The sequence below is a fragment of the Lampetra fluviatilis genome, chromosome 44 (assembly GCF_964198595.1).
Source record: "Lampetra fluviatilis chromosome 44, kcLamFluv1.1, whole genome shotgun sequence".
NCBI classification, from domain to species: Eukaryota; Metazoa; Chordata; class Hyperoartia; order Petromyzontiformes; family Petromyzontidae; genus Lampetra; species Lampetra fluviatilis.
Window position 1 is genome coordinate 9,250,434 of NC_136318.1, and position 279,476 is coordinate 9,529,909.

At 50.5% G+C, this 279,476-nt stretch overlaps 7 protein-coding genes and 1 long non-coding RNA gene across 10 annotated transcripts in view; 4 read left to right on the plus strand and 4 right to left on the minus strand.

The window, feature by feature from the left end:
• Positions 1 to 8,718, minus strand: part of LOC144947201 (guanine nucleotide-binding protein G(t) subunit alpha-2-like) — a 14,973-nt gene extending 6,255 nt beyond the window's left edge. The window contains exons 1-3 of the mRNA XM_078876389.1: positions 8,248 to 8,718; positions 5,756 to 5,798; positions 1,105 to 1,246 (exon numbers count right to left, since the gene is read on the minus strand). Of these exons, the coding sequence (XP_078732515.1) occupies positions 1,105 to 1,246; positions 5,756 to 5,798; positions 8,248 to 8,365 (303 nt within the window). The 5' untranslated portion in view covers positions 8,366 to 8,718. The remainder of the gene's footprint in view (positions 1 to 1,104; positions 1,247 to 5,755; positions 5,799 to 8,247) is intronic.
• Positions 8,719 to 23,831: 15,113 nt separating this feature from the next.
• Positions 23,832 to 40,859, minus strand: LOC144947361 (PRA1 family protein 2-like). The gene is made up of 3 exons (XM_078876639.1): positions 40,503 to 40,859; positions 30,014 to 30,231; positions 23,832 to 28,894 (listed from the first exon to the last, which is right to left on the minus strand). The coding sequence occupies exons 1-3, from the start codon at positions 40,682 to 40,684 to the stop codon at positions 28,713 to 28,715; spliced, it is 582 nt and encodes a 193-aa protein (XP_078732765.1). The 5' UTR covers positions 40,685 to 40,859; the 3' UTR covers positions 23,832 to 28,712.
• A 2,746-nt stretch (positions 40,860 to 43,605) lies between these two features.
• On the minus strand, positions 43,606 to 50,574 carry LOC144947202 (histone-lysine N-methyltransferase SETMAR-like). The gene is made up of 4 exons (XM_078876390.1): positions 50,476 to 50,574; positions 47,943 to 48,215; positions 46,559 to 46,890; positions 43,606 to 46,247 (listed from the first exon to the last, which is right to left on the minus strand). Exons 1-4 carry the CDS (start codon positions 50,572 to 50,574, stop codon positions 45,926 to 45,928), a joined length of 1,026 nt encoding a protein of 341 aa, XP_078732516.1. The 3' UTR covers positions 43,606 to 45,925.
• Positions 50,575 to 57,811: 7,237 nt separating this feature from the next.
• UCMA (upper zone of growth plate and cartilage matrix associated) lies at positions 57,812 to 64,248 on the minus strand. Its single transcript, XM_078876391.1, has 5 exons — positions 64,125 to 64,248; positions 61,953 to 62,006; positions 60,499 to 60,606; positions 59,151 to 59,249; positions 57,812 to 58,629 (listed from the first exon to the last, which is right to left on the minus strand). Exons 1-5 carry the CDS (start codon positions 64,246 to 64,248, stop codon positions 58,550 to 58,552), a joined length of 465 nt encoding a protein of 154 aa, XP_078732517.1. The 3' UTR covers positions 57,812 to 58,549.
• Positions 64,249 to 78,874: 14,626 nt separating this feature from the next.
• Positions 78,875 to 214,491, plus strand: LOC144947363 (sodium-coupled neutral amino acid transporter 3-like). 3 transcript variants are annotated; one of them, XM_078876641.1, is made up of 17 exons: positions 78,875 to 79,022; positions 111,202 to 111,251; positions 157,567 to 157,849; positions 159,704 to 159,782; positions 160,683 to 160,801; positions 172,745 to 172,818; positions 174,183 to 174,275; positions 182,069 to 182,144; positions 188,588 to 188,670; positions 196,689 to 196,747; positions 199,932 to 200,111; positions 203,460 to 203,539; positions 205,245 to 205,345; positions 208,057 to 208,172; positions 208,885 to 209,029; positions 211,340 to 211,443; positions 212,432 to 214,491. In XM_078876641.1, exons 3-17 carry the CDS (start codon positions 157,749 to 157,751, stop codon positions 212,537 to 212,539), a joined length of 1,518 nt encoding a protein of 505 aa, XP_078732767.1. In that variant the 5' UTR covers positions 78,875 to 79,022; positions 111,202 to 111,251; positions 157,567 to 157,748; the 3' UTR covers positions 212,540 to 214,491. The 3 variants fall into 3 exon arrangements, with proteins under 3 accessions (XP_078732767.1, XP_078732766.1, XP_078732768.1); XM_078876640.1 differs by lacking the exons at positions 78,875 to 79,022; positions 111,202 to 111,251 and adding an exon at positions 147,075 to 147,328; XM_078876642.1 differs by lacking the exons at positions 78,875 to 79,022; positions 111,202 to 111,251 and adding an exon at positions 147,076 to 147,328 and having other exon boundaries at positions 160,686 to 160,801.
• A 12,990-nt stretch (positions 214,492 to 227,481) lies between these two features.
• On the plus strand, positions 227,482 to 238,345 carry TREX2 (three prime repair exonuclease 2). The gene is made up of 4 exons (XM_078876351.1): positions 227,482 to 227,721; positions 228,725 to 228,925; positions 230,503 to 230,724; positions 238,073 to 238,345. Exons 1-4 carry the CDS (start codon positions 227,482 to 227,484, stop codon positions 238,343 to 238,345), a joined length of 936 nt encoding a protein of 311 aa, XP_078732477.1.
• Positions 238,346 to 252,192: 13,847 nt separating this feature from the next.
• Positions 252,193 to 255,178, plus strand: LOC144947159 (protein FAM3A-like). Its single transcript, XM_078876352.1, has 3 exons — positions 252,193 to 252,290; positions 253,678 to 253,804; positions 255,089 to 255,178. The coding sequence occupies exons 1-3, from the start codon at positions 252,193 to 252,195 to the stop codon at positions 255,176 to 255,178; spliced, it is 315 nt and encodes a 104-aa protein (XP_078732478.1).
• Positions 255,179 to 267,949: 12,771 nt separating this feature from the next.
• LOC144947204 (uncharacterized) lies at positions 267,950 to 271,013 on the plus strand. Its single transcript, XR_013640005.1, has 3 exons — positions 267,950 to 267,982; positions 269,994 to 270,081; positions 270,922 to 271,013. It is a non-coding gene; the product is annotated as an uncharacterized LOC144947204 (long non-coding RNA).
• Positions 271,014 to 279,476: the final 8,463 nt, after the last annotated feature.

Consider the following 279,476-nt stretch of genomic DNA (forward strand, 5'->3'; position numbering starts at 1 on the left):
AAATTTGTCATCCTCAGAGAACTGGCGGGACATCAAGGACGTGGGGAATAGTTCACGGAACTCTGAAGTACACGTGTATCTTTTTTTTCCCCCAATGCAAAACAACATTTTTATTGCATGGTGTTAAATGTTATACGGATGACACTGGGGAACATACCGATCTAAACAATGGGGATCTCTATTCACGCAAGTAGCAATAATGTGCACATGCACTCACTGTGTGATGCCATGTTTAGTTCATTTTTAAAGGGAGCCCGCATTTTGTTTAATATGCCCATCCAGACACCTCGATTTCAGAGGAGGACACAATTGGTGGTATAGTTTTCACCAGGTGGGGGCATGCGGGTAAATATATGGACGGGGCACGTCGGCCCGTGGCGGTGGGGAAAGCGGGGAGAGAGAGGGCTTCATGTGCAGTGGCTACGACACTCGTTATCATGAGCGAGGTGCCTTTAATTCCCCACTTGTGGGGTCCAGTGGCCCAAGTGGCCCCCGATCACCAAACCGCCACTGCCCGTAACCCGAAATTGATCGCGATAAGCAGCAACACCGACGTGCCGAAAAAAAATGTTTTTTTTAGTACGTGGTGATAATAACGACGCGTAACTTTTTTGTTTGTATCGTTAAAATACAGGCGATTGGTGTCTACGTCCCTCCCTCGTGCATGGGGTTTTAGTGGGCAGCTGAAGCGGGCAGCTGGCTGAGTGTAACTGGCTGGAGGTGTCAGCTCTATTCGTGGGCAGCTGAAGCGGGCAGCTGGCTGAGTGTAGCTGGCTGGAGGCGTTACAGCTCTGTTAGTGGGCAGCTGAAGCGGGAGCTGGCTGAGTGTAGCTGGCTGGAGGTGTCACAGCTCTGTTAGTGGGCAGCTGAAGCGGGCAGCTGGCTGAGTGTAGCTGGCTGGAGGCGTTACAGCTCTGTTAGTGGGCAGCTGAAGCGGGCAGCTGGCTGAGTGTAGCTGGCTGGAGGTGTCACAGCTCTGTTAGTGGGCAGCTGAAGCGGGCAGCTGGCTGAGTGTAGCTGGCTGGAGGCGTTACAACTCTGTTAGTGGGCAGCTGAAGCGGGCAGCTGGCTGAGTGTAGCTGGGTAGCGGGCTGGAGGCGTTACAGCTCTGTCAGTATCCCCGTAGTCGATGCTGAACGTTTCCATGGCTCGGACGATGGCGAGGATGGACTGCAGCGTGTTGCTGTAGATGATGGCCCGGAATTCCAAGCACTCCGCTTCTGAGTAGCCATTCTTGTGGATGATCCTGCACGCACGCGTGTTTGTGTGCGCGTGTGGTTTTTATTTTTGAAACGACAGAAGAATTAACAACGGCGATGTTCGGGCTCTGGCTCTGAGCGAGTGCGGCGTGGGAGGGCGCATAAGAGACGGCGCACACCAACTCATCCCACCTGGCGAAGCCCCCGAGCGAGTCCCCTTCCCAGGGGTCCCTCCTGACATTGTCAAAGCATTCGTGACTGCAGGGATTCATCTTCTTGGTTCTTTCGGTAAAGTCACGTAGAAGGAAAATAAAATAATAAAAATAAAACATAATAAAATAATTCTCACGACGTTTCGGCCACAACGCAAGCAGCTGCTTGTAATAATTCTCACGACGTTTCGGCCACAACGCAAGCAGCTGCGTTGTGGCCGAAACGTGATAATTATTTTATTGTTTTATTTTTATAATTGTATTATTTTCCTTCTACGTGACTTTACCGAAAGAACCAAGAAGATTGTCAAAGCACTTCATTGCATTTTACACTGTGCCCTAGGTGACAAACCACCATGATGTTGGTATCCACCTCTCTGCAAGTTGGGATGTTTCATTCCCAAGAGGTCTGAATTTGCAGTAGTTGAAGACAGAGCCGGGCTGATACCTTCACAATTAACTGCGGCGTTGCGCGAAAATGTATTGCCTCTCCGACATTACTTATTCTTGTCATGAATCAATGTTCTTCCACTCACAATGCGATCCGCTCTTATGCAGACGACAGTACACACCATGCATCATCCTCGTTTGAATCACGAGCTGAGAGTAATCGACATTCAGCTGCTCAAGGTGCAGATTGCTTCACTATTTTAATCACCACGAACTTGAATGCAATTCTTGATTGTGGGGTGATTACAAAAAATTGTGTCAACTTCAACCAAAAAGCAATACCAATTATTACCACGTGTAATGTTAGCAATACCACAGTTAGTCCCATCATAATCAATCATCTTTCATTCATTTCTATGTAATAAACGATTGTTCGTCTGTCTGTAACGCAGCGGCTGATGGGGGGGGGATGACGTCACGATACCTAGGGTGGTGAGGTGGCGCTAAAGGGTGATGACGTCACGTTACACTGGGGAGGGAGAGAGGCGCGATGACGTCAGGAGACGCTGGGGAAGTGAGGGAAAGGTGTGATGACGTCTCGAGACACGAGGTGGAGGAGAGGCTTGATGACGTCACGCAAGATTGGGGTGATGTGGAGGAGGGATTGATGATGTCACGAAACGTGGAGGACGTCACACAACACAGAGAACAGAGGTGAGGCAGCGACGAACTCAGCCTCCCCTCTGATTGCGCAACCCCTCAGTAACTAGATAGAGCGCGGGCAATAAGCGCGTGCCTGTTACTATCTCAGTATGTCACCAATGTAATGTTTGTCGACCCCTTCATTTCATTTCCTCGCCTTCCATATTACAGGTAACTTATTTCACGTACCTGTATAAAGAGATTTAGGCTCGCTGGTCTCGTCATGAAACTGCAATTAAAAAGCACCAGGGGAGGCAGCTATCACATCTGCCTCACTGAGGGGGGACCTGTCTAACACACCCCCCTCGGTGAGGCCACGCCCCCTCAGTGAGGACACGCCCCTCAGCGAGACCACGCCCCTCAGTGAGGACACGCCCCCTCAGTGAGGCCACGCCCCTTCAGTGAGGCCCACCCCCCTCAGTGTGTGAATCTGGCTCTGACACGAGCCAGTGCCTCCCCAGCCATTGACCTCATCGCACGTCGCTGGTAAGGTATGAAAACATTACATTTCGTAAGACAGTCCGATTTGCGACACGCATTGACGTCCGTTTAAGATCAGGCCACCCCAACCCCGCCTGCTCTGATGAGTCCGGTGTGCCTGACACCCTCGATACCCCGTGGCAATGCCGTGCAGAATGTCAGAATGTTGCGATGTACGAGGTGAGGGAGGATGTGGAATAAAAAAATATATTTTATGTTGAAACAAGATAAGGCTCCGTTTATGGCTCGTAAGGCGTCAGAACGGCGACGTTTTGGCTAAAAAGGGGAGTAGAAAGGCAGCGAGTGCAATGTTTTATTTTAAAAGGTCAAGCCACTTTAGCAGCGGAACAAAAGGTAAGCAAAAACATTACGTGAAACATCTCTTTAAAAAAAATGCTTCGTGTAGATTTTGGTACGAAGAGCGTTCAGTGCAGTTCTGTACACTTTACACTATTGGCTTATGAGTTCATAGCACTAGGGAACTGTTTTCCTAGCACGTTATAGCATTAAGAGTGTGAACACGTACTATATACTTATTTTACCATATTTCTAGCCTTTTTTGTGTGAAATGACAATATTGGGTTTCTAGCCCGTGTCAAGGAACGTAACCATCCCGCATTTGGGGTTCTCGCCAACACGAGCCACGGGCGAGGAGTCACCGCGGACAATGAGGCCCTCTCCCCATCTCCCCTCCTGGCGCCTCGAGTCACCGCCACTATTAACACCCGTGGCCAGTGCCGGGTGAAGCGAGGTCGGGGCCCGAAGCATATGATGTTATAAAGGGGCCCTGAATTTAAAAAAAAAAACTTAAATATTAAAATATAAATGTTTTACTTGCATAGTAAAGTAATTGTATTTTTTTTTATATTTGCCATACAGCCAGATAATACGACAAATGGCTAACCTTAAACACGCGGTCGTTCATAAGTTGAAGGGGGTATAGTACTATAGTAATAGAGCAAGTGCAGAACCACTGAACCGGAATTGATAGCTTGAAAGTATTTAGCGCGGGGCCCGTAGCATATGTAGCTACTTTTGCTAGTAGGATAATCTGGCACTGCCCGTGGCACACCCGTGGCACACCCGTGGCGTTAGATCCAGCAAAGACGTCGAGATTCTGGCTTGGAAGGCTTCAATATTGGGACAAAGGTGGCACATAACACGGATAATGGTTGGTCGTTCAAATAGATTTTCGTCTATTCCAGACTTCGAGCACTGCGGATTTTACGATTCATTCGTGTTACTTTGAGTAAGTTTAGTTTTACTGTGGCACATACGTACTTTAGGTTAGGCTTCATAGGTTAGAAAATGAATGCCCGAAGGCCCATAAGCCCCTCTGTAGGACCTAGGAGATGGGGGCCCCGTAAGGCCATAACTTTTCAGAGTATTTAACAATGTTATTATCTATAGTAAAACCATTAATTTGCTTGGCACAGTAATATCGTCTGACCTGCCACGGAATAGCGATATAAATGGTCTGGCTAAGGAGGCATCGAAGAAGCCTGGTTTCCTTTTCAAAGCCAAAGCGTCTTTTAAACTCTGAACAATTATTATAATTACCGCTGCTGTACACAGCCGCAGAACCTCCCAAAGTTGGCTACTGCTGTCATCTCGTGTGGCGGGTTCCCTGTTCCTACCTCTCAGTACTCGACAGAATTCAAGTTAAAACAGCCAGCTTGGTCGATGATCCAGCACCTCACTGATTTCACTCCAAGTCACTCGCTCATATTGCTACTATCGTGGCTGCTGTTCCCATGAACTGCATTGATTCCTTTTATCCATGTTAAGGACTCGGTCTATCAGACTGTTTCCTTTTAACATGTAGGCTTTCGCGACCAATAAATAATTTTGCGATCTAACCCAAAAACCTGTTATAGACTGTTTCCTGTCATGCAAAACTATTTGGTACTTATCGTTTGACATTTTGGGCTTCTGGTAACCTTTACTACGCAACTGGGAATTCAAAAGCCTTGCCGTGGAGTATTCTCTGAGCCATTGCCTGTACGCCAGCCAACCTTGGATAAGAGGACGGGAATCCCACAGGGACACCGGCTGAGATCGAAAGCCAAAAGCCACGAGAGTATCGAGGCCAGGGCCTAGAGCCATTTAGGTGGAGGCCAATGTCAAAGGTTGTTCCTCTAGGCTGAGACCATGGTCAAGGCCGGGCTTTCAAGGCTAACGCCAGGGTCAAGGCCGGGTTCTCAAGGCTGACGCCAGGGGCAGGGCCGGGTCGTCTAGGCTGAGGTCAAGGTCAAGGTCGGGTCCTCTCATCTGAAACCATGGTCAAGGCCGGGTTCTCAATGCTGACGCCAGGGGCAGGGCCGGGTCGTCTAGGCTGAGGCCAGGGTCAAGGCCGGGTCCTCTCATCTGAGATCAGGGTCAAGGCCGGAAACCTCTAAGCCCAGTCCTGGGACCTAGGCCACAACCCCGAGGCCAAGGAGGAGAGCTGAGGGCAGGTCCAGGAGGAGCTGGCCCCAAGACCCAGGAGTTGGTCTCAAGGACACGAGGTCGCTACTGCGGCAGCAATTCAGGTACAGTAACAATACTGGCATTACAGTTTATTACCCTGCTATGACAGTGATAATTAACTAACAAGAGATAATTGTGTACTTCAGACAATTCTAGGTCTTCAAAAAACATAACTATATAAAATATTGTTTCCCTCAACAGTAATATCTGAGTATATCAAGGAATTCATGTTTAACTTTGTTTAATATAATTAATTTATATAGCCAGATAGCAATCATCCATCAGACTAATCATTCTACTTACTTCATTTGCTTTACGATGGTACTTTTTCCAGATTCTCCAGCACCTAAAAAGACAAATAAACTTCAGTTAAATTCAGTTGCTAAGATTGTGCCTTCCATGCCCCCACACACAATGTTGAAGTCGGTTGTAATATGTATGTTGAACTTATTTTGCACCATACGTAGCCAACCGTGCTAATCAGAGGTGTCGATCCACTGCTGGATGAAAACAAAACCCAAGCCGTGTTATTGATCATAGGGATTGCTTGACCATACTTCACGGTGGATTAGCACATGGCAGGATTGCGAGACATGGCAGCAGCTCGCGGAGGCGGATTGATGGATCGACTTATTGGCTGCATTGCCATTTCATTCTTAGACTTTGATCCATAATTTGTGTAAGTGGCTTCAGCTGGCTCCCATGCACTGCGGCTAAAATAACGAAACGGTTGGACTTTTCCCGGTGACCCGTGGGTGAGTGGATTGTGAAAATGCGCAAAGGCAGCCGTGGCCGTGACGGATAGCAGGAGGTCTGAGAGCGCGCCAGATTAACACCTCGACTTACGATTCTAAGTTATTAATCTCCTAAGTGGAATATCTGCACACTTACGCTTGTGTACGGACGAGTGCCGGGCACATTGCGCGAGAACAGAGATACACCGAGAGCCCTGCTAACGGACATTCTCAGCGTTACAAATGTTCGCAGGGCAAAGCGTGCCTGGATAATTGTACGACACTCTTAAATTGCATTGCTTCATTCAGGAAAACACTGGACTTGAACAAACAGTACAAATATTACGATAAAAAAACATGAACATAATTATTTGTTTTCAATATCGTCTAGACATGGTTAACACTCGCGAGAATTATATTGAATCCGTTCTAAGTGTAGTTAGCTCGGTCGATGTGCGTTTGTTTCTCAACCGTTTGAGTCTCACAACGTCGAATGGTTGTTATAAAAAAAAATGGAGCAATCTGCATTATGTAAGCTACACTGTAGCGTACAAGAGCCTGCATGTGAGCTGACGATGACGAATACAACTGTGAATTTATCAGTGGGGGGGCTTTGGCCGAACACAGCACAGAACTTCGCCCACTTTGTACTAAACTGACATAAAATACCTTATAATCTTGCATATTTGAGTCTCTGGGGACCGATGTATATTGGCAGATATCTCCAAAGTCGGACGTGTGAACATCTACAGAAAACGCCATCACCTTGCACAAGTACGACTGCACTCTGTGTGGGCGGTTAATGGGTCAGGGCGGATACCGTCGAATATGCAAAGTTCCACTGGACAAACCTCTCCGCCAACTTTGCCAGACGAGCCGATCTGGAATATTGGCTGAGCGGTTTGGCCATCATCATCAGCCATGATCAATCAGCTGCTGGATGAAGGCCTCCCCAGGCCATCACCAACATAGCACCTCTATACAAGCTGACTTCATCGCTGCGATAGACGTCCTCTCGGATGTTCCTCGGAGCCAATCCTCACTGCGTTGACGAACTCTTAGTAATGTTTAAGAAGACTTGTTTAGTAAAGTAAATGTGTAAGAGCAGAGACAATGCGACATTATTTGCCCGAGACAATGTCACGAATAAAATTCAAGATCGAGATGTCACCACGGCCAAAGCTGTTGATGCCACCACACCTCATCAACGCTCTCTGCCCTCCACCAGATCCCACAGCTAATGCACAGGAGGCGTCCACCCTCTCAGATCTGCCCTCGCAGTATCCCACCATCTGCTCTTAGGTCTTCTCCTTGCTCATTTTTGCTATGCATAGTGTTCCCCTTCTTGTCTCTTTAGCATCTATCTCCCTAGCCAGTTATTTGTCACTTTATTGATGCATTTATATGCAGGGCGCACTGAGGTCCATTGTTTTGCAGGGTGCCGTATGAATCAAAATGCATTTTGTTATTGGTCGCCAAATTTGTGGAGTCCACTCCGATGCCGGCGACCGTAAATGGCCCTCCCCGTACGTGTCCCGCCAAGCGTAACTTTTTTTTGCATAATCGTATTTACAATACTTGCCAAGTGCCTTCTGGACATCACGTCAAAATTAGCCAAATTATTTTTTAAACTCGGCCAAATAATAGTTAGAAAATAATTGCCCCCTTCCGATGGAGCTCAAAATAAGATGTACCTCGAAATAAAACAAATTGCTTTAAGTGGATTTAACGGGCCGACATGTTTTACTAAATTCGCACGTAAAACAGCCATTACTCGGTACAAATAAATCCACACGTGCAACATCTAATACTGCGTAGGTTGTCGCGGTTGTTCTGTACAGCGCTCTGACGTGCTTTAGTATTTTTTACCGCGCGTTATTTGGCATAGTGTCTGACGTTCACTGCCACGCACTGCGTCTCTCAGGACACCGTGCCGAACAACACGCGGTACAACGGGCAAACACAGCGGAGCGCTAGCTGTACATCACAACATCTGGCCCCTGGGTGCATCACAATGGAACCCATCTATCGAGAGCCTCGCCTAGAAAACGCGCCAGTTACCTAATAGCAGGAGCTTCACCGTCCTCGCCTCCATTTCGGCATCTTCGGCGAGCTTCTTCTCTAGCTCCTTGGAGCGCTTGGCCGACTCCTTGTCCTCTGCGCTCGCGCCGCTCCCCATGAGGGATTCCTGCCGGCCTCCTCTCCTCTGCTGGTGCTCCCCGACGTCGCCCTGCCGCTCGTCCCTGCTTCCTTAACTGCTCCTCGCCTCTCCCCCGCCGCTCCCTCTCCTCGTCTGTCCTCCTTTCTCTCCTGGCCTTCCTTGGATGTCCTGAATTCCCAACGGCCTCTTCACTGTTTGCCGCGCTCCGTTGTCCCGTGAATCTTGCTGTTGTTCCCCTTCTGTTGCTCTCCTTTGGCTGCTCGGCTATAACCTGATGTCTCCACTTCGAGAGGCTGGAGGAGAAGAAGAAGCTTAACGGAAACGACGAAGAGAGGAGAGAGGATAGAGCCGCCTCTGTCGCCGTGCCCGACTTATCCGGCACTCCCTCCGTCCGGTCTGCACTAATCCGTGCTGATGAAGATCGCCGCTGCCATCGCTGCTTCTCCAAGGTTGCGGAGGATGGAGGGTGGATGGGTGGGCGGGTGGGTGGGTGGGTGGATGGAGGTGAGAAGGAGGAGACAGCGGAGGAGGAGGAAGCCACGCAGATCTACAGAGCAGCCTCGCAGCCAAACGTGGCCCCAACTGAGGCCACACTCCGTCCACCCAAGATGCACTTGCTTAGCGCTGAGCTGCTCAAATTTAGAGCCCTAGAGCCAAATCCAAGTTACCTGTTCCCTTACCCATCCCTCAGGTCTCCCTCCACCCACCACGGCGACCAGCCCCGACCATCATCACCCCCCACCGTCTCCCCAGCCGCATTTTCTCTGCCATCCTCCTCTCCCTCTTCACCTGCTCCCGTAATCCCAAATCCAGCTCAGCCACGAATCACATTTTGGTAATCTGGGTAAATTGATTGCATTCCCTCTAATCATTAGAGTTAATGCCCGATACTCGTGAACCAGGCCATTAATCGAGTCATCTGTCATGTGTTGGGGTGGGGGGAGGGGGTTATTTGATTATTTCCCCATTTTTGTATCTAGCCAAGGTAGCATTGTGGTTCGATCGCTCCACTCACAAAAGGTCCCGCATTCAAATTCTGGTCCAGAGACAACTCTGTCCATCATCCCGCTGCAGCCAATGCAATCGGTAAAATGAGTCGTGTGCCATTATTTAAGTCAAGAGTAACAAAATCGTAACAGGCAAGGGTGCAGCACTGCAATTGCTTGCTCAAGCCACTGCTGGAGGAAGGCCCTCCATTAGAGGGAGGTCCATAGGGAATTTGGCCTACTCTTCCACACTGGCCACACTGTTTGGAAGAGATGGGACTACCCGCACTCTACTCCATCGCATGTGACCTGCCACTTGACCAACTACTGGTTGGACAGAGGTGGATGGATTTAGGAAACTTGCCCATTTCAACGACCGTAGAAGAAAATCAAAGTCAATGTTCACCCTATCTTTAGACCGGCCCCTGTCATTTGAATGTGGAACTTCACCCACTGGTTGAGGACTGCCCTCCACTGGACTGTGTCACATGGAGCTGGTAGCTTCATTCTATGAGGGTGAGAGGCAACATGGAAGGATATGAGAGAGGCAAGATAAGGTGGGGCAAGGCCATCGAGAGGTTTGGAGATGTATGTATGATTGTATATACAGTATGATGTATGTATGATTTTATGTATGATTGTATATATGTAATATATGTCGTGAAATCTCATTCCGATTATTTTCTAATATCTTTTGAGAGGGCTTCATCCAGCAGTGGATCGATAAGGCCTGATGATGATAGTGATGGGTTTTTTCTGTTCTAAGGCTGCACCTACGATCAAGGTTTGATTTGTGTTTAAGAAACTTGTGAAATGTTTAAACTGCCATGCCTGGGGATTGAATTGAACTGGTGACCTCTGGATTGCAAGTCCCATGCACTAACCAATCCACCACAGTGCTAGTGTCCCGATCTCAGTATCTAACTTAATCCTTGAGAAAAGGGTAATGTATCTGAACCATATCAATCTTACAAGCTGCTTGTTGAGTTCCACATTAGGTGATTGTGAACATTGGGCCATAGTTTTTGATATGATAATAATGTATTGCTGTTTGCTAATCCATACCTCACCACGCTTCTGAGTGTGGGTGGTGAGTTTAGGAGATAACCCAGGACTGGTTGAGATATCACTCACTACTAATGTTAGCCATGACTGGGAATCAAACTCAGGTCACTCGTTTCAGAGTGCACAGCACAAACCAATGTTTTCCCCCGTTACATTATTATACAACTAGCCTGAGTATACTGTATTAATATACAGCGCGATCCATTTACAGATACCCCCGCCGGTTTCCCATGAACCTCATCTCAACAGCTCATTGAATGAACGCTGTGGAAGCGATGGCTTCCTGCCTTACAGAGGAGAGCATTTCAATATTTGAGGAGCAGTAGTTAAATTGGTTGTAGATGCTTCGAAAACTTCGGAATAAAAGATTTGCCTTCTCCGCATGTAATCTCATTTTCTTGGCATTGGCCTCTGTGGGATTTGAATAACAATCAAAACTCGGCATTACTAGCAGCCAGTATCGTTTTCCCTGCGCAGAGAAGACACTTTGATGTATATGTGCATTACTTACTGAGACCCTCTAAAATGTGCCTGCAGATTATTGCACTAAATCCTTGATGGCACAAGAGAGCCCAAGAATTAGACCTAATTACACCAATTACCTGGCATCTTAAAATCACTGCCAAGGGCAGCTGATGATCCAATAAGCACATCCCTCTAAATCAGGGGTGGGGAACGTCCGGCCCGCGGGCCGCATGAGACCCGCAAAATCATTTGGTCTGGCCCTGCCAAGGCAACCGCAGGCGGGACTCGAAATTCAATAAATCTAGGAGCAAAACTGGAAAAGCGGTTGCGAGTAGCAACATCATCAATACCAGCTTACATCACACGCCTCCCCAAAGAGAAGCAGTTCCAGCCATCACATTAGGGGTGAGTTAATTAAATGTTTGACCAAATATAGCAGGCTAATTGTTAAGTTGATAATTTTGTATGGTCCACGAAAGATGTTATAAATATCCAAATGGCCCTTGGCAGAAAAAAGGTTTCCCACCCCTGCTCTAAATAAACGCCTATTAACCGCCGTCAGTGGCATTATCGGTGGCCACATTATCACTAACGGCTTCTTGGAAGAGAGGAAAAACACAAAAGTGGAACACCTTCGAGAGGAATTGTCAGGTGAACCGTGAATTTAAGTGTGAAAATAAACATTAATTGTGCCTGAAACAATTAAGACTGTTGCCAGAATCTTATTGGATGGTATGTGTGTGTGGTCGATGGGAGAGAAAACTCCCCGAAAGCCAACGTGACGAGTGGGCTTGAGCGGCACGCTTCGCCAGGAAGTGGTTGTGGAGCCCGATGGCCGAGAAGAACGAACAGAGGTGGCAGCCAACGGAGGGAGCGCCCCGGAGAGGACGACCGCCGCTGAGAGGGAGCGAGGAAATCGGCTCCTGTGTGGAGGAGTCAAGACGGATTGTTGCATCGCAAGACCGTGAGAGAGGGCAACGGCCTAGCGAGGCCTTTATCCAGCAGTGGATTGATCATGGCTAATGATTGGGCCAGGTTGGAATGGAACACGTGTAATAGCAATTATTTACTTAGGGAAAAGCTTACTGAGTGTCACGACTTCTATTCAGGGTGGTCCTGCATTGGGATATTCAGCAAATTCCATCGGTGTAATGGGTGTTTGCCTTCATGTGAAAGAAGGGCAGTCCAGTACCTGGAAATCAAATTATTAGAAGTAATTGCAAGTCAAAGCGGGAGTGAAGCAAGATTCTGCGCTTAGCCCCTTTCTGTTCATCCTGGTGCTGGACACACGAAAGATATTCAGAGGGAGCCCCCCTTGTTTATGCTGTTTGCTGATTACATTGTGCTATACGGTGAAAGCAGGGGGCTAACGGGAGATGATTTGAAGATCCTGGTGGAAAAATTTGAAGTGAATGGGTTGAGGATCAGTCGGACAAACACTGAGTATATGGTGGCAAATTTCAGTGGAAATAAAGCAGGAGGGTTATTGCAAATTGTAAGTGACCAGTTAATAAAGACGAATGAGTTGAAGTACCTGGGTGCAACGATGTGTGCTGATGGATCATTAGAAGGAAAGATGAGAACAAGAGCAAGGGCTGGATGGCTGAAATGGCGAGAGATGACTGGTGTGGTGTGCGATAAGAGGGTCCCAGTTTGGTTGAAGGGAAAAGTGTGTATAGTGTCGTGTATAGTAGTGTATAGTGTAGTGTATAGTACAAGACGGTGGTGGGACCGGTGCTGTTGTATGGGGCCGAGTGCTCGGGCACAAGAAAGGGGGAGGACCCAAGCTCTGGCAGTCACAGAGATGAGGATGTCGCGGTGGATGTTGGGTTTAACAAGGACAGGGAGAGAAATGAAGAAGTGAGAGGAAGACTCAAGGTGGTAGAAATCACAGAGAAGATGAAAGAGGAAAGGCTGTGGGCGTGGTTCGGTCATATGGAGCGACAACGGGACAATTCTGTGGGTGAGAAGGTGGCAAGTGATGCAAGTGGAAGGAAAGAGATCAAGAGGAAGTCAGAGGAAGAGGTGGGGCGATGTGGTTCCGATCGGACATGGTCGCCCGAGGAGCGGAAGGAGAGATGGCGCAGGACAGAGCAGTGGGACAAGCGCGTGTAATAAGAAGAAGAGGAGTTAATGCATTCATTTGTATGGCAGTTGATGCGATTCGAGTAAGTTATTATCTTGCAGTGTGAAGTAAATGTGTTTTAAGTAAACTCACTTTTCAAGATCAAGAAGTTATTATGGCCAAGCCATTGGTGCCTCCGCACCTCATTGCCAACGCTTTCTACTCTCTGCCAGATCCCGCACGAAGATGTATCCTCACGGTATCTCATCACCAAGATTTACCCTCACCAGCATCTCATCACCAAGATTTACCCTCACCAGTATCTCATCACCAAGATTTACCCTCACAGTGTCTCATCACCAAGATGAACCCTCACCGGTACCTCATCACCAAGATTTACCCTCACCAGCATCTCATCACCAAGATTTACCCTCACAGTGTCTCATCACCAAGATGAAGCCTCACCGGTACCTCATCACCAAGATTTACCCTCACCAGCATCTCATCACCAAGATTTACCCTCACCAGTGTCTCATCACCAAGATTTACCCTCACCAGTATCTCATCACGAAGATTTACCCTCACCAGTGTCTCATTACCAATATTTACCCTCACCAATGTCTCATCAAGATTTACCCTCACCAGTATCTCATCACCAAGATTCACCCTCACCAGTGTCTCATCACCAAGATTTACCCTCACCAGCATCTCATCACCAAGATTTACCCTCACCAGTATCTCATCACCAAGGTTCACCCTCACCAATGTCTCATCACCAAGATTTACCCTCACCAGTATCTCATCACCAAGATTTACCCTCACCAGTGTCTCATCACCAAGATTTACCCTCACCAGTATCTCATCACCAAGATTCACCCTCACCAGTGTCTCATCACCAAGATTTACCCTCACCAGTGTCTCATCACCAAGATTTACCCTCACCAGTGTCTCATCACCAAGATTCACCCTCACCAGTGTCTCATCACCAAGGTTCACCCCCACCAGCATCTCATCACCAAGATTTACCCTCACCAGTGTCTCATCACCAAGATTTACCATCACCAGTATCTCATCACCAAGATTTACCCTCACCAGTGTCTCATCACCAAGATTTACCCTCACCAGTATCTCATCACCAAGATTGACCCTCACCAGTATCTCATCACCAAGATTTACCCTCACCAGTATCTCATCACCAAGATTTACCATCACCAGTGTCTCATCACCAAGATTTACCCTCACCAGTGTCTCATCACCAAGATTTACCCTGACCAGTGTCTCATCACCAAGATTTACCCTCACCAGTATCTCATCACCAAGATTTACCCTCACCAGCATCTCATCACCAAGATTTACCCTCACCAGTATCTCATCACCAAGATTTACCCTCACCAGTGTCTCATCACCAAGATTTACCCTCACCAGTATCTCATCACCAAGATTTACCATCACCAGTATCTCATCACCAAGATTTACCATCACCAGTGTATCATCACCAAGATTTACCCTGACCAGTGTCTCATCACCAAGATTTACCCTCACCAGTATCTCATCACCAAGATTTACCCTCACCAGTGTCTCATCACCAAGATGTACCCTGACCAGTATCTCATCACCAAGATTTACCCTCACCAGCATCTCATCACCAAGATTTACCCTCACCAGTGTCTCATCACCAAGATTTACCCTCACCAGTATCTCATCACCAAGATTTACCCTCACCAGTATCTCATCACCAAGATTTACCCTCACCAGTATCTCATCACCAATATTTACCATCACCAGTATCTCATCACCAAGATTTACCATCACCAGTGTCTCATCACCAAGATTTACCCTGACCAGTGTCTCATCACCAAGATTTACCCTCACCAGTATCTCATCACCAAGATTTACCCTGACCAGTGTCTCATCACCAAGATTTACCCTCACCAGTATCTCATCACCAAGATTTACCCTCACCAGTATCTCATCACCAAGATTTACCATCACCAGTATCTCATCACCAAGATTTACCATCACCAAGATTTACCCTAACCAGTGTCTCATCACCAAGATTTACCCTGACCAGTATCTCATCACCAAGATTTACCCTCACCAGCATCTCATCACCAAGATTTACCCTCACCAGTGTCTCATCACCAAGATTTACCCTCACCAGTATCTCATCACCAAGATTTACCCTCACCAGCATCTCATTACCAAGATTTACCCTCACCAGTGTCTCATCACCAAGATTTACCCTCACCAGTATCTCATCACCAAGATTTACCATCACCAGTGTCTCATCACCAAGATTTACCCTCACCAGTGTCTCATCACCAAGATTTACCCTGACCAGTGTCTCATCACCAAGATTTACCCTCACCAGTATCTCATCACCAAGATTCACCCTCACCAGTGTCTCATCACCAAGATTCACCCCCCACCAGCATCTCATCACCAAGATTTACCCTCACCAGTGTCTCATCACCAAGATTTACCATCACCAGTATCTCATCACCAAGATTTACCCTCACCAGTGTCTCATCACCAAGATTTACCCTCACCAGTATCTCATCACCAAGATTTACCCTCACCAGTATCTCATCACCAAGATTTACCCTCACCAGTATCTCATCACCAAGATTTACCATCACCAGTGTCTCATCACCAAGATTTACCCTCACCAGTATCTCATCACCAAGATTTACCCTCACCAGTATCTCATCACCAAGATTTACCATCACCAGTATCTCATCACCAAGATTTACCATCACCAAGATTTACCCTGACCAGTGTCTCATCACCAAGATTTACCCTGACCAGTATCTCATCACCAAGATTTACCCTCACCAGCATCTCATCACCAAGATTTACCCTCACCAGTGTCTCATCACCAAGATTTACCCTCACCAGTATCTCATCACCAAGATTTACCCTCACCAGCATCTCATCACCAAGATTTACCCTCACCAGTGTCTCATCACCAAGATTTACCCTCACCAGTATCTCATCACCAAGATTTACCATCACCAGTGTCTCATCACCAAGATTTACCCTCACCAGTGTCTCATCACCAAGATTTACCCTGACCAGTGTCTCATCACCAAGATTTACCCTCACCAGTATCTCATCACCAAGATTCACCCTCACCAGTGTCTCATCACCAAGATTCACCCCCCACCAGCATCTCATCACCAAGATTTACCCTCACCAGTGTCTCATCACCAAGATTTACCATCACCAGTATCTCATCACCAAGATTTACCCTCACCAGTGTCTCATCACCAAGATTTACCCTCACCAGTATCTCATCACCAAGATTTACCCTCACCAGTATCTCATCACCAAGATTTACCCTCACCAGTATCTCATCACCAAGATTTACCCTCACCAGTGTCTCATTACCAATATTTACCCTCACCAATGTCTCATCAAGATTTACCCTCACCAGTATCTCATCACCAAGATTCACCCTCACCAGTGTCTCATCACCAAGATTTACCCTCACCAGCATCTCATCACCAAGATTTACCCTCACCAGTATCTCATCACCAAGGTTCACCCTCACCAATGTCTCATCACCAAGATTTACCCTCACCAGTATCTCATCACCAAGATTTACCCTCACCAGTGTCTCATCACCAAGATTTACCCTCACCAGTATCTCATCACCAAGATTCACCCTCACCAGTGTCTCATCACCAAGATTTACCCTCACCAGTGTCTCATCACCAAGATTTACCCTCACCAGTGTCTCATCACCAAGATTCACCCTCACCAGTGTCTCATCACCAAGGTTCACCCCCACCAGCATCTCATCACCAAGATTTACCCTCACCAGTGTCTCATCACCAAGATTTACCATCACCAGTATCTCATCACCAAGATTTACCCTCACCAGTGTCTCATCACCAAGATTTACCCTCACCAGTATCTCATCACCAAGATTGACCCTCACCAGTATCTCATCACCAAGATTTACCCTCACCAGTATCTCATCACCAAGATTTACCATCACCAGTGTCTCATCACCAAGATTTACCCTCACCAGTGTCTCATCACCAAGATTTACCCTGACCAGTGTCTCATCACCAAGATTTACCCTCACCAGTATCTCATCACCAAGATTTACCCTCACCAGCATCTCATCACCAAGATTTACCCTCACCAGTATCTCATCACCAAGATTTACCCTCACCAGTGTCTCATCACCAAGATTTACCCTCACCAGTATCTCATCACCAAGATTTACCATCACCAGTATCTCATCACCAAGATTTACCATCACCAGTGTATCATCACCAAGATTTACCCTGACCAGTGTCTCATCACCAAGATTTACCCTCACCAGTATCTCATCACCAAGATTTACCCTCACCAGTGTCTCATCACCAAGATGTACCCTGACCAGTATCTCATCACCAAGATTTACCCTCACCAGCATCTCATCACCAAGATTTACCCTCACCAGTGTCTCATCACCAAGATTTACCCTCACCAGTATCTCATCACCAAGATTTACCCTCACCAGTATCTCATCACCAAGATTTACCCTCACCAGTATCTCATCACCAAGATTTACCATCACCAGTATCTCATCACCAAGATTTACCATCACCAGTGTCTCATCACCAAGATTTACCCTGACCAGTGTCTCATCACCAAGATTTACCCTCACCAGTATCTCATCACCAAGATTTACCCTGACCAGTGTCTCATCACCAAGATTTACCCTCACCAGTATCTCATCACCAAGATTTACCCTCACCAGTATCTCATCACCAAGATTTACCATCACCAGTATCTCATCACCAAGATTTACCATCACCAAGATTTACCCTGACCAGTGTCTCATCACCAAGATTTACCCTGACCAGTATCTCATCACCAAGATTTACCCTCACCAGCATCTCATCACCAAGATTTACCCTCACCAGTGTCTCATCACCAAGATTTACCCTCACCAGTATCTCATCACCAAGATTTACCCTCACCAGCATCTCATCACCAAGATTTACCCTCACCAGTGTCTCATCACCAAGATTTACCCTCACCAGTATCTCATCACCAAGATTTACCATCACCAGTGTCTCATCACCAAGATTTACCCTCACCAGTGTCTCATCACCAAGATTTACCCTGACCAGTGTCTCATCACCAAGATTTACCCTCACCAGTATCTCATCACCAAGATTCACCCTCACCAGTGTCTCATCACCAAGATTCACCCCCCACCAGCATCTCATCACCAAGATTTACCCTCACCAGTGTCTCATCACCAAGATTTACCATCACCAGTATCTCATCACCAAGATTTACCCTCACCAGTGTCTCATCACCAAGATTTACCCTCACCAGTATCTCATCACCAAGATTTACCCTCACCAGTATCTCATCACCAAGATTTACCCTCACCAGTATCTCATCACCAAGATTTACCATCACCAGTGTCTCATCACCAAGATTTACCCTCACCAGTATCTCATCACCAAGATTTACCCTCACCAGTATCTCATCACCAAGATTTACCATCACCAGTGTCTCATCACCAAGATTTACCCTCACCAGTATCTCATCACCAAGATTTACCATCACCAGTGTCTCATCACCAAGATTTACCATCACCAGTGTCTCATCACCAAGATTTACCCTGACCAGTGTCTCATCACCAAGATTTACCCTCACCAGTATCTCATCACCAAGATTTACCCTCACCAGTATCTCATCACCAAGATTTACCCTCACCAGCATCTCATCACCAAGATTTACCCTCACCAGTGTCTCATCACCAAGATTTACCATCACCAATGTCTCATCACCAAGATTTACCCTCACCAGTATCTCATCACCAAGATTTACCATCACCAGTGTCTTATCACCAAGATTTACCCTCACAGTTTCTCATCACCAAGATTTACCCTCACCAGTATCTCATCACCAAGATTTACCCTCACCAGTGTCTCATCACCAAGATTTACCCTGACCAGTGTCTCATCACCAATATTTACCCTCACCAGTGTCTCATCACCAAGATTTACCCTCACAGTGTCTGATCATCTGCTCTTAGGTCTTTCCCTTGAGCGTCGGACTCATGGAGACCACTCCAATACCTCTCCTGGCAATCGGCCTTTCTCCCCCATCCTGCACATCGATTGTTGTCTTGGTGTATTCTGGGGCTGTTTTTTTCTACTGCTCAAGCTTGGGAATTGGTGTACGAGTGCAATTTGAACTCAAATGCTTTAACTTCTGTTCAAAAAATCTCGGTTTTCTCCAGGATGAATACAGACTCTGATTCTGACACATGGCTCACACAGCGCAACCATTGTTCTGTCTGATCATGTCTACAACACTCGCCACCTGCCATGTTCTCCTTCGAGCTTCTCCCTTGCTTGTCCTCCTGTCTTGCCACATTTGGTAAATAAAAGAAAACGTGACACCAATCCTTCAAATTAGTGGTTTATCATTATATACATCAAAACGTGAATTTTTAAAAGTTGATTGTGTATGCCTTTTTAAAAAGGTGGATTATATAATCATAGAGTGCATTTCTCAAAGTTCATTATTGCACATTGTTACATTAATCAGAAAATTAAAGTATGAAATAGCATGAGGCCTACGTTTTAAAGCAAGCGGTTCGTGAAAAAATATTTTTATTTGCCATAAAATATAATCGACACAACTAAAGTGAAATACAGGATAACGTTTGAGGCCATGTACTTTCAGTTTTTTTCGTGAATCCTTGTCTTAATGGCGCATGAAGGAAGCCATGGAGGGTAACCCCTCTAAACCTCTTCCGTTTGGAAGCTCAAGGGGTTGTGGAACGTCTTGTCACCATTCTCCCGTGTGTTCTTGGGTTCTAACCACGTGTTGTTCAGCACAATGTCTGACGAAGCCAGCGAACAACAGCGAGTGAGCTTGAATGCACTCGTGACGAAGCTGCCGATTAACATCGTCGGCTGGCCTACACGACGTGCTAGCGGCAGCCGGCAATCGTGGGACAAAGTGCAGCAGCTCCGTTTAGTTCATGAAGAAGCTCCCAGCGTGTGGAACAACCCGTTGGACATCATGGTTGCTTCTTCAGGAACCGTATTCAGCTGCCAAACTTTCTAAAAATTGAAGTTAGTTCTTGAAGTCCAGGAATAAGCTGCCAGGAAGTGGAGAAAAACGTCGGGCATCGTTCCGACACAACAGGAGTCATGGCCTAAATAGAAGTGTGAGCACCGCAGCAGCAGCAGCATGTGTTGTCATGACAATGTGTTGTGTTGTCATGACAACACATGGGCTGCTGCTGCCGGGCAATAGTCTTTGTGTCACCCTTCGAGGCGCTCCTCGGCATTGCGAGGCCACCGCTAAAGCCTCGACGCCTCATCCCACCCGGCACCGTGAAGCAATCGGGCGATTGTTTGACTGCTGCGGCCAAGCCTCCCCGTCGGGGATTATCCTGAGCAGATTACCCGGAGCAGACGCCGACGGCCACCAAGCGCATTTGCCTCTCCCCAATACCCAGCGGCGATCACAGGTCTGCACATCACGCGGAGAGGGGAGCGTCCCCTTTCCGCGTGCCCCGGGGGAGCTTCTTTCGGACGTTTCGGTGGGAACGTCTCTCAGGAATCCGAACTCGGTTCCCCGAAGAGACTTCCAGCACCCTGGAGCGGAAAGGGGGTCGTAGTGCCGTACGACGCGCGGTGCAAACAAAAAAAATAAACGCAATGGAGAGGAATACAGCGCAACCACGAAAACCTACGCGGTAGCAATTGTGCGATCATTTATTAAGATTGCATAATGGCTATGAATGACAGTGGGTGATGAAACTGTACAAGGCAAATATACACATTTCACAAAGAGCACTTTATTGAAGATCCTCAAATCATGCAGACACTTCTCAATATAATATTCTGAATGTCTTCACCAAGATGGACAAATGGAAAGTAAAGGCACAGAGACAAAGATCCCCCATATAGCCTTAACTGACTTCTGGGGAAAGTGCGGTTAGCGAGCACCTTCTCAGGCTGGCATGGCGCACAAGGGAGTGGTGATGTGGCGAACTTCACAATCGGCCGCCCTTTCTCCCCAGCGTTTGCGCACCGCACCAGGCACTCATTCTATGGCCGAGTCAACCTACGGTAGTCCAAGGACAGGTTCAGATACCGCTTGCCACTGGCGTTAACCAGCTGTGGCCAGGAATCAAACCCAGGTCGCTGTAGGGGTCATGCGAAATCTGTAAGTCTCCCTGGGAGATAAAAAGTGACGATTTCTGTAAGCTGCATGATGATGTAACAGTTTGCACGAAAATGCACCACTCAAGACAATGCACTCCTATGCAGTGATCCCTTATTCCAGTATTGTGAGATATCCCTCTTTCCATGATGGCATCCCAGTTGTTTGCACCTGCAAGGTGGCAGTCAACACACATGTACAGGACCGACCGCACACGTACCCAGCAGCAGCAACTTGATCGTTCGCTTGCGCAGCTCTGGGTCCAGATCATCGTCGATGACCTGGTAGTCTGTTGCTTCATCCTCTTCGTAGGTCTCGTACGACACCCCGAGATGGCCGATGACTCGCGTCTCCCTCGTCGTCGCCGGCGTCGCGGCACCGTCGTCGCCGCCGCACACCTCTGCGGCGTCGCCATCGACCTCGTCGCTCATCGCTCAACCGGGCGGACCGTCGTGGAGCTGCGGCGAGCACGTTCCACGTGCCGCGAGCTATCGGCGCCAGCAAGATTGACACCGACGGTGCGTAGAGCGAATCACGAGTTGGTGACGGCAAAGTGGCTTAAGTAGTGCCACTGCCCGTGTGTGTGTGTGCGCGTGCGAACGGGTATAAAAATACACGTCCTGCTATCTGCGCGCACGCGGCATGGTCCGATTACCCAGGTAACGCTGAGCTGATTTGTGAATCATTAGGGGCAACCGTTTAAAACTAGGTTCAAGGTTAGACGTCAACTGTTCCACGCGGGAGAATTACACGCCGCGATGGTCACCCTGTGGGCTCTATGGGCATCACACCTATAGTTTGTCCCTGTTCAAATGGGAATACATACTCAACAGAGGGCACAACATAGTTCATTTCTGGCCATGCAACTCAAACTATGGACCTATAATGAACTACTGGTAGTCTGCGCTCCTTCAACAGAGGAGGAATAGCAAAACTTCACAAACTCTCTCCTGAAGTCCTCTCACCGTGGTCAGCAGACGTCGACATTGGGCATTTAGCTCATAAACAAATGGCCATGTGCGAGAATTGAGCAAGATTGTGTATTCAGCAGGAAGGGGAAATGTCTTGTCATATAGAGCAGTTCTAAATTTGCCGGATGGACCTTGACTTGAAGGTTTCATTTTAGAAGTACTATTTAGTATTTTCGATATTTGTTTATTCATATAGCGTCCATACGCGGTAACGTGGTTTGGCAGCGGCACATTCCCCGCTCGTTGCAGTGGTTCACAGTTAGAATCTAGCGGTTGCCCTGGTTAATACTGTGGATATGACAATGCTAATATGCGCTGTCTGCTTCAATTGGACGTTCAAGATTCCGTGAGGTTATTCCCAAAAGTAGGACATTGTGTGGGCGCCGCGGTGGCGAGATGTTATCTCCCTCGCCTGGTATGCAGGAGGTCATGGGTTCGACTCTAACCCGAATGTCTGTATATTTGGAGTTTGCATGTTCTCCCCGCAGTCGCGTGGATTTTTCTCCGGGTCCTCCGGTTTTTCCCTTCACATTTATAAACATGCGTTTAGAATATTTGGCTGCTATAGATTTACACGTGATGAGCCACTTCGTTGAGCTTTCATTTGTGGCCAGGTCGCTTCTGAAAAAGAGCTTTACAGCTCGGTGGGCCTTACCTGGTAAAATAAAAATAGTTTAATAGTTATATTCTTGGTTCTTTCGGTAAAGTCACGTAGGTAGAAAAAATAATACAATTAATTTATTTATTTGTATTAATAATAAAAGTAAATTAAACTAATTTACTTTTCATTTTTTCTATGTACGCGACTTTACCGAAAGAACCAAGAATATGAATTCCTGCAGTCACGAAAGTTTTAAGTCAAAGTTTAATCGTTTTTAATGTGCCAGCATCATAGTCTAAATTTTCGAAATTTGAAAATTGACACTGCAAATGACTCAATTGGGAAAACACTGTGCTTTGCAATCATCTCTCCGCACTGTAAAAATGTGTCATAAGACTCAGGCGTGCCTGCATGGTCATCATCATCACGATCCATGGGCAGGTAGCCCCGTAGGTGTCCACGGCACATATCGACATCTGTTTCCACTTCCCTCTCTGTCTTGTGCCAACATGCTCAAGTCGTGGCCACGTCTTTCTGGCACCAATCTGTTGTGATGTCATCATCAAGCCGTTCTCTGTGAGGTCTTCCTCTCGTTCCGGTTCCTTCAATTTTTCACAACAACAACCGTTTTAATTCTCCTGTTGTTGTCCACCCTACACGTGGGTCTAAATAGCGCCAGTCTCCTGCGCATCACTGCCTGCATCATCATCAGGTCTTCTTCATCTTCTACTTGCAACCGTTTTCTTACTTCTACGTTGGTCACTCTTTGGATCCGGCTTAGACGCAGCGTCCTCTTGCAGTGACGTCACGCACGGATGTAGCACTGTGCTGCGTAGATGTATTTTTACAGTCACTTTCTGTAAAGAAACGTCGTCATATTTGAAGCGACGTTGCGTAATAAATTATTTAATTCGGCACGACCTTTTCGTTCGTGTAAAAATCCACCCACTCATGAATATTAATGAGGGGGGGTGGGACTCATGTGGAGTGACGTCACGCGGGAGGGTGGGCCTCATGTGGAGTGACGTCACACACGGGACGGACAGACATTTCTGGGTGATTATAGTCGGTAATTAGATGTGGGGAGAGTGACGACAACATATATGCGTGCAGACCTTTTATATATATTACATTATTTTTATTAATCGCATTTTGCAAGAAATGACAAAAGAAAATGTGAATACAACGTACTGTATTTGGCAGAGCTGTATGAAACCAAGGTGCAGACAAACAACTGAAAATACAAATCAGTTTCAACTTAACAGGGTCTGTTGGCAAGAGGTTTACTCACTATGGCATCGGCTTGTGTGCAGACCTGGCTACAAAAATACATTCGGCTCGGGATTTCCCTGCGAGTGGCAGGTCAACAGTCTACCAATCATGACTTTTTTTTTGGTACGAAAACATAACCAGAGTATTTGAACGTTGAGAGAAAACGTATGGTTTTGGTGCTTAATGTTCAGGAAAACGAAACAGGATGTTACTAGTTAATCTGGATTCACACAGGAACTTGCCCTATAGAACTTAGGCATTGTTTATTGTTGACACGTGGTGTTCATTCACTTTCAATTCATTTTCTAAACTGGGCTGTCACCGTCAGTTTCTTTATACTCGGGGCGAGTTTCAGATTCATACATTTCGAATTTTCACATTTTAAAGAAAAGCTTAACTTTTTTGTTTCCAGATGAATTTCCATTAAGTAACGCATGGCAGGAAGCGTCTTCATGATAACAACCGTGACCCTCACCTCGACGACACGTGACGATGGCACTTTTGGCGGAAGTGGTGTCTCGTTAGTGACTTACGGTTTTTCAGATCAACCCGAGATATTTTCCGATCGTCCCAAGATTTGTATATCTCGGCCAGATTATCGGATTTCTCAGACCATAACGCCACAATTCATCGATTGAAATCGGTTCTTAAGTTCATGGTACCCGCACATCAAATTGTGTGCGCGCGAATCGATTCGTTTGAAATTCACGTTGGTCGTAATCTGTTTGAGCGATGAGCTACCACTAACGACAACGTAGAAATAACACCTTGCATATATTCTCAAACCCAAACTGCGATCCCGGATATGCTACAGTAATTTTGCTGGAGCAGTCACACCTGATGACGGAGGCTTGTGTTGCTTCCGAAACGTCGTGATTTAATTTTGTTGTTTTATTGTTTCTTTTGTTTTCACCTACGTGACTTTACCGAAAAAACCAAAGAGTATGAATCCTTGCAGTCACGAAAACTTTAAATCTAGAATCGTGACAATTCATTGAAATGCAGGGTGGCAAATCGTTACAAGTTCAATTGTCACAGATTTTACACAGCGCTGTGCAGATGTGTTATTAGCGTTTCCTCCGAAAATATACGGCAGAGGCAAAATACTACAAACCACGTAGGAATATCTACTGCAAGAGATAATTTTAAAGCCAACAGCTGTGAATATTCCACAAAAAACCTAGCTTCCCGTGATTGAACAAATAACTTTAAAACCAGTGCTTGGACCAATTCCAATCAGCTGACAAATCTCACCCATTCACAATGTATATTACTGTAAATACTCAACAGTGCTTAACTACACTACTTATACTAATATGCAGCTTTGTGTCAATCCCCTGATAGATGACAGTCTACCCACACCGTATCAGCCATGGAGGTTGTTTGACCATACTTCACCGCGCTGGTCAAGTCTGGGTTGGTGAAGTGGGAGGGGTGGCTTAGGAGCGGTTCAGACATCACCTGCCACTGATGTTCACCCGGTCAGGAGTCGAGCTCAGGTTGCCGGGTTCACAGTCGAAGTGCCCGAACCACTGCGACACTGCTTCTACCCCTTCCCATCAACACTTACATCCTCAAAATTGATTTGAAACTCATCGGCAATGTCTTCACTTCGACTCAATGTACTGCAAATGGCCCCCGCTGTTTGCCAACTGCAAGAAACAGTTTAACGGGCGGAAGAACTTCGTTGCGAGCCGATGTAACTGGATGAGGTGAAACAAAGAGGGCTCTGCTTGCATATCACGCTTCGAGCATAACACAACCCAATGGGTGTCATGCAGTTTGCGATTATAAAGCATCGACCACAAAAGGTGTTATAGGCTGTGCGGTGGGAGGGGGGGAGCTACGTGGTTTGGCAGCACAGTGCAGGGGCATCAGAATCCATCGTTGGCACCGCCGTACCTTCCACTTCCCCCCCCCCGTCTGCGCTCCCCGCATTCAACGACTCCGCACTGACCGGCGTGGTGAGGTATGGTCAAAATAAGGACCCCGCGGCGTGACGTTGCTGAAAGGGGGGGGGGAGGGGGGGGAGTACCTCGTTCAAGCAATGGGATTGACCAAGGTTGCTTGACGTGGACAACCACAAAGTGCGTCCGAATGCGAGAGTGCACCCATCGGGAGGGTTTGGAGAGGTTGTTTTGCATCGTCATTACAGCAGCCTATGACGGCTCGAATTCTGCAGGGAACTGAAGTGACGTTTATGGTGGTGAGGGCAGATGCAGTCGCACGCGTGGTGGCGGCGGCACAGTGGTGACGACCTCGCAGCAAGGACGGGGCTCTGGGTTTCATTCCCTAATCGGGCTCCCCCATTCTGTGAAGTTTTTTTTTTCTTCTTACGTCTTTCCCCTGCCCTGCGTGGGGTTTTCCCTCCGGGACATCTCCAATTTCCTCCCGCAGCTAAAAACAGAACAAACCTGGCAACAAAGAACTCCAACGTAGCTGGTATTGGCTAAACACCTGAGAAGATTATCTTAAAAATCTCTCGATTGGGATTACGCACAATAGCAACGTCGGTCGCCACGCACACTACTCTCATGAAGGAGGAGTCTTGAGGCTCGGTGAGACTGTCCATGGGGTAACTGAGGCCAGAGAGGGAACTTTTAAGGGACGTTACGGTGAAAAGTGTGTGACACGGGCACACGGTGGTAAACACGGAAGCATTTTGAGCGTTTCCCGTACGGGCACATTCGCGTGCAAACAAACCGTGGCAACGCGGCTTCGCTTAGACGCCGCCGCCGCCGCATGCCTCGAAATGGTCACACGTCTGCAGCGCAGAGCGTTGCAAGCGGGCCGGGGGGTTTGTTTTTTTTACTCGACATTGCCGAGGACGCATTCCTCGGACGCACGATCCACGGGGACGCGCATCGTAAGGCAACAACGGACCCTGGTGCACAGTGGTTTTGACATCAACGTATCCCCCGACCAATGGGGGGGGGGGGGGGCCTGGGCCACGCGAGTGGGGGGTCTCTAACCCTTCACGATCGGTGTGGTACATGGGTCCCGGACACGGTGAGCGACTCATACTAATCCTCGGGTTTTCCAGTCGTGGGTGATGATGCGTGCATGTGGACTCATTGGTAGTTTGAACGTAAAGGCACCGTGTGATGATGGTGCCGCACTGGTGCTTTGATGTTGCTGCACCAGGGTGATGATGTTGCTGCACCAGTGCAGTGCCATCACTGCACCGGTGTGGTGCCGGCATTCCAGATCCTCAGTGGGGTCTCTATGTGAGTCGATGGGTATGCACTGATGATAAATCTACTGCAAGCACATTGCAGTGTCTTATTGGGTCCTTATGTCAGTCTACGGGTCTCTTTAGAGTCTATACGTCTCTGCGTGAGTCTATGGATCTCTAAGCGAGTCTGACTCTCTCTCCTGTGTGAGCCTACGTGTCTCTACGTACGTTCGTGTGTCTCCTGTGTTTTCTATGCGAGCGAGCCTAGGCGTCCATATGCGAGTCGCTGCATATTGAGGTCGTTAATCCACCTTGCACGTGTCATCACAAAACGAGGCAGGAAAAAACCTGGGGTGGAGTTTGGAAGCAAGCATGACCTGAATATTCTTAGCCTGACATCTGGCTGACCCCAGCGAGTGGTGACGCTGCACATCCGGGCGTTGGCACTCGCATCGCCAGTAGAGGGACCCCTTGTTCACATTTGCCCCCCACCCCTCAGCCACTGCCCCCAGGATTATACATAGAGGTACAGTATTAGTAGTTACCCTGTATTCGTTTAATGTTTTTCCGAAGCTCAATTCGCAAATTGTACTGCGATCAGTCTCAAAATCACCTGTCCGAGCCGGCTAACGCGACGGTGAATTTATTATTATCTTGACATCGATTTGTATTAGCGCAATATGTTCCTCGCGTGACGCGGTTACTCCGACTGCTACTCCGCAGCACTTTTGTTTTTGTCATTCACAGTGAGCCGGGTTCACTCTTGAAAATGAGACCGCCTATCATTGGCCTCTTGAGTTTTCACCTGGTCAATTCAAAACAAACTCTACGACTCGTACACGGACCGCTCCCAATTACCAGGGCCCCCCCCCCCGTCCGTCCGTCGAAATCCGTGATTTCACAGGGGGCAATTCATTCTAGAGGGGGGGGGGGGGCAATCGTCACCAGCAATGATTGCTGCAGCATGGTTCCTGTTGTAAAAATATAGTTGCCCAAAACCTGAACAAATCTGATTGTGGCTGCCCCCCATGGGGAAGCTGCAACGGTCAGATCCAATCGGTTCGTGGACGGAGCTCACGTGACTGACCGGCAAGAAATCTCTTTTTATTTTGAGAAATGTCGGCTCCAAGTTGGTGCATGTGGATGGACGAGAGAGATGCCTTCTGACTACTGAAGACTTTTTTCCCCAGAGGCAAATATTATATTGAAATGTATCGTAGTGGCTGAGCAACTGACTGAGCGATTGCCAGTAAGTGGACTGCATGAAGAACTTGCCGAATGACCAATTTCCTGTCCCCTAACCTAACCAACTAGTTACTGGTGCTATAGCCATCCCCCTCATGCCTCTGAGCCTATTTTTTCAGCAGATGCACTTCAGCAACAAATTGCTATCTCTCGTCTCTACATGAATTACTGTCAACTCAAACACGCTGCTCTCCGATCGGCGCGAGACAGAAACTCCGTCGCCCCCAAAGTCGCCACGGTCGCTCGTGCTAGAACTCGTTGCCGGCGACGATTGCCCTAAAAGTTGCCCCCCCCCTAGTTGATCAACGGCCACGTCGCTCAGCGGGACTTGGCGTACCGCTGCTCCACCTCCGTCGTGTCGTCGGCCTGCGGATCCAGGTTCTGGCCCAGGGCCTCCAGCAGCAGCCCCATGGGGGTCCTCCTCACTCCCAGCAGCTCCATTTGGTTGCTCACCTTGTTCTTGATGTTGCGCAAGCGGAGCGACGCGTGCAGGATCACCACTGCGACGGGACAAACGAGGAGCCGTTAAAATGTAAAATAAAAATCCGCCGTCGTTCGGCAGCGGCTTGAGCGAGAAATTGCTGGGCTGCACCTCCGCCTCTGCCCACTGCGTTAGGGGTGTTGTGAACGCCACCGCGTCTCCCTTGCTAAACAGCTGCGTGTGCGTTGTGTACCCCTCGTGTCGAGCCTTGTTGAACAGATGCTGATGACGGAGAAACATTTCGTCACGATCGACGATTTTCATCCACTCACAAACATCATTGAATAAAATAAAGCCCACTTTCGTCGCGAATATTTCGCTCGATAATTTTGTTAATTATTAATCATCTTAAGCAAATTAAGGCCTGCTAAATTCGGCCAAATTAGGTCATTTGCGGGTACTTTGTCAGCCCTGGGACGTGTGGTCAATACCACAGCCGCTACCTCTCACGATCCTGCCGTGCAACGATCCCACCCAGCGGCACCTGCATGCCAACAGACCTCACGGCTCCCTCCGTCTCCTCGGTGAACGTCCGCCTGGATACGTTCGCGATCCTCGGTTGCCACCCTCGTCATTGTATTATTTCTACACGAACTTTAGCGCCGCTGGTTTAACACATAGTAGTGGGCTTTCGTGACCATAATTATTCATATGAAAGTTTTTTTTGTGGGTTAAATATAATTGTGTCTTTAATCCACCACCACCATCAAACACAGCCAATTAGTGAGGTTTGCCACGTAAACAAAACGTGCCAATTATTTACTACTTGAGCACACTGGTGTGTTGGAGAGTAAACCCACAACATTTACGTTTCGTTTGGTGATTACAACCAAAAAAAACCCCTTTATTATGAGTTGTACGTCAGTATGTTGAACTTCTTTCGCACCGTACATGGCCAACCGTGCTAATCGAAGGTCCGCGGGGGGGGGGGGGGGGACAACAAAAGCAGTTCTAAAGGAGCGAATTTTCAATATAGACGATGATTTAAAAGTGCACAGCTCCCAATGACTTCCAAATACGAGAAGCAAAGAGCGTTCCAGACGGCCGCAGGAACGACGCGTCTGAAAGTGCTGGCGACCGTTTGTTGTCCGAGTTAACGGCGGCGCGGTGGAGGCGTTGGGGCGTTGGGGCGACTCACGCAGCACGGGCAGCGCGATGCCGCTGAGGAAGAAGAGCAGGCCGCCCACGAGGTGGCAGAGCGCCAGGCTGCAGAGGGCGAGCGCCACGGCGACGCCGCCCGGGTTGTGGCGCTGCGCCAGCCGCACCGCCTCGCCGTGCCGGCGCGCCCACGCCAGCCCCCCGCAGGCCGCCCCCACCGCCAGCACGCCCGCCACCATCTTCACCGGCTGCAGGCACCTGCCACGGCGCGGAAGACAAGTTGAGTCGGGACATGGGGGGGGGGGGGGGGACCTTTGCGTAGGACTATGGAGGAGGAATCCGATGAGCTGTGAAGCTCTTCGTTTCTTGCACGCGTCGTCCGGCAGGGGCACACGGGGTTCAGCGATTTACGTCGACAATGCAAACAATCGTACGTGAAAAAGCAAGGTTGAGAAAAGGTAAGCAAGTCGCTAACAAAAATTAAAACAAATAAAAGTATAGAAGTACAAATTGCACAAGGTACGTATAATTCATCAAATGCAAGCTGGTCAACGCAGCAAAACAACAACAAAAACAGTCCCACACCACACCAAGACAACACACCAACAACATGATGCACGCGTTGTCAGCTTTACAATCGTTGAATCAACTCGCCGTTACCTAACAATGGGCCGGATGCATCTCCGCGTGTGGGAATTGAACTTTGCGCGAGCCGAGAGCTCTGAATATCTCTCACGCTCGGGAGACTCGGCTGGGCGGTTCAAAGGTCAGAGTGCCGAGCTGGGCACCGTCGATGAGCTGGGTTCAAACCCAGACAGCTGCCTGTAGTTCAAGCGGCTTCTCGGGTGGAGTTAGCCCAAAGGTCTCAACCCAGTCGCCAACGACCACACACAAACACATAAAAACAAAAACTTGACACATTAAATTCGGGTCTGCACTTAATATTGATAAACACCGCAGCAGATCAGAGATTTTTAATTCTCGGTTTGAAAACTGTCGTGCGATGGTGGCAAGACCGGCGTGGATCCTGTCCCATACTGTGAGGACCAAAGGTCACCTGAAGGCATCTCAGAGGTAGTTATGCGCTATCTACTTACAAAGGCCATTAGCTAATGCAAAGGGATGCGCACTGCTCTGCCAGAAATCCAAATGCATTAAACAGCCTCTTGACGTGACACCTATAACACGATTGAGATGAAAACGAATTAACATTTGGAATTCACCCCATTCCTATGGCACACAGCGGCGCCGTGGTCATGCTTCTTTGTGAGCTTTCACAGAACATTCCTCGAGTCTACTGCTGTCCTGCAGAACTGGCTGACGGTGACAAAACATGGTGGACAGTGACCGGCACGGAGTTCCAAAATAGATGGGACGAACGCGGCAAAAGGTGAGCGAGTGGAAGAGTAGGTGGGTGGTTGGGTCAGTGGGCGAGCAGATTAGTGGATGGTGGTGTGTGGATGAGGGGTTGGGTGAGTAAGCACGTGCTTAGGTTGCGTTAGTGGGTGCTTGGGTGAGTAAGAGGGTGGGTGAGTTAGTGGTGGTTGGGTGAATAAGAGGGTGGGTGAGTCGGTGAGTTAGTGGGTGGTTGAGTGAGTAAGAGGTTGTTTGTGTAGGTGAGTTAACGAGTGGTTGGGTAAGAGGGTGGGTGAGTTAATGGGTGGTTAGGTGAGTAAGAGGGTGGGTGAGTAGGTGAGTTAGTGGGTGGTTGAGTAAGAGGGTGGATTAATTAGTGCATGGTTGAGGGAGTCAAGAGGGTGGGTGAGTAGGTGCGTTAGTGGGTGGTTTGGTGAGTAAATGGGTGGGTGAGTTAGTGGGTGGTTGTGTAAGAGGGTGGGTGAGCAGGTGAGTTAGTGGGTGGGTGAGTTAGTGGTAGCCCGAACAGCGCCACAGTTGGAGAGACGGAACTCGCGAAACCCGAGAACGACTCTGCGAAGAGTTCATCAACACCGCAGAGCAGCAGCAGCCTCGCACCCAGATCACGTGTGCGTCGGCACACACGGAATCATACACCATGGTTATCTCTTGAGCCAGCGAACCCTTTTTTATATATACAAAGACACCCCGTATGGCCTTAACAGACTGTAGGGCAAGTGCTGTTAGCGAGCACATTTGAAGGCCGGAACGGTACACGAAGGGGTGGGTAGCCAGCACCACGCCCGACTGATTTGTATCCCCAGATGCGATGTTTACACACCACACCAGATACTCATTTGAGGCTGAGTCGACCTAGCGGAGGCCCAGATAATCATCACCGTTGTTGGCTGTGAGCGGGAATCGGGTCGCCGGATTCATAGCGCAGCGCGCTAACCGCTACACGACCGCTACACAAACACACTCACCCACACACACCCACACACACCATTTGTTTATAGATGTCCCGAGTTTAACATTACAGCTGTGCGCGATGTGGTCAATCCAGACAAGCAAGCGGAGAGGCCCAACCGAACAAAGCATGTGTGGGGCATTGAGGTGACGGTGTGCAGTCTTGATGCATATACTCGTGATGTGTTGAATCACACAGTAGATACCAATTACCAGACTTTGTCCAGCCACTGCTGAATTAAAGGCCTCCTCGTGGCATGTTGCTCACGTGGTTTGTTTGACCATACTTCACCATGTGGGTTGGTGAGGGTCGGTAAGGGGAGATGGTTCTGATATCACTCGCCACTGATGATATCACTCGCCACTGATGATAGCCGTGACCAGAGTTCGAACTTGGGGTGACTGGCTTCATAGTGTAATGCGATATAACCACTGCTGCCACTGTTCCAACCCCTGACACACTTTCTGTTTTCCACAGTACAGTACTGCAATTCACTGACATGGCAGAGATGTGCTGCATATGTAATGTAGTAACTTGGCGGGAGACGACCTTGCGGGTAGCACACTCTTTATTAACACCAACTTATATTACACGGGTGGCTAACTGCAGCCTAACCCACGGGGTTCCCCTGGCTACACCCACACGGGCTCTTACGCCATGTAGCTTCTCGGAACCCACCCGGCTGGGGTGTCAGTCTCGACTCTGGGTCCCACAGCCTCGTCCCACATGGACGTCAGACCTCGGGTCCCACAGTCTCGCCTCCGAGCCGCACAGGGTCCCGGCCCTTACAAGGACAGCGGGACTAGGGGTCTCAGGGCCCTACCTCTTCAACTCCGTCTTCGATCTTCAACTGGTTAACAACACCCCGAGTGCTCCCGCGCGTCCCCCTTTATAGTCCTCCATGCGGACGTCGCTGAGAGCACCCACCCCAGTTGACCAATCACTGCGCGCTGCCCACGATCCTATTTCCCACCTTGTGTCAGCGCGCACAACCACGCACCCCGCGCCGCCCCGTGATCTATCACTGTCGGCGCGCGTCAACACCACCACTACACATAGAGGCATGTGCTATCCATTATTAGCCCAGCGGGTCTATCACCTGTTAATGTATGAACAGCTTCCCTTCTGTATCGTTTCATCCATCTACTTTGTATTCATAATAACTTTGTATTGTTTCTACATTTATTATTGTAATTTCACTACAATCGCATTCACTCTGGCAGCCGAAATGTACGACCATCGTATAATTCGCATATCATCTTACAGAAATATGTAATGATACATTCCCAGGCTCACGATTCAATGTACATATCCCGAGCATAAGAATCTATTTTAAATCGCTCAATTGAAACATCGTTAGACGGCTCATATTTAACCAAACTGGTCACTTGGACTTCATTGAGTGCGGCCCTTTGTCAACTCCACTGCTGGATATGGGCCTCCCAACGCCGTGCATGTCAGGGTCGATGGAGCATGCTGGTCCGCTTGGAGTTGGTGAAACCAGCAGGATTCCACGTGGAGCTGCTTCTGCGCTGTCTTCTACTGACAAGGTAGGCCCGGCCTTGAGACGTCTCTCCGTCTGACCGCTGCCTCAAGATTGGTCACATTCGCTCGATTTATTGACGAGTGACTGAAGATGACGACAAATGCAGCTCTTCATGAACTGGTGGCCTGTGTAATGGTAAAGGCGGTGGTGCGTTATATTTTTTTGGTGTGCTGTTGCATGGTGGTCACTGAGCAAAGCGCCATCCAGGGCCCCATCCTGCTTAGCTTCTGAGCTCACATTCACAGTGATTTGATCACAGACTTTTGGCTTAAAAGATGTGTAGAGTCAACCTACGGTGTGTGTGGACTAGTGGCCACAGGAGTCAGCCTGGAGTACGAATGGACTAGTGGCCACGGGAATGATTGACAAAAGGAGCGTGGCCAGGTGACGAAGATGACAGTAAAGTCTGCTGGTAGAGCGAGCGGTCTAGAACCAGCGAGAAGGTTCGGGAATGGGGGCGTGGCCTCGGACCGTATATAAGGGAGATGCGCGGGAGACTCGGGGCTGTTGCAGTGGGGGTCTCCGCCTGTTCAAGTGTGAGCACGCGGCTCCTTAATAAAGAAACCATCTCAAGACAAGTGCGTCGAAGTCGTCATTACAGATGTAATAAGAAAACCTGCTTGCAAATGACAGTTACAATGCATACAAAGCAAACGATTGGTTGTTATAGAGACATGCCATGTTTATCTCTACCTGAAACTTGAACTGAAACTATTTCCTATCCCCATGAAGGCAACCAGGCTATTGATGTGATAAGCACTGTAAACTTCCCAAGGATAAATATTGCAGCCTTTAATGTTCATCCAGCAGATTGACAAAAGAGATGTACACACTGAATGCCATTAATCAGGGCTCATCTTCAGACCATGAGAATTCGCATTAATGGAAGTCCAGACATTTCAATTCCATTACCTGTGTGTTTACAAACCATACTCGTTCTCAAAACATGCACGCAGAGCCAGTTGATATCTCAACCAGAAGCAACACAAAGTTTAACCACTGATGATGGGGAGGAAACACCCCCATGTTCAGACAAAACGCGTGCATTTCAATGGTAAAAACCGTGAGGACCCATGCGATTGTTGTTATTGAATGCCATAGGCCCCGCGGTAGCGCTCCGTTCGCCGCTCGTTGCAGAGGTTCCCGGTTCGGTTCCAGCGGCCGCCCGGGTTAACACTGCGGTGTGTGCGGTAGCCTTGATCACGGTACGCGGCCGTCTGCTTCACTCGCAGTGGACGTGAAAGATGCCCGTGACGTCATTCGCAAGAGTGGGCCCGCGCTGTGTGTGCCAGCGTCAGGGTCCAAAATTTTACCAAATTCTAAAATTACACCGCAAACTGCTCAATTGGGATTATAACGCATCAAGCGTCAACCGCCTGCTGGCAGACTAACGACCCAGGTCTCTCTTGCAAATTCCAACTCCTCCTGTTCTCTTGAGGTTTATTTAAACAAAATAAACTTAATGGTGTTCTATGCCTCTGCCGTGCATTTCTTGCTTGCCTCTAGAATATGCTGTATCAGATTACTAAACTGGCAAAGTAATATTGAAACAGGGTTAGCATCCGCCCACTCACTCCCGGATATAAACCAGGATCCATTTTCATATTCCAAATAGCATCGTACCGCACTGTCCAGTTGTTGGAGATTATATATACATACAGTGCATTAAATACATCTCACTCATAGTTTGTGGACCTTGATGTTAGCTGTAAAACTCTCTCTGAAGTCTAGTTACTGTTCACCCTTCAATACTAAAACTCGATGTTTAGTTTTTGGAGAGACGAGGAACAACAAGGTCACCAACTATTTAAATGTACGACGCTATCCTGGTCACGTCACCAGCCAATTTGTGAAAGTGTTTTGCAGTATCCTGCTGTGCCCCCCTCATCTCGCAGAGTCCGACTCTCCCAATCGTTTTCTCTCTCTCAGCTCTGTCTCCCAGTTCAACGAGGGTTTCAATTCGGCAGGTTGCACGAGTTGCATGCAGCAGTGAATACATTTTGAAAGCGTCATGTTTATACCCCAGTTATTTTTTATTTAAAGCTTTCGTGACTGCAGAGATTCATATTCTTGGTTCTTTCGGTAAAGTCACGTAGAAGGGAAATAATAAAATAATCTATATATATAAAATCGCAAATCTGTCTGTGTGTCTGTCTGTCTGTCTGTGTGTCGCCGGACCATACGCAGTTTCATTGGACGAAATGTGAGGGATTTGCGAGACACGATTGGTCCGTTTGGTTTTCCACGGCGGTTGCCCCTGGCAACGGGTAGCGACGCATTCGCTGCGGGGTGGACGCCATTTTTAATTCCCGTTAAAAATATGCGCACGCATTAACACGCGACTCTGAGGTAAATTCATCAAAGTTTCACGTCCTCTTCACTCCTCCCCCACCCCAATGTGTGCAATTACTATTATAGGGTCGGTAGATAATTAAATTATAGCGATTAGACAGTATTATTGTAGCGCGGGGGGGGGTAACGGCCCTAGTACCCAGCCTCAGCCGGGTGGGCAATCTAGGCGAGGCCGGAGGCTCTGCACGGTACTAGGCCTCGACACCCCACCACACTATAGGCCGTACATATTACTGCACAGCGGCCGAGGAGATCGTGGCTGGGGGGGCAGGGGTAGCAGCCCATCTGTGTATATATGTGAGGTTATTAAGAAATATATTTTTCACCCGGGCAACGCCGGGTACTTCTGCTAGTATAAATATAAAACAATAAAAATTCTCAAAGAAAATTTTATTTCTGTGGATTTCACACCTGATGATGATTGCTTGTGTTGCAGTCGAAACATCGTGAGCATTTTTATTGTTTAATATTTATATTATTTTATTATTTCCCTTCTACGTGACTTTACCGAAAGAACCAAGAATATGAACCCCAGTTATTCTTAGCATCCTCTGCACCTTAACGTGGCGAGGCCCTTTTTGGCACAGTGCATTAACAGAGGGCCGCCATCTTCTTCTAGCTGAACAGGTGGCCGACGGAAGAGTGAGTGGCTCGCATCACAAAGTCACGGCTCGAAATCCTGGCTGGGCGTTGACTAGGCGCAATCATCCCTTTGGGGGGCCGACACAATGAATACCTCTCTTTGTGGAGAAGTCAACAATGGTTGGTCTTATGGATGGGCTCGCCCCCACCACAGGAATGTGGAATGTCCACCACTGCCTCGGAGCTGTAAACGGGAGATGAACACGGCCTCAATTCTCATTCGAGAAAAAAAAATTACTCTGACTTTTAATTTAAATACCGTACATACACACACATTTATTAACTTGCGGTTCCCGTCAGGATCCTACCTAGCAAGGAGTTGTTGCTCCCATTGTGTTGTTAGACACATCCGGAGTCTGTTTGGCTCAATGAGGCTTCATGCACGCGTTTGTCGGTGTGACACGGTTACACGCCGCCTCCCACGATTCGATGAGCTGTGGCAATTCTATTCAAGGTCTCGTTCTTTTCTGTCAAATGTTTAACCCCCCTCACTCGCACCGTTTCTCATTGCCTGTCCGTGTCGTTTGCCCCCCACTTTTGCTCGCCCCATCATTTGCGTATGAATTTCATTTGCTCTGCACGAACGGCAAAGTGTCGCACAAGCACAATTTGATGCGTGCATGGAAAGTCGCAATAATCCATAGTAATCGAATAGTAATCGATGGATCACTGATCGCGAGGACACCAGAACAATACGTGACTGTAATGTACGCGGAATAATAAAAGACGCACGCAACTCACGACCCCTTGTCAATTGGACGGGTTTTATATGCGCACTACGGGACTTTGAAATGCCCTCCGTAAAACATTTTTTGAGATCAACTGCGCACATTTGTTTAAAACGTTCAGTTTTACTGGCTCAAACGTGACGCTCCGTCATCACGAGCTCGATAAACTCTTGCAGAAATGCGACGATAGCCTGCCGAAACAGCTCGTTATTCTGTCCGCAGACATTTTTTGAAAAATCTGTCAGACTGCAATACAGCGTAGACTAAAGTTGTTGTCTGAGTTTATATGGGGGACACACACACACTATGGGTCCACCCTATCATCCACGTTAATCTGCGCATTTCACCCCCTTTTTATCCGAGCGGAAAAGTGTGGACAGGCGCGGATCTATGGGACGAATTTGCTTTCACTTCTATAATCCGCATGAGGCGCCACGGGTGTGCTCGGTGGAACGTGGCACCTTCTCGAGACCACCTCCAGGTGATTCCTCATATCCGTACAAAGTCTCAGACAATGGCACGATGTTGCCGCTCCATGTCGTTGTAAGTACGTATGTTGAACTTCTTTGCACCGTACGTAGCCAACCGCGATAATCCGAGGAGTGGTGGTGGGGGGGCGGACAACAAACTAAATAGAAAAAAAAACTCGAAAGAAGTGACTTTTCAATCTAGATGATGATTTTAAAGTGCATAACTCCAGTGGCTTCCTAATATCAAAAGGTAGGAGCGTTCCAGACGGCCGCATGAGCGCATCTGGAAGCGCCGCGCGATGCGGTGACCGTCTTTGTTCGATGTCCAGCCAAAATCAGCTGCTGCGAAGATGACGAACGTGGTCCAGCAACTGGTAAATCGGCCACGAGTCGGTCATCCGAGAACGCTGCCTGACCTGGCCGAGGCCACGTGACCTTCTCTGAGGCCAGCACACGTGGCCTCAGAGACGGTCCCAGCTTGGCCTTTATAGACACGTACAGCCAAACTGTCAATCCACTGCTGGATGAAGGCCTTTATGTGGGTCCCAGAAAATGGGCAAACGAAAAAAAGTCAGACCCCCCTCAAATATGACGTCACAAAGCTCTGCCCCCCCCCCCCAAAAAACCATGCTTCAAATCGCTTTAAACTATTGTCATTGTAGTGCGTATTTAATGTGGCGCTGCACTCTGATGTTGTAGGAGAGATGTTGTAGGAGAAAACATTTATTAAAAAGTATATTTAATTAAGTAGAACGTGGTGTCTATATTTATTTAAAGTTGCGCATTTTGATGTGACTTCACATTTCTCAAACCCCCCCCCCTCGTCACACATCGTCACAAATGTCTGACCCCCCCCCCTCTAGGTGCGTGACGTCATTTATGGACAGATTAGGTATTTAAGCGAGCTGCCACTTCTTCAGCATTGCTTCATCTTATCCACACCAATTGCGCGGACAATCGTCGTGAATTTCCTTACACGTGTGGTTCACTTTACTTATCGATCCTCGGACAATAGCAGCACACTGATAACAGGAAGTCGCCGGATTGCTATGGGCAAGTGGATAATATGAATAATGGATAAGAATGGCTCGGACAAGAGCTGTTACTACTGTAACATCAACTGCAATAACAACAATGTACGACTTAATTGTTTTTAAACAAAGCAGAGCGATGCTGCAGAATGTAGGTTAATCCAAGGATGGGACGTGCGTTTATTTAAGTGACCGTGGCATTACACTTGAACAGAAACACATCCCGGATGCGTTCATTTGCGCCGATGTCCTTTCAGTTGTTTCCCTGTAAATTAATTTGCGGGCAATCGAAAGCAATTGCGGTGGTACAGTCTTGGGGACACGTCGCAAGGCCTCGTCGCTAGCTTGCCAGGCGGATGAGATGCGCCGTGACTCATCACGTACCGTACTGTGTTTGCAATGCCCTAGCTCCGCTTACAAAGAGGAACCAGCAGTAGCTGTACAGTAATGCAAAACCCAAGAGCGTTGACAAAGCGCCAGCAATGTGCCCAAGTCTCATCAGAGATCGGCAGATTGGAGCCTGGATCATTCTTGCGTACAGCAATAACACGAGCAGCACTTTTTGTAATGGCATGAAAGGGGGCGGGGGGGGGTCAACAGCGGATGCCCGATGGATAAACTCACCACCGCCATATCAATGTGGAATTATTCCACCCCACCGACCCAGCGATGTAAATACGGGGTTGTGCATCGTGAGCGGAATGCCACTCTTGACTTTCTTCTGGCACAACAGGCGTCGTGTGTTTCGGTATAAGCCATCTCGGGGTCACACTGTGGGCAGGCATTACAATGGTTGTACTCTACTCCTATGCTCTCCGCAAACCCCACACTAAACAAGCGTGGAAGTCGTTTCAATAACCCCCCCCCCCCCCCCCATGTGACCGACACGTGGTGGTGTGGAGCAGGGACGCCTTCATCCAGCAGTGCATTGACGCTAAGGGCTGTCACGGCACGCGGGGTGACCCCCCCCCCCCCAGATGGCTGCAGGAGGCAGCGACATTCACCCCCCCCCCGACCAGGGTCGACTCGAGCAGGGTGAACATCGCTCGCGTCATCGGAGACCGCCGCCGCTGCCGCCGGCAGCAGCCTCCTGCTGCTGCTGGCTCGCGTCACAGCCCCGGCGGGCAACGTCAACGTCTCGCGCGTTACAGTCTCGTGTGATCCTCCATCCCTCCCTCCACCCTTCACTCGCTCGCTAACTCACCCATTCACTCGCTCACTCACCCACTCACTCGCTCACCCACTCACCCATTCACTCGCTCACTCACCCATTCACGCATTCGCTCATTCACTCACTCACCCATTCACTCACCCACTCATTCACTCACCCATTCACTCACCCATTCATTCACTCGCTCACCCATTCACTCACTCACTCGCTCCATCATCCTTCTTGGCGCAGACATCGCTCCCACTCCGCCAGGCGCGTCTCACCCCACGACGAGGAAGACGGCGACCACCAGGAGGAAGTAGTTGCTCTGGTAGTACTGGAGGTTCCTCACCACGCGAGACCTCCACTTGGGCCAGTTGCCCGCTTCGGGCAGCGCGAAGCGAGCGGAGCCCGTCACTAAGTCGTCCGCGCTTCGCAGCGGCGGGAACTGCACGCTCGACGGCATTTGCGACGTTTCGTGCTCGGGGCCTCGCCCCACCACCCGCTTCTCGCGCGGCAACTGCGCACGCGGCGGCGGCAGCAGCAAAGCACGCGGAGTCCCTCCTCCTCGCCTGCGGCGGAGAGAGGCAGAGAGCGGTGGTGGGCCAAGAGAACAGCGACACGCTGGGTGGGGTGGGGAGGGGTGGTGATGGTGGTAGAGGGGTGGGGTGGTGGTAGAGGGGAGGGGTGATGATGGTGATGATGGTGGTGGAGGGGAGGGGTGGGGTGATGGTGGTGAAGGGGTGATGGTAGAGGGGAGGTGTGGGGTGATGGTGGTGGAGGGGTGGTGGTGGAGGGGTGGGGTGATGGTGGTCGAGGGGTGGGGTGATGATGGTGGTGGTGGAGGGGTGATGGTGGAGGGGAGGGGTGGGGGTGATGGTGGAGGGGTGGGGGTGATGGTGGAGGGGTGGGGGTGATGGTGGAGGGGTGGGGTGATGGTGGTGGAGGGGGTGGGGTGATGGTGGTGGAGGGGTGGGGTGATGATGGTGGTGGTGGTGGAGGGGAGGGGGTGGTGCCGTCACAGTCGCCATCAGCAGCAGCTGACCCCCCCCCCGGGGTGAATTCTCCCTCCAGCCGACGTCCGGCGCACGTTGACGAGTGACAGGCGGAGTGCCACGTGGTTCCCGGGGCAGCACAGGCTGTTGTTGTTTAACACGTCCGAGTAGTAGTCGTCGTAGGCTTTCGCGATCTAGCCAAACAACCTTTATTATGAATAATTATATCATCCATGATACAGGGTTTTTTTGTCGGGGGGGGGGGGGTAGATCTACAGCCACGCGATATAAACGTGGCTGTTGCCTGATGAAGCCTGTTGTGATTACTGCGAAACGTCGTGCTCAGATTGTACATGTTGTGGCTTGGCTCTCCAACACACCCGTGGGTGCTGTACTAGTACACTACACTATACACTACACTATACACTACTCTAGACTATACACTACACACTAGTGCTGTACTAGTACACTACACTAGACTATACACTACACTATACACTACACTATACACTACTCTACACTACACACTAGTGCTGTACTAGTGCACTACACTACACTACTCTACACTACACACTAGTGCTGTACTAGTACACTACACTATACACTCCACTATACACTACACTATACACTACTCTACACTATACACTACACTGCTCTACACTACACACTAGTGCTGTACTAGGACACTACACTACTATACACTCCACTATACACTACTCTACACTATACACTCCACTATACTATACACTACCCTACACTATACACTACTCTACACTATACACTACTCTACACTATACACTACTCTACACTATACACTACACTATACACTACTCTGCACTATACACTAGTGCTGTACTAGTACACTACACTATACACTACTCTACACTATACACTAGTACTGTACTAGTATACTACACTACACACTAGTGCTGTACTAGTGACGAATTGGCCACGTTCTTTTCACGTGACAACCCTTACTAGTTAGCTGTGTCGGGTGGTGGTGGGTCTAACGACACATTTACGCGATCTCACCCAAAAAAACCGTGTTGTGGTTGTGCACCTACGAAGGCCGGCACGGCACACGAGGGGGTGGATGGCCAATGCCACGCCCGGCCGCCTTTGTCTCTCCCGAGTGGCGATGTTTGCACACCGCGACAGGCACTCGTTTAAGGCTGAGTCGACCTAGGGGGAGGCCAATGACCCGTTCAGATAATCGTCACCGGTGTTGGCCGTGAGCGGGAATAATCAAACTCGGGTCGCCGGGATTCGTCGGGCGGCGCGCTAACCGCTGCACCACCGCTCCCCCGGGGAAATCGTACACGCCACACACAATGATGATGCACGATGAAACAATGACACGGGCGCATCGTAGCTGAAGCCGACACCGATCTCCCTGCCACCACACCGGCACCCTGCTCTGGCGAACATTCAGCAACCAGAAATCCGCAAAGACGACAAACCACGACTGGACATCTGTCACAAAAAAGAGCTTCATCGCTTATCGGATTCCTCCATTATAAATATTCTGATTTTCACATACACATCAATGACCTTGACCGCCTACTCAAGTCGTCATCCCACCCCTTCTGGAATCTCGCTGCTGCTGCTGCTGTCACCATCCTAGAATCTCACCACCCAGATCCGGAACAACGTTTGCTGCTGTGACAACAGTGGAACAACGCGGACGTCCACAATATATGTACCCCCTCGTTCGAGAGCCAAACGTCATCATCATCGCACCTCCTGGAGGGCTTCGAGATTCCTCCTCGAAGGTCTCCGGCGGAACCATCAACGGCACCGGAACATCAGCAGGACAATGTGCACCACGACCGCACTCGTTCGAGATTAATAAAGACGCAAGCCACAGTTGTGTGTGACTGTGGCCATGCAACCCAAACTATGGACCATATAATGAACCCTTAGAGACACGTAGATATACATTAAAGACAAGCCACAGTTGTGTGTGACTGTGGCCATACAACCCAAACTATGGACCATATAGCAAACCACTATAATCTGCGCTCCTTCAACGGAGGAAGAGGCACACAATGTAAATTACACAGCAAACGTTTGTGTATTTTGAATTGTTACGTTCAGATTATATCGAGGAAAGTACATGCCCCATCTTGTTTACGCTGCAACACACAAACCGAGAGTTTCGAGGTCACACGTCATTAGTTCTTCATCACGGTTCATTAACCCAAAGTGTCACGACCACAAACAACACGCATTATCACAAACACAATTACAGATGCAGGGCAGAGCACATTGCTACGTAATTTTGCAAATAATGACCATGCACTGCATTATACCACGACCCCTCTTTGCGAACTTTCAAATGCAGGTGGTATATGCATTCGGATATTCCTTTCTTTCAGTGCAACGTTGTGGTTCAATATCATTTTTTCAAATCATTTTAGCAAGAGGTCGCCCGATGGCTCAGAGGTCAGAGGGCTGGACTGGAACGGCTGAGAATCTGGGTTCGATTTTCAGTGTGCAGAGTTTTCACTCCATCACCACGCAGGGTGCTGTGGAGTCATGTTGTGCTGCAGTTATGGCACGTGAACAGTTTAATTTAATGTGTACTCAACATGTTACAGGGTGGTACAATGCACTATGAACTTGGTGACCTGAATGCGACTCCTGGCTATGGGTGATCACAGAAGCGTGTGGTGGTATCTGAACCGGTCCAGGGCATCAACAAAAATCCCAACATTCAACCCGAACTGGCCAATGTGGTGAAGTATCGTCAACACACCCCGACGACATCAAGGCAAGTGGTGACCGTCATCCAACATTTGAATCGGCCAGTGGATAAAAAAACAACACCCACTGGAGTCTGAACAGACAACCACCACCTTTCTTCAAACTTTTAACTGCAAAGTGCGCAAACTGTGTGAAGAGAACTGACGCACATCGGCCTTCTCCAGCCACAGTCGCACGCAAGTCACGATACCAGCAACCATCATCAGCATTATCATCTTCGGTCACAAAGGCCAATGGCAAGTGGACGACAGTTGATCATCGATTATCCGGCGTGCGATTATCCCGCTTCCAACATTATCCAGTGGTCCCGGGCCGATCCGGCGAAACTGGTAAACCGGCGATCGTCAAACACATGTTGTTGAAACAAGAGCGTCATAGTACTGTACGTACATCACCCCATGATGAGATTGGAATGGTACAGTTAATACAGTACCTTTTTACAGTATGTTGATTTATGTCTATTTGTATGTTTATTTTTGCCAATCCTAATATATAAACACCCAGCTCTGTGATTCTGTCATTCTGTGATTAACGCGGCACGGATTGGTTGAAGTGAACCACGTGACCGGGACCAAGCAGCCAACCAGAGGTGCGCCCCTCACAAACATGTACGCCCCGGAACGGGTAGGATGACGTCCCCGACACGTGCGTCAGCACGCACGTATGGGCGGTGACGTCAGCTCTCTTTCGCAACACATCAGCTGCGTTCGTGTGTAATGACGTCACGCCTCCAACCACGACAAGCGCGCAGCCTGCGGTGGCCCTTCATCCAGCAGTGCATTTGAACACTAAAAAAAGTACAGTACTCATGTACAGTGCTAACTTTTTCCACTATGAAAGTTAAATTATATAACACACAGTTCTGTGTGTCATTCTGTCTGTCATTCTGTCACTAACGCGTAAACTTGCCGAAATATGTATATAGAAGAAACTAGGTGGTTGGGGGCGCCACAGGTGGCCCCCAACAACCTAGTTTCACATAGTAAACAAATGAAAAAAATAAAAAAAACATACACGCCACCTAAAAACATGTAGTACAAAAATGTAAAAAAATAAGATATTTTAAATCATGATTAGTGATTATCCTGTTATTAAAAATCCGGCGCCCCCAAAGCCGCCGGATCGATGATCGAATTTTATTCAAATAACACAATTAAGCGCATAACACAACAATGACATATGGTTAAAACAACAATTTACTAGCTCGCATAGTTCTATCGTAAACGTGCTCCACGCTCACAAAAAAAAGTGCAAATGCGCTCATAGTTTACTGTTGCCTACAAGAATGGAAGTTCCTGTGGCGTTGGCGACACAACGATTTGCAACTCAGGCCACCTTCACAAAAAACAGCTTCTCAAACTCAAGTCCAAGTAAGGGGGTACGTGTTTACCAATCGCCACACGCTTGTGACGGATGCTGACGCGGTGTAACGGTCAGCACACTGGACTTGCAACCCAGAGGTCTCCTGGTGCAATCTCCCAGCACGGCAGTCAAGACAACGGTCCGAGTTTCGGTAAGTAAAGCGATTGTGGGGAAACCCTGCCACGAGGTGTTGCATTGAGCTATGTTTTGCTGCGTGATCGTGTTGGTCGATTTGTGGTGCTGTGGTGGACAGCAGAGGGCAGTGCGGTAAAACCCACTGCACTCTATCCTCTGCTCTGCACCTACATGAACCCGCACTGACCAGCAAGGTAAAGGTTATTGGGAGCTATATGACCGTAAAGTACAGTTATAAAGCCCCCAATAATCTGCATGACGTTGTTCGGCATGACATCCGACATTTCACTCCCCGTGCTCGGGGAGTTAATTCCGTTGCGGAAAAAGCTCTCGGCACGTGGAGAGCAACGTCGGACATCGTACCGCCGAACGATGCGCGGTAAGACCTGAGAACGCACCCGAGGCTAGTGCGGCACAACCGCTAAAGTCTCCGTCGCAGCCTTTTCTTATCACTGCGTGTCTGCGAAGAGCGTGGGATCGAACGGGAGGACGCCTCGGCAGGAGGGCGCGCCGCAGAAGCACGGCTTCCGCTGGCCCGCGACGCCGTCACCGTCCTCACGACCTCTCCGGTCCTCCAATGGGGCGCCGTCCCCGTCGTCGCCGGCATCCGCGCCGGTTTCTCGTCCGCCGGAGCGAGCGCCGCCGTCGCCTTCTGGCCGCCACGAGGGTCCGCACGCTTCCGCGGCCGCGCGCGAGTTTCGGAATTCTCCCGAGTAGTCGTAGCAGAGCTCCTCGCCGTCGGCGATGTCGCGTGCAGCGAACAGAGCCAGCCTGCAGGAGGGGGGGGGGTAAAGGTCGGACGAATGTCAGCTCGACAGTCGTGCGTTGTTCACAGTGCGGTAGCGGTCAAGCTGCATGAGTGCGCTCATTGATGCAAGACAGAGGGACTCTGTTGTGGGCACATGACGTGAAAATTACGTAACGTTTTGGAGTCGTCCTCTGATACGTGTTCATTTTTACACATACACACATATTGTTGTATAGTTGCTAAGCACAAGAGCAAAGGCACAAGAAGCCAAGCCGCCGACTTTGGTGGTTTCACCGCAAGGGATTGGGGGGGGGGGAGGTCATTTAACGGCGACCTTGGCAACACGGAGTGGACGCGGACGAGCGCCATGACGAGGTTGGGCTCGCACGAGTGGTTGAGAAAGCGACCCACGTTCCCGACGCGCTCCGGGTCCACGTAGGTGCTTGTGGCCGGGGCGACCCCCCGGCCGTCCCCGGCGTGCTCCCGCACCGCGATCAGGTAGTTGATGGCCCTGCCGTCACTGCCCCACGCCTGCCGGACGGCCCGGCACCGGGCCTCGGCGGCGCCCAGCACCTCGCCCACGTACTCGCACACGAAGCACCCGCGACCCAGCGGCTCCAGCGTCCGCACCGCCCAGCCCTTCCGCGCCGTGCGGAACACCTGCAGCTGGGCGCGACAAGCGTGCACGTGGGCGGCAAGTAAGGCCCGAGCACTCTCCCTGTGTAACGTTGAACTTCTTTCGCGCCGATCGTAGCCAACCTGTGCTAATCGGAGGTGCGGAGGAAGGACAACAAACTAAACACAAAAAGCAGTTCTGGCATAAACACGGGAGGTATTAAGATGTTCAAACACCAAATAGACACCTATTACAATGCATCAAGTCCGCATTAACCACACACATTTGTGGTAAAAGAGGCTGTCTCTGGTGTAGGCCGGTCAGTTTCAAGGACAGTGCATACACCACCAAAGCATATATTGGCATTTTATCACAAGCATATTTCGTTAATTCAAGCTTGATGCCTTGGTCTATTTGGTGTGTAAACATCTTTCCAGCTGTATTTGTCAGAAAGGGTAAATCCTTTTTAATCATACAATGAAGTGTGCCATAGATATGTGCACGTGGGCATTTCAGAGTTTGGTCTCGAAGGTGGTAAAGGTGCAGCCCCGTAACGGCTCTGCTCACACCGCGGCCGGTGGAAGGGCCTCGAGAAGAGGAAGCCTCTCGAAAGCCCCTCCAGAGGTTACTTTTCCCCTTCTCTAGAACTAGGTGGGATTACGATCACTTCACTCCACCACACACGCGACCTGCCGATCGACTGTGGTGTATCCATTAATGCGTTTAAAACTAAAAAAATATGAAAAGGTAAGAAAAAGGCACCACTGAAACTACTGAAACGTGTTAGTTAATTCGGGAATGTAAAATCCATAATTCCAGTAGCGAACATGCGCTGCTTGGCTCGTGACGTCTCTGCGTAGTCAGGACGCAGAAAACAAAGTCAGCATTACTTTGTGGGAACTTCAAGTCTTGAAGGATCATGATGTCGCTCACAGCAGTGCATGGCCACAGCTCGAGAGAAGGAACGTTTAACGCGCAGCCTCGCCCGGAAGACCACGCTTGCATTGCAAGCCGTTGCGAAGACCCGCGTGCTGCATCATTTCAACCGGTGATAAAAGTTACGGCCCTGGTAGTATCCCCCCCCCCCCCCACGCCAACTCACCCGTACCGCCAGTCCCTTCTGCACCACCCTGCTGGGGCACGCGTCTCCGCAGCGGCACAGGGGGTTGCACTCGAAGATGGGGCGCGCGAATCCGGCATCGCCGACGAGACGCCCGGCGGGGTCGTAGCACGCCGCGCCGTCGCCACCGCCTCGGAAGCACGGGCACGCGACGGGCGACGCGTCGCAGCGCCCGTCGGCGCACTCGCACCCCGGCAGCGTGAGCTCGCCCGGGTCCACGGCACAGCCGGGGCCCCGCACGTAGTCCGGCGTGTACTGCACTCGTGGGATCGTGGCAGAGAGGGGGAGAACGGATGAAGGGAGCAGAGGATGAAGGGACGTCGTCAACGCGGACGAATGAAGCGCGATGGGAGCCCGGGGCTGCTCTCGTTCTTGGGGGACTCCGCTTTGTCGATTAAATTTTTTCCCTTGATTGTTTTAACATCACCGATGACAAATGCACCGTCAACGGTTACTTACCTTCGTTATTTCAGTTCTGGTCTTGAAATGTGATATATACGAATTGCAAAGCTACGTTTATTTAAAATGGACAAAACTATTTTAATGTTGGTATATAACTGGTAGTCATACATATCGTGGTTCTATGGATTAAATTAACAAATTAGACTATAGGATTTTTCATCATGCTAAAGTATTGCGTTTCAACCATTATAAAATATATTCTTGGTTCTTTCGGTGAAGTCAATAATACAAATATTATTTATATTATTTTATTATTTCCCTTCTACGTTACTTTACCGAAAGAACCAAGAATATGAATCCCTGCAGTCACGAAATCTTTAAATCATTATAAAGTAGTTTTTATTTTTTGGGGTACCTTAAAACCAATGCTCCAGGCAGTAACCTCTGTGTTTATCGTGCAGGTAAGAATTCGTTTTGATTTGTATACCTTGTATGTGTAGGGGTTCATGAGCGATAGCAATAGGTTCATGGGCAGGCGGTTAGATGGACTGTTACGTGGCAGGATCGTGAGAGATGGCAGTGGCTTGGAGAGGCCTTCAGCCAGCAGTGGATTGACCTTGGCTGACGATGATGAATCAGATGCTTGCTGCTATATGTTTTTGGTGGTATCGTGTGATGCACATGTCCTATTTTCGGTACATATCTTCATATGCAGCTGCAATAAGATGCTATAAAAAAATCCGAAATGTTATCCAATTGTATTGTATGTCATTTCAACCATCGCAAATGATTATACACAAACTCGATTTACAGTGTAATCAGCAGAACACTACACGTCTTCTGTTCCTATGCAACCAAATCCAGCAATCACCTAGCTTGGGATTTCTCCAACTCGTCCTTGTGACCCACCACCCCAGTAAACATGCACCGTTGGGCCAACGTTGGAGCAACATTAGACCATCTTTCCATGTTTACCAATTTTCTCCGTTCAAATACAACATTAAGTCGTTACATGCTGCACATGCCTCATGATTGCTAAACCGTTGCATTCATGTGGTGTGGAGAGTGCTTCCTTAAACAGCGTACTTTAGGCTCTCCTGGGAGGCACACGTGTTCAATACTTAAGTGGAGTTTTCTGCTCATTACAAATTACAAAAAAACCCCAAAACTAAATAAAGATTCCACTGTTGAGGAAAGTTTTGTTAGGGAGCACCTATTAAAGCAACCATGGTGCACTGCCGATTAGCACGGTTGGCTACGTACGGTCCGAATGAAGTTCTACATACATACTAGGGGATGGTGTTGCCAGGATCATGCCTGGCTGCCTTTGTCTCCCCAATACTTATGTTTACACGCCGTACCAGGTGATCCATTCAAGGTTCACTTGACCTCGGAGAGGCCCAGAACTGGTTCAGATGTTTGTCAGCGATGTTGGCCACGGTCAGAAACCAAACTCAGATACGTTGTGTTTGTTTCACAGCGTGCTAACCACCACTCCAGCCACGTACTTAACGCACGTACACACACAACATCTCTGAATCGGTGCTCTCCACAATCACGTGGAATGTGTTTCACAATCATTAGGTACGTGCATCTTGTTAGATACATTCTCAGTAATCGTGAAACGTTGGGTCAACGATTCCAACTACATGCCAGCGTTGGGCCAGCGTTGGCATGTTCACGGGGTTGGTAAATATCTATGGGGACCTTTTTGGCAGTATCAAGAATTCTAGATTCATACTCTTAGTTCTTTCGGTAAATTCACGTAGGTAAAAAATGAAATTAAAATTAATAAAAAATAAAATAAAAATCACGACGTTTTGGAGGCTACACAAGTCTCCGTCATCAGGTGGGACCGTCACAGCCAGATTTGCTGCATCAAGTGAGGCAGGGATTCAAGATGCAAGCTCTTAAATACCAGTTAAAGGGGAGGAGAGGGGGGGGGAGCTTACGACAGAGACAGCCTTCTTGATGGCCTTGTCTCACCACCAGTGTTAGACCAGATAACGGGGTTGGTAAACCTGAAAAGGTGTACCGTGGTGGGGAACGCCAGGCCTGGCATTTGAGAAACCCGGACACAAGGCATGCAAGGTGTGGTTCATCAAGCAGGTACCTGTATGCAAGGTGGCATCTCACCATCCACATCGTTTGTCAATTCAATGGGAAGACTTTCCAGTCCCTGGGCCACGTCCGTGCATGCCCCACGAGACATCTCCACGACCCCTGTGCACCAACGTGAGACACATTACACGGGGTGACACCGCTTTGTTTGAACGTGCACAGTGACAAAAGTGCGCGGCTGTGAGTTCATTGGCGAATGAGCTTGTGCATCGATGCAGCATCGCCAAATCACGTGAACTTTAAAGCGCAATCTTTCATTCCAAATAACGCTCCTAAATCCTCGCTCTGCCTTTAATTAGGGCCATTGACATGAAAATCAACCTTTCAATTGCATTCGTATATGTTGATATCTTCGCTGGTAAATACCGCACAGTATTCTAGTGATGTATGCTCCTGCGCTTCATTGTCACGCTTTGAGCGAGCTGCAGGGCTCCCTCTAGCGGGGATGTTATGCAGAGTGCAGCTAAAAGCTAAACTGTACCATGGAAAGTTACAGTTCGAGATGGGGCGATTATTCGATTTGCAGTCGATCATCGATTATCCGGCTGCTGCTTTCGACGGTACCCGGACCGATCCGGCGAAACCGGCAACACCGCTGCAAAGGCGTCACAAAACGAAGTGGCGAGGCTTGATTTCAATGTCAAATATTATATACGGTAGATATTACACTACATGAGACAATACAAATACTGCACGTGTATACATCACCCCTCGCGGAGTCGTCGAGAATGGAGCGGTAAGTACGGTGCAGTAAATGCAGTAACTTTTTAAAGGATATTTTTGTGTGTATGCTTATTTACACAAATGTGATCAAGTAAACAAATGTAAACACTAACAAAAATATATAACACCTTAAGACATGCGATGTAAGAATGTGCAAAAAAAATCTGTTTTAAATCCTGATGAGTGATCTCTATAATAATCTATGATCGATTTGTATTTATAAATCAATCCACCACACTCGTGCTGTGGTCGATTACCGACTTTGGAAAGTTCAATCGCCTCCACACCCCGATAACACCCCCCCCCCCTCGTCACACATCGTCACACATCGTCACAAATGTCTTACCCCCCCCCCCCCCAGGTGCGTGACGTCATTTATGGACGGCCCCTTAGATTGCGTAAAAATGTGTCGTTAAACCCGCCACCACCCGACACAGCTAATTGGTGAGGTCTGTCACGTAAAGGGAACGTGCCAGTTCGTAAGACGAGTACAGCAGCAGCACGCAGCGATGTGTTGGGGGGTAAAAGCGACGGACATTGACGCCGTAGCTCGCGAGATGCAATCCGTGCCGCTTTGGCGAGAGGCTTTGCTGCACTGTGACACCGCGCCGTAAAATCACGAACACCCCCTCACCCCCGAGTCACTGCATTGTCATCTCAGCAACAGTGCGTCTGATGGCGGTTTCGTGAACGCGGGAGATTGTTATCTTTGAATGAAGCGTCACTTTAAAACAAACGAAAGGCAAAAACAACACGGAGCAAGGAGCGCCATCACCCACCACCACGTGGCGCCCGATCGTGCCGGACTGTACCACCTGGACACAGGGCGGGAGGGGTGGGGGAAGTGAGATGGACAATAATTAATCGGCGTGTTTGTTTAAATAAAGTTGCGATGCAATTTGGCAGTGAAGTATTATTTATAAAGTAATTATAATGGCTTGTTGGCAAAGTTGGGTTAAATGTGAGCTGTGTGTGGAGTTTTTATTGATTTCATATTTGGTTGTGTCGCTCTGCCCACCCCCCAGCCCGAGAGGAGTGCTTGGCGTTTCCCACTCGTCGAGGGCGGGGTGATGGTGACATCACTCAGAAAGAAAATCGATCAGCAATGTCGCCTTCATACATATCAGTGTCCCCGCATACAAAATATGTTTTTTTTTCTTACACAGTCCATCAGCAACACGGCCTTCTAAGAGCACATTATTTTAGCTGCTTTGATACGCAAACTCTGGACCGGTGTTGACATTTCAGTGTCTCATCAGCAGTCAGTCAGGCTCGCTTGTACCAATATTTGTCAATTGACATGTTATTATGGGCATGGGTCCTGGTTCGATAAGACTTTGGCAACCACTTTGGAAGTTCAACGTGGTTATTCTGACTTAACTGGTTGCCGCTGTAACATTGGGAAATGTCCTTCATTGGTTCAGGATTGACCAAAATGTATGAATTTACTTTTCAACGTCCATTTCAGAGTCGAGGCACTAATTTAAAATGTGTGGCTGATTGACGCAGGCCACTGGGTCCAAATATTGCACCAACATTTTAAACCTAAGCCAAGATTCCATTGATGGTAAACGACTTAACAGATGGGCTGTACGGGATATGAATGTACGGCTACGTCGTATATCCGACGCTTGGGACTGGAATATAGATAGTTATGTGAAAGGGTAGTTTTTGTGAACATATCTCAAATGACTGACTCCAAGTACAAGCACTGCTCCGAGTGTGGGCGGTTAATTGGTCAGGATGGATATGCGACGTTGGGCTGTACTGCATTGGAAAGGGGCCGTCTATAAATGACGTCACGCGATTTTTGACGATTTTTGACCCCCCCCCCCTTCGTCACACGGCGTCACAAAAAGTCAGACCCCCCCCCCCTCAAATATGACGTGACAAAGCTCTGCCCCCCCCAAAAATAAACATGCTTCAAATCGCTTTAAACTATTGTCATTGTAGTGCGTATTTAATGTGGCGCCGCACTCTGATGTTGTAGGAGAAAACATTTATTAAAAAGTCTATTTAATTAAGTAGAACGTGTTGTCTATATTTATTTAAAGTTGCGCATTTTTACGTGACGTCACATTTCTCAACCACCTCGCGCCCCCCATCGTCACACATCGTCACAAATGTCTGACCCCCCCCCTCCCCCCTAGGTGCGTGACGTCATTTATGGACGGCCCCAAATTTAGACCTCCCAGTGAAAATGACACACATTGGCGAGATGTTAACTAACCCGCCTGGTATGCAGGAGGTTATGGGTTCAATCCCAACCCTGACGCCTGTATATTTGAAGTTTGTGTGTCTCTCTACCCGTGGTCGTGTGGACTTTTCTCTGGGTCCTCCGGTTTTCCCCTCCACATTTAGAAACCCGCGTTGAGACTATTTGGCTGCTCTGAATTTCGACATGATAAGCCACTTCGTTGTGCCATAATGTGTGGCCAGGTCGCTTCTGAAAAAGAGCTACATAACTCAGTTGGACCTTACCTGGTCCATGGAATGCCATCATCACACTGTGAAAACAACCCTGGACGGGTCTGCAGGCCCGAATTAGCTGTGAAACCCAATGATTATTTACGTGTGCGGATGTGATTGAGTGGTATTCAGACCAACCTTTGGCGGTTGCATAAGCCTCACGTCTCTGATTTTCGTCTGCAAGGGTGCACACAGGCGCCTCTGTGGGAGCTTGGCACGTCAGTGCCCTTGCATTGGTTACTTTAAAAGTAAGAAAGGGCTCTTTGGCTAAACTGCCCCAGACAAGGTGAAAGGAATGTTAAAACAAATTTCTCTGGCCACTCATCTGGATTTTTGCTAAATGTGACTTCTTTAAATAAAAAAAAACGCTTCTCCAATAGTAACAAACTTTTACAGTATTTTTCTAGATTTATATGCGGTTAGAATAAAAACTGAAGGAACTTGTTTTTTAAGACTGATGCAGTACTTTGCTCCCCGTTGTGGGAAATGTACATAAATTATTTGCTTTCTTAAATCTATTTGTCATCATATGTTATCCAGGAAAGTCTCACCGAGTCTCAATGCTCACTTTTCAGGATGGTCTTGTGTTAAGATGTTTGGCCATTTCAAGCAATGTACGTGTATACAGTACGTACAATGGTAACACAACGGCATAGGCAAATTTACAGACCCACTTGCTGTGCTACCATCAGAAAATGGAAGCACAGCAAATGAGATCATGATCGGAGTCGGGGGTTGTGGAAATTATTCTGGGGGAATAGCTGAGATTATTCAGTGGTTTCTGTAAACATTTGCCATGATCCAAACACCTGAAAAAACAACAGGGCAAAGTATGCACATTTATCATTTGTGTCTGCACATGTGCTTGAATTACACCCGACTGTATGCTGTTTATGCCTATTACCAAATCTTGTCAGATTTTGGAAGCTTAGGCGTGGTTGAGGCTGGACAGTGGTTAGATTTCTAGACCACATGGTGTGGCTTGTGCCCTCATCCAGCAGTGGATTATATTCATATTGGCTTTTACTTTTGTGCAATATACAAGCGTACGACATAGTGTTATGGTGGCTTTGCACACCTGTGATCCAACAAGGGTTGATGGGTCACACAAATGTCGTGAAATTCCCAACCCATGGACATCGATGTTGCCATATTAATGTCTTGGCAGGGTATTATGGCAGTACAGAAAGTGGATTCATTTCCATCTGCACTGTGTTACCCCGTTCTCCGGGAGCTCCCGTTTCCTCCTACATTTATAAGAACTAACACGAATTATGGGAGTTGGCCAAACATGCTAATATAGGACCACATAGCGTGGGCGCTGGCTCTGGCTGCCTTCTCGCTTGGCTGTGGTTTCCTTCGCACTTTTCATCATTCTCTCTCCGAGAGTGAATGAAAATGTATGCATTACAAATTCTCAATAGTATATTGTTACATTATTATACGTGTATTCGATATTAACATTTAATATGCAACTGATCAATATTAAAGGTCCGCTTACTCTGTTGCCCTATCGTAAATCAATACAATGTAAAATCACGGCAATATTTGCATTATTGTCGTAAAAACGTAATTTCAAATATATTTTAAATAACAACTGGTCTCTCTATTCCCGGAATGAGAGCTATGTCCGTATTTTTGATGCTAAATCAAAGCCGTTCACCGTGGGTGTTGGACTCCGCCAAGGGTGCGTCTCGTCTGCACTCCTGTTTGTGATTTTCATGGACAGAATATGAAGCCGCAGCCGAGGTTTGGAGAGTATCCAGTACGGGGGCATGGAGGTGACATTGCTGCCTTTTGCAGATGACGTTGTCCTCTTTGCCTTGTCAGTCTGTGATCTCCAGCGCGCACTTGAACAGTTTGATGCCGAGTGTGAAGCGGCTGGGATGAGGATCAGCACCTCCAAGTCTGAGGTCATGGTTCACACCCGGGAGACGGTGGAGTGTGCTCTCCAGGTGAGGGGTGAACAGCTGCCCTTTGTGGAGGAGTTTAAGTACCTCTGGGTCTCTTTCGCGAGTGACGGTCAGTGGGAGTGGGAGATCGGCCGGCGGATCTGTGTGGCGTCCGCAGTGTTGCGGGCACTGGGCCGTTCCGTGGTAGGGAAGTGGGAGCTGAGTTCTCGAACGAAGCTCTCGGTTTATAGGTCGACTACGTTCCCACCCTCACCTATGGTCATGAGCTGTGGGTAATGACCGCAAGGATGAGATCGCGGGTACAAGGAGCCATAATGAGGTTTCTCCGCAGGGTTGCCGGGCCTCACTCTCTGTGATCGGGCGAGGAGCTCGGTAACCCGGGAGAGCCTCTGAGTCGAGCCGCTGCTCCTCCTATGGATCGAAAGGAGCCATTCGAGGTGGTTCGGGCACCCGGTAAGGATGCCCTCCGGTAGACTCCCCATGGAACTCTACCAGGCAGCACGTCCCACTGGGCCAAGACCCCGGGGCCGGCCCAGGACACGCTGGTGGTGGGACGATGTCGCTCAGGTTGCCTGGGAACGCCTGCGAATTCCCCAGGAAGAGCTAGAGTCCGTGTATAGTAGTGTGTAGTGTAGTAGTGTATCGTGTAGTCGTGTATAGTAGTGTATAGTGTAGTAGTGTATCATGTAGTTGTGTAGTCGTGTATAGTAGTGTGTAGTGTAGTAGTGTATAGTGTAGTAGTGTAAAGTAGTGTGCAGTGTAGTAGTGTATCGTGTAGTCGTGTAAAGTAGTGTATAGTGTAGTAGTGTATAGTGTAGTAATGTATAGTGCAGTATTGTATAGTGTAGTGTATAGTGTAGTGTATAGTGTAGTAGTGTATAGTGTATTAGTGTATAGTGTAGTAGTGTAGTGTATAGTTGAGTGTATAGTATAGTAGTGTATCGTGTAGTAGTGTATAGTGTAGTAGTGTATAGTGTAGTAGTGTATAGTGTAGTGTATAGTGTAGTAGTGTATAGTGTAGTGTAAAGTAGTGTAGTAGTGTATAATGTAGTAGTGCTGGAGTCTGTCGCCAGGGCAAGGGAGGTCTGGGCCGCCCTACTCAACATGCTGCCGCCGCGACCCTCACCAGGACATGCGGACTGAGAAACTAACAAACAATCCTCTTAAATCTTGATTTGAACAAACCTCTATTAATACAAAGACCAACCCTGGGAATAGCTGTCAAACACAGTTTTTGCGATAACGCTCTGCTGTGTTTTCAGGTTACATTGCACGTTGTTTGGCATGATGTGCTGGAAGCATTTGGGAATTATTCCAAAAAATTATTCAAAGAATCCTAAGGTCATGTCTAGACACCAAAGTTTGGGGTCTTAATTTTTAGTTTGTTTTGATCTGAAAGTATGGCACCAAAAGTGGTGCGACGTGACACTAAAACACGCCAAAGCACTACACGATATATAAATGGTCTATAAAACCATAATAATATGAACGAATTTGTCCTTAAAAATCCAAAACTATTAACATTTTAAATGCAAAAGGGCATCCCTCGAGTTTGCACTTTTATCTGACAAAACACTAGTCACCAAATCAATGAGTTTAAAGAGTCAAAACAACTATAATTTTTATTGCATATGAGTTTATAACACTGCATAAATGAGAAAGTTTCGTATATATCGTATTGCATATGATAGTACAACGTACACGAAAGCTGTTTACTTAATATAATATATAAAATTCATAAAAATTTCAGATGTGTTTTAAACCATGACATGATGCTCAATGCAGTCATGAATTCAATGTCCCCATAACTTCTATTTAATATATAAAGGTGCAGCCCTGCAATTACTTGATCGTGCCAATGCTGGCTTTATATTACATATAGTTCTCCACAAATACGATGAATATACTCTATACATGCAATCGATTTTGTTTGATTACCCACTCGGGGAATTACTTGGGAAAAGTGAATCCAGCAGTCACGCTGATTAATACTGCGGGTGTCTTATCTCTTAAAGTGTCACGTGTGCCTGACAGTGGACCTTAAAGATCCCGTGACGTCATTCGAAAGAGTTGGCCGTTGCGTGCCAGTGTCACGGTCCAAATTTGAACAATTATCCGCAAATTGCAGTACTCAATTGGGATGACGAGTGGCAGCACCCCCCCCCTCCCTACTGCCAAAACCTGGCAGGGCCCTCCTGAAAACAATAGTCGTGAGACCTCGGTGTGACTTTCCTGGGTAAGCAAGCGTAACAGGTGAATGGTAACATCATCCTCCTTTGAGCAAGGGTAACATCTTAATGTCAGCTGGTTTCGTGGTAGACCAATAGTTAGCCAAAATAACCTTTCTACTCATGTCCTCTAAGGCCTCTCTACGACCTTCATGATCGCCGGTACCATTGTTGACACAGGATACGGAGCACGTATGGGCTAACTTCGTATTGACTGTTAAGAATTGTAAGTGGCCTTGGAGAGGGCAAGTCGCGACACGGGTAGATAATGGTGGTCAAGACCAACGCGTCCGAGAGGACTTCCACCACCGAGGTGGAGCAATGGAGTTGGCTTGTGTTCGAATGTTGTCATCCTGGCTTGTGTTCGAATGTTGTCATCCTGGCTTGTGTTCGAATGCTAAACGGATTGCCGCATCACAGCACTGATCAAAAAAATGGCAACAGTTTGGGCAAGCTTTCATCCGGGAGTGGCTAGACCATGGCTGATGATCAGAATCATTATCAGAAGGTTAGTATCTGCGTAAATTACCCTTTGAGCTTTACAGCTCTTTTTTTTTAACGGTGACTCGGCCAACAGACACACGGCAGCGAGAGTTAATGATGGCGATGACGATGGGCTTGACATTCTAACATGCCACATCTCTCCTGGCCACCACTACCCGCCGTCGTTGGAGGTGGTACCAGATGGGGTCCCGCTTGCTGCACTGCCTCCGAGTAGGGCAACGTCTTGGTGTTACTGATAGGGCGGGTAGACCCCGTCGTAGTGCCACTCGCGCCACTGCTCGCGAGACTCACGGTGGCGTTCGTAGGACTCTGCGAGGGAACACGAAGACAAAGATCAGCCACATAGCCGTGCAAGGCGGTTGGTGCAAGGGATTTTAGCAAGCACACGTGGCGGTGATTTGTAGCCAGCACCTCAGCTGGCCGCCTTTGTCTCCCCAGTGCTGATGTTTACACGCAGCACCAGGTAGGTACACTTTGAAGCCAGAGTCGACCTCGGGAAGGCCCAGGACCAGTTCAGATAATCGTCGCTGTTGTTGGCCATGACACACAAATCAAACTCAGCTTTGTCGTCTGAAGTGTTCTGTCCTGCTTGAGCCTGGAGAGCGCTTGGTGTCGGTGGCCTCCGTGTACCAGCACGGCTGTCAGAGCCCTCGCGGGGCGAAGCGGTGGGCAGCAAAATCCATTATTGTACCGTACCGCTATGCCCCCACATGCTGTGTGCTCCCCGGCCTTCACCAAAGCCGCACCGACACGCTTGGGTCACCCGCCAAGGGCGTGGGGGGAGGCGCCTCATGCAGCAGTGGATTGACAACGTGCCGCGTGGCTCCTACCTGTCTTCTCCTCCTCGACCCAGTTCTCCCAGCGAGTGAGCTGCTCCTCGCGGTGCTCGCTGCGCCTGCGGTCCGCGGCGTGCGTCACGCGCGACTCCACTGCGGTGGTCGGTGCAGCGGTGGCGAGGGCGGGGAGCACAGCCGTGAGGTCATAGCAGTACGGTACAACAGTGGTCATTTTTCATTTATTTTTGGCCGCATTTCGGTATTTATTTCGTTATTTTTTTGTCCTTTCAACATTAAATGTACCAGATTGAATTTTGATAATTTTCATTGCTGAGGTAATGAAATGTAATCATTCTAATACAGTACATTTAAATAGTATTCCATTGCTTTTTTGTATTCTTACAAAAAGTTCCATCAGTAAAATAATCATTTTAACAAATACTTTATTTTTATCAATTAAGCAAAGCTGGCATTTTTGGCAGTAAAATCACGGAGCTGACATCACATTTTCGGATTATCTGAAATTTTGTTCCTAGGGCCTAGATTTGAGGATTTTTCAGATTGATCCGGAAATTGGGAACATCTTTCGTAGATACTTTGAAGATTGATTGAGAGATAATTTATAGAGTGATAAATGCATTCTATTTAGATATAGATAATTGATAGATAACTGGTAGAAATATAGAGACATACAGATCAGGAATAGATCATTATAATTAGTGATAGAAAGATGACCTTTATAACAGGTAACAATACGTTGCCAATTACCAAATCATCCAAAATCTACCGAATCACATCAGATTTCCGAAGCTAATAAGATATGAGTTCAGATGGTTGACCACCATGCATAAAATAGGTCCTAACAGAGGCTGCTGAAGTGCTATGAGGTGGGTAGCGAGGCAACATCCATCGTTGTACTGGACTTCTATGTGCCACGCCTGTGCTCCCTGCCATTACCATCGTGGTAAAGTCCTCTATGGTCAAATATTCCCCATGACCCCCTACACGGAGTGGGGAGGCCCGAATGCAGCAGTGGGTTGATATTTGGGCTGTCTTCGCTTGTCAGGGAGCCAAAGGTGAGGGTTATGGTTGCCACCTCTGAGGTACAATAAAATATGGAACAAATCAAAGAAAGAAGAGTATCTCACAACACTGGGCGAGCAGAGAACTACGTGTAAAAACACATCGTATCAAGCGATGTGTTGTCATTGTTATTCCGCAACCGACACAAACCAGGACGTTTAATTGCCCTGGGGAAGACTTACAGATTTCCGAGGACACCAAGCCTCAAAAAGAGACCAACGATCCTGGGGGGGGGGAAGACCAGGGCAGCCGGCGACCCTCGGAAGGGGCTTGGGTCGTGCGTGGTGAGGGGAGAGGGGAGAGGGGGTCACGGACTCACTGAGCTGCTCGGCGCGTGACTGTGGTGAGCGTCTGGTCCTGCCGGCCTTGTGCAGGAACCCCGCGGCCTGGTCCCCTCGCACGAACACCTCGCGTGCAGCCGGGGCGGCTGAGGTCAGGGTATTGGGGCGGAGGTGGTTGGGGTGGGGGTCCCCGCAGGAGAGAGGGGGGGGAGCAAGGTAGCGAGGGGGTGGGGGTGTGTTGACGTTGACTTTCACCGATCTCTGCAATGAATGCTTTGGACAAATATTGAAGTAGGCGTGGAAGTCTGAATTCTAGTTTGGAGGAAGCGATGCAGTCTTGTGTCGGACGTGCGTTGAAATTGCGAGCGAACGGTGGCGTAGCGCCCTTGGCATGTGGCCCTGTCTTGCAGTGTGCATGCCATTGGAGCCCACGTACTGGAATGTCTCCACCCTTACGCATGTGCCGCTGTGCCCTGGAATGTGACCCCTTGCCCTGAGTGAGGCCCTCCTGTTCTGACCGAGGGTTCTGCCCAAAAACGGTTCGCTAAAATCCAAATCCCTGGCAATTGCTGGGACCCGTCGAATATCGGCTATCTGCAGACTTCACGTGAAACAATTACGCACAATGTTACACCGACTGAAAATGCCCGATATGGCTTTTTAAGAACGGTGATACAAAGAATCAATGCAGCGTTACACACATTATGTGTACGGTCGAATAATCTTTGAAATGGATATTAAAACAAAATTGTTCAGTAACGCTGTGTTTAAGGTTGGGCCATCAAATCGCATCCTTAAATAAAAACAATTTTGCCATTTATGTTGGTGCCATGCTTATGTGAGGCTATCATGAATGCGCTTTGTTTCACAGACGTTCTATGTCGTAGCTTTGCAGTGGGGGGATGCTTGCTGTGTGTCCTTCCAATTGAGTACTGTAATTTGGCAAACGTTGACGGTGACGCCGACACACGCAGTGTTAATACACGCGCAACATTAACCAGGGCAGCCGTGTGTCTCGAACCGCGGAACCTCTGTAAGAAGCAACAAACGCGCTCGGTCAATGAGGTCACGTGTTCAGGCCACAGTGGCTTGGACAAAAGTTTTAATTTCAAATGTTACCACCTACCACTTCCCTTCCCCGTGTCACCCCCATGACTCTATGTAGTACAGCCGTGCACAAATTCCCACCGCACTCGGCAAGCGCTGAGATTTGTTGTTTTAGGCTCCGAAATTGATTTTAGTTCATGCCCACCACCTTTAGTGGCGTCAGCGTGGTTAGCATCGGGGCCGCGTGCTGTTGCAAGGAATGAAATGGGGGCGACCCTCTGTCCAACTCCCCCCCCCACCACCTCCTCCACAACGCCTGCAGCCCGGCGCCTGGGGCCCCTTCCGTGGCCCCGTGGGGCTCCGGCGCAGTTGCACCGCCGGCGTCCTCGACGGCTACTGCCACTCACTGCCTCCCCGTGTGCTTATCGCCGCGCGCGTCTCCTACCGGCGTCGGCTTGACGCCCGGGCGACACAGAGGCGCTCTTCACCTCGCAGGGACCTGGGGTGTGCGTGGGGGGTGGCGTAGGGCGGACAAAACGGAGCATTGAGACCGTTGCTGGTTAGCGGGGAAGAAAATATTGCCGGAATGTTGACATAACACGCTTCAATGAAGGGGAGGCAAGGGGATTATTGCGTGGCTGTGAAACAGTTGCATTTACTCCTCGCGGAATCGCGACAGGGGTTCTGGAACTTGATACGCGGTATGTGGATGATGTCATGCTTAGGTGTGTTTTCACATTTTCTATGTCGACTGCTAAATTCTAATTTGTTATCAGCAACAGCAGCAGCAGGAACATTGTCATCACCAGAGGAATACGCAATATCATCATCGCCGTCGTCATCAGTAACGTTGATATCATCACGACTGCCATCATCGGCATCTTCATCAGCAGCAACAGATTATTTACCAACACACTAAGGTCTGCTGCTCACAAGCGACAGAAAGCGACATTTTGAGTAATACCGCTGTATGTTAGCAGCACACCTTTGCGTGTTGTTAAATGTACAACTAGCCAGTAGTGGATAAAAAATATATATTGATTGTATAATATGTATCGTCCTGCTGGAGTGAAGGATGATGATGACGACATTGATGACGATGGTGTAAGGTACTCGTTGGCTTAGATCGCGTAAATATATAAATGTGTCGTTAAACTCGCCACCACCCGACACAGCCAACTAGTAAGGTTTGTCACGTAAACAGAACGTGCTAATTCGTCACTAGTACAGCACACCGGTGTGTTGGAGAGCCAAGCCACAACATTTACAATCTGAGTACGACGTTTTGCCAGTAATACTTCATGACTGGCGAAACGTCGTGGATGATATTGGTCGCAAAAGCCTACGTGTTTAACGATATCAATTCACCTTGTGAGAGGTGTTTGGGAGTGAAAAGAAGTCTCGGTGTCGGAGGGAGAGAACCGGCTTAATTGAAAAACGTCGTAACCTCAAAACCGATTCAGAGTGCAGAATTTAAACGACGCGGAGATGAAGCAAATGAAAGCGAAAAGAGAGACCAAAAACACCAGTCCCAGTGTAGATGGGAACATTGCAACGTCAAGGCAAATGAAAATAAAATTCGTACGTGTACATATACACGGTCTAAAGCGAAGATGGTAGACGTCAGTGGTTCTCGACCTGGGATGCACGAATACCCTGGCGGCTGCGAGATGCCCTTTCTGGGGATGCGAGACGTGGGCAGATTTTTTTTCGAAGGTAAATAATCGAAAACGCAAATTTAGGACGGGCAAATTTTGACTTGAAACTTGCGTCACTGCAGGAATTCATATTCTTGGTTCTTTTGGTAAAGTCACGTAGGTAGAAAAATAGTAATTAAAAATAATAAATTGAAAATAATAAAATAATAAAACCCACGACGTTTCGATCGCAACACAAGAAGACTGCTTGTGTTGCGATCGAAACGTCGTAGGTTTTTTGCTTTCATTATTTTTTATTATTGAAAATGTTATTATTTTTATTTTCTATTTACGTGACTTTACCGAAAGAACCAAGAATATTTAGGACGGACACGTAAGTACAACTACTTTGTTTCAGCAAATCCTATGTATTTATTTACATTATAAAACATTGTTTACGCTTGAGAACCAAAGGGGTGGAAGCCTCCAGCAAAGGTTAAGAACCACTGGTCGACGTGGATCGTAACAGTCGTCGATATTTCTCCGCTTGCTCGTAATAAAATAACAAATGTAAGGATCGTGCTGGCAGCGGTGTGCAGGCACAGCTAAAATAAAACCGTTCACAAACGTGCACCAATGATGCTGCTTCGCTAGAAAAAATACAAAGGAGCCAGACGTTTCAGGCAATGGCCCTTCTTTCAAACTGACTTATAGTTGGAGATCACAGTTTTATACCAGAGGGGGAGGGGGTCGCTGATCAATCTGGGAGACTTGAAGAAAGTCGGCAAGATACTTTGAATTGACAAATGGGCAGTTTCTCTATTGACGGGCATTGGCTATCAACTACGAGTCCGTCAATCTCTCTGCTGCCTCTCTCTGCTCTGAAGAAGGACCATTGCCCGAAACGTCAACCTGTTTCTATATGATCTCCAATGACACGTGCGTGGTGTTGTGTGTGTGTGTGTGTTTCCCCTCTTTACCTGTGCCGAGGATCACCAGGCCAGCCGCGGCGAGGACAGCACAGAGCCACGCCGCGCGATCCATGCTGCTGCTGCTGCTCTCGAGTGCTGAGCGGGGGCTCTCTGGCTGCCCCCACCCCCCCATAGCGAGGGGCGGGGCTGGGGGTGGCCACAGGGGGGCAGGGCACGGGCAAGGGGAGGGTTGTGAGTGCGTCACAGGAGCTGTGGCGTTGCAGACGGAGGCTGTGTTCTTCATAGCCTCTATTCTCTCTTTTTTTACGATCAGAGGAAACAAGAAGATGCTCGGTGTAGTCGGCACTTTGCTTCGTTCATCATTTCGTTTTTTTTCAATGCTTTGCTTTATCTCTCTTCCGTCGGTCGTCGCTTTGCGGCTGACGATCGGACCGGGCTGTCGCATTCCGCTCCTTCCTTTCTGCTGGTCATGGCAATAGCTTTCTCTGCAGGGCGTTCAATTGAGGTCGAAAGCGTCCATGCATTATTTAGCTCTGGCCGTCTGTCCATCTGTCTACCATAGGCGTATATATGAATATTATTTTAAGAAAAGCGGTACAAATTGGGTCAAAAGAGAAAAAAAAGCTTTTGCCCAAAACTTGGCGACAGAAACAGGACCCTGCGGGGTGGGCTGGTAGGAACGAATAACCAAAGAATATAAACATAATGTATTATTACACTTGTTTAGCCAGGAAAGCCCCACTGAGTCAAAAGGTTTTTGCAGGGTCCTGCCAAGTGTTTGCAGTAGGGGGCGATGTTGCTACACCTAATCGGACGATACGAAGGGAGAGTTTGAGGCCTAGGTCTAGGCTTTAGGCCTAGCTGTAGGCTTTAGGCCGCTGTGAGTTATTTTTTTATTTAAATGTTTTAATTATTTATGTAAAAGCTTTAAATGTAAATGTTTCTATTTAAAAACACCAGGGAATGTGGTCAAGATTTTCCCGTATGGTCAAATGTCTTGGCACGGTTGGCTACGTGGAGTGCGCATGAAGTTTAGCGTAAACACACACAAACATTTATCGTATCACCCTTGTGAATGTGTATTCGGTGCAAAGAGATGCCACACGTTTTGCAGATGTATTTTTCAACTGGACGAGGATCACATTTGAATGATATACAGAGGCAGACAACGATAGGCTGGAGGAACGATATGAAAAGGCAACAATGTGCCTAACTGGCCACGTGGGTCAGCCGTTCGCGCTCAGAAGGTTGCGGGTTCAAATCCTGGTTGGGAATTGACTCAGCCTATCATCCGCCAAGGTTCTGTAAAATAGGTACCACTTTTCGGGGAAGTCAACAGTCTTCATATGTGTAGAGGTGGTACGTACCGGGGTGTAGCGAGCCATTATGTAGCCGGTGTCTACATCACGGTCCGTGCATGGGGTGGCTACATTGATGTCCGCATATAGCCCCGCCCCTCGGGGGCAGGGGGGTATATAGGGCTGTGCGCGAGACAGCTCGGGGAGTTGTTGGAGCCAGTGAAGAATGAAGACGGAGCAAGCTACATAGGACCCTGGGACCCCTAGCCCCGCCGCCCTTATCAGGGCCGGGACTCTGTGTGGCTCAGTGGTGAGACCCTGGGTACTCGCTGCCCGACGTCCTTATCAGGGCCGGGTCTGATGGGCCAGTGGTTGGGACCCGCACCCTGACTAGGTCGGGTCAGATAGCCTCCTCTAGGAAGGACATAGCCGGAGGACCTGAGAGCGTAGCCGGTTTCAGGCACGCGTAGCCATAGGCTGTGTTCCTAGGCTGTATAGCTGACTGTTACTGTAGAGTGTTATAAATAAATACGTGTTGCCTCCGTCAACTCGTCTCCTGCATAATTTACACTTACATATGTATAGACTCATCCCTACCATAGGCGTATTGAATTTCCACCACCTGCTCAGGGTTGTAAACAGGAAATGAGCACTACCTCAATGCAAACTTTAACAATAAATTACTATTTTCTTAAATGACTAAAGACAAACGTTTACATTTGTGAGGATCAGAAATATGGACATTAACAATGGGGGGAAAACAAGAGAGGCCATGGTTGGAAATTACACTCAGATAAATAAAGAGGAACACATGGCTTCGAGGGCATACGTAAAGTAGAGACACCATGTCATACTCATTTGAAAACAAGTTTTGCTGGCTGGCTTTCCCGTCTGGAGGGATGGATGGACAAACAGTCACGCGCAAAGGATGTGCGTGTTGCCAATTGACTTTTAAAAAATGTAAGTGGGTCTTGGGTAGAACGCGTCACGAGAAGGGATGATGACCGGTAGTCGAGATTAATGACGGAGTGGCAGCCCAAGTTGACGTCCACTGCAGAGATGGAGCAATCTAATCAGCTTGTGTGCAGGTGCTGGATGGATTGTTGCATTGGAAGACCCTAAGCAATGGTGATGGCTTGGGGAGGCTTTCATCCGGCAGTGGATTGATCATGGCCAATGATGAGAGGGGGGAAATTGACAAAGGATGACACTTCAGTCGTTGGTCCTCACCCATACCCTCTGGTGGATTCACAGGATCCCACGTGGCTGTACTTGAGACCTCGGATGGACTGCAAATTAAACAGAAACGTGGTGCAGCTGTGACTTTCGAGCATGTCAGCGTCTGTTAAACAGCGTGGCTCAAAAGTCAGGATAACGGGGCTATTTAATTTATTTTCACGCCGGCATTAAAACATATTAATTGTGTATTCTTTAAGTTAATGTTTTATCTATCATTCTTAAGATTAATTTTTCTATCTTCTTCCTGTGGAGTCACCTGCCATGTGTCGTTTACAAAACTCGCCCAAGAACCCTGAATGAGTAGAGACCAAACATAATTTATGAACGTTCAGAGATTCCACTTAGTAATCTTAGAAAAGGTTCTAAATATAAAAATGTAAAAGAGAATGCATGCATGCATTTATGTCACTAGATGTCAATTAGCCCATTTGTTAAAATAAATCAAATATGAGGTTGAAACCTCAAGGCCTTTCCAGAGAGGCAAATACATTCCAATTTTCAATGCTATGCCAAAACGCACCATTATACCAAATGGAAAGAGCATGCTCCCCCAACGCTGCAGGAATGGGCCAATACTCTTGTAGTGGACCCACGACGAGGGAGACGGTTCGCTAGAGGCAACAAGTTTATCACAAACTCGGGTACATGACACAGATGGGTAACGGCCCCTCACACGCGATATCCTAAGGAGGTACTAACGTGCCCTGACTCTGGTTACAGCGCTAACCCTACACTGGTTATATCTGAACCCGACCCTAGCCAGGGGTCCAGGTTCTGCCGACTGGGCTCTTCGCTTCACGTCTTCAGGGTAGCTCTTCGGGTCTTCAGGTCTTCAGGTGGACGAGGACGTTCCAGGGTCTCTCCGCCCCCAGCCACGCCTCCCTTCTGGGACTCTCTAGGGGGCCCTGGGATATCCCCCAGCCCCCCTCTTGGGGTCTGGGGACCCTAGTGGCCCAACGGCCCGGCTCACCCTACCTAGCCTGTCTACCTGTTGACTCATGTCCGCTACTACAGGTAAAGATGAATGGGAATATACACAATGCCTAACCATGCTACTACATATTGTCAAAAATTGCCGCTCCAGAGCATCTAAGTGCAAAACTAAGGGGCAGGGAGGAAGCTCACCACCTAACAGAGAACCAGATCGCTAGCTCTCCTCCAGTGTGCATTGATTCTGAAGATCATTCATGAGGGCATTGAGGCACTTCCCCGCTCCCTCCATCCCTTTTTCTTTTTTTACTACAGGGGTATCAGAACTTAGGAAGACACCAGGGGTAGTAGAGTTTATTGAAACAGTTTTTTTGAATCATGACAGGTTTCCATTGCACTGCAATCCGTACTGGTGTCAACTCCCTTTAATATTCTCTGTGTTGTGTATCTGATATCGTTTTATTCATAAAATAATTTTGAAATAAATGAAATATCCCTGCGTCCTGTTTTTTGGGCCACCCTCTATTTTGTCAACGATTCTTAAGCAGGACCTGCCGGAAAAACATGTTTCTATCTTGATAAAGTTTTGCTAGATCGGCGGTGATATTTTGTGATACACATATTTTTACGTGAAAATATGAATGAATGATATTCTGGCCAGTCGAGTCGCACGTAGCTTTGCTGTACAGTACCGTGTGTACGCATACGTATTATATTCCAGTGTCTGTCCAAGTGAACAGCTGCTTTAATGCTCAACATTCCTCGAACGAAGCTGCTGAAATCATCATCGTCATCCGTCATGATCACTTCACTGCTAGATGACAGCCTCCACAACCTGTCGCCACCCCTCATGTTCCTGTGATGTAGCAATCCATCTGGCACCAAGCTGATTTCATTGATCCATCTCCACGGCGCACGTCCCTTGGTGCGATTTCTCGTTTGGCTGTCACTCCAACGCTCGTCTAGAACAGTGGCCATCATCCCCATCCCTCAGAATCTTTCAGAATCAGAATCTGTATTTATCCTGGAGAAATCCGATGAGCTATCAAGCTCTTTTTAACAGATGCCCCTTCCAACGACCTTGTCTGTCTTGCCCAAGCCAACGTATATCTGCTCCAACAACAATCTAAAAAATCTGACTGTGTTAAAACAATTGTGTGTGAGCGGTGGTGCAGTGGTTAGCGCACTATGCTGTGAGCCCACCCACCCGACTTTGATTCCCAACCACCGCTGTTGTCAGTGGCGAATGATGTCTGAACTGGTCCCGTGGGCCCTCGTCACCACCTCGTGCTGACCACGGTGTTTACAAGGCCATGTATTTTGACCGCACCTACGACTGGCACGGTTCGCTACGTACGGCGTGAAAGAAGTTCAACATACATACATTGAGTCGACGCGAAGACATTATCGATGAGTGACTCTGCAGTTCAGGTCGGTAGAAACTCAATCCAATAAAGGTTTTAAATTAATTTGGAGGATGTAAGTGTTGATGGGAGGGGTTTCAGTGTCGCAGTGGTTCGGGCACTTCGACTGTGAACCCGGCAGCCTGAGCTCGACTCCTGACCGTGGTGAACATCATTGGCAGGTGATGTCTGAACCGCTCCTAAGCCACCCCTCCCATTCACCAACCCAGACTTGACCAGCGTGGTGAAGTATGGTCAAACAACCTCCATGGCTGATACGGTGTGGGGAGACCTTCACCCATCAGTGGGCTGACGGATAGCTATACATTATTACCATTGTATTTTTATTATCGAGACGATAGATTTCGATTTAAAGCTTTCGTGACTGCAGGGATTCATATTCTTGGTTCTTTCGGTAAAGTCACGTAGAAGGGAAATAATAAAATAATAAAAATAAAACAATACAATTCTCACGACGTTTCGGCCACAACGTGAGGACGGCTGCTTGCGTTGTGGCCGAAACGTCGAGAGAATTTTATTGTTTTATTTTTATTATTTTATTATTTCCCTTCTACGTGACTTTACCACCAAGAATATGAGACGATATATCTTAAGAAAATAGAGCTTCGAACTGGAAAGTACGGTGAAAATATACTGGAAACAATTCTGCCATAATTTGATTCAGTTTCCAGCTTTTCTAACATTTGACTACGTGTACAGAAAATATTTAAACGACGATGATGATGGCTTAACCAGACCAGTATGTTTGGCCAATGTCTTACGTTTTTGTGCGAATTTACCTGTGGAAGGAAGCCAATGCTCAGAGCCAAAACATCTATCACATCAATAATGCCGATTTTTTTTTACCAAGCAAAGCAAAGCTGAAGCTTTTTCTTGGTTCTTTCGGTAAAGTCACGTAGAAGGGAAATAATAAAAATAAAACATAATAAAAAACAATTCTCACGACGTTTCGGCCACAACGCAAACAGCCGTCCTCAGCTGAAGAACAGGTCTGTCGGAAAGACAGCGCTGGTCAAGTCTGGGTTGGTGAAGTGGGGTCATTCAGACGCTGTCTTTCCGACAGACTTGTTCTTCACCTGAGGACGGCTGCTTGCGTTGTGGCCGAAACGTCGTGAGAATTGTATTTTATTACGTTTTATTTTTATTATTTTATTATTTCCCTGCAGTCACGAAAGCTTTAAATCGAAATTTAAAGCTGAAGCTCACAAACACATTTTCACGAGGATCCTGCATTGAGGCTGTCACGTGGCTCTGTGGCCACGTGGGCTGACTGACGTCCACTCACATGGCACTGACATACATATTCACTGAATTATGTTCCCAAAAAAGTGTTTTTTCACCAAATGTCCCATTTCCCCCCCCCCACCCACCCAGGTTCACTCTCCTTAGCGATGAATCACTGGGATGGTGCCCCCCCCCCCCAAATCTATAACATTGGGGTTTATTAGTAATAAATCGGCATTTTGCGACCCCACTGCCACTGTGTAGCATATTATTATGTGCCAGGGACTCTATAAGATGATATGACAATAGTCTGAGTCCATAATTGGCAATAAGTAACGGCAAAGCAGTTATAAGTGACTCAGAATTGTGCGCAGTTGCGTATACAACACACGACTTCCCTGAAGGCATTCACCTTCAGCGAGCGCGATGCCGATCACACAACGCGGTTCGAATTCGACCCTCGATCGATGGCTGCGCCATTGTCGCACACGCGTCGAATAAATGGCAAGGGACAACTCCTTACTTACCAAGGCCGTAGCCATGGAGTAAACATTGGGGGGGACCAAATCTTCCATGGGGTCTGGGGGTCCCCCTCAAGAAAAAAATCTAAATTTGAAAACAAATTTCCTGCCTAAAATATAAAAAAAATCCACTAAAACATGGGATGGACTTTTTCTTTTATATTTTACAATAATGTCTAATAGTGTATTGTATTACATTGCTCTGTGTTTTCTTTTTTACCATTTCTTGCTTAATTTTATGTAGTGGCAGAGATTAGGGATTAATAAAGTACAACCATAAACACAATCATATAAACAGAAATCTACTTTTCGCAATATATTGGAGGGGACATTTTGAGTAATTTTGCATATTGGGGGGGGGGGATGTGTCCCCCCCCCCAATATATATTATAATTACGGCCTTGTTACTTACTAACAACTCCTATAGTTTTTCATTGCTGGAGGGGTTGCCCCCCACTACCTGAAAATCCTGGCTCCGCCATGGGCTATTCGAATGTGCGCTTCATGAGCCCCTTACCATCAAGCACATCAAGAACATCGACAGGACGACGCTCGCTCACATCTCCTTCGTGAATAGATAATCGAAGACACAAACCAGAGTGCGACTGTGGCCATCCAACCCCAAACTGAGGGCCCATATTGTAAACCCATCGACACTTAAAGATACATAGACACGTACGTACATTAAAGACATAGGGGCCGTCCATAAATGACGTCATGCACCTAGGGGGGGGTCAGACATTTGTGACGATGTGTGACGAGGGGGGGGGGGGTTGAAAAATGTGACGTCACATCAAAATGCGCAACTTTAAATAAATATAGACAACACGTTCTACTTAATTAAATAGACTTTTTAATAAATGTTTTCTCCTACAACATCAGAGTGCAGCGCCACATTAAATACGCACTACAATGACAGTAGTTTAAAGCGATTTGAAGCATGTTTTTTTTTTGGGGGGGGGGCAGAGCTTTGTGACGTCATATTTGAGGGGGGGGGTCTGACTTTTTGTGACGCCGTGTGACGAGGGGGGGGGGTCAAAAATCGTCCAAAATCGCGTGACGTCATTTATGGACGGCCCCATAAGCCACAGTGCAGCTGTGGCCATTGAACACCAAACTGTGGACTACATATTTGACCACGTGTAGTCTGCGCTCCTTCAATGGGGGAAGAGCGAGACGACACGCACTCTCTCCTGAAGCCCTCTCTCTCGTGGTGCCATTTCGCTGCGGGACACAATCATTGCCATGCGCAAGACTCGACCGGCATCGTTTAACAGCAAATCCAGACACAAGAGGGCAGTAGAGACGCGTGTGTTGGTGTATTAAGAGTGTAAATAGTATGAAGAGTGGTTTGAGGTTTCCTCTTCACAGTGCTAATTATACGACAATTTCCTCTCTCCCCTCGAGATTGAGTTGATACAAGGTGCTACTACAGTACTCTGTTTAACATCTGTATTGCCTGTTATAATGAGTTGATACAAGGTACTACTACTACATTATTCTGTATAACATCTGTATTACTCTTTGGTTCTTTCGGTAAAGTCACGTGGGTAGAAAAATAAAACAAAAAATAATAAATCACGACGTTTCGATCGCAACACAAGCGGTCGTCCTCAGGCGGAAAAAATGATCCAGCAGTGAAACTGCTGAACCAGCGAGAGAGCTGTTACAACACGGTTATATATGTGGCGATGGGCAAGCAAGCGGGGTCTGAGCTGGAAAGGAATTCCATCCCCGGACGCAAGCACGTCAGTTGTGTTAATGGGGGAGATTAGGGAGAGAGATTAGCATGAAATGAGCTTCCGTCGCTGCATAAGAGTGTCGTCCCCGCATATGCGCACAACAACAGTGTTAATGAGAGATTAGCACCATGTTGATGGGAGAGGTTAGGCAGGGAAATTAGGGGGATTAGTAAGTTAATGTCATGTCTATGTGTAACACCTGCACTATTGATGGCCTCGTTCCCTTTGCTGTCGCGGCGTAATTGCCAGCATGGTTCCACGTTTTTTTTTGGTGTTGCATTCGTTTCTCCTTTTCTTCCACTCCGAGTGCATGACAATGCAGTCACATCGACGTCGCTCATTCATCCAGAAGATTTCACCGAGTCTCGTAACGATTCCTGGAGGGTCCAGCATGGGGGATGTTTGCCCAATTCTATGAATGAATGTCTGGCTTCACGTGGGAGGAAATCAGCGTACCTGGAGTAAAAACACCACGGATATCGACGGGTTGCACCAAACGCTCCGCACAGATAGATTCAAGAATGCCATATTTTCCCGCCTATAACCCGCGGGGTATACCACTTTTACAAACAAAACAAGACCCTGAGGGGTATATGGAGGTGCTGGCTATCTGAAATTGTTTTACATAAACGCTATTTTTGCTGGGTATATGCATCTGCGGGTTATATGCGTATCTGGGCTATATGCAGGAAAACACGGTACATTACTGCCCTGCCATCTCATCGCAGCACAATCCTGCAACACGTAGATTGCAATGTGATGGACAGATGCTTTACGACGACATTCTATGACTCCGAGATATATGAAGTATTTGGACAGGTTCAATTACTCATCATATCTTTTATCTGGGGGGGGGTCTATGAACTCCGCACAGTGTGCCACTTTGCAGTCATTCAACAGTTGTTGTCCTGTGGCGAGACTGGCACCCACCATGGGAATGTGGAATGTACATCACAGGTGAGTGATGACCGTTTTCAGGTGCAGGAGAGACACGCGTTTACTTTGTCTACAGACTACACCTTGTGCATGTGCAGCCCTGGTGTCAATCCACTGCTGGATGAGGACATCCGCGTGTTGAGGCGAAGTTTGGTCGAATAACTCCCGACGACCTGAACGGTGTGGGGAGACGCCCATCCAGCAGTGGAATGACATGCTGCACTCATTGTCCGGAGCCAAAGATGGTAATTCCACATTACTATGGCCCTTGGCTATCATTCTGGAAAGATTAGCCCTCAGGCCATTAAAACGGAATAAAGATGTTGATTTGAAGCTTTCGTGACTACAGGAATCCATATTTGTTTTTTTTGGAAAAGTCACATGGGTAGAAAAAGTAAATAATAATAATAAAATAATATATCACGACGTTTCGATCGCAATTCTGGCGAATTGCCCGATGATGCTGGATGCAATTACCAGCGAAACGTCGTACTCAAAAAATTGTATATGTTGTGGTTTCACGCTTCAACACACCGGTGGGCTAAAGTAGTGAACTATTTGTTTTTTGTCAACGTGACACTTTTTTGCTGATTGGCCGTGTCGGGTGATGGATGGTTATGACACATTTATAAACAACGCGATCTGACCCAAAAACCTTTATTATGAATAATATTGGTCGCGAAAGCCTACGTGTTAAATAGCTGAGTAACTCTTGAATGGGTTTTGCATAATGCTTGTGTGTTTGTCACAAGCACGGTATTATGGTTAAATTTTGCGTGTGGATTTAAACATCTAAACCCTACGTAAAAACAAGCCCTTGAGTCCCAATGTTCAGAAATGCACTGGTACGTTGCTTTTTTTATCTCGAGCCGGTGGAAGCAACTCCACATTCCTGTGGCAATGTCCAACCCAACCACCACACGACGTCACAACCGTATCGACTTACCACCGAGTTATACATTCTTACTAGATGGTACATATTTTAAAGAGCATGAAGGTATGATGGTCAGGCTATAAGTTCACCCTGTTTGGGATTTGAACTCTCAACCTCACTCTTGGGAGCCCTCTTTCTGGACTACCTGAACATCCTGTTGCTCTCGTTCAGTCTAGGAGCACAACAGGAATCGTAGATCTCAGCGTTGAGGAGTGAAAACCGCGTTCCGTGCCCGCCTTAATAGGTGCTCGCTAACAGCGCTGATTCCGCGTACGTTCAGCCCTTTGTCAAACCACCGCCGGATGGAAGACCTTCATTGCCACGCCGCGTTGGCGGTATTTGACCATACTTCACCACGCTGGCCAGTGCAGAAGAAAAGACGTAGACGCGCAGAAGTACGGGTTTTCAGTTGCATGTATTTGGTATAGCCCTGTGAGCCATTCGGCTCTTGAATCGGGTGCAACCGCAACAAACAAAAACATGAACAAGAAAAACATCTTAAAGTGACTATGCGCAAACAGAAAAATCCAGGAAAAAACTGCAAAGTCTTCCAGAAAAAAACACCGTACACCAACGGTACAACACAGCGATGGAAGCAGTACTGACTCAAAATAGTCTGATGATATTGTACGGTATTGATCACGCACATCGCATTGTTCAATCCACTGTTGGATGAGGGCCTCCCCCACGTCGCGTCGGCCATGGGAGTTGTGCGACCATACTTCACCCTGCTGGTCAGTGCAGGCGGGTGGACAGTTGAAGGGGCAGAAGCGGTTCGCATCTCACTCGCCACTGACGGTTGCCGCGGTCGGGAATCGAACTCGGGTGGCCGGGTTCACCTCTGCGCCACCCCCACCACCCCCCGCACTAAAAGCATCAACAGTAGTCTACGAAGCATCACGGAATGTTTTTTTTCTTCCAGGCACTGCACTGAAGTTTATAAAAGTCAAAGTCGAGGCTGCTTCTTATCATACGGTAGCATATCTGTCAACCCTTTATCAGTGCCTACCTTATTACACACAAATTCAAACCTTATTGGTCACCCGGTGCCCTTATAAATCTCAACGTTCATCCTTCAAAGTCCCATCACCACAAGGGAGGAACACAAATAGACAAAACAAAAGTTGTTGCCTGCATTGAAACGGCTTATACGCCGCATGGATAGCCCTCGGCAAGGTAAGGTAAAAGTTAAACGGTAAAAAAACAAGACTACCTTTACCCTACCTTTTACCTTACCACAATACAATCGCTCTACCCTACCTTTTACCCTTTAGCAGGTAAGGTAAAAGGTAAAAAGCAACGAGCCTACCTTTACCCTACCTTTTACCCTTACACCATACAAATTACCCGATTACAGGGAAATTACTGGGGTACAACACATGAAAAAGGTGTATAACGATAGATGCTATAAGGTAGAGCGCTTTATCCAGATAGAATACTCTCGAATCGGGCGTTGAGGCTGTCGACGACACCATCCTCCATAACCTGCTCGTCCGAGTCGTCTTGGTCAATGGCGATCTCATCAACAACCTGATCAAGTTCATCATTGCCATCGTCCTCGGACGAGCGACAGGCAATTAGATCCTGCGCCGCTCCGGCCCAGTTAGACGGAACCTTCAGGCAGCCGACGCCGACGTCTCGACCTCGCTGCCTGGGGCGAGCACGTTGTGCTTCTTGAGGTGGGCTTTCCACCCCGACGCGTTCGTGTGGGTGGAAAACCACTTGCGGCAATGCACGCACTGCCGCTTCCCTTGCTGTGCATGGGGATCACCGTCCACCCAATCGTGTGTGTGTGCTCCCACGGGAACGCATGCCGCTGCCTCTTTCGATTGCCGTTCGCAGCGACCCCAAAAATGCCGTTGCTGGCATCCTCGACCTCGTCCTCTAGTGCCTCGACCTCAAGAACGTGGACCGTCTCCATCTGGTCCGACATCAATTATCGCAATTTAAAATGGAGGCCACGGACTGCACCACGGAGCTTTTAGCGGTAAACAAGGTATTGTATTTACCGAGTAATTATTCGCGCTACCTTTACCCTACCGGGTAATTCTTCTGAGCTACCTTTACCCGACCCTCTACCTTACCCCTTGGCATGTCGAAACCTTTACCCTTTACCTTTACCCTTTTACCCGGTAAAAAAAGGTAATTTACCTTACCTTGCCGAGGCCATGCGGCATGGACCTGAAAACTCAGTTTCCCTGTACAAGAATGCGGGTAAACCGCACTACTGGTGGACAGGCATGCGGTAGCTGTGTGTGTGACCAGATCTGTGCCACTTTATTGAACTAATTCTCTGGTGATGCCGCTCCTGCGGTGCACAAATAACAACAAAAACATGTTAGTCGAAACAATTGCCTTCGAGTATACAACAGGCGACGTTTCGGGCAATGGCCCTTCTTAATAGCACACGATATACTTTTCCTTTACAAGGCCGTAACGTGATTGATGAATGCACGTGTCGCATACCTGCAAAGCCAGCCGTTTGAATACGGGCAAAAACAAAAGTTTGTTTCTCTATTTGTTTGTGTATCTCCCTTGTGAAGGGACTTTGTAGGATGAACGTTGAGATGGAAAAGGGGCACGTGGTGACCAATACGGTCTGAATTTGTCTGTGATAAGGTAGGGGACTCATAATGTGGTTGACAGGTGTGATGTCGGGTTTGTTTTTGTGGTATAATTGTGATTCTTATATGGAGTTTCGTCTTTCCGATGAGCTATAAAGCTCCCCCCTCCCCCCACTATGTCCGGTAGTTCGAGCAGTAAAGGAATTGTAAGAACGTTCTTCCTCTTGCCCAACCCCATTGGGGGTTTGGCGTTTTTTTGTTGCTTTTCCCGCCAAGATGAAGATGCCGGTGCCCCGGGGGGCAACTCCCATCGCCACTTGCACGACAGCGCCACAGGCACCGCCCCACTACGAGCAGATTTGGACAAGGGCGGTCCCGGAAATAGTGGCGTCTAAATCTGTCGAGGGGCTTTTATTTTATTTTTAAGCCACCAAAGGGTTGACGAAATATTGCGTCTTTGCTGCGGCTTTGCATTGCGCTCAAAAAGATCACTTGCAACGAGTTATAGTAATTGTAACAACGTTTTTATTAAAAGTGGGACCTTTTTACCAGCATCAAATTATGACAAAAAATAAGAATAGGTTTTACCCTTTCTGGCAATAAAACAGGTGTTAAGATGTTCAAATACCAAATCAAGTTCGCATTCACCTAACATACCTGTGGTGAACATGTAACCAAACATGCTCTGATAATTCTAGATGGCAGTCTTTGGAACTGACTGGCCTACACCAAAGACAGCAACCTTCCTCAGGGCCTCGTCTCACCATTGCCAGACCAGAGAACACCAAATACGAACAGTACAAGGACTATGAGACTATCAGCATTCATAGCTCGGGGTGAGCTGCTACAAAATGGGACCTTTTAAAAGACAATGCATCAGATATTATGAGAGCATGTTCGTCTGCATGTTCACCACAACACGTACTCAGCCCCACCAAAACGAAGCACTACCAATTGGTAATGGGGTAGTTGTGGAGAGAGTGGAGAGTTTCCCATACCTGGGCAGTCTGCTCATGACCGGCTCTGGTTTAATAGCAGAGGTCTCACTCAGAATCAGTCGAGTGGCATTATCTTTTCATCAGTTGCGTAACGCTGCTGTGTGGAAGCTACCTGGCCTGTCGCTCCGCACGAAGTTTCAGGTCTTCTCGGCCACGGTCATTCCCTCCCTTCTCTACGCTTGCGAAACGTGGACCCCCCCCCTAATGGAACATCTTCGCCGGTTAAAAACATTTCGGCTAGCCTGCCTACAATCCATCCTGGGTTTAACCTGGGCAAAGTCCCATCGGTGAGATCCTCCGGCAGGCAAGGCTGCGTTGGATGGGTCATGTAGCCCGCATGCCCAGCCACCGCATGCCGAAACAGCTTTTGTTCGGCCGGATCGAGGGGGCTAAGCGGGCGCGGCACGGGCTGGAGAAGAGATGGAGTGATGTGATATAGGAGGATGTGGAACTGAGTGGATTTGCCGATGACTGGTACCAGCGGTGTCAAGATCGGCCTCTGTGGAGGAGGCTGGTGAAGGACGTTACTGGGCAGTTGGAGGCAGTCGCCCTCCAACAACGGAGGGCGGAGGAGCGACGCTCACAACAACGAGCGGAGTTGCCCAGGTGTCTAAAGCACAGCAAGTTGGCAAAGTAGGGGGCACAGATGGTGCATCGGCCAGTCATCTCGGTCATCTCAGTCAGTCGACCCGTGGCACCTGGGTCTGCCCCGTGACCTCCTGCCAGCGGGCGTTCGACACTTCACGTGGCCTCAAGGTGCACCTAGCCCGGCACAAGCGTCGTGGTGATGTCACCGCCACTTTGTGGCGAATGGCAGTTGTTGTATATGTGTGTATACATGTGTGTGGTATATGTGTGTGTGGTATATATATGTGTGTGTGGAGTCTCGTATGGCCGTCCCCACCCCCACACCACGCGGTCCCAGCTCCCCCACCCGCCCTCCTCCTCCCCTCTCTGCTGCGTGTTGTGGGCTCACAGCGAGGAGACGCGGCCGAAACAAGGGGGGGACAAGACAGAGAGACGGAGACAGCGAGAGAGAGAGAGACGGAGACAAGAGGGAGGACAAGACAGCGAGAGAGAGAGACGGAGACAAAGGGACCCCCAGCACCAGCGCAGCTCGTTGACGACCATTCAGGGTAAGCGGGTCGCTGCTGCTGCTGCTGCGCTGTCTCCCTCTCCCTGTGTGCTGCGAGCTTCAGACGGGGGTTTGACAGCTTACATGACATAGCGTGCAGTGCACACACCGCACACATCACACACACACCACCACACACACACCCCACACACACACACCACACACACCACCACACACACACACCACACACCACCACACACACACACCACACACACCACCACACACACACACCACACACCACCACACACACACACACCACACACCACCACACACACACACCACACACACCACCACACACACACACCACACACACACCACACACACCACCATCACACACCACCACACATACCACCACACACCACCACACACACACCACACACACACACACCACCACACACACACCACACACACACCACACACACACACACCACACACACACACACCACCACACACACACCACACACCACCATCACACACACACCACCACACACACACCACCATCACACACACACCACCACACACCACCACACACACACACCACACGCACCACCATCACACACCACCACACACACCACCACACACACACACACACCACCACACAAACACCACACACACACCACACACACCACCACACACACACCACACACCACCATCACACACCACCATCACACACCAGCCACGTGGAGGGTCCCGGGCACAGGATCGAGGTGGCGGGGGGGGGCTCTCTCCACGAGGGAATCTTGCTGGGTACAATGGGGGGGGAGGGTAGCGGCAGAATGCGAGAGGAGTGAGAACGTGTTAGTTTGTAGCCGATGAGATTCGGGGCGTTGTTAGCGTCGCAGTCGTTGCTGTGAGTCCTGGTGGACAGAGTTGGACCAAAATTGGGGGGGGGGGGGGGCTTGTCCGTAACATGAACGATCCAGCCGAGAGGATAGGGGGGGGGGCACGTTGGGACGGCGTTTGGCAAGCAAGAGACGTTCTCACCGACTCGGATTTGCTTTTTGCTCACGGCCAATCGACGGCACTTTTTAGGGAGGGAAGCCTCTTGAAGTCTAACACCACGTGGCGCTTGCGAATTGATTCGAGACGTTGAAGGTTGTCACCGCATGAATGTCATTGCCCGTCCGTGCAACCGACTCTGTGTGTGTTGTTGCTGTTATCTTGTAGTGTACGTCTGGTAAAACGTTGCCCACTTGGAGAGTGTATCCGAAGTGAGCCCCAGGTACAATGCTCTCACATTAACACGTGTTGTAAGTTTGGGACACGGTGCATTTGACACATTCACAAATTGTACTCCAACAACACTCCATCTCGATCAAGTCGAGCCTTCATTGTATTGTGTGCCCAAAGTGGCACAAATTGCACACTTTCAGAAATTGAAAGATTATCATTTAGCACAATTAAGACATTGAACATCTTAAACAAACTGATACATGAATGGTCCAATTTTAAAGGAGATGTGATATTTGCATGCACTTCCTGGGCGGAATTAATCGTCATGTAATTGTATATTCAAATGTGTAAATCTCGTTGGTCCTTTATAATGACTGTGGTGATACTCTGTGATAGTTATTATACAGCAATTGTACTCGCAGCACGCACTTTAAGATGCTTTGAAATACTGCACCGTTTCTGGTAGAACATCGTGTACGTGAATATACGCCGTGGTCGCGTGTGGTGGGGTAAAGTGTGGGTACCCCCACCTCTTCCAAGACAATCTGTCCAGCTTGGAGGAAGAGTAGGCCAAATGACTCCTGCAGTGGCTGTGTAGTTGAGTTTTGGGCACCCACCCAATGGAGGCTGTTACTCCGTTCCTCGGATCCTTTACCCCAGGTGTGCCCACCACTGCGCCACCGATCCACCGCATTGGTACATTGGTACATGAATTGCTGCATCATAATTATAGCCAAAGTGTCTCTCAACTCAAGAGATTGTGGGGTGGAACTCCATCTCAGTTGGCGGTTGAGAGGAGTTCCGTCCCACAATCTTTTGACGTTGCAAAAAATATCCACAATTTTCAGACGTGGAAATTCCACATTTCTGTGGCGGCGACTCAGTCGTTATATCCATCGGGACATTCATTCATCGGCTTTATTTCAACCAGGTGAGACTCCATTTAAAGGGAGACCCGAGTTACAGGGAGAGACATGAGGGCTTCCAAGGGAATGAACATCTAATGTAAAATGTCATCAAACAAACTTTTAAGATAAAAAAGTGAACGTTTTTCTTGATATAAATATGCCTACCAACAATTGACACGAAGCAACATACAAAGTGCGTGCACAGTGGAGCGGGAACAGCGATGGAAGGTATTTGCACACACCTCTTCCAAATTCCAGTTTAACACCAGAATGCCCGATTGATTGAGGACAGGCTTTTAATTGTAGACGTCGGTCATCGTCGTCGTCGTCATCATCAGCCATGATCAATCTACAGCTGGACAGAGGCCTTTCTTAAATGGCTGCCATTCCGCAATGCAAGACGAACCAGTGTCCTCGGTGCACGATCTCCGCAGTGGACTTGCCCTCTGGGCCCTTTCCCTCCTTTAGCTGCCACTCAGTACTTAGTCTTGTCCATCCGCCACCTTGTCCTTCTTACGACGTGTCCTACCCAAGCCCACTCGCTTTTCTTCATCGTAAAAATACTGTCGTTAGTCAACGTCAGCTGGTTAACGACACCATTGTCTTCCAGGTTAATGGATTACAGGACTGTTGAATTCCCACAAAGTGGTGTCAAATTTATTTGAGGATTTAGTAATCGCTTGACTTTGTCAACGCATCAGGTTTATGTTTTAACACCAGTACAGTATTTGATCTTGGAGTGTTAAAGTGTGTCCGCGATTGTATACATTTGAAAACAAATGTAAATGTTTAAAATGTATTATTCACGGGTTAACAACATTTTAATATCCATCCGTGTTTGATGGAGGTAGTGCTGCTCGTTGCTAATTTGTGCTGGTATTGAACAAAGCTATCATATCTACGATGAAATAGGATCCTGCCTCGGTGTGAAATTCAGACTCGGAGTGTGGGATTCATGCTGCGCTGTGGGATTTCAAACGATGTGTGCGGTCGCGACTCGCGCCTGACGTTGTTAGCGAGGAGATCTCTTCGTGTTAGGAACAGAGTTGAGCCAGAGCTGAGCCAAACTCCACCACGTTTCGGGACCGCGACATGGCCCGGCCGTAGCACATTTGGCCGCCGGTTTGCGGAAGGCTTGTGATTCTTACAGAGGCAGGCTGCCCTGGTTAATGCTGCGGGTGTATCGGGCGTGAGCACATGCCGGCTTCCTAGCAGTGGACGCGTTCAAGATCCCGCGCGATGTCATTCTGAAAGAACAAGGCCACTGTGTGCCTGCAGCGTGGTCCAAATTAGTCGCCTTGCGCCCACACAGAGACGGCTGCCACCGGGGGTCATCTGCAAATGTTTGAGATGAGACGCGATGGAGAGGGCCCTTTGAGATGCTGAGGCATTTAAGCAGGTGCCATATCAATGCACATACAGGGTGCTTCAAAAAAAATGTTAACACTTAGATGGGACTATCGTTTTTAATGGAAAAAGAACGGATAATACACTGTAACATGATAACAAATGTAATGGTAATAGCTTCAAAAAGTCAGTCTCCATCATTGTCAACGCGTGTCTGGAATCTTCTCCAGGTGGTCTCCAGAGCCCCGAGGCACATTTCTCACGGTATTGTTGCAAATTCTCGTGTACTATTATTATTCGTTTTTCAAAGACTCAAAATTAGAAACCAACTTTCGTAAAAACCCCCATTATTTTCTTCCGCTCGACTCACATCGTCAAACGAATGTTTTCCAGGTGAGTTTCGTTTTCCGTAGCAATTGACACATTCCTTGCACTCGTACAACTATTTGGGGCCACCGCGTATACGACGGGTAGCTGACACTGCCCACAGCGTGGCCAGTTGTAGGCCACATCTTGCTGACAATGCCCAATAACATCGAAAACTGCGCCAGTGCTATTGGGAAGCATTAGTTTGGAACATCCACAGCACCTTTAACATAAACGTAGTTTTGTTTCGGCGATTTTTACACGATCCTTTTTTTTATTGCTTAACACCGAAAGAGTGCGCGGGAGATTTGTAACGTGATTATATTGAAAGCTCTACATCTGGTGTCGGCTGAGTGTGTGTGCAGACGTGAACAAGCGTAAGCTCATAAAACCCTCACTCCAGCGAGCTGCTCTTGATGCAAGTGTCGTACAAGAACAGGATGGGGAAAGAGATCAACCATGCTATTTTTTAAGCATAAAACAGGACTGGCTGGTTCTTGAAAGCATTAGTAGCCCATGTTCTGTTTAAACAACTGGGAAGATTTATCCATTTCAAGACGTTGGTGCTTTCAGATTGTCACCCTTCTGACTCGAAAGTATGGATCAAGTACTCTACTATTCCCTTATACTAACGTCAAACATTACTCAAATATTTTTAATTGTGAATTTGTTTCCTTACTAATGCTTGAATCATGCCTGCCAATTTCTTATGCTTTTCCCCTTGTTACGCTAATGATAATTTTAAAAAATCGCAATGATAATGGCGAAATACTATGTATGTGAATGACTGACTGGTCTATCGTCGAACAGAAATTCTTATGTTTCACTTCTTGTGCTGGGAGTCTTTTTCAGGAGCAAGCTTCCAGCACAAGCGAAATGTCAGACCCCTTTCTGATTAACACGTAGAAGGTTTTCGCGACCAATTTACATAATTAAGTTTTTTTTTGGTGTTATATCGCGTAAATATAAATGTGTCGTTAAACCCGCCACCACCCAATGCAGCCAAAAAGTAAAGTTTGTTACTTTAAACAAAACGTGGCAATTATTTACTACTTCAGCACACCGGTGTGCTAGAGAGTAAACCCACAACATTTACAGTTTGAGTACCGTGACGTTTCTCTGGTGATTACAACCAGGTTCATCAGGCGATCGCCAGGATTGTGAAGAAGTCACAATTCACGTGACAGACCTTACCATTTGGCTGCGTCGGATGGAGGTGGATTTACTACACATTTACGTTTACGCGATCTGACCCAAACAGCCTTTATTTTAGACTCTTTTCTGTTGAACTTATTTTCCCAGGAAACCCACACCAAGTCTGAAGGCTCTTCTTCAGGAGGGTCCTACTTTAGGATGTTTGTCCCAACACCAATTACTTTTGGTCAGACCCCGCTTGCTTGCCCATCGCCACATATAATCTTGTTGTAACAGCTCTCTCGCTGGTTCAGCAGTTCCACTGCTGGATGATATTTTTTCCGCCTGAGGACGACCGCTTGTGTTGCGATCGAAACGTCGTGATTTATTTTATTTTATACCTACGTGACTTTACCGAAAGAACCAAAGTTATGAGAGGAAATCGGAGAACCTGGATAAAACCCACGCAGAACAGGTGGGAGAACATAGAGACTGCACGCAGAAAGGCACCCGAGTCAGGAATCAAACATACTTCCTTCAGGTCGTGGGGCACAAGTGTCACCACTTGGTGACCGTGGCGATGTGCTAAAACGCTGGGGTTGTGTCGTCGCGTTTCAGTGTCGCTTCGTGGTCACAGATAACACGATTTGCAGGAAGCTATTCGGGGCTACTATGTTAAAAATAAACACGAGTCTTTGTGCATTATAAATTGTACGTGCCGATGTGTTTCTGTTGAGCATACCTCACAGGTCTTTACTTTGGCGATCTATGGATATGTGAGGGGTGGATCGCCAACAAACCCTTACATAATAAAAAAATATATTTTTTTTTGGGCATCAATGCGCAGCTGTCAATGGAATTTTTGTGGGAGGCAAATTAACTGGGTGGTCATTGTGGGAACTCCCAATACTTAAAAATGATTGATTCATGACTCTCCAACCCAATATTAAAAAAATATATATTCGTATGCGGCTTTGGAATTCCTCTGAAATGAATACAGCATAAAATATGAAATAACTACGGCAAATGTTTTTTGTATGTGCTGTGTATGTGAGCTTTTGAACAGGAATAGGGTTCACATTTCCCCCCCCCCCATCAACTCTTAAGTCAAAACGTGAACGAGGAAACTGGGAGACGGTACATTTAGCCAGCCAAATGCCTCGTTGGCCGCGCTTTGAACCGGCTGAGAGCGAGTCTGACTGCATATTTTAACAAGCGAAGCAGAATTATTTTAATGTGACCTTTAATGTTGACCTTCTCAAATCTGACCAACTAAATGCAATCTGCGTTGGTCATCAGAGCGAAAATCCGCTCCGAATTTTGGAGAGATGAGAGTTCATGGAACGGATGTGCATTGGCTTGATGGTGCAGCAGTTGGAGGATTGGGCTGGCACTTGCTGAGATCCTGGCCTTTGAGTCTGGGGTTCGGCCATCCGTGGCGAAACCGGATTTTCAAGTGTGGTAACTTTTTAGGTTCAGGCCGGTCATCGGTATAAGGTTTGGTGTGTCACTTGATTACATTTCACCTGTCGGAATAAATAAAAAGTATGTTTTGCAGTCATAGAACGAACATTTCTCTCTGGGGCAGGGCATGTGGGAAAGTACCCCCGCCCTGGTGTGCAGATATTTTTAAGGGATCTTTAAATTAGTTCTTTGATATCTCATTCAGCAGGGGGAGCAATGCACTTCTCTTCCAAGAGTTTTCAGCTGGCGCTGATAGGGCAATTTAAATCAAATTGGGAAAGAGACGGTGAACTTCGATGTGACCACTGGACTTCAAGGCCGTTGTTTAGCCATGTGCAGCTATTGAGATAGCACACACGCTACGCTCTCAACTGTAAAATGTGACTCGCGTTACGAAACGCCAAACTACAACCGTCGAGGAAATCTACTGCGGGAACTCCGAGGAAGGGACGTGGAACTCACAACTCGCCGCTGTGCACGCAAGCGCCCGTGAGCAGACCACCCCATCTCGTCAGATCTCGGCACATTTTGGAAGCTCAGCAGGCTGGGGCTGGATAGCACTCGAAAGGGCGACTGCCACGCAAGCCGGGCTGTCGCAGGCGGGTGTGTCATTGTCCATGTTGCTTGAGTAGGCGGTCCAAGACGAGCCTGTGTGCGTTTTACACAAAGTACGGCATGATTTCGTTAGCTGTAAAGTTGGGACCGGGATTCATAGCAGAGTCGGAGCTCGCAGAATTCGGTCCGCTGGTGGAATTTATGATAAGAATTACTTTTCCAGGAAAGCCACGCCGAGTCCAATGAATATTTTTCAGGGGGGACCCCGCTGCATTGGGTTTTTATTTTTAGGTGTTTTTCAGCCGATGTATACGAGTTGTTTATACATGTGGAAGGAAACGGGAGCACCTGGAGAAAGCCCGTACAGATGGAAACGGATGGGGATTAGTCCACAATCCTCGACGCCCACGGGAAGGGAGTTTCACAGCAACATCTGTGTGTGATTCACCAACCCTCGCTGCTGCCTCTGCAGCGCTGGATCGCAGGCGGACGCGTGCAGCAGCAGCAGCGTAGCCAACGCCGCCGTCCCTAGGGGGCCCAGGGAGGGGTGCGATGTGAAGTAGTGACGTCACGTGACATGCAAGGCATGATGGGAGATCCGAGATGATGGTCACAATCGCACTTTCTGCTCTCCATAAATCAAGTTTTGTGTGCAGTCTTATTCTTACCGTATGTTTCCAGCCGACAGGCGCCTTATTGTCCGACGAGTTTAATCATCATTCGGGGAAACGGTTAGAAATGGTTCCGTGAGCAGAGTGCCAAATGCCAAGTCTGCGCTGACGTTTGCACACCACGCTGGGTCACCTTATCTGAGGTTGAGTTGACCACGGAGACGTGCAGAACGATAAATTCAGGGGCCAATTCGTGCAGGAGTCAATTGTTTACGATTTACGCAAACTATTGCGATAATGGAGCGAACAAAACCCGCTCAAACCAGACGGAACAAACGACAAAGCAATACAAACGGGATGGCACAGACGAGACATTAAAGGATTGATTGTGGAATTAAGTGGCAGAAAACCCAGAATCGTAACCAATTTATCGTTGGGTGGTAGCGAGGTGATGGGTGGTGGGTGAATCATCGCTTGCCAAATTTAAAGCTGCTGCCTCTCTATGGTCAATCGGACGTCACATATTCCAAAACATTCGTCGATTCAACTGTCACTTATGAACAGCCCCTGTCCTGCCGTGTTCCGGGGCGGCTGACTTATCGTCGGAATGTTTTTGGCCCTGACGCCAGCAGTCTGCTCTTCCGATTTTCCATATGGGCGTTGCTGCTGCTAGTGGTGTCGGCGCCGGTGATGGTGGTTGTTTTGGTGGAGAGGAGACAGAGGTGACCCCTAAAGCCAAGTAGGGCGTACAGCGGCCCTCTTTGACATTACCCCGCAAGACGGCGCGATCGTCGACCGGCGCTTCCGCCTCTCACTATAACTAGGTTTTCCCAGGATGTACTCTTTTTGAGGCAGCTGCTATCCTGCGAAGTCTTCCCAGGACATTTAAAACTCCTGTTTTTTTGTCACTTGTGTATTTTTTTTTATAATACACCACTCAAGACAATGCATTCACATTTAGTTCTCCCCTATTCAGGCGTCGTGAGAAAACATTCTTCCCCATGAAATGTCCTTGTTATTTGTATCTCGGTGGAGGCGACGCCTGTTTCCCTGGAGCAGCCAGCAGAAACGGTTCATTTCAATCCCAAGCGAAGTTTGATTAATTTCCTGGCACCTGGGGCTGACGAACGGCAGCATCAGCCTTGGCTCATTTCTTGGCGATTACTCACGGACTAGGACAACAACCCTCGGTGTTCTATTCAAGCGACCAAATTTGGTAGCTGGACACGAAACAGAGCGGCGGTGGGGGGCGGCGCGTACGTGGATGTGCATGTGTTGAGGGCTCGGCCTACCAGGCCGACCGTCTCGTCTCGTTCGACTCTCATGCAGGCCACAGCCCTTCTATTCCTGTGTCTTCCTCGCACTGTCCTGCAGGCCACAGCCCTTCTATTCCTGTGTCTTCCTCGCACTGCTACGCTTTGGAATTCCCGCCCCACCCCATCTAAATTCCCAAGTTCTGTAAAGTAACCTATGCTCGATTCAGGAAACGCATGAACTCTTCATCTGCTACACCTTCAACCTTGTTGTATGCTACCTGGTTTGTGTCGGGGATGTGGGGATGTGGGGGGGGGGTGCCCGTTTCTAAATTATCGGCCGCACGCCTTTTGGGGGGTGGTGACGTGGACCAGCAGCCTTTCGATTTCCCTGGCTCGCACTGTGGGTGAAAGTAACCGTGAAAATACTCTGCGCCGTCCGCTTCGCTTGACAGGGGTCCCGCGACGTCATTCGCAAGAGCAGCAGGCCGTTGCGTTCCAGCCTCGCGGTCCCAATTTTTCCAACGTTCGAAATACCGCACCGCAGAATTAAAGCAGTGGAAACACACGCAGCAGTCATCGCTCCCCTCCTGCCAAGACTAGGCAAGACCCTCCTGAAAAACAGTCATCAGACTCAGTGAGACTTTCCTGGGTAAAACGAGCGTAACGGTATTATTAATTGTACATCTAAGTACTCGCACGCGCAGGTGGTCGCACGCGCACGTGGTCGCACGCCGGCGGGGTCGCACGCCGGCGGGGTCGCAAACTCCACCGTCGCTTCACTCGCGAGTGCGGCCGCCCTTTGCTTCCACGCGCGCCTCGCGAGCGGCGCGTGGCCAGGCCTGCGCTCGCGGGATTAAAACGCAAACCGTGCCAGCGGCAATTTCGCTCTCGCTTGTCGGCAGGGGCACCGGCTGCGTCGTTTCACCGGCGCCGCGTTAGCGTGCCCGGCTGTCGTGAGCGAAGCAACGGCGAGATCCGGCACTAGAACGACGCGGTAAAATTTGCGAGTTGCCAGGCGATGGTGCCGCGTGCCCGCGATCCGGCGCTTTCGAAGGCAAAGTTCGTGACGCACGGCACGCAAACGGGCCACTCTTGCGAGTGACCTCGCGAGATCTTAAAACGCCCACTTTGAGTGGAGCGGACGTCGCGTGGTGTTGTCGTGGTTATCGCACGCCGCGGCGTTAATGAGGAGGACCGCTGGATTCGAACCACGAACCTCCTCAATAAGCGGCGAACGCGCCACCGCTGGGCTGCTTCACCGCCCCTCCCCTGCCCTTAAATGACTCGCTCGGACCATCGCGAAACTCGCAAATATTCTGGGCTGCGAGGTGGACCAGGATATGACAGCAGAGCGAGTGGGATTTTGAGCCCACGTGTACGGACTTTTTGAGTGTTATTTCCTCGTCTGCCTGTGTTTCCTCGTGTCGGTTTCCCCTCCATACTCAAACACCCACACAGGGAATTGGTAAAAAAACTAAACTTTCCTGGGTAATAAAGTACTGTAAATAAGTGACTTCATGTTAATTTTCATAACTTCCTGTCCAAAGGTTGCTCTGACCGTATGTGGGAAGGCTTGGTTGCTGTGGAACAATGCAAATCAAAATAATGCAATGCTGCGTTAGTCAGATCAGACCGAAACTATAAATTATCCAGATAATTGGGTAGCTTGTCACGTCTTATACTCCGATTGAGACACCCTGAGCCGACACTGCTGAGATGCTGATGCTGTCCTTGAATCCGCAGTTGAGCCACCCACCGTTAAAGTGCAGTGAGTTGATGGTCGCAGCCCAATTAAAATGTATTGCAATAAAAAACGAAATCCATACCGGCCCGCTTTTCCGAACTGAATCGGGTCACGGGGGCAGTGATTCCACCAAGGCCTTCTATCCTGCCCTGTCCTCCCCCAGCGGCATCAACTGTGGCAAATTATTGCTAATTATTGAAATAAAAAAGCGAAAAGGTGATTCAAATGTACGATGCCATGCAGCTTCACCAACCCGCACTTGCTAGTATGGTGAAATATGTAAAAAAAAAACTGAAAGGCGTGGGAAGGCCTTCATCCGGCAGTGGATTGACAGAGGGCTACAAATGATATTTTTTTATGGTCACTTGACATGATGAGTAATGGTATGCGTCAGAGAGGCCCATCTACCAAGGAGATGGAGCGATGAAATCGGCTCGTGCAGGTGCCCGGTGGAATATTAAATCCCATGATCATGAAAGATGACAGCGGCCTTGGGGACACTTTCGTCTAGCAGTGGATTGACCATGGCTGATGATGAATTTGACAACATTCAAGCTCTGAGAATTAAAAATTGCAGGATCGCTGCAATGCCATAAAATTGTCCCCTTCGTCAACAAACATCAACGGTGCGTTGGGAAAGTGCGGTGGCCCGAGTGTGGAGACGAGGTCACTTTAAGCCATCTCAGATGCAGTTCTGTGACACCCGCTTCTGTGAACCATTCTCCAACACGGAGTCATGCTCTTTTCTGCGAGAGTTCCAACCCGACATTTCCTCTCACGATTGAACACTTTGAGTTGATTGATGGTTGCCCACCAAAAGGTATCTGAAAGTCCCTCGGTGAGGAAGAGGTTTGCCCAGTCCTGATGTACGTGGTCATTTTGCATCGTCATCATCATCATCTACATCATCGTCATTATCAACATGATCGTCATCATCATCTACATAATCGTCATTATCATCATCAACATGTTCATCATCGTCATCACCAACATGATCATCATCGTCATTATCTAGATCAGAGGTGGGGAACGTCCGGCCCGCGGGCCTTATAAGGCCCGTGAAATCATTTGGTCTGGCCTTGCCAAGGCAACCGCAGGCCTGGAAAAGCAATTGCGAGTAGCAACATCATCAATACCAGCTAACATCACATGCCTCACCAAAGAGAAGCAGTTCCAGCCATCACATTAGTGAGTTAATTCAATGTTTGACCAAATATAACAGGCACATTTTTAAGTTGATAATTTTGTGTGGCCCGCGAATGATGTTATAAATGGCCCTTGGCAGAAAAAAGATCCCCCACCCCTGATCTAGATCATCATCATCAACATGATCATCATCTACATCATCATCATCATCATCTACATCATCAACATGATCATCATCTACATCACCAACATGATCATCATCATCGACATCATCAACATGATCATCATCTACATCACCAACATGATCATCATCATCAACATGATCATCATCTACATCATCAACATGTTCTTGGTTCTTTCGGTAAAGTCACGTAGAAGGGAAGTAATAAAATAATAAAAATAAAACATTTTATTACTTCCCTTCTACGTGACTTTACCGAAAGAACCAAGAAGATGAATCCCTGCAGTCACGAAAGCTTTAAATCGAAATCATCAACATGATCATCATCTACATCACCAACATGATCATCATCTACATCATCAACATCATCATCAACATGATCATCATCATTGCTTTGGGGTCACACTAAGGATGTTGGGCTGCTGTCGGGCCCACCTCTGGAATGTTTGTCCAGTATTGATGTGCTGCACCTGCCTGCAATGCAAAACACGAGCGAGCTAGATTTAGATTTTGTAACGTCACGGTGCCCGGTGTCTGTGCCAGTGGGCCATCGTCTGGTGTGATATACCCTCCTGCTGACCCCGCTAACATGAATATGGTAGGTGTGGTGAGTCCTGTTACATTGGACCTCGGAGCCCAGGATTGGCGGGTCACGCAGAGGCCCAGTCTCCCCATGTGGCTCCCACGTGAGATGTCATATTATTATAATAATGATCACGATCCAATTTGTAACGCGCTCGAAGCCAAGCAAGAGAGGTCCGAGGCCTTTAAGTGTTTCAGTAAAGTCGGCGTAGGTTGAATGCTGCTGGCAAATGTGTGCAGTTGGAATGATAGGAAGCAAGAGAGGAAGTGGGTTTCCTCCGATCGGTTTTATTCCTAGCGCTCTGTCGGCGTCATAGTGGCTTGAGAGCGAGAGCCACGTCCGTTCATCCTCATCGTTGCAAATGAGCTGATGGGACGGGACAGACAATGATGATGGCGATAATCGGTGTCACGACGTGAAGCACATAATCTTTTGGGAGATCTCAGAGCAGAGGGGCCCTGTGGGTCCCAACAACGCCGGCGCAATAGACACTCGCACGACTTCCAAAAAAAAAAAACTTCAAATGGCCATTCCAGCTTGAGACGCTAGGGGGCACACATTCGCACCCACTTGGCTATGAGATTGGTGCATTATATCTTGACTTAAAGCTTTCGTGATTGCAGGAATTCATATTATTTGGGTCTTTCGGTAAAGTCACGTAGATAGGTTCCGTAGATAGGTTCCTATATACGTGACTTTACCTAAAGACCCAAAGAATATGGTGCATTATAGTCAAACCGTGTGTTTTATTTGTCTCGTGACAATCGAACGAATGTTTTAAATTTTTCAGAGTTGGAATTTAGCCAGCTGAAGTGACCCCCCCCCCACACTTCAGTGTGACTGCAATATCTGTGCGTGCAGTCATTGGTGGATGGAGTTAGACCACTTAACTTCCTACAATCTGAGAAAACACAGTTTTAGAAAGAGCTCAGATGTCAGCGTTGCCGGCTCAACGTTCCGACCTCCGAGCCACCCAACCGTCTAGAGTGGACCACTTTAAAAATCAATACAATGTTGTTCAAGCCCCTCTCTTCAAGATTTTCCACATTCGTGCCTGTAACGTCTTCCGAAGGGTCTACGGGATATGGGAAGAGTAGTGCCCCGTGTACATTTTTACGCTGATATTGTGTCTTGCCGATATGACACACGTTTTTCAAATTCAAAGAAGCTCTTATAAAAACGGGACTTTTTGTGTGTTACGTATGAACACCAGATCCTCCCAAGGTGCTGTGCGGTCCCAATGGAATGCTTCACAGTGTTCTTCCGTAACGCTCGCCAAGCAAGTGAGATCACAAGGACACAAACTCGCCAAGCTTTTGTCATAGGTGCCGGCTGCAAGAGCAACAGATTCCCCTGAACGGTGATATCATCGGCATGGCACGGAAAGACTCGCCGATGGGAGACAGATGCTTGGGATCGAAATATTAGAGCCTGGCTACATTCCTCTTACTTAGCTCAGTGGACTTTACCTCGTAAGATATAAACAAAAAAGTTTTATTTGTAGATAAAATAAAAGTTGATAGTTGGTTTTTTACCCTTTTTTCTGGCAACAAAACTGACACCTTTTTTTACAAGGAGTCATGTTTGCATTGACCACAATACCTGCGGTTGGAATGCAAACAAAAAACACAACTCTGATAATGTATGCACTGTCCTTGAAATTGATTGGTCCACACCCAAGACAGCTTTTCTTAGAGCCTAGTCTCACATGGTGTTGGACCAGATGACGCCAAAAAGGTGTCAGTTTTGTTTCCAGATAAAAGGGTAAAAAACCAACTATCATATTTTGCTACTGGCAAAGGAGCTTCCAATGGGGGGAAAAAAAGTGACTTATTTACCTTTCCTATACTTTGCACTCCTATCGTGGTTTTGTGATGTTTTTGTTGTAATGGTCTGACCTGCCCCGACTGGACATCTGTGAAAAAGAGCTTTATAGCTCATCGGATTCCTCCGGTTTAAATAACGAGTCTGATTCTGACTTAAGTGGTCGGAGGCGGTGATTTCATTGGCAAGGCTCGGGATGACTTGCCGATGGGAGACAGATGTTTGGTGTCGAAATATTCGTGCCGGGCTGCTTTCCGATTACTTAGCTCAGTGTGCTTTTGCTGGTATGCAATATAAAAATGTTGTTTAGTTTTACATGTAGATTTTTTAAAAAGTGATTTGTTTACCTTTCTTACACTTGCACTTCGATCATGTTGTTGTCTTGTTTGTTGTTGTAATGTTCAGACCACGTGCCCCTTACTGTACATCTGTGAAAAAGAACTTCATAGCTCATCGGATTCCTCCAGTATAAATAACGATTCTGATTTGACTGAAGTAGTCGGCTCTTACCGATTATCGGTTCAGGTAGTCTCGATTCTGTCCTACATGTGTGACGCTGGACGGGAGGTGCTAGAGCGGGGGTTTGGTGATGTCAACGGCATCAGCCACGATGGGCGTGGCTTGCAGGGGGTTTCCGGCATTCGGAAGGCAGGATGTCGGGGCATCCGCCATATTTAAAGAGGACCTCTGGAATTGACGCGGGGAAAAAAGAGTGGTTTGTTTAAAACATTCGGTAAATCGATTCGATCGATTAGTCGTTCCAGCTGTACTCGCCAATTAAAGACATATGTTCCTTGTTAATCTATAGTCCATATGTAGGCCACCCTCCCTTCCTCCCCCCTTCCCTCCCCCTCCATCTCTCCCTTCCTCCCTCCCTAATTCTCTTTATCCTCCAGGATTTAGCTGAGCTTCAGGGTTGTCTTAAAGGTGTGTCTGGTATGTCGCGTGCGTACTTAGCACACCAGAGTTGTTTCTGGGTTTGTCAGTTAATTATTTCCTGCTATAAGTCCATCGGACAAGAGTTTAGGTTATTTCCAAATGCACCTCCCTGCTAAACTATTTCAGTGCCGCTTTTAAGTTGCCAGCTTGAAAAATAATTGCATTAAAAAGTATAGCGCCCAATTATACCACTGGGTGGATGTATTAAACTTGCTCCATTATTTTCAACTGCCGTGCCAGGATATGGAACCGAACCGGTGACCTCTGGGTTGAGAGGCACGGCGTGCCGACCGTTTGCCACACGGCCACGTCCCTTGGAGAAACATAGGGCCTGCAAAAAAAATCGCCTCGCGCACCAGTCTCTCCCTAAGCATGTATCTCCTTACGGAGATGGCCGACTTGGATAAGCGGGTGGCAAATTTTGACCGTACATGCGGTATGTGTCCATGTTACTGCGTGGCACGTGTGCCGCCGATTAAAATAGCCTCGTCATTGATTTTTTTCGCGTTCGGCCCGGTGGTGACCTGGCCATATTTGTGTCATCAAGAGCCCTCCACCGCCCCCCACCCCGCCGCCCCGATGCAGCCAAACCGATTAAATTGTCACGCGTGCAAGCGTTTAACAACGCGCCGATCGCTGTGATTTCGCCCAAGCGGTGAGTTCAATAAACAAATTCTCATATCGGAATTTTCCTGTTTGGTGTTGAGGATTGGTGGAGGGTGTTAATGGCACGATACTCGGCCACATCCTTACATAGTAGCCTCACGCACAACTCAATTACGATTCATAATATCGACCGTGACAACTTGCGGTTTAATCTTAAAAGAGCATTCGTACCACTCGTAAAGCCCCTACCCGAAAATATCAGATCGGTTATGGCTACAAATGTTTCTTTAAAATAAAGCAAATAAAAAAGATGGACCGTTTAGATGGTAATGGCATGAAGCTTATTGTGCTGCCTTAATTTGTCTCTGCCGATCACAAGACCTCGAACTCTAAATCTGTCTCTTGTCAGAAGGTCGCGTAGCTGGGCGACCCGGCATTAAATACTTGCCCCCTGCCTTTGGCAGAGAAGCCGCTTAGCGTGCAGCTGGTGGCTATTAAATGCAGATATTTATATTTCAGCATTGGGCCTTGCGATCGTTCGCAATTAAAAATAAATGTTGCATGCGCACTAACGTGCGCAAACGCACCGCGAGAAGAACGTCGCGAAACCGACGGCGCGAGTTGCGTTCTCGTCAACAACAGAACGAGGAGCGAAATTATCCCAGTGTTCAAATTTTAGTTGGGCGTAGTGAAACGTGGTTGACTTGGGCATTTCATTGTTCACTAGGAGACATGTCCATCCGTTGGTCAACCCACTGCTGAACGAAGCCCTTCCCTGGCTGTGTTGGTTTCGGGGGCTTGTTTGACCCTACTTCACCACGGCGGTCTGTGCGGGCGGGTGAAGGAGGGGCCGGTTTTGATATTACCACCGACGTTAGCCCACGACCGGCTATTGAACTCCGTTGGCCGGGTTCGTAGCGCGCCAAACACCCCCTCCGCCCGCACAGTGGGCGACGGTAAATATGTCGATAACCACACCGCCACGCAAGGGGCGAGCGCCGTGAGAGTGGTTTTTACTTTCTTCTTTCTCCCCGGTCGACGGACAAGGGACAAACAAAACATTCCATCGGCATCGGCCAGTAACGTGTGATGGAGGATGTTTGCACATCCGATTCCCCTGTGGAGTCGGCCGTGTCCGCCCCTCCGCGCCCGTCATTAGCTCTGTTGAAGTTGGGCTCTCGAAATTGGTTTTGTCCGTGCCAGGTTGCGGTGAACGGTCTCCGGTCTCCGTTCACCGCTTTCTCTTCACGTCCAGTGAGGGCACGCGCCTGGAGGCGAAGCTGTTGAGAAGCAATCGTCGCATCCGCGAAGACGCCGTCCATTCGCAAAATAATTTCACTACGATTAGGCGGGAGTTTACAGTTCGTGGTTTAAAGTGACGGTAAAATATCACTTGATTTTTTTTCCTTCCACTTGCAAAAAGCGAGTCCACTTATGCGATTTTCAACAGCGCTTAAGAGGTTTCCATACACATTCGCAGCCCAAGTTGTTGGCAAGCACACGGGATATAATGATGTGCGGTTTCCTGCACCATTTGCAGACACGTGGGTGCTTACGGGGGAGTAGTATTCACACTTCCAAGTGAGAGTGTGGCTTTTATCATCTGAGCATGCACTGCAGTGTAATTACGGATCGTTAATGATGGATGAGACTTGTACTGGCATCGTTCGCTGTACGTTCCTGCTTGTCTTTGCTGTCTTTGCGCAGTTAAGTCCTCATCGCATTGAGAGACGGACGAACGGCCGTGTCACGTTGACGGTTAACAAAAGTCAGTGGGCCTCAGGCAGGACACGCGACGGTTCAGGAGGGATTCGTCGGTTCGTTTTGAGACGAATTTCCGAGTAGCGGGCAACAGTGACGCGCCCGAGGACGTTGACCGCGGAGATGGAGCGACGAGATCGGCTCGCGTGCACGCGCTGGGTGGATTGTCACACCCGCGGGATCGCGAGAGATGGCGACGGCTCGGGGGAAGCCCCTCATCCAGCAGTGGAGAGATCGTGGCTGACGACGGCGATGAATTTGACTCGCTCATCGGACAAGAAAAGTAAAATCTGCGGGAGGAGTCTGGGCAGACGCTTGAGTTCAAGGCCGTGGTGCGAGACTTGATGATGAGCTCACATTGGCATGTCAGTAACTGTCAATTCGGATCCATAACCACTCAAAATCCTGACGAGTATGTTTCCTCAAGGGAGCTCAGCCGAGCAAAGTCAGCCGTTGGAAATTGCGTGAGCGATCGTTTTTTGTTGTTTCGAAACCAGACGCTTAAAGACGACGAAATCCTCACAATCAAAATGAGACAAAAGGCAACGGACATCATTCACACGCACGTAAGAGTGTGCTTTTTAGGTGATTACAGTATTCTTGAAATATCTTTTTGAACGGAAATCCCATTTTTTTAAAAACAAAACTGGAAACGGAAATGTTTAATTTTCCATGTTGTGCTCGCAGTGTTTCCTCGCCGTGACCTTGCAAGCCAAGACAACCGCGATTTAGGGATTGGTTGCTAGAGACCACAATTCACTTCTTCAGTAAATGCTGATCATTTTTTCACAAAAGGCAATGTGCCAGACGTGTTGTTTGAAGCTTATTGTAGAGAGGCCCTGGCCTTTTTGTCAAGAGAGCCGTGGGTCATTCACCTGACGTCTGGACTATTGAGGAGGCCGTCGCTTTAAGGGCTTCACGCGTGTCTTCGTTGACGTCAAATGCAACCGGGTAAACAGATCGCTTTTACTGGACGGCATTGTCAAGGACACACCTGCTTACGCTTCCACGCTTGCGCAACCAAGCTCTCCGAGGTGTTTTAGGGTCGTGCCGCGCGTCGTTCGGCGCGATGTCCGTCGTTCCGCTCCACGTGCCGGGAGCTTCTTGACTAACTGAATAGAGCCGCCCACGTTCTTCCGTCGATGACATATAGCGGCCGCGTTCCTGCTGCTGCTGCTGCTGCTGCTGGAGTCCTGACGTAGGCCGGCCGATGTTTATTCGCGAGGAAATCTGGAGTACTCGGAGAAAGCTCGTCACTCGTGCGCGTGACCACACATGCCCGTTTCAGAGCAGCGCTATCGCCCTTCGGGGTTGCCGAAGTAGCTCGCAGCACGCGGGGCGAAACGTCGGACATCTCGCCGAGACGACGCGCGTCACCGGAAGGGGGGAGGGGGGGGGCCGTGCCGTAGCTCGGCTGCAAAAAATGAAAAAACCGAAGCCCCCGTGTCGGCACGGGAATGGCCGCTTGTTTTGTTGACAGGTGACCATGGCCACAGAGCGTGCGCGCCGCCACACTCCCCAACCACAACTTCCAACCGGCGTCGGTGACTCACTTCCGAGGGCCGCGCCCAACGCAGGACAGCACATCCCTTGAGTGTCGTCCACACCCCCCCACCACCCCCCATGATTCAAACTTTCGTTTTGGCTTTGTGTGGATTTTTTTTCACTTGGTTGTTCTAATTATGTGTTAAAGGAACTTGTGTCAACGTGTTCACCACTGCAAACTTAACTTGGAAAAACATACAAAGATTTCCCCCACTCCTCCCCCCTGGATCGCCTTTTACAGACTGTTGGGGCAAGCGCTGTCCGCGAGCACCTATCAAGGCCGGAACACGTGTACACAAATGGGCCGCGTGTCAGAGCAGTAATGGGTAACCACCTCATTTTTGTGAAGTGGCAAGGGCAATCTTTCGCTGTTGCTGGCCACACATCACAACACGGGAACCGCGAGAGTGGTGCCACCTCACGTGGCACCGACATTATAAATGTCTGGTGTCCAGAGCTCACCGACTAACGGACAACAATAATGTCGTGCCAGGGGCTGTTAGCGAGCACCTATTAAGGCCGGCATAACACAACAGCGTGGGGGCGGGTGATGTGGCCAGAACCACGCGTGGCCGACTTTATCCCCCTAGTTCTGCTGCTTGCACACCACCACGGTGGCGTAGCTCTCGAGTGTACAGGCGGTGCAACTGCACCAGGGCCCACTGGCCAGAGGGGAGACCAGAAGCGCTGGCCGACAGAGGGGGGAGGGGGTGCATTTCATTCCTTGCACCAGGGCCCAGGACACTGCACAGACAGAGAGTCACCCAAGCGAACTCTCCCGCCGGCGTGAGCCGTGGTTCGAAGCGCAGCCTGCCAGCACTGCGCCGCGCGCTTGGGAAGTAACAAAATGAAGTTTGTGACCGACGCGATTTTCTAAGAAAAGTATTTTTTTGTGGTTTGTGGGCGAGAGGGGAGTGCGGGCGTGGGAGCTGCCTTTTCCGGGTTCGTACGTGCGTACAGTGTGTTGGAACTTCTTTCGCACCATACGTAGCCAACTGTGCTAATCGGAGGTGAGGGGAGCAGCAAACTAAACGCAAAGCGGCGATAAAGCGATGAGGTTCGTGGGCGTTAGGGGTGCGAGTGGGGTTTCGTAATGGGCTGCTGGCGGTTGGTGCACCACAACATTGCTTTTTGCACCACTCCAGAACCTACGCGTCGACACGACGGCACGCATGAGTGTACCTTCGTGCGTGGTTTCCAGTGCCATCACGAATGAGAAACTGAAATATATATATACACTGTAATACAATATATACTTAGGCGACGTTTCGGGTGGTGGTCCATTTTTCATAGCACGATGGCCTTTTCTTCATCGTGTGAAGGGGCCCCCCTCCATAACGGTCCCCGCAACATCGGCAGTCCCTACCCCCCACGTCCACGCCGCCCTCTGCCCCTGCACCGCCTTGACCCCGACGTACGAACAAAAGGGGATTGGTGGCTGGAGACGAGGAGACGTGGCCCGAGATGCGCCAATACGTGGCTTGGAGGCTGGGCGCGCGCGTGTACGTCGCGTGTGTACGTCGCGTGTACGTCGCGTGTGTACGTCGCGTGTACGTCGCGTGTGTACGTCATGTGTACGTCGCGTGTACGTCGCGTGTGTACGTCGTGTGTACGTCGCGTGTACGTCGCGTGTGTACGTCGCGTGTACGTCGCGTGTGTACGTCGTGTGTACGTCGCGTGTGTACGTCGCGTGTGTACGTCATGTGTACGTCGCGTGTGTACGTCATGTGTACGTCATGTGTACGTCATGTGCACGTCGCGTGTGTACGTCGTGTGTACGTCGCGTGTGTACGTCGCGTGTACGTCGCGTGTGTACGTCGTGTGTACGTCGCGTGTGTACGTCGTGTGTACGTCATGTGTACGTCGCGTGTGTACGTCAAGTGTACGTCATGTGTACGTCATGTGTACGTCGCGTGTGTACGTCGTGTGTATGTCGCGTGTGTACGTCGTGTGTACGTCGCGTGTGTACGTCGTGTGTACGTCGTGTGTGTACGTCGCGTATACGTCGTGTGTACGTCATGTGTCTACGTCGCGTGTGTACGTCATGTGTACGTCATGTGTACGTCGCGCGTGTACGGCGCATGTACGTCGAACTTGCCCCGCACCGTACGCAGCCAACCGCGCTCACCGGAGGTGCGGAATGAGGTGCCAGGGATGAGGGGAGGGCACCGTGGGGGGGGGGGATAAGACGTCGGAGGAGTGAGGGTGCGGAGAGAGCTGAGCACGAAGGAGAGAGCTGCGTGTGATGGAGGGAGCCGCCGCGTGTGACGACGAAGGTGGAGTAGACGGACTGGAGCCCTGACCCGTCTCCGCGTGCTGGCGAGGACAGTGTCCGCTACAGCAGCATGAAAAAGGGCCATCGCCCGAAACATCGTTGCCTACAGTATTTGTTCCACGTGATGCGGTGCTCTTGATGGATGCGTCAAGCACCTTTGTCGTTGGCGCGTTGTGCACCGCTGCCGAACGCAGCGTCGTCACCGCCACATTGTTCGTCACCATGAACAATGCTCGCCCACGATGTGTGCACCCCAGGCCAAATACCTTTTAAGATGTGGGCATTTCTTCGTAATCTGCGGGTCCATTGGGGATGTAGTGTTTTCTGCGTCGGTGGTCAAACGCTCGGCCTTTTGGTCGAGGATGTGTGTGGGCGGCTCGGGGCGTTGAGCCGCCACCCGTGTGAGAATCTGGATGTCTCGTCCTGGTCTCGCAGTGCGACGAGTCTCGCCATTGAGTGCACAAAGAATAGTTGGCGCGGTGCCAATACTCGCGCCTCACTGCAAATAAGGGGCCTGGGTGTGAGTTGGTCACCTCGGGTGCCCTTTCTGCGTGGCGTTTGTGTGTTCTACCCCGGTTCTGCATTTGGTTTCCTCCAGGTTCTCTGCTTATCTCTCATCTCGTTGAACGTTAACGGGTATTCGCCAAACATCCTCACGACGAAAGGAAGATTCTCGCCAAATTGCTCAATTGGGATTAAACACAGCAGCAGCATCAGCATCGCCTCCGTCTGCACAAGCTTAGCAGGACCCTCCTGGCAAAAGAAGAGTCTTGAAACTATAAACTATTTAAAACTAATTTATTTTTATTTTACCAGGTAATGCCCACTAAGCAATATAACTAGACTTGGCCGCAAATTGTAGCTCAACGCATTGGCGTAGCACGTGGAAATCAATAGCACCCAGTTACTCTAAATGCACGTTGGTTTTCAATGTGGAGGGAAAAACCGGAGTAGCTGAAGAAAAATCCACATGACCACGGGGGGAGAGAGAGAACACGCAAACTCCAAATATACAGCAGGCGTCAGGTTCAGGATCGAACACATGATCTCCCGCATACCAAGCGAGGTAGTTAACGTCTCCTAGCCACCGCGTCAGGGGGCGAGATGCAGCAAAACTAATAAGACGAGCACCTTTGCCGCGGGGCATCGGAACGCGTGTGCCCCCGGTGCGGGTAAAGGGGCGCGATCGATGCGATTTCGGGTGTTGGTTGCTGCCTAGCAAGTTCGGCCCGTGCATCGCTCGCGATGACCACGAGATCTCCGAGAGCCTGGTTTGCACTGTCCGGCGGGACATCGGCACGCGCGTAAAGATGTCTCCCGGCGTTGACTTTTGTCAGAGAGCAGCTGCCCCGACCTGTCGGCTGACGACAGCCGACAGGTCTGGGCGACGCCGCAGCAGTCCACGCTGGAAGCGGCGAGCAGAGTGCATCGGAGAGGAACGAAGCAACGGCGGGAGCATCCCCGTGCCGAGATGCGCCGCGATCCGCGCTGCGTCGTGGTTCAAGAAGAATGGGGCCCTCCTTCTCCCTCGTTCTATTACCGTCGACTAGAAACTCGGTGCAGTTTGTCTACTTGCTTTCGAACCGCATCGTTGGACCTCTTGGGTCACCGTCAAATACATTTTGAGCAAATGTGAGACGGAGGGAGACAACTGCGGGCGGTGTGACTCATGAGATGGGAGGGGCTTGTTTCACGCGGTTCCTTGTCTTCATCTCAACTTGTGGTTTTCTGGCCTGCGCTGATATTTTATTTTTTCGCCATGATGTTGTCTCTTCATTTACATTTTTTATTATGTATTTGTTTACGTGTGTGGGTTTGCGTGTGGCTGTGTGTAGTGTAATGGTTAGCGCGCTGTGGTCCTAATCCGGTGACCCGAGTTCGATTTCTGCTCACAGCCGGTCTTGAGCTTCCCCTAGGTCGACTCGGCCTCAACCGAGTAACTTGTGCGGTGTGTAAACATCGCCACTTGGGAGACAAAGGCGGCCGGGCGTGCTGTTGACTACCCCACCCCCTCGTGTGCCGTGCCGACCTTCATAGGTGCTCGCTAACAGCACTTTCCCCAAAAAGTCTGTTAGAGGCTATACGGGGAATCTTTGTCTTTGTGCAGTTATGAGCGATCAACCATGTCCACGGTTATCTGCATGGCTTGGAAGCTTTGAGATGGGGCAATGTGATTTCTTTCTCGGCTGTGTTGACCAAGATCCCGGCTAACTCCGCTGTTGTCTCCTTAGGTCTTGGCCTTTAGCGATGTGCCCATCGTGCCTCTGTGGCTTTTCCTGGAAATAAAAAAAATCGATATAACCACGGGGCTGATAGGAATAATAAGCCAAGCGTGCACACAGAACGACATTGAACAAAATAAGTCCCTGGATGTAATCTATGAACTTTAAACAATTTTTATTTTACCAGGTAAGGTCCTCTGAGCTATGTAGCTTATTTTGAGAAGAGATCACGCCACAAATGATAAGTGGCTCATCATCACGTGGCAATGTATCGCAGCAGCTGATCACTCGTTTTGGTGGTGGGAACTTGGTGGTGGGAACGTTCTTACTCTCAATGGAAAGATATCGATTCGCTGTGTGTGAAACGGCATCCTCTCAATCTCCGCGGAGAGCTTTGTACAGGGGATGTTCACGTGGTTTTACTGCCATTCGATGCGTTGTCGACGAGGAATTTAACACGTAGCCTTTCGCGATCAATATTACACAATTGTAAAGGTTGTGGATGTAGTCTCCCAACACACCACCGGTGTGCTGTAAGAGTAACAAACCTTACTAATTGGTTGTGTCGGGTGGTGGCGGGTTTAACGACACATTTATATTCACACGATCTAACCCGGGAAAAAACTCTATTGTGAGGTCAAGAAACAGAGACATGTGGGATGGACGTTGTTCGTGTGGACGTTTCTGCAGCCCTTCGCACTTCTCTGACTGAACACCGCCCTGTGCGGTGTGGTAATTCTTTTTGTGTCGCCGTTCGAAGCCATCTGCCGCACGATGGTTAACGTCCCTGAACTTTCAAACGCTCAGAGCATCTGTCTGACGTTCCTCCGAGCTCTGTTAGAGAATGGGCTGCCACCTGTTCTTTTTTTTGTTCCCAGCATCGTCTTGTGAGCCTCCCCGGGACATTAAAAGTCCTGGATTTTTCTGAATAATAATAATGCGTACAATGGACCACTCAGTAAAATGCAGTTATGCTTAGCTCTCTCACCTTCCGGTATTGTGAGATGTTCTTCTTCCCGTGATGTGTCCTGGGTTTTTTGTACCTCCGAGGTGGCAATCACTAATGCGTGCATGCAGGGACATGGATGCATTCATAATAGCGATGTGTATGATGATGATAATAATACTAATTATGGGGGTAGGCATGGCATAGCGGTCATATTGCTGCATTGCGAACCCAGTGACGTGTTTTCAATCCGAGCCGTCACGGCTATCATCAAGTGGCGAGTGACATCTTCGCCGACCTGCACTGACCTGCGTGGAGAAGTATGTAAAAGCTAGCGCCATGATGGACACGGGCATGTTGGGGGGGGGGGGGCGAGGGGGGCACACCTTCAACAGTAGAGTGACGGAGGGCTGAAAATGATACATTTTAAAGTTATTGATTACCCAACAACAAGAAGGAGAATAATGATATGCCCCTTGTTGACCAAAGAAAAGGTTGAATGAGTCCCAGTACCATTTTTTCAGGAGGGTCCTGCATCATCGAGATGATTGGCCAACCTCCGTCAGTGAGTGTCTGGCTTCTTGTGGGCGGGGGGGGGGACAGGAGAACCCATGGAGAAAAGCCCCACCAGCGCATACGTGGAGGGTGACACTCCAAGCTGCGCACGGATAGATTCAATAATCCTTTGCCGCACTGCCATCTCCTCGCCATGGCAAGCCTAAACGAACGCGCAGATGCGACGTGATGCGAGGATTCCGTCCGCACCACCCTCCGCCCCACCAGCAAAGAGCCTTCGGTGTGACCACACCTGCGTTGTCCTGTACACCGACGCATCTCCAGTTGAGTCGTGAAATCGTTTTGACTCCGGTTAAATTGTGGAATGCTTCAATTTGAACCGTGCCCCTTTCAGGCCCCGTGGTTTCCAATTGGAAGGAACCATTTTTGCCCGTGGAAGTGAATGTTCTGATTTGCCTAAAAGAAAAAAAAATGTTACTCGGATTTTAAATATCACGCACAGCCAAGTTGCCCGTAACTTGCAGCTGTGCGAACAGCTGTTTTGTTTCTGGTGTCCCGGGGTAGGGGTTGGTGTGGGATGGGGGGAGTTGGCATCTTGGCAGCTGCACGGCAGAGAGAGAGAGAAGAACGGCGCCGGGGCTGCTCGTGTGGCCAAGTGTCTGTGCGTGCGATTTACCAAGACACTCGAGTGCACACGTGGGTACTGTACTGAGCAAATAATAACATACGGCCGTGCCTGTTGAACGCGATTTGGAAATGTAAGCGAATTCTGGAACTCCTTGCCTTTCGAGGCCGGGACTTCAGAGACACTTTACAAATCTTCAAATCTCGACTCAAAACGTTGTCCGTTTTAAAAAGTTATTTTCTCTCCTTAGTTATTTTCAAACGTCTTTCTCGCTTCTTCGTTACTTGGTTCTCGTTAGCTATTCTCCGCCTTTCCATGCACAGCGCCACTGAGAACGGTTATTGATTATTACTCGAATTAACGGTGACATTTAAATACGTCCACTCATCATTGCCGCCTTGTCGGACACGATTAGTCCGCTGCTGGATGAAGGCCTCGGCAAGCCACTTCCGTCTCTCGTGATCCTGCGATGCGACGGTCCACGCGGTACCTGCGCCTGAAGGGATTCCTTGGCTCCAACTCAACGACAGCGGGTTCCCAGCCGGATGCTCTCTGTTCATTAGCTGCCACTGCGGTAGATCGTGACCTCGTTACGAGTCTTATTAAAAACGGCGAACTGGCCTGTAAAAAATATTACTTGCCGTTGTATGGTATGCATGTTGAACTTCTTGCGCGTCTTATGTAGCCGCCCGCGATCACATTGAATGCGTACACAACACCGCGCAGAACTGCAGAAGGATAAATGGGGCTCATAGCAGCGGTGGCCGCTACGTGGACAACGCAATGCAGAGGTTGGGCGATCGCAAGATACGTTGTCGCGGATTTCAGGACAAATCGAGCTACATCATGATACTGTAGCTCGGGGTGAGCAGCTTCTTCAAGATGTAGCTGCTCACTCCGAGCTCTCATTACTCTGAGAGCGCATTGTCTTTGTGCTGTACGCGTTTTGGCGTCCTCTGGTCTAACACCGTTTTGAGCCGAGGCTCAAAAGAAAGCTGTCTCTGGTGTGGACCAATCAGTTTCAAAGACAATGTATATATTATCAGAGTGTGTTTTTTGTTTGCATTCTGACCACAAGTATTGTGGTTAATGCAGACATGATTCCTTGTAAAAGGTATCAGTTTGGTGTTTTAACATCTTAACACCTGTTTTGTTGCCAGAAAAAAGGGGAAAACCTATTCTCATACTTGTGGTAATTGTTGGTTGACCACTGCGCCAGATTAGATCCACCAACTTGGACCACATTTCTTTGTGAATTGGCCACTGTTGGCATAGAGTAAATATTATAATAGTTGAAAATTCTTTAAGAATAATAATAATTAAAATCTTAATGCCCCATTTTTTTACCGCGGAAATTAACACCCAGTATGTAATTTACCCAGGGAAGCCTCACTGAGCCTTGAGGATATTATTTCACGAATATCCTACACTGGGATGTTTTAGTCAATACAGGGACTCCTCTGCTTACGAGCATTTGACTTAAGAACTTTCAGAGATATGAGCAAACCTGTCCATATGTGCAGTTCAACCGCCGCGCAATAGATGGCGGTGGTGGCATCTACATCTGCAGAAGGCGTAGAACCAGTGGCATCTACATCTGCAGATCGTGAAGAACCAGTGGCATCTACATCTGCAGAAGGCGAAGAACCAGTGGCATCTACATCTGCAGAACGTGAAGAACCAGTGGCATCTACATCTGCAGAACGTGAAGAACCAGTGGCATCTACATCTGCAGAAGGCGAAGAACCAGTGGCATCTACATCTGCAGAACGTGAAGAACCAGTGGCATCTACATCTACAGGAGATTATGCAACTTTTAAAGCCACTCCCTGTGTTTAGCGTAGATGCCGTACAACGCGTTTGGAACCGACAGGAGTAAAGTTGGACTCGCGAACAGACCTCTGGAACCTAACTCGTTCGTAAGTAGAGGGGTCCCTGTAGTGTGAACGAGGGTCTCTCTGTGGGAGGAAACCCGAGAACCCGGAGAGCACCCACCACGAGGGGGGGTTAACCTGCAAGCGGGGTTAACGTCCAAGGGGGGTTAACATGCGGGGGGTAACAGAGCCAGGGAGTTAACACACGTTAGAATCCACTCTCGCCAACCACTCGACCGGGTCCCTCTACCCACATACCCAAGTGGGTTACGCACTACCAGCCGCTCGTGTTTAAAACTCGTCCCACAATCTAAAACAAATAAATCCGGCCGAGTTTTTTTTCGCCTGTTCATCACGTCGAAACTTCGGGGGTCACCCTTCCAACGCTGCGCGCACACGAGATTCTGTACGGCGCCGTAGATAGCCCGCGCCGACGGCAACGAGCCGTTACGTGGGCACGGGAGCAAACGCTATAAATAGGGACCTTGCGTGTGCTCGCGTTGGGGGGGGGGCAGGGGTCATCCCCAAAGCGCCATTCTCGCGCTCTGCGTCAGGGCGGGGAGGCGGAGGGGGGGGGGTCACCGCCGGGTTTTTGTGCACGTTCAGGAGAGGTGCACATTAAAAATGTGGTGCACATTAAAATGTGCACCTCAGCGCTAGAACGTTACAAGTTGAGTCGCGTCGGCGTGACCGGCGTCGCGCGTGGTACGCCGGGACCCAAACCGCGATGCCCGCGTGTCCCTCGCAAGACCATCTGAATCTGGCTCGGCGCCAAGCAGGGCCAGGGGGCTGGGCTAATGGGCTGTCCAGTGCGTGCGATATCGGTCGCTGCGCTGTGAGGACAGCGTAGCGGCATCGCCTTCCGTGCATCATTTTGGATGAATGCGTTGTGCATCGGTTGAACACGGAGAAACGAAAGCAAAGCTTAGAAACGAAAGCAAAAATTACTATTTGCGCCGTATGCATGCAAATATATGTGAAAGATGAGTGGCCCCTTTCTTTGCCAACAAGCTAAGCTCCTTATTTCACAGCACGGGTCCACATCTTCATCCTCGCTCTCTCCTGCAACGCCCCCAACTCCGCCTCCCGCTCCCTCTTTTAACCTCTTCCTGGCTCCGCCCTTCCTCGCACTCCGTCTCCACCAATCGCCATCCTCTCTTACCCTCACGTGGCCTATCCGTCCCACCTGACGGTCACCCAACCCTCCGGCTCTTTTCCCTTTGGAATGTTCCGGCCAATCCTCTTGCTCCCCGTGCCCCAAACCAATCAGAGCGTAGAGTGTTTGCTCCACAGCCTTCTTGATTGTTCTGTCCCTGGGATCGTGTGGGACAGTCGCTACATATGCATGTTGAGTGGAGGGCCGTGGGGGATGGAGTAGAGGGGGATTGGGGATTGAGTGGAGGGGGATTGGGGATTGAGTGGAGGGGGATTGGGGATGGAGTGGAGGGGGATTGGGGATGGAGTGGAGGGGGATTGGGGATTGAGTGGAGGGGGATTGGGGATGGAGTGGAGGGGGATTGGGAGTGGAGGGGGATTGGGGATGGAGTGGAGGGGGATTGGGGATTGAGTGGAGGGGGATTGGGGATGGAGTGGAGGGGGATTGGGAGTGGAGGGGGATTGGGGATGGAGTGGAGGGGGATTGGGAGTGGAGGGGGATTGGGGATGGAGTGGAGGGGGATTGGTGATTGAGTGGAGGGGGATTGGGGATGGAGTGGAGGGGGATTGGGAGTGGAGGGGGATTGGGGATGGAGTGGAGGGGGATTGGGGATGGAGTGGAGGGGGATTGGGGATGGAGTGGAGGGGGATTGGGAGTGGAGGGGGATTGGGGATGGAGTGGAGGGGGATTGGGGATGGAGTGGAGGGGGATTGGGAGTGGAGGGGGATTGGGGATGGAGTGGAGGGGGATTGGGGATGGAGTGGAGGGGGATTGGGAGTGGAGGGGGATTGGGGATGGAGTGGAGGGGGATTGGGAGTGGAGGGGGATTGGGGATGGAGTGGAGGGGGATTGGGGATGGAGTGGAGGGGGATTGGGAGTGGAGGGGGATTGGGGATGGAGTGGAGGGGGATTGGGGATGGAGTGGAGGGGGATTGGGAGTGGAGGGGGATTGGGGATGGAGTGGAGGGGGATTGGGGATGGAGTAGAGGGGGATTGGGGATGGAGTGGAGGGGGATTGGGGATGGAGTGGAGGGGGATTGGGGATTGAGTGGAGGGGGATTGGGAGTGGAGGGGGATTGGGAGTGGAGGTGTGGTGGGGAAAGGGGAGACTAACTTACCCGGGCGGCAACCCACGAGTCGGCCGACAGACCTAACACGAGTACCCAACATAAACACAGGCACGGCTACTGTATGCAAAAAAAACTCCCTTAGCCACAGTCGTGAATTGGAATTTGACAAACGTCCCAATGCGGTACCCTCTTAGAAAAGGGGCATTCCGATTTTGCCAAGGTAACTAAATGCCCCCGTTATTGTCACCATTACGCCTGAACGCTGGCCATGCACACACCACGCCGTAGTCCGTGGTGGCACCAACAACAGAGCCTCCTTGCTGCAGCGAACGGAGAATGGCTGCTGCTGCTGCTGACGACGACGTGGGATGATCGATTGAAGCCGGAGATGGAAGCGGGGCCGAGGGATTGAGAGAGTGGGCTCGTTCTGGCCACAGGAGGGCGCAATGCCCTCGCCCCAGTTTGACCTTGCCACGTTTCAACTCAACCCAGCCGTTGTTTTGTGTGTACGTGTTGTCCGTAATAGAGCGGTCTTTTTTGCGTTAGATCGCGTGAATATATAAATGTGTCGTTAAACCCACCACCACCCGACATAGCCAATTAGTAAGGTTTGTCACGTGAACAGAACGTGGAAATTCGTGACTAGTACAGCAACACCATCGTACTCAATTTGTAAATGTTGTGGATTTGCTCTCCAACACACCGGTATGCTGTACTAGTAACTAATTGGCATGTTCTGTTCACGTGACAAACCTTACTAATCGGCTGTCTGGTGGTGGTGAGTTTAACGACACATTTATATTTACACAATATAACCCAAAAATCCTACGTGTTAAACTGTATGTGTTGTATTTTTTTGTATGTGTTGTGTATATGTATGTGTGTTTTTCGAGCAGTAGTGTAGTGTTAGGCGCGCTGCGCTACGAACCCGGTGACCTGAGTTTGATTCCCGCTCACGGCCCACCAACACCAGTGAGGATTATCTGAACCGTTCCTGGGCCTCCCCTAGGTCGACTTAGCCTAAAATACATTGTTCGGCATGATGCCCGACGTTTTGCTCTACGTGCGGGGGGAGGGCTTCTTCAGGAACTAAACTGAGCGGCTCACACTTTCTCTCGATTACACAGCAGCAGCAGGCAACACCGCTGTATGATCGAGGGAGAGAGTGGGCTGCTGAAGAAGCACGTGGAGCAAAACGTCGGTGGTAGCTGCGCTGTGCTTGTGGCTGCCTGTAAAACCAACCTCGTGGAGGCAGCAGCTAGGGTTGGTGGATCACCGCACGAATGTTAAAATGTTGCGCGACTCCAATCCCGTGGGCATCGAGGAGTTGCCCGTCCCTGGCTCTGCCAGCAGAACGCAGTGCAGCAAAGTGCTGACTGGCAACGTCTGTCCCCCTTCTGTACGGGATAGAGCGTTGCTCCCTCGCATGCGCGAGTTTCCTCCAAGCGCCACGGCTTCCGTTCACATGTGTAAACGATCACGAGTTGGCTTAAAGCAACTTGATATGTAGAGAACAGCAGATCAGTTGTTGACGGCGGCTCACCACCTGGCAGCCTTCCAGCTAGGTCTATGGTTCCAACTCGGATTCCTCCAGTCTAAATAAAAATTCTGATACTCAGCGATTGTGAGATGCAATTTGCATGAACGACGAAAATGGTCACACGTAGCCATCGCCGACTGGAAATGTTATCAAACGATTGCCCATGAACTTGGAGACAAATTCTGAGCGTCAAAGGAACATTTTGCAAATTCGGAAAATGCTTTTGTTGCCCTGTCAATTACCTATTGTAAAAAATGAGTTTTTTTTCCAATGGGTAATTGACAGCTACCAGTCGACTTCCTTGCCGCTCATCAGATACTCGTGCAGACAAGCGCGCGTTGGTAAGCGTCACATAACCCGTGCATACGCATGATTTGTCCAGAACTTGTATGAAAACTTTTCAGCAGAAAGTCCAATCCAGATATGTTATTCCATTCAGGATTCATAAAGCAGTGCCCTTTCCAGGGCACTGCTTTACCGATGGCGGTTAAAAAAAAGGTAAAAAAAAAGGGGCAGAAGGGGAGCAATGGGTGGGGTGAAGCGGCTGTCAGTGAGGGAGGTGACAAAAGGGATTGAGGGACAGGGCCTGGGAATGGAGCCATGATGTTACAGGGGTAGGAAAGGAGGAATACGGTGGAGTGTGACGGTGAATGAGGGTGACAGATGGATGGGTGCAACGTGGATGAGAGGCAGCGGGGTATGGGGCACATCCGTGGATGCCGGTGTGTTGTCGTTTACTTGACGAACGCAGCTAAGCATCGGCACTGCTGCGGTACAGACGACTGATGTTACTGTCCTCTGGTTTTCTTTCAGGGTGCACCGCGGAGAGCAATACGACACCACCTGTGAAAACCTACGCCGTGGTAAGTGGGATACTGACCTGGTCTGGCCATGCACGATTAAGAATTGAACTCAACTGAATACCGTGATTTTTGTTGTTTGTCACAGTTTACCCAGGAAAAACTTGCTTGAGCCTCACTACTTTTTTCAGGTTACCTGCCAAGCATCGTTAACGACCACCGTGGTTATAGACGGAGCGGATTAATTCACGGTCAACGCACACCGCGGTCGTAAGGAACTTCTTTCTCGCCGTACATAGCCAACCGTGCTAATTGGAGGCGCTGGGGAAGGACAACAAACTGAACTGCTTTTTTCTACATTCTTTGGGTCTTTCGGTAAAGTCACGTAGATAATTGGTTGGTTATCCCCTCCCCTGCACCTCCGATTAGCACGGTTGGCTATGTACAGTGCGAAAGAAGTTCAACATACATAATCAGGGCGACCGCTGGAATCGAACCGTGAACCTCCGCAACAAGCGGCAGTTGCCGCTAGGTCACGTGACCGCCCAAACCCGGGCCCACCCCTTAGCATGTCTAGCTCATTCATTTGACATCCTGGCTTTGGCCACCCGAGTTGCTCAGCCACGTTTATCTATGCAATGCATCCGCAGTGTGTGCACGTTTGCAGTGGCGGCACGCTAATTGTTGTACGCACGCCCCTGGCGAGGTGTCCACGCTCAAGGGATTCGCTCGAGGGAACTGGAGAATGAAGTTGGCGGACGTTCAATTGTTTGCGAGTCATTTCCTCACAGGGGTCAACATCTCTGTAATAGCACAAAATACATTTTTAAGTGATACTTTAATATTTTTTTTCACGCAGAGGGACGGATGCGTGAGGGAGGCCGTAGATTTACTGTTCTTGGGTTTTTTCCACAAATGCACGAGAATCGTGACCACCGGTGTCATGCCGTGAGGCGCAGAATACGTTGGGACATCTTGCAGACCCTCCCCAGGGCGTTGGGCCCGTGTGAAGGGACGGGCTGCTGATGGGACCTTTCGCGCGACCTCACCCGAACACAGATGGCGTCTTTCACCCTTGTCCACAGCAGGGGGAGCACTTTCACACACACTGCTGTGAGGACGCACACTCTCTGCACATGACGGTCGAAGCGATTTTTGTTGTTGTTGTAATTCTCAGAGCTTTAATTTAGCTAAATCGAGTGCGTAACAATTATGTGTGCGGTTATTGGTGATGGGCCTAAACAAGTCCAGCACAACCGTATTGTCCCTGTGTGTCAACAACGCAATCTGAATACACGACAGCACACTCAACTCAGCCTTTTTTTTTAAACCAACCATTCGCGTGCTTTACAACGCACCGCATTTGTACTGGTACAAGCGAAAACATTACGTGGGATCAAACAGATGGGGCGTGCTTGCAGCTTGCTCGGAAAGTGACTTCTAGTGGGGTGAAAAAAAGAAGTGGTAATAATGTGGATTGAGCCGTGACCGCAGCTCTGGTCTGTGACACGCGGGGAGCGTGGGATTCGTCCCACCTGCTGCCGCTGCTGCCCCCTGTAAATGGGTCTGTGCGCTAATTTGATAGCGTTCCAGGGGACACGCGGGCATTGACACAGAGGCCAAGGTGACAGGGTGGACGTGCTCGCGCCCTCCGTGCCACCTCGCTCGCAGCCCCGCGGCTCAATCCCGAGCCCTGTGGGCGCACGGTCGCTTTTACTGCGACAACGATCCGCCCTCCTGATACTCACTCTTGTCCGTGCCCTCCTGATGCCCACTCTTGCCCCTTTACCATCTCACGCTAGTTGCGCAATTTCCCTTGCATAAATCCCGAAGGGGAATCGGAGATAGGGACAAGCCTTGGCCTAACACAATTTATAGAATTGTGCAAAGCGGTTCGGTTCCTCGGGCCTCGGGTTTAACCTCGGCCGGCTGCCCCCTGTTAAACCCCAACATTTCGGCGGCGTTTCGACCCCGACTCCTGAGCCGCTCGCTGGTTCGGTAATTTCTGCACCTTTGCTGAGCTACCCAATCTATTGTCGAGTGGCTGTTAAGGAGCCTAAAAGCCCTTGGAGATCATTGACAAAGGGTGGCCATTCTTTACTGATGCTCACTTGCACAAGGTATACATTTACACAATGTCCGCAGTTGCATAGAACACAATCTTTTTATATTCTTAAAGTAAAAGTCGATCATCTTTCTGCCCGTGTGAGCACGTTGGTGGCGCTTATCGCCATTTGCCGCTTGTTGCAGAGGTGCGTGTTTCGACTCCGGCAGGCCGCCCCGGCTAATACCACAGCGGACGTCAAATATCCCGTGACGTCGTTCCGAGAAGAGTAGGCCATCGTGTGCCAAAAATATCGTAATTTAATCTGTTGGCAAACACAATGGCAGTTTTTGCCCCCCCCCCCGCTGCAAAAACTTGGCAGAGCCCTCCCAAAAACGTGTTGAGACTCAGCGAGGCCTTCCTGGAAAACCAAGCCTAATAAATAAAAAACTAAATAATGCTGATGAAATTCCACAATGCTACGGCAGTGGTTTGTCTTTCCACACGGGATGACTGCTGTCAATGCCGTAATTAATGTGTGATTAGAAGTTGTTAGTGGGACTCATTCGCAGCAGTGTTCCTGTAACAATTCAGCCTCCCGGGGAGGTGATGAATTGTCACGATTTGGGATCTTGATTCTATTTTTAGAACAAATTGTTATTTTTTACCATCGTTGTGAAAGTTGCTAATTTTATTCCCGTTTCGCGACGACAGCTCTGTTTGTGCCATGAGCCTAAATGTGTAATTACATTCAGCATGTGCATCATGACCTCAAGCATACATTTCAGTTGATGAATCTACACAGATTTAAATGCCCACGATAGACGAATAGCTTTGGGTTTTCAGCTGCTTTTGTAAAGGCCTGATAATTGAATTGGGCCATCGCCCTTTTTAATGTGATCACGACCACCATCGCCACCGCCGCCACGTCTCTTTCAGCGTCGTTTTAGTTTTTATTTCGCCAACCTATGTAACGGTGGTCACGTCGTGCGGGCCGTGATTTGGTCAATGACTCGGCCTTGCAGGAAGGCAGTGCGGAAAGTCGGCATCTCTCCGTAATCGTCACTGTCATCGCCGCTGCCATCACCATCTTCATCATTCATTGTCTTCATCGATGGCTCTCTTAATCAACCGCGACCATCATCATCACCGCCATCATCATCATCAACCACCGTCATCATTCTCATCATCAATATTACCACGAAATCTCCATCATCATCATCATCATCGTCGTCACCACCACCGTCTCTATCAACCTCTATCATCACCACCTCCATCATCTCCATCAACCCATCATTATCATCATCCGATTAGCACGGTTGGCTATATACTGTGAAACATGCGTACATGACCACCATTATCTCAATCAACCTCCATCATCATCATCATCATCATCGTCACCACCACCATCATCTCCGTCTACCTCCATCATCATCGTTACCACCACAATCATCATCTTTCTCAACCCCCATCATCATCGTCACCACCACCATCATCTCCGTCTATCTCCCTCATCGTCACCACCACCATCATCTCCATCTACCTCCACCATCATCGTCAGCACCACCACCACCACCATCTACCTCCATCATCATCGTCACCACCACCACCACCATCATCATCTTTCTCAACCCCCATCATCATCGTCACCACCACCATCATCTCCGTCAACCTCCATCATCATCGTCACCACCACCACCATCATCATCTTTGTCAACCCCCATCATCATCATCACCACCACCACCATCATCTCCATCTACCTCCATCATCATCGTCACCACCACCACCATCATCATCTTTCTCAACCCCCATCATCATCATCGTCACTACCACCATCATCTCCGTCAACCTCCATCATCATCGTCACCACCACCATCATCATCTTTCTCAACCCCCTCATTATCATCGTCACCACCACCATCATCTTCCGTCTATCTCCCTCATCGTCACCACCACCATCATCTCCATCTACCTCCACCATCATCGTCAGCACCACCACCACCATCATCATCTTTCTCAACCCCCATCATCATCATCGTCACCACCACCATCATCTCGTCAACCTCCATCATCGTCATCCTCACCACCACCACCCGTCACCATTTGCTCCCGTCGCGGGCTCCACGTTGCCGTCCTCGTCGCCGCCTCCATCATCGCCGCCACGGTTGCGGCTTTGCTCCTCGCGGTTGTCACGGCAACGCCGGCGTGCGCGCGTGCCGCATCTCGTGACAACGGTGACGCGCACGCCCCCCTCTGACCCCTGCGGTGACGTGGGTCGGAGCCAAAGCGGAGGATGGGGAGGGGGGGGCCCAGGATAAGATCGATGTGGGAGAGTGGGGGGCCCAGGATAAGATCGATGTGGGAGAGTGGGGGGCCAGGATAATATCGATGTGGGAGAGCGGGGAGCTGTCGCGCGGGGAGCGGCGGCGCCGCGGTTGACTCGCCGCGCTCCGAACCCGGCGGCCTGAACGAAATCTATTCCCGCTCACGAACAAAATCGGTGGGGAGTGATATCAGAACCGACCTAGTCCTGGACTCCGCATAGGTCAGCTCAACCTCAACAGTCTCAACCAACAACAACAACGCCTCTGATCGCAGACACACACACACGCGCACACGGGGAACTGGGGCGACTGAGTCCGGCACGGAGGGAAGAGAAGCAGCGGGGGGGGGGTCCAGGGGTTACACGAGTATCTTGTGCGGTGGAGGAAGAAACATGAGGGCTGGTGAGACGAAGTCGATGCCGGCGTGGTGCTGGCCAACCCCAACCACCTCTTGTTGCGCCATTCTGGCCTTCACAGGTGGCGCTCGCTAACGGGACTCGCCACAAATGTCTGTACAGGTTGCACGGGGTGATCTTTGTAATTTGTCGCTGTTGGGAGGACGCATGGTGCACCGGGCCAGTCAACTCGGTCGGTTAACCCTCGACACCCGGGTCTGCCCCGTGACTTCCTGTCAGCAGCTTGCCTGCGACACTTGGCGCGATAGCCTCAACGCGTGCACCTAGCCTGGCGCAAGGACTCTGTTGACGTCACCGTGGCTTAGTGGCGAACGGCGGCTGTTGTTGTTGTTGTCGTGGCGCGTGTGCACGCAACAGATGGGCGGACAGGATTTGTGGAGCTTTGGAACGGACGCGTAAATGCTACGAAGCAGCACGCTTGGGGGGGGAAATGAATCACGGCAGCTATTATAAAAATATATAACACATTGTTTACGCGTGCGAATAAGATGTATTGTTGTATACACAACGGTCATGCGGGGCCTGCACACAGCTCAAGGAAAGCCTCCAGTACTCCCAATTGTAATGTCACTTGAATACACTTTTGGCAGTACCATCATCGTCTTCATCATCATCGTCTTCATGACTGTCATCATTATCATCATCATCATAAGCAGTAGCGGGGGCAGGAGGCCGGAGACACTGAAGGCTTGGGGTTATCACGAACGGGATTTGCATCAGCTTGGGGAAGAAGCCTTCATCCAGCAGTGGATTGATCATGGCCATTGGTGACGACGACGGTGACGGCGCCGGTGCGCGAGCCAGCGCCCAAGGAGGCGCCAGAGGTCGACGGATCGGGGCAGATTTATGATGTCTCGCCGGGTCTGCGGGCCGCTCTGCGACACGCGCCGGGGTGATGCAATGGACGCTTTCGCCTCGTGACACGACGCCGGCGGGGAGAGCTCGACTGGGGTCGTCGTCGTCATCATCATCGTCATTATCATCATCATTGTCATCATCCTCATCGTTCTCATCGTCATCATCATCATCATCACGATCCAGGGGCAGATAGCCCCGTAGATGTCCCCTGCGTATTTCGACATCTGTTTCCCCGTTTCTCTGTCTTGTGCCAACACGCCCAAGTCGTGGCCACATCTTTCTGGCACCAATCTGTTGATGTCGTCGTCAAGCTGTTCTCTGCGAGGTCTTCCTCTCTTTCCCGTTCCTTGCATTTTTCCAAACAACAACACTTTACATTTTCCTGTTGTTGTCCATCCTACATATGTGTCCAATTAGTTCCAGTCTCCTGCTCATCACTGCCTGCATCAGGTCGACTAGCATAGACTATCTAGAAAGGGTGAGTGTGAGTGTCAGTCTGGCTGGACGTCACCACGGATGGAACCCTTAAATCATATTTGGAACGGAGGAAAAACGTCACAGTACTCAAATTGTAAATGTCGTGTGTTTAGTCTCCAAGTGTGCCGAGCTAGTAACGAATTGTCGTGTTCGCTTTACGTGACAAACCTTACTAATTGGCTGTGTCGGGTGGTGGCGGGTTTAACGACACATTTATACTTACGCGATCTAACCAAAAAAAAACTCTATTGTGTATAATATTGGTCGCGAAAAGCCTACGTGTTTAACTGACGGTTAGGATTGTCCGCGATTGTATGCATGTATGATTGTATGGAAAAACGAGCGGAATATTCAACTTGGCCCGAGCAGCTGCCCCCGGGTGGCTCGGAGAGAGAGAAACGTCGGGTTCCACGGTGGCGAACGGCGTGGCGCAGCGTGGCCACGAGCATCTTCCGCGGTGGCCATCGGTCGGGAGCGTGGGCGCGACGAGCTGCGCGTGAACGCACGAGCGCTGTGTGGGTTGTGGTGAGCTTTTGGTTGTTTCCGGGCACTCCGGTTTCATCCGACATGCAAATAAGCTTTCGAAAAGACAACGCGATAAAAAGTGACGTCACCAGAATGACTCCGCCAAAGGTTAGGCTTAGGTCATGTCATTTCCAAAAAGTCGTCTTTGCATATTCCCGACATGTTCTTTGGGTTTATTACGGTAAACTGAGTCACAGCCTTCCAAAACGAAATCTTTTTTGTTAACAGCCACTCCTGGCATGCACACGGTGTTTTATAGCTGCTTTACGGAGAGTGGCCTGAAGCTTCCCCAGCGGCGTAATGGTCAGCAAACTGAACCCCTTGCATTCCAGAGGTCACCGGTTCCGTTTCGCCTTTCCGGCACGGCCGTTGACGCCGCGGTCCCTGACCCAAGCGCTCTCGGGCTCGACGCCGCTGCGCTTCTGAGAATCTGGAGAGATCGCAGAGGTGCTTTGGTGAATTTGGTAATGGCAACCCAACACTGCACACGGCATGCAGAGGTCCTCCTCCTCCCCTGACACCGCCTGCTTTGTGTCCGCAATGTCCACATGGCCTTCGAGTCCCGCGTCCCCCCACGGGTGTGCGTGCGCGATTGGTGGACTCGCCGATGAGCGGTGCCAGCGGTGTCGAGATCGACCTCTGGAGGAGGAGGTTTGTGAAGGATGCTGCCGGCCAGTTGGAGGCAGCCGCCCTCCAGCAACGTATGTGTGTCAAACTTCTTTCGCGCCGTACACAGCCAACCGCGCAAATCGGAGGTGCGGCAGCAGCAACGGAGGGCGGAGGAGCGACGCTCACAACAACGAGCGGAGCAGGGGGCACAGGTGGTGTACCTGGCAGTCATCTCGGTCTGTTCCGTGACCTCCTGCCAGTAGGGAGCCTTCCACACTTCACATGGCCTCAAAGTGCACCTAGCCTGGCACGAGCGCCGCGGTGACGTCGCCACCACTTCATGGCGAATGGCGGCTGTTGTTGTTGTTGGTAGCCACGGAGAGTTGGGGGGGGGGCGGTGGTGGTGATGCACGGTTGTGTGGGGGGGGTATCGGCGTGCAGTCAAGGGGGTGTGTAGGGGCGGCATCGTGACGTGCTGGGGGTGTGTGTGTGTGAGAGCTCAGCGCCACGCGTGCGAGAGCGCACGTGTGTGTTGATACACACGCGCGTGCACGCGCACACACACGTGGCTTTGCCGTGTGTGCCGATGCGTGCTGGGTCTGCGCAACGCTCCGAGCGGAAAATTCCACGCAAGCTCAATGCAGAGAAGCGCGCTCTGGGCTCGGTAGGGGCTGCTTCTCGTGCAGCGCCGGCGTATTGACCTGGCCGTGAGCGGACGGAGAATATCCCCAAACCGTGACGCGCCCTCTCATTTTTGTTCGCTCCGGCGTGGACTTAAAGAGACCCCCTGTTTGCAAAAAAATGCAACTTCGCGATTCGTGAATTGTAATTACAGTCGATCGTCGATTATCAACATCGATTATAATCTGGCAGCTTCGGGAGGAAGGGACCGCAGGATAAAAAAAAACGCCGGATAATCACTCATCGTAATTATTTTAAAGAGCTTATTTTTGCTAATTCATGTATAATATGTTTTAGGTGTTGTGTGTATATATATTTTTAGTGTTTCAAATGTGTTTGCTATGTCAAATTGGCACGAATAAAGACACAAATAGACACAAATTAATATCCTTCTGTAAAAAGTTAATGTATTCACTGTACTGTACTTACCACTCCAATCTCGAAGCGTCTGCATGGGGTGATGATAGAAGGTGTGTATCATTGGACACTGAAATCAAGCATAGCACCTTTTTTTTGTCATGCCGGAACCGCCGGATAATGTTGGAAGCCGGATAATCGCGCTACGGACAATCGACGATCAGTTGGCGTTTGACATCCTTGGAAGCCTATCGCATTGTTCGTGTGTGTGTGTGGAGCAGTAGCGCAGTGGTGAGCGCACTTCGTTAGGAACCCGTTGACCCCGAGTTTTATTGCCGCTCACAACCAACAACGGTTGCGAATATTTGAACTGGTGCCGGGGCCTGCCCTAGGTAGACTCGGCTTTAAATTCGTAATCTGGTGCTATGTATAAAAAAAAATCAGCACTGGGGAGACAAAGGCGACCGGGCGTGGTGTTGGCCACCCACCCCCATCTTATGCCGTGTCGGCCTTTGTAGGCGCTCGCGATAACAGCACTTGCCCCAACAGTCTGGTAAGCCTCTACGGTGGAGCTTTGTCTTTGTGTGCAAGGGCGGCTCTGCTGGTGAATTTCTGGCCGTTCTGTAATGTGCCATGCAATGTTGTGGCTTCACTCAATGTCCATCAAATGCTTTTGACTCAGAAGGCAGCTGATTACAATCAATTATTGTATTGTCTTTGCACATTGGTGGCTTTACCACCACAAAACAATGAAGGGTTGTTTCAATGTTTGATATATATTTCTAGAATTAATATTGTGGTGTCAGACTTTTTCAGAACGTCCTGTACCAAAACATCTTTAATTTTAGAGCCATTCACTTCATCAGCAGTACAAAGGATGGTATTTAAAAAGCCACATGCTCCAATATTTTTTACAAAAAGTACATGTTTGGTTCCTGAATCGCGTTATTAGCACTTATAAATGCACTCACGTGGGCAGCCCGCCACAATGTAGTGCTGCCACATTGTACAGAAACAGAAACATGTTTTTCCTGCATCAGTTTGGGCCGTAAAGATCTCTGTGCTCGGTGTGTAGGCTCATCAATCGCCTGTAAGCTTTGTCTTGGAGCAGCAAAACAAAAACAAAAGCTTAATAGATTTCACAGCACGCGAAGATTTGTACGTTCTATGGACAATAATATCCACGGGAAGTTGCCAAATGCATTTGTTTCCAGCCTGCGTGCATTTTTCTATTGTGATGGATTTTCATCGTCATTTACAGGTTTGAGTGGCTTGTTTTACACGGGATGAAAATTAAGTGTCCGGGAAAAACTTAGCAAAGCTGGAAACCTCCGCACAGATAGCCTGTCAGACAACTTACTTGCTCTACCACCTCCTACGGGCATCTCATTGCCCGACAAGTGTCCGTCACAACACATTTCCCCTCTCTGGCCTCTACCAGACTGTAGGGGCAAGTATGTATCTATTAAGGAACTGAATGATACCCGAACTAGCTCATAGCACACGGAGCGAAACGTCGGACATCATGCCGAACGTCGCACGCGAGACAACCCGAAGAGCTGCTCGGCAGAACGGCGACAACCCAACGCAGCAGGGGGCCGACTAAGAGCACCGCCACGCACGGCTCCCTGGGCCTCGCGCTCGCACGCGTCGCTGGTCACGCGCCAGCGCTCTGGAGCCTCGCTTATTGGATTGCTTCGCCGTTGCCGGAATGGAAGAGATTTGCGGCGTGGCTTAACGCCGCTGCAGCGCTGTTGGCACTGCGCTGGAGCAACTTTCAGCGCTTCGTGGCGAGGCCATTCGTGGACGGGGGCCGCACCAGCCAGCCGACCTCTGCCACCCCACCGTGGCATTTAACGGCAGGCGAGCGGCTTGCCGTCGCCTCTGCTCTAGGCAATTACCCATAGGTCAACGCTGAACAAGTGGGTAAGACTGCGCAGATAACCTGTCGGACACCTACTTGCTGTACTACCTTCTATGGGCAGGTGTACGTCACAACAACAACGTAACGTAGCGAGTGCCACGCTACGCCAACCAAACCCTGCCTGCCCCCCTTAGGGCGGTGACACGGCGTTTGCCCGATGTTACCGAACCACCGCGCGGCGAGTGGATTTATGCCGAGGCTTGGTGGCCGCCAAACCCACACCGGTTTCTGCCTGCGCCACAGATGACCTCCTCACGTCCGCCCCCATGCCCCATCGCCGCATCTGATTTGCCGTGCCATTGGAATTTCACTCATTTCATACAAAATAAATGTCCAGCTGTGACGCGTTGGACTAGACGTTGCGGTTCGACCGGACGTATTGACGTGGCACGGCTGAATTTGGCAAATGTATTCAAATTCCTCCCCCCTTCCCCCATCTTTCTCACCACTCAGCAGTATATGGATGTATTGGCGGTACACCGGTGCAGCATAACACAGCGGTCCTCATAAAACTGTCTAAAAATCTAAATTTTAATCAGCAAATCTGTTTATCAGTCCTTAATTGACTTCTGTCGCCAAGTTTGAGAAGATTCGAAGGCTTATTCGGTCCACTGAGATTTGCTAAAAAAAGGCTAACATTGACCGTTGATTGGTTCCGTTGAACCGAGGAACCGCCCGACCAAGTTTAGGGCACGAAGAGTTAAATCTGCCTTTGGGATACGGAGCAGCCAATCGTCGTCAGGCTGGGTGCTGCTACACGCCAATGGACTGTGAAGCTCATATAAGTGATTTTGATGCACCACCCTGCAAGATATTTTCTGAGCGGGGGTTGCAAATTGCATAAAAGTAAATTGCTATCGGGAAACATTTCCTATCTTTTATAGCGCGCACCACCGGTACAGCCATGTATGAGTTCATCTCAGTCATTCGCTATAGGTCGCCGTGTGGTGGGGTGATGTGTGCGGATTCTCCCACCTCTTTCATCGTCAAAGACTGGGCCATATATACCGTCTATAGACTGGCTCCCTGCCAGAAGGGTGACTTGAGGCAACTATTGTAGGCATTGCACCTGTACCTGGTTACTTTTAGTTTACCTTCTTATCTTGAAACAGAATTGCAGCAACGCTTTTCGGCGTCGGTTGGGCCGACGTCGATAAGTTTGCCAACTGCTCGGCTAAAATAGAGGAGAGAAAAAAAAGCGTCTGGCCGCCGTTGAGTTTTAAATAGCCCCGGTCCAACGGGTCAGTTTGGGGCGATTACATTGACACAAATGTGTCGGTAGCGACAGCTTCGGGCGCGTGTCATTTGCGCGGGCTGCATCGCCTGCCTCCGCCTGGGAAGACAAGGAAGGGGGATAGCTGCTGGGGACGTGGCGAGGCCACCGTCGTCGGCTCATGCCTCTTGTTGCTCGCACAGCACTCAGTCATTGTGACGTAACCTACCAGGTGTACCTCACCCTACCACGTGTACCTCACCCTACCAGGTGTACCTCACCCTACCAGGTGTATCTCACTCTACCAGGTGTGCCTCACCCTACCAGGTGTACCTCACCCTACCAGGTGTATCTCACCCTACCAGGTGTGCCTCACCCTACCAGGTGTACCTCACCCTACCAGGTGTACCCCACCCTACCAGGTGTACCTCACCCTACCAGGTGTACCTCACCCTACCAGGTGTACCTCACCCTACCAGGTGTATCTCACCCTACCAGGTGTGCCTCACCCTACCAGGTGTACCTCACCCTACCAGGTGTACCCCACCCTACCAGGTGTACCTCACCCTACCAGGTGTACCTCACCCTACCAGGTGTATCTCACCCTACCAGGTGTGCCTCACCCTACCAGGTGCACCTCACCCTACCAGGTGTACCCCACCCTACCAGGTGTACCTCACCCTACCAGGTGTATCTCACCCTACCAGGTGTGCCTCACCCTACCAGGTGTACCTCACCCTACCAGGTGTACCTCACCCTACCAGGTGTATCTCACCCTACCAGGTGCGCCTCACCCTACCAGGTGTACCTCACCCTACCAGGTGTACCCCACCCTACCAGGTGTGCCTCACCCTACCAGGTGTGCTTCACCCTACCAGGTGTACCTCACCCTACCAGGTGTACCCCACCCTACTAGGTGTACCTCACCCTACCAGGTGTGCTTCACCCTACCAGGTGTACCTCACCCTACCAGATGTATCTCACCCTACCAGATATACCTCACCCTACCAGGTGTACCTCACCCTACCAGGTGTACCTCACCCTACCAGGTGTACCTCACTCTACCAGGTGTACCTCACCCTACCAGGTGTACCTCACCCTACCAGGTGTACCTCACCCTACCAGGTGTATCTCACCCTACCAGGTGTATCTCACCCTACCAGGTGTGCCTCACCCTACCAGGTGTACCTCACCCTACCAGGTGTACCCCACCCTACCAGGTGTACCTCACCCTACCAGGTGTACCTCACCCTACCAGGTGTACCTCACCCTACCAGGTGTATCTCACCCCACCAGGTGTACCTCACCCTACCAGGTGTACCTCACCCTACCAGGTGTACCTCACCCTACCAGGTGTACCTCACCCCACCAGGTGTACCTCACCCTACCAGGTGTACCTCACCCTACCATTTTCTTCGGCCACGATCAGTCCGCTGCTTGACAAAGGCTGTCACAATCTCTTGCGGTCACGTGATGCCACAAGTCCCGTCATGTGACAAGTCACGTGATGTGACAAAGACCCAAGCAGCGGATTTTGTTCCCCTAGGCCGAGTTTCCCCTCCTCCGGCGGCCACTGCGTTGTTATCCTTGGCCCCCCCACCAGCCATCGTCCCGGGCTTCTTAGTCGTGGCGCGTCCCTGCCTTCATCCCGCCGAGTTTCTATCGCAGTCAGGTGTGCGTCTTTAACGTGTTCACGTGAGTGAAATATTTGCACGAAATTCGTGACGTGGCTCATGTACACCGTCTGTGTGTGCGTTTCACTTCGATCGCACCTTGTGTAGCCAGCCGTGCTAATCGTGGGGGGTGGGGGACACTAAAGTGGCCAGGTGTTTGGCGGTACAGCAGACTTATTGAACCCCCTCGCTTGAAAACGCTTCGGAGAGATAATACGGCGCAACCGCACACACTTATGCAGTCGTATTTCTGAATATTTCCAAACCCCTTTTCAACCTCAATAAAATCGGTGATAATGAAAAAAATATATTGTGCTGCACTAAAAAAATTACACAATGAATACAAATAGCAGGGAGCGATAAAGCGCTGATCCCACTGACCCCGTGGACCCCCCTGGCGTCCCGGACCACCAGGGGCCTGCGGACCCCGGGTTGGGTTCCGCTGCACCCACCGTATCTCTCCACTCTTGTATCTGTGTCGTGTGCCGCCTTCTCGCCCTCTCGATGTCTCTCTCTGTTCTTCCTTCTCCTGGTGCTCAATCCATGCATTCACTCTCTCTCTCTTTCTTCTCGGCTCCCTTCACTGGAACACATTTCTCCTCCACATTAAACAGTCACCTTTGCTCACTAGTTTTCGCTCTTGACTCAAAACTCACTTATTTTCCAGAGCTCACCCCTCGACCCTTTAATCTCCCCCTCATAACCACCGCCATTACTGCTCCCTCTTAATATTCTCATGACGTGGCTTTCACTCGTTGACCACATTAATTAATTCATTCCATGCATCATCTCCCGTCATCAATTTAACTCATCACAGAATTCACGCATCACAAAATTCACGCATCACAGATTCACCCCCTATCGCTTCCTCTCATCTGTCCTTTTTCCACCTCAACTCCACCATTGCATTCATCCGTCGTACCATTCGTAAATTACGTTAAGATAACATTTCAATATTCACATGTTGTCGATGCCACTATTATATAACTGGTCCTGCAAGCCACTTGTTCTTGTGGCCCGCTTGTAGTGCAGCACTCGTTGTATGCTCGACTGTGGCGTTGCCTGCCAGCGCACATTCGTCTGAACATTGTATTCACTCGTGCCGTTATGTAATAGAGAACAATCATTGACAGCCCGTTCGTCGGACCACTGCCGCATCAAGGCCTCTCCACGCCGCGTTGGTAACGGGGTTTGCTGCGGGGCAATGGGGGTTTGTTTGGACCGTACTTCACCGCACTGGTCAGTGGAGGGAGGCGCGTGAACTGGCAGGTGATCAGTGGTTAGAGACCTTGAGGAGCCGGGGTATCGGATGATGAAGAGGCGAGGTCGATGACAGCTCACCCCCGGGACCAATGGCCACGCTGCTGAGCAACGCAACTGGCCGGCAAGGCTGGACGCGGCCGGCCCGCCGGCCGGCCGGCCGACTGACACTGGCCAGTGCGAGTTATTGTTGAAAGGGGTGGCCCGGGTGCAGCTCGGATATCGCACGCCACTCGATATTAGCCATGGCCAGGAATCGAACACGGGTTACCCTGGTTCATGTGGCAATGAACTAACCACTGTGCCAACAGCACCGCCCCATCGTTTATGCGCCAGTTATTAGCCTTTGGTGGTTTTGAAGTCTGTGTTTAAAGAGCCCCACGGCTTAGTGCAATGACCCCTTTTATACCCCGAGTAAAGTCATCTCGCCCAGAGGAGAGCTGGAATAAATGTCATGGCGCTGCACACATTTCGATGAATTAATTTAAGGGAGAATGCTCATGTAATTCATCCACGATGCTGGCATCATGTTGCCCGAATAACCTGACATTTGGGCCGGCCGGATTAAGCTCATTTCGGGACAAGGGGTCTTGTAGTTTTTGGGGCGAGACTCCTCCCTGTACATTTAATGAAGGGTTGTACAACGAACATCGCTTTGGCTTTGCACTGCTGGAAGAAGGCCCCTCTACGCGCCATCTGGGTCATGCGGCTCGTTTGACCGTCCGCCGTCACTCTTCGGGTTAATCGAAGGTGGGGAGCGTAGGTGTAAGTGTGCATATATGTTGTATGTGTGTATGTTGACCTTATTTTGCACCGTACGTAGCCAAGCGCGCCGATGGGGATACGAGTACAACAACAGCACAGCGATGGGATTTCGCTGCGCTGGCCACCGATGCCAACATCATCAGGCAAGCACCAGGAGCAGCCCACGACAAACTGTTTCACGCCTTTTGTATTCATCCGGGTTCTCCAGTTTCCTCCCAGAGCTACAAACTTCTGACGGGCAAAATACCCCCGACGCTGGTAAGAATAACCTGCAAACGACTCGTTGGGAATTACGCACGGTAAACCAACATCGGGCCCCGACTACTGCGACAACTTGTCAGGACCCCTCCCCCCGTCACGAGTCTTGAGACTCGGCAAGGCGTTCCCTGGTGTAAACGAGCGCCGTAAACATTATTAATAGACAACAATTTGGTTATCGGTTGCAAAAAAATAATGTCTACGATAAGCAATAAAATCGCCGCGTCACTAAACACCTGGCCCACACACGGGCTCCTGGCGATGATATTGTCTGAACGGCATCACTTCTGCGGTTGTGTGGAACGTGTCGTGTGATATTACGGAACATTTGGCCGAATTTAAAGGGAGGGGGGGGGGGCGTCCTCATGGGTTTGCATCGCCCCCCCCCCGCCCTGCATGTCCAATGGTGGAAAAATCAATTTTCTGCCTCTGGGTGCCTTTAATCTGTCGAGTCAATACTGTGAGCTGCGAACGAAAAGTTGAAACGGCGCGCGAACGGAGGGACGGCGTCTGTGTCTTGCATACGTTGCTCAAATCAACTGCGCTCAGTCGGCGATTGAATTCGGTGTCGCGATATGAGGCTGCAGTTCACACAGAGAGAGAGAGAATAAGTAAAAATTTGTTTTAAAAATCTAGTTTTACCGACCTCAACTGTGTCGTTTCTCACTGTGCGTTTTTTTTCGTCTTGTCTGGACTGTTTTGCTCGCTCGGTTGGCCTGAATGTAGCAGCATTTATTAATTTGCACATCATTTCATTAAGTATTAAGTCATAAAATTCTGCCAGCGCAATTTTTAAACATCTATCCCGAACCTCTGGCATTAATGCTCGTAGCTCACCCAGTGCATCGGTCCACTTTAATAGTACATTACACCTGAGATTGGCGTTCCAGAGGGCAGCGTGGTGCCTGCAATAGGCAGTACAACAAGTAGGTGCCTCGTAACTGGTGCTTTCCCCATCATACGCATAGCTTTTCTCCTGGCACTCCGTCCGGTTCCTTTCTGTATTTTAACAACAACAACAACAAAAAGCACTTGACGGATTCCATCTACGATGTGTGGGATGACTGCCGGGCATCGGGTGGCCGCACCAGGTCTACCAGCACCGGGGGGGTTCCGGTTGGTGCGGCATCGGGGGTCAGCTGTTCCGCGGCCCCCTGCAGTTGGACCGCTCGTGGCGTGGCCTGTTGGCCGCCTTGCCGAGCTGCCCGACGCTCCGAGCCGACGTGTCCGGGAACTGCGAGCGGCGTGGAGGCTTACGGCGAAAATGTTTCCGAAACGCCCGGAAACGGATCCCCATACCCTCTTCTGCTGGCAAATGGCAGGATTTGACAGAAGGAAGGAAGCCATGCCGAGATGTGGTGGCATCGATGGCACGAAGGGGTATGGGTCACGATGACCCCTTCTTCACTACTTGGGTACTGTCACCGTGTGTCTACATTGTGAGTGCGTGTGTGTGTTAGGATTCAGGAAGTTGGGGAGCGGTAGCCTAGCGGTTAGCGGGCTGCACTACGAACCCTGTGACCCGGGTTCGATTCCCGCTCACGGCCAACACCAAGTGACGATCATCTGAACCGGTCCTGGGCCTCCCCTAGGTCGACTCAGCCTCCAATGAGTACCTGGTGCGGTGTGTAAACATCGCCACTGGGGAGACAAAGGCGGCTAGGCGTGGTGCTGGCCACCCACCCCCTTGTGTGCCGCTCCGGCCTTCATAGGTGCTCGCTAATAGCACTTGCCCCTACAGTCTGTTAAGACTTTATGGGGGATCTTTGTTTTTGGGATCGGAAGTTACGAATCCAACAGCCTGAGTTTGAGTTCCCGTCATGGCAAGTGATGTCATAGCCAGTCCCGGGCCTATCTTAGTTCGACTCAGCCTTAAATGAGTAGCCGCTGTGGTGTGTAAATATCAGCGAAGGCAGCCCGCATGTGGCGATGGCCCCTCCACCCATTCTTGCGCCGTGCCAACCTCAACAGGTGCTCGCTAACGGCACTTGCCGCAACAGTTTGCTTGCAGGCGATACTGGGGGGAGGGGAAGGGAGAGGGGTGTTTGTGTGGTGGGAGAGGGGATGCAGTGATTCCCACCCTGCACTGCAAGTGCAGCAGGGATAGCATTACAGACGGTCTGGGGGGCCCTACCTTAGGTCATTGTAGCCTTAAATAGGTACCTGCTGTGTGCGTGACCGTTTGCCAGGATTCAGGGTGCGTGTGGCAATAAAAGGATCATTACACCAACACATTTGAAAGGAATGGTTTTCTATTTTTACTCGTGACGTGAAATTAAAGAAATTGAAAGACAAATGTTTTCTTATGAGTGGTCGTGTTGGCAGCAGGCCTTATAGACATGAGTTAAGATCCTGCCCAGCGGTTGACTCATCTCTCCAAGTCTGGTAAAATGATCACCGCCTGGTCAAGCTGCACTGCATATTTGGAGGCTCTGCGGAGGGACTGGCCCCTGCCATCTGAATGTGGAATTTCAACCACTGGCCAAAGACCTGGGTGGAGACTAACAGGACTCAATGTCGCTATGGGACTACTCCTGCGTGGACTGTTTGACTTGTGGTTTCTTCTCTCCGAAGCGTTTGGGGGGGGGGGGGGGGGGTGGCACCGCTCGCCTCCTTCGGTGCCGCTTCCCCGACGCGTCTCTCCGCGCCGGGAGCTTCTCCAGGAACCGCCCACGGTTCCGCAGCGCGAAGAACAACGAGCCGCAAGGGCCGAGGGTGGAATGCAATTGCAGCACGGGACACGGCTGGTTCACGAACAGTCGCGAACATTTAACGCGAGGCATCGCGTGGGCGGCTCTCGGCGCTCCTAAACGTCGCCAAACAGCGGCGCAAACGGTTGACGTTCGTTTGTCGCGTCAAATTCCACCTTTGGTTGTCCTTGCAATTCCATCGTCATGGAATCGGCCCGCGTGTAAGGGCAATTCTCGATCATCCGTGGGTGGATTGGATCCGGGTTGCAGATTAACCATGTGTGCAATAACATCAACAGAGATTAGCGCGGTTGGCCCTGTACTGTGGGAAAGAAGTTCGACGTACGTGCGTGCAAGGTGTTACTACGCACGACGGTTCTATTTCCTCACTCATCAAGGGTCGTTGATTTGGTGTCCATGTGACGGCAAATTCTGGGTGGCTTTGTGGGCTTATCGTAACTGGCTGCATTTGTTTAAACATGCAAACCATATGGACCGGTTTCCAGCACCGCCTGACTTTGCTCATGAGATCACAGAAGGGCGAAATCGGTTTAGAGTTTGCGTGTGCAAACAGATGCCGCTGGTTGAGGTCTGTGAGGTGACTAGGCCGACAGAGAAATACGGAACGGTAGGTGCTATGATTTAATTCTGTTATTCAGTTTGGTCACCAGTTAACTATGGCCGAGTGAAATACTGTATATTCATGAGGGATGGCGAGCGACTTTGAGTGGCCTTCATCTAGCAGTGGATTGCTCGTGGCTGATGATGACGACTATAATTATGACTTTTACCAGATTGAGGTGCATTTATTGGAATTGTTTCTTTGTTTGCACCAAAACAAGAGTGAAAAAATATCCAAGCTCCAAAGAGATTAGCACCGCAGTTGGTTCACCTGACTGCCAATACATTCAACTTCACTCTAACACTGTAACATGTAACATTATTAATATATTCGCCATGTAACTATATCGCGGTACATTCGAGATGCGCGCGGGGCGAAGGCTTGCTGGGTTTAACGTTACGCTGAAATGCAGCGTCTGAACTGGATAGAGTTAACGCGGCCACGCGTGGTGGGGTAAAGTGTGGGTACTCCCACCTCTTCCAACACGTCCACTCCAACGAGGAAGAGTAGACCAAATGCCACTATCGAGTTTGCTCTGTCGGTGGGGTGGAGGAGGGTGGTGGGCACTTTCTGCCACCGTTGGTGTGAGCAGGCAGCGGTCGGCCTGCACCTGAGATGGACATGTGTGACTACAGTAGTCCATGAATTGATGGAAAGGCATTTTTGTTGTTGTTGTTGCAATAACGGCTTTCTGTGAGGTCACCGTTGGTCCCGGTAGAACATGACCGCTTGATGTGCTAGAGAAGGGCTGGGTTTGTGTGCTGCACACACACCAGCCTCGGCCTCCATGCCCCCAGAGCCACGCAGATCCTCTTACGTCGCCTTTGACCTCTCGCACAAAACAACAACGACGGGCAAGGGGATTTGCACCTTGACACCCACGCCACCAACTGACTCTGCCTCTCTGGCCTCTTCCAGGTGTTAATGACGAAGTGAAAATGAGCCATGTGCCCAAAACGTCACCTGTTTTCATACATGCTCTTTTTTTAAGTCAATGTTGTTATTGATGTCGTGCGTCGAGTGTTGTTTTTCCTTCCACGTGCCGTGTGCATGGTGGGATCCTCTGGTGGTGAGGCCGTTTGCGCGCTGCCCTCCGGTTGGGTGGAACAGTAGAGGCAGTGTTGGAAAGGGATATTATCTCAAGGTCCATTTGTTCCGGGAACGGCGTCCGTAAAAATAATAGAAGAAAAAAAACATCCCACTTTTCTTTGGGAAAAGTCAAGTGTCATGGGGGGGGGGGGGGGGGTAGCTAAAGGTTCCACCCACGTGGAGGGCCAATCGCATAAACCCAAGCCACACTGTGGGGCAGAGGTCGCAATCGGGTACCCAATACCCGTACCCTACCCGATACCCGGCTACCCGTACCCAGCCGGGTACGGGTAGCCGGGTAAGGAATCAAAACCCGTTTGCGACCTCTGCTGTGGGGGTCCACGTGGTCTTTAGACATCCTCGGCAGTGGCGCTTGTATCGACGGCAAGATGTTTGCAGGGCAAAGTGAGAAGCTTCGGAACGCTGCGGTAGAGGCAACAGGCGGCAACATCCGTCCGTGTGTGCTTTTGTAAGTGGAGGTATGGGGGGGGGGGGTCACGAAAACGCTCGTTCAGATCAGACAATACGCAAAAAAGCCTTATGGAGTTGCATTTCTGTTGGAGAACGACTAGGATGGAAATGGAGCCAAGCAAATCGAAAGGGTTTGTCCCAAAAAACGTATGGGGACAAAACCAGCGCTCGCTCGATAGGGAGGCGCCCCCCCCTCATCCCCAGCGGGCCAAGGACCCCCCCCTCCCCACCCTGAGCAGAGCCGGGGAGCCCCCCGCCCGGTCTCCCAACTTTCTTCGGGCAACCATTCTCTTTCTTTTTTGTGCTCGTGATAAATCTCGGGGTTTGAATGAAATGCGCCCGAGGGCAGACGCAGTTTTTGTAAAACTTACAAAAAATAGATCTATTTTAAATGTCCGCACGTACGTTTTGACTTTTCTCAATCGTCCTTATGGGATTGTATATTTGCACGCCAGTTCAACCCAACGATTCTGACCAAGCATAACATAAATATCGCTAGCTTTACAAACCTACTTGCGATGGATTATAATTCGAAATGTTTGGAGCAGTAACGAAGCACCCTTCTGGGGACGAGCGCGTGTTGGAAAGCGTTGCAGGTCATCCACGCCAGCGCGCGTATTTTTCCCTCGTTTTCTGGCATCGCTCCCGGGATGTCCGAGCTTGCCGCGGGTATTGAACCTGACGACTGCGGCCTCATTGCTCGCAGGCGCTCAAACCTCCTTTCCTTGCCGGCGGTCTCGTTCCAAACCTCGTTTGGTCGAGCGGGGGAACGGGGGGGGGGTGTTTGTAGCAGTGACTCAGCCGTGCTCATCTGTGCCGCCGCCTCGCGAGGCGTCAAGCTGCCCGCGTGTGGCTCTTCGTTCATTCATCGGCTCGTGTTGTTTCTGCGAACATTGCCTATTCATAGGTTGGCTGGGCGATACGCGCGAGCGCGTGTGTGCGCGTGTCCCCTGTCGGCTCGCGCGCGGCTGCGGCCGTCCCCTGCAGGTCCCCATCGGGGCCAGCGTCCGCGCCGTGCCGCCCGTGCATTTGCATGTGAAAGGTTTCCACGCGCGCGGCCGCATGTTATTCAACGTTGCCGCCGATGCAATTCGTACGTTTGCGAGGATTCGGGTGTCGCTCGCGGGAGGATATCGGGTGTCCTCTTTCTCGGAGGAGGACCCTGGTCATTCCGCGTCGTCGTTTGGCCGCTGCTGGATGAAGGCCAAGCAGCGCCGGTGGGGGAGGGGGCAGTCCCCCGCACTCGCTCGTTGCTTCCGTCTCTCTGCAGCCACGAGAGGCCACGATGCTCGCGCCTAGCTTAGCAAAAAGAAAAACGATTGTAGAGTTGAATCGCGACGGGTCGTAGAATCTCCGCGTGAAGGGGTGGACCGTGCAACCACGATGACAGACCAACCTCGGCAAGAAAAAACATACGGTCACGTGGGTGAGTGGGCAGTGATACGCAAACATTGTTTACCAAAGATAGGATAGAGTAAAAAAAACACACAAAAACGCATAAAGCAGGAGGGAGAAAGTGGCACCTCGCAACGGGGGCGGTTTTAGCTGGCGGTGTTCACAAGAGGCATTTTGGCTGCTGGAGCAGAGGGCACTCGAGTCAGATCAGAGGGGAAGAGCTCGGGAGCAAGTGCCCTTGGCCAATTCACCGCGACTGCAGCTCATCTCGTGAGAGCTAAGCAGCGTTCAGCCTGGTTGGGAGATGCTGGCCCGTAGCGACCACCTCGTATTGCGTGGTGCGTCCTCTCCGGGTGTTCCGGTTTCCTGCCCCACGTGAAGCCAAACATCCATCTATGGAATTTGACAAATATTCCAGGGCACGACCCCTGCAAGACAAAGGGTCACGGGACTCGGCGGAGGCCTCGTTGTGAGCTTCGAAGAATTTTTCCAAAACAAAATCGGACCGCGTGATATCGCTATTCTCTTTGTGACGCGGTGCGTGCGTGGATTATATGTACGCACGCGGGTTGAACTTCGTTCGCACCGTACGTAGCCAACCGTGCTTGTCGACCCATTTATAGAATGCATTCTTCGGAGCGTTACACCACGCCCCCCCCCCGTGTGCTTCTTCCTTCACAAATCCAAACAATCAATCGTGGAAGCCGCGTTTAAAGTCATCGCGATTGCGCCGCCTTAGCTCCTCCGGTGCGTTTTTCGGCTGCCGTCCGACGTTCCGCTCCACGTGCTGCTGGGACCTTCTAAAGGAATCGAAAGGTCATTCCCGATTTGGTAAAAAAAATGATAAATATAAATAATCTCCCCCCCCCCCCCACAACTCCACATCGGAATCGGACGACGCGGTGCCAAGCGGCTCGCGCTACACAAACCCCGCGAGTCGGGGAGCCCCCCCCCACCGCACCACCATTGGCCAACGTCCCAATGCAGCAGCCCCCCCCCCCCCTCGTGATTATTGAGTCGTGACACTCATTGACGCTTTCCTGGACGACGAGTGTCATCGCGAATGTCACTGTTGTGTTTTATTATGAGCTGTGATATTATTATCCGTGGAGAGTTTCTTTGTTTTGGAACCTGACCGCCTGACACCAGTGTCAGTGGCTCATGGGGGGCCACGCGTAGTGTTGGTAGGAGTGGTGGGGGGGTGCGTGTGGGGTGGGGGTAGTGGTGGGGCGGGTTAGTGGGGGGGGTGCGTGTGGGGTGGGGGTAGTGGTGGGGGGGGGAGTGGTAGTGGTGGGGGGGTATGTGCGGGGTGTTGGTAGGGGGGCGCGTCAGGAGGGAGTGGCTCGCGCGACCAATTGCAGCGCTGCTACAGGAGGCTGGGACCGAGTGAGAGGGCTGGTGGACTGGGGTGGACTTGTCTACGTTTGTGCACGAGTCCCACCCCACGTGTCCCACCGCACGTGTCCCACCCCACGAGTCCCACCCCACGAGTCCCACCCCTCGAGTCCCACCCCACGAGTCCCACCCCACGTGTCCCACCCCACTTGTCCCACCCCACGGGTCCCACCCCAATTTGCTCACCGCGCCACGCGCTGTTGCACGCCCGCCCCACATTGTAGACCGTTTGAAATATTGTTTTGAGTTTGGCGGCGTCTGTCCGAGACGTCAGATCATTGCAAGGAACATCATCATCATAATCATCATTATAATCATAATTGTAATAATCATCATCATCATTATCACCGTGCGTTCTCATCATAACTGTGATTAATGAAGACAGTTGGTTGAGTAGATATACTACAATGCTTGGCGCACTGCTCCGTGAACACTGCCGATCTGAGTTCAATTCCCGACCGTGGCCAACAGCAGTGGCCGGTGATATCTGAACCGGTTCTGTGCTCCCCACCTCCCCCGTCGCACGGAGAAACACGGTGAAGGACGCTCGTCACACGAACTCCACGACTGACAGTTGTTTGGGGGAAGTGTTGGTCCAACGGCAGTCTTGACGGAGGTCTTGACGACATTTGCGATAAAGTGTTTGTTGACATTTTCTCAGGAGTACCGTAAACATCTCATGAAGCGTACAGCCCTCAGGTCCATCCACTCGCCGGATGAGGTCCTCTCTCACGCTGCGTTGGAGGTTGTTTGACCATACTTCGCCACGCTCGACACAACGGGTTGGTGAAGAATTCGCTCTACAATGATGTTGGCCGAGGCTGTTACTGTTGTAAGCCCAGTAACGGAATATACGTCCCGTGTACTTGTTATAACTTCGTGAAATAGAAGTATGTCTGACACTAATATACGATTTTGGTAGGTTCCGCCACTGATTTGCCAATGCCTTATTTATTCAGTATCATCGTTAGCGGCAAGAAAAACAGTTGTCACTTCACGTTAATGTGATTTGAATATGAAGGCACAACTCAAACTCCGTATTTTCTCCGCTGTCATAGCACAGGATTGCATTGGTATGTATCATCATCGCCATCATCATCACCCATTTAACCTTTTACCCTTTCACTTGCCATCCCGCGTGTGCAGCAGCAGCAGTGGTAGTGTTGTCTGTAGAGCCATTGCTATATTAAAATCCTCTATCCCAGATTGCATTGGTGATAAGCTTCAGCTTGGATGCGGATCATTTCAGAATTAATTTTTCTTACGAAGTCCCCAGATTACCTTTTTACCCTCCCCAGTCACTGTCTTCCTCTTTGCTTTCTCCGTTGAAACCAATTTTGCTATTTCTCCTTGAGTGCGAATTGACGAGTACTTAACAATTGATTCAGTGACCCGTGTTCCAATGTAGCTACTGTTCGTGTTGATTTCCACGATAGCGTACAATTGTAATTCTTGCGCTTCAGCTCTTGTCGGATGTGATCACGTGTCAGCGACACTGCCAAGGTCTCGATGAGTAGGGTAACGGTTAAGGTGCAGCCCTGCAATTTTCTCGCTCATGCCACTGCTGACGGCAGAGTCCCCCCCCACCACCCAGAGCAAGCTGTCTGGAGCCCCTCCAGAGGGGACTTGGCCTCAGTGTCCCACGCCGGTCAGACGTGGGGCAAGAGACGGGAGTGCAACACACTTTACCCCACCGCACGCGGCTTGCCGATCGAACAACTGCGGGTGGGGACCCATTCAAACCGCCGAGTGAACAGAAGCAGTGGAGGGAATTGGCCCTGAGAACGATTGTTTAAGGGCGCTTTATAAATGTTTATTATTATTACAATAAATTATCAATTCGTGCCGCGACCCTCACCAGCACAAGCGGACTGAGAAACGAACGAACGAGATTACGAAATAAGCAACGTTCCACTTTGTTGTTTCGATTGTCTGGAATGGACAGCATGCAGTGGGCTCCCGCTTACATAACCAGCGTGTGCGTCTGCACGTTACGATACAATGTGGATTGTTTAGCGTCTACATGCGACCGAATCTCGGGACAATCTATACAGAAACGGTGGGCACGCTTATTTCATCGACAGAAAGAAGAAGCAGACTAAATCAGGAAGATGTTGAGCCTGGATCTGACCGGCGGCAATGAGCTGACAGCAGCAAGGGCTGGGTAGGGGTGGGGGTTCCAGACCATGGGGGCAGCAGAAGAGAAGGAGTGACCTCCCACTGTGCGCGCAAGTTGTCTGAAGGTAGCCCTCGAGTCGTGAACGTCTCGTGTACAGGAGTGGGGGAGGATGTCCACTCCCCGTCGGCGTGAAAAAGTTAAGTTAGAAAAGGTAGCAGCTCTGGGGACATTTGGCCAGAGCGGAGATTTATTGGGTTTGTTGTGAGGCTGTAGCCAAGGACATTGGGGGGGGGGGGGTGCTGTGAATATAGAACGCCATGCGAGCGATGACGCCCAGAGGGTGGCCAGGGCTCTGGGCTCACAGCTCGTCCAAGTAATGGGGGACATCGTGCCCATCGGCAGGTGCGGTACAACCCGAATAGGGGCAGGCTGGTGGTGATGGTGGTGCTGGGGGTGGCGCAGTGGTGAACAACTCGTGCCTCGCAGCAAGAATGCCCGGGCTGGGTTCGATTCCCGACTCTCGGGCACCTTTGTGTGTGTGTGGAGTTTGTGTGTGTGTGGAGTTTGTGTGTGTGTGTGGATTTTGTGTGTGTGTGTGGAGTTTGTGTGTGTGTGGAGTTTGTGTGTGGAGTTTGTGTGTGTGTGGATTTTGTGTGTGTGTGTGGATTTTGTGTGTGTGTGTGGATTTTGTGTGTGTGTGTGTGGAGGTTGTGTGTGTGTGGATTTTGTGTGTGTGTGTGGATTTTGTGTGTGTGTGGATTTTGTGTGTGTGTGTGGATTTTGTGTGTGTGTGTATTTTGTGTGTTCTCTCCCCCTGTCCTGTGTGGGGCTTCTTTGGCTTTTTGCGGGTTTCTTGCCGTGTCCCTTAAAAAAATATTTTCAAACGTACAATGTAACTGCTATCTGCCAAAACATCCCAATGCTGAGAAATCGCACTGCAATTTACTCATTTGGGATGACATGCAGCAGCTGCAGCAGCGGCGGCAGCAGCAGCAGCAGCGACCCCGACTGTGATAACTTGGCAGGACCCTCGTGAATAAGTCTCGAGCCTCGGTGAGGGCTTCTTGGGAAAGAAAGCGTGACAATCATTTACTTTGCATAATCACTCCAGAGCCCTCCTGCACTGCACTGGAACGTCCCACTCCGTTGGGACACGCGGAGGTGGTTGAGTGGGGGGGGGGGTGTTCGCTGTTGCGCTGCACAGCTCTGCGGTGCGTTTTTGGGTTGCTCCACGTGCCGTTCGTCACGATGTCCGACGGTTCGCCCTGCTTGGCGAGTGCTTCTTCAGTTCCGGGAGCTTTCCAGCGCGTCCGCGGCGAAAAACCCAAGCATGTAACGTGAACGTTGATATTCGCACACATATAATATTGCAACGACAGTAACAACAACTGACGATGATAGGCGTCTTAGAGGGCAGGACTATAATGGAGGAAAACGTTTAAAGCCTTTGGTCGTGTGCTCAACAACTTAAAAAACACGCGCGCGTAGAAACGCACACGCGCATGCATACACAGTGGCTCTTTTATTTTTTTTTAGCTCTACAAGTGAAAATCGATCCGGGCCAACAAACTCATGGTCATTTAAGAGTCACGCTGCAGTCAGCATGACATAGCCAATCTCGCACGGCACTGATGCTGCTGCTTCTTCCAGCCCCCCTTGCTCATTCCTCTTCATTCCCCGACTACAATTGTCTTGCAGACACGTAGGGACGTGCAGATTCCTTCCAAGCGCTTTACACGGCCTGGGTTGATGATGAAAAGTAACAGACCAACGTTCCTTCCTTCCTTCGTTCGTGTTTTTGTTTAACCGAGTGTGGCACGGTTCAGATACGTGGGGGTCATTAACATCGACGAGAGTGCTCACGTTAAGGTGGAGGATGATGATGAAGAAGAGCGGCGTACTTTGGAATTACGTTGAGAGACAGAAAAGTGGGGAGCTCACCTCGTATCTCATGTTGAGCGTAATTTGAAAGGGGGCCACCCCCCCACCACCCCACCCCCCCACCGAGTGGCAGCCGACTCACTCGTACCCCAAGCAGGCAAACGTGCATGACCAATTGAGTAATTTCCAGGTCTATTATTCCATTGTTGCAATATGTTCAGGGAATGTCCTAATTCAAATTAACGATGTCCGTTTTCGCCGAGATGACAATTGTTAGTTGCGTTCAAGGTCACACGAACAACACAGAACGTTTGTTGCGGGTAACATTCTAATTTGGCAACTTTGGACCCTGACGCCGCCGCACTCAGCGTGGGCCCACTCTTACGAATGACGTCACGGGGATCTTGAACGTCCACTGCGAGGAAGCAAACCGCCGCGTAGCGTGATCACGGTTTATCGCGCGCACAGCAGCGTTGACCAGGGGCGGCCTGCTGGAGCCGAACCGTGAACCTCTGCAACGAGCGGCCAGCGCGGCGCTGCCGCTGGGGCCGCCGTGTCGCCGATGAGAGAATGTGAACGCAGGTTCACGACGCAATTCTGACTGCTAAGAAAAGAAAATGGTGGGGGTGGGGGGGGGCTTGGGCAGGTCGCGTCGCTCGAAGGGACGAGACGGTCGAGGCTGCGAACGGAGCGGCAGCCAAGGGACGGAATGCAACCGAGGGGACGTCCGCCGGGGAGACGGAGCGATGAAGGCAACTTGTGCCAGGCTATGATGAGGGGGAATCTTTGTTATATCTAAGGACCGTGAGAAATGCACTGCATTGTCGCCATGGCCGGTGATGGTGATGATAGCGATGATAAGGAAAATAGCTGTTAGGGCGATTCGGCAGCCAGCAACAAATAAAAATGTACGCACAAAAATGTGCCTTGAGCAGCAAAATGCAACGTGAATCCCATCGCGATTTGCACGGCCATATCTATAAACTGTAGTTTTTTTTTGTAATTTGTAACAGTATTTCATTGGAGTTGAGTTATTTGTGCTTAATATATATGTTTTGGTAACTTTCCACCGTCTCTTCTTCCTTTGATTTAATTCCAACTCTGCTCTCGGCGTCGCCAAACGAAGAAGATTCGAACAAGTCGCTCGCTTCGCAAAGGGGTCGCACCACAGAACCCGTTCCGGGGATCTCTTCCGGTGACCCCCCTATTCTTACCCCCACACGAGGGGGGGGGGGGGGGCGCCCTTTCCCACGCACACACAGTTAACGGAGAAGGTGTCTGTCACATGATGGACCAACGAAAACAATTTTGGGGGTATTTTACCCGATGCAATCGTATTTTAAATGCGCAGCAATACTCCCAAAGGCACAGCCGGAGTAAGACGCCAATCAACAACAACAATGACAACAACAACGACTACGTTCGCTATAAACAAATTGTGTCCTCTGTGTGAATGTAAGACGCGTGTAGATGGCGAGTAGCAGTGACCGATTGTGTGACGTTCGCGTTCGTAATGGGAGCACGTGCATTGTGGGTGGTACGAGGAGCAAACATTCGTGAACTCCCACGGCTGGAATTTTGCCAAGTTGAGCGCGAAAAAAAAAACAAATTGAATGCGACTTTTCACGCGTATCTCCTGATGTATTTTTAACCTCCTTTCGCACCGTACATCGCCGACCACGCTAATTGGAAGTGCGGGGAGAGGGGGGGGACAACAAACTGAACACGGGGAAATAAAAGTGCGGGAATTGTTGAACTCGTTACCCTTGAGAACCCGGTTTAAACCGCAGGCAACTGTAGCCGGATTCGAACCCAGGAAACTGGGCGGTGATGTCTCAGGCGCTGTGACCCCTGAGCCAACGAGCGACCTCCTGTCAGGAGCTATGCTGAGATTCGCTCATCGCGCTTGGTTACAGCTCCGAGCCAGCGGTGGAAATTCCACATTCCTATGACGGGGGTAAATCTGTATACATAGATATCTTACTTGATCCGTCTGCGTTGTTGGTGGTCTGCAAGCACAAATAATAATAAGGCCATTCATGTGCTAGGGTCATTGCCTGAAACGTCACCTATTTGAGATGTTTTCCTTTTTAGGTCACACGAATGTGTTGAGTTTCGTTTACATATATACTACACAGCACAATCGCCATTGGCTTATTATGAAGTGGCAGTCATTTTATCCACCCCAGATGGATGATGGACCTGGACAGATTCCAACCAACTGGCCGTATAATTTTTGTAAAAGGTGCAGGGATGACCACCATATTTATTCCTATGTATCTGATAGGTCTTGCACGGCGGGACACAGACAGCCTCTGCTAAATTTGTTGCCATTCTGCACAGCCAAATCATACGTGCACACTTGTATCTATTCACAGGCGTGCGTGCGTACGTGTGTGTGTGTACAATAACCATCTCGTTGTTTTATTCAAGGAAGCGCTCCATGATCCAAACTCAACGGAATGGCGTTGAGCTTGGAAGTTTGGACGCCTTTTTTTTCTTGGACGAACGAGCGCCACCCACGGACGGACGGGCCGGCACCAACAGGGTAGCGGAAGAGGGCAGCGCAGACAAAGCCATCGTTGTACCGTGCTTCTATGCTCCCACACCTCCGCAACCTTTTGTCAGTCCGGTGCTGGACGGGGTTTTGGGGGGGGGGGGGGTGGGCCCTCGCCACTGCCGCGCGGGGTTGTGTGGTAGAATGTGACTGCACTTCTCACCACGCTGGTCGGTGCGGGGCCGGTGATCGGTGTGCGGTACAACATCGGATCCGCGGCCTCGCACCGTTCGCCGCAGGCCTGCCGTGCCCACCGGCCTCGCTCCCGAGATGGGGGTCAATCCGCACGAGTTGGTCACAAGCCCCTAGCAGCGCGTGCGTAGCGGTAACGGCGCCTGCGAGTCGGCGCACGCCGAGCGCGTGGTGTGCGAGGAGGAAGAGTTCACCGCCAGACACGCACGGGCACGCGCGCTGTCACCACGCGGTGGTCTGCGCTGGATCCGGGACCCGGTTAGAGGGTTTAACGTACGTTGAACTTGTATGTGTGTGTGTGTTGAACTTGTATGTTTGTGTGTGTTGAACTTGTATGTGTGTTGAACTTGTATGTGTGTGTGTTGAACTTGTGTGTGTGTGTTGAACTTGTATGTGTGTGTGTTGAACTTGTATGTTTGTGTGTGTTGAACTTGTATGTGTGTTGAACTTGTATGTGTGTGTGTTGAACTTGTGTGTGTGTGTGTTGAACTTGTATGTGTGTTTGTGTTGAACTTGTATGTTTGTGTGTGTTGAATTTGTATGTGTGTGTGTTGAACTTGTATGTGTGTGTGTGTGTTGAACTTGTATGTGTGTGTGTGTTGAACTTGTATGTGTGTGTTGAACTTGTGTGTGTGTGTGTGTGTTGAACTTGTGTGTGTGTGTGTGTTGAACTTGTATGTGTGTGTGTTGAACTTGCATGTGTGTGTTGAACTTGTGTGTATGTGTGTGTGTTGAACATGTGTGTGTGTGTGTTGAACTTGTGTGTGTGTGTGTTGAACTTGTGTGTGTGTGTGTGTTGAACTTGTGTGTGTGTGTTGAACTTGTGTGTGTGTGTTGAACTTGTGTGTGTGTGTGTGTTGAACTTGTATGTGTGTGTTGAACTTGTGTGTGTGTGTGTTGAACTTGTGTGTGTTTGTGTTGAACTTGTGTGTGTGTGTGTTGAACTTGTGTGTGTGTGTTGAACTTGTATGTGTGTGTGTGTTGAACTTGTGTGTGTGTGTGTGTTGAGCTTCTTTCGCACCAACCGTACGTAGCCAACCTTTCTAATCGGAGGTGCGGGGAGGGGGGGCAAAGACCACAAACTAAACACAAAAATAAGTTATAAAGAAATGAGATGGCAAGCTCAATGATTTGAAAGTGCTGCAGCTCCGGTGGCTTCCAAATATCGAAGCGAGGCTCTCTCCGGTTCGTGCCACGGGCAGGCAGGGCTACATTGTGGACTGCACAATCCATTGTTGTACCGTACTTGAATGCTCCCATGTTTGTGGTCCCAACCTTCACCAACTCGCACTGACCAGTGTGGAGAAGTACGGTTAAATAACCCCGCAGGACCCGTCCCGTGAGGAGCGGCCCTCATCCAGCAGTGGATTGACAAAAGGGCTTATGAATTATTTGAATTGTATAAAATGTTGAACTTTTATCGGACCATACGTAGCCAACGGTGCGGGAAATTGATACTCTTTGTGTATCGTTTGGGATTGGTTGGGGCTTGCTACGAGTGGCTAAATATTGCATCGTTACGATTATTCATCCTTGTGCGAACGGCTTCAATTTACGTAGGAATTTTTTTTGACACCTATTATAGAAGTGCGGGCAGGATGCATTGAAACGCTTGCCGTAGGGGGTGCCACATCCACGTACAGTACGGCAGGGGGGCTCTATACGTACAGTACGGATGCGCTGAATTGTATTGGGATTACGGAGAATGTGATTTTGGGATTACGTCCGTGCTGTCGCTCGAGGTTGCGTCGTTCTGCGGCACATTATGTGACCACAGAGTGCCGATTACAAAGCATAGGCCAAGCCTAATGGTGCGTGGCCTCGTTTCATTTCCGGAGAACTCCCCTTAAGCTGCCGTGGCGCGTTGTTTGAGTTTTTTGGTATTTGCCTTTCCACCCCCCCCCCCCCCGTCCCAATTTCAATCCGGACTGAGTCCGTTCGGAATTGTCGCAGGGCGACGAAACGACGTTTTGCGTCCGACAGCGGCCCGCGGAGGCAAGACGTAGCATCTCATTCGTCGAGAGCGTCTTGTGGCGCGGCACGAATTTCACTCAAGAAAAGGGATGTCCAGAGGCGCGGGAGGGGGGGGGGGCAACAAACGTCTTGAGATACTGACGGGAGGCGGGGACAGCACCGATACAGACGTGCGGCCCAACGTGAGGACAGCGAGCGAACTCCCAAGACGCGTAGAGCGAGAGGGGAGGGAGCGCCGTTCCCTTCGTCCAATGCGATGGACCACGGGCTTGACAAGGAGGCCACTTGAGACGGATCGGAGGTTGCCATTCCATCGCTAGTCTCGTTCATTGGCACCTCATCGCTGCTATCGGTTGTGTCGGCCGCAAGCCCACGTGCTTTTCCGAACGGTCTTCCACACGCCGCCTCTGATGCGCATTTGCTCTCTGACCCGTGTGTTCCTCAATCCTGCGATGCCGGTGTAGTCCCACGCGTGCCCGCCTCCACGCTTTCCGCACGTGCGCTTTCCGGCTCGCATTTCATATTCCCATCGTCGGTGACCGTGCTTCTGACGCATGCATCACGGGCAGGTCCTATCGTCGAGATTGACGATATTTTCTCCACGGTACGCAATGGAACGTTGCTAGTCCGTGTCAATTTGTGACTTTGCAACAGCACTCTCATCGGCGCCTGTTTGGTTCATCAGCTTGACCCCAGTCCGCGTCCGGTAGCAGTGTGTTCCAGGTGTATCCCCTCCGACAATGATTTTCTCTTGGCAAACTTGCTCGAAAATACGCGAGTGTTTTGTTTGCTTTTGCTCACGTTTATCTTGGCAGAACAGCTCTGTGGCCATGTTCATCGCGGAGACTCCTTCCGTGCTGCCCAGCAGGAATGGCGGCGGGGGCGGTCTGCGGGGGGGGGGGGGGCGATTCCCCCTCCGGACGGCCTCCGTACAACCGCTTCTGCTGCCGAGTGAACCCCCTCGGCACGATGGGGTGGGGGGGGCGTTGTCCTTCTCCACCGGGTCCAGAACACGCTCGCTCGCCCGCTCACCCGCCCGCTCCCTTCCAGCCTCGTCTGCCAGAGGGGGGCCGTGCACAGCTGATGATGTTTCAGCACCGTTACTGGGGGGGCAGTGAGGCCCCCCCCCCCCCAAATTGCTTGTCAGTGATCTAAGTTGATTTGACGGACACGAAATGAGATGGGAATTATAATTTCAGGATGCCCAAATTTGGCGTCTGCCTCCTCTAATGGATACTTTGTGAACCACGCGATGTGCGCGCGAGTTGATCGCTGGGTGGCGAGACACTGAATGTCGAAACCGGTGCGAGTGTGTGCTTGTGTTGGACCAATGCTGCTGAAAGCAATGCACTCGCAGAAGACCACGGTGGCTGATGCGATGTGTAAAAAAATAAAAGTAAACAGTTTCACGTGCAGGGAGGGGGGTATCGTCTGCTTGTTGATGACGTTACTTGTATCCTCCGCGTCGCTGCTACTGATTGTTCTTCTGTACTGGGGAGCACGGAGCGTGCAATCCCGTGCTTTGTGTCGTGGGCTCGGTGCGAACGTAACATTGCATCAGGCCACCCACCTACACGGGATATCACCGCGTGACCTATTGTAGGAGGTTCAGCAGATAGGTCGGTGACCTGTCTTCAGAACACATGGGTGGTTATCCCCCCCGTGTGTAGGGGGTTTCTCCGGGCACGCTTCGTCTTCTTCAATGAAGGGGAAAAAATACTCCCAAGAGCATCTGAAATAAAGAGCCAGGGCAGAAGACTTTTGTAAGAGGAGCTTTGTGATTCGGTCTGGGTAAATATTCATCAATAGTGTACGTGTACTTTAATATGTGAACACCTTCGTATTACGAACGGCGTCTGGGAGCGCTGTAGAGGAGGAATGCCGAACACGTCTGTGCGATGTTAATGCAAGACATCTAAACGTGATCTATCGGCGGAGCAGTGTGCTCGAGGCCCGTGCAATTTAAAGGTAATAAAACGTTATAACTGCACCAGAATTAAGATCGGTGACAGAATTATTCAATGAATTTCGCGTGCTTCGTATATTCGCTACGGGGTTGTTTGTTTGTTTTGGCCGTGAGCGGAAATCGAACTCGGGTCGCTGGCGTCGTCGCACAAGCACACAGGACACACACGCACAGGACACACACAGAACACACGCACAGGACACACACACACAGAACACACGCACAGGACACACACACAGGGCACACACACACAGTGACACACACACAGGACACACACACACACAGGACACACACACAGGACACACACGCACAGGACACACGCACACAGGACACACACGCACAGGACACACACAGAACACACGCACAGGACACACGCACACACAGGACACACACACAGGACACACACACAGTGACACACGCACAGGACACACACAGAACACACGCACAGGACACACACAGAACACACGCACAGGACACACACACAGGGCACACACACACAGTGACACACACACAGGACACACGCACACACAGGACACACAGAACACACGCACAGGACACACACGCACAGGACACACACACAGAACACACGCACAGGACACACACACAGGGCACACACACAGTGACACACGCACAGGACACACACAGAACACACGCACAGGACACACACGCACAGGACACACACAGAACACACGCACAGGACACACACACAGGACACACGCACACACAGGACACACACACAGGACACACACGCACAGGACACACACAGAACACACGCACAGGACACACACACAGGACACACGCACACACAGGACACACACACAGGACACACACGCACAGGACACACGCACAGGGCACACACACACACAGTGACACACGCACAGGACACACGCACACAGGACACACGCACACAGGACAAACGCACACACAGGACATATACACGCAGGGCACACACACAGTGACACACACACAGGACACACGCACACAGGACACACGCACACACAGGACAAACGCACACACAGGACATACACACAGGATACACACGCACAGGACACACGCACACACAGGACATACACACAGGACATACACACACAGGACACACGCACACAGGACACACGCACAGGACACACACACAGGACACACACACACACAGGACACACGCACACACAGGACATACACACAGGGCACACACACACAGTGACACACACACAGGACACACGCACACACAGGACACACAGAACACACGCACAGGACACACACACAGGGCACACACACAGTGACACACGCACAGGACACACACAGAACACACGCACAGGACACACACGCACAGGACACACACAGAACACACGCACAGGACACACACACAGGACACACGCACACACAGGACACACACACAGGACACACACGCACAGGACACACACAGAACACACGCACAGGACACACACAGGACACACGCACACACAGGACACACACACAGGACACACACGCACAGGACACACGCACAGGGCACACACACACACAGTGACACACGCACAGGACACACGCACACAGGACAAACGCACACACAGGACATATACACGCAGGGCACACACACAGTGACACACACACAGGACACACGCACACAGGACACACGCACACACAGGACAAACGCACACACAGGACATACACACAGGATACACACGCACAGGACACACGCACACACCACACACACACACACCACACACACACACAGGACACACACACAGAGAACACACACACACATGACACACACACAGTGACACACACACACCACACATACACCACACATACACAGGACACACACACGCACAGAACACACACGCACAACATACACACAGGACACACACACACTTCCACAGGACACACACACACAGGACACACGCACACAGAACACACACGCACAGGACACACACACAGAACACACGCACACAGGACACACACAGGACACACGCACACAGAACACACACACACAGAACACACGCACATAACACACACGCACACCACACACACAGAACACGCACAGGACACACGCACAGAACACACACGCACAACACACACAGAACACGCACAGACCAACACAACTCGTGACGTGGGATGATGGGAGGGATGGGGGTGGTCGCAGCAGCAGCAGGAGGAGGGGGCAGAGAGGGAGGGAGGTGCAGCACAACGAGGAATCGAGAGCGGAGCGCGACTCGCTGCGGGCTCTGAGTGACGCTCGACTCGCGCGCGTCAGCATCGGCGTCCGCCTCCTGAACCCTCCCCCGAGTTTACAAACCGCGCCGTCTCTCGCACAGAGAGAGAGATCTCTCCCAGTGCGTGCTGCTTGCTGCTGCTTGGTGGTGGTGGTGGCTGTGGTGGTGGTGGCAACTGGCAAGCACAATTGTTCAAGGTACGGGGAGACAGCAAGCGTGCGCGCACACACAACGCACAGTTTAAATGTATACTGCACGGTGTCATATACTGCTCTGTGTATACACACACACATGTATGACACCTCCGATATATCGGCAAATTGGTGAAACTACAATAGGCGACGATTCGGTCGAGGGATCTCTAGCAAACACTGATGGGGGGGGGGCAGAAGGAGGTGAGTGAGAGAATGATGAGGATGATGATGATGAGAGTTGATCGTACGGATTTACTGGCGCGTGCATTGCCCCGTCTCATGTATTGACAATGTCGCGTCTGTAATTGGGGGGGGGGGGGTGCCTGTCAATGTGTTCGGCCGGTGCAGGTGGTGCAGGTGGTGGTCGTGGCGGTGTGAATCTCACTATCTCTGTGGGCTTCTTGTCGTCTCTAAGCTGGCAACACTGGGGCTTGTGGGGTTGTGGTGTAGACACGGGCTCAAGTTGAGCACACGGTGCGGTCTGTGTGTGTGCGTTTAAAAAAACACATCATCATCAGTACTGGAGAGACAAAGGCGGTCCCGGTCGTGGTTCTGTCCACTGCACACCATCACCCCGTCGTGAGCCGTTGCCGACCGTCATCGGTGCTTCACAGGCTCGCCTGACCGGCACTTGCCCCAGCGGTGTGTGAAGGCTACATGGGGGCAGGGGGAGGGTGTCTTTGTCTAATGAGAGGTTTCTTCTCCGTCTCGCCAGTGCCCGTTGTCCTTTGTTGTGTGGAGGGAGCGGTGGCGCAGCGGTTGAGATCCCGGCCGCTGATGAACACTCATTTGGGATCCGCCCCACACACAGACCCACCTCGGTCTGCCGGGTCCCACGTGTGTGAACATCAGCATTGTGGCCGGGCGTGGTGCTGGCCACAACACCACATGCCCGAGAAATATAATAGGTGCTCGCAAACAGCACCTCGAACAGTAAAACACAGCCTCTGTGTGTGTGTGTCGAGGCTACACGGGGGGACATCCTTGCCGATGTGTGTGGGGGCATTAACATCCGAGTTGTGTTGGCATTGGTGGCGATAATCCGGCGACTCAGCCGCTCACTCTGAGCTCCGGATGTGGACGTCACCGACATAAACAAACGGCCCCCTCCTCGTGTAACTCGCGCTGGCAGCATTTAATTTAAATTCTCACACGGACACATCCACACACACGCGGACACACACACATGGACACATCCACACACACACGCGGACACACACACATGGACACATCCACACACACGCGCGGACACACACACGCGGACACACACACGCGGACACACACGCGGACGGACACACACATCCACACACACACGCGGACACACACACACGGACACATCCACACACACGCGGACACACACACACATGGACACATCCACACACACACATGGACACACACACACACACTCTGTCACGTCCACATGCACATGTCGACACAGACACATCCACACAGACACATCTACACACACACGCAGACACATCCACACGTGTAGACACAGACACACACACGCGGACACATCCACACACACAGACACACACACACAGACACATCCACACGTCGACATACACGCAGACACATGCACACACACACAGACACATCCACACACACACATGGACACATCCACACACGCGGACACATCCACACAACAATCGCCACTAAGTGACGGTGACGTCATCAGGGCGCTTGTGCCAGGCTAGGTGCACGTTAAGGCCACGTGAAGTGTCGAACGCCCGCTGGCAGGTCACGGGACAGACCCAGGTGCCACGGGCCGGCTGACTGAGATGAGTGGCTGATGCACCACCTGTGCCCCCTACTATGCTAACTTGCTGTGCTTTGTCCACTCGGCGCTCCGCTCGTTGTTGTGAGCGTCGCTCCTCCGCCCTCCGTTGTTGTTGGAGGGCGACTGCCTCCAACTGCCCAGTAGCGTCCTTCACGAGCCTCCACAGAGGCCGATCTTGACACCGCTGGTACCAGTCATCGGCAAGTCTGCTCCACGTCCTCCTGTACCACATCACTCCATCTCTTCTCTAGCCCGTGCTGCGCCCGTTTAGCCCCCTCGATCCGGCCGAACAAAAGTTGTTTGAACATACAGCGGTCGGGCATGCGGTCTACATGACACACGGACACATCCACACACACAAAAGACAAAGATCCCCCGTATAGCCTTAACAGATTGTTGGGGCAAGTGCTGTTAGCGAGCACCTATAAATGCCGGAACGGCACACGAAGGTGTGGGTAGCCAGCAACCACGCCCGGCCGCCTTTGTCTCCCTTGTGGTGATGTTTACGCACCGCACCAGATACTCATTTGAGGCTGAGTCGACCTAGGGGAGGCCCAGGCTCGGTTCAGATAATCGTCACTGGGTGTTGACGGCCGTGAGCGGGAATCGAACTCGGGTCGCCAGGTTCATAGCGCAGCGCGCTAACCGCTACACTACCGCTCCCCCACACACAGACACATCCACACACACACGTGGACACCTCCACACACGGCCACGACACAACGCCGTTCAGTGTGCACGCCTCAAGTCGAATGGCAGAGCGTCTCGAGCGTTCAGCTTTCACGCGAGCTTTAATACACATCCATCATGAAACCAACTCGAAACGAACGCCAACCCTCGTAATCTGCCGTTGTCTGTCGTGCTTTCGGCTCCAGCCCCGCGCTCCGCGCGACATCGCTCCACCGCCACGCTCCGCCTTTCCGCGTTCACCAATTTGCTCCTCGCCATTCAAATGCAAAAGTGAACTCGTTCACACGCCGCACGCGCCCGATGATTGCCAAACACGGTCCCACGATCGTTCAATTGCGTACCACGTGACGCGCTAAGCAATGAGCGCGCTCTGCGTTAATTAGGAGCCGATTTAAAATTAAGATTGAGATCTCAGTCTGCGCGCGCGCGTGCCACGTGTTCCACGTGTGCGCGTGCGCGCGTGTCGAGGATTGAAGTCTGAGGTGAGTGTGGAAATGACTGCCCACGAGCTGGACACGGGCAGTGTCTGGTTGCTGCCTTGTTGTGAAACGGAACCTCACACGGACGTGTGTGGCGCACGTGAGCCGTGACATATCCTTCGGTTTGTGGCCGCGGGGCAGTGAGTGTTTTTATTTTGAAGTCGTGTCATTTGCCTCTTGGCGTTGCAAGCTGATTTTGCGTTGCTTAAACAACTGCTGCGTGATGGACTGAAACGCATTGTATCATTTATATGCGCAGTTACAGAAACGGAGTTCTGCTCATCTGTGCTTACACAATTAATGTGGGATTTGTTCTGTTTAGGGCCTATTTAACTACACCGCCACCCAAAGCAGACCCCTGACTCTGGTGGCTTGTTTGAAAATGCGCTCTTGCGTTCAATGTGTATCTCGCTCGATCCAAACGTTTGCTCTCATTGCAATTGATTTCACCAATGCACGATGCCAACACCTATCGCTGCCTGCATACATGAGAGGAGGGGGGGGGTGGCTTTTTGGGGATGAGACCCCCCCCCCACGGCTAGAAGGGGTGATTGCAATCACAGATGAGAGTGGTGACGGAACGACAGCCCCCCAAATGGGGAATCGTGCTGGAGAGGATGGCCGCCCCCCGATGACACAGAGCAATGAAATGCGCTGGTGCGTCACGGACCACACCGGTTGGGTTTTGGCGTCACGTGAGGGATGGCAACGGCGTGGAGAGAGGCCTTCATCCAGCAGTGGGTAGACTATGGCTGATGATGATGATCGTGGCGATAATGATCCTCGTCAACGTTACGTGTGTTACGATTCAAACTGCCATGCGACCAAATTTTAATATGCATCCTGAGTGGTCTTCTCAGTCACGCTGTCCCTGCAGAGTGCACGAAGCTAATATGCGACGCTGTGGAGAATTACCGGTCGCAGCATGGTGGAGTATGTCGAGGCGGAACCTGGCTTTGTGCCTCCACATGATAAATAAAGATACGTTTGAGTCAATCGGCCCTATTAGCTTTCCAGACCAACATTATCCAGCAGGAATCGTTTACAAAAGCAACCTCTGGACCGGTTTCGACCTTTTTGTGTCTCGTCAGCAGGGTCGTGCCTTGTGTTAAACTGCTGGATTGCCCTATGTTATTGGCAGGAGCACTCGCCACCAGAGCGACTGGGTGCCCTGTTCAGCGGCAAGGAGCAATATTTAATGATTATTTTTTTTACGGGAATAGTGTTGTCGACTTTGGGGTTTCAATGACATTCCTTCTCCTCCCAGCGCTGTGCCAAGCAGCCAAGAAGAAGCGCTCCCATTGACGCTTGTGCTCCTCTGGAACAACGCCGCCGCCGCCAACGACTTTGGCTGCACGCTCACTCCGGTGACCCAGAAATGCCAGAGCGCGTGTCCGTACCTGTACCCCGCCGCTAGTGCCACGCGGAAGCCTAGAGGGGGGAAGAGTATCCTCGAAACCGCTTCACACTCGGTACGGTGGCGGTAGTGGCGTGGTGCTGGCCGCCCATCGTAAACGCTCACGAGCAAAACTTGGCCCCAAAAGTCTGTTAAGGCCATAACGCGGGGGATCTTTGTCTTGTGGATATGTGGACTCGTGGCAGCTGTGGCGCCAAGGTTGGCACCTTAACAAACTTAGACGAATCACGAGAGGCAGAACAAACATGTTTTATTCGTCATTTGCATTGACCTCTATTCATAACGCCCTTTATTTACCCAGGAAAACCTCGCTAGCTCGGGGAATGTTGGTCTAATGCCATTATTGATCAGAAGTTGGCATGTGGCAGGCAGTATGCCAGAATACCTGGGGAACCCCCCCCCCACACACACACACACAAAAGGCATTGTAACACCAAAAGCTCCACATGGGTAGATTTGAGAATCATTTTCTTCCCCTGCCATCTCCTGGCCACCCAAGCCTACACCGCCCTGGGTATTCCCATCCAAGTACTCCATATTCTGATTGTTGCATACCGTTTGAGATTCGCCATAGGCCTTGTGTGTCTACACGGTATGTGCAGTGATATCATCAACACCGTCATCGTCCGCGGTCGATCCACTGCTGGATGAAAGCTAACCCTAAGCCGCCACCTTCTCAAGCGATCCCACGATGCAACAGTCCGCCCGGCACGTGCACCAAGAGATGATTTTATCGCTCCACTTCTTCGGGGGAGGGGGGGGGGACGTCCCCTCGCCCACGATTCCTCTCCTTGACTGCCACCTCTGCTCAGTGTTGGCGATGTCTACTAGCTTTGGAGAACTGTGAGCATTAATTTTTTTAAGTGAGCGTTGTGTAACCTCTCTTGTCAGCAGCTACTCAATTGTTGGCGTGCCCGGTCATGATGGTGACCTCGCCGTGAGCATTATTGCAACGTGACAAGTTGCGGCTTGACACACACTGGGCTATTAAAGGGACTGCCTGTGGTTCATTGGCGGATGTTCGCCTTGGCACACTGGCGCTTCACACCAAGAAGGCCTGTCTCTCGCGTGCCTTTCTGTGCGGAGTTTGGATGTTCTCCCCCTGTTCTGCATGGGTTTTCTCCAGGTTCCTCCCAAAGCTAAAAAAAAAAATCTTTAACACCGCCCCATACAATGTTGTAAATGGTATTGGCCAAGCATCCCAATGTTGAAAAAGTGCCTTGCACATTACTCGACTCTGATTACGAATGGTGCCATCGCCCCACCCACCCTGCCGCGAAAACAGGGCAGGACCCTCCTGAAAATTTGCGTTGAGCCTCGGCGCCGCGTACAAGCGAGCGCTGTAACGGCGGTGGCAGCGGCGATGATGACGACGATGATACCTCGAGGCCGCGCAGTGTAGCGGTGGCGGCGAGGTTGCTTACCGCCAGGACCGGTTCGCTCGACCTTGAGCCACTCATCCTCGATGCTTCGGTGCCAAATTGTTACAAAGCACACCAACTGCTGTAGAGTGGACGTTCAAAGGCACTTTGCCGTCCTGCGTGAGAGCACATCGTATTTTGTGTTTAGTTTTATCGTCCTTCCTCCGCGCCCTTCGATTAACACGGTGGGCTACGTGCAGCGCGAAAGAAGTTCGATGTACGCACGTGCGTTGTGTGCCAGTGTCCAAATGATATATTTGCAAGTATACCACCACTTGGCTGTTGGTGCAGGTCTCCTTTGCAAAAGAGGTGGCGAATCTTTAATTCGGGACGGTTAATTTTTGTAGCGGTGGAGCGGTGGCGCAGCGATTCGCGCTCCGTGCTCCAAACCCGGCTGCCTCAATTCGATTCACGGTCAGCATCAGCGACGAGTGATGTATCGACTGGGGCTACGCCAGCCCCTTGCGCCAACTTACACTGACCAGCGTGGTGAAGTATGGTCAAAATGACCGCCGTGACCAGCACGGCATGTGGAGGCATTCATCCAGCTGTGGATCGATAAAGACCTGTAAATAAATACAATATGAAAAAACAAACATAACGGGACGCCGGAATGGTACCGTAGGTTTCTGTGCTATCATTTCCCCTTGAAACGTTGCGTCGTTTTGTTACAACCGCTGCCGGGCTTGGGACCTTCCTCCGACTCCTCTTAACGGAACCGCCGTAGCGATTACACCGCCGGCCGTGACGCGTCCTGCCGGAGTCTGCCTGCTTGCACGGCACGCCGCGCTCCCTTTGTCGACAGTTGCCCTCGTCGCTGGCCAAGACCCTCAGTGGACCGTTCCCCCTCCCCGCCGGGGAGGACTGCCGTGTCCTATCGCTGCCGTCGCTCCCTCGACTGTACACCGTGCCGCGTTTCTATTCCTGGTCTCCGGTTCATTTCGCCGCCGCTTGAGTATTTTTTCACGGACAAATAGGGCTGGCGTGGCCGCTAAATATAAGCGATGCCTTCACCCCGTGAAGCAGAACGCGCGCGCACGCGGGTCAGCGCGTGCGTGTGTGTGCGTTCCCGTTTGGCACTTGAGAGTGCCGCCGGCAAATCTTTCACGTGGCATCCTGGCTGCTCCTCGAAAGCCTCCCGGCGTGTGCGATGATGATGCTGTTGCTGCTGGCAGGCAGCGTGGCTATATTGAGTGTGTAAGCGCTGCAATTGCTCCGGGATTCACGGACCAACGGAGGTTCCAGGCGACGCTGGGGGGGAGGGCGATGGTGAATAGGTGAGGGGGAACCACATCTCATTACTTACACCCAACAGGGCCCAGGCCAACCGCGATAGTTTGCTGGGTGTCAGCCACTGCTGTGTTCGCTCTCTGTGTGTGCCTTTGGCTCGTCGGTGTGTGGTTCAAAAGTTAGATTCGCCTCCACCACGACCACCGTGATTTGTTCCTTTGCCATCGCAAGCTCGGATGGTCTCTGCTTTGCTTAGAGAAGCCCAGTCAGCCAAAATATTGAGATTGTCCTTTGTCTGATCCCCTTTTTTTAAATCCTTTATATTAAGTTCACTTGCTTGCTTGCGCGCTTACGACCGTGCAAATCTTTCGGTCGTTTTTTAACCCACTTCCCGTGATCCAATCGAGCTGACATTTTGCACACAGACTCATTGTGCGTGACAATTTATTTTCGTGAAAAAAAAATCCAAAATTTTACACTTTTTAGGAAAATTTTTGTTATATTTAATTACCAATTGCTTAATGGTGGCAGGCAATCATCTGACCCATAGGTGGCAGCCATCTCAAGCCAGAGGACGAGAGGACTCTAGCCGCCACGCATATAAAGGATTTATAGTGAAAAACTTAGTTTTTACGGGTTAATTTTTTATTTGTCACTCTAATTGGAAAAATAAATAAGTGGCAAGGCCTGAGTGCTTGAGGGAAAATTGTTTTCAAATCCTCTCGGGGTTTGGCTTTAGACCATCATCATACCACTGGGTGAGGTGGCTAAAGAGAGTACTAGTCTGTGAGGAGTCACCAGTAGTTGTTCTGAAGTCTCGGCATTGGCTCACGTAAGCCTGTGGAGGTTACCAGCACCTCACGCTCGTTAAATCAAAGCCATTTTTGATTGGGCTACTTTACTGTCACCATCATCGTGGTCATCAGTGTGTTGTTGACAACGTGCGAACAGGCCAGGCGTGCGGCCATATCAAAATAATTTCAAAACACGTTAACTACAACTGTGGTTGGTTACCGTTATTGCCATCATCATCGGCCACGATTAATCCAACGCTGGATGAAGGCCTCTGCAAGCCGTCGCCACCTCTTGTGGCTCCTGCGAAGTAATAATCCGCCTGGCGCCTGCGCGAAAGCCGGTTTTACCGCTCCATCTCCTGAAGCCGGGCGTGCTCTCGGGCGCTTTCCCTCCTTTGGCTGAGATAGGATCGGCCCAAATGTTGCTCCTCCGGCAGGACCCGCTGGCTCATGTTCCCGCGATCCCATGCGGTGGGCATCCAGCCCGCTGATCACTTCCTCGCAGAGCCGCGCCCCACGCTGGACCCCTCGATCCGTGACTCGCGGTCGGACCGTTGAGGGGTGTTTTTCTCGCCGATGTGGCGAGGCGCAGCAAGCGGGCACGACGGTCCTTCGACTGCCAGCCACGGCCGCCGTCGGTGACGAACGACGCCCTAACCTCCCCGCCCCCAATATTCACCCTTTTTTGCCGAGCCGCGCAAACGCTCGAACAACCCCCACAATCGACACGGCATGGGGGGGGGGAGGCCTTTGTCCAGCAGTGGATTGACAAAGGGCAGTGCCTGTATTTATTGATAATGTATTACCATTGTCACGGACACGGATGTAAAACGAACGGGGCGAGCGGTAGCCCCCACGGTCGCTCCGTGTTGTGTGGACGGTGGGGGAGGGGGCGTTACCCCGGTAGGCGTCGCGTGGCGCACGTGCGAATGAAGAAGCGGCGTTTACAACTCCTTAAAGCGGTAAAGTCGTCGAGCAGACCTAGAAAATTCGCTTCCTAAATGCCACCGGACGTTTGACCGAGTCCGAGGCGTTGTAATACAGCCGCAGGTGATCCTTGACGCGGTCCTGGAATCGCATCCTAAGGTCCGCGCGACGGTCGCATCGCAGAAAGTCCCCCCTAGATTTGTGAATAGTTGCCCTTCACGAAAGTTTGTCACGAGGGAGAACCCAAAGAATCGTCCGCATCTCTCGTCAAACATTCGCAGAATTGGCAATACCGGTCCGAATGCCAGGCGGCGTGTGCGATCGTTGGGCCTGTCGCAATTAGGCGTAGCTTTTAAATTAGTCTTCAGTATCCCGTCGCACAGATTGAATTCTGAAGTTTTCCACTGGCTTCAAGAATAATAGATGGTTAAAAAACAGCGAGAACCTTCCATGTACATTTATCCGCCTGTGGAAAAATCAACAAAGCAACGCGTTTTTAAAAGCGCATCGATACGGTGTCTTGAGCATCGGCTCTCTCCGCCGCGGCACACCCGGAGCGACGATCTCAAGTTACCCCCCCCGGCTCGATGCCGCTTAGGTCCCAAATGCTGGCGTGTTATGGCATCGATCAGGCCTCGTGGTTGGTAAATAATCGTCGGTGGCGGTGGCATTTTCAGAAAGCGCCGCCACCGCACGTAATCGGCATAAAGCCGGTAGACTGCCAACATCGGAGCTCACTGCCTGCAACTTTGAAGCTCTGGATGACTCAGTGTTTCCAGGTTTAAGAGAACAGGACGAGCGAGTGAGGTAGATGGGCCGTGATAACTTTTACGAAGTAAAATGGACAAAATAAAAAAAATGGATTCCCGTTCAAATATGCAAACCTGGCTTCTCCGCCTGATGATGCTCGTTGTAATTACTGGCGAAACGTCGTACTCGTATTGTGAATGTTGTGGAATTGCTCTCCAACACACCGGTGGGTGCTGTACTGGCACGTTCTTTTTTACGTAACAAACCTTACTAATTGGCTGTGTCGGGTGGTATGGATTTAATGACACATTTATATTTACGCGATCGAACCCAAAAAACCTCTATTATGGATGCATTGGAGGGTTGCTCGTTTCCTGTTCACGAGCATGAGCCAGTGGTGGAAATTCCACATTCCTATGGCAGCGCCAAGCCCATGTGCAGTACAATCTGCCAATAAAGTGGTACTCAATGAATTGCCTTGGATACAAACTTGCATATTTTTAGGCGTGGGCCACACATTCGGAGCAGTGTGCACGTTTGTTGGTGCAGCGTGAAGTCTTCACTGTGTTTGATCTGATATTGTAAAAAAATATAATATTTTGCTTTGTCAAAAACATCCTAATTCACCATTCGTTGTTTTCTCTGCTTCCATGGTGGTCACTCAACCTGAACAATCGTCACAGAACGTGACACAGACAACATAAAAAAAAACTTCCAATTTACCATTCCGTGTCTCTCTCTCTCTCCCCACAGTGACGCCCTTCGGAACGATCAGTGCAAGTTCACGGAGCCGCCGGGAGCCTTGTCCGATCATCATCGGCTTGAAACTCCCTTGGAGAGACGGACGACGAGACCGTTGTTGAAGAGGGCCCGGGCTTGTACCGTGCTAGCGACAGACGAGGGGAGCGTCTCACGACGACGCGCTTGAAACCGAAATGGAGAAAGGTCCCGTGGAGCTGAGGATGGTGACTCCCATTCCCGACGGAACGGGGAGTTTGAACGGCTTTGCGGACGCCTCACGGACCCAGTACGAGGGGTACGTCCGCGCCGGCGGTGGCGGCTCTTGACGGTGGCCGTCCCCGCGCTGGTTCTATTGTCGACGCTGAATTCGTCTTGTGACGTTGGCTTGGCAACGCCGCCTGCGACGGCAACATTGGCGGTTTGCGAATAAGATATACGATGCCGTTCAATATGAATCATATTTAATGTGCAGTAGACGTACGCCATAGTTAGTTGCCGTACTGTTATAAGTGCCACCCTAATTGCGGACAAGAGATTCACTCGGAGATCTTCTTTGAAACGAGAGGCTTGCTGCTCCAAGTGGCTTTTCACCACAGCTCTTGTGCCAAGCCAGGGGGGCACTTTGAAGCCACCTGAAGTGTCGAAAGGGTCACGGGCAAGAGGTCATGGGACAGACCCAGATATTGTTGTTGAAATTAATAGCATAAATCCTGCCTCGTGATTGGTTGACAGAGGCGCCTATCGACATTTCCTTGCAATCGAAGGCAACCTGTGATTGCACCGGTGAATTCCCACCAGGAGAGCCTGCAATAACCGGGGTAGTCCACCAGGGCAGCGTTGCTATTAACTGTAAAGCCTACGACAATTATAAACCGTCAAGTGTCAAATGTAAAGACGTGTCCATGCCTGTCAACCCATCACGGTTTACCCGTGTTCTTGTACAGGGGAAATTGAGTTTTCAGGCCCATACGGCATATAGCCGTTTCAGTACGGGCAAAAAATAAAATGTTTGTCTATTTGTGTTTCTCCCTTGTGATGGGACTTTGTAGGATGAACGTTGAGATTTAGAAGGGCACGGGGTGACCCATAAGGTCTGAATTTGTCTGTAATAAGGTGGGCACTGAGAAGGGGGGTTGACAGGTATGCGTATCATTTGTTCTGTTAATGGCATCTTAAGGGCATGTGTACAGTACTGCGCAGTGCATTTACAGCCTGTTGTTGACGGTGATGGTGATGATGATTTTCGTGAACACTTTCCAACCGAGATTGAAGGCGTTTATGCGTTACCTCCATCCCTCCTGAACTGGGATAGGGGGGGTGAGGCATGCTACAACCCTCGTGAAGATGGCCCAATATTAACAAACCCATAGTATAAAGTTGTGTTGCTCATAGGGATGCGCTTGATTGAATCAAAACCGGCCATTGTGATCCAAGCGATTTGACCAAAACTTGGAGACACGGACCAGAGCAATAGGAATTATTTGCAAATATGCCTCCGAATATTTCCCTGACAGCTACCCGCTGGCTTCCATGCCCCTGATTAAATAGCTCAGTGATGTCTTTTCCAAAGGGTAACACTTTTACAGCTGCGGTTGAAAACGCTTATGCTGTTACTCCAGTTATAACTTTTGTTTCTGGTGACGCGGGAGGCGCAGATAACCCAGCGGATCGTTAAAAAACAAACCGCAGGGCGCGAACCGCAGTGCCCATTACCTGCTCGGATCTTCACGAAGCAAAAGTCGCCAACCAGTTTCTCCAGGGACAATGTACACAGCCAAATGGGTACAACTCCACTTTTAAAGGGTCGGGTTATACCAATCGGTGGGTAGGGCGGGCTAAACAGCGCAGCGTCGACCTGAGTTCGATTCCCGCTCACGGCTAACATTGGTGGCGAGTGATGTCTAAACAGGTCCTGAGTAACCCACCCCTTCGCCAAACCCACAGTGACCAGCATGGTGGAGTGTAGCCAAACAAACCTCACAATCGCTGGCAGGAGACGGTGAACCAAGGGATATTTGCAGTTACAGGCGGCACACAGGCGTGTTGGCGAGCGTTACGTAATCAATGACATATCAATGATTGAACCCCCTCACCCAATCAACCCTTGCCAACATGATTTGTTTGAACCAGGGTCTTGTGTGCGTTACAGGACTAATGGGGACGTTGAGGAGACGGAACGTTTTTTGCCAGACGGTCAGGTGAACAAGCCGGGGAAACAGTTCACAGATGTGAGACTCGCACGCACAAGCACGCACGCACGCGCGTGTGTGAACACGCGAGCATACATAAACACGCACACGAGCACACGCGCGAGCACGCACGCCAATGATCGCACGGCTTGAGAGTTCAACTCGCTGAGGTCACCGCTGTGTGTGGATGGCTCATGGATCAGAGCACTGGGCCAACACAGATGAGACGCAAGTTCGAATCTGGGTTTCGGCCGCCTGTTTTTAAACTGGATTCTCAAGTCTGGCGAGTTGATGGTTTCAGTCTGGTCAAAAGTCACTAGATATAATGAAAATCCATCATTTCAGTTCGGATGAATTACTCCTCTGAGATTCAACGAAATAATATATTGGTTTGACTGCCATGCAACGAAGATCAATAGGACATCAGGTTTCCCCGGATAATGCAGCACCCCTAAGTGTGGATAGGAAGTCACTTTGTTGGGATATCAGACATAGCTCTGTGAGGAGGGAGACACCTCGACTTGATGAAAGTAAAGCTGCTCACTTGAGGAGGCGACACCTCGACTTGATGAAAGTAAAGTTACCAAACGTCTCGGTTTGGCCAATGCAGGCCGCTACCGGCGTCCCCCGAAGCATTTACAAACATCGGGATTTTTGTCGCCAGTTTTAATCTTTTCTCCGGCCTCGCGTTCAGCTCGCGATGAACGTGCAATATGGGCCAGGCCTCCGGGGCTAGTGGGCATGGGTTTGGCAGTGGGCAGTGGGGGCCCGTGTACATGATTGCGCGGCTGACAAGCTCGCCTCAAGTCCCGGTTGAGCCTCCCAGAAATGTATGGCGGCTGTGGTTGGTGGGCTTCAGACTGAGGGTGGGGGTGGGGGTTTCTGCACATCGGCGACGTTGGCCACGCCGGCGCGCTCACGCTTTTGTTTCTCCGCCAGCAGCATGAGGGCAAGGCATCGTTCGGCATGTCGGTGTTCAACCTCGGCAACGCCATCATGGGCAGCGGCATCCTGGGCCTCTCCTACGCCATGGCCAACACGGGCATCGTCCTCTTCGTGTGAGTAGCCGGACGTGCGATGGTTCGCCCCCAACGCCCCCACCGCCCCCCCCACAATAGATTTCCGCACCACCGATCAGCACGGTTGGCTATGTACGGTGCGAAAGAAGTTCAACATACGACCGTGCGTAATGATGTGTACGCACCGCTCCAGGTGCATTACTCGCAAATTATTTCATTGGGAAAGAGCCACATAGCGACGTTGCCCTCATACTGGCAGACTCATGCAGGCCGCTGCGACGCACACCTTGTTGCTGCACAGGGACAGCTGCCGTGTGGAGGTGGGGTCCCCTAGGCTAGACTGCAATAGATAAGTTAACTGGCTTGAGATGAGGTGTGCTGTGAGGCGCCTTTTGAGATGTTGAGGCATTTAAGTGCCACTATAATTTGTAAAGAGTTAAATGAGAATAGAACATGTATAAAGGCTCATTGTTTGGCTGAACATCTTAATATGTAAAGGACCGCAGAGCTTTGGGCAATTGTTTAGAGCGCAGGCTCCGGCTTGCCGCGTGGCTTCCTTCCTGCTCGTCTGTGGTTCCTCGGTGCAGGTGAGATGCGAGTTTAATGAATGACAACATTGATGAAAAATAAGAATAGATTTGACCCTTTCTGCCAACAAAACAGATGTTCAAACACCAAATAAATATCAAGTCTGCATTAACCACACATACTTGCTCTGTCTCGTCATGTCATCGTTTTATATTCTCCGTTAGCCTAAATGGCGCAGTGTTTCACATACTGCGCTCTGGACTCCTGGCCACGACTAATGTCAGTGGCGAGTGATACCTGAACCAACCCCTTCACCAACCCACACTGACCAGCGTGGTGACGTTTAGTCAAACAGCCCTCCATTCATATTGCGTCCAACCACCACAATTCAAATCGAAACGCTTCTCTCTCTACCTCTCTGCTCCACTTGGGAATTCCCTCCCGGCGTCTCCTCTTTTCTCAAATTCTTACGATTACGTCGCTCGATCTCGACAAACGTGCTCGCGTTCGTCGAGTGCACCTCTTCCTCCTCCTCCTCCTCCAGCAATGCTGTTTGTTGCTGGCCGCTTAGCATTTTTGGGCCCTTTTGTGTGCTCAGCAACTGTGAGAAAATAAAAAAAGCCCACGTCGAATCTTGACTTAAAGCTTTCGTGACTGCAGGAATCCATATTCTTTGAGTCTTTCGGTAAAGTCAGCGTAGTTTTTGTTATTTTCTTTGAACCTATCTACGTGACTTTACCGAAGGACCCAAAGAATATAAAAAAGCCTACGTGTTAAACTAAGAAAAAAGACACTCAACTTTGATTGGACCAAAGCAAAAAAGCAATCTCCGGCCCTGTCTCTCGGGCCAGCACAAACGTGCTCATGGACGAGGCCTCCCTCCCTTCTCTCTTTTTTCCTCCCTCGTTTGAGCTTCCTATTTTAATCCCCCCCCCATGCCTGGCCTCCCCACTCCCGTCCCTGTCCCTTAGAGGGGATTAATCTGCATGGCTCGCGGCTTCTCTAGAAGGTTGTGTCTGCACACTGCGTATGCTAATTCCTGTGGCGAGGGAGGAGGAACCTTTGCCAGGGTAACCGACAAATCCGCGTGACCCCCCCCCCTGCCGCCCCCCCCCACCGCCCAACCCTGTGAGCAGTGCGCCGTGTGTGTGCGGTTGAGATGGGTTCAGTGTAGCGCGTGCGCATATACGCGTGCACACAGCAGCGGCGGCGGCTGCTGCTGCCGCGCACCGCAATCTCGCCGCAGCTCTCGTGCCAGGCTAGGTGCGCTTTGAGGCCGCGATGGACGCTCGATGGCAGGAAGTTCGCGTGAAAAGAGCCAGACGGGTTCGTGTGGACACGTAGACGTGTGCGCTTGGACGCAGCAACTCGGGACACGACAAATTCTTACCGCCTTGGTCTCACCGCAGCTCTTTGTGCCGGGCTAGGCGCGCTTTTGAGCCCACATGAATTCTTGCTGGCGAGACGTCACGGGGACAGACCCAGATGCTGTGGGTTAAACGACTGGGATGACCGGTATCGGCACGGCCTGCGCTTTCTCCCTGTGCCAACTTGCTGTGTTCTAGCCGCCTGGGACTCCACAAACTTCTCGTCCATGTGCTTGGCAAAGTGATGCAGAATCAAGCCAGGAACCGTCCCTGGCTCAGGGGGACGGCGATTTCTTTCGCACTTTCTGAGGATGTGCCAGTCCTAATGGGGTCAACTCCTGATTAAACGAATCATTTGGTGATTATTCTTTAGGTCTTTCGGTAAAGTCACGTAGATAGGTTCAAAGAAAATAACAAACTATGAAGTTTCGATCGCAACACAAGCGGTCGTCAACAGGATGACGACCGCTTGTGTTGCGATCGAAACGTCGTCGTTTTTTGTTATTTTCTTCGAACCTATCTACGTGATCTTACCGAAAGACCCAACGAACATGAATTCCTGCAGTCACGAAAGCTTTAAGTCAACATTTGGTGATTACTGCGTTTGCAGTGGTGCCGAAGCACGAACAACAACAATTTCACGCAATCGTCATGAACAATGTGTGTGCCTTAAAAGTAAAAACAATTTTAAAAAAGCAATGTTGCAAGCATTGCACAATGGTCCTTCTTCAAAGCACAAGTATTGTTTGGGCTCATACAGTCGACGGTGGGGTGGTGGGGGAATTACCTCCTCATGCAAGGCGTGGTGCCGTGAGTCAAACATTGATTTGATATGTTGGGCCCGGGTCGGTCAAACTCGTCCAGCCACAGCAGCTGCGTGATCCGCAATCCTGAGCCTCGCCCATTTCCCCTCGGCATCAGTAGGGGGGTGAGGGGAGGGGGTGATGCGGTGGGGGGGATGCCGACCCCAGCTGCAAGTGATTATTTACATTTTCCCTTGTAACTTTCAACAGCTGAGATCAGGCGACGGTGGAGATTGTGGCACATCGTGTGGCGATACGACATTTATATTCAGGGTCAAGTTGGGTCAAGTTGCCCATTTTATTTATTTACTTCCAAATGTTACCCACGCGAGAAGCTAGAAACTTTTCATGCCACGTTTACATGAACGGGCCAGGAAGTAGAGTTGACGGAATTTGAACCTTGAAACGTTTCTGCGCTAAAACGTAAGAACGTTGGCTCCCGTTCTGCCATGAAAAATTGAAAACATTGAGCGCGAACAGCAGTGGCAGTGTGCAGTCACGGGGCCCCTGCGTGTCTACATGGCCTTACGACGAGAGAGGGCCCTTCCGCGCAGGTCGGGGCAGTTATTAGACCGTATTTCACCACGCTGGTCGGCGCTGGGGATTTGGCGGCGAGCATTAATGGACGTTGCGAGCTTGCGAGTGCAGCTCCGTGCTGCCTTTCGCTGCACTGGCACCCCACTGGCCACGAAACGCAGACCCAGCTGCCAGCTCCCATGGCGACGCGGCGTTTCGTGGTGGACGCCCATCCGAGCGCCATCCGGCCTCAACTCCGCTCAGCTCCGCTCAGCGCCCGCACTGGCTGGGTGTGGGGTGGCACGTGCCCCCCCAATGATCCGATCGAATTCCATAATTTCGATCGGATCATTGGGGTTTATTAGTAATAAATCAGCATTTTGCGACCCTCACTGCCACTGTGTAGCATATTATGACGTGCCAGGGACTCTATGAGATGATAGGACAATAGTCTGAGTCCATAATTGGCAATAAGTAACGGCAAAGCGGTTATAAGTGACTCAGAATTGTGCACAGTTGCGTCTACATTCCACGACTTCCCTGAAGGCATTCACCTTCAGTGAGCGCGATGCCGATCACACAACGCGGTTCGAATTCGACCCTCGATCGATGGCTGTGCCATCGCAGCACACGCGTCGAATAAAAATATCAAGGGACAAGTCCTTACTTACTAGCAACTCCTCTATCATTTTTCATTGCTGGAGGGGTTGCCCCCCCTACCTGAAAATCCTGGCTCCGCCAATGCCCAGCGCTCTTGAGATCTGACGACATCGGGGGACGCGTTCCTGGTCTCTCGGTCATCTGGACCAAAGTTTTGAGAAATGTATTCACGTTCTGCACGATGCTCGTGTTATGTGCGCACCTTAGCTGCACCTTTTCCAGGTGGCCTGGCATCTATTTGTTGAGGATTAAAGCCACTCCGTCGTGTTTTCACGCACAAAACACGCACACACGCAGAGAATAGAATTCCCCGCATCGCTGTTTTTAAGACGCCCTGGGGTAGGTAGGTGCTTTTAGCGAGCGCCTGATATGATCAGCACGGACCTAGAAGGTCAAGGAGGCAGCACGCGCGGTGGTTGCCTTTGTGCTGACCCAGTGCTCATGTTTACACGCGTTTAGAAACACGTGTTATTTCGATTACTGTATTTGGCTGCTATACATTTCCGCGTTACAAGCCACCTCTTTGGGCGATCATTTGCGGCCAGGTCTCTTCTGCAAAAAGAGCTACATAGCTCGGTGGGCCTTACCTGGTAAACTAAACATAGTAAACATAGTAAACATAGTTTAGTTTATAGTTGAGCGCAGGGTCGACGTTAAAACGAGTGACGTGGGCGCGGTGCGTAAGAAAAGCCGTCCCTTGTTTGTGGAGTTAGACGTCAGTGGGCAGTGCAGCGTCGTTACCGTACCCCGCTCGGCACCTTTACGTGCTCCCCCGCCTTCGCCAACCGCACGTTGACCAGCGTGAGGAGGTACGGTCCGAGCAACCTGCAAGGGACATGGCCGAGGCCCTCGTCCAGCCACGAAAACCCAATGGGCCAGGAGATGTTTTTTGCGCGTTTCTAGCGAGACACGCTCGCCACCGCCATTCCAACCGTCGCCCGCCCGCCTCGCTCCGTGTCGCGAGTCCTGAGGTGAGGCGCCGGTTAGCCGAGTTCGATTGCCGACCAGCGGTTAATGATTTCAGTCGTAGCCATCACACCCCACACCCACCCTCCTTTCACCAGCGTGCGCAGACCAGCGTGGTGAAGTATGGTCAGACAACCCCCCGGTAACCAACAAGGCACCCATGGGGCGGCCTTCAACTATCATTGGATCAACGACAGAGAGCTGTAATTTACATATATATTGAAAAATCAATTTGCAACACCAAATTAAACGGTTCATCTCAGCAAGTGCTGGTGGTTACCAAATACATTTAATTGCGAGAATAGGTTTTCCCCTTTTTCTGGGAACAAAACAGTTGTAGTTGCTCACCCCGAGCCCTCATTACTCTGAGAGTGGCATTGTCTTTGTGCTGTACGCCTCTTGGCGTCCTCTGGTCTCACACCGTTTTGAGACTAGGCTCAAAAGAAAGCTGTCTCTGGTGTGGACCAATCAGTTTCAAAGACAATGTATATGCTATCAGAGTACTTTTTTGTTTGCATTCTGGTTAATGCAGACATGATTCCTTGTAAAAGGTTTCAGTTTGGTGTTTAAACATCTTAACACCTGTTTTGTTGCCAGAAAAAGGGGAAACCTATTTGGTACTGGCAAAGGAGGTCCGACATTTAATTGCGTTAAGTACGAGTCGTGTGTAACGTTTAAAGGCTGACCTAAAATTTAGCCTTTTTTTTGCTGCATTAAATTATTTGAGAAAGATCTGTTCGCCCTGGGGGGGCACTTCAGTTGATTTCCTTTGTTCTCATTTGATCGACTTTTAATTGTGGGGGTTACTCTCAACGACGTTGGTCAAGCGATCTCTGCAGCGCGTATAGGCGTGGGCCTCTAAACCCTTCATCTTTAATTGCAGTAAAAAATAGCGGCCGTGTGTTTTTGTGGGAAGAAGGGCCGAGGCCCCGCCGGGGGGGTTAGATTAAGGTGCCGCTCAAAGCAGGAATGTTAATTTACTATTGGACTGAGATTTTGTCAGCAAAGCATCGAGGGGGCCCTCGTTTCCGCCAGCATTCATGCGAGCGAGAGAGAGCGAGAGAGAGAAACGTATTGTTGAATTAAAAAGTCCTTTGTGACAAGTTGTTGTAGCAGAAAAACCACAACAATACCACTTGACAAGGGCATCGTTAGTTCACAATCTCCACCGCCGATTGAAAAAATCTTTTGACCCGATGACGCCTGGCGAGGTGCCCGACTCGCTCGGGGGCCACGTGACGTCCGTTTGGGCCGATTTTAAAAGGGCCACGTTTCCGTGACGTTTGGTGTTTTTTGGGCTTGGAGGAGTCGCGGCAGCGCCCGAGAAAACCCGGGTACACGGCGAGCGGCCACTGTTCGCCGAGCCACAAAAAAACGCCCGTCACAAAATCAGCGGGATAATATCTCTCGTCCTGCCTACGGGGGGATTCGTCGTTTGAGCGTCGGGTGACGCGACTTGGTATTCACCATGGTTGACGGCGATGCGGTACTGTACGATGTGAAATGTCACGAGTGGGACGATGAATCGTCTCGCCCCCCCCCCCACTTGTACGTTGCCGTACTTGAAGTACGATTGAAATAGTTATCCAAAGTTCTGCAACTGCGCGTTACCCAACACACGTCCCCGCCGTAAGTCTTCTAATCGCTGCAACGTTGTCATCTACGACAGCTTATCGCGCGCGTGCAGCCAGAAACGATGGCGTCTTGTAACCACAATGCTGTCAATTACTTCGCAAAACGTTTTTACCACACCGCTTTTGGTAAATAGATGTCCGTTATTCTTTTATAATGTCAGTTATTAAGACATGCAAGCATTATCACTATATGACGATACGATTTCCCGGGAACTTTTATTGTTTGGGTAAATTATTTTGTGATGTTGTTGCTGCTGCTGCGTTGGAAACGGTGCACAAGCACGCTTAACAAGAACAACTCAACACACATTCGTCAATAACAACACAGTGGCTTTAGAAGGAAGAAAAAAATATATAATAGGTGAAGGTCACTGGCCCTCATGCATGTGCGATGAAGAAGAGCCCGTGCCCCAAATGTCACCCATTATATATGTATCCTTTTAAGGCCACAGTGTTATTGACGGATGTGTGTTGACTTGTGTGTTTTTTGTTACATCGTGTGTCTATAAATGCGTCTCGTAGTGTCCGCCGTACAGCGGCAACCCTCATGTTTACCCATAAAGCAGTGCGAGAAGAGGAAATACCTTTGAAACAAAATTCACGGTTTGGTTTTTCAATTTCTAAGAAGAAAACTGGGACTAAATAGATTTTGGCATGTTTTGTTTACGTGATGAACCTTACCAATTGACTGTAGCCGGTGGTGGCGTGTTTAACAACACATTCATAAGGTATAATCGTAGGTTTCAGAGATTGATTTGCTTGGCAGTAAATGTTCTACTGCGCAGCTGCAGTAGGAGTGCAGCGTGTCTGGGTTGTCTAGGCTCCCATCCTCTGACCGCCGTTAAATATTTAAAACCCGATCTCAAGTGCCGGCCGCTGGCCGTGTGATTTGTGAATGGAGAGGGACGGCGGTCGGGCAGAGTACACGGGGCGTTTGTATCTTCGCCGCATCACTGAATAATAATAAAAGAACGTTAAACAAACCAAACAACGGTGCACAGTTTGTCTTCACCTCTGCAATATTATTACTCCTCCACAAAGCATAAGTACGGCCAAAGTCGGAATCTTATCTGGCTTGGAGCACTCGGCTGGTGCCTCACTGCTACACCGGAATGAACTCAACGTCACGTAGTCGGGGTGATTGGTGATCCAGAACTGGGCGATTCGCTCAGGTTTTTTGCTCATTAACTGATGGTCAGTCGTATGTATTTATGTTGTACTTCTTTCGCACCCTACCTAGCCAACCGTATGTGGCCAATTACTGTGCCCGTGAACGTCACTCGTTGATTCCTCCAGCAATGTTGAGGACTCGGTCTCTGCCAGACGCTGACTTGTTCATGTCATCCACCGTCACAACCACCTCACTGCACATCACAACAACTCACTAATTCACTCATCCATTCGCCACTCGCTCGCCCACTCGCTCACCCACTCGCTCACCCACCCACTCACTCATCCACTCACTCACCTACTCACTCACCCACCCATCCACTCGCTCACCCACTCGCCCACCCACTCGCTCACCAACCCACTCACTCACCTACTCACTCACCCACCCACCCACTCGCTCACCCACTCACTCACCCACCCACTCACCCACCCACTCACTCATCTACTCACTCACCAACCCACTCACTCACCCACTCGCTCACCCACCCACTCACTCACCTACTCACCCACCCACCCACTCGCTCACCCATTCACTCACAAACTCACCCACTCACCACACTGCTTCTTCCCGTGCATCGCTCACCATGATATTTCACTCCCATTGCCTCCTTTTTCAAGTTCTTACAAACTCGCTGAATTCAATGAAACACCTCTATCACATCTTGGGCAGTGCTGTTTGTTGCTGGCCCGCTCTCTGGCGTGTTTGGGCCCGTGCTCCACAAAAGTGACACGATTGCTTGTGTTGCGATCGAAACGTCGTGATATTTTTATTATTTTTCTATCTACGTGGCTTTACCGAAAGACCCAAAGAATAAAAACAAAGAGTCGCATTAAGACCCCTTCGCACACCCTGCACGTTTCTTTCAGCCATCTTACGTGCAGGGCCTGGCTATTGCAGGCAGTGGACTTTGTGCGAAAACGACAAAATATTTTACACTCTGCACAAGCACAAATATTATCAGAATTCCCTGACAAAAAAGTACAAACATTGCTGTAGGCAGCTTGCCAGTGCGTGTATGCACATCTCTGCCAGGCAGTAGCCGCGACTGTGTGCATATGCGAGTTTCAAACATTTGCTTCCATTTATTCGGTCAACTCGTGCCGTGTTTCCACGGGCAAAGACAAAGATTCCCCATTCATGAACCGATGGGCCATTTTGCGAAGTTTTTAGCGAGTGGCCTATTAAGGCGGCACAGCACGCGCTGTGCGCGCATCTCGGTGCAGGTTCCACCAGGGAGGCGGAATCGATTTCAGAATCAGCTCGCGCGCAAATGCGTCGTGGATTATTAAATCGCGGGATCGTGAGAGATGGCAGCCGCCTGCGAAGACCTTCATCCAGCAGTGGATTGACCACGGCATGGTGATGACCGCACACGAGGGAGCGGTGTGAGTGACACCACACACATGCCCAGCTGTCTTTTTCTCCATTGTACACAGACCCACGGGCAGGTACCAGGCAATCCTGGTCTCTTGGGTTCTCACCTGATACAACAAAGTAGACTTGACATTTGAACATGTGAGGCTGAGTTCATTCAAAGGAGGGTGGAGCAGCCGCGCAGCGGTTCACGCACTGCGCTCTGCACCCGCCACGGCTAACGTCGGTAGTGAGTCATTTCTGGACTGATCCCGGGCACCTCCTATCACCAAACTCTCGCTGCCCAGCATGGTGAAAACAACAACAACAACAACCTCTTGTGACTGGCAGGGCATGCCCTTCATTGCAATAGGGGGGGGCTTCATCTTAGCAGTGGATTGTGAATTATGATTACTAATTATAATCCAAGGCAGCCCCTGCCCATTCCCATATTCCTCTTGCCACTGGTGATTTGCACGGCCAGGGATTGAACCCAGGTCGCCAGGACCATAGCAACAAGAGCAGCTGGCACGACCCACTGCGGTCGGCCTCGCCCTGTCGCTTCTCCCACCCTGGTCGTCATCAATGTCGACTCGGGGGTGCGAAAAGCAATCTCAGAGAATCGTTTTGGATGTGACATGACAAGTGGAGCCAGCAGCAGCAGACACTTCTCTGTAACCTTTCATGCAACGTTGGTTTTTGACCTCAATGTCTGCGACCCCGACCCCTGGCCCCCCTCCCCCCAGCCCCCATGCCTCACCCATCGAGAGCCAGTGCTTGATGCTAACCTGTAACTCTTTGACCTCCTTACGTAACTTGGGTGATATTCTCTTGAACCCACTCTACAAGGTCAAGGTGCAGCCCTAAAAGTGCTTGTTTCGCGCCACTGCTGGCATAAGGGCCTCTGCTAAGAGAGAATTCTAGAGGGTACTTGGCCTATTTTTCCACATTGGACAAATCTCTGGCTAGATGTCGACTAACTGTGGAAACACGTTATATTTATTTTTAAATAATGCACCCGTTCCGCACAAATAACAACCCGCCCAGCGGCTTAGCGGCGTGGTTGGCATTGCGCCTCGGTGCAAGGAATGAAATGGGGGCCCCTCTCCAATTCCTCCCCCTGCTCTCTGCCCCCCCCCCCCACTCCTGCCAGAGCCCAGCGCTTGGGCCCCCCCCCCTCCGCCTTTCGGGGGCCCGGTGCACCGCCTGCACACTCGGCAGCTCTGCCACTTAACTCGCCCACCTCGCCCTTTGTGAAACGGGGACCCACTTGGTCTTGAGCGGTGTGCCGCTTGCGGCGCGCTCAGTTCCAGTGTGTGCTGCTTGGCCACGAGCGGATTTCTGTGCTGGGCAAGGTTGATTACTTTTTATTAATTGATTTACTGAGCGATTAGATAGAGCGTAGCGGCGAAACGAATAGCGCCGCGCTGGAATAAACGGCCGTTTGTTCAGAAGGCTAAAAGCGAGGCGGAGAGGGAAAATTATTAATTTGCCGAGGGTTGATGCCTCACATGAGAGGTGATGAAGGAATTAGATGTTCATTAAAATAACTGCAACGCTAATTAATTATACATCCGCCCCGGACAGCCCTCACCGAGTCTCGATAACTCTTTTTTTCAAGAGGGCCCTGCGGTTGGGATGATTGGCTGGTTCTATTCGTCCGTTGTTTGACTTCATGTGGGAAGAAAACCCCAAGTGCCCAGAGAAGACCCAGCAAGCCTACAGGAGGAGGTTACACTGAACACTGCCGTGGCCTGGTTCCCTCGCAGGCCCTCGCCTACAATAGCTGGCAAGCTCTGCCTGGTCATCAATCCCAGTACTTGCCAGGTTCCTGGTCATCAATCCCAGTACTTGCCAGGCTCCTGCGCACTAGCTACTAACCAGGCTTCAGATTGATTGGGTAATGGGCAAATGTGTTATTATTACATAGAAATACAGTATAAATATTTGTGGCAGTATCCGAATAAGTAAAAGGTAAAGGTGCAGCCCTGCAGTTTTTCCGTTTGCGCCACTGCAAGCCGAAGAGCCTCCGCCAGAGGGGGCTCTAGAGGGCCCTTGTCGAGCGTACTTTTGGCCTGGTGGCCTACGCTGGCCCGACCTCATGGGAGAGGTGCGAGCGCCCACACTTTGGCCCACCCCGCATGACCTGCCAATGGATTGGCTATCTGAATAATTGAATGTTACTGTTGTTTGTCTGGTTCGTATATTTATTATTAATTTCAGGATCATCAATTCTGCCGGAAATCACTGCCCATGGTTTTTCAGTGTCACGCCCGCGTACTCCTGTTGGTCAGCATCCTGTGGTGGCTTTGTCCTCAGGCTGCCTGTGAGGTCGCGACGGGTGGCACATTTACATAGATCTGTTGATACGGACACCCATTGTCATTGGAAGTGACAAGTCCTGTGGATATTAAAAATAGCTCACCGTTTTACACTTAAGTGCATCACGGTAATACGAGTTTCTGAGGTGGAATGACCTTATATTCATGGGATAAAATATATATATACGTGAATTGTATCACGTTTGTGAGTCGTTTCTTCGGAGGTCTAAGCGCATAAACAGTCCAACGTCGCGTATCCGACTCACTGGGACACTGGGGTTATAGGCAGATTCGTGAAGAAGCCAAATACGTGAACATGTGTGAAAGGTGACAGCCGTGCCACGTGTATACGAGGCGAAAACAAAGCGCACGTTGCTTTGAATGTTGGGGACTTGCTTGACTGTGCGTCAGCGTCTGGCAAACCCACACCAGATTAAGAGCACATTACTGCCGTGTTGAAAAGCCGGATTTGTGAGCATCTACACACGTCGACACTTACACCGTTGCGCCAATTCTGCACAGGTTGTTGGCGGTTAATCGGTCAGGACGGGGATATGTGGCGGTCGTGTGTGCGACGTTGCACCGTATATGCTTGGTCGTCATAATAGTGGGGTCTTTTTTCGTTAAATGTTTTAAATGTTGTTTGCTTGTTTTTGTTCGCAGGCTGCTGCTCGTATCCGTTGCCCTGCTGTCTGTTTATTCCATCCACCTGCTTCTGAAAACAGCAGGAATTGTGGGTAAGTGTTGTCCCGGGGAATTGTGGGATTATCATAGGAAGGCTTTTACAACTGCAGTTTTGTGTAGTTGGCATGACAGAAATGAAAGAACATTACACTTCAGATATGCGACAATGCACTGTGTGTGTATGTGTGTGGGTTCAGCGACGTGTGTGAGTGCAAGAGATAGAATGATTGTTTTAGAGTGCGGAGTGGTGGTCTAGCGGTGAGCGCTCTGCGCTATGAACCCGGCGACCCGAGTTCAATTCCCGTCTCACGGCCAACACCAGTGACGATTGTCTGAACCGGTCCTGGGCCTCCTCTAGGTTGACTCGGCCTTAAACGAGAACCTGGTGCTGTGTGTAAATCATCAACACTGGGCAGACAAAGACGGCCGGGCGTGGTGCTGGCCACACACCGCCTCATCGTGCGTCTTTCCCACCTCCATAGGTGCTCTGCTCGCCAACAGCACTTGCCCAGAACAATTCTGTTACGGCTACACGGGAGGTCTTTGTGTTTTTTGGGATTGTACAGAACAGTGAGGCTTTCACAAGGCTGCTAATACGATTGCAATCGCTGTCACACACACACGCGCACACACTGCGTGTGTTTGACAAACGTGGGAACTGGGTGTTCGGCCGCCTGCGTTCATGGCGCACCTCCCTCTCTGTTGATTTTCGCTGCCATTGTTTTTCTGCCCCTTTTGTGTGAGCCGAACCGCAAATTGTCACAATATCAAAGCTATATTTATAAATACTTTTTGATATGCAAACAGATGCAATGGATGTTATCCTGCCAGCATTGTGATACCAATGGGAAATGCTGGTGAACTGCCCGGTTCTGCGCGGACCAGAGCTCACTTGAAGGGATCTCAGAGGTAGCTCTGTGAAGTCCACTTCAGCGATGTCCACTTCCCCTATCACGGGAGGTTGTGCGCCGCCTCTGCGAGACATCTGGAACGGCCGCTTGGTCTCGGCGGCACGCCCGCCGACAGCACCGTCTGGGTCAAACCGTGGACGAAGCACAAAACGTTCTCACGAAAATGGGCCGCAGTGGATCACGCTCACGCGCCCTCCCGCACAGGATTAGGACGGCTAAAGAAGAAGAAGAAGACGCTGAAACGCTGTGGATGTTTCCAGACGCGAGCTCTCCCCTATGTGCGGTCGATTCTGAGCGAGTGTCTAGGGGCCCAGCGCGTGGCGGTAGGAGGTGGGGGGAGGGTGGTGGTGGTGTGCTGGGTGGTGCGCTGAGTGGTGCGGTGGTGCAGTAATGGGTGGTGTGGTGAGGGTGGTGCGCTGTGTGGTGTGGGTGGTGCGCTGGGTGGTGTGGTGGGCAGAGAGATGGGAGAAGAAGAGAGCCCTGTCCCCTGTGCCGCTGGCGTGCAGGTATCCGTGCATACGAGCAGCTGGGATACGGGGCGTTTAAAACTCCAGGCAAAGTGGCTGCCGGGTGCGCGATCACCCTGCAGAATATCGGAGGTATGCGCCAACACAGACACGCACGCACATCTCTCTTGTCTCATTGCACAGAGCCCAGAGGAAAATGCATCGTGAGCTTTCCCTTGTACGTAGGCACACATCCGTGCACGTGCGTGTGTGTGTGTGTGCTTGCAAGCATGGATGAGTCTGTGTGTCTACATGTGAATCGACGGGTACTCTGCGTAAGTGTACTTGTCTCCGCACGAGTCTCTATATCCCCGTGTGAGTCTACGGGGGTCTACGTGGACTTACGGTTCTCCGTGTGAAGCTGTGCGCCTTTATGAGAGTCTCTGGGTCTTTCTGTGAGTCTATATATCCTCGAGGCGAATGTACGTTTCTCTATTTGAAGCTGTGGGTCTCTGTGCGAGTCCAGACTCACGAGGGTGCACGCGCACGCACTTCCACTCGTGCCACTTGCATTATTGCCCAGGTCTTCTCAGTGGGCTGCTCACTGCACCCGGTCGTAAAACAAAACCTTGCCCTTGGTGTATACACAATTTCAGCCGTTGCGATTGGTCGGCTGGACCCAGCTGAGCTTTCTCTCACTCGCCACCAACCCTCCCGGAAAGTCCGTCGTTAGTTAGTGACATCCTATCTTTAAAGTCCAGGTGTGTTTTTTTCCCCACGAGTTTAAAAAAAACCCGCTCTGGTACATTCACGGGGAAGGTCCTGGGGGGTGGGGGGGGGGGCGGGGGGGCGAGTCGATTGTCCCGCAACTCCTCAAAGATGCCCGCGGTGGCGCGTGGCAAACGTCGATAGGAGAAATGCTCGACGCCGCGGGCCACCCCGCAAGGCCGCGCGCTCGGGAGAACGAGCGGCCGAGAAACCCTACGCGATGGGGTCTACGTCAAGTTCGTTGAGAATCCATGGAGGTGGAACAGCGCCGCCCTTGTATGGGAGGTATGGGCAGTAAAGAGGTCAAAGGCGCAGCCCCGCAAGTGCTCGCACAACGCCACTGTTGACGGAAAGCCCTCCACTCGACGGTGCTCTAGAGAGCCCCTCTTAGGGTATTTGGCCTACTCTTCCAAGTAGGCTGGGCCAGACGTGACCTGCCAATCGACTTACTGTGGCACACCCAGTATACGGCTGGGTGGATAGAGAGGGGGGGGGTGAAGAATCTTGTCCCGTTGTTTCTACTGCGGTGCCAGGAGGTGGACTCGAACCGGCGACCTCTGGGTTGCCAAGCTCGGTGCGAGAACGTAAAAAAAAATCGAACAAAACAGAACGATGTTAATTTTCACGCTTACCGGTATAAAAATACCACTTGTAAATTGCATTCATGGCTATTTTGGTAGATTGGCACACGGATGCCTGGCTGCGCGGATTTCTTTTGCAATGAAGACGATAAAGAAAATGAGCACAAACAAGCACACGGACAAAGAATCCCCCTCAACAGACTAGAGGAGAAGGGCAGCGCCACGCCCGGCCGCCTTTGTCTCCCCACAGCGCTGATCTTTTTACACACACAGCATTAGGTTATTATTTGAGGCCGAGTCGACCTAGGGGGGGGAGGCCCTGGACCGGTTAAAATATTCGCCACTGTCACATTCACACACACAACCAACAAACACACACGCACGCACACACGTAAACACACGCACATACCCACGCGAGCACACACGTGCCCAAGCGTAGATAACAACGGAGAAACCTCGCACGCAAACAAGAGAAACAGAAACGAACAACAGGACGGACAAACCTCGCGGACGAGTGGGTAAACACGCGATCGCAAACACTGGGACCCGCCCCCGCAGGAGATCAGAGAAAGCTCCCCGCTTAACCTTGCAAACTGTGCCAGAACATTCCCCGAGTGACCACACATTCGCGCTGGCGCTGCAAGCGGACGCAGCACCGTGGTCCCGCCTCGGTTGATCGACCCTACTTGCTCTAGTTCACCCAGCCACACCGTCGACTGAGGGAAAGCCTAGGCTCAGCTTAACACACCACTTACCACTCACCACTCACCACGCACCACTTGTCACTGATGTGGATACCTTGCGTGCGGTTTTCCCCCCAACGTTATCGCCGATTGTGCCGTCGTCATCGCTTCATGAGGCAAAGCAACCTCCGGGATCTATCGCAGGGCAAGTGCAAGGCCTCCTCCGTGTTGGAGGCCTCCTCCGTGTTGGAGGCCTCCTCCGTGTTGGAGGCCTCCTCCGTGTTGGAGGCCTCCTCCGTGTTGGAGGACGGCCCACGGAAGCGGACACCGCGGAGCTACCTCTGAGATTCCCTTTCGAGTAACCTCTGGTCCACACACACACACAGTAAGAGGGCAGCACTCTCCCACGCGCTCTGCATATGAGAGTGAGGTTGTTCGCACGGCGGTCGAACTGATATTTTAATCCTCGCACCCGGATCGTTGCCTGATTACGTCGCCGAACCAACGCTGTTTTGCCACGATGGTTGTTTCGTGCGGTCGTCGGTGACCGGGACAAATCAACCCGCTACACTCGAGGGCCCCGTCCCATCACAGGCGGGGACCACCTGCAAGTAAAACCAGCAGCTGGACAGTGGTAGTTGGGCACCGTGACTTGAGGGCTTACCCCGGCTAGCCGCTGTTGCTGCGATGTGCGTGACTGAGAGACCCGCATCCGCTGAGACGACGGCACGCTTCAACGAATCGCCGTGCAACCGCTACCCTTTGCGCAACGACACCACCACCACCACCACAAAGTTCTATCTCGTATAAGCATACAGACCGTTGAGCCAAACGCTCGTGGCGAGCACCTATGAATACAAAGACAACAACAACAATGGCGATTCGCCACTAAGTGGCGGTGACGTCACCACCGCGCTTGTGCCAGGCTATGTGCACGTTGAGGCCACGTGAAGTGTCGAACGCCCGCTGGCAGGAGGTCACGGGGCAGACCCAGCAGGTGCCACGGGTCGACTGACTGAGATGACCGAGATGACTGGCTGATGCACCACCTGTGCCCCCTACTGTGCCAACTTGCTGTGTGTTATAGACACACACACACATGCGCACGCACACTTGTGGCGCCTTTAAAACCCACAAGTGAGGTGCGTCCTGTAAAAAAACCTTGATATCCCTCTTATATATTTAAAGGTAACGTATTTTACGCCACAAAATTCCCCTTAAACCATGGGCATTTTGTGGCTTACCAAGGTTTCACCGGCAAAGCTTATTTTCAGAAATGTCTCGGACGTTTCCCTTACATCTAACACACACGTACTCTCACGCGTGTGCGCAAACTCGCAAATGAACGTACGTACGCACGCCCACTTTTGTCGTCAGCCGTGATCTATCCACTGCTGGGTGAAGGCCTCCGCAAGTCGTCACCATCCCTCGTGGTCACCCGATGTACCAATTAATCCATCTCCTGCTCACGAGCTCATTCACACCATCTGCACTGGGCTTTGGCTTACAAAAGCTGACAAGATCTGGCACATTCCCGGTGTTGTAGGCCTGGCCGGCGAGATGGCCAGAACATCTCAGTAACGGCAGTGGAATCCATCTGTGTGTGCGGCGGTGGTGGTGGCTACGCACACCCGTAATCCTGCACTGTGGAGGCGAGGGTTGGTGGATCGCACGAACGTTGTGAAACCTTCCCGTGGACGTCAAGGTTTCATACTCTGGCTTGCCAGGAGAAGCCGTTACAACAAATCTTGACTTCACCAGTTCAATCCGTATACGGGATAGAGCGTTGCCCCCTTGCACTGTTGGATTTTCTCCGGGTGCTCTGGTTTCCTTGGCTTCCTCCCACATGTCAACACTCATGAGTTGGCCGATAGCACCCTTCATATATGGAGGACCGCAGAGCTTGGGGGGAGAATTTGGCGCCGGCTGCGTGCCTGGCTGCTGCCGCTGCTGCTGCCGCTGTCTTCCTACTCGACTGGGTCTCCTCCTCGCGTCTCCGCGTCGTTCTGTCACTCCGCAAGCGAGCAGACGCGGCGGCGGGGGCGATTGGTGCGTTACGAGTTGAAATGACCACGATTATAATATGATGATGATGATTATTACATGCGTGGGTTTCATCCGGGTACTCCAGTCTCCTTCCACGTGAAGCCATACAATTGGGCAATGGAGTTGGCCAGACATCCAAATCGTAGCAGGATCTCTCCTGAGAAGAGAGTCGTGAGACTCGGGGTGAGGATTTTCTGGAGAAAATGAATAACATTTGTATTAGTAATTACCAGAGTCCTACGCCACTGAATAGAATAGTGGATAATGCCAGAGGGGTTTAAAGTCTGTGTGGACAGTCAGAGATAATCGTTTACTTAGCAGAAGAAGAGCACTAAGCCGTACTTTATTTAGCTGGGGGGGAGCGGGGAGCTGGGGGGGGGGCGCCGAGTGTACAGCAATATCTCGCACTTTCATCTGGTTAGGGGCCTCTCCCGCTTTGGGAGGCCTCCCGCCCTTTGGGGGGCCTCCCGCGCTTTGGGGGGCCTCCCGCGCTTTGGGGGGCCCTGCGTTTCGATGTCACGCCGTCAGATGTTTAGTTTGAAGGGGTCGGGGGGGGGGGGCTCACACGGGGGGTTTGCCCCGGGCCCCGCACCCCCGCCCCATGGATGGCCCTCCCGCATCGTTAGGTCAGCGTTCATTCCCGTTGGAGGTCCTGGGCCAGTGGTGAAAGTTCCACCTTCCCATAGCAGGGCCAGGACAATCTACGGGGACGAATTGTGTCGCCCACATGGGAATCTAGTTTACTCACAGGCCGAGGAGTGGTAGAGATGTCTACTCACCACTGGACCGAACTCGGTGCCCTGACCACCGACCACTGCACTACCGCCCCCCTCTCCCCCCGCACAGTTGTGGTTATGCATCTGTGTGCGTCTCCGTGTGTCTGTGGTGTGCACCGTTAAGTTTGGTAGTGGTGGCGTGGTGGCTATCTCACCGCGCTGAAAAATCAGCGACCTGAGTTCGATTACCGGCTGTGGCTAACCACCAGTGGCGAGTATTCGAATCGGTTCTTGTGCCTCCCCTAGGTCAACTCAGCCTTAAATGACAACCTGCAAGCATCAGTACTGGGGAAACAAAGGCGGCCAAATGTGGTTCCGGCAAACCTGCGCCGTGCCAGCCTTAATAGGCCCTCGCTAACAGCACTTGCCCCAGAGGTCTGTCAATGGCTGTGTAGTGACATAAGAAGGGAGGGGCTGCTGGGGGCTCTGGGACCCTGGGCGGGCCAGGCGCTTGGGCCTCTTGGCGCCAGGCGCTGGGTTCCCAGACGGGTCAGACGCTTAAGCCTCTTGGCGCCACCAACGGGGGGGGGGGGGGGGCTGTGTGTGCTCTGTGGGATATCTGGGGGCGCACACGGCCCCACCCCTCGTTGGGGACTAGGCATAAAAGGGGAGCTCCCTGGACGATCAGGGCCAGTTGTAGCTCAATACCCAAGACCAGCCATCTCAGGACCCTGGGATGTTGTGAGAGCCAGTGGTGGGACTCTGGAACTCCCGACTCTACGACCTTGTGAGGGCGAGTTCCAGAGCATAGCCAGAGTAGAGTATCTAGGCTGTGTACCTAGGCTGTGTACCTAGGCGGTAACAGAGTATCAGGACTGTTGGAGAGTTGGACTGTTGGAGAGTTGGACTGTTGGAGAGTTGGACTGTTGGAGAGTTGGAGAGTTGGAGAGTTGGAGAGTTGGAGAGTTGGACTGTTGGAGAGTTGGAGAGTTGGATTGTAATAAAGAAGTTACCTCTACAAGTGTCTCCGGGACCCGTTACAGCTGCACAGGGTGAGGGCGGTGGGGGTGGGATCTTTGTCTTGGTGTTTAAGTTACAATTTGCAGTGGTGAATATGTTGGCACAAGTTCCTTTAGCACATAAATATAACATCCAAGTTTGTTTTATTATTAAAATCTACACGAAGCCAAAAAGTTTGAATCACAGGGAAAAACGCGCAAATAACGCTCCACCACCCCCTAACACCCGGAGGAAAAACAAAAGCATCAGATGTTTTAATAACAAATAATAAGCAGTTTCTTCGACGTGAGCAAAAGTGCAAGGACATCGCACTTTGAGCCCATGAGAGCCTCTCGTTCTCCAGCTGCCATCTGGACACTCGCTGCACCCCGGCACACCACGTCCAGTATGCCGCCTGCTACAGCCGTGGCCGCATGTCACGTATCCCTACTCCAGCCTACATTGGCCACCCTCTAACAGTATTTCTAGCCCCTGTACCCCACACGCTCACTCACCACATGCACCATACTCGTCGCGGCTCCTGCGAGTCACGTGCCACCAATTACAGTCCACGAAATCAACATTCCGTGAGAAAGTCAAGCCCTGGTCTGGAGCAAATAATGGTCACATCGCTCATCGCGCAGGGCAGGGATGCCGGCTTGAGTTCCGAAACTGGAGCTGGGTAACGGCTTCGACACCAGGACGACGATGGCCACCCCCGCTGCCGCCGAGACCGCCGATCGCGATGCCGAGCTGCCCGCCGGGGACTCCGTGTTCGGCCGATCCAGCGACGGCCGCTCGTGGAACTTGAGCTTTGTGTTTCCGGCTAAATAAATAACGGAACGCGTCGGGTGGCCCACGGCTGTGTGTACGGACGGGAGTTTTGCGGAACGGCTGTAGTGGTTGAAATGAACGGTGTAATGTTTTGGGCTTTGTTTAATACGGATTCGATTACGAAACTTTGGCTTCACAACAACATTCACTCTGCACGTTTCTTGAAATTCGCACTTGCCCCACTACTGGATGGGTGTTCTCCTGCACCGTACGGTTACATTGCGAGTTATTTGCCATACTTCTCCGCTCTGGGTGAGCGCACGCCTATAGAGGCGGGGGAACGTTGACTCTGGGAGCGTAGAAGTACAGCACGACAAATAGATTTTCTGCACTGCTTCATCGTAATTATTTCAAAAGATGCACACTTTGTTTGACGCCTAAGAACCTCCCACGGCTCAAACTGCTCTCACGGCTATAAATGAAGGTCAAGTGTGAGTGAGTGTGTGTGCGTGTGTGTGTGTGTGAGTGAGTGTGTGTGCGCGTGTGTGAGTGTGTGTGCGTGTGTGTGTGAGTGTGTGTGTGTGCGTGCGTGTGAGTGTGTGTGCTTGTGAGTGAGTGTGTGTGTGCGTGTGTGAGTGTGTGTGCGTGTCAGTGAGTGTGTGCGGTGAGTGAGTGTGTGTGCTTGTGTGTGAGCAGCACTTGCCCCTACAGTCTGTTAAGGCTATGCGGGGGATCTTTGTGGTGTGAGTGTGTGAGTGTGCGTGCGTGTGAGTGTGCGTGCGAGTGAGTGAGTGTGTGAGTGAGTGCGTGTGTGTGTGAGTGAGTGTGAGTGAGTGTGTGTGTGAGTGTGTGTGCGTGTGAGTGAGTGTGCGTGTGAGTGAGTGTGCGGTGGTGTAGCGGTTAGCGCTACGCTGCGTTATGAACCCGGCGAACCGGGTTCGATTCCCGCTCACGGCCAACACCCAGTGACGATTATCTGAACCGGTCCAGGGCCTCCCCTAGGTCGACTCAGCCTCAAATGAGTACCTGGTGCAGTGTGTGATCATTAGCACAGGTAAGACAAATGCGGCCGGGCGTGGTGCTGGCCACCCACCCCCTCGTGTACCGTTCCGGCCTTCATAGGTGCTCGCTAACAGCACTTGCCCCTACAGTCTGTTACGGTTATACGGGAGATCTTTGTCGTCTATGTTTGTGTTGGTGAGTGTTGTTTGCATGTGAGCGTTTGTGGCTGGGTGTGTGTGTGGTACTGGTGTCACTGTGTCGGGCCTCCGTAGGTGCTCGCTAACAGCCAACAGCACTTGCCCCAACAGTGTCTACGAGCTACACACGGGACCTTTGTCTTTGTCAGTGTAAATCACCGTCGTGTTTTCTTTCGACAGCGATGTCCAGCTACCTGTACATCGTGAAGACGGAGCTGCCCACTGTGATCCGCACGCTACTCGCCACCGATCAGAGGTACCCAGTCTGTGTGTGTGTGTCAGTGTCTGTGTGTGTGCATAGATGTGTGTGTTTGTGCACGGATATGTGTATATGTGGTGCATCGGCCAGTCATCAGTCGACCCATGGCACCTGGGTCTGTCCCGTGACCTCCTGCCAGCAGGCGTTCGACACTTCACGTAGCCTTAACGTGCAAATAGCCTGGCACAAGCGTCGGGGTGACGTCACCGCCACTTAGTGGTGAATGGCGGTTGTTTGCATAGTGGGGAGCGGTGGTATAGCGGTTAGCGCGCTGCGCTACAAACCTGGCAATCCGGGTTCGATTCCCGCTCATGACCAACGCCAGTGACGATTATCTGAACCGGTCCTGGACCTCTCCGAGGTCGACTCAGCCTCAAATGAGTACCCGGTGCGATGTGTAAACATCGCCACTGGGGAGACAAAGGCGGCCGGGCGTGGTGTTGGCCACGCACCCCCTCGTGTGCTGTGCCAGCCTTGATCGATGCTACTCGCTAACAGCACTTGCCCCAACAATCTGTAACAGGCTACACGGGGGATGTTTGTCTTTGAATATATATACATAATGTGCACATATACACATCAGTGGGAGGGCACGTGTGTGCACGCGATAGATCACCGTCGCGATTTAAAACTCGCACTCACATTTTCAGCCTCGCTCGATCTCAACATTCTTCTTCATCGGGGCAGTGCTGTCAACGTTGGAAAATTGTACACGAGGATCTGGGTCCGAGCTATTCCTAGCGCCGCCACCGCTGTAACCGCGCCGTCATCCGACCACCCCGTGGCCCCGCGGGGGACGGAACGTCTCGGTGACGTCCGTGCGATCCGCCAACCCTGGCAGCAGCCGGGACGGGGCCCCGCGTGGTCACGCGTTTCTACGCCCGGTGACCTCTCGCCCGCGTGGCCGCGTGTGGGCGTTGACCCCTTCGCCCCCCCCCCCCCGCACGTGACTGACGGACGCGTGATTGCGTCGTGACCCCCTTCTCCAGCCCGGTTGGGCGCGGCACAGTTCCGTGTAATCCATACGAAGCGTCTCCGCGTGACATCCCCCCCCCCTTCCCACCAACCAACCAATCAAGGCCTCGCTCGGCTGGCTGGGAATCTGGTACCGAACGAAAAGCAGACATGGATCCCCATTGTAGTGAGTAACGCGAGGCAGCGGAGAACGTGGGGGCGAGCACATCCTGTTCGTGTCCCCCGCCTGTTGTTCGAATGATCGTCGTGTGGCGGTGACTTGTGGGGGTCACAATGCTGACGTCCTGACCTAGATTCCAAGCAAAGCCAACTGGGGAGTTCGTGGTCTCAGCCTGGTTACCATTGCCAGCAAAGACTCCCACCCCCTCTGTATAGCCCAAACACACTCTGGGGGGCTGTGAGTGGGCAGCACTTGTGAATGCCAACACGGAACACGAGGGAGTGGGTGGCCAGCACCACGCCCGGCAGCATTTGTCTTCCCTGTGCTAATGATCACACCGCACCAGGTACTTGAGGCTGAGTCGACCTAGGAGAGAGACAGCTCCAGTTCAGATAATTGTCACCGGTGTTGGCCGTGAGTGGCAATCAAATTCGGGTGGCTGGGTTCATTAAGCACCGCGCCCACCGCTATGCAACCACCGTTGTCTGCACGCGCACGCACACAACGCATGCACAAAAAACACCCTCACATTAAATTTGGTTGTGCACTAAATTTGCCAAAAAGTCCATGTCTGAGAATGTTTTTATTTCATTGCCAAGTGACGAACATCACTCTCGCAGGACCCGCAGGAAAGTGCAGCGCCACAAAGTCGCAGCTTAAAGAGGCCATTTGCGGGGATCTCGGAAACGGTTCGGAGACATCCCATTCCACGGGGTGTTTTATCACGTGGCTTGATGGAGGGCGGTGCGCCCGTTCACTTCATCTCAGGGAACAAAACTCTAGAGTCCCCTGGCCCGTGGTGGAAAATCTGATTCATAATTTGTAAATTTGTAAATTGTTCAATGAGAGCGATGTGCCAAAAATGTAAATTGATTTTAGATGATTATTTATTTGAGCAGGAAGGGGCCCACTAATCCGCTAGTCTCTATTTCACGAGCATCCTTGCGACGGTGCAGATGTTACTGCTGCACGGTACGGATCTCGCTTACAATCACGGTCACGTAGCTCGCGATACAAACGGCGGGTGTCGGTGCGCTCTGTTACAGGAATGTGAAACCGGTCAAAAACGTGAAAAGACAAAAAACAATTCGTAAAAATGTTTTTGCGTACAAAAGTAAAGCAAGGAAACAATATGATCTTGATTTGAAGCTTTCGTGACTGCAGGAATCCATACTCTTTGGTTCTTTCGGTAAAGTCACGTAGGTGGGAAAGCCACTTGATGACGGATGCTTGTGTTGCGCCCGAAACGTCGTGATTTATTTTATTTTATACCTACGTGACTTTACCCAAAGAACCAAAGAGTATGAAACAATTTAATTTAACAAAGCAAACAAAATCAGTAACCAGGAGCTTTCATTAGGGTCCACACAGACTCGGGCTCACACTTCTCTGCCGATTATTATTTGAGGGCAGGGTGAAATGGGTGAGGACAAATGAAAGTTAGCCCAGGACATCTCCACTCAGAACATCTCCACTGAGGACGTCTCCACTCAGAGCATCTCCACTCAGAACATCTCCACCCAGAACATCTCCACCGAGAACATCTCCACCCAGAACATCTCCACCCAGAACATCTCCACCCAGAACATCTCCACCCAGAACATCTCCACCCAGAACATCTCCACTCAGAACATCTCCACCCAGAACATCTCCACTCAGAACATCTCCACCCAGAACATCTCCACCCAGAACATCTCCACCGAGAATATATCTCCACTCAGAACATCTCCACCCAGAACATCTCCACCCAGAACATCTCCACCCAGAACATCTCCACCCAGAACATCTCCACTCAGAACATCTCCACTCAGAACATCTCCACTCAGAACATCTCCACCCAGAACATCTCCACTCAGAACATCTCCACCCAGAACATCTCCACCCAGAACATCTCCACCGAGAACATCTCCACTCAGAACATCTCCACCCAGAACATCTCCACTCAGAACATCTCCACTCGGAACATCTCCACCCAGAACATCTCCACCCAGAACATCTCACTCAGAACATCTCCACTCAGAACATCTCCACCCAGAACATCTCCACCCAGAACATCTCCACTTAGAACATCTCCACCCAGAACATCTCCACCCAGAACATCTCCACCCAGAACATCTCCACTCAGAACATCTCCACCCAGAACATCTCCACCCAGAACATCTCACTCAGAACATCTCCACTCAGAACATCTCCACCCAGAACATCTCCACCCAGAACATCTCCACCCAGAACATCTCCACCCAGAACATCTCCACCCAGAACATCTCCACCCAGAACATCTCCACTCAGAACAACTCCACCCAGAACATCTCCACCCAGAACATCTCCACCGAGAACATCTCCACTCAGAACATCTCCACCCAGAACATCTCCACTCAGAACATCTCCACTCAGAACATCTCCACCCAGAACATCTCCACCCAGAACATCTCACTCAGAACATCTCCACCCAGAACATCTCCACCCAGAACATCTCCACTTAGAACATCTCCACCCAGAACATCTCCACCCAGAACATCTCCACCCAGAACATCTCCACTCAGAACATCTCCACCCAGAACATCTCCGCCCAGAACATCTCCACTCAGAACATCTCCACCCAGAACATCTCCACCCAGAACATCTCCACCCAGAACATCTCCACCCAGAACATCTCCACTCAGAACATCTCCACTGAGAACAATAAGTCACTTTAGACAAGTTAGATTTTGGCAGAGGCAGATTTATACTTGTCTCGGTGGCTTTTCATTGACTTATTATTTCGGCAGCAATTAAAACGTTGACTAATTGGGGCAGTGTTTTGTTATTAACTTGCACGCTATTACTCGCGTTAACATTACGCACTCGGGAAGAAGTCCTTCGCCACAACGCGAGTGGGGCAAAGCTGCTCGTGATCCCAGCGCCAGGGAGGTTAACGCGCCCGCCTCGCGTCGTCGTCGTGGTTACATTTGCGTCGTTTCTCGCGTGGATCCATCATCATCGTTATTATTATTGTGATATGTAAAAAAAAACATTCCCATTCACCGATCGCGCGTGCCCCAAAGCTCGCAGCTGCGAAACCAATCGAGCGCTGCTAACGACTCGCCCCCAAAAAAAAACCGAGCAGCGACGGAACAACAACAAAAAAACTGTTTGCAAAAGTCGCACACTCGACGACGCTCTTTCTCAGCGGGCTCTTGCCAATGGGGGGCGATGAATGCTGGCCTGGGATCTAGTTTTTGATGGCCCGGCGGGTGGGGTTCGGGAGGAGAGAGGCCGATGCACAAGGCCGTGTGATCTGGGCACAAACTAAACTCTCAAACAATCGGAGGGCTGGACGAGAGCCCAGCACAGATCTAAGCCACAACAGCGAGAGCCTTCGCTCAAAGTGTGACGCACATTCGCAAGGCATAATGACTTAGCGAGCACTTCCCAAGCGTCTTCTGCGAGTTTGTGCGTGCGTGCGTGTTCGAGCGAGCGAGGCGCGGGAGGTTGGGGAGGGCTGTGTGGGTCGCCCGTTGGGAGACAAAGAGCCACTCTGTTACGCTGCTGCGAGCCGAGTGCGTGTGTTCGTGCGTGTGTGTGTGTAAGTACGTACCTGCGTGCTTTATTTCCACGTCGTATGTTGTTTTTTGCATCCGGCCCTCTCTGGGTAAGTACATCAATAAATAAGTTGTTTCCTCGTGGAAACTTGTTGTCGCGATGATCAGGGCCGTACAGCGCCGCGAATGAAATGCGGAGTTCTAGTTTCCGAGATGAACTCGTCCTGAACTTGATGAAGGCGGGCAGTGAGTGTGTACTACCTGCAATTAACGCAAGGTTTCAGAAACACGGTCGTGAAGACTTTATTTGTTTAAGCTGCACAGTCCGCAAATAAGCACGGAGAAATGCTCGCTTGCCCATGGGAGACGAAAGGAGGAGCCGGGTGGATTAGAGAGCGTGCACAGGGGTAGTGACGATTACAGGTGTGGGGGAAACGTGAGCGGGCTCAAGGCAGTACCCCTGACGACGAGAGGGGGCAATGGCCGGCAGTCAAGACCGGTGATGGAGTTGGGGGTTCGGAGCGGAGCACACCCGGGGGGGGGGGGGGGGGGCGTTGGCTCAGGGAGATGGAGCGATGAAACCGGCTCGTATGCGCCGGTGGACGGCTGCATCACAGGGCCACGGGGGATGGAGGCGGCCTGGGGGAGGCCTTCATGCGGCGGTTAATTGACGCCGCAGATGAACTTGTTGACGAGGTGATGACAGAGCACGTTGAATTGAACGGTGAGGGAACAGCAAAGGAAATCTCGGCACGGCGACGGCACGCGCTCCTGCGGCGGTTGACATTTGACACGCCGAGCCGGTCCTCTGACGGCCAGAGTGTAACGTTTGCGAGTTTACCGACTTGCACCACAGTTGGCATTGCGTGTGCAATCCTCCGCACGTGGGTTGAATCAGTGGCTTTTCACCCCCACGGTGCCACGTGGGCAGTTTGGTGATCTCGGACGCACGTTTCGCACGCTCCGTAATAACCATCTGTAGTTGAATCATGCGGCAACGTTCGTACTTGGGCCGAGTACATCGACCAATTGGAGCTGTACGTATGTTGAACTTCTTTCACACCGTACTTAGCCAAACGTGCTCATCGCTCATGAAATACCACGCACGGTGTTGGACGTGCTCAGACGGACTGTCCGTCATCCACGCAGCGATGGTGGCAATGGATGGTGTGTTAAGTTTTATGTGTGTGTCAAACTATTCCTGAGCCACATTTTCTAAACCTATAGATAATTACCTTCACGTATCGGGAATATTTTTTAAAATGTTGGTGGTGAGCTTTGCCTAATTTGTGCAAACCGCCCACGTTTGGGTATTTTTTTTAATTTTCCATTCTTTTTGCCCACCAGAGCCGCATTGAATCTCTTCCTTCTCAGGAGGGTCCTGCATTTGGACGCTGAGCACAATTTATTTATATTTGTATTGCATCGTGTGGGATGGCACCAGAGAACCCCGACACACACACACACAGGGTTGTCACCACTAGCTGCGTGTGGGCGCGCTACAAACCCGGCGACATGAGTTCGATTCCTGCTCACAACCAGCACCAGTGACGATTGTCTGAATATATCCTGGGCCTCCCCTAGGTCCACTCCACCTCAAATGAGTACCTGGTGTGGTGTGTAAACATCGTCACTAGGGAAACAAATGCGGCCAGGCGTGGTGCTGGCCACCCACCCCCCTCGTGTGCCGTGCCGTGCCGGCCATCATAGGTGCTCACTAACAGCACTTGCTCCAACAGTCGGTTAAGGCTCTGCGTGGGATATTTTTGTCTTTATTTCCGCAGTGCGTGGTACCTGAACGGCGACTACCTGGTCGTCATTGTGACGATAGCAGTCATTCTGCCGCTGGCTCTCATGAAGAATATCGGTGAGTGATCCACCCCTCCCTCTGGCTGTCTGTAGGCGTGTGGAAAACGGTTAAAGCCTTCAGATTCGTGGGGGATACCTTCCTGGAGAATATTAAATCAGCAAATATTAATGCTTAAAGTTTGAGGAAAATAGGTTTAGGGGGCATAAACATGAATTAAAACTAAAACGTATAAACTGTATGTACCCAGCGGGAAGGTGCCCAGGCGGTGAGCCGGCGCCAACAATTTCCCAAGCTCTGCAGTCCTCTATATATGAAGGTGTTTATTGTCTATATATCAACGTGTGGGAGGAAACCGTAGCACCCGCAGAAAACCCAACCGTGCGAGGGAGCGACGATCGATAATCTACAGCGACCGCCTGATCCAGGTCAACCAATCGTACACAATCAACACGAATCGATTAATCATCATTTCCCAGGGTACTCCTTGTAGAGTGAGACATCGGAAGGGGAAGTGCCTGCCCGGGTACAGACGTCGCCGCGTTACATCAGCGCTGGTGATGGAACGCGGGAGGCTGGCGATGGTGAATCGTAGCACGGCGCAGCGTGCGGGCCAGTGTGCCATCATCGCTGCCCCCATAACACGACGCACAAACACAACGCGCGCCACGCACACACAAATTACACCGAACGCGCTCGAATTTCTGGTTGCAACACAACAGTTTATTGTCAATAAGGACACACGTGGTTTAACCTTCCCCCGCGGGTGCGGTTTCACCGGAACGGGCTGGCGTTGTCCGGCGCCCGCTGGTTTTGCCGTCGTTGGGCTCTGCGTCGTCCAGCTCGTCAATGAGCCCCTCCCGAGCTCGTCGCGTCTCCGCCGGTGGAGACGTAGAACAACAATTCCTTACCGCTAGCGGTGTTTACGTGTCAGCTTATGGGCTTACGATTTGATTCTTTTTGTTGTTCTCGATGTATCTTGTCTGTTCAGTCGAGACCGACTGGCTCGTTTTTCCAGACAGTGATAGACTGACACACCCAGTATCTGACCGGGCCCTCAGATAATAATCCGATAACGACGGATTGACTGAATCATCTCTGATTAGGTTGTTTGAAATGATAGATCGCTCGTTGGCGGGATCTGAAAACAATATTAGACTAACTCCACTCAACTCCTCAGCAACATGTGCCCCCCCCCCTCACTGTTAACAAACCCCACAATGCAGTGGGGTAAACAATAATAATAATAACACAACCACTAATTTACACGTAATATGAATACTAATGATACAGGTTTTTTTGGGTTAGATCGCGTAAATATATAAACGCGCCGTTAAACCTGCCACCACCCGACACAGCCAACTAGTAAGGGGTTTGTCACGTAAAACAAAACGTGGTCAGTTTGTTACTAGTACAGCACCCACCGGTGTGTTGGAGAGCAAAGCCACAACATTTTGCGGGGTTACCGACATATTTACGCGATCTAACCCAAAAAAATATTGTGTTATGGATGATATTGGTTGCGAAAGCCGACGTGTTAAACTGAATACAAATAAGGCAACGCCAGATCACCCCAAGTATGCAGCCAAGATCGAGGCTCGCGTAGAAGGGCACCATTGGCAGGTCTGAAGAGCGTGCAGGGGGCATGGATTAAATTAAAATAGACAGAGTAGCCAGGCCTGAGCACAGAGCCCAGAGCACACGGTTCCACAGTGCACACGGTACCATGGTACCATGGTACGCACGATACGCACGGTATGCACGGTATGCACGGTACCACGGTACGCACGGTGCACAATCACGTGCCGTGACACGCGCTGCATTCGACATGCGGGTCGTGCGGATGTCAGAAACACCGCCGCGGAGAGAAAAAGAAAGGTGCCGTTTATATTTGTTTTGTTGGTTTGGTCAAAGTGCACGCGAGGGTTGGCCAAAACCAACATTAGCGGCCACATGGGGGATGAGGAGGCGGTGGTGGCGCTTGCCCCGCAGTGCCCACGCTGGGCCGAAAGATGCTCGCTTGTGGGACACCAAACAGCTGACTCCGTCCTGAAATGTTGTTATTTACAAAATCGCTGGCCACTTTATTTGTTTGGCTTTCATGGTTTTTTTTGTTACATTTTTTACACTTCTCTGTAACGACTGATGATAGATGTGCATTCAAATCACGCGATGTTTCCTCATCGTCCCTCGCCCGGTATTTGTAGGTCTGGTTTTATTCCGGTCAGAATGAGCCCTTTGCTCAACTGAAAAACAACGTTTATGAAAATGTCGTTTGCGTGAGCACGTGGATTTAATTATACGCATTACAACATCCGTTTGTCTTCGTATTTGTTTATGGGGCATATTTGGCATTAGTCCTTTTTTTGCTCTGTTTTGGATCTTCCAAGTTTTGGGAAACCCTGCGATCAATTTGCACAATTAACGATGAACTCGGCACACTCGCCAACAAGGCTGTGGCCTTAAACTAAACTGAACGAGTATATAGTCAGCGACGTTTTGAGCAATATACCATGAAGAAGGGCCCAATGTCTGAAATGTCGGCGATTATATTTCATAGGCCACAGTGATGTTGACGAGTGTGTTGAGTTCATGCGATCAGTTTGACCGGCTTTCAATAGTTAGGGTGAGTTCTGGATGCCAACGGAACTTTATCCTACAGATTGCTGTCACATCGAATTGTCGTCACTCGGGTTACGGTGCCGCCCCTCCTCAACTCCCCTCGTTACAAACGGACACAGACGGAGCCGATGCTTAAGCAGTTGCCATCCTCGGTTTTCAACCTCTGTTTGCAAAGTGTTTACAAAGATCACCATCGTTATCATCATCATCATCGTCGTAGTGAATACCAGCGGCGTACCGTCCTTCAGTGCACTGGATTTCACAAATTGAATTTGTAACGAATTAAAAGGAGATTAGTAAAGGCTTGAAATCGGGATCGTTTTAAGGAGCGCTACAGTAGCCTCCTCCAGAAACAACAAAAAGCCACTTCGGATGGTCACGTGGAATGTTGGAACGCTCACGGCGGAGGAGAGGCTGCCACTCCTCTGTCGGGAGCTGGACCGGCTGTGGTATTCAGGAGATCCGGTGGACCGACTCTGCCACCATGAGGGGTGGACAGTCCTCTACTCGGGGCAGGAGACTGCCAAAAAACAGGAAGTGGCTCTTCTTCTGAACAAAAGAATGAAGGGGGCGTGGGAGCATGGCGGTGAGGTGTGGAAAGCGGTAAGTCCCAGACCCTATTGGGCTCGCCAATGAATCAGATGGCTTATATGACCTCCTGTCACAGGTGCTAGCTAAAGTGGCCCCTCGGGATAGAGTCATCCTGTTGGACGACTTCAATGCCCGAGTTGGTCATGATGCTGGCACCTGGTCTGGAGTGATTGGAAGGCATGGGCCAGATCAGCTCAATAACAACGGTAGGAGGCTGGAAAGATGTGATTAACCATGCAAAAAAGATTTAACTACACTTATTTGGCCAATCTTATTTGACAGACAACTATTACAGGTTTACCATGTTTAGTTGTTTTCTCCTTGTCACAGGTTGAGTCACAAACCGTACCTCTCCATAACAAAGGCTCACCCTCTTAAGCCTCACCTTACCATATGAATAAAAAGTGTGCTGTACTTGGCCCTTCCCCTCCCCCCCTCTCCAACCATTATATAAACGGAGTGGTAGCTCCTGCAATCTCTCATTTACTTGATACAGCTGTCGTGGCTGTGACGGTTCCACCTGAAGACGGAAGCTTGTGTTGCCTCCGAAACGTCGTGATTTTTATTTTATTTTACTTTTATTAATTTTTATGTTTTACCTACGTGACTTTACCGAAAAAACCTAAGAATATGAATCCTTGCAGTCACGAAAGCTTCATATCTAGAAGGTAGGAGGCTGCTATGGGCTTGTAATTACCAACACACTGTTCCGGCATCGGCACATCCACACAACATCATGGATGCATGTCGGGTCCAAGCAAGAACATCTGCTGGACAACGTAGTGATGGAACAGCGGATGCGGGCCCATGTCCTTTGACACCAGGACCTATCGTGGAGCTAATCTGCCCACTGACCATCGACTTGTCATCTGTAAGATGCGCCTGCCATTCTTCCATTCTGTTGGTGGGTGTACACCCAGGACCCCATTCAAATCGCAAGGTGGCCTGGTCTCAGCTAGTTGATTAAAGTTGCAAGCGAGAATTTAATCATCGCTTGCGGCTGGGGTTGGCATCCCCCACTCCTCCAGATGTCGAGGGGAAATGGGCGAGGTTTAAAACTGTGGCTCATGCAGCTGCAATGGCTGCTTTGGTTACATGGTCCAGACCTCCCCAAAGACCTTGGCTGACAGAGGAGGTGTTTAGGCTGGCTGAGAAAAAGCGAAATGCCCACTCTCATCGTCTACAGCATCCCACGTTAGAAATTGAGGAGGCTTACCGCAGCCTTCGCTCGGAGGTTCGGAGAGCCGTGAGGCACTGCAAGGATGGGTGGTGGTCGCGGGTTGCTGAGGAGATGGAGTCTGCCTCAATGGCCCGCGATCACAAATCACTATTTAACTCCATCAAAAAAGTAACCTGCAGCGCCACACCTATTACCATCATTAGGGGGAAAACGGTGATCCAATCTCCGACCCCCAGGAACAGGTTTGCAGATTTACTGAGCATTTCTGTGAGGTCCTGGGGGAGGGGAAATCCCTCAGCCTGGAATACATCATGGCACAAAGTGGGGATGACCCTGCTGAGGCTGCGGTGCCTGAAATATTGGAAGAAGAAGTCACCCCCTTTGAGTGGCTGGTTGAGGTGCCATCTGTTGAGGAAGTACTGAAGGCGATCCGGAGTCTGAGACCAGCAAAGGCACCTGGCAGAGATGATCTCCCAAGCGAAATGCTGAGGGAGGGTGGCGTTTGTGCACAGACTGCCGTAAATGACATCATAACAACAGTCTGGACCACTGGATGGGTTCCGCAGGATTGGAAGGATGCCCTGGTGGTCCCCCTCTTTAAGCGGGACCACCAGGGAACCACACAGACTGTAACAACGACAGGGGCATCTCACTCCTCAGTGTGCCAGGAAAGGTCCTGGCAAGGATTATTCAACACCGCCTTGCTAGGCACGCTGAGAAGCTTGTGGAGCCCCAATGCGGTTTTAGAAAAGGGCGGTCCTGCACAGATGCCATTTTCTGTCCGTCTGCTACAGCAGAGGTGTAGGGAATTCCAACAAGACATACATCTCTGCTTTATTGACCTGGTCAAGACCTATGGTACCATCAATAGGCCTGGGCTCTGGGTTCTTCGTACTTTCGGAGTCCCTGACCCTCTGCTCACGCTCATTAAGGACCTCATGATGGTGAGCGGGCCCGAGTAAAACTACTTGGCTGAGAGTCAGAGCCATTCCCTGTACACCTTTGGGTGTGACAGGGATGTCGTCTGGCTCCCACATTATTTAACATCTATTTCGACCACGTAGTTCGTGAAACCTTCAATAGCTGTACCAGAGGAATTTCCATCTGGTACAGATACAATGGGAGGCTGATCGATGCCCGGATGTGGTCAAGGGATGGCTCCCTATTGCTCAACCATGTTATGTATGCCGATGATCTGTTAATTGCCGCTCACTCAGAGGAGGAGTTGGAGGCGCTGCTGCTGAAACTGGAGCGTGCCACTAAGAGGTGGCACCTTACCATCAGCCCCACCAAAACTTAGCACCTGCCTGCGTATTTTATGCCATCGGACACTACACCCTCCCAAACTCCCAATTGGTGATGGGGCAGTTGTGGAGAGAGTGGAGAGTTACCCATACCTGGGCAGTGTGCTCATGACAGGCTCCGTGTAAAAGCAGAGGTGTCATTCCGAATCAGTCGAGCGGCATTATCTTTTCATTGGTTGCGTAACGCTGTGTGGAAGCTACCGGGTCTGTCGCTCTGCACGAAGATTCAGGTCTTCTCGGCCACGGTCATTCCCTCCCTTCTCTACGCTTGCGAAACGTGGACCCCCCTAATGGAACATCTTCGCCAGTTAGAAACATTTAGGCTGGCCTGCCTACGATCCATCCTGGGTTTAACCAGGCTGGATTGTGTGAGGAGCTCACAAATCCTTGAAAGATCTGGACAAAGTCCCATCGGTGAGCTCCTCCGGCAGGCAAGGCTGCATTGGCTGGGTCATGTAGCTGGATGAGGGGGCTAAATGGGCACGGCACGGGCTAGATAAGACATGGAGTGATGTGGTACAGGAGAATATGGAGCTGAGTGGACTTGCTGATGACTGGTACCAGCGGTGTCAAGATCGGCCTCTGTGGAGGAGGCTCGTGAAGGACGCTACTGGGAAATTGGAGGCAGTCGCCCTCCAACAACAACGGAGGGCGGAGGAGTCATGCTCACAACAACGAGCGGAGCGCCGGGTGGCTAAAGCACAGCAAGTTGGCATAGTAGGGGGCACAGGTGGTGCATCATCCAGTCATCTCAGTCGTCTCAGTCAGTCGACCCGTGCCAACTGGGTCTGCCCCGTGACCTCCTGCCAGCGGGCGTTCGACACTTCACGTGGCCTCAAAGTGCACATAGCCTGGCACAAGCGTCGTGGTGACGCCACCACCACTTAGTGGCAAATGGCGGTTGTTGTTGTTGTGGGGGTCACTGTGTGTGTGTGCGGGGAGCGGTAGTACAGCGGTTAGCGCGCTGCGCTATGAACGGCCAACACCAGTGACGATTATCTGATCTGGTCATGGGCCCCCCTAGGTCGACTTAGCCTCGAATGAGTACCTGGTGTGGTGTGTAAACATCGCCACTGGGGAGACAAAGGCGGCCAGGGTGTGGTGCTAGCCACCCACCCCCTCGTGTACCATGCTGGCCTTCATAGGTGCTGGCTAACGGCACTTGCCACAACAGTCTGTTAAGCCTATATGGGGGATATTTGTGTATGTGTGCGCCATTCCTGCCAATCCGAACTCGGCATCCGAATGTCTTGAAATCACGTGAAATATCGAGACACGCTGACAAATCGCGACATTCCCCAGAATATTTTAGTTATTTTTTTCACAGCCACAATATCTCTTCCATCGGAGATCGTCATTTCACCGTCCTCCTTACACAGGGCAGCGTTCCGGTTGTTTATGCGGAACGCGCACAAAAAGTATTTAAATAATTTTCACGTCAGCGCTTTGTTCTCAAATCAACATTGCAATCAGAAGCACTGTGTTGTGTCTTGCAATCTTAATGATATAAAGCAAGGGGAGGGGGGGGTTACGGTGACCTGAGTTCAATTCAACAGGCGCGGCGAACGTGGGTGGCGAAGCGACGGCTCGTAGAAACCCATCGAATCGCGTGAATGGTTGCGTGTTATGCGAATACCTAGGGCAAGACGGGGAAGTATTTTGATACAGAGGTGTTCAATTGCACGAGGTGAGGGCAGAGCACGAATCTGGTTTCGACCACCTGCGATTAAACCGGATCGTCTAGTGACAGGGTGGTTGGGAGAGCGGGTTGCCCTCCTCTGGTATGTGAACCAAAGGTAACTTTGAAGGGTTCTCAGAGGTAGCTTCGTGGTGTCCACCTCCATGGGCCGTGCTCCAAACCAAAGGGGGGGGGGGGTGGGGGGTTGCACTTTCCTGCGAGAGCTCCGATGGGATTCTTTGTCACGTGACGCGGCGCCGATTGCAGAATCGCGAAATGCCACGGAGGGAGGGAGGGGGGGGGGGAATATTTGTTTTAAATTTTTACTTAAAACTTTCGTGACTGCCGGAATTCATATTCTTGGTTCCTTTGGTAAAGTCACGTTGATAGAAAATAAAAATGATACAATAATTATTTTTATTTAATATTTTCTATTAATTTTATTATTTTTATTTTCTGTCTACATGAATTTACCGAAAGAACCAGGAATATTTGTTTTGTTATATTTTACAGGATCTCACAGGACAAGCCGTGCCACACGCGGGTTTCCATCAAATCATTACGTTTCTCTTTTCATTTTCCCTGTTGTGCCTTCACGTTATGCATGTCCGTTGCTCCTCGTTGCGACTGACGGCTTGGACAGATTTTTCTTTTGTTTAGGTTTGACGACAGAGTTTGAATGTCGTGTTTCTCTGCCGTGCAGGCTACCTCGGGTACACCAGTGGATTCTCGCTCATGTGCATGGTCTTCTTTCTCATCGTGGTGAGTGACGCCCAGCCCCGCTGGGACGCGGTTGTGGGACTCCAGCTCGTGCGGGGAAAGTCTGTAGGCTGAGCAGGGGCAGCTCTGTCCCTCTATGAGCAGCGGTGATGGGGCAGTTCTGCAAAGTAGGCAACATCACGGGCAGAGTTTCTAATTTGCCTTATGATAACAATAAATATCATTAAATATCCATAGTTTTAGAAAATTTTGAGAAATACAGATGCTGCTGCTGGTGTAATGGTTTCTTCACGCCGGACTTACAATCCAGAGGTCATCGGTTTGCTCTCCCGGCACAGCAGTTGAAACATTGGGGCAAGTTTCTGAAATGTCCCTGCGGGCCTGCCTCTGTCCACCCAAGCGTGGATATAAAAAAGTAAAACATTTGTCCTGCACACATCCAACACCACCACCGTGTTATTTTATGAACATTATCTATCCCAAAAAAATACATAAGGAAGGTGTACACCCCGTCGTCCCATCGTCTCCACCATTGACTCACCCACCTACAAACTGGCCCGATTTCTGTCTGAGACCTTACAACCATTTACTGGTAAGACCATCTCAGCTGTATTAAACTCAGCTCACCTGGTATCGTCAATTAAATACATCTCACCATCCCCAGATGATTTACTCGTCAGTTTCGATGTAGTTTCTTTGTTCACCTAAGTTCCTGTGCCTGACACCATAGCAATCATTTAAGATTTGGTCCAACAAGGACCGAATGCTGATGTACCGGCCCTGGTGAGACACTGCCTCACCAATACTTCACCTGGAATGGAACATTCTTCAAACAAGTTGAAGGCACCCCAATGAGTTCTCCCTTATCTCCAGTTGTAGCCAATATTTTCATGTAAAAATTCGAGACAGACGCCATCCAGGCATCCACTCTACGTCCGTCCTTGTAGAAGAGGTACATAGATGACACGTTCGTCATCTGGCCACATGGCCTACCAGCTCTGAACCAATTCCTCAACTACATAAATTCCATACACCCAGCCATTAAATTCACCATGGAGGTGGAAAAGGACGGCAAATTACCATTCTTGGATGTTTTCATCGAAAAGAGACCAAATGGCTCAATGGGACACTGTCTACAGGAAAGCCACCCATACTGACGCCTCCCTAAAACCTGACTCCCACCACCATCCATCCCAGAAGAATTCCCTCATTAAAACTTTACACCATAGAGCTCGATGTATTTCCGACTATCATCACCTAGCCAGTGAACTGGAACACATACACCAAGCCCTCAAGATGAATGGATATTCAGACTACACAATTCGTAAAGCTATCACCCCAAACGTTGGGATGAACCATCTGAGGACCCAATCAAAACCATCACCTTGCCATACGCCATACATAGCAGGGGTCACCACAAATATTTCCAAAATCATGAGCAAACACAAGATCCAGGTTCGATTTAACACAGTACATAACATTCGTGATCTGATCCCGTCTGTGAAGGATGTGATCCCTGATATTCAATACCCCGGCGTCTACAAACTAAGCTGTGTCTGCAGCAGTAGTTACAATTGGGGAAACTAAGCGACATGTCTCAGACCGTGTTCGTGAACATAAGGCGGACCTGAAACACGGTAGGACCAATACCTCGGCCATGGCGAATCAATGTTTTAATGCGGTGGGCTCACACGAAATTGATTTCTCCAAGACGATGGTACTTTGCAAACCCACTGGTTATCAACAAAGATTCGTTCATGAAGCCATCCATATTTATAGACACAGACACAGTTTCCACCGAGAAGATGGGTACAAACTGAGCAATCATTGGAAGGACGTTGTCAACCAGTTTAAGTCATAACTGGCTGTGATGTTTCCACCCTGCCACCTTCCGATGTTAATTGTTATTTTCGGCTCTCTGGTTTTACGTTAACAGGTAAAACTTATCACGGTAACACAGCCACCTCCGCGCCTTCCGTCGTGGACGTCGTCCTCCGATCTTACATTGACACGCTCATTTCTCACGTTAACATCACTAGCCCTGCCCACTTTGTTTATGACCCTTGGGCGACACCCATTCCAAACCTTTAAAACAGCCTGCCTCATCAGCTTTACTCTTTTTTTTCCTGATGACGATCGCTTGTGTTGTGATCGAAACGTCGTAGTTTTTTGTTATTTCCTTTCAAACTATCTACGTGACTTTACCGAAAGACCCAAAGAATATTATCTATCCCTTCCTGAGGAAGGTGGACTAATTGTTCCTGTCTGAATCACAGTCCTAATTGGTTGACAAGCTGTGCCAAAGTAAAGAATAAAAACCCACTTGCATGGTTAAACTAACGACGAATTACCCACCCATGCTTCCTTCCAGTGGAACAAATACCTACGGTGCAAAACAGTGGAGCCCTCCCAGCGGCAATAACGGTCACCGCTGGGGCTCATTAACGAGGAATTAAATGTCTGGACGAATACGTGCAACGGCCGGGTCACGGCGCGCCGCGGTCGCCCCTGACCCCCCGTGTGCTTCAAGGAGCGACGTCAAGCGTGTGTCGTGGCGTACTTAATTAATTAAATAAATGCCCCGCTCGCCCCGTTGTTTTCAAGAAGCGCCCGTCGTTACGATTTAGCAACGAGCGTCGCGCGACGAGCAGAACGGACGCATTTAAATTGTGTACCAGTTTCAGCTTCCCTCTCCATTGATACATTGTTAGTGCGTTGATTTATCATCATCATCATCACCCTAACTGTTGTTCACAGTGGCATTGTCGTCACCACCATCGTCGTCGTCATCAAAACTGCAACAGCGTGACCAAAATAGATAACCCAAAGACATCGTCGCCATCCTACTATATGGATCTTATGACCGATTTAATGAAAAATGTTTGTCCATCATTCGGAGAACCAAAAGTAAAATCAAGGATGAGGAATACGCCACGAATCTTGGGGAAACGTGTCCCCCTTTCCAAAATTAAAATTTCTTTCTTCAGAGGGCGTGATCTTCACCTGGAGAGCGGGCCGACAGTTTGCACGTAGCCAACAGCTCTGCAACCACCACCTCACTGCCATCTGCGAGTCGCAAAACATGAGATATTTCAGCGAGTAGCAGTCAGCGCGTGTCTGGACAAGGTGGGGAGACAAGAGTGGGGATTGCACTCCGTTCATCGTTGAGCACGGTTCGGAGTAAACGCTGTCCTGACCTTCGATTATCTTACTACTACACGCGCAGGTGATTTACAAGAAGTTCCAGATCGCCTGCCCGGAGGTTGAGGAAAATCTCATGTCGTACCTCAACGAGACGACCACCTGGAACGTCACTCAGGCGGTGCCGCTGATGACGCCACCGCCGTCGTCGCCCGACGCTGGGAGCGAGCAGTGTGTGGCGAAGTACGTCACCATCAACGCCAAGGTGCGACCGTGGGACACCGCCACAGAGCGGACACACGCGCGGAGCGGCGGTGCCGACCGTGTGCCGACCGTGTGCCGAGTGGTTCCGCGCGCAATGTCTACGTCACTCCGGCATGAACATGAGTAGACTCGTCGTTCTGCTTCGTCGTCGTCGTGATCATCACTCGTAATTAATCATTGGGTTAGGCCACGCAATGATCTGGCCAAAATTGTGCCGTTGCTAAACTGGCTCTGTGAGAATATGTTCTTCCGTTTGTAATGTACGTGTTGAACTTCTTTCGCACCGTACGTAGCCAACCATGCTAATTGGAGGTGCGGTGGAAGGACAACAAACTAAACCACCGTGATTGGCTTGCGTAGTTGAGTGTATGTGCACCGCGCGATTGCTTTGGCTTTGTTGGGTGGTGCGGAGTCTTCATCGTACCAAGTGAGCCAGAGACCCAAAATCAATTTGCGAGCCGTAATTTCTGCTGCCAAGAGCTACGTGGTTAAGCCATCATCTTCACAATTGTATTTTACAATTTTACCTCTTGTCAATCTACTGCTGGATGAAGGCCTCGCCATGCAGTGTGGGTCGTGGCGGCCACCGCGTGTTGGGGAAAGCTGGGAGTATATATAGCCCCGGCAGCGCAGCACAATAATGGGTTTGTCTGCGCTGCTGCCCACTGCATAGCCCGGCACGCAGCCTGCGAATCGTAGGAAGTTTTTTTTTTGACTCGCGCGCGCACACGCCGTTCATTGCCGCGCGTATACCATGTGACCTCAAGACTCGGCGTTCACCGGCGAGTGGTGCGCGCCGTGGCACCCCCGTCGAAGAGCGGACCGCGGGTGCCACGTTGAGTCAGGTGGTTTTGGGCGCGCCGGCCAGGTCCGGTGTGCGCCACAGGCCGGCGTGTGCTCGTCACGCGGCCAAGTTTCTCTTACAAAGGGCGTCCCTCTCTTTCAGCGGCGGTGTTGTTCGTCGGCTATTGGCGACGAAGCTACGGCGTTCGTCGCCGCCGTGCGTCACGAATGCCGCGGGTACCGGGCGGACGCCGTGGGTACCGCGCACGTAGAGGCGGCGGCGGCGGCGGTCATGAAGAGCCCGTTAGGTGTGGGGGGGGGGGCGGCTACTGACCCTGCGTGCGGAGCTGTTGACCCTCATTTCCCATTGGCAACTCAGACACGACCGCCAAACGGCGGGCAAAGGCTACGTGGATAGAGAGAGGGGGAGAGCCGCGTTAAGCCACACTAATTGACCAAACTCGCGAGATTAAACCCTGCAGTGTGTCACCAAATGAGTTGTGTTACAAGAACAATACTGTTGTGCAGGAAACATCCATTACAATTTAGTTCTTATCAAATCCACTCTGGCCTCTTTGTGCTGTGAAAAAGGGCCAATGTTTTTCTATAGTATATATGTGATAGAAAACGTTTCAAGCAATGGGCCTTCTTCATAGCACATGAAGAAGGTGTGTGTGTGGGGAGCGGTAGTGTAGCGGTTAGCACGCTCCACTATGAATCTGGTGACCCGAGTTCGATTCCCCCTCCGTGACGATTATCTGAATAGGCCCTGGGCCTCCCCTAGGTCGACTCAGCCATTGGGGAGACAATGGCGGCCGGCCGTGGTGCTGGCCGCCCACGCCCCTGGTGTGCCTTCACAGGTGCTCAGTAACAGCACTTGCCCCCAGAGTCCGTTAAGGCTATCCGGAGGATCTTTGTCTTTGCGAGGGCACACGTGTGTTTTAGGGGGGTGGAGAGGGGGGGGGCAGGTGTGTGGGTGTGTGTCCAGGGCGAGGTGTGTGATTGGTGGAGAGTTAGGGGGCGTTGGGAGTCCGGAAGTTTGCAGTTTTTTTTTTAAAGACAATAACCACTTGTTTTAAAGTGCACAATAACCGCAGGGAGTAGGGGCCGGCCGTCTGTTTAGTGGGTCACGTGACATTGATTTTAAAATCGATGCTTGCGCTCGGGGGGGGGGGGGGGGGGGGCGTGTGCGGCCCTCTCTGCCAATCCGCTGCTGGACGAGGGACCTCCTCCCCACATTCTCCCCCGCGGGGGGTCGTGGCGGGGGTCGCGCCGGGGTCACGCCGGGGTTATTTGACAGCGCTTCACCACGCTGGACAGCGCAGGTTGGTTAGAGACGTTGGGGAGCCATGGACGGGGGAGCGTAGTGCAGTACGACAACGGATGTTTCCGCACTGCCCTCTGCTGACAAAGTAGACCCCACCCCCCCCGTAGTAGTGGCAGCCTGTAGCACCTGCTATGCACGGCGGTGCAGCCACTGTCCAGGCTGACCGCGGCTGCCCCCAGCAGCAGGGGGCGCCTTCGCCCCCTCGTTGCAGACGCTCCCGATCCGAGCCCGGCGGCCACCCCGGTGAACCCCACGGGGGCTGCGTGAACGCCGTGAGTGGCACCGCGCGGCACACGTCGACCGTCGTGTGCCAGCGTCACGTGCGGGCCCAGGCAGAGGGGGGGGGGGGTGCCCCCTTTTGGCTGAATCGCTACGGGGGGACGTTGAGTCCCGTCGGTGGTGCCGCCGTGGCGACGATGAATTGAGATGCGACTGGAGAGCAGCGGGGGTCGCGGGAGGGAGGGGGGCGGGGGGGAGACCTCGCGCGTTAACGAGAACCATCGCGGTGGTGCCGCTGCTGCCTACGACGTGGAATGTCGAGGGTCGCGCGTCCCGAGTGTTGTCCGTCGGCTCTCGCGGGGGAGGGGGGGGCAGGGGGGGTAACGGTGTCAGGGTTTGACTCGGGGTGGGGGTGGTGGGGGACTTGTTTCCGTGATTCGGAACGGGCCTACTGGAACGCCGGCGGCGTTCAGCGGCGCCGTTCGTTACGTGGCGCGCGGGGGGGGGGGGGGTGTCACGGGAGTCGTTCCCGAGAGCCACCGGCGATGTGGGGGGGCGGGAGGGGAGGGCGGTGGTCTTACCCAGAACGTGAAATGTACAAAACACACAATGAAGCCACCCACGTGGACCAAATCACCCGCGGTGGCGCCCCAATTTGACCCCTAGGACCTGAGAAGCTAAGCGCGGTTGATCCCGGACAGCGCTCGGATGGGCGACCGCCGTGCGTAACAGGCGTTGTAGGCCGCGGGGCCCGTGCTGCACCGCCGTTCGTGCGCTTCTATGGTCCCGAGCCTTCCGTTGCTCTCCTTGTGCCCCCGCCAACACGCGCCGACCGCCATGGCGACCGACGTATCGTCAATAAAACCCAAACCGGCATCACGCGAGGAGGCCCTCGTCCGGCAGTGGATTGGCAAACGGCCGTAGATGTACAACGACGACGACGATGCTCGCCGCCGCCGCTGCCGTGCGTGAAGCTAAACGTGGGAGGGGTGGGGGCCCATCTTTGTGTTTTTGTCGCAGACGGCCTACACCGTGCCCATCCTGGCCTTCGCGTTCGTCTGCCACCCAGAGGTGCTGCCCATATACACGGAACTGCAAAAGTAAGTTGCGACACGGGCACACGCACACACACACAAAGATCCCCCGTATAGCCTGAACAGACTGTTGGGGCAAGTGCTGAAGGCAGGCACGGCACACGAGGGGGTGGGTGGCCAGCACCACGCCCGGCCGCCTTTGTCTACACCAGGTACTCAATTGAGGCTGAGTCGACCTAGGGGAGGCCCAGGACCGGTTCAGATAATCGTCACTGGTGTTGTCTGTGAGCGGGAATTGATCCTGGGTCGCCGTGTTTGTAGAGCACACGCGCTAACCGCTACACTTCCACTTTCCTTACACACACGCGGACACACCGACACCAAGACATCAACACCGTTCTCATTATAATCATTGTTCTGCAATGGGTTACTTCTGGGTTCTCCCATAGCTAAAAAAAACTAATTGCTGCACCTGGCGGTATTGGCCAAACACCCAAATGCTTACAAATAAAATTACCAACAACTTACCCCATGGACATAACGCCTCGCAACATTGCCACCCCTACTGCAAACCCCCGGTAGAGCCAAGGTGAGAGATTGCTGGGTAAGCAAGTGTAATGATAATAATAAAATAAGGCGAGCCGTGATACATTCCCTGCTGGATGAAGGCCTCCCCGGGTCCATCGCCATCACTCAAAGTGTCGCGATATCACGATCCACGCTGCACACGAGGTAATCCTCTCTGCGGTGGACGCTGTCTCTCCCTTGGAATCCCTTCGTGTTCACCGCCGGCCACCAAACCTTCTAGCCCGTTGCATACAATCCTTTGCTTACGTTTTTGTGACAGTCAGTCTACTGCCATTAACGTGGTCATTCATTGCACGTGCACGCTACGCAGTGACTCGTCATATTCTCACTTTTGAAAAGCGAAACAAAGGGGGCTCCTCCTGTCTAGCTGCCGAGACATTGTTCGCCGCTGTGTCAAGGGAACCACAAATTGTCGCTGGAGGTTTTGGGTGGTTGTGTGAAATGGGCCACCACGCTGATTGGTAGCACGGTGGTGAAGGGGGCAGCCATGCAGGCCCGGTCCAGATGTCCGGTGCCATTGACGTTGGACCCCCCCTGGCAGATAATTTTGGTTGGATCGCTGAGTTTGTTACTCAAGTGCCTAAGCACCTGACCACCACTACCACCACCACTCATAAACGACTTTACCACAATATCGAGCTCTTATACTCATAGTCAACTCTTTATTGTCCATTGGGAGTTGTAGTTTTAAAGGTTGCCGTTATATATACACTGTATTTTGGTTATCGTTGTCATGCATGGACACCCACTTTTTTGCCACGTGGCTTAAATGCGGTTTGTAATGCAACAGCGCCCCCTGCTGGATTGAGTTTTACACGGCGGTGTTGGACTTGGCTGCAAATCATCAAGTACAGGACTGTGAAATAGATTATCACGCTCACTATGCTACGTAATTGAACAATTTTCACTGGCAACCAGGCTGAGACCACAATTGGCCTGAGAACCCGGTTTAGTAGCGGGCAGCAAGTCTGTATTGTCCAACCCCGTGGTTCTCCGGGCCTCTCCCGTGACCTACCGGGTCACGGGAGATGTTGCGGAGTCTCTTAATAACACGTGGCGAGCGAGTTGTCACTCGCTCGCCGCTGCCAGTGCAGAATCAAATTGTCTCTCGTTAGCCGAGCTCGCTCCCGGAAGCAACGCCGTTGCCGGCCGGGCAACGCTGACCGCTGGGATGTCTCCCCAGGCCCACTCGGCGCCGCATGCAGAAGGTGGCCAACCTGTCGGTGTTCACCATGTTCATCATGTACCTGCTGACGGCCATCTTCGGATACCTCACCTTCTACCGTGAGTACCCGCGCCCGTGGGATGGCTGCGTCGCCACCACGGAACACCACGTACACCAGGATACACCACGTACACCAGGATACACCACGTACACCAGGATACACCACGTACACCATGATACACCATGATACACCACGTACACCAGGATACACCACGTACACCACGTACACCAGGATACACCACGTACACCATGATACACCACGTACACCAGGATACACCATGATACACCACGTACACCAGGATACACCACGTACACCACGTACACCAGGATACACCACGTACACCATGATACACCACGTACACCATGATACACCACGTACACCATGATACACCATGATACACCACGTACACCAGGATACACCACGTACACCAGGATACACCACGTACACCACGTACACCAGGATACACCACGTACACCATGATACACCACGTACACCATGATACACCACGTACACCATGATACACCATGATACACCACGTACACCAGGATACACCACGTACACCATGATACACCACGTACACCAGGATACACCACGTACACCAGGATACACCACGTACACCAGGATACACCACGTACACCATGATACACCACGTACACCATGATACACCACGTACACCACGTACACCATGATACACCACGTACACCAGGATACACCACGTACACCAGGATACACCACGTACACCATGATACACCACGTACACCATGATACACCAGGATACACCACGTACACCAGGATACACCACGTACACCATGATACACCATGATACACCACGTACACCAGGATACACCACGTACACCAGGATACACCACGTACACCATGATACACCACGTACACCATGATACACCAGGATACACCACGTACACCAGGATACACCACGTACACCATGATACACCATGATACACCACGTACACCAGGATACACCACGTACACCAGGATACACCACGTACACCATGATACACCACGTACACCATGATACACCACGTACACCATGTACACCAGGATACACCACGTACACCATGATACACCACGTACACCATGATACACCACGTACACCACGTACACCATGATACACCACGTACACCACGTACACCATGATACACCACGTACACCATGATACACCACGTACACCACGTACACCATGATACACCACGTACACCACGTACACCATGATACACCACGTACACCACGTACACCATGATACACCACGTACACCATGATACACCACGTACACCATGTACACCAGGATACACCACGTACACCATGTACACCATGATACACCACGTACACCACGTACACCATGATACACCACGTACACCACGTACACCATGATACACCACGTACACCATGATACACCACGTACACCATGATACACCACGTACACCACGTACACCAGGATACACCACGTACACCACGTACACCAGGATACACCACGTACACCACGTACACCATGATACACCACGTACACCATGATACACCACGTACACCATGTACACCATGATACACCACGTACACCATGTACACCATGATACACCACGTACACCACGTACACCATGATACACCACGTACACCAGGATACACCACGTACACCACGTACACCATGATACACCACGTACACCACGTACACCATGATACACCACGTACACCACGTACACCATGATACACCACGTACACCACGTACACCATGATACACCACGTACACCACGTACACCAGGATACACCACGTACACCACGTACACCATGATACACCACGTACACCACGTACACCATGATACACCACGTACACCATGTACACCATGATACACCACGTACACCACGTACACCAGGATACACCACGTACACCAGGATACACCACGTACACCAGGATACACCACGTACACCAGGATACACCACGTACACCACTGTTGCCGCTTTGTAGACCATGGGAACGATTAATCGCCAGAAATGGCGACGTGTCCAGGTAGGCCGTCAGCGGTGGCTTGATCGAAGATGCTCTTTAATAAACAGGACCCTGCGGGGTGGGCTGGTAGGAACGAATAACCAAATAATATAAACATAATGTATTATTACACTTGTTAAGCCAGGAAAGCCCCACTGAGTCAAAAGGTTTTTGTAGGGTCCTGCCAAGTGTTTGCAGTAGGGGTCGATGTTGATACACGGACGGACGGACGATATAATCTATTGGTGGTCTGGTCCACTTCGTTCCTACCAGTATAATCATCGCAATAAACAATCTCCACCGGCGTGGCGGTTTGATGGATTGTCTAGGTTCAGTTTTCTGTTTACCTTGTGGTGGATGTAGCGGCCTCTAGCGGCTGTGAGTTGTTAACTGAACGCATTATCACACAAGGAAGATCATAGCCCCCCTTTGCCAATCCACTGCTTAGTTAAAGGCCTCCTCGCATCACGTCAGTCATAGGGGGTGGCTTGACCTCGCTTGAACCCATAACGTAGAGCACACGGCACCGACTCGAGCACGCGATTATTGGACACCTGTACTGTAAAGCTTGTGTGTATTGACGAAATATCGTTACCGTACCCCCGCCGGCCCGGATTAAACTTCAAGGAACCAGCCGTAACGTGCAGCAACAGGTCGAGTAACGGGAGCCGTTGGTAGCGGATTGTGAGCGCCTCCCACCACCACCAGCACCACCACCCACGTGTAGCGTGTGATGGAAGTTCCCGTGACCCTCCCCCACCCCCCGCCCACAGAGACGGTTGAGGACGAGCTGCTGCACCGCTACAAGAAGGAGGACCAGCTGATCCTGTGCGTGCGCCTCGCAGTGCTCATCGCCGTCACGCTCACCGTGCCCATCGTGCACTTCCCGGTACTACGCTCGCTCTCGCACGCGGAAGCGGGTTCGTAAGTACGGGTGTTCGTAATTCGAGGACTCCCTGTGCTTGTTGAAGGTTGAGTCGACCTGGGGGGGGGCAGGACCAATTCAAATATTTGCCACTGTTGTGGGGGGGAATTGAACTTCGATCACTGGTTTCGTAGCACAGCGAGCCAATCGCTGCACCACCACTCCCCCCACACGTGTGCATACACCTCCACGCCTGTCCATATACATGGGCACACACGCACCACATGTTTCTGTTTGCGTTGTTTATTTTGTCTCATCCATAAGCCTAAATGTAACACGCTGTATTAATGTACTAGCTTTACTACCCGGCTTCACCCCGGAACTTGGATTATTGTCTTGGATTAAAACACGGCCTACGCGGAGGATGGGGGGGGGGGGGTGCGTGACGTCATCAGGCACACTGCGTGACGTCAGCAGGCACACTGCGTGACGCTGCCGCATGCGGGTGACGTCACAGATGTAACGTCACCGCTCACTTGCCGTGCAATATATTATATGCATTATTGCGCCCCCCCCCCCTCCAAAATACAAAAGTCTATTTTTATACTTTTTGCATTGTGTACAGTCTGGAAACTACCCACATGCCAAATTTCAAGTTTGTAGCATGTTGGGAAGTATGCTAAACATTTCGAACAGGCATGGCAAGCACACGCGTGTGCCTGTGCCGTTGTTCCAGGTGCGCAAGGCCATCCTGGAGATGCTGTTCCCGGGAAAGCCGTTCAGCTGGGTGCGTCACGTCCTCATCGCCGTGGTGCTGCTCTCGGTCATCGTCACCCTCGTCATCACCGTGCCCAACATCCGCGACATCTTCGGATTCATAGGTGGGTACCGCCACCAGCCACTCACTCACTCACTCGCCCACCCGCCACTCAGTCGCACGCCCACTCGCCACTCACACACACCCAGACACCCACCCGCCACTCACTCACCCACCCGCCACTCACTCACACCCAGACACCCACTCGCCACTCACTCACCCACCAGCCACTCACTCACACCCAGACACCCACCCACCACTCACTCACCCACCCGCCACTCACACACACCCAGACACCCACCCGCCACTCACTCACCCAGTCGCCACTCACACACACCCAGACACCCACTCGCCACTCACTCACCCACCAGCCACTCACTCACACCCAGACACCCACCCACCACTCACTCACCCACCCGCCACTCACACACACCCAGACACCCACCCACCACTCACTCACCCACTCGCCACTCACACACACCCAGACACCCACTCGCCACTCACACACACCCAGACACCCACCCGCCACTCACTCACCTACTCGCCACTCACACACACCCAGACACCCACCCGCCACTCACTCACCCACCCGCCACTCACACACACCCAGACACCCACTCGCCACTCACACACACCCAGACACCCACCCACCACTCACTCACCCACCCGCCACTCACACACACCCAGACACCCACCCGCCACTCACTCACCTACTCGCCACTCACACACACCCAGACACCCACCCGCCACTCACTCACCCACTCGCCACTCACACACACCCAGACACCCACCCGCCACTCACTCACCTACTCACCACTCACACACACCCAGACACCCACCCGCCACTCACTCACCCACTCGCCACTCACACACACCCAGACACCCACTCGCCACTCACACACACCCAGACACCCACCCGCCACTCACTCACCCACTCGCCACTCACACACACCCAGACACCCACCCGCCACTCACTCACCTACTCACCACTCACACACACCCAGACACCCACCCGCCACTCACTCACCCACTCGCCACTCACACACACCCAGACACCCACTCGCCACTCACACACACCCAGACACCCACCCACCACTCACTCACCCACCCGCCACTCACACACACCCAGACACCCACCCGCCACTCACTCACCCGCCACTCACACACACCCAGACACCCACCCGCCACTCACTCACCCACTCGCCACTCACACACCCAGACACCCACTCGCCACTCACTCACCCACCCGCCACTCACTCACTCACACCCAGACACCCACCCACCACTCACTCACCCACTCGCCACTCACACACACCCAGACACCCACTCGCCACTCACACACACCCAGACACCCACCCGCCACTCACTCACCTACTCGCCACTCACACACACCCAGACACCCACCCGCCACTCACTCACCCACCCGCCACTCACACACACCCAGACACCCACTCGCCACTCACACACACCCAGACACCCACCCGCCACTCACTCACCCACTCGCCACTCACACACACCCAGACACCCACCCGCCACTCACTCACCTACTCACCACTCACACACACCCAGACACCCACCCGCCACTCACTCACCCACTCGCCACTCACACACACCCAGACACCCACTCGCCACTCACACACACCCAGACACCCACCCGCCACTCACTCACCCACTCGCCACTCACACACACCCAGACACCCACCCGCCACTCACTCACCTACTCACCACTCACACACACCCAGACACCCACCCGCCACTCACTCACCCACTCGCCACTCACACACACCCAGACACCCACTCGCCACTCACACACACCCAGACACCCACCCGCCACTCACTCACCTACTCGCCACTCACACACACCCAGACACCCACCCGCCACTCACTCACCCACCCGCCACTCACACACACCCAGACACCCACTCGCCACTCACCCGCCCGCCACTCACACACACCCAGACACCCACTCGCCACTCACTCACCCGCCCGCCACTCACTAACGCACCGACCCGCCGCTCACGTGCCCACTCACCCGCAGGCCCACTCACCCGCCACTCGCGCGCCACTCGCCCGCCACTCACCCGCCACTCACTCACCTGTTAACAGCCCTGAGCCGGTGGTGGAATATTCCTATGGTGGGGGACAAGTGGTTGGGGCAATAACACGGCCCATCCTTCCTCCGGAGTAAATTAAACGTGTATAACTTTGTGGGGAAGTTATGGATATACTGGCCCCTGCCATAGGAAGGTGTAATTTCCACCTCTGGCCCAGGGCCGTTAACATGAGATGGTTACATGAATGATGATGCGCACTGAAACGAAATGGGTGCGAGCCGATGACCCATCAACCGCCGTCTGTGCCTCCTCCACCCCAGGCTCCACTTCCGCTCCCTGTCTCATCTTCATTTTCCCGGCCATCTTCTACATCCGCAACGTGCCCGAAGACAAGGAACCCATGAGGTCGCCGCAGAAAATCGGGGTGAGCAGCGGCAGAATGTGGAGGTGTCACCGCTGGGTCTGGATCCAGGTTTCAGCCACCCCACGATGACACCGGCTTCTCGGGTGTAATTGATGGTGTCAGCCCAGTCACCAACGACTTGCAGGGGAGAGAAAAACACGTGACTTTTTATTTGGTTCTGCACTTTAAAAATATCACGTGCGTCAATAACACGTCCCTAAAAAGGGAAAAAATATTTATAAATAGGCGAGGTTACGGGCAATGGGCCTACTTCATGAAACACACGTGGCCCATGGTATACTTTAGAAAGGCAGCGCTATTGGCACGTGTGTTGAGTTTTGCGCCGATGCAAATGCGGCAACACCAAATACTTCATCAGTTTGACTGCCATACAACAAACATTACTCTCGGTGGCAGGGAGAGGGAGGCAGCGCTGCCCCCTACCGTGTGTACCAGAGGTCACTTGAAGGGATATCAGAAGTAGCTCTGGGATATCTGCTTCCCCCCGGCCGTTGTTTCGCAAAGGCTTGCCACTGAACAAAGAGGTTCGAGGAAGGGGACCACAGTCAGTGGTAATCATCCCGAGGGTGATCCCACCTCCACCATTGTGGACAAGGCGTACACACAGCACCAGCCTTCAAACAAATCGCTATGTTGCTACGTGGTTTTTCCCAATTAACTAAACCTCTGGTTCGTAAGTACGGGTGTTCGTAAATCGAGGACTCTCTGTACTTGTTAAAGGCTGAGTCGACGTGGGGGGGGCAGGACCAGTTCAAATATTTGCTACTGTTGTGGGTGGGAATTGAACTTCGATCACTGGTTTCGTAGCACAGCGACCCAATCACTGCACCACCAATCCCCACACGTGTGCATACACCTCCACGCCTGTCCATATACATGGCCAAACGCACCACGTGTTTCTGTTTGCGTTGTTTATTTTGTCTCACTCTTAAGTCTAAATGTATTGCGCTGTATTAGCTACAATCAATCTCTCTTGGACTGTCCCCAGGCGGCGATCTTTGGGCTTCTGGGTGTGGCGTTCATGGTGATGAGCTTGGGACTCCTCATCAACAACTGGGTTTCCCCGGAGGCTGGTGGCTCTGTAGGGGGCCACTAGTTGCCCCCCCCCCCCCCACCTGCTCCACCTCTACCTCCCTGCACCAAGCACCGTGGCCACATCCCATCCGGGTCCTTGACAGCAAACGTGGGACAAGGAGGGTGGCTGCTGCTGCAGCTGCTGCCGCTGCTCCTGCCGTGTGGATTCAGAGGTCTGCTGCAGGGAGTTTTGGCCCCTATAATTTAGTTTAACACGGTAGCCTTTTACATCAACTCTGATCCCTCGCTCGAGGGTAAGATGTCTCTTTTAAGCGGAGAATTAAAAAAAACAGGGTTTTCTGTCGAGTCAAATTGGTAGTTGAACGTTTATTACGTTTTGTCGAAAAAGTTCAAGTGTCCCCTCCTGCTCAAAATGAGGATTGTGAGGCAGCGTTTTATCTCTCCGTGGCTTTGAGAGCCAGGTATGGAAATTCCACATTACCACTGTGGCAGAGGCTGGGCCAGTGGTTCCCAACCTATTGCTCGTCGCGTTCCCCTCTCCAGCCCCATCTCAACTGTCCGCTTGCTTCCTGCCACCATGTAGGTTCTAGACTTTACAAGCCACATTTACCCCCCTCCCCCTCCATTTATCAGTTGCACGTGTAGCGACCCAGATCATCTCAAAGTCCATTAACCGTGAACTGGTCCCAACAAGCGACCACTGAAACAATGCCGGCTCCACAGCCCTCTTCGAGAGTAGCCATATCCAACAATTCAAATGAATACAGCGCCAGCGTGTACGCTACAGCACCTCTGCAAGGGGGTAGGCGTCTTCAGACATTAGGTCTCAATGGGCACAGACAGCACTGTCCTGTATGATGGCACTATTCAGTGGCACATATGTTCAGGATGCGACTATTCACACAGCGCGGACTTGCAGAGTCGTCACTGCACGCCCTGGGCGTTCGATGCTGCATCTCCCCATCCGCGTCTCACGGACCGCGCCTCCCTTTCCCCGTGCCCCCTTTTATCCTCAACACCCGCACCCCCAGTTCCAGTCCTCCCACCGCTCCCGCTTCCGTTGCCCTTGTGTAGAAACCGACATTGCTTGTCGAGCTCACACCCCCCCCCTCCCATCTGTCCGTGCCGCTTGGGCTCACCCCAGACTGTACCGCGTCGGTCGCTGCACATGGAATTCAAAAGCCGCACAACGTACGAGCACAACTGCAGGAATTGCTCGTGGCCAGAGGTTAGAGCAACACAGCTTTTGCAACTCCCACGTGACCACACCCCACCTGACCACACCCCACGTGACCACCGCCACCACCGCTACGCTATTCGTCTGGCGTGCCCCCAGGGGTATGCGGTCCCCGTGGGGATGCCACTCGGTGCCCCCTTGGGAGGCCTTGCCTTCAGCCTCCAAACTGCTGGGCGAGACTCACACGACGATCGCCGTTCATTTCCACACAAAGCGGTACTTCTTTTGTCAACCCTGGTGGTAGGGTGGGCTGAGTCGACCTCCAACCCATGATAGGATTTCATTGTTTATCCCCCCCCCACCCCCTTTCTGGCAACCCGTTAGAATCTGTTCCTCCTAAAAAGTTTGCAGTATTTTTTTTGTACAAATCTTAAGTGGAATTCTGTAAGCAAGCACGTGTATTATCCGACACGTAGGGGTCCTACACCAAGTCTTGAAATTACTGGAGGATGGAGGATATTTTTCTCCTCCACCAGGATTTTTTTTTGGGGTACGAGGCTTTCAGATGCCACTGCAAGGCGATCTCTTTTACTCGCTGTAAAATCGAGGTGGGGATAGATTTGCACCAGCCCTGCAATATCCTTGCACGCACCACCTGCTGGTAGGGGAGGGCCCTCTCTGCCAAGGGAGGGCCCTGCGAGGGGATTTTGGCCACCTCTTATAACGCTGGCCAAACATCTTTTATACCGGGTGTACTTACCCACAAGTCACCCTTCCCCACTTCATGCGATATGCTGACCGACCAATCGGCTCGGCATTCCAGGTGTGGGGGGGTGAGGGTGTGGGGGGGGGGGTGAGGGTGTGGGGGGTGAGGGTGTGGGGGGTTAGGGTGTGGGGAGGGTGAGAAACTCGCCCAACTCCCCCCATCATTTCAACTGCCGCCACTCGCTAGGAGATGTGAACCGGTGACCCCTCTGGAGTGCGAGTCCGGCGTGCCGGCCCGTTGACGCCACCACCACCATCACCACCGCCGCCGTGGGTAGCGTGTCCCATGCGAGTCTAGGGACCCATCCGCAATAACCCCGTTACCCACCCACCCCGGAGGTCCCCGTCTCACTGTGTCCTCCTCCCGCCTCGTGACAGGAAGACGTTTGAATGGTGTTCTTGTTCGGTATCGTTTAAGCAGCATTGACCAGATTTGTCGTTTGAAAAAATGTCATTATTTAAAAACAAGGGAGGGGAAGAGAATTAAACTGTAAGTGTGTTTTAGCAGATATCACGCCAGAGGTGTGGAGTAATTAAGCAAATTGGTTTGGTGACACTGCATGGGCAGTGGTGCACAAGCACAAGTAAAATAACTTTTAACAAATAACACTGCGGCCGTGAAAAGGACAACAATATATGATGAGCAACGTTTTAGACAATGGCCCTGCTTCACAGCACACATGTGATGATGAATGTGCTATTAAGATCATCAACGTCTGTGATAGCTATTAAGACCCTTTGTCCTCAAACGCCACCTCTTACATACATTTCCTTTTGTATGCACGTTCAACCTCTTTTGCACGTAGCCAACCGTGCTCAATCGGGGGAAGGACATTCTTGATTTTTTCGGTAAAGTCACGTCGATAGAAAAATAAAATAAAAATAAAAAATGTAAAATTAAAATAATAAAAATACATTGAAAATAATAAAAGCAGAAAACCAACAAAAATAAAATGTAAAATAAATATACATTGAAAATAATAAAAGCAACCAACAAAAATACAGCAAACTAAACGTTTTTAAGGCCACAGTGTTTTTGACAAACGTGTTGAATGTGTTTTTTTTATATAAAGCAATCAGAACTCATGAATATTATAAGTATTACAAACATTGCTACTGTTATTGAAAACAGATGTCAGCTAGCAGTCACGATGACAGTTCTAATCATGCGAGAGTATTTAAAAAATTATCTTTGAGTAGCGACACGTGGAGTAACGTGGAACGCTAAAGGACTCCACACTTGAAAACGTGAACAACTTGGGCAGTGAAGTCCTGGGGTTTGTCACGGGGAAAATTGTTGAACCTCTCCAGATTTTAAAGCCACTGAACCTTTTAAGTGTTTGGATTCAATAGAAAGACATTGAAAGCGCCTGGAAGGTACTTGTTGGTAATGTTTTTTTTTGCTGGTAAAAAAACTAAAATATTTTTAACAAAATATCCGTCCTTGAAATAATAACCGTTTTGTAGATGCTGTGTAAAAGTATGACGCGATCCTGTGTGGAATTTAACACGGAAACTGCCATGACTCGAGGCTTGGTTGTACACCTCAAATCGCATTTACAATTGACAGAACTGTGTTATCAATCCACTGCCTCCATGGATGAAGTCCTGGCTCAGAGATAATCACTCGCCACCTCACGTCTTAGGCGTCGCTGCCAGGGAGTAGCATCTTGGATGGCTTATTCACATTCTTAGGTTTTTTCGGTAAAGTCACGTAGGTAAAACATTAAAATTAATCAAAGTAAAATAAAATGAAAATCACGACATTTCGGAGGCAACACAAGCTTCCGTCTTCAGGTGGGACCGTCACAGCACGACAGCTGCATTGGATGGCTGGCCTGCTTTCGCAGTCCGTGCCACCCCACAAAGCAAAGTATCCAAGCAGGCGTCAGGGGAGGGGAGTTGCGACGGCTCTCGCACAACTGTTGTTGCAATCGGGTGCAATGTTTGCATTTTATAATTCCAAATTCAATAATGTCATAAAACGTTTGTATTATACAGCTCTGGTGACACTTGATATTCCGATAACACCTTATCAAGGGACTGCTCTGAACCCTCAGATGATGTTTAATTTGTTTGAATTCCACAAAGGATGCTCTACGGTTTTAAAAAAAAGACGAGGAACATCTGGGAAGACTTTTTCGATCAGCACATAAGTAGCAAAGTGTTGTGAAGTCTAATATATATTTTTGTACCTGAATTTTAGAAGTCAACTTTTTTTGCAACTGTTAACCTTTCCATGCCGACTTAAGATGCAAACGATGCTTTGTCTCTCTTTATTTTTCTCCCGCCCCTCGCTTGTGTCGTCCGTGAGGACGCGCGGGAAAGCGTGCCAGAGGAGAGACTTTAAAGTGGAGAAGTAATGGAGTAGAGTTTGTGTCGGCTTTGTGTGTTTCCGCGTAAAAACTAAATCGTGCAAAATAATTTCACGAACAAAAGCTTAATCTAGGTTCCGTGAAACGCGGCGCTAAAATCGCATAGCACCTGTTTTGACCCATCAGCAAAGCTTGGCACGAAGCACTTACACTTAATTTTAGCAGCGAAATGTTCAATACGTGTGGTTTATGTCAGTGGCGTTACGTCCTGCTTGAACCCGTCCTAACTTGCATTCCCGCTTCAAGATTCACCAGGCGATGCTCTGGCAAACGGAGCACCCTCTTGGCATGTCCGCACACTGCAGTGACGAAAACTGCCCCCAACATACTCCAACGGCTATGGCAGAAGGAAGCAATTTTCACTCGACGCTGCCGTCAATTCATCCTTCGGCTCGCGACACGCACGCGATGGAACTCGCGCACAGGTCGGATCATATTCGCGGTGCATTTGGTATTCGTGCAGTCCCGTGCAGTGCACATCGCTTCAAAGACCATCAGGGCCTGCTGCAGTGGCTTTGTAGGAGGGGGAAATGTTTGCCAGGTGGCTCCCCCCCCCCGCCCAATCATGACATTTGCAAATGTACAAACATTTGCAAACATTTGCACCGTGACGCCGGCACCCAATGGCCTACCATTTTTGGAATGCCACCACCGGATCTTAACGTGTGCTCTGAAGCAGACTGGATATCACTTTTAGATATTTTTTCCTTCGGATTGTACACAGGCAGTGTTGACCAGTGCAGCCGCTGGCTTTGGACGACGGATGCTTGCAACAAAGCAGGGACCGTTATTTTTAAACTCCGCTCGAAGTCGCGGGTCGTAGGGTTCACGCAACGCCTGCAGCCACTAGTGGCCGCTAAGTTCGCTCAGTGCTGAATATGAAGTATCCAGGTCGCGACGATCCATTCAATTTGCCTGCGTGGGTGGCGAATCCTTTCGCCTATCGGTACTTTTACAATTTTTCAGAAATTTCCATAGCTAGTTGAAGGTGATGCACAAGAATAGCCTGCACATGTGAACGACGACGACCCCCTCGTCTCGTCTTACAACATCCGAGCACAAACTTTACGGTACACATGGGTACAGTACGAATGTATGCAGAACTTCTTTCGCGCCGTATATACCGTGCGCACATTACCGAAATGACTGGACAGCCACTGAACTGGTTACAGGCGGACAAGCCGGCCAGCTCACTACAATTCCAACCACTTTTGCCCAGGAATTTACAATATCATGTCAGTTCATCGCTGGATGACGCTCTATCGCCCCACGTGGGTCGTGTGGATCTTTAGACAAACGCTCTTCACCATGCTGGTCGGTATACAAAGCGATGAAGGCGGGGAGCATGAATGTGGGAGCATAGAAGTACAGCACAATAATGGATTCGGCTGAACTTCCCTCTTGCCCACAATCATTTTTGTTTGTGTATGCTACCATATGTTATGTTGTATAAGCACTGCCCTCGTTTTTTGGTGTCTATGTTCACCAATCAACTTCGTCTTCACTCAAACATCAACCAGAACAGTTGGCCTGGCTGGACTCCACGGCACGTAGTGAGTAGGCTGGAACTTTACCAACACGTGACCGTCTTAAGCTCTGTCGAATAGTCCCAGTGTCCCGACAGTCACTTGAAACTCAGAATGACATTAGTCGACGATACCTCGTGTACAATGCCTGGGGATTCATTTTAGCCGGAGGCTGAGCTCCAGGGTTGTGGAGGGTCCTGGGGAGGGGGCAGGTTGTGGAGGCTTTGGTGGCTTGCAGCCCTCCCCCCCCCGCTCAGAACAGAGTATCTGGATGCTGCTACTATACATTTCCAAATGTTAAGCCACTTCGTTGAGCTATCATTTGTGATAACCAGGTCCGGTTTCTGAAAAAGAGCGAATATAGCTCAGTTGGCCTTACCTGGTGAAATGAAGGGTTTAGCCGAGGGCAGATGATAGTTTATTTCGCGTGACAAATGAAATCATGGTGACATCCGCCAGTCGATGTTTTAAAGTAAACTGTTTGGCGAATACAACTCAATGCTTTTTATTAATGCAATTAAAAAAATCGGAATGAAAAAATTAAGTACCCTTTTGTTAATGTGGTGTACAATTTACCAGTGAGAGCCAAGGCGACTTTTGCACCACTCGAAACGCGACCAACCTTTACGATATTTTACAACGTTGAAAATACTCTATACCTCAAGGAGGAATTGCAGTGACTACTCGCTTAAACACCTGACCCCTAGGGAAGGAAGCTATCGATGTGTCTGACGATATTCACGATTGCTCGCCACGTGACTGTCGCGTGCGTTGTCTTGAGCATTTGTACAGGTGTCAAATCATCTCTCCGCAAGTCAATGGCGATGCCCCTTACTAAAAATTCAAAAAAGCCATTGCTGAAACAAATACACACGGCTAAATTCTCTACGATTGGGAAAAGTTTCACGGTTATGTAGCGTACCAGCCCACTTTATCCCTAGATGTACATAACATCAAACCCTAGATGTACATAACTTCAAACCCTAGATGTACATAACATCAAACCCTAGATGTAGATAACATCAAACAAGGGGCACAGAAGGAACTCCCCTGCGCGTGGAGTGAAAGGGATATTGCCGGAATAGTCAGGAGACGAGACCCGAAAATCACGTGGTAGCGCTCAAACGATTTAACTTCATGCAAAAAAAATAACATTTAATAAAAAAAGAGAAATGTAAGATAGGGTAAGGACAAACTGCATATGCGTATCTGCATTGTAAAGAAAATACACGATTGAGGGTCGGGTTTGGTGTTCATTGTATGCGTTGTAGACATGTATTCAAATTGTAACGGATGTGTGTGTACAAATCATGATTGGTAGCTGACAGGTTATTGAAAAATATGATTTGATAAAAAAATAGATTTATTGAATGTTCTTAGCATCCATGGGTATTTAAGTTCCTTTTATGCATTAGAAAAACACAAATCTCTAACCCTTTCTCCAGGTAGCTTAATGTTAGTCTACCGATGTTGTATTTATGTATTTAGCATAGGTACTGAAGAGATTTCGTTTGCTCTTGTTCGAATCACTTCATTACTGTCTTTTTCACATCCAAGACTTTGTTGTTGTTAAGACCACAGACTGCACGCCCAGTCCCCGTAGTGCTGCGAGAGGGCCGCGTGGTGAGCGAGTGGCGACCTATGGCTCGGAGCTCACGATCCTTCAAGGCAGTCTTGGGTCCTTGGATCCAGCCGTGGGCCCTAGAGGCCGGCTCCAGCACATGGCCTCGGCTCTCTGTCTCGACCTCCTCGCTGCGGGCCTCCGCTCACAACGACTCGGCTCAGAGCTGCTGGCCTCGACAATTGCCCCCCCCCAACCCTCTTGAGTCCAAGACTGCCTTGAGGTCAAGCAGTACCGTGTCACGCAAGCCCCCCCCCCCCCACTCTTGCACTCAGTGCCACGGTCTCGTGCAACCGTGGGTGGCATTGCACGGCAATGTTTGTGCCGTTCCGCGCGTCTGTGCGCACGCGCGTTGGCGAATGCGCGCGCGCCATTTGCGCCTCTTCCTCGGGGCCAAGGCTCGCAAACTGGTGGACACCTCCTGGGTGGTCACGCTCCTCGGTGTGTCGGCGAGAGGGAACGTGTTTGCGATCTGGGCTGGTGCGTGACGGTACCATACCCTGGGGGGGCGCTGCATTTGTGTCAAGGCCAGTGAACCATCTCGTGATGCTTCGAGAACAATGCACCACGGGGGGGGAGGAGGGGGGGCTGAGGCTCGACGTGAACTGAACTACCGACGTAGCCACATATCATCATACACTGTCACTTTAAAGTGGGGGGGTCCCCATCGTATTGTCGAACTCCACTCGCGCCTGTCGCTCCCTTCATACCACGCGGCAGCAACGGAATCCGTCACCGCTGCTGCTTTTGACATTTGTTTTCAGTGAACCTCACCCTCCATCTTCAGTTAACGTCACCATCTTCAGTTAACTTCACTCTTCATCTCCAGTTAACCTCACCCTCCATCTTCAGCTAACCTCGCCCTTCATCTTCACTTAACCACACCATCGTCAGCTAACCTCACTCACCATCGTCAGTGAACCTCACCCTCCATCTTCAGTTAACGTCACCCTCCCACCACAGACAGTGCAGGGGAGAAGCCGCTGTGGGACAACACTGAAGCTATTTTAGTTTTCTCAAGTAAATCTTGGCGGCTGAAGTGAGCGGTCCGTGGCTTTCCTTTTTTTTCAAACCAAAGTTTTATATCGACCGCTGTCAAAGGTTAGCTACGCAATAGATTTCACTGAATACCGAATATGAGAATTGGTAGAACCTTGAAGGGAGCTGCTCCGAGGGTGACCTGCTTTTCGCCTTGTAACGACGCGTGTACAGAAATCCGAGTGCCAGCCAGTGCCGGATTAAGCTAGTAGCATATGTTATAAAGGGGCCCTAATTTTTTTTTTAAACCCATAAACATTGAAACACATACATTTTTAACTTGCATAATAAAGTAATTGTATTTTTTCATTTGCTATACAGCCAGATACTACGACAAATCGTTAACCTTAAACACCCAGTCGTTCATAAATTTGAAGGCGGTGTCGTACTATAGTAATAGAGCAAGTGCAGAATCACTGAACCGGAATTGATAGCTTGAAAGCATTTAGCGCGGGGCCCTTGAAAGTGCGGGGCCCGTAGCTACTACATATGTTGTACTACTACATATGTAGTAGCTACTTTTGCTACGAGGATATAATCCGGCTCTGGTGCCAGCCACCCCCTTTGCCCCCTGGCAAGTTTGACGACCCCCAGTCTGATGCAAATCTCCTTGCTCATCAACGCCTTGGATATCGTCACACTGCATACAGCACCGTACACAACAACAACAACAAAACCCGTTTGTGGTGTTTAAACACAATGTGACGCACAGCTGCTCTGTGCTGCGTCTCGTCGTGTTCCCGGTTATCAGGTCCCACCGTCTCCACCGTCTTTGTCCCACTTCGCGGTGGCGTAGCGCGGTTGGAGCGTGCCCTGGTGCGAGCAATTAAAATGTGCCGCCCCCCGACCCAGTTTCCACCTCTATGTAGCCGGGCAGCTGGCACGTTGGACAGCTCCGCCATTGTTGCCCAACTGGCGACGTGACGACCCGACTGGTCTGTGCGGTCAGGCGCAGCGTGGCTCTTGTGGGGTTGGACAGCGTGACGCTTGTAGCAGAGTTGGGCTGGGGGAGGGCTGGTGGTGGTGGTCGTGTTATTGTGTCCGTGACTCATGTAAGACATTCCGCAAGTCATCCCCAAATCTTGACGTTGTTCCGTCACGAATGTGTCACCCGGCTGGAGTTTGAGTACTTTAACAAAAACACGAAAAACGACTCCCGCGATCGGACCCCGTGTGTACGCGTAACACAACAATGCTGTGGAGGTCAACGTCCGACGTTTAAGGTCCCAGAGGATTCCCCCGAGTAATGTCGAGGTTGTTTCGCTTTCCGTTAGCCGTGGAAGTGCCCTCAAGCGTGACTTGACATCGCGCACCACGGTCGACTTTCTATCGATGTTCGTGTTTGTGTGTGAAGCGTCACTCGTCAATCATGTTGTTCATGTTGTGTACATTGCTGATGCCCGTGCGAGTACAGGCAAGGTTGTGTCAAGGGTTTCGTTTTCTCCTCTCTCCGGTCTCCAAGTCATTTGCTGTGCCGTGCAAATTGTAAAAAAAAAACCCGTGTGACCCTCGAATAAAGATACTAGTGAAGAACCTACCACTGACGTTATGCGTCGCATCTCGTGCACGTGTTGAGTACGAGTGTTACGAGGCACACACGCTCACTCCGATGACCAAGTCACCTGGGTTCGAATCCAGGCAGCCACCTGTGATCAAGTGCCTCTTAGAAGTCGGTGCAGATCGAACGCTGCTGCTGTTGTGAATGTGCAGCAGCAGGAGCAGCAGCAGGGATTGATGATGGTGGTGGTGATGGCCGCGTTCCACACGGCTGAGGCTGCCACGCAGACGCGAGCCCCTGGCAGGGACAGCCATGCCCCGTGGGGTAGAGAGCAGCAGCAGCAGGAGGCGGCTGTGAGTCGCACTGCTGCTGCTGGTGCTGTAGAGAGCAGCAGCAGCAGGAGGCGGCTGTGAGTCGCACTGCTGCTGCTGCCACTGCTGCCGGGAGTTCCACAGTGAGTCGTGGTGCAGCAGGGATACAGGAGGAGAGCCGAGAGAGACGCGGCTGGGGTTGCCATGCCCCGTGGTGTAGAGAGCAGCAGTCGCACTGCTGCTACTGCTGTGAATGTGCAGCAGCAGCAGCAAGAACAGGGATGATGGTGATGGCCGCGTTCCACACGGCAGGGGGCTGCCACGGAGACGCGAGGCCCCGGCAGTGAGGAGCAGCGCCCTGTTCCGTGGTGGAGCGCTTGAATCGTGCATCAATCAAGTGTAGGTTTGTTATGGGCAGCTGTGGAGCTACGTTGTGGGCGGTAGAGGGCCATCGCATCCAAATCGATTGTTGTTCTTTATGCTCTCGAGTCTTCACAGCCCCGCACTGACCAGCGTCATTGATGTACCGTCAATTAACGCCCGCGTCCTACATGGATGGCGTGGGCCCTCGTTCAGTAGCGGATGAAGGCCACCCAACGCAGTGCGTATAAATAGAAATCGACGAAGAATTGACTCGTTTACACGCAATTGTATGCCTGTTCTGAGGATGTATCGATAATACGCTTTGCATCCGAACCCATCTGGTCTAAAGACAGCGCTGAAAGTGATTTCTATACGCGTGTAACCAAGAGAAATACTGCACCCCGATGTGTAATCGAATCAAGCACGTTGTTGGAGTGTCAAGGCTCAGACCACAATTGAAATATTGTCCCTTCTGATTTACAAATAAGATCCTTAGCCGCAGTCTGGCTCTTCAGCCAGAATAATCATGATACAAACATCGTGTGTCACGTCTCCAAGAGCCCTTATGTACCTGGCAAATGTAAATTACGCAGGGATCGTCGCAACATGCACCTGTTGACGATGAGCATGTGGATTTGCCCATAAGGGCTGTGCGTTTTACCGTTGGGGAATGAAGTCCTTATCAGCACATTTGCAAGCCGTGCCAACCGATTATTACGTTGAAAGGGGAAGTGGGTTTTGGACTTTGAGAAACAGCTGACGAGTGAGATAAACACTCGCACACTGGACCCAAGTTTTGAACAGAACCCCCGTCTCGTACCCAGCCAACGCGACCGGGTTGAAGCGTGTGCACATTCGTGTCACCCCTCTGTTTGGTTTGCGATTGTGGACCGTAACATTCGACAATGACGAATGCAAGTTGTTCGACGATGAATTTCCACGACTGAAGATTGAAAACGCTCGCCGCTTTGACCACTTTAAAGGTACGTATATGGTCCCGTTGCTTGCTACGACGTCTGCAAGTCATTTATAACAGCCCCTTTGTCAATCCACTGCTCGATGAAAGCCACCACATGCCTCGCGTTGTCAGTAACGGGGGTGGATGTTGGAGCGCACTGCTCCACGGCGGTTGAGCCGGCACAAGACCGGTCCAGATATCACCCCACCACTGATGTTTTCCGTGGGTGGAAATCACTCGGGTTCATAGTTGAAGTTGCAGTGTCCACCCGCAGGGGATGGCGGGGGGAGGGACGTCTCCACTATCCACCAAATTCTGATGAGACGGCGGCCGTTTCGCACTCGCGATCGTGCCCTTGGTTATCCTCTCGGGTCTGGAGATTTGGTGTGTGGAGCCCCCATGGGAGTGGTTCTTTACTGCAGCCTTGCTCCCCTTTGGTTTTCAATCGTACAAAAACAAGTATGTTAAACATAGGTTTGATGAAACTGAAGTAATTGTAATTGTACTTCCGTACCCGTGGCTTAATTTGTGTTTTCGATTATTCTAAAAAAGTCTGGCCACGTCTCGCACCCCCAGAAAGGGCATCTCGTACCCCCAGGGGGTGCGACACCCCCAGGTTAAGAGCCACTGGCTGAGGGACATCTACTCCCCCACCACCACCACAAACCCACCCACCGAAAGTCCTGCAGCACCACTTGAGCGCCATGCGCCACATTCACAATCCACCAGATGGCGCTCCACACCACCTCACCGCATGATGAACACAATAACATGCTTGTTGCTTTTATTGGTATTGTACCTCGTTTTCTTTGGTTATGTCGGTAAAGTGACGTAGATAGAAAATACAAAATTAAATAACATTAAAGTAAAAGCAAAAAACTCACGACGTTTCGATCGCAACACAAGCGGGCTTCATCAGGCGGAGAAAAAAAACTGATGGGTGGACCAGAGGCGGCGGAGAGAGAGGAGGAGGGGGGGTTAAGAAACTTTCCCCGTTGGTTCTCAAAGGCCCTGCCGTGAGATCAAATCGAACAGGTCACCTCTGTATGTAGAACTTCTTTCGCACCGTACGTAGCCAACCGTGCTAATCGGAGGTGTAGTAACAGATGTGATAAGATGTTCAAACAACGAATAAAACCCCTATTGCAAGGCGTCAATGCTGCATTCACAACACGTGCTTGATGTTAAATACATGCTGTTGGTAAAATATGGTCAAGCCTCCTCTGCCGGTATCTAGATTATGAATAAACGGGTCCCGTAGACACCTCACTACAATTCAGCACTCTAGGCCAGACACCGCGAAACAAGTCCAACATACATACAGTCGCCCTCCTGCAACAGTGGAGGGCAGAGGAGCGACGCTCACAACAACGAGCGGAGCGCCGGACAGATAAAATGCAGCAAGTTGGCACAGTTGGGGGCACAGGTGGTGCCATCTGTCAGTCAGCTCAGTCAGTCAACCCATGGCACCTTGGTCTGTTCCATGACCTGTCAGCAGGCCTTTGACACTTCACGTTGTCTCAAAGTGCACCGAGCATGGCACCGCCACTGAGAGGTGAATGGCGGCTGCTGTTGTTGTTGTTGTTGCCCGTGTGGCAGTGGTGACCTGTGCAAGGAAGACACGGCAGGTTGTGGTGACATCACAGGCATTGGTCACCATGACCTCTTGACCTTGACTGATTCGTAAACAAAAAACAACTCGACAACGGGAGACGCACGTGAACGTTTCTTACAATTTAACAACTGAGATCAAACGTAATAATAAACAATGAAACAATCTCGGCACACGATGGCCAACTCATTTCGAATGTGAAGCAGGCGGCGCGAATGTTTGGTGAATAAACCGGCAGTATTGACCAGGGCGACCAGCTGGAGTCGTGCCGCGAACCTTTTTGTAACACCGCGCCACCGCTCGGCTATGTCAGCGCGCCCACTCCACATGTCCCAACAACCAAGAGCCTTCCCTTGCGTACGGCGAATCTGCGCGACCGCCCCGGGCCCCGCACTTTGGGGGGAAGGGGCGCGCTTCGACGTCAAGGTGTCAGATGTGAAACTTCCGGCCCTGCCCACAATACTCGGCACTCTGCTGCTGCTGCATTGTGGGAGTCTACCTCTAGTGACCTCCAATCACACCGGGCATCCTCATCGTGTCTACGTCTGTGTGTGTGTCCGTGTATGTCTAAGTGTCAGTGTCTGTGTGTGTGTCCGTGTATGTGTCTAAATGTCAGTGTCTGTGTGTGTCCGTGTATGTGTCTAAGTGTCAATGTCTGTGTGTGTGTCCGTGTATGTGTCTAAGTGTCAATGTCCGTGTGTGTGTCCGTGTATGTGTCTAAGTGTCAATGTCTGTGTGTGTCCGTGTACCTGTGTCAGCCTATGGGATGGTGAACCTATGGGATGGTCAGCCTATGGGATGGTCAGCATATTGGATGGTCAGCATATGGGATGATCAGCCTATGGGATGATCAGCCTATGGGATGGTCAAGATATGGGATGGTCAGCCTATAGGATGGTCAACCTATGGGATGGTCAGCCTATGGGATGGTCTACCTATGGGATGGTCAACCTATGGGGTGGTCAGCCTATGGGATGGTCAGCATATGGGATGGACAGCCTATGGGATGGTCAACCTATGAGGTGGTCAGCCTATGGGATGATCAGCCTATGGGATGGTCAGCCTATGGGATGGTCAACCTATGGGATGGTCAGCCTATGGGATGATCAACCTATGGGATGATCAGCCTATGGGATGGTCAGCCTATGGGATGATCAGCCTATGGGATGATCAGCCTATGGGATGATCAGCCTATGGGATGGTCAGCCTATGGGATGATCAACCTATGGGATGGTCAGCCTATGGGATGATCAACCTATGGGATGATCAGCCTATGGGATGATCAGCCTATGGGATGGTCAGCCTATGGGATGATCAGCCTATGGGATGATCAGCCTATGGGATGGTCAGCCTATGGGATGATCAGCCTATGGGATGGTCAGCCTATGGGATGGTCAGCCTATGGGATGATCAGCCTATGGGATGGTCAGCCTATGGGATGATCAGCCTATGGGATGGTCAGCCTATGGGATGGTCAGCCTATGGGATGATCAGCCTATGGGATGGTCAGCCTATAGGATGGTCAGCCTATGGGATGGTCAGCCTATGGGATGGTCAGCCTATGGGATGGTCAGCCTATGGCGCCTACAAACGCTGTTGGTTCGGATAAAGTGAATTGTGCACAGCGCCGAACAACTGCGCAGCACAGAACAACTGCACGATTGCATCACAATAATAATGGGCACGTGGTGTCGCCTGCTCGCTCAACTCACAACTGAACTCGCGCGAGAAGTCGGGGCACCTGCGGGGGGCGTCGGAGATGGGAGACGCGGCCGCCTTCGAGAGCGGGGGGCCCGCGGGGGGGAGCGAGCCCGGGGGGCCGAGTTCGGGGCCCCCCCAGACGTTCGTGTTCATGGACGCGGAGGCAACGGGGGTGGCGCGCGACCGGCCGCGCATCACCGAGCTGTGCCTCGTGGCCACCGACCGCTTCGCCCTGGAGAACGTGAACTACGGGCCCGGCGGCCTGCCCAGACCGCCACGCGTCCGGGACAAGCTCACGGTGACCACCACCCACCCACCCACGCACTACCCACCCAGAGTGAGATGAAAGGGGAGAAGTAGGAGAGTGCGTGGAGGGAAGTAGAGTGAGATAATATGGGAGAGGTAGGAGAGTGTGTGGAGGGGAGTAGGCTGAGATGAGAGGGGAGAGGTAGGAGAGTGCGTGGAGGGGAGTAGAGTGAGATGAGAGGGAAGAGGTAGGAAAGTGCGTGGAGGGGAGTAGAGTGAGATGAGAAGGGAGAGGTAGGAGAGTGCGTGGAGGGGAGTAGAGTGAGATGAGAGGGGAGAGGCAGGAGAGTGTGTGGAGGGGAGTAGAGTGAGATGATAGGGGAGAGGCAGGAGAGTGTGTGGAGGGGAGTAGAGTGAGATGATAGGGGAGAGGTAGGAGAGTGCATGGAGTGGAGTGGAGTGAGATGAGAGGGGAGAGGCAGGAGAGTGCGTGGAGTGGAGTAGAGTGAGATGAGAGGGGAGAGGTAGGAGAGTGTGTGGAGGGGAGTAGAGTGAGATGAGAGGGGAGAGGTAGGACAGTGTGTGGAGTGGAGTAGAGTGAGATGAGAGGGGAGAGGTAGGAGAGTGTGTGGAGGGGAGTAGAGTGAGATGAGAGGGGAGAGGCAGGAGAGTGCATGGAGTGGAGTGGAGTGAGTTGAGAGGGGAGAGGCAGGAGAGTGCATGGAGTGGAGTAGAGTGAGATGAGAGGGGAGAGGTAGGAGAGTGTGTGGAGGGGAGTAGAGTGAGATGAGAGGGGAGAGGTAGGAGAGTGCATGGAGTGGAGTGGAGTGAGATGATAGGGGAGAGGTAGGAGAGTGCATGGAGTGGAGTAGAGTGAGATGAGAGGGGAGAGGTAGGAGAGTGTGTGGAGTGAATCAGCGAGCGCTCGATCACCAATCAATTGCGGCGACTCCTTTCCCTTGTGACGTCATAATTCTATCAACCCGCGTGCGTTTTCTGTTGTTTGTTTGTTGTTGTTGTTGTTTGGCTGCTGCTGCTGCTGTTGCCCGCAACAGTTCTGCCTGGACCCCAGCAAGCTGGTGTCGAACACGGCCTACCAGCTCACGGGCCTGAGCAACGAGAAGCTGGCGGAGAATCGGCGCCGTGAGTTCGATGGCGACGCCGTGGCGCTCGTGTCCGGCTTCCTGGCCCGCCAGACGCCGCCCGTGTGCCTCGTGGCGCACAACGGGATCCAGTTTGACTTCCCGCTGCTCAAGGTACACGCGGGGGGGGGGGGGGGCACGGCGAGCGGGAGACGGTGACGACTTCCACGCTGTTATTGTCGTTGTTGTTGTCGTTGTTGTCGTCGTCGTTGTTGTTGTTGTTGCTTTTGCATTGCGTTTGGGGAAATAAGAGGGAGTTGCCATCGTCTCACTGCCCTGGTCTACTCGGAGCGCTAACGAGCAATCTGCTTCGTTGTCGTTGTAAATTTAAATAAAATGGCAACGTAATAATATTAATTGTGACCTTTTGTTTGTATCATGGGTGGGGGGGGGGCAAGCCCCCTCCCTCTATTATTAAAACAATAATTTGTTTTCAGTAGTTTACAATTAACATAAAAAAAATTATAAATTAATTTTATTCACCTGCGGTTCCTAACGTGATGGACAAAGGGAACCCCTCCCCTCCAAATATAGAAGTCAAACTCCGCCTATGGTTTTTATATTCGTGTATATATATATGTTCTATTGTATTATAAAGAACATTCTGGCGAAAGAATTGCATTAATATTAATAATAATCGGAGCTCACATTTAAATGTCAGAGCAAGTGGATTCGCTACTCTCACCTCTGAGGTGCGTCATCTGTTTTCGCGTCTGTCCCAAACTTTTCCGCCATTTCAAATCACTCTTTGAATGTTACACGGAAAAACCCCGCGTAGCCAGTTACCCAGCTAGCTTCGGTGGCAACGGCCCTGCAGTAGTCACTAACAGCAGAGTTGTTGTTGTTGTTGTGGTGGTGGTGGTGGTGAGGGGGCCAGCCAGCAGCCAGCCAGGAAAACTTGAGACGTGGATGGTGTTTCATTGGACCTTTTTTGCGAGTATCAGAGTATGAAAAAGAAGAATAGGTGTTACCCATTGTGGCAATACAACAGGTGTGTTAAGATGTTCAAACAGGTACCTTTTGCAAGGAATCAAGTCTGCATTAACCTCACGGACCTCATGGTGAACATGCAAACACACACGCTGTGATAATTATACTCACATTGTCTTTTAAACTGATTGGCCTACACCAGAGACAGCCTTCTAAAGAATGCGCTCAGTCGTATAAACAGTGCAACCCACCGGGCAGCATTAACCACGCGGCAGCCACTAACAGCCAGTCAGCCAGGAAAACTTGCGACATCGATTGTGTTGTGAATAGAGGTTAGTCAACACTATGTAACACGATTTTTGTTCCTGGGTAGTAAGTGTTATTTTCTAATTGCGTATGCCTCAAAAGTACAGAACATGACTATTATTCCCCACAAACTTTGCTTTTGTGACCAGGATTTTACGTGAAGGAATGACACAAATGCACACCACGTTTTCTCATTGAAAATAGGTATATTTCAAAATATCAATGTCCTGGTCACAAAAGCAAAGTTTGTGGGGAATAATAGCCATTTTCTGTACTTTTGAGGCATAAGCAATTAGGAAATAATACTCACTACCCAGGAACAAAACAACACAATGTTTGTTACACAGTGTTATTATTCACCTCGCGATGATCGCCACGCACATCGCCACGCGCATCAAGAGCCGCACCAACAGTTCAGCGCGGCACTAACCAACACCCGATGGTGGGAGCCGCAGGTGGAGTTCTTTCGCGTCGGCGCTTCCCTGCCGGCCGCCACGCTCTGCGCTGACACCCTCCCCGCGCTGCGCTCCATCATGGCCAGCAACACCGCGTGGCAGCCGCCCTGCGGAGGAGCGACGCAACCGGGGGGGGCTCCCGGCGTCCGCGGCCGCAAGCGCAAGCTCAGGGCCGACGGCGGCGAGGCGGCGGGGGCCCTCTCCGACGAGGCCATCCAGGAGGTGACGGAGACGCGCGGCGGAGATTCGAACGAAATCGTAAAAGCAAACGGGGCAGAAGCGACGATGACGATGGGGTGGTGGTGGTGATCGTGAAACGCGAACGTCGAGCGGTTGCTCGTGACGCTTCTCTTCCGCGTGAGCGTTCAGGTCGCCTCTTTTACAGCCACGAGGTCGTGGTAGAAATTAGGCATTCCCATGGCAGGACAAGTATCGTTACATGGCAAACCACTGCTGACTTATTCTTTGGGTCTTTCGGAAAAGCCACGTAGATAGAAAAAAGTAAAAAAAATAACAACAAGCAATCGTCTTCAGATGAGGATCGTCTTCAGATGAAGACGATTCAGATGAAGATGATTGCTTGTGTTGCGATCGAAATGTCGTGATATTGCTATTATTTTTATTATTATTCTTTTTTCTAACAACGTGGCTTTACCGAAAGACCCAAAGAATATGAATTCCTGCAGTCACGAAAGCTTTAAGTCAACACTGCTGACTTGTTTTTTTTTACAACAGGTGGGTACGTATTTTATTGACCATGTAGGAATGATAGGCTGAGTACCTGGTGCATTGTGTAAACATCAACAGACAACCACCGTTGACTTCCCCACAAACGGGTACTGATTTTATCGACCCCTCCTCCTCCAAGTGATGATGGGCCGAGTCAACCACCGACCATAAGTTGAATTCGCAACCTTTAAATTGCGAGTCGCTGGGGCTATCGTGGAGCCACTGGTCAGGTTGTGATTTAACATCCGTACAAACAGCTGCTGGCCCTTAGGAGTCGCTCAATATCGGAGCTTAATTTGCAGCCGGGGGCTGTCAATGTTCGTGACCCGGAAAAAAAGTATATTTTTTATCATGGATTTTAATACATTCACACCACACCTACTCGTGCACCTCTCCCGTACACTTTCTAACACCAAATCCAGTCCAGCAACGACCCGGGCAAATGTTCAGTGCCAACTTAAGCCCCACGCTTTGAAGACCTTCAATCTATGGGCAGTGGTGAGTCAATGTGCGGTGTTGAGTTTATGGGCAGTGTTGAGTCTATGTGCAGTGTTGAGTCCATGGGCAGTGTTGAGTCTCTGTGCAGTGTTGAGTCTATGTGCAGTGTTGAGTCTATGGGCAGTGTTGAGTTTATGGGCAGTGTTGAGTATATGTGCAGTGTTGAGTCTATGGGCAGTGTTGAGTCCATGGGCAGTGTTGAGTCTATGTGCAGTGTTGAGTCTATGTGCAGTGTTGAGTCTATGGGCAGTGTTGAGTCTATGGGCAGTGTTGAGTCTATGGACAGTGTTGAGTCTATGGACAGTGTTGAGTCCATGGGCAGTGTTGAGTCTATGTGCAGTGTTGAGTCTATGGGCAGTGTTGAGTCTATGGGCAGTGTTGAGTCTATGGGCAGTGCTGAGTCTATGGGCAGTGTTGAGTCTATGGGCAGTGTTGAGTCTATGGGCAGTGTTGAGTCTATGGGCAGTGTTGAGTCTATCTGCAGTGTTGAGTCTATGGGCATGTTGAGTCTATGGGCAGTGTTGAGTCTATGGGCAGTGCTGAGTCTATGGGCAGTGTTGAGTCTATGGGCAGTGTTGAGTCTATGGGCAGTGTTGAGTCTATGGGCAGTGTTGAGTCTATCGGCAGTGCTGAGTCTATGGGCAGTGTTGAGTCTATGGGCAGTGTTGAGTCTATGGGCAGTGTTGAGTCCATGGGCAGTGTTGAGTCTATGTGCAGTGTTGAGTCTATGGGCAGTGTTGAGTCTATGGGCAGTGTTGAGTCTATGGGCAGTGTTGAGTCTATGGGCAGTGTTGAGTCTATCTGCAGTGTTGAGTCTATAGACAGTGTTGAGTCTATGGACAGTGTTGAGTCTATGGACAGTTAAATTTCGATTTAAAGCTTTCGTGACTGCAGGGATTCATCTTCTTGGTTTTTTCGGTAAAGTCACGTAGAAGGGAAGTAATAAAATAATAAAAATAAAACATAATAAAATGAAACAATTCTCACGACGTTTCGGCCACAACGCAAGCAGCCGTCCTCAGGTGAAGAATGAGACACTCAAGCTAGGAACTTACATATAAGCTGGGTTGGGGGTGGTAGAAGAGCGCCTTAACAAAAAGAATGTGCATATCAAGATGAGTTTAGCATATACATGGGAAATGCGCAGGGGGCGGGGGGGCTTCAAAGTCATACCATGCCCACGCACTATGCAGGATCAAGAGCACCAAGGGGGGTGCAGGGATTAGCATTAACAAAGGAAAGGAATGCCAATGATATGTAACTGCAGTAACTAAACAACACCGTAGAAAACTAAGGTATAAACTACATACAAAGACTAAAATATAAACTGCATAGCACCATCAGTATACCTACTATACTTTACAATAAGCTGAGTTACTAACAGCAAGTAATACATTACAATTCTACGTCGTAAAAGTTATATAATATGCTTCCCTCTAAACTTTATTCTCTTACATCAACCGAGCATATACCGTACTATATACTGCCATAGATAAACCCAACATTAAATTATATACTGTATTGCAATAAACCACATTTCAACATAATACTATGTATTATTCTACCTACCCTAATGTGTATCAAAATGGTTTATTACGTCCTTCGAATGATTGCTAAGCCAGAATCCATCTTCTCGATTAAAATTGTCTCTGTGTTTGTATATGTGGATCGCCTCATGAACGAATCTCTCATGATAGCCAGGTGGCTTGCAGAGAACCTCTGTCTTGGAGAAGTCAATGTCATGTGAGCCCACTGAGTTCTAACAGTGATCTGCCACGGCTGAGGTGTTTGTCCTACCGTGTTTCAGGTCAGCTTTATGTTCACGGATGCGGTCCGAGACATGTCGTTTGGTTTGTCCAATGTAACTGCTACCACAGAGGCAACTTAGTTTGTAGACACCAGGGTGCTGTATGTCTGGAACCACATCTTTTACAGACGGTACCAGATCACGGATTTTATGTACTGTGTTGAATCGGACCTGGATCTTGTGAATAATCAGGATTTTGGAGATCTTTTTTGTGACCCCAGCAATGTAAGGTAAGGTGATGGTCTTGAAAGGCTCCTCAACAGGATCCTTCTTGATGGTTGGAGAGATGGCTTTGCGGATTGTGTAGTCGGAGTAACCATTAGCCTTAAGAGCTTGGCGTATGTGTTTGAGTTCACTGGACATGTGTTCATGGTCGGATATGCATTGGGCTCTATGATATAGAGTCTTGATGAGGGAATTCTTCTGGGATAGATGGTGGTGGGAATCCGGTTTCAGATAAGCGTCCGTATGGGTGGATTTTCTGTAGACAGAGTGGCTCATTGAACCATCAGGTCTCCTTTTGATTAGGACATCCAAAAAGGGTAGCTTGCCATCTTTTTCGACTTCCATGGTGAATCTGATGGCTGGGTGTATGGGATTGATGTGGTCAAGAAATTGGTCTAGAGCAGGCCGGCCATGTGGCCAGATGACAAAACTGTCGTCTACGTACCTCTTCCATAAGGTCGGGCGTAGAGTGGCAGTCTGGATGGCGTCCGTCTCAAATTTCTCCATGAAGATGTTAGCTACAACCGGAGATAGGGGGGAGCCCATTGGGGTGCCTTCAATTTGCTTGTAGAAAGTTTTATTCCAGGTGAAGTATGTATTGGTTAAGCAGTGTCTCACCAGGGGGGGTACCCCAGCATGCAGTCCCTGATGAACCAAGTCTTCAATGATTGCGATGGTGTCAGGTACAGGAACCTTGGTGAATAAGGAAACCACATCAAAACTGACAAGCAGGTCGTCTGGGGACAGGGCAATCCCCTTGATTGTCGATACCAGGTCAGTAGAGTTTAGTACCGCAGAGGTGGTTTTTCCAGTGAAAGGCCGTAGGATTTCAGACAAAAAACGAGCCAATTTATAGGTGGGGGAGTTGATAGTAGAGACAATGGGACGAAGAGGTGTATCTTCTTTATGTATCTTTGGTAAGCCGTATAATCTTGGTGGTCTGGCTGCAGAAGGTTTCAACGAGAACTGTTTGGTCTGATCAAATAAAGCGGTTGAATCAGAAATTATATTGTTGGTTTTAGTGACAAGGCTGTTGGTGGGGTCTCTTTTTATTTTTGTATAGCTACCATCGTTGAGTAGTTTTTGAATTTTGTTGTTGTATTCTATTTTGTCCATGATGACAGTGGCATTGCCTTTGTCGGCTGAGAGGATGACAATGTCATCCCTCTTTTTTAATTGAGCTAATTCAAAACGCTCATCTTTGCTGATGTTGCTAGCTGGCATCTTGGCGTTTTTGAGGGTTGCTGCTGTAACTTCTTCTAATGCGAAACGAATTCTGTCTAGAACTAGCTTAGCTCTTATCTCAGAGAAAATCAGACTTACGCGCACCGAACTAGATCAGTTAGACAAGACACTCTACAAATCACACTTATCTTTGAGTGCAACAATGTCCACATCGGGTTGGGAACATGTAGAAAAAATGACTGCCTCTTCAGCTGCCGCTATGTCGACTAAATGTAAGGACAACTTGATTTCCAAATTCAACCGCCTCTCAAACAAGAAACCGGACCCACACATTGAAAAGCTAGATGTTAACAAAGTCGTAATTAATCGCAGTAACAAGCCTATTTCTGAAGGTTTGAAATCCGTTTTAGCTAAAGGACTAAACTTTGCAGTCACACCTAGACACATACCAGTTAATGATATAATTGCTCGAGTGGATGTAGCTCTCAAGGGCTTGAGTCACATCGCTGCAGACGTAGCTAGATCTGAAATCTCTGCAACCCTCAAAAACGCCAAGATGCCAGCTAGCAACATCAGCAAAGATGAGCGTTTTGAATTAGCTCAATTAAAAAAGAGGGATGACATTGTCATCCTCTCAGCCGACAAAGGCAATGCCACTGTCATCATGGACAAAATAGAATACAACAACAAAATTCAAGAACTACTCAACGATGGTAGCTATACAAAAATAAAAAGAGACCCCACCAACAGCCTTGTCACTAAAACCAACAATATCATTTCTGATTCAACCGCTTTATTTGATCAGACCAAACAGTTCTCGTTGAAACCTTCTGCAGCCAGACCACCAAGATTATACGGCTTACCAAAGATACATAAAGAAGATACACCTCTTCGTCCAATTGTCTCTACTATCAACTCCCCCACCTATAAATTGGCTCGTTTTTTGTCTGAAATCCTACGGCCTTTCACTGGAAAAACCACCTCTGCGGTACTAAACTCTACTGACCTGGTATCGACAATCAAGGGGATTGCCCTGTCCCCAGACGACCTGCTTGTCAGTTTTGATGTGGTTTCCTTATTCACCAAGGTTCCTGTACCTGACACCATCGCAATCATTGAAGACTTGGTTCATCAGGGACTGAATGCTGGGGTACCCCCCCTGGTGAGACACTGCTTAACCAATACATACTTCACCTGGAATAAAACTTTCTACAAGCAAATTGAAGGCACCCCAATGGGCTCCCCCCTATCTCCGGTTGTAGCTAACATCTTCATGGAGAAATTTGAGACGGACGCCATCCAGACTGCCACTCTACGCCCGACCTTATGGAAGAGGTACGTAGACGACACTTTTGTCATCTGGCCACATGGCCGGCCTGCTCTAGACCAATTTCTTGACCACATCAATTCCATACACCCAGCCATCAGATTCACCATGGAAGTCGAAAAAGATGGCAAGCTACCCTTTTTGGATGTCCTAATCAAAAGGAGACCTGATGGTTCAATGAGCCACTCTGTCTACAGGAAATCCACCCATACGGACGCTTATCTGAAACCGGATTCCCACCACCATCCATCCCAGAAGAATTCCCTCATCAAGACTCTATATCATAGAGCCCAATGCATATCCGACCATGAACACATGTCCAGTGAACTCAAACACATACGCCAAGCTCTTAAGGCTAATGGTTACTCCGACTACACAATCCGCAAAGCCATCTCTCCAACCATCAAGAAGGATCCTGTTGAGGAGCCTTTCAAGACCATCACCTTACCTTACATTGCTGGGGTCACAAAAAAGATCTCCAAAATCCTGATTATTCACAAGATCCAGGTCCGATTCAACACAGTACATAAAATCCGTGATCTGGTACCGTCTGTAAAAGATGTGGTTCCAGACATACAGCACCCTGGTGTTTACAAACTAAGTTGCCTCTGTGGTAGCAGTTACATTGGACAAACCAAACGACATGTCTCGGACCGCATCCGTGAACATAAAGCTGACCTGAAACACGGTAGGACAAACACCTCAGCCGTGGCAGATCACTGTTACAACTCAGTGGGCTCACATGACATTGACTTCTCCAAGACAGAGGTTCTCTGCAAGCCACCTGGCTATCATGAGAGATTCGTTCATGAGGCGATCCACATATACAAACACAGAGACAATTTTAATCGAGAAGATGGATTCTGGCTTAGCAATCATTCGAAGGACGTAATAAACCATTTTGATACACATTAGGGTAGGTAGAATAATACATAGTGTTATGTTGAAATGTGGTTTATTGCAATACAGTATATAATTTAATGTTGGGTTTATCTATGGCAGTATATAGTACGGTATATGCTCGGTTGATGTAAGAGAATAAAGTTTAAAGGGAAGCATATTATATAACTTTTACGACGTAGAATTGTAATGTATTACTTGCTGTTAGTAACTCAGCTTATTGTAGAGTATAGTAGGTATACTGATGGTGCTATGCAGTTTATATTTTAGTCTTTGTATGTAGTTTATACCTTAGTTTTCTACGGTGTTGTTTAGTTACTGCAGCTACATATCATTGGCATTCCTTTCCTTTGTTAATGCTAATCCCTGCACCCCCCTTGGTGCTCTTGATCCTGCATAGTGCGTGGGCATGGTATGACTTTGAAGCCCCCCCGCCCCCTGCGCATTTCCCATGTATATGCTAAACTCATCTTGATATGCACATTCTTTTTGTTAAGGCGCTCTTCTACCACCCCCAACCCAGCGTATATGTAAGTTCCTAGCTTGAGTGTCTCATTCTTCACCTGAGGATGGCTGCTTGCGTTGTGGCCGAAACGTCGTGAGAATTGTTTCATTTTATTATGTTTTATTTTTATTATTTTATTACTTCCCTTCTACGTGACTCTATGGACAGTGTTGAGTCTATGGACAGTGTTGAGTCTATGGCAGTGCTGCTGAATGTACAAATGGAAGTTGATTCCAGTAGACGGGTGCAAGAAGGGAGAAGGGCCGAACACGGTGATTGGGCACAGGGAGAAGGAGTGACACACACACACAGAAAATCAAAACCAAATGAATCCAACGCCATCCAAGCCCCCCCCCCCTCGCCTCCCACCCTGCCCCCATTGAACCCCGGCCAGGTGGTGGCGGCCGGCGGTGTGAAGTTCGGTCTGAGCGACCTGTACGAGCTGTTCTTCGGACGCGGCCCGCCCGCGGGGCTGCACAACGCCGAGACGGACGCGCTCACGCTGCTACGCATCGCCCAGCGCCGCGCGCCGCAGCTGCTCCCCTGGATCGACGGCCACGCGCGGCCCCTCGCCGACATCCCCCTCCTCTACGTGCCCAGCCCCTCCAAGCGGAAGCCTGCCAGGGCCGCAGCCGTGGCCACCGCTGTGGCGGCACCGGCCGTGTGACCTTTCCCCGCTACCACCCACACCAACCCCCCCACACCCAGGGAGCGCCGCGGGTGGCGAGCACCGTGGGGGCCCCCGGGAAATTGTTTATTCTGAAGTGTTGTTGTTGTTGTGTTCGCAGTGCCACCTCTCTGTCACTTCTGTCACTGCACTGGGAGGCGTTGTATATGTGTAGTGTACTAGCGCCGGCTGGTGGACAGCAGCGGCAACTGCGGTGGACAGACAGCACACCTGCCGGTGAGGGCGTGCACGGGGTGTGGGTAGAGGGAGGAACTAGGGCAAGGGTCACAGAGGACCCCGTCTGGAGGCCCCTGGAACCTGCTAGCGGGTTCCAGAAGGGAGGCGCGGTCAGGGCGGAGCCAGGCTGCGCTGGGGAGAATAAAAGGAGCTGAGAGCGGGGGGCTCGAGGCTGCCGGTTCTGGGCGTGGACTCGTCTCGTCGTCGCTGCCGTCTTCGCTAGATGTTGCGCTGCTGGAAGTTGTTGGCTGTCTCAGTCAGCGCCGTCAGTGTTTGACGGCTAGGGTTGTGTACAGGCCAGGCTGAGCTACAGTGGAGAGTGTGCGGACGAGACTGTGAAAGGTGTTAATAAAGAAGGTGCCACCTAGAAACTCTGTCTCTGAATCGTTGGCACTACACTCACGTCAGGGACCGGCAACCTGCGGCTCCGGAACCGCACGTGGCTCTGTTAAAAGGACTGCTTCGTGACCGTCATAATTTTTTATACATTGACGGTTTTTTTTTCATACTGAATTATCAGAAAAATGGCTCATTGTTATTTTGGTTGCCGGTCCCCTGGTATAAATGAAAATGATTGTTGATGATGAGCGCACTGAAATAAAAAAAAACGCGGTGTTGCCAGTACAAACGCATTTCCGTCCACTACCTGCTCAGTAATTCGTTTGCAGGCCACTTAGAAATGGTGGAGGTCTCATGTGGCCATTGACCATGTGACGTGAAGTCACAGGTCGTATGAAAACCAAGCTGTGAGTGGTATTAGGGCTACGGGGGCCAGATATTCCCAGGCCCTGTTGTACGGATTCAAAGGGCGCGTTTTGGCTATTTAGTTTATTTTTATCAGAGCTGCTGATGAAAGGTAAATACGTACCCTGAACCCAATTTACAGTCGGCAACGCAGACCATAAACTTAAAGAGGCTGCCCAGTTCTAATTAGCTGCATGGGAAAGCAGGGTTAAGCTCTGAGTGTGGCAGGTCTATTTTTAAATCTCGACTTAAAGCTTTCGTGACTGCAGGAATTCATATTCTTTGGGTCTTTCGGTAAAGTCACGTAGATATGTTCAAAGAAAATAACAAAACAAAAACTACGACGTTTCGATCGCAACACAAGCGGTCGTCTTCCTGAAAACGACCGCTTGTGTTTCGATCGAAACGTCGCAGTTTTTGTTTTGTTATTTTCTTTGAACCTATCTGCGTGACTTTACCGATAGACCCATAAAATAGGTCTATTTTTAGTTTATTTTACCAGGTACGCCCCACTGAGCTATACACTCAGAATCGACGTCGCCACAAATGATAGCTCAACGAAGTGGCTTATCGCGTGGAAATGTATAACAGCCAAATATTCTAAATGCGTGACGTTGATTTTAAATGTGGAGGGAAAAACCGGAGGACCCGGAGAAAAATCCAGGCGACCACAAGGAGAGAGACACACAAACTCCAAAGTTTGGCCATCCAGACCAAGTGAACCCCAAGGTGGTGGAGACTTGTACATGAAGTAGCTGGGCAGCTCCGTGGTTTCGCAGTGGGAAGCAATATGCACAGACACATTTTAAATGTAACTTTAACAAAAAAAATACCGTTTTACACGATATGGTGACTGTAGAGTAATGGTTTATAAAGCGTCAAATAATGTTAAGGTTCGCTATGAGTAGCACTGCTACTGATTCATGTTATAAACTTTTTCAGGTTATTACTTTTATATCCAGCTTTTGTCCATTCACATTCGTCCTGAAAAAATAGTTCAACATGTTTTTTTAACAATCATAATAATAACAACAGCAAGTGTGTCATTTGTAACATTGTCGTGTTCAACAATCAAGTGAGAAAGAAAATACAGAGTAGGTTAAAAAGTAAGCACAATCGAGCTAAGGTCCAGACATCACAACCACCTCTATTATACACATGCTGCATGTTGGTTGCAATCTTCTACGGAAGGAGATATCGCAGATCTACCTCTAAAATCGATTCTAGGTCCCGCGTGTGCACGCGAGGGTGCAGCACTTCCTCACTTGCCATGCCTCAGCGAAGCTCCGCAAAGTGACAGAGAGACGGATCTTTTTTTTTATTCCCAGAGCTGCAATTGTAGCCACATTTATAACAAACTCAAAGTCAACAGGATGGAATTTGTGTGCAGCAGTCATTGTGCCCAGGTTGACACCATCAATTCTCACTGCAACCTGAAAACCAGATTTAATCATAGGCGGCTGAAATCCGTGGCGAGGGTTAACCACCTCGCAGACTATACAGGAGCGTATGGGTTCGATCCCGACCATGACGCCTGTATACTTGGAGTTTGCGTGTCTCTCTGCCCGTGGTCACGTGGATATTTCTCCAGGTCCTCCGGTGTTTCCCTCCACATTTTAGAAACGTGCGTTCAGAGTATTTGGCTGCTCTACATCTCCACGTGATAAGCCACTTCGTTGAGTTATCAATTGTGGTCAGGTCGCTTCTGAAAAAGAGTAATGCCAAATCTCAAAACAGTTCAGGCTGACTCTATAAGTGAAACTAAACCACCTCAGGGCCATTTTTCTGGCTGCCAAATATGAAAAAAATGTAGGTCTGTGTATTATCCTTGTTTTTAAATAGAGCCATGTATATTTGTGCCAAGATTTCTGCTTTTTAAACCTTTTAGGGCATCGGTACCATATGAACTGACATCAGCCAGTCAATCAGTACACGGTATCATCGTGTGGCCAACCTCAAAGGGGCAGCGCTCACGCGCAAAATATGTTGCCTTCGCCAGCCAAAACGTAACAAGATTACCGGCATTCTTTGCGCGTCACCGTGACATTAAACTGCTGCTGCTGTTGAACAGCCCTGGGTTGGTCTCAGCTTAAAATAGCCGAGACGAGGGGACATTTCTTTATCACTTCCATTCACAACTTTTGATCCACACCTTTTCATTCCCCCCTCCCCCCCCGTGTCTCTTTAATTACAACAAAAAATACGTAAACAAAGAAAGTGATGAGTGCTCAGTTCGGATAAATTGCTGCTCTGGGTACCCAGCTTCTTTGCACGTAACCCTGTGTCCAGAGCGCCTCTGTTCCCGCTGATTTTTGTTGACCCATTTGCAGACCAGACGATGGTCACGGATTGGACGGCAGAGTCGTGTCAACGATTTACCACTCGTGCCTCACAGCAAGAAAGGCCTCGATTCGATTCCCCACTCGTGTGCCTCTCTGTGTGGAGTTTGCGTGTTTCTCCCCCACTGTTCGGCGTGGGTCTCCTCCGCATTATTCAGTCCCTTTATTTCGGTGCGTCTTCATTTGTGTTCTTTAGCTCCGGGTTATCCGGTTTTCTCCCCAGAGCCCAAACAACGACAAGCGAGCGTGAAGTGCGATTGGTATTGGGCGAGCATCCTCAATATGTTACAGAACTAGATTTGTAGCTTTCGTGATTGCAAGGATTCATACTCTTAGGTTTTTTTTCGGTAAAGTCACGTAGGTAAAAATAATAATTGTATTTATATTATTATTTTTTATTATTTTTATTTTTTACCTACGTGACTTTACAGAAAGAAACCTAAGAGTATGTTACAGAACATTGCCTGAGAACTGCTCCGCTCGGATTTGCCAGCAGCAGCCATTGCTCCCCGACTGAGAAAAAGTGGCAGAACCCTCCTGCACAAGAGTCTTGAGACTCAGCGAGTGTCATAATGAGAAGAAGAAGAATGTGGGGTGTTGGAGTTGGGGGCTTCGGTTTTCAGGGTCGAGGTGAGGGGTTATTGCCGCGTTTACTGTTTAGCTGTTACTATTTAGGGTTATAGTTTCGGGATTACTGCTTCGGGTTCACGTTTAGGGGTTAAGTTTTAGGCTTCGGGTATAGCGTTAGGGGTTACGGTCTATAGGCGTTAGGTATTTACACTTTAGGGTGAGTGGCTATGCTCAGGAACAGTGGCGCCTGCTGTGGGCACAGTACACGTGCGGCCCTTTTGTCAACCCACTGCTAGATGAGGGCCTCCTCTGCGCCACGCCACTCATGGAAGTCGTTCGACCATACTTCCTCACGCTGGTCCGTGCCGCTCGGTAAGCAAGTTGGGGACAACAGGCCAGGCCACAATTCCACAATCAGGGGTGAGGTGCATGGACATCCGTTCTCACGCGACGCAAAGACACATTTCCACCGTAAAGCCTTTCAACAAACTGTTGGGGCAAGCGCTGTTAACGAGCACCTATGAAGGCTGGAACGCCGCACACGGAGGCAGGGTGGCCAAGCACCACACCCGGCCGTCTTTCTCTCCCCAGTGGTGATGTTCACACACACACAGACACACACCAAAACGGATGCTCATTTTGAGGCTGAGCCGACCCATGGGAGGCCCTAAGATCGGTTCAGATAGCCACTTGTCAGCAATGTTGGTCTTGGGCAGGAATCGAACTCGGTTGGCCGACTTTCGTAACGCGGCGCGCTCACCACTGCGCCACCGCTCCCCGCGTCACGCCATTCACCCCACACACACACACGACACACACACACGACACACACGACACGCCGTTGAACGCACCACGCGTGTCGCAATGCAGAGAGTGGGGGGGGGGCGTCACCGTGCGTGCCCCCTGCAACCAGCCAGGCCACGCCCTTCACCTGCAGCTTCATTCTGAGTGTGGACCCAACAAATCCACCGAGTCGTGGGCCTTGCTCTTTACCCCCCCCCCCCGTCTGTCGCACGCGAGGCACGAGTCACGCTGTCGCAATCCGCCGTCGATGCGGCTCGAGACACATTATTCATAGACGCCGCGTCGTTGAACGTGTACGGCGAGCAATTCTGGTTGCCTCCTGCTCCTGCCGCGTGCTATTTGATGATACATTTAGGTGGGTTTTTATTTTATACTTGTCAGCTACTGCTTGCGACGACGACGATGAAGATGAGGTTTTGGCTGAGTGAGCCGGTTTGACTTGACGTCCGGATAAAAGTCGCAGCAGCTGCAGAAGCAGCAGCTGCAGTCTCCACCGCCTTCGCTGTGAGCCATGAAGTCCCCAGGTAAGCCTGGCTCGCGTGCACCTGGGCAGCAGAGAGGCTTCATCCGGTGCGTGCCTCCGTCCGGCGATCTCTCCCTGGCGCGGCGGGCGAGCGAAGGCTGCTTCCTGTCCCTGGTTCTTGCACATTGGACGTAAAGAGTCCCGAGTCGAGGCTCACTCCCGAAGTTCATTGCATGTCGTGTAAGGTCGTTGAGACGTTACCAAGGGTTGACATTGTGACTTGTCGTACGATAGCTAGATTGAAGGCTGTCCAATAACGGCGGTCACGTTCATGTGAACAAGTGTAACTTAGCGGTTTCAGCTGCGTGGTTGAAATTTGGGGATTGGGTGAAATGAAAAGGTGGTTCTGCCGAACAACAACAACAACCAAAAACAAAAACCGAAAAGCTCCGAGTGACCTGAAGCAGCGGAACACCACAGCAGCATTCCGAGGCGACGTCTCCCGAGAGGGATTGGAGGACATCGAGCGGCACAGCACTCCCCAGGCTCGATGCCACTTTGGTCGCCAACTCCCAGCAGAGAGCCCGTGCACGATGTTCATGGCGCGGGAGGGGTGTAATGATTATCGACTCCAATATTCGTGACACCCCCCTCCCACCCCTCCCTCTCTACCACCACGGTCACCCCGTTTCGCCACTGACGGGACACACACGCACACGCGTCTGATAGTTGTTAATCACGGGGGTGAGAAAACAAAATCTGCACCATGGCGGTGTCGCGAGCACTGGAGTTGGTAAAGTTGGGGCAACTACCCCAATCAAATAAATTGGCATCTGTTTTTTTGCTGCTGAACAATTCTCGCTTAATCTGCACAACTCTATGTATTGCTATCCGAGTTACGGCTGAGCCCGTGCTGTTGGTGTCCGAGTTGGTCTCCGGCTGTCCCGTCTGATGATGATGCTGGTGGTGGTTGTTGTAATTACTGGAGAAACGTCACGGTGCTCGAATCGTAAATGTTTTGGGTTTCACTCTCCAGCAAACAACCGGTTCGTGCTGAGCTAGTAACGAATTGCCACGTTTTGTTAGCGTGACAACCCTTACTAATTGCCTCTGTCGGGTGGTGGCGGATTTAACGACGCATTTATATTTCGATTTAAAGCTTTCGTGACTGCAAGGATTCATATTCTTGGTTCTTTCGGTAAAGTCACGTAGAAGGGAAATAATAAAATAATAAAAATAAAACAATAAAATTCTCACGACGTTTCGATCGCAACACAAGCAATCATTATCAGGTGTGGTTTTCACACCTGATAATGATTGCTTGTGTTGCAATCGAGACGTCGTGAGAATTTGTATTATTATTTCCCTTCTAAGTGACTTTACCGAAAGAACCAAGAAGACGCATTTACATTTACGCGATCTAACCCAAAAACCTCTATGGATAATATTGGTAGCCGTTCCTCACTCGTCGGAGGGCAGTGACCCATGGCTTGTTTTTTTTTCTAAGTCAACAAGCAAACTGGTTAGAATGTTCTGTGCTCTAAAAAAACGTACGGCCAAAACATCGACTTCTGCAATGGATATGCCTTGAATGTCATAGTTTGTAATGCATTTGGAATTGTTCGTGTTTTTACTTTTATCTGGATCACACTTCTGCCCCTGTTACTTCCGATAACTGGGAGTTGATCGCATCGGGAATCCATAACAGCATCATCCATTATTAACGACGTGTATAATGAGACACCAGTTGAAACCTTGGTCAATACAACTCCACACGCACGCTCGCTGATGACCGTGAAGATGTTATCCCATGGGCTTCACCACCGACTGTACACCTCCACGTGCTGCACTCTCCGTAACATCGAGATTGGAGCGTTCCAGGTGGTGCCAGCCTCTCCGCTGAGATCGCTTCCAATGTTTTAGTTTGCACATTCCCACCACTTGCAGTGCCGGATTATCCCAGGAGCAAAAGTAGCTACATATGCCACTGGCCCCGCACTTTCAAGGTCCCCGCGCTAAATGCTTTCAAGCTATCAATTCCGGTTCAGTGATTTTGCACTTGCTCTATTACTATAGTACTATACTGCCTTCAACTTTTATGAACGATTGGGTGTTTAAGGTTAGCGATTTGTCGCATTATCTGGCTGTTTATCAAATGAAAAAATATCATTACATTACCGTGCAAGAAAAAATATAGTGTTTTAATATTTACGTGTTTTATTTTATTTTATTTAGGGCCCCTTTGTAACATATGCTCCAGGCCCTGCATTGTCTTAATCCGGCACTGACCACTTGCAATGTCCTGGTAATACCGACACCGCCGGCAGTCTTTTGGGATGTTCTCGTCCCGAGTAATGAGCCGTTGAAGATGACTTGAACTTATCGGTATTGGAAAACATATCTTTTCACCTAATCACATCATTCAACCACGCAGTGTGAAGCGCTGTACAATTATATTTGTTTACGAATTATGAGTGCACGCCTCTGTCCACACGCTGTAATTTCGCTGTCATCCGACGCTTATAATGTCAAATTTGGTTGTGTATAAAGTGTACGACATGTAAACATCGCCGCACCGTATTTCTAACCGATACATTTCTGCACGTGAAGTGTAAATTGTGATTACGCAATGTATCCTTCTGTTATTTTGATACTTTTTAAATAACACGTGACGGCTATAGTCAAGTGTTTATTACAGCGGCTTATCTAGTTGTAGGTACCCCACTAAAAGAATATAAATACTAGAGAGATTAACGTTTTATTTTCAAACACCTAACCAAGTCTCCCAGCAATCTTCATACCTGTCCCGTATTCAATCGTTTATCACTCACCACTGGCATACATCGCGGTGATGTAGCAATTAGCCCACGGCACTGCAAACCAGGCAACCTGAGTTCGATTCCCGCTCATGGTCAACATCGGCGAAGAACATCTGAACCGGTCCTGGGCCTCGCTTAGGTTGACTCAGCCTTTAAGCGAATACCTGTTGCGGTAAAGATCAGGACTGGGGAGACAAATGCGGCCGGGCGTGATGCTGGCCACCCACCTCTTCGTGTGCCGTGACACCCTTCATAGGTGCTACTCGCTAGCGGCACTGGACCCAACAGTCTGTTCAGGCTACACGGGGAGAAGATCTTGTGTAAGATGCAGAGCCATCGCTGTCGCGAGTGAGAAGAGAGTAAAAAGAGGGTCATTGAAAATCAGTGGGGCATGGATCACCATGGATATCACCTGTGCAGTAAATATACAGTCGTGTGAAAGCACCACATGTGGCTTAGCTACACAACGTACACTGGCAGATGTGTTGCATCCCTACTGAAGCACAAATATAAAAAGATCCCCCGTATAGCCTTAACAGACTGTAGGGGCAAGTGCTGTTAGCGAGCACCTAACGTGTACATTGACACATGCAGTAAATTACGTTAAGTGCCACGTTATCTAAAGTAGCCAGGGACCGTTCTCAGTTTGCCCACTTTAGGTGTGGTGGTAAATGATCTTGGGAGGCATTAGAACATCAGGAGACACACGTCGCATCATTTGTGTTTGGAAACGTGTTTCCTCCTCTTGCAGACGGAGACATAAAATCTGCGAGGTCAGGAGCACGTGGCAGCACTGGGCCTGACGTCAGACACCAGCCCACAGCCTCGGCAGCACACAGGAGGCTACTGGACCAAAACTGAAAAAAAGAAAAAAAACTGTTGTAGAAATGTTCTCAGATATTTTTGGGGGAAACATTTCCTGCGATTTCAATCCCGAGTTTGCTCAACGGCGTTCGTGTCGTGACACGAATTCGGCTTAGAGAAGTTGATATCATAGAGCTACCTCTGAGATACATTCAAGTGGCCTCTGTTCCGCACACACGAAGCAGGCAGCACTTTCCCACATGTCCCTGTCACATGTTCATTGCACGGCAGTCAAACTGATATTTACATTTCTCAGAGCTGGAAGTGTAGCAAAATTAATCTGATGGTTTGTATGTTCAGTCAATGGTGACCGTGCTGCTAACATCAACTCACCATACCTGAAAACTCAGTTCCATCACAGACGGCTACCTGCATTCAAGGTTTTATACACATGAACACTCCAATCATAGAACGTCGGGCCAACGTTGATTCAACGTTGGGATGTTTACTGGGTAAGCACGTGGCTGCTAAATTGGCTTCAAATAAAGTCAGGATTCCAAAAAAACATCGGACGTGGGTGAGCGTGGCTGTCATCGATAGATTTGGCGGCAAGGGCTGGAGGATCGTGGAGACTTGTGAAACGCTTACATTCGCTGGCCTGCGAAGTGGCCAAGATAAGGTAGTCCAGTCAGTGGGTTCTTGAGCCGATCTGGGACTGATAACAATCATTTACCATGGGTCTGGTTTTCTCTCTTTGAAATGGAACTGGTCAAACATACAAATGCAGGACCCTCCAGAAGAAAAGAAAAACACAGTCCTGAGACTCAGTCAGACTTCCCTGGATAAATGACCGTTATTAAAATTATTATAAGATATGGAATTTGGTTTGTATTCTAGAGAATCAGCAAGGGGCATTTGGGAAACAGGCTCCTGGATTCAAATATGTAGCCACCATGTTTCCTGGTACTCCAACATCATTTGCCATCGCACAAATCGAACTGCACCTACAGTCAGTTCGGCGCAGCTCAGGGAGCAGCCGATTGTTTTTTTTTTCCATTGCAGAAGCCGAGCCGTGCCGCTGACGCGACGAACGAGTGTCACCTCGCAGCGTTACTAACCAACGTCACACGCGATGGATGGCCCTGTGTGGCTCCCAGCCGGACTCAAACGTATTGCGAGGCCCAGTGTATCGCGCCTTGGTTCTGGCTCGGCGCAGAAAATAGCCAGTGGGAAACAAACAAAAAAAACCCACCCCGTACCGTGAGAGTCCCGTGCTGGGCTCGACCCGGATGCGTCGGTGGACAAGTGGGACCAAATCCACATCGGCGCTCGCGCGCGCGCGACTCTCCCGGCGAGACTCAACGACCGATCCCTCCGTTGGCTCACGCGTCCTCTCCCGTCGTCTCCGGCAGGAATCTACTGCGTCCTCGCTGCAGCGGGGAGCATCGCCTTCACCTGGCTGCTGATCAGAGGATACAGCGAGCGCAGCGCGCTCCTCGTCAGCGCCGCGGAGAGAGTGGTCGACTGGACGGCTTCCCCCGCCGTGACGCGTGCGTAGTCGCCCTGGCCTTGGCCCGATTGGGGACGAGCGCAGTTTTTGTTGCAACACGGTGAACGCCCTCGCTTTGTCCGGGAGGGAGGAGGGGTGACGCCGCTTGCCGTGGTGTGACGGTCAGCGCACCCTGCTGACTTCGCGATGCAGGGGTCATCGGCGTGTGACGCGTGTGGTGTGTGTGACGCGTGCGACGCGTGCTGTGCGCGTGCATCTGTGCGTGCGCGCCGTGCAGATGAGCAGGTGCTCTTCAAATGCGGGCTGACGTCCCCGTGCCCGCCCGGCCACTTCTCCTTCAAGGTCGTGAGCGGAGCGGCGAACGTCCTCGCAAGCAAGATCTGCTGGGAGGACGCGATGTGAGTGCTTCAGCGTTGAACCAACGCATGCGCTCGGAACCTCAGGGGGTAGGGGGCACAGCAAGTGCCGGGGCAAGGGTGGGGGCGAGTGGGCCGAGTGGGTGCGACCGTGGGGGGCAACCTCTAGCGGCGAGGGGAACGCCGCCCGAATGGGCAACCAAATCGGTGAAAACGAAGAGACTCAGCAGCGCCATAAAATGAGACTCGGATTGGCACCACAATGTCGAGCCGTGGCTTCAGGAACGGGCACACTTTGGATGGTGGCGGTGTCATCATCATTATTATTGTTACTGCGCTGGCTCTCCGAGTCTCAAGACTCTTTCTCGGGGAGGGTCCTGCCAAGTGCTCGCAGCAGCTGGACGATGCTGCTGCTGCTGCGTGTGATCCCCCGTGGAGTAATTCGCAGGGAACGTTTCACACATTCGTGGGACGTATTGGCCGGCGGTGGTTCATGTGGCCTGAAGCGCTCGTGCGTGGCCATTGCACTGAGCGCCGTTCCTTCTCTCCCGGTCCGTGTGCCCCAGCGTCACGATGCCAGCTCTGAGCGAGATGCCGGGAGGTCTCAGTGTGGTGCTCATCAATGGTAAGCACTCATCTTCAGTGTCGAGGGGTGGCCTGGTGGCTTAGAGCACTGGTCTGGGACTGCTGGCCCATGGGTTCATGTCCAGGAACCTGCCTGGAATGAATCTGTCGATGGTCTCTGCCCAGCCACCAACAACGTCACAAGAAGCTACCGTATTACATTTGGTTCTGCTAATTTCATATAGGCCAATTCCCACTGCGAGTATTTAAACATATGGGGATGTATATGTTAAACTGTCCTGCGATGAATGTTACTCTCACAATGGCAGAGGCAGTGCAAAAGTACTGCTCCATGTCGTGTTGATCAGACGTTACCTGAAGGGATATCAGAGGTAGCTTTGTGATATTTAATTCTGTGGGCCATTCCCTAGCACAGAGGAATGGACTCCGCTGCGAGAGATCTGACTGAATACTTTGTCTGATGACAACAACAATAATAATATCATGTTTAAGTTGTATATAGCCTCATTCTTGCAAATTGGAATTCATACGTTTTGAGGAGCCTGAGACGAGCTGGTAGGAAGCCAGGCGGGGAGCCGGTGCCAACAATTCCCCAAGCTCTGCTGTCCTCTATATATGTTACAATGTTTTGAGGCAGTTAATGAGTCTTATTACATGATATCAATAGCGCGCAGTCAGGATAAAATTGGGGGGAAATTACCAAAAAGAACGAAAAAAGAATGCGCAGAATGTAATCGGCATTACCTGATGCTTGCCATGTACCTGATAACCTGAGTTTAATTACTGCCTAAAAATCAACATCAGTGGTGAGTGATATCCAAACTAAATCCTGTGCCCCCATCTGCCATTCTGCACTTGCCAGTCTGGTGAAGTAATACTGGTAGGAATCTCCTGGTTACATCAGCCCACGGGGGATTATTGTGTCCGTCCGTCGTGCAGGGAGGGGCTGGGTGGGGAGGGAGGGGCTGGGTGGGGAGGGGAGGGTGGGGAGGGGCGGGGAGGGGCGGGGTGGGGAGGGTGGGGAGGGGCTGGGTGGGGAGGGTGGGGAGGGGCTGGGTGGGGCTGGGTGTGGGGTGGGAGGGGTGGGGCTGGGTGGGGAGGGGCTGGTCACCCCGTGGTGCCCTTATAAAACTCAACGTTTAACCTACTCACGCCGGCTTGTGCCCGCCCTCACAGTCGGGCATATTTGCGGAATACACCACGCCGCCGTTGACCCTGGCCATTGGCCGAGCAACCCAACGTTCCTACCAGCTCCCTCCACAGGAATGTGTTAATCAAATTAGCCCGTGACCGACATGGCTTACATTGTTATTATTATTAGTTTATTACCTGACAAGAAGCTTAATGTACATTTTATTTGTACGTGAATTACCAATGTTGTTGTTGTATTATTGCTTTCAGGAATGAATGGTGCAATCATGGACAGGAGGATATTTAATTTATACTCGGGAGGTGGGTGACTCGACTCGCATATCACTTGTGGTGACTCACATTTATGCTTAAGTATCAACAGAAGCCTAGGCAAGTATGCTGGGTGTGTCAGGGCTCAAAGAAACTGAGCCAGCACTGCTGAGATCCTGGCTTCTAACAGGAGCGTCAAAAGCCTGTGGTTAAATCGGGTTCTGCAGTGGAGCAAATTAATGTCCGGTAACTGATAACAGCACAAACAAAACTCCCATCATTCATTTTAGTTCGCTCACTCAACTCGCCAAAATTAACATCGGTTAACTGCCAAGCAATGAACACTTCTCCTTGGTCGGGGTTCGCAAGAGTGTGCCCCTTGGTGGTTGTAAAGAAGTACATTTGACGAGATCTCAGAAGTAGTTCTGGGATACCTCCTTCTTTGCTCGGGCCATTCACGAGCACGCGGGTAATGCAGTGCTGGGATGATAGTTACGAAAGAACGATTCTCCATCTCATGGCATGACGTCAAGTGTGCAAATTCGCAATTCAATTGGGGTAATTTGTAGGTAGGCGGGTACAAAACACAGCATAGCAAGTAGGTCGCCGACCTCGCTATACGGATTGTTTTAGGTGTGATATTCTGCAATGTGAGAATTTTCTCTGGGTGCTCCTGATCCCTTCAACGCACAAAAGCACGGCACTGCCCGAAGTGTAGACACAACTGCTCAACCCTAGCTATGAATGCTTTCATATCTGCATCGTCTTTGTGCTGTCCACCTTTGCCATTGTTCTTCGGTCTAGCACTGGTGCGGCTAGCAACAGAGGAGGCTGCCTCTGGTGGAGGCCAATCAGTTTCAAGGACGATGCGTACATTGTCTAAAGCATGTTTGTTGGCACGGTTTGCACCAAGCACGTGTGGTGAATGCAGACGTGATCCCTCCCGGGATTTGGTGTTTGAACATCTTAACGCTTCCGTGCATTCTTTGCCGGGAAAGGGTAAAAGCCTATCCTCTTTCTCAGAGGAGTATTTGGACTTCTGCGACTCGAGGCCTCTGCGACTGCAGAGTCGAGGCCATCAGTCAGAACGTTGGAGGCTCAAGTTTTGTGTGGCCAGGTGTCGGGCTCTACCCGGGGGCGCTCGTTCCTCTTTGTCAATTTGAGCACGCAACGTGAATGATAATATTACCTATTATCATAACAACGGCAATAACAATGACTGCTGCAGACCCCGAGGAGTGCCTGCAGCTGCTGAGGGCGATAGAGGAGAAGACCATCGTGGTGGTGGCCTCGTTCGACGACGTCGCGACCCGGTGAGCGGGCGGAGCGGGAGGAGCGGGCGGGCGCTACAGCTCCGTCGCTACCAGAGACTCCGCGAATGTCGTCGCTCACCCTCCGACTCGATGTCGTCGACGTTGCGATATGCTGATGATCGCGAAGTCAGCTTCCCGAACTCACTCCGACTTTGTTACATTTCACGAGTTCTGTCGCACTGCGTGTGCTCGCCGCGCTCTTGATGCGAACAAGGATGACGAGAACGTCCTTCAAGGTCAGCGCGCCACGTAACGCCTGCGGGGTTCGGCCTCCTCATTGTCGCAAACGTGGTGGTCTACGACATTGCAGCTGGACGGTGGTGGCCATTCACGTGGCCTGTAACCCAGCACTGCGAAGGCAGCGAGGGTTGGTGGGTCACTGCACAAACGTTGTGAAACTCCCTTCTCGTGGGCATCGAGGTGCCGTGCCCTCGCTCGCCAGGAGAAGGCGGTCCAGAAAGTGTGGACTCCATTCGTTCCATCTGCACGGGACAGAGAGTTGCCCCCCCCCCCCCCCAGCTCGTATGGGTTCTTTGTGGGCAATCTGCTTTCCTCCCACATGTAAACACCGCTCGTTGATCGGCTGAAAATATCTTCATATAGAAAGGAGTGCAGAGCTCGGGCAATTGTCGGCGCCGGTTTACCTCCCCACTTGTCTGTGGTTCCCCCTCGTGCCTCAAAGTCGTTCTCTCGCTTCCAGAGTGAGGAGCAGATCCGGGGCAGCGCTTTACATTCTGAAAGCGTTATTATTTGTGTCATCATTATTTGTATTATCATTAGTTGTGTTATCATTATTTGTATCTTCATTTATCGTATTATCATTATTTGTATTATAGTTATTATTTGTATTATCATTATTCGTATTATAAAATCTTGACTTAAAGCTTTCGTGACTGCAGGAATTCATATTCTTTGGGTCTTTTGGTAAAGTGATGTGTTGCGATTGAAACGACGTAGTTTTTTGTTATTTTATTTGAACCTATCTACGTGACTTTACCGAAAGACCCAAAGAATATCGTATTATCATTATTCGTAGTATCGTTTACTTGACCATACTTCGCCACTGATGTTATCCATGGCCAGGTCACGTTCAGTCACCACGTGCTGCATAGCTCATTGAGGAAAATACTGTCTTAGAATATCTTTCTCAGAACAATAATAATTTATAACCCTTTTGTCAATCAAAACGAAAGGGTTACCCAACACCTCCCCGTCGTCTGCTCCCGTTCAGCCAATCAAATACTTCTGCATACAAACGCACGTCCGAAAGCACCAATTATTCACGCATTCCCCACTTCACCGTCGATGCTTTGGCGTAAAATCGTGTTCCCTCTCCCGCGACCATTGCCGCGATATCGACCCTCTCGTTGTGTCCGCCCCGCTGCAGCATGGACGGCGAGATCAGAGACATCCTCTCGGAGCTGGGAAGCACGCAGTCCAAGTCGCTCAAGTTCCGAGACAGCTGGGTCTTCCTCGGAGCCAAGGGCGTGAACGGACAAAGTCCCTTTGAACAGGTGCCCTGCAGCACCCACGCGGAGGTCGTGCATCAATAAATAATATAGACTCGACACACGCACGCACACACACGGTGCACGCTGCACAACAAAAAACAAGACTCTCGTTGTCCATTGGCGCGGAGCATTGTGAGTCATTCGGTGAATACAGGTGGTCATCGATAATCATTATCGGGCTGCTGATTGCAACACCGCTCCAAAGGCTGTGACCAGTCCGGCGATGGGCACCGCGTCGCGTGACGAAACAAAGTGGCTACGCTTGATTTCAGTGTCGAATGTTACACGCAGCACACGATACACTGCATGCAACTCAAACGATGAAACTACTGCACGTATATACATAACCACATGCCGAGTCGTCCAGATTGGAGTGGTAAGTACGGTGCAGTAAATACAAGCACTTTTTCAAGTATTTATGCCAATTTAATATTTATTAACATAATAATAAAACACTAAACAACACATGAAAACACCTAAAAACATTCCATACAAGAATTTGCAAAAAATAAGCTACATTAAATAATGATTAGTAATTATCCGGTGTTTTTGAAAATCCATCACCCTCTCTCCCTCGAAGCCGCCGGATGATCGATGATTCACTCTATATGAATATCCATTAATCTCTACAAATGTATTTGAATTTGTTGTTACATTACATTGGCTTTCCCCATTCCTGGGTCTCATCCGCACAGTCGGACTTGCTGAGCAAAAGTGCGGCCGTGGATGCCAGGCGATATTAGGTACCCGGCAGCTTGATCGTGTCTCCAAGATGTGTCCCTGTTCAATGCCAAATGTCAACACTGCATCGGAGCACTTTGCGCAACTGTTGTGGAGACGTGTTTGTTTAAATACAGCTGGATATTGTCCCTCTCGAAAGCCATTCGGCTGAAGGACTCAAGAAATATACAACAAAGCAAATCATGTAGGAAGCAACATTGACAGACAAATGGCCCTTCCTTATTGCCTTTACTGTATGTGTACGTTCACACCCCACGTGATGTACGCTATGAAGAGGTGCCTACCATTATTAGAGACTTGACTCATAATGTGCGTCTAAGTAACAGACAATAATTCGTTGGATAGAGCGCCCCCCCCCCGCAGCCCGGCCCCCTCCACCAGTTTTTATTTTATGAACGTAGGCGTGGCAACAACCTTCGTGCGATTATCGCCGCTCGGGCGGCAATTGCACGCCTCTTATTTGAACCTTTGAGCCCATAATCGTCCTGCCGTAAAATTATCTGCCGTCTGCCAAATTGTCTCTGTGGCCTGCGTCCCGCTTCACAGCTCGTCGAAAACAACAAGAGAAGCAACGTGTACGCCGGCTGGCCGGCCAGGGCGGAGGTCGCTGGCTGCGTTCCCCAGTTCCGACCCTGACGGGAGATGAGGAACTTCCCCGTCGCGTGCCTCCAAATGTCTCCATCGCCCACCACGTGTGACTTTCGGTGTCACGGCCTCCAAATGCAAAGTAAAAAAAAAACACAAGATAAAGGTGCAGCCCTGCAAACGACTTGTTCATGCCAACAACAACGAGCCCCATCAAAAGGCTCATTTTGGCCTACTCTTCCACACTGGCCGGACTCACCACACGTGGTTATCCCACCACACGCGGCCTGCCCATCGACCGTGTCCCCATTCACAGCGGCTGGGTCGACAGAGGCAGCAGGGGAGGATTTGGAGAAACCTGCACTATTGTTTCAACGGCCGTGCCAGGAGATGGAATCGAACCGGCGAACCTCTGGTTTGCAAGTACAGTGACAAACATTGCATGATCGCGGCAAGTGAAGTGTTGGAAATCAGCCACCTGCCGGGCATGGGACGACTCCCTTTCTACGTGTGTGTGTATGTATGTTGAACTTCTTTCGCAGCCAACCGTGCTAAATCGGAGAACTGTATTTATAACAACAATAAACGCGTGGACGCGTTCGCTGTGTCCGAGTGGTTGAGGAGAGGCTCGCGACGTTGCTCCGCGATGGAAATAAAAGAAACGGTCAAAGGTGCAGCGGAGAGCCGGGAGCATCCCGAAGGGCAGCAGCTCCTCTACCGCCATGTGCAGTCTGCTATCGCGATTGAGCATCATTAGAACCTTGACAAGCGTTTGCATTGTCCGCGGTTATCCAGGTAAAGCCTCACTGAATCCCAAGTCAATTTTAACCGCTGGGTCCTGCTCACATTTTTGTCGCAGTACGGGGGGCGATGATTGCAACGCGTTTCTCACAATTAAGCAATTTTGCGAGCAATTTGGTAAATGTGGACCATGACGCTGGCACTCAGTGGTCCTACTCTTTGTCCAGTGAGGTCACGCAAACTTTGCATCCACTTGAAAGCTGCAGAGGGCTGCGTGTGTTTTACACGTAACACAGACGCAAGGATTAGCCAGCGCGGCTGCCGGAGTTGCTTCTCATCCCCTTAACCACAGTCAGGGTAGCGGACGGAGCTCACAAAAAACGGGAGCGCGATACCCCGTCTTGCCTCATATGATTAGGGGTGAAATCCTGTCCGGGTTTTGTCTCCTTCGCCAGAAGTCTTCCCGGGACATTCAATATTAACCCTTTCCCGTTCCGATGACGTACGTCTAGGGACGTACACGCACGTCATCGGAATGGGAAAGGACTAAAAGTCGCAGTTGCTTGTCAACGACGCGTGGGTCTCTCTCTCCTCGTGGTCGCGTGGATTTTTTTCTCCGGGTCCTCCAGTTTTTCCCTCCACATTTAGAATCAACATCACGCGTTTAGAGTATTTGGCTGCTATAAATGTCCACGTGATCAGCCACCTCGCTGAGCTATCATTGGTGGCCAGGTCGCTTCGTAAAAAGAGCTGCGGTACATGGATAGCTCAGTGGGCCTTACATGGTGGTAAAACAACAACAATAGTTTAGTTTAAATTCTTACCGTCGCTAAAATAAAAGTGGAATATATATACTTGGGGTGGGAGCTGGAACAGAGTTCCATGGCGGACAAGGCAGATCGTTCCCGTTACGCGTTCTGTTAAACATTTAACGCGAGCTTAAAGTTTGTTTCCATTGACGGTGGCATTGCTCTCCACTGGGTTTGTGGTTCCCCCTCCCCCTTCCTCCCTCCCCTCAACCATTTGAAACACGGTCACACCGCAGGGTTGCGTTAGACCAAGTCGGTTAGACACCACGCTCATCTGGACGCGAACAATGCAGGAAAGGGACGGGAGACAGAACTGAGTGGAACAACAGTTGCTAGTATGAACCTCAATTTGCCTCCTGAAGAGAGAGAATGAATCAGAGGTGCGAGGGCTCACAGACAAGCAGGAAGGCAGCAACTACGCGTTGAGCCGACGCCAAGCTCTGCGGTCCTCTTTATAATAAGATGTTTTAAGCCAAGCAATGAGTTACACGTATGGGAGGAAGTCGGATCAGCCAGGGGAAACCCACGCACGCGAGGGTGCAACACTAAATCCCGTACAGATGGAACAGATGGAGTCGACATTTGCTGCACTGCCTTCTCGCGGCAAGCCAGGGTAGAGCACCTCCGCGTCGCCTACGCGAAGGGAGTTTCACGACATTGGTGCGGTGATCCTCCATCCCTCGCTGCTGCCTCCACACAGCTCTGCATTACAGGCGGCCACGCGCAGCTGCACCCAGACGGTCGGGGCAGCAGCAGCAGCTGCAGCTACGGGAGTGAGGGAGAAGGATGCGCTCGTGGCGGGCAGTGCGACTCGATGGGGTCACGACCTCTGTCAGGGTGAGCGACCACCACGCGCTCCCGTGGACGTCCACGGGAGCGAGATGGCGTTGTTGGCATTCCGCTGTTGAAATGACAGTGTTTGGGTTCCTGGAGCCACCGATTTTGTGTTGTTGTTGTCGCAGGGGACCGTCACACCTCAACGATGGGACAATTTGTATAACCGTTTTTGTTTATTTTAATGAGGCTTAAATGCCCCTGTGACATCAGGTGCCAGAGTGGGCCAGTTTGGGTGCTCCTTTTACGGTCCAAATCCAAAATGGTTAAATTGCTGCAAAAGTCAATTAAATACTTTGTCTATATACACGTAAAGTGTGCGCGTGACTTCTTTACCAATTCTAATGTTTTCTGCTCAACGTCTCTTAATGGTAGAACAAAAACGATGACGTCAATTCCAAAGTGTTTGCCGTGTCAAGTTTATTCAACGAGTTTAAGGCACCGCAGTGTGAAGTGTGCAGACTTTTACTCCTCACTTCAGTGTGAAGTGTACATTTCACACTGTAAGTCAGCCAGTGTCTCTGCCCTCGCTCGGCAACTCTGAATAAGGGCCATTGAGGTTGCTCACAGGTAACTAACTTATTGTACAATTGGGGTTTATCGATTGACGTCATGTCACAAGACCAAGACGTTTCAAGTCAATATTGAAATATCGCTCCTTGTCTCAATGAACTGCCCTGTCTAATATGATAATGGATGTGCAAGACGATAGGGTCCTCTCTGTATCCTGTTGGGTTACACCCATCGTCGCCCACGCTGATGAAATAATAACAAGAACGTGTTGGGCAGCCACGTTTCCCCTGTACGTGCCACGTGTCACGAGATGCCTCAATAAATCGAGAAGTTGTATTTTAGCATTTGAGGCACGTATCTCTTTTTGTTGTTGTTGTTGTTGTTGCCTGGGATATAATCTTTGGTCTGCGTTGTTGAAGTACTTTACGTCAATAAAGTCTCGCCCACTTGTATCCATTACATTTACAGTAACTAATCTTATATATAGTGGAGTAGTGGCGCATTGGTTAGCGCACTGCACCGCTAATTAGAGAGAACACCCGCGGAGATTGACGCCTGCGCTGTTCCAGGGGGCCGCTTCACAAACCCACTCCGACCATCGAGGTGAAGTATGGTCAAACACCCCCCCTGCCCCCCCGCGCGAGTGTCGCTCACTGAGCCGTGGACCGCCAACGAGGTCTGTCCGGTACAATTTTAGTCGGCGCAAAAGAATAATTCCCGATGTTGGCGTTCACAAGATAGTGCGCTAACAACAACAACAAGACAGTTTCCAAGCCTCGCTCAAACGCGTGCTCCTGCACACAAAGACCGTATTTACACAATCTCACGGACCCAATGCGAGGTAATGCGAGCATGCGCGTGTGTACACCAGCATGACAGGCGCTCTCGTTCGTTTGCATCGCGGAATCAATTTACAACAAAACGAAAACGCACACACCGTGGCCACCAAATACAAAAACGGTGCACGGCTGGACTTGCTGCAAAGACGCGACCGAGGTTTCACGACGCGCAGTCACGCTGCTCGAGAGAAGCCCTCTCAGCCTCGTCCACACTACCACCAGCTCAAAGGTGGTTTGGAGTAGTTGTTGTTATTATGATCACTTTACAATGTCGTGGGTACTCATGCGCGCCGTCTTGTCGTGGTGGATGGAGGAGTTGAGGCGGGGCCTGGCTGTGTTGGTCAATGCGACACCCCCTGGACGCATACAATGGCACCACCGGTCGCCTTAGATACGATTTGTGACTCTACATTTGTGTGTGTGCGTGTGGCGACCTTGGTTCGATATCCTCTCACGGCCAACACCGGTGACGATTATCCTGAACCCGTCCTGGGCCTCGCCTAGGTCGACTCAGCCTCAAATGAGTACCTGGTGCGGTATGTAAACATCGCTTTAAACTATTGTCATTGTAGTGCGTATTTAATGTGGCGCTGCACTCTTATGTTGTAGGAGAAAACATTTATTAAAAAGTCTATTTAATTAAGTAGAACGTGTTGCCTATATTTATTTCAAGTTTCGCATTTTGATGTGACGTCACATTTCTCACCCCCTCCCCCTCGTCACACATCGTCACAAATGTCTGACCCCCACCCCCCCCAGGTGCGTGACGTCATTTATGGACGGCCCCTTATAACGACGGCGATGTTTCGCATTGACATGGTGCTTGCGTAAAAGTCTGAGCACCTCAAGAGCACCTTGCATCACCCTTCGCCTCACACATTCCAAAGGGCACCTCCCCCCCCCCCGGTGGCAGCTGTCCCTCTGCGATGCAAGGTGACTTGGTACCGGCCTGCAAGAGGGCGATCGTCTGCCGGCAGGGGGGGGAGAGAGAATTGCGATGCGTAATCCCAATTAGGTAATTTTCGATTGTAATGTTTCGAATTTGCCAAATATTTGGCCGACCGCTACGGCGGTACGCGATGTCCTACTACCGCGAATGACCGTCACGGGCATCGGTAACGTCCACTGTGAAGCAGACGGCACAGGGTATGTGTTATGGTTAAATACAGCCGCAGTATTAACCAGGTCGGCCTGCCGGGTTCGAACCTCTTCAACAAGGGGGCGACCGCTCGGCGATGTCGCCCCCACCCCCACGTGTTGTTCAGAGAGCTGCCTCACTTCCTGAAGAAGCTCCCAGCACATGGAGCGAAACGTCGGACATTATGCTGAACAAACGGCGGTAAACTCCGAAAGCACATCAGAGAGCTGTACAGCGCAACCGCAAAACTAAAATATAAAACGTGTTCAGCGCAAGCGACCGGCGCATGCGCATTGAATGCGATTATCATCGTGTAGCGCTTGATCCAACGCCCCGGGCGAGTGTAATAGAAGTCCCAAAGGGCGATCGGAACGAGGATTAAGCGCAATGAATCAGAGCACCGCAAACAATCATCAGCAGCAGCATCATCATCAGCAGCAGCAGCATCAGCAGCAGCATCATCATCGGCAGCAGCATCATCATCAGCAGCAGCAGCAGCAGCATCATCATCATCATCAGCAGCAGCAGCAGCATCATCAGCAGCAGCAACATCATCATCAGCAGCAGCATCATCAGCACGTCAGCTAAGAACCACCACAAGTTCCCCAAGACAACCCATTGACCAGAGTCGTCCCTAGGGCTACACGATGAATGGGGCGACAGCCCCGGGCCCCACGCTTTGGGGGGGGGGGGGGCACCGCGCGTTGACGTCACGGTATCAGATGCAATGCTCCGGGTTTAGTTTGGAGGAGTTGGGGGGCCCACACGGTGTGGGTTTGCCCCGTGTTCCCGCACCCCCCTCCCCCCCTGTGGACGGCCCTGTCAATAACAATATATAAACTGTACAGTACACTGGGATGTGTTATGCACTAAACATACATCAACTCACGTAAAACAGCAACCTGGCAGCGTGACCTTGTTGAAGGGGGGTAGGGGAGGGGGGATGCGGGCTGAGTCAACCACGGAGCCAGGACTTTAATCGCCAGCGTTCTACTTGCGAGATAATCGCTCTCACGCCGAGACACCAGCGAGGCGCGTCAACGATCCGGTTGGGCTGCATTTTTCCTGCATTGCTTCTGATGATGCCAATCATCGCCCCTCCACTCCTTCACGTCCCTCCCCCAACCTTTTTCGTGGACCAAAAGTTGCCCTCTATCGCTGTCACTCGTTCCTCAATCCTCGTAGCACGCACCTGGCAACTAAACCGCCCCATTCCGCTGTGGCGTTGTAAGCTACGACCAGCGCTCTATAAATATGTAGGGAGTCATTTAGAGACACTATTTAGGAGGCAACAACGTTTATTCTACACTTTACGCAACACTGTTTACACACGGGGCTAAATACACATATTCTCACTCTTGTTACGCATGGAACCACAATACACCTATTTCTCTTGCATACGGGATAACTATAATCGGGTCAGAGCAGCTGCCTGACCCACGATGTCGGAGACGTAGACATTGCACTTGGGTTCCACTTCACCTGCAGACAGCCCGGATCTGTGATCGGGGCTCCCTTTTATCTCTCTTGGCGCGGCCTGGTCCACCCTCGGCCGCCCCCTTCGTCCAGAATATTCCCGACAGTTCCAGGCTACACTGCACCTGTTCCCTCTCTGGCTCCGCCCTTAACCACGCCCCCTTCGGGAACTCTCCAGACGTTCTCAGCTACTCTCCCGTGCCCCCTCGTTCACCTTTGGCCCACATTACTCACCCCGCCCATCACGTGATTCGTCCTCACATGACCCCTACCACCAGCCGCCACTCTCCCAGCGTCCCGCTCTGTGGTGATTCCCTGTGGCGCTGGTGGAGGCTGCAACCCCCAACTCTGTCGGTAGGACTCATCAGACCTCCTCCTGCTAGCACCCAGTACCATGCCCATAGTGGCCCACTGAGTGGCACTGCTCCGTGGCGTGCGCCTCTGCGCCTGTTTCAACGGCACTTGGCGCTACGCGCCGTCGTGATCCATTTGACGTCACTACCAATATAGAGGAGACCCTTGAATATCGCGCGGGGGGGGGTACGTTCATGGAATATTCAAGGGTCTCCTGTAGAATTACCTTGGGGTTTGCCCGCCTTTCATGTCTCTAATTTGAGACTGGGTCAACCTCGGAGAGTCACAGGCCAGACGCAGTTACCAAGGTTTATTGGTGTGGCCCTGGCTAGGAAAATAAAGATTGCTTTTATTTATTTTTTTATAAACACTTAATTTGTAAGCTATTTACAATTATTTGGTTGTGCCATGATATGAAACAATGCATCGTTCTCTGGCAGAGGATATCACATGAGGACTCATCAATGTATCCGAAGGGCCTGTGTGGCTACACCACAATGTGGCAAAGGTGCAAGCCTGCAATCGCTTGTATGTACCGTATGTTGAACTTATCTCGAGCTCGAGGGAGCTACAGAGAGCCCCTCTCGTGGGTATCTGGCCGACTATTCCACGCTGGTCAGACGTATTGGACAGACGTGGGGAGCACCCACACGTGACCCCACCGCAAGGGACCTGCAGAATGACCGTGGTGGACAGAGGTGGAGGGGAGTTAAGGAACTAAACTTTGCACCGTTGTTTCAACTGCCGCTCCGGGAGATCGAATCGAACCGGCGACCTCTTGAATCCAAGTCGACTGTGATAACTATGACAATACAATAATAATGAAGGATAATTGTAATTATTATGAATAATGCGAAATTAATATCTATGGGTGCTTTGCGAACCGTGCTAATCGCATGCCAATGGAAACAGCGGAATGAGCGTCGTTGTGGAGAATATAAATACAATACTTTTACGTGACGAGACGGATACGTGAAGGCGATACGGTCGGCATATTTATTTTTGTTTCAAAAAATGTCAGTTTCATTCGTTGGGTATAGCCCTGTGAGCCATGCGGCTCTTGACTCGGGTGCAACCGCAACAAACAAAAACATGGACAAGAAACATCTTAAAGTGACTTCACGTAACAGAAAAATCCAGGAAAAAACAGCAAAAGTCTTCCAGAAAAATAACACCGTATTTCAACGCTGTGTGCAAATATCCAAGTTAGATGCAAGTCAAACAATAACAACCATAAGACAATTTAGATTTAAGTTATCAGGCTAACTATGTACTACAACAAACAAACATGGCTAAACCAAAACTTTTCAACATCACCAAAATAAAGCTATAAAAATAATGTAACAGTGATCATAGGAACTGTGATTCAAATTTAACAATAAACGATATACATAACATGTACGACCAAACTTTGCAGGCATAGCTGGCTGCATGAGCCACTCCATAACAGCAGGAGTATCAGTAGCAGTATCAAAACATTTCAATACACCTTTAAAGATCAGCACACTATAATCAAAACTCAAGATCATACTTTTCAGCGGTCATCCGGACGATAAATGATTATGTGGGTCAACTTGAGTCAAATTACATATTTTCTTTGTTTTAAATTTCTCCCAATTTGATCTCAATTCCACGATCACAATCTTGTCGTGAGATGCGATCACCTTTCAGATCTCTCGCAGAGCAACGCAACCTGACACTGGAGGCAACGGTCCGCGGAATGGGATAACACAGAGCCAGCACTGAGCTACCAAGCCTTGATCAAGCAGTGGATTGGCCATGGCTGAATGTGACGATGATGTTCATTTGCAGTACGGCTGGGCTCTAAAAACGAGCACGCTGCTTTGTCAGCCACCGGCGCCAACTTAAAGTGGCCCCACACGCACACGCGCACATGCGCACACACGCACACACGCACACGCACACACGCACACACGCACACACGCGCACACACGCACACACGCACACACGCACACACGCACACACACGCACACACCCACACACGCACACACACACACACGCACACACGCACACGCGCACACACGCACACGCACACACGCACACACGCACACGCACACACGCACACACGCACACGCGCACACGCACACACGCACACACGCACACGCGCACACACGCACACACGCGCACACACGCACACGCGCACACGCGCACACACCCAGGGCTGGTCCATAATGGTCACGAACGCGGCACGTACACGCGGCCGTTTAATGCTCCGCTGCGATTTAGTAAACAGAGCGAGCACCCTCATCATCATCATCATGATTATTATTTTTAAATTAGAGCATTTGTGTTGTTGTTGCTGTGGGCGCGCACGGTTAGTTTAACTATCCTTAAGCTGTTAGGGAACGGACACAAATGGCCACGCTCGCACGGGGGGTCGTGTGATTTCACTGAGGCCTTTGCGTGCTGTGTTGTACCCTCGTACAACGGCGAAGCGACGAACACGACAGCTCAGCACATGTGTGGATACACTCTACGTCCGTGTGGCCTTAAAATAAAAAAAATGATAAGAGGCGACGTTTCGGGCAATCGCCCTTCCTCATAGCGTACTTTTATTTCATGTTAATGCCACAGTGATATTGACGGACGCGTTGAGTGGTGTTGTTGATGTTGTTGGTTCTTGAGCATCACTGCCAACGCAACAGTATTGCCAAATAATTTGTGTAACAAACAGTAGCACGCATTTATCTTTCTTTAATAAAAAAAAAAGTGTGCCATCAAGCATACATTTCATCCTCATCTTTTTCAACCATCTACCAGCCTTTCACAATATCATTGCATTAGCAACGGCTGCCCCGGAAACGCTGAGAAATGCATTTGTGCACATAGAGTTCAGCAAGGCAGTCTAGTATTGCAAAAATCCGTCAGTGGCAATATTACTGATTTTATGGATTCATTGTTATGGTTTGATTCAAAATGTTCACAATGTGGTGATTATAGCGGCCTCTAGTGGCTCCAGGGGTGGCAGGCAGCTGCAGGTGAAGATGTATACATCTTAATTGTGCTTGTTGAGCGCACTGGTTCCCAACCTTCACATTTTTGCGGACCACCGTGCAGTAAAACAATGGAAGTTCTCTTAATTAAAAAAACAACAACAGCTGTTGTGGCGACCACGTCGTGCAGCCTTGCAGACCAGCAGGCTGGGAGCCGGTGGTCGAGGGTTTGTAGTTAATGTTGGCCGTGGTGAATTATTCAACAAGCACTTAACGTCCACCACACCGCCTGTGCAATCGCAGAACTTCAGTTCACAAAGGAGACGCACAAATAAACACCGCCACGCCGAGCCACAATTACGCTGAGCGTCCACCCGAATGAGCAAGCGGGCACTCACCGAGCATTTAGTACTGAACAGCATGCCTTGTGGGAGCACCCACCCAGGATTATTGAACACAAATTACATAAGCTTGGCTACTGCGACCACACCCCAAACAAACTGGCCTTTGAGGGAGCCGCTCACTCTCACTCACTCGAACGTGTCACGGCCCCCGGCAATAATTACTGTTGGGGGTCCCCGTATATAACGCGAGGCTTCGTGGCACTGCCTTCTGCCGTGCGTGGGAGGGGAGAGAGGGCAACTGCTCGGCGGTCGTCCCAGCGATGATGCCCTGCACATTGAGCACCACCCTGGTGCTGCTGTTGGTAAGAGATGCTGGGCCCTTTTCTGCCAGCATGTGCTTTAATCATGCATTTCGAATTGGGCTTTTCGCAACAAGTTGTCCCAAGGTGCTTTATAGTAAAACATATATAAAGTACAAAAACTGTTAGACTGAAATAGTGAATGAAATGTTAACAGACGGGATAAAATGCGAATTTAAAAAAATATCACATTAATGAAGGTGACATTAAACTCTCATTGTTTTTTATTAAATTATTTTCATTAAGTGACACATGCATAAAAAAGTCCATGACTTTTTTTCACGTATTTTATTGAACAGTATATATGGGACAATTTTACATGAGTGAACAGGGTCTAAAATTAAAATACAAATTTATTCAGATGTTCCCCCAACACCATTTTCTATCAGCACTATAATCAACATTTATGGGTAATTTATTAACGAAAAATTACCAATAAATTCCATGTTTATTCATCCACCTGCTGATAATGCAGATAATTGTCTTGAGGAAATAAACAACGTGGTAAATACATCGGATGAAACATAATTTGAGAAAGATTTAACGGTTGACGTCTCCAACCCTAATAAAATTAATTGACAGTCAAGTCGCTCATTGATCAGTGCGTTGAGCGGGTACTACTTAGAACCTAGGTTCGACCGCAGGTTTCACCCGCCGGTCATCAAACAGGGCCCTACAGTGCAGTGAGTTGATGATGCCAGGCCAGCCTCCAATGATTGCACAAAACCAATCATCACGTTCAACATGGTAACCGCACTTCGTTTGACTGCGTTTCAGCGCTGACACCTAAGTAGCCGTTTGATTGTCATGCGGCGAAGAAACATTATTCTCGTTGGGCAAATCCGGTGGCCACAATTCTGTCCCCCAACCGTGTGTAGTCCAGAGGTCAATTGCGGGGTTGTTTGTTGTTGTTGCAGTAACTCTGTTGGTGTTCGCTTCCGTGGGACGTTCTCTAGCAGGACGGAATGGATTCTTCGTCTCGTGACATGCTGTCGATAGCACCGTTGGGATCACATTTTGGAGGATGCTTAAAAAAAATGTTAACATTTACAATACACTGTAACATGGTAACAAATGTAATGTTAATAGCTTCAAAAAGTCTCTGCTTGTTCGCCATCATTGTCAACACGTACCTGTAATCTTCTCCAGGTGTTCTCCAGAATCCGGAGGCACATTTCCCGTGGTATTGTTGCAAATTCTCAGAGGTGTTAACATTTATTTTGAAGCGCCCTGTGTGTATTTATATAAAACGCACGAATCTGTGAACGCCTATGAACGCGCTGTTTCTCTGGTCTCATTTGGTGGCCTCTAGGCGATATGGAGACCGGGGCGAGCTTGCAAAGCATCCTTTTCGCAAGACCACTACATCGTGAAGGTGCCCATGGACCTTCACGAAGGGCAGTTCATCGTGAAAGGTAGGGACAACCTCGTCGCTGTGCTCTCTGCGAGCCGGCACCGGCCGAGAAAGACCGAAGTCATTGGACCCAAACCGCCGTCGCGACCAACTCAGCCTCATAGCGAACGTCGGCGCCGTTGAGTGTGGGCAGCGCAGGGCGCGGTGTGGCGGCGATGGGACTAATGTAGCAAATTAGCGGCAGGGATGGTGGATCGCCCATAGATAGGGGAGGCACTGTCTGTGTGAGACACGCACCTACAGCGTGATGATATATGGTGGCGACGATAATGGGGCAGTACGGCAAGTAGGTTTTTGAAAAGCTTCGTCTGCGTGGAGTTTTTTGTGGATTTCTGTTTTTACTTTCAGGTGCTCCCCTTTCTTTCCACATGAGGTCAAAACACTCCGTGAGGAATTCGCCAAACATCCTCAGTCGATCTAAACCCGTATCCTAATCCAGGACTTTCCTTGTCCAATTGTTTAATGCTAATCAAAGCCTTCCCGGTTAAACAAATAGTAATGTTGTTATTATTTACAGAATTATAACGTCTTCTTATTTGCCAAATGAGTGATGGGATATGCACTCGTCTCTATTGGCAGAAATTCCTAATTTTTATGGCAGGACAATGCTCTTTAGAGGGAAAACCACTGCCGATTAGATTTCTTCTCCCCAACAGGCGCTACTTATTTGATTGACCGCGCAGGAATGATAGACTGAGTACCCGGTGCGCTGTGTCAACATCAACAGCGGGGACGCGAGGGGCTCGCTAGGCGACAGCCCTCGCCCCAGCAAGCAGTCCGTTCAGAAGGCCACACCGGGGCGACGGCGGTGGAGGCAAGGGGCTGCAGCTTTGTCTTTGTCCGTGTACCCGGCCACCCGCAGTGCCCTTTGAGAGCTGCCAGCGCAGCAACGTGCAGCTGCTGAGCAGCGACCCCCACTTCAAGGTGCTGGAGGACGGCTCGGTGCGCGTGGCGAAGAGCTTCACGCTGCACAAACACCGCCACCAACTCGCGCTCAGGGCCAAGCACCACGCCACGGGCGACGAGTGGAAGGCCGTGGTGGAGCTGCACGTGTCCAAGCACGAGCACGCTCACCCGCAGGTGAGGGGGGGGGTGAGCGGGCGGGTGAGTGGGGGGGGTGAGCGGGTGGGTGAGTGGGAGGGTGAGTGGGCGGGGCGTATAGCTGTGAGTGTCGCTCTGCACTCTGCAGAAGCCAAGGTCAAGTCTTGAGCTTCATAGATCATCGGATTTCTCCAGGATAAATAAAGATGATGAATTCTTATTCTACAATCGGTCCGTGAATTACATGTAATATTATTATTACTTATACATTATAACTATATAGGTATCGTCATTCTATATATAATTCACGGGCTGTATATATAAACGATCTTCATTTACACTGCGATGGAGATAACATGTCATTATATGCTCTGAAGAAGGGCAATTTCCCGAAACGTCGCGTATTATATTATATATTTTTTTTATTTTTAAAGCCACTTATTTACGAATGCGTTGAGTTATTTGTGTTAACACTGCCAACGAACTACAGGGACTCCTCTACTTACGAACTTTCAGAGATACGAGCAAACCTGTCCATATGTCCAGTTGCCTGTTCGGACCGAGAGTCGTAAGTTCAACTGCCACGCAAAATATGGCGGTGGTGGCATCTACATCTGCAGAACGTGAAGAATCAGTGGCATCTACATCTGCAGAACGTGAAGAACCAGTGGCATCTACATCTACAGAACAAAGAACCAGTGGAATCTACATCTGCAGAACGTGAAGAACCAGTGGCATCTACATCTACAGAACAAAGAACCAGTGGCATCTACATCTGCAGAACGTGAAGAACCAGTGGCATCTACATCTGCAGAACGTGAAAAACCATTGGCATCTACATCTGCAGAACGTGAAGAATCAGTGGCATCTACATCTGCAGAACATGAAGAACCAGTGGCATCTACATCTGCAGAACGTCAATAATCAGTGGTATCTACATCTACATAACGTCAATAATCAGTGGCATCTACATCTGCAGAACATGAAGAACCAGTGGCATCTCCATCTGCAGAACAATAAGAATCAGTGGCATCTACATCTGCAGAACGTGAAGAATCAGTGGCATCTACATCTGCAGAACATCAAGAACCAGTGGCATCTACATCTGCAGAACGTGAAGAACCAATGGCATCTACATCTGCAGAACGTGAAGAATAAGTGGCATCTACATCTGCAGAACGTGAAGAACTAGTGGCATCTGCATCTGCAGAACATGGAGAACCAGTGGCATCTGCAGAACATGAAGAACTAGTGGCATCTACATCTGCAGAACGTGAAGAACCAGTGGCATCTACATCTGCAGAACGTGAAGAATCAGTGGCATCTACATCTGCAGAACATGAAGAACCATTGGCATCTACATCTGCAGAACGTGAAGAACCATTGGCATCTATATCTGCAGAACTTGAAGAACCAGTGACATCTACATCTGCAGAACGTGAATAATCAGTGGCATCTACATCTATAGGAGATTATTATAAAACTTGTAAAGACATTCCCCGTGTTTAGCGTACATGCCGCACAACACGTTTGGAATCGACAGTAGTAAAGTTGGACTTACGAACAAATCGACTTACGAACAGACTTCTGGAACATACCTCATTCGTAAGTACAACAAGTTGTGTCCCTGTACCTCCAAACAACCATCGATTGAGATGTATCCATAAACTCAAGAGTTCGAGCCTCACTAATCGGCTACTAGAAGGGACTATTTTCTACCTGGCAAAACGGTTTATTAAAACAATAGATATAATGTTAGTCTCTTCTTTTGCGAGGTCCGCTCTTGCAGTGACAAATGTAACTGTTCATAATGACACAGCCAGTCAGGTTTGCTGCCTAAACAAGACGTGGCAATCGCTTACGTGACAAACCTTGCTGGCTGTGTAGGGTGGTGAAGGGTTACGACACATTTATACTTACGCGATATTACCCAAAAACCTTTACTATGACTAATATTGGTCGCGAAAGCCGATGCGTTAAACTGCCAAGTGACTGTGATGGTGGGTATTGTCTCGACATGTACTGTATGCCTATTTGTTTTCGCTCACAGAAGGAGGATTGCATGATGAGGTTCCACCAGCACGAGTACACTGTTCCTGTGCACAAGGAAATCAAAGTGGGGGACTTAATCACTCACGGTGAGTGGCTGGCATGTCCTACTCGGTTCAATGATGCTGCATCAAAGACAAAGATTTCCCCGTATGGCCGTAACAGGCTGGTGGGACAAGTGCCGTTAGCGAGCTCCTGCACCCTATGAAGACCAGCAAAGCACAATCGGGGATTGTCGCTCTGTAGAGGACACTCACAGCTCAATTGGCGTGACATTAAAGAACACAAAATAAAGAAAAGTGTCCCACTGCTCCGACAAGCACGAGGGAGTGCTCCTCTCTGCAGTTTATCGACAAAACGCAAGGCACATATACACATGTCTATGCATAAGAACAATCACATGGTAATAATCCATCACTATCAATGGCATCATCAGCAGCGGATAGATCATTTTTGATGATAATAATCGTGACGACGATGATAATCTAGGCATATTGTGACCCCCATCTGTCTGATTTATGATGATGATGATGATGATGATAATCCAGGCATGTTGTGACCCCCATCTGTCTGATTTATGATGATGATAATCCAGGCATGTTGTGACCCCCATCTGTCTGATTTATGATGATGATGATGATGATGATAATCCAGGCATATTGTGACCCCATCTGTCTGATTTATGATGATGACGATGATGATGATAATCCAGGCATGTTGTGACCCCATCTGTCTGATTTATGATGATGCTGATGATGATGATAATAATCCAGGCATGTTGTGACCCCATCTGTCTGATTTATGATGATGACGATGATGATGATAATCCAGGCATATTGTGACCCCATCTGTCTGATGACGATGATGACAATGATGATAATCGAGGCGTGTTGTTGTGACCACCACCACCACCACGCGGCGTGCCACAGTGAAGTTCGAGCGCTGCCTCCAGCACAAGGAGGTGGTGCTGAGCAGCGGCGATCCGCACTTCGCCGTGGGCGCCGACGGCTCCGTTCGCTGCGCGCGGCCGCTGCTCCTCGACGGCCTTCACTACTCCTTCGTGGTGAAGGCCGTCAGCCACCTGGCCCACCGCGAGTGGCAGACGCTCATCACGCTCGCCGTGCGCACGCACGACGAGGACACGCACGTAAGTGTGTGTGGTCCTCATCTCCACCACCACCACCACCACCACCACCCACCTCCGCTCGTTATGTGCGCTCGTGCGCCCACTGCCAACGCAGCCATATCGACACGTGGTACCGTGTGCCTCTGCTGCGCGCGTTTAATGATCGAATAATTAATCGGTGGTTGGTGCACCGCGCGGAGCGGCGTGGCTGCTGAGTGTATAGGCGGTGCAACTGCACCGGGGCCCACGGGCCGGAAAGGGTCCCAGGTGCCTGGCTACGAAGGGGACAGGTGGGAGGAGGAACGGTGGCATTTAAACCCGTCGCACCAGGGCCCTTGCTGCTGCGAGCCAGGCTCCGCCACTGCACGTGCCACCGATACCGCCCCCTCCCACACTGCTCGTCTCAAACTGGGACTGCGTGTTGTTGTTGTTTGTTTGTTTTCCAACGCAGGGCAAGCACCCGTTCAAGGATTGCAAACACCGCTTCGAGAGCGAGTTCTACAGCGTGGCTGTGCCTCCCGAGTTGCCAAAGGGAGCCTTCCTGCTCAACGGTGCGCTGCTCGTCCACACCGCGCCGCCATGCACACAGAGACGACGATCACCCGCGTAGCCTGCACACACACCGCCCACACAGACCGTTAGGCTCTTGTCGCCTTTGTCTCTTTTGGGACTCCCTCAACATCCGAGTCCGTCGGTTGCAGCTCCTAAAGTCCCCCTCCTTGCGTTAATCCGCGCCTGGTCACGGGTTTGAAAATTGAAACACCATTTCAATCCGTCTCGTGAAATTACGCAATAACACTACATGGCCTTCGAATGGAAACAAAATTACGTTATATAGCAGGTGACGTTTCAGACAATGGCTCTGCTCCCCAGCTCGTACATAGAGAGGCCAAAGAGATCGAGAAGACGATGAGAGTTGGAGACTGCACCGTTTATATATATCTTTATTTTGAGACCTCAGTGTTGCTATTCACAAATGTGTTCAGTGTTTATTTATTTAGTTATTGTGCTCGGAAGACTGCACATTAGACCACGAAGCCTTGATGACAATTACACTTAAAAAATTCTTTCCGGACAGTTTTTGTTGTTTAAAAAATAAATTGACAATTTCGAATCGTCATATTTAGTTTTTTTAACCGCGTACATTTATTAAGGACGAGAACAAACCCAGCAAAAAACGGAGGCCCATCGACGCGCGAGTCACGCCCTGCGGCACCCCCCCCCCCCCTCATTCTCCGTGCCCCCCGCAGTTCTCTTTGAGCGCTGCGGCAAGGGGCACGACGAGTTCGAGTTCTCGACCAGCGACGCGCGCTTCACGGCGCGTCCCGACGGCTCCCTGCACGCCGCCTCGCCCCTGCGCCTCGCAAAGCGCACCGTGCCGCTGGCCGTGGCGGCGCGCCACCGCCACTCGCACCAGCAGTGGGTCGTCTTCGTGTCCCTCTTCGTGGCCAAGCCCACGGTGCGTCGCGTGGCCGCGCCGCTCCACGGAGGCCACCAGCAGCAGCAGAACCATCGTCATCACCTCGAGCACGAGCAGGTGTGTGTGTGGGTGTGTGTGTGTGGGTGTGTGTGTGTGTGTGGGTGTGTGTGTGGATGTGTGTGTGTGGTGTGTGTGTGTGTGTGTGTGTGTGTGTGTGTGTGTGTGGGTGTGTGTGTGTGTGTGTGTGGGTGTGTGTGTGGATGTGTGTGTGTGGGTGTGTGTGTGGGTGTGTGTGTGTGTGGTGTGTGTGTGTGTGTGGTGTGTGTGTGTGTGGTGTGTGTGTGTGTGTGGGTGTGTGTGTGTGGGTGTGTGTGTATGTGTGTGGGTGTGTGTGTGTGTGGGTGTGTGTGTGTGTGTGGGATGTTGGGTTAGAGCAAGGGCTGGGCAACCTTCGGCTCCAAAGCAGCATGCGGTGGCTCCTCTTTGGCTCTCTTCTTGCGGCTCTTTGGCTGCCCCCCCCCCCCGCTGTGGGCAGCGGTTTAAAAAACTTTCATCTGAAACGTAATTTAACGTCAAGAAATTAGATTAATATTACAGGGAATGGGGGTCACACTATACCATATCTTGATAGTGGCATTGTAATGTCCAACAGTCAAACTGTATTGTTAGATAATAACTAGAGGGGGGGGGCGATTAAAACTATATAGACGCAGTTTGTTCTCTCGCCTATTTTGTCTAAGTCACAATGTGTGTTGTTGTCATCTGCTGTGTACCCGCTGATGTGTCTGTGTACAAGTAGCTCTGCTTATGATGCGCCTCTCGGCACGATTGTGATCATGTCGGAGCAGCATTGCATACTTCGTGGGTCACTGGGAGAAAACAAATCTAGGAATCTAACAACGCAATTATAAAACTACGACTACTGCTAAGTAATCATTCGGAAACCCTTTGTCAACCCAATATCAATACATCTCTGGTATAAAGTTGTGAATTAGTTATAGTGGTATGCGGACAGCTGGGAAAGCCTAAAACAGGGTGAAACGAATCTATACAGTTTTTATATTGTGAGGCACTTGTACCCTGTATATCATAGGCTTGCCGCAAACTTTGAGATACAGAGCAAAAACGTCCAACACGTGTCTGCAAACACAGCAAGCACGTGTTGCCCGACAGCTGCCCCCCCTCCCTTTGCTTCCACATCTCGAATAAAACCACTTCCGAAGACAGAACGCACGTTTCGAACGCGTTGCAGAATTCCACGGGGTGGGCGCGCCCCCAGCCAGTCTGCTAAGGCTACCCGGGGAAAATATTTGTCTCTGCACCGCATTGCGCACGCAACAGTGGCACCACAAGGTGGATTGGAGCCCGGTGGGTGACCTTGAGCCTGCGGTCACGTGCCACTGGCCAGACCTCACGGCCAAGTGGCCGGGCAAGCTGGACGCGTTCAAGTGGCCCGCGGGCATCGTCATCATCCCCGAGCACGAGAAGGGGCCCTTCCCCAGGCCCATCCTCATCGTGAGTCATCGCCGCGTGTGCACGGAGCGTTGCGCGTCCTCAAGGAGTGGGAAACCAGAAGTTGGGTTTCCCGCGGTGGGCAGTGGCGGATTTTCCCAGGAGCAAAAGTAGCTGCTGCAAATGCTACGGTCCCTGCACTTTCAAGGGCCCCGCGCTAAATGCTTTCAAGATATAAATTCTGGTTCAGTGATTCTGCACTTGCTCTATTACTATAGTACTATACCTCCTTCAACTTTTACGAACGACTGGGTGTTTAAGGTTAACAATTTGTCGTATTATCTGGCTGAATAGCAAATGAAAAAAATAATTACTTTACTGTGCAAGTAAAAATAGTTTTTTTTATATTTATGTGTTTTTTTATATTATATAGGGCCCCTTTATAACATATGCTACAGGCCCCGCACTAGCTTCTTCTGGCACTGGCGGTTGGTAATTTGATGTCCTGGCAGGGCCACCCAGAGGTGCCTGGAGACTCGGGGATAGAGGCCTGGGTCTGCACCCCACGTGGGTGGTCTCCCTTACGAGTGGCAGAAAAATAGACTGCGTGCATTGCGGGGCCCTCTTTTGCCTGACGCCCGAGCAAGTATTCCCTTTTGGCAGCCCTGTGTCCTGGTGTTTTGGTAAATCTGGGTCAGCTATGATCTTATTGTACGGGGATTATCAAACAGAGACGTATTCACGCCGTAGAGAGGTGAGGTATTCCCACCACTGGCTCAGGAGAACCGATAGAGGTGAACACCACGCATGGCTTCTCTGGGCCGCCCAGGGGGTGAAGTAGGGGACGGGTGGCTCACTGCAGCCCGACCTCGTTCAATGTCAGGCTGCTCATGCTTCCATCTCCCCTCCTCCTCCTCCCTGTGCACCTCGTGCAGGTGAAGTCAGACAAACACGGAGGGGAGCACAAGCTGCACTACAGCCTCACGGGCGCCGGTGCAGACCAGCACCCCGCCGGCCTCTTCAGCGTGGAGGGCGCCACGGGCGTCATCAGCGTCAACAAACCCCTCGACCACGAGCTCCGCGCCGTCTACAAGGTGGGAAGGTGGGGGGGGGCGTCTCGTGGCTGGGCATGGGCCCCCAGTGAGGGGGAGGGGGGCATGGGCGTGATTATTATTGTTGTTGTTGTTCTAAGGCTTGTTTATCCAGGACAGTCTCACGAATTTTTGTGATGGAGCTTCCTGCTAAGTTTTCGCAGTCAAGGGGTGATGTTGATGCTGCTGCTTCTGTGTACAATAATCCCGATTGATTCATTTGCAGGTAATTCGCCATCAGCATTGTGACGTTAGGCCAACACCGGTGACGTGAATGTCGTTTCATGCGGTGAACGTAATTCGTGACGGAAATGATCGTGTTTGTTGCTCTGTCCGCCGACGAGGGGCCTGGGGTGGACCAACATCATCAGGCGTGACGACCGCCTAGGGGCCGTCCATAAATGACGTCACGCACCTAGGGGGGGGAGGGTCAGACATTTGTGAAGATGTGTGACGAGGGGGGGGGGGGGTTGAGAAATGTGACGTCACATCAAAATGCGCAACTTTAAATAAATATAGAATTGTTATAACAACACTAATTGTTATATCAACACTCCTACAACATCAGAGTGCAGCGCCACCTTAAATACGCACTACAATGACAATAGTTTAAAGCGATTTGAAGCATGACTTTGTGACGCCGTGTGACGAGGCGGGGGGGGGTTAAAAATCGTCCAAAATCGCGTGACGTCATTTATGGACGGCCCCTTACGGTCGAACCCCAGAGTGTGCCATCGACTGTGCCGCGACAAAATGAATATCCCACACATGTACTTGACGAGGCAAAAGCTACGATCATAATTAAGAATTAATTATGACTAAATTAACAATGACGATTGGAGAACATACGCAGGTAATCCATGACGGTTTTTTCATGGGAAGTTACATCGCGTAAATATAAATGTGTCGCTAACCCGCCACCACCCAACACAGCCGACTAGTGAGGTTTGTCACGTAAACAAAACGTGCCAATTCGTTACTACTTCAGCAAACTGGTGTGTTGGAGAGCAACATTTCCAATTTGAGAACGACGTTTCGCTTCATCAGGCGATTTGCCAGAATTGTGAAGAAGTCTTCCTGTTCCAGGTCTTTAATCATACGCAGGTAAATGACGTTACTTAGACTGCCCGTGAGCTTAACGGGGCTCGCACAGGGACACGTCCACAGCTCCCGCGGGGATGATGGCCTGCGGTCGGGGCCCTCACGACGGAGTGGCAACCAATGGCGGTGGCAGAGGCACACGCACAGACCGCCGCGGAGACACAGCGATGAAACGGCCTCGTGGTCAACAGCCGTGGACTGCGCACGCCCGTTGACCACGACCGACGGGATGTGTTTTTGTTGTCGTTGTCGACAGCTGAAGCTGCGCTTGACCGACGCGCACGACCACGAGCTTGAGGTGGCAGCCACCATCACGGTCCTGGTCGTCGACCTGAACGAGGAGCCGCCCGTCTTCGCCGAGAAGGAGTTCCACGGCTCCGTGCTGGAGGAGAGCAAGCCAGGTACGGGCGCGGGCGGGAGACCGACTCCCGGCAAAAGTTGCCATCTGCCCCTGGTTTAACCCGGGCGCTCTGGGCTTTGGTGTCTGTGTTCGCGTGGCGGAGGGGAATTGATTCGCACCTATATTGTGTTGAACTTCATCACGGTAAACTGTACAGGTTCGAGAATAAACCTGGGATGACTGAGAAATAGGTCTGGGTTTGGTCTAGAGTGGAAAAAGCGGAGATCCTAATTCGCGGTGAACAGCTGTATCTGCGTATGTTGAACCGTACGTAGCGAGCCGTGCTAATCGGGGGAGCTGTGACATCAGCCCCATCGTCCTCGAGCTCGAGTTGGGGGAAACGTCGTCAGCAGCCACCTCAGTAGCGCCGCCAGTGATACCACCAGCACCTGCTTTGGCCCAGAAGGTCAAAAGCCAAAGTGACCTCCGGCTCAACCGACCATTGAGGCTGTGCTCATCGCCTATTTACAGCCCTGAAGCAGTTATGGAAATTCCACATTCCTATGTCAGAGGCGAGACTATGCAAAGGACAACCACCGTTGACTTCCTTGCAGAATTGGTACTTATTATGGGCCGAGTCAACCTCCAGTTATAAGATTGAGCATCGCCAACCAAGATTTGAACTCTCAACCTTCCGGTTGCAATCCGCGCAGGCAGCAGCGTGAGCATCCCTGCGTCACGTTGTGATGCAGGGAAGCATCTCACCGGCGTCCCATGCCCGACTTCAGGGCCACGGTTTTACAAAACAAAGCGGCGGAAAAGTTACAAAGTCGATTTTCCTTTTGGGAAAGCGTAACCTACCCCGGAGTGGTTCGTGAAACATTACACGCGCACAAGCGGCGACGATTGCTTCCCTCCCGGCTCCAGGGGGAAGGGGGAACGAGCCGGGAGCAGGGGAGGGCGCCGAGCAGAAGGCCCGACCCCACGATGCCGCGCGGCTCTTAAAGCGTCGGCACACGGTACGAGCCCCTTGCCGGGACGTCACCGGACCGGCCTGGCAAGGGGCTCGAGTCCCGCTCCCCCGTCGGCCACCGGGAGACGCCGCGCGGCCTCGAACCCCTCCGCTTGCGTCCGCAGGCACCTTCGTGCTCAAGCTGTCGGCCTCCGACAAGGACGACTGGCGCACCCTCAACGGCCGCGTCACCTACCGCATCGTGGAGCAGGAGCCCAAGTCGCCGGCGCCGGCGTTCTCCGTGCACGAGCACACGGGGGTCGTGAGCGTCGCGAGCGAGCGGCTGGACCGCGAGGCGAGTCCCCGGCACCGTCGTCTTTTGCGAACAAAAACCAACGTCTTCAACGTGTGACCCTTGTCAGTGGCCGGATAGAACGTGCATCCTGACTAATTCAGTCCCCCATCACAATGGCGGTGGATTTCACTCCCTCTTCCTTTCTTTTCCAAAGCAGCATCTTTATTTTTCCGAGCAGACAAATTCCTCCTTCATAGATCTGTCTCTGCAGGTGAAAATAAATAGGTAGATACATGTTTACACAACCCAACAAACGCCCCACGGCCTTCTGGGAGTGCATCATTTCAGCAGCATTCATTCAGTAAAATTCTGGACCGGTTTCAACAGCGTCTCATCAGGTCCACTTGGACCAATTCTGGTGATCTTCAAGATGTTGCAGGCAAGGACCCTCTCGTTAAGATATGGGTCCTAGTTTGACATCAGTTATATGATACGTAACATTACCTCTCTTTCTGCCTCTTGGCCTTTCCCCAAACTTCATTCATTGAGCTTTCGTCTCTCAAAAAGTAACCGGGTCAACATGCGTTTACTCTTCTGGATTGTACTCATTTAGACCCATACAATGCCATCACTCTCGTGCTATTGTTATGCCGCGAAATCCTAAATACAAATAACGACGCCATGTATTTACCCAGTAAAATCCTGACTGAGTCTCAATACTTGAAGTGAGCTGTGGAAGTGACCGCTAGTAGCGGAAGAACACCCACGCCCACGAGGGATAACGCTCAGATGCCCGGAGTCAGGTTCAAGAATCCTCCTGCCATGCAGCCCCTTCGCAGCCGAGCCTATAACACCTGGTATTCCCAGCACATCTCCCACCCCAAGTGCGTCCCAGGCTCTGTCCTGTTTGGCTTGGAAAGGCCGATAAGATTGGTGCATTCAGGGCGACTTATTCACAAGCGTGTATGTTATAATAATATGTGATTATGCTAATTTACACAGGAAAAACCTCACTGAATCTAAACTCTTTTTTAGGAGGGTCCTGCTAAGTTTTTTGCCATAGCATGGGGCGACGTTACTGTGGCTGTGTGATCCCAGTTGAGTTATTTGTGGATAAAAGTTTCAGCATTGGGACGTTTGGCGAATCCCGCTTGCATTTCTTGCATCTATAAAGAAACACATATATATTGTCACCGTTATAACCATCACCAAGACTGCCACCACAATCACTGCCGCTGCTACTTGCTGTGGTCTCAAAGTCGTCTGGTCTCTGTGTCGTCCTCAGGCGGTAGACAAGTACCGGCTGGTGGTGAAGGCGCTGGACAGCGACGGGCTGCCGTGTGCGCTCTACAGCCTGGCCACCGTCGTCATCACCGTCGCCGACATCAACGACCACCCGCCCGTCATCACCGGATTCCAGGCACCGCTCGCAGCGTGCAGCGCACCGACACGAGATGAGACGAGATGACACAACGAGAGGACGATGTGGCACAGCACATGTAACGACGACGCAAGATGACACAAGACGACACGAGACGACATGACGACGCGGCGTGACATACGTAACAACGCATGCACCTCCGTCTCTCTCCGTCTTTCTCTCTCTCTCTTCCCTTTACTCATTCCCACTCTTACCCGTGACTCGTTCCCGCATCATCATCACCCCGATCAACATCATCATCATCACCTTTCTCTCGTCCCCATTCT

Bases quoted from the DNA above. Each gene is read 5' to 3' on its own strand.
- LOC144947202 (XM_078876390.1), bottom strand. From the start codon at position 50,574: ATGTCTCGTGGGGCATGCACGGACGTGGCCCAGGGACTGGAAAGTCTT. The intron at 48,216-50,475 runs GTACCTGCTTGA...CCACGAGTGCAG, and splicing joins AGATGCCACCTTGCATACAG to TACACGCCGGACTACGTGCG. The intron at 46,891-47,942 runs GTGAGTTGGCGT...TGTCGCGCCCAG, and splicing joins AGAAGGGACTGGCGGTACGG to CTGCAGGTGTTCCGCACGGC.
- LOC144947363 (XM_078876641.1), top strand. From the start codon at position 157,749: ATGGAGAAAGGTCCCGTGGAGCTGAGGATGGTGACTCCCATTCCCGAC. The intron at 203,540-205,244 runs GTAAGTTGCGAC...ATGTCTCCCCAG, and splicing joins ATATACACGGAACTGCAAAA to GCCCACTCGGCGCCGCATGC. The intron at 205,346-208,056 runs GTGAGTACCCGC...CCCCGCCCACAG, and splicing joins CGGATACCTCACCTTCTACC to AGACGGTTGAGGACGAGCTG.
- UCMA (XM_078876391.1), bottom strand. From the start codon at position 64,248: ATGGGGGGGTGGGGGCAGCCAGAGAGCCCCCGCTCAGCACTCGAGAGC. The intron at 62,007-64,124 runs GTAAAGAGGGGA...CGCACACCCCAG, and splicing joins CCTGGTGATCCTCGGCACAG to GTCCCTGCGAGGTGAAGAGC. The intron at 59,250-60,498 runs GTGAGTCCGTGA...CGACCACCGCAG, and splicing joins GTCACGCGCCGAGCAGCTCA to TGGAGTCGCGCGTGACGCAC.
- TREX2 (XM_078876351.1), top strand. From the start codon at position 227,482: ATGGGAGACGCGGCCGCCTTCGAGAGCGGGGGGCCCGCGGGGGGGAGC. The intron at 227,722-228,724 runs GTGACCACCACC...TGCCCGCAACAG, and splicing joins GCGTCCGGGACAAGCTCACG to TTCTGCCTGGACCCCAGCAA. The intron at 228,926-230,502 runs GTACACGCGGGG...TGGGAGCCGCAG, and splicing joins TTGACTTCCCGCTGCTCAAG to GTGGAGTTCTTTCGCGTCGG.
- LOC144947361 (XM_078876639.1), bottom strand. From the start codon at position 40,684: ATGCCGTCGAGCGTGCAGTTCCCGCCGCTGCGAAGCGCGGACGACTTA. The intron at 30,232-40,502 runs GTGAGACGCGCC...GCGCCGTGGCAG, and splicing joins GCCGTCTTCCTCGTCGTGGG to GTGCCTGCAGCCGGTGAAGA. The intron at 28,895-30,013 runs GTGAGTCGCCCC...GTCCCGTCGCAG, and splicing joins CATCGCGCTGCCCGTGCTGC to TGGTGATCCTGCACGCGTCG.
- LOC144947159 (XM_078876352.1), top strand. From the start codon at position 252,193: ATGACTGCTGCAGACCCCGAGGAGTGCCTGCAGCTGCTGAGGGCGATA. The intron at 252,291-253,677 runs GTGAGCGGGCGG...GCCCCGCTGCAG, and splicing joins TTCGACGACGTCGCGACCCG to CATGGACGGCGAGATCAGAG. The intron at 253,805-255,088 runs GTGCCCTGCAGC...CCCGCTTCACAG, and splicing joins GACAAAGTCCCTTTGAACAG to CTCGTCGAAAACAACAAGAG.